General features: G+C 29.3%; 6 protein-coding genes across 7 annotated transcripts; 3 read left to right on the top strand and 3 right to left on the bottom strand.

The window, feature by feature from the left end:
* Positions 1–27325: 27325 nt before the first annotated feature.
* Positions 27326–60968, top strand: LOC142325763 (uncharacterized). The gene is made up of 8 exons (XM_075367795.1): positions 27326–27407; positions 37330–40672; positions 43459–43762; positions 48713–48783; positions 49866–50089; positions 55022–55152; positions 59436–59597; positions 60443–60968. The coding sequence occupies exons 1-8, from the start codon at positions 27326–27328 to the stop codon at positions 60605–60607; spliced, it is 4482 nt and encodes a 1493-aa protein (XP_075223910.1). The 3' UTR covers positions 60608–60968.
* A 12619-nt stretch (positions 60969–73587) lies between these two features.
* Positions 73588–78654, bottom strand: SerRS-m (Seryl-tRNA synthetase, mitochondrial). The gene is made up of 3 exons (XM_075367259.1): positions 77762–78654; positions 76375–76562; positions 73588–74125 (listed from the first exon to the last, which is right to left on the bottom strand). The coding sequence occupies exons 1-3, from the start codon at positions 78416–78418 to the stop codon at positions 73648–73650; spliced, it is 1323 nt and encodes a 440-aa protein (XP_075223374.1). The 5' UTR covers positions 78419–78654; the 3' UTR covers positions 73588–73647.
* A 339-nt stretch (positions 78655–78993) lies between these two features.
* Positions 78994–125078, top strand: Slu7 (Pre-mRNA-splicing factor Slu7). Its single transcript, XM_075367258.1, has 10 exons — positions 78994–79231; positions 84115–84263; positions 85336–85524; positions 85808–86113; positions 88908–89137; positions 94492–94798; positions 105177–105305; positions 114113–114322; positions 119645–119773; positions 124785–125078. Exons 2-10 carry the CDS (start codon positions 84138–84140, stop codon positions 124956–124958), a joined length of 1800 nt encoding a protein of 599 aa, XP_075223373.1. The 5' UTR covers positions 78994–79231; positions 84115–84137; the 3' UTR covers positions 124959–125078.
* Positions 125079–133940: 8862 nt separating this feature from the next.
* Positions 133941–146533, bottom strand: LOC142325762 (uncharacterized). Its single transcript, XM_075367793.1, has 5 exons — positions 146435–146533; positions 142367–142563; positions 141270–141399; positions 135757–135924; positions 133941–134230 (listed from the first exon to the last, which is right to left on the bottom strand). Exons 1-5 carry the CDS (start codon positions 146531–146533, stop codon positions 134012–134014), a joined length of 813 nt encoding a protein of 270 aa, XP_075223908.1. The 3' UTR covers positions 133941–134011.
* A 3509-nt stretch (positions 146534–150042) lies between these two features.
* LOC142325761 (uncharacterized) lies at positions 150043–154590 on the bottom strand. Its single transcript, XM_075367792.1, has 3 exons — positions 154441–154590; positions 152347–152538; positions 150043–150237 (listed from the first exon to the last, which is right to left on the bottom strand). The coding sequence occupies exons 1-3, from the start codon at positions 154588–154590 to the stop codon at positions 150043–150045; spliced, it is 537 nt and encodes a 178-aa protein (XP_075223907.1).
* Positions 154591–158683: 4093 nt separating this feature from the next.
* Nup154 (nuclear pore complex protein Nup154) lies at positions 158684–227317 on the top strand. Of its 2 annotated transcripts, none has more exons than XM_075367257.1 (27): positions 158684–158752; positions 161349–161510; positions 166373–166507; positions 167137–167233; positions 171546–171709; positions 173161–173315; positions 174296–174567; positions 177482–177723; positions 178735–178982; positions 180567–180740; positions 183487–183604; positions 186358–186539; positions 188250–188359; positions 188468–188660; positions 190958–191052; positions 198574–198670; positions 201080–201157; positions 203299–203495; positions 204052–204202; positions 204298–204557; positions 207895–208042; positions 208269–208361; positions 211283–211403; positions 213865–213975; positions 218913–219033; positions 222945–223067; positions 226989–227317. In XM_075367257.1, exons 2-27 carry the CDS (start codon positions 161354–161356, stop codon positions 227116–227118), a joined length of 3972 nt encoding a protein of 1323 aa, XP_075223372.1. In that variant the 5' UTR covers positions 158684–158752; positions 161349–161353; the 3' UTR covers positions 227119–227317. The 2 variants fall into 2 exon arrangements, with proteins under 2 accessions (XP_075223372.1, XP_075223371.1); XM_075367256.1 differs by having other exon boundaries at positions 158705–159334.
* Positions 227318–288358: the final 61041 nt, after the last annotated feature.

The raw sequence follows: 288358 nt of genomic DNA, 5'->3' as shown, positions 1-288358 counted from the left end.
ATTCAAAAGTCGTGTTGGGAAATACCTTCGTTACTGTCCCGATCTCGTATCATCAGATTTTTTGTTCTGCTTGGGCCTCTTAAAGAGTTATTTTTGCGTGGTTTCGAGTTTGGCAGCAATGAACAGATCAAGAATGGGGTTCAAGAATGCTTCGAATATAAAGGGGAACAATTGTTTACTACTGGAATAAAAATGCTCAAAAATGGCTAAATTTAGTCAGGGATTATGTTGAAAAGGACAATTAGTTTCATTATCAATGAATAAATAATTTTTCTACAGACATTCATGTGTTTAATTTATTTAACCCTCGTATGATGATACAAAAGGAACCGATTTATTTTCAAAGGTCTACATGTACTGTAACAACAGAATTGATAAATAATGAGTAAAGACGTAAATTTATAACTCTATATAGAATACGTTCACCCTGAGAAGTACTTATTATTTTTCAGCGTTATTAAAAAAATAATTTTATTTCTTTTTGCTCGAATAAGAAAATCGATTAAAAGGGTTTTCACCGATATAAATTCTGTTAAACGGTACTTTGTGTAGTAGAATTGTACGTCTTTTCACAAACGTATTATTTTTTCAAGTGATACTTTTGCCAAATAAAAAAAATAATCATTGAATTACAGAGAAAAAAAAGAATATTTTGTAGGTTTCCTTTCCTTTCTATCGTATATATTTTTCTCATTTTAGAACGATATTATATATGAATAAAATTCATTACCTCATTTAAAAACTTTTTTTCAATGTCAATTAAGAATTATTGAAAAAAATTCAAAGTTAATTAAAATATTGTCAAATTGAAAAACTTATCGTTACATTTTTCTTTTTAATATAAATATTTATTTCAAAAGGTTAATTGAAAAATGTAGAAGAAAGGTTTCATTTCTTTTCATCATAAAATGAAATATCTTCAAAGAAAGATAAGGTATTCTGGATATTTTTTTATCGTCGTTACAAATAACAAATGAAGTTATAAATCTGCTACGTAAAATAATTCCAATATTTTCTTGATTTTCTGATGTAAAGATTTCATTTTGACTTATTGCATGTCATTTTTGAATCAAAATTTATTTTACAATATCAGTCGTCTTAACCTGTTTATTTGGCTTTGTGTTAAGCTCTTCTTACCCTGATCAAGAATTGCAGATTTAGATTTTTGTTTCTACAAAATTATAGTTTTCCAGTTGATACTTTTCAGTATCAAGCTGACAGACAATTTTTTAGCTATTGCGGTTAATTTAATCCTAAATATACATCGATTTTGAACAAAATTACCCAATTTATGTTGGATTCAAGATTTCCGGACTTCGACAAAACATTTATTTAATTATTTAATTTGAATTTCTGTTTTAAAGAGAAATCATAATTATGGCTGATAACATTATTAAAAATACTTTTCTTTTGCAAACATTCGTTCATTAAATTACTAGTTTACTAGTTAACTAGTTTATAATTATTTTTATTATTATTTTGCCAATCAACTGTTTATTACAATAAAGTATCTTGGAACGTCCCAAAAATTGAATTAAAAATTATATCCATTCATCAGATACATTGATTAGTTTATGATATTACAGTAGTTCTGTGTAATTTAATGCTACTTTGTTAATTCTGCATCTCTAAGCAGCAATAACCCCTTTATTCGCGTGAATTGATTATGCCTGTAGTTTTGTAACGACCCTGGATTATCAGGCCGAATGTGTTGTTAATCAGAACCATACAACAGATAAGTGATCGGTAAGCATTGTAGATGAACCGTTATTGTTAAAATATATTACGACCGAGCCTCAAACCATCCGAATTAGTAAGCAAACGTTAACCACCTGCATACACTTTAACTTTAAAGTTAGTAAAGAAGGTAGAAATTGTGCACAAGATAAAAAAGTATTTTGCATCCCAAATTTTACAAAAATATGTTACCAGAATTTTAATTCCGATCTGTTCTGACAAAAATAAAATCACATTCTTTCCCCGCCCGATCGATTCCGTGAAACACTTCATATTAAAATACTTTGAAAAGTTAATAAAAAAAGGGGAAACAGAATTTTAGAGTATGTTTGTATAGAACTGGAATTTATATTATAAGTATAAAAATTAGTCTTTGTTATACGGTTATTTGCCACAAAGTAGATATTTAAACTTTCTCCATTTCCATTCTCTTCTATTTCTAGCTGAACGTTTTACTTCTCATTTCCTTATAGATGTACTATAATTATAATTTTTTTTGTTCTCTCTTCTTCGCCTCTTTTATTGTTCCTCCATCTTTTATTTTAATTAACCAATCTCCTACCATGATATTTCATAGCCATTTGGGCTTCCTTATTCCGGATTGTTCTGATTATTTGCATTTACTCAACCTGAACATTGAATTTTTTTTTTCAATCTTTTCCATATCTCCGTGACAACATTTCAAATTTCTAGCCGCTTTATTACCCCTCTTTTCTCAATTTCGGCACAGAGATATCCATATAGAAACACTAAAAAGGTATTTCTACATGTCTTAACTCAATCTTATTACAATATAATTTGCTTCTTACAATATAATATTACAATATTACAATTACAATATTTGCAATTACAATATAATTTTTTGCTTCTTTAGATATTGCTATTCTGTTTTTTTCCTTTTCATCTACCTTTTGTTAAATGCTGCCTTTACTCTTCCAATTTTTTTTTTTAAACTCGTTCATCGCCTTAATTTTTCCTATAAACATCGCTTTTGTTTTCTTAATATTAATATTTAATGTATTTACTTATACTCGTACGTGCATAAATAACGTAGATTATGATTTATAATTTTTTAATGGGCGCCAGTCTTGAATTCGATTTAAAATTTTTCAGTAGCAGTAAATAATATTACTATTGTTGAATAATCAGCTCCTTCATTACGGTTAGTTTACAACTTGCGTTTAGATCATCCCTTATCTATCATCGAATTTTAGAATAAGATCTCTTGAGAGAATGTTTATAATGTTGTAAAAATTATTTTATTAAAAAAAAATTATTTTCTTTTCATATCAATATTCTAGCTACAGTAGGCACACCCTCCGGGCTCGGAATGGGATTATTATTGAAAAATTGATTACCTATTGTGTAAAAATATTATTTTTGGAGTGATGGAAATTAACTCTACGAAAGTTAAATTAGAAATTTAACTCTAGAAATTGATACTAACGAATCGGGATTTTCCGCTAGTTATCGATTCATTGCGATGCCTACTTTTTGGTTGTAGTTCATTATTTTATGAAGAAAAACAATCACGTAAATAAAGATTTTGATGCGGATACTACATGACTTCTTTGTACACCTATTAAATTACAAATACTTGTTTTTTCTGCACTTCATTTAAACTTATTTAATTTGAAAGTGAGATACGATCCTCCAATTCTTTAATGAAGTGGACAGTAACACAATTACTAAAATATTAGTTTTTATTAACATCAAAATTTATAGAATTTTTAATTCAGCAATCCTACATGAAATATTAGGATAGAATAAAAGTTCCTTTATTATTCGTATCTTCGCGAGTTGCTGATTAACAAAGTTTTCAGACTTATGGTGTGTCGAATAAATAAATAAAAGCTAAAAATAATAATTAAACTATTACGTTTTGGGAATTCTTGTATACTGGTTACAAATGTTATTTCGACCTTACGGTGTAAAATATTCAGTTTTTATTATTGGATATTTGGTGAATAATCAAAAATAAGAAAGAAACAATCATACAGTAAAAAGAGAGATAACAAGAAGAAATATATCTGAAAAAAACGACAAGAAGAGGAGGAAGAAAATTTCAAGAACAAGGGAACAATAAAAAATTAAGAGAAGATGACAAATAAAGAGTATGATGATGATTAAACCAAAGAGAGACTAAAAAAGAATCAAAGAAAGAAGGAAAAAAGAATGTTAAAAAATAAAATGCAAACAAAAAAATTAATAAACAGGAAGAAAATGTTGCAAAGAAAGAATAAAAAAATTAAGAGAAGATGATAAATTTAAAGAGGAAGAAACATTAAGACCAAGGGAAGAATAAAAAGATTAAGAAAGATGATGAAAATAAAGAGAGAGAAAATTTAAAAACAAGAGAACGTATAAAAAATTTAGATCAGAATTATGATATTAAACCAGAGAACGATGATTAAATGATTGGTAACAAAGGACAAATAAACGAAATGATGATCAATTCTGTCTTGGGAGACAATATTAGAGGAGTAATAACTAAAAGATAAACATTTTTTCCAATTTATTAAAGATCGGGCATGTATGCCCGATCTTTAATAAAGATCTTGTGAGGGTCTATTTTTCAGTCAATCTGTAGTTAACTTTAATGTACGAGTAGATAAGATTCAGCAGAAATTCAAGAATAATTAAATAAAATTAAGCAGAAATTAAACTAGAGAGTCCAAAAATAATACGATTATAAATTATAATTTTCAATTAATATTAAATAATTAGATGTAATTATTTATTGTAAATAATTTTTTACAATCATGGATTAATAAATCAATATATTTCAATTTAAAAAAAAAAGTTAAAAAGAAAAAGGAGATAAAGTCTGATTCGAACCGACGTGCCTTCCCTTTTAAGATCCAAATATCTCATTAATCAAAATTTTACTTGGCTATAACGCTGGAACCAATGAAAATAAGTACCACGTATGACATATCGTTGAAATAAAGGGCTTATTTCTGCAGTTAAAAAAAAGTCCAAAATCCAAATATTTTGGGATTTTGGACTTTTTTAGACACTTTTGGTTCAGTCGATTGCAATCAAAAGGAGTAAAGGTGAAACACTAAATGTTACAACAGTCCTAAATCCAAAATTTCAACATCCTACGGCCAATTGTTTTTGAGTTATGCGAGATACGTTCATATGTATGTACGGTCGTCACGCCGAAACTAATCATAATGAATTCAGGGATGATCAAAATTCCGTTGAAATCTGAAAACCGAAATTTTTCGCGATTACAATACTTCCTTTACTTCGTACAAGGAAGTAAAAAATATATTATTATTATTAATATATATATATATATATATATATTATATATTATATATATATATATATATATATATATATATATATATATTATATATATATATATATATATATCGATGTATATGCGTTTTATCGATATATAATAATATAACAAGTTATACACCTGACAACCACGAGACATGTACTAATGAATCGGGATTTTCCGCTAGTGATCGATACATTTCGGTGCCAAGCCAAGGGGGACGGACACACACAGATACATACACATACAGACACACAGTAGGATAGGATATAAACTTTTTACAGTCTATAATATTATGATAATCATTTTTTAACTAAATTACCGCTATAATATAGCTTAAACCTTTGAAACTTTTCTTTATAAAACGTATTATTTTTCTCATTTTTATCACTTAATATGAAAGCTTCTTCATAAATCATTTTTTATACTTGATTATATTACTTGTGAATATATATATATATAATAAGTTATTTTGAAGCTCCATCATCCAGAATCTTTGAAGTGAACCGGAGAAAAAGGAAGAGAAAGAGAAATATAAGGACAGAGAAATAACTGTGTGACATAGTATTGATTATTCAAGAAAGCAGCAGTCCTGTTCTCTCAACAATCTACTTACCAAAGTTTTACTATTCAAACAGAAATATTCTTTAAATTCTATAACTTTTTCTTCTCATTTTGTTAATTTGTTGTGAAGTCCTAAGAAGACCCATTTTGAATGCATAATAAATATTCAATTTTTTCCCCGTTTGAGGTTTAGAAAATTCTATAGAGGTTTTTTTATGCCTAGCGAACTACATTATAATCGTAATTTATTTATCTCTTTCAAGTTTCTTAATATTTGTTTGTATTAAATGTATTATATTTTTTTCATACGATTTCCATGTTCTGAGTTATAAAATTGTTTTATACATTTAATAATTTATGTTTAAATTCGTTCAGTAACCTTACCGATAGCCGAGAAATTTTAATTTTCTAAAATTTTATCAGAAATTATTCTTTGACTGCCGACTAAAGAATCGTTTTTATTTTTGTTTGCTGGTTATTACAACCGTAATGATTGTAGATAAGCTAATATGAAAACCGTATATACGTTTCCAAAAATTTCAAGCATCAAATTCCAGGATTAATATGGAAAGAAGGAATATTCTAATTTCTTCTCGACTATGTTGAATAAACGACTGAATATCAGTTCGCCAATTCCACCGATACGCAAATAATATTCAGTTCTAAAACGGATATACCTTCATTATGTTTACCAAAGGGACAGTGAAACTTTTTAAAGAAAACAAATATGATTATTTTTTACTTCACTTTACGGAATAAAGGAAGTATGTGAACGAAAAAATTTCGATTTTCAGATTTCAACGGAAATATCCATTTTGATCATCCTTGAATCCATTTTGACTAGATTCGACATAACTTCCGTACGTGCATATATACTTATCTCGCATAACTCAAAAACGATTAGCCGTAGGATGTTGAAATTTTGGATTTAAGACTGTTGTAACATCTAGTTGTATACCTCCCCCCCCCCCTTTGATTGCAATCGACAACCAAAAGTGTTCAAAAAAGCCCAAAATATTTGAATTTTGAACTTTTTCTTGACTGCAAAAATAACCTCTCGATGGCTTTTCAACGATATATTATATGTGGTACTTATTTTCATTGGCTCCAGCGTTATAACCAAATAAAATTTTAATTAATGAAATATTTGGATCTTACAATGAAAGACACATCGGTTCGAATCAGACTTCATCTCCTATTTTTTAATTTAAATATATTGATTTATTAATAAATATTACCCGTTATTGTAAAAAAGTATTTACAATAAATAATTATTCAATAATAACAATAAAAAAAATGTATATATATATAAAGAGAAGTTATCAGTAAAATAAAGTTTTATGTAATTTTGAAAACATGTATGTGTAATTTAATAGGCATTATTACATATGTGTGCATGAAATAGATTTGGTGAAACGTCTGATTATTTAATATTAATTTAAAATTATAATTTAGAATCGTATTATTTTTTAATTTTCTAGTTTAATTTCTCCATAATTTTATTAATAAATTGCAAAAAAATGTTATCTTTTAGTTCATTACTCCTCTAATATTGTCGTACAATATTCTCCCTAAGTCGGTGTGGATCATCATTTCGTTTATTTGTTCTTTGTTGCCAATCATTTAATCATAGCTCTTTGGTTTAATATAATTCTTCTGATCTTAATTTGTTAATCCGTTCTCATGTTTTTAAATTTTCTCATCATTCAAATTTATATTCATCATCCTTTCTTAATCGTTTTATTCTTTCCTTGTTCTTAATGTTTCTTCCTCTTTAAATTTATCATCTTCTCTTAATCTTTTTATTCTTTCTTTGTTTGCAACATTTTCTTCCTCTTTAGTTATCATTTTCTCCTAATTTTTTTATTCTTCCCTTGTTTTTTTTTTTTTTTAGAAATATTTCTTTATGTTATCTCTCTTTTTCCTTTCAGATTGTTTATTTTTTATTTTTTATTATTCACCAAATATCCAATAATAAAAACTGAATATTTTACACCATTGTTATACAATGTTACAAATAACATTTGTAACCGGTATACAAAAATTCCCAAAACGTAATAGTTTAATTATTATTATTATTAGCTTTTATTTATTTATTCGACACGCCATAAGTCTGAAAACTTTGTTAATCAGCAACTCTCACGAAGATACGAATAATACTGATCTAGTAATACGAATAATAAAGGGACTTTTATTCTATCCTAATATTTCATGTAAGATTGTTGAATGAATAATTGTATAAATTTGATGTTAATAAAACCTAATATTTCAGTAAGTGTGTAACTGTCCACTTTATTAAAGACCTGGAGGATCGTATCTCACTTTCAAATGAAATAAGTTTAAATGAAGTGCAGCAAAAAATGTGTATATGTAATTTAGTAGGCGTACAAGGAAGTTATATGGTGTCCACATCAGATTTCTTCTTTTGTACTTTCATATTCATTAAGGTCACGATAAAAAAGTAGGATAGAGGATATATACATTTAAAGGAACAAATTAATGTACTCCTTTCTGTCATATTGTAACAGGATTATTCACACTTCTTGAATCAGTAGAAAAAAGACGAGAAAATTATTATATTAAGAAATGAAACTACTATAATCAAGAAAGATGTCTTCAAAGTTTTACTTGGTCTTGAATTAATTTTTTTTGTGAGAATTATTAAAGTAATAGTTTATAAGACTTTCTTTAACGTCATAATACATCTATGGTGTATTGAGTAACCGAGCAGCTAAGTAGCGCCTCTGTAGAATACAGTGAAAATAATCCATTTTATTATTTTTTATATAAATATAAATAAATAATAATTTATTTTATATATACATAATAATAATCGGCTTACTAAATATTCTCAGTTTTTATTAGAACATAAATATGTAATTATAAATTTTACTCTTTTACATCGATTTTAAGATATGGATTCGCAGGAGGAAAATCAATAATTTTAGCGGCTTTACTGATTATACTCCGTTGCTGAATCATCATTTTATTTCAACTGCAATGCGATAATCGCAGAACAAATGCCAGCTCTCTAAAAAAAAAGAAGTCGCTATCAAAACGAGGATACGAATTAACGAGGCAGAAAAAAGACTTTTTTTTTTTTTTTTAAATATAACCGCCAGTGATTTTCCTGCTTTTGTTTGTTACGAGCAGTTCTATTTAATTATTGTCGCTACATTTATTATTCAATAAATATATCCCGTCTTTTTTTTATTATTTATTTTAAATTTAAATTTATTTTTGATTGTTCTTTTTTATAGGATAACTTATCTGTTTTTATATACTGGATATATAAAAAATATTGTTTTTTTTCTGAAATATATCAAAATTTTTGTGTCTAAACTTTTAAATTAACCAAAATTCTATAACATTACATACGATATATCATTATTTTAATGTTAAAATAAACATAAAGCTAACTGTAATATTTTTAACAAATTGTAAAAAAATATTTTTATTTTGACCGGTTTGTAAATATATAATATATATATACGTATATATATATATATATATATATAAAATGTACAAAAAATATATGGAGTTTTAAAGCTATTTAATATCGCCTACCTTTAACACACAGTAATAAATCACAAATAAAATTAAAAAGTACCCTTGCGGTTTTCCCCCTACAAATTTTCAATGTGGCCACCTTACGTCACGCGGGACACATCCAACCAACAAGGAAATTCGCCTCTTACTTTCCCAAACAGAATTATCCCAGTAAGGAGACGCACCATCTTGTTTCTAAATAAAATCCTGTACTCCCCTTGTAGAGCCATTCACGCAGCATATCCAATAACCAACTCCTGTTACACCTGCTTCAGCGAAAAAGAACCGTCTGTATACTTATTTGTCTATTACTTATTACTTTGTCTGTCGAGATATCACAAAGACACCATTTCATTTTGGAGAACCCTTTCGCATCAAAGTTCATGGAGATTCTCTGATTTCCAAATACAGAAATTATGGATATTAACTTTTCCATTGAGGTGAAATGCGACTTGTCACTAAATACAATATGATCGATCGTGAGAGTTTTCATACCGCAAACTCTTCATCTTCATACTGCAACATTTCGATTGTGAAATTGGTACGCACAGCGTAGTCGTTCAACACTTTCAACACAACGCAGGCCTTTCAAAACGTTGTGTAGAATTATGCAGGAAAGACTCTTTTACACGTTCACCATTTTCTTCAGACACCGTCGGTCGTCCCGTATTCATTCTTTTTACTCAGACTTGTCGTTTCAAACCGATTATGTCATCGACGAATTTTACTGTCAATCGGAGGATCGTAATTAAACTTTTTAAGGATTGCGCAAAGAACTGTAACTGCAGATTCACATTTAACGAACTGCAAAACACAGTAGGCGGCTTTCTATTCAGGAGTTTCCATCTTTGCTAGTTGCGCCGTCAAGCGGAAAGATAGGGAATCAAACTACGGTAGTACCCGCAACTAAAGCTGTTCTTTTTTTTCTCTTTGATTCTAGCCTTAAATTAATACTGTACACCACGTTCAAAAAATATAAAAATAAATTTAAACCCCGGTATTCTTTTTTGTACACCATATATTTATATTAAATATGTATTTCAGGCTTACTCGCTACCAAAACCATCTATTTAGTTGATTTTTAATGGCTGAAATGTATTGAAACTACTAACAGTCTTTTAAAGTAATACAATATCTACTTTAAACAATTTAAAAGAATATAGCAATTCAAGGTTACCGGCAGGTTACCGGACTTATGGAATAAGTCTTAGATATGCAAGTGTTACTTTAATGCTAAAATTAGGTTTATTATTATTATATTTTATTTTTTATAATAAAAAGAAACATTGTTTCTCTATTGATGTATAATTAAATACTTTTTTTTATCTAATTACAATAAAATATATTTTTCAAAAAAATATGTATACATGATTTGGGAAATCCATTTTCATTAATCAAAATCTGATAAATTATGAATAATCTGAAAATCTGTACTTTTAAGTACTATATTTATTTTTTTCAGTTTAGTTCTGAATATAGTTATAAAAAACGTGTTTAACGTTTTCAGAGGTTAATACATTTTAATTTGTATTTCATTAAATTTCATTATCTCTGATGGGAGATGAGTTTAGTTCAAAAAAAGAAAACCAGTTTTTTTACCTTTTTAGTTTTTTATCAAAAACAAATCATCGTTATCTTGGCCAATGATACTGATAATAAGAAAAAATTGCTATTAAACTGAATTCTACAGAGTTAACCGATTAACCGAAATTTTTTGTTCTCGTACTCTTTAGGTTTTTTAGATGTAAAATTATACATTTTATAAAAAGAGAAGAATACATTAGATTCTTCTGCACCCGCGTTTGAAACCAACTAGATTATAAATAAATTTCATTAATCAGGAATTTATTTTTCATATTAAACGATAGAAAAGTGATGAAATGTTTTCGAGATCATGTTTTTTTTTTTTTTTTTTTTTTAATATATCTGAATATGCCATAAACAGTTTTTTTCAACGTAATATTATTTCATAAACCTCGTAATATACTTATTAATTTAAATTTTCTACCACACATATTAGTAAATGCATTTTACATTTTTTTTCGTGGGTGTAAATATTACTTCAGTTAGATCACCAACTAAACTGGATTCAAAATTAATTCTTTTTTGGTTATCTGTTTTATATAATAACATGTTCCGTAAATAATATGGCATCGTATATATTCTAAGGTCACCAACCTTTGTTTAGTTAAGTTTTTCCTTGTCCAGCCTTTATGAATCATTAACTTGTTAAAGCATATGGCCGATAAATTTGGTTTTCCATCTTAAAGATGGACATGTTATAATAATTGTATTACATTATTTAATTATTATTTTTTAAATAATATTTCACTTGAAAGTTTCTCTCTCTCTCTCTCTCTCTCTCTCTCTCTCTGTGTGTGTGTGTGTGTGTGTGTGTTTGCCCGCGCATGTGCGTATGCGTGTTTGAGTATTTTTAATAATAAAATATTTTAAATGACTTCCTAAAAATTAAAATTATAAAATTTTTAACTTTTTTTATATATATATATATTATATATATATAAATATGTATATATATATTATATATATATATACACATTTTTTGTAGTTACTTGTGCCATTGTAACATCGTAACACCTATTCATCAACATATATGATGAAGTACTGGCTAAAAAAATTGCCCCGATTAAAATACTTAATGTAAAATCAATAATACTAAGAACAGAACGATTAAAAAAGGTTTTATAAGTAAATTAAAAATTTCATAAGTTATTAAAATTTATGAGATTTCAGTGTTTATTGTTAAGTTTAGAAACTGACCATGAATTTTTTATTGTTATTTTATAAAAAAAGTTATTAAAATTTAAACTCATCGGTAAAGATATGACGTGCAAGTGACTGTTATACAGAAGAATTAATAAAAAACTGCTGCATTTGAACAATAAGAATTTACCCTGTTACATACTGTCCAACGTACAAAAGCTGGCGGCATATTAATAACAGTGGATTAATGAAACCAGAAATGTAGAAATTAGTATAAAAGGTAATTTTCTGTAATTTATAGTTTTCAAGTATTTTAATAATTTTTCTTTAAAAATGATAGATAATATTTTGTTTAACCTGTCACGTACTACGTGCTGTATCATATTATATACACATCGCAACAAAAAAAAGAATGTTATAAAGCAAAATAGTACTTATTTAATTGCCTTAGTAAGGAGTAATTACCTTACGCCTTTCCTAACAATAGAGCATGTGATTGACATAATTGATTATAAAACTACTATACAAAATACTAGAGATAATAAATTGTTTAAAAAAATTAATTAAAAAATATATATATTTTACTTTTTAAAAAAATAATGAATACTTTAAAAATTCATTTCATTTTATTTTAAAATTACAACTAGATAATTAAATTTATACAATTTTAATCAAATTTTTATTTTATGATATAAATTACATTATAAAACTTTTTTGTTGTTGAAAAATTAACGTAATTAATTCTTTTATTAAATTGGAACAATAAATAGCTATTAATACAATTATTACGAAATCATTTGATTAAATAATAAAGATGAATGTATATCAGATGCTAAACCATGAAAAAATAGTTTTGATTCTTGAAAGTATCATAACTGCCCTCAATATCAGCAGAGCAATTTTCCAAAGAAAAGAGAGGTTTGCAGTAGTCTCCCACCGTTTTCTATGCTCAGCTGAGTATACTGTTGCAAACCGACATGACAAGACCATTAGGTGATTGATATTCAATCCTACACGTTATTCCTTCATTATGTTTACTACAGGGACCGGCCGAGAAGCTGATATTGACGTTGTCATAGGAAGAAACTGTGATCGGTAGCTCTTACTCATCAGGTGTTTTACATACGAAAAGAAATACTGAAAAATGTAGAAAAATAAAAAATACACGCTACTGATTAAGGGGATTAATAAGATATTTATGAAAAATTATTTTGATAAAAACTTCGTAAATAAAAATTAAAAAAATCGGAAAAAGGCAAGTTTGTTCTAGATAGATTTTTATTTCGAATATGCCATAGGCATATTATGTTATATATAAACGTCTTAATTATGCAAAATTTAGAGTATATTGTGAAGAAAATCAAAAGGTTAAATAAAAAGTTCTGATGTGGACACCAAATAACTTTCTTGCCAATTAAAATACATATACACTGTTTTTTTTTAAATGAAAAGTACATAAAATTTTATTTCATTAATATCTTCTGATATTTTTTCTTTATTTTTTTATTGTTATTGAATTATTATTTATCGTATTTTTTTACAATCAGAGGTTAATAATTATTAATAAATCAATATATTTAAAATAAAAAAGGAGATGTGTCTGATTCGAACCGATGTGCCTTTCCCTATAAGATCCAAATATTTCATTAATTAAAATTTTATTTGGCTATAACTCAGGAACCAATGAAAATACTTATGATATATCGTTGAAAACCCCTCAATGAGGGCTTATTACTGAAGTTAAGAAAAAGTCTAAAATCCAAATGTTTTGAATTTTTGGCTTTTTTAAACACTTCTGGTTCAGTCGATTGCAATCAACAGGGGAAGTACACAACTAGATGTTTCAACAGTCCTAAATCTAAAATTTCAACACCGTACGGCTATTCGAGATACATAATGCGAGATACATAATTCGAGATTGAGTAATGCGAGATACATACGTATGTACAGACGTCACGCCGAAACTAGTCAAAATGGATTCAGGGGTGGTCGTAATGGATTTTACCGTTGAAATCTAAAAACCTATATTTTTCGCGATCATAGTACTTCCTTCACTTCGTACAAGACAGTAAAAATTGGGTCTGGTTTGACCCCCTTGATCAAATGACGTTTTTACCTTAAAAATTATGTAGTATTAAAAGTATAATTAAGAAAAAGGACCAATTACTTGTTAACGAAAAATCAAAATTTTTCGTTAACAAAATTTGGATGATATTTGACCCGTTGCTCGACAGCTGCCTAAAATAAGCTTAAACAGCTACAACTTGATAGCAAATAAAGTAACAGCTATATTAAAATAAATATTAAATTCATAAATCAGATCCCATGGGACTCTCTTTTTAAAAACGTTCCCGTATCGTCTACATTAATACTAATATAGTTAACAATTTTCAAGATTAAAATTTTAAGAAAATTGATATAAGTTTGGGTCCCATTAAGTCCCTTTTTCTCGGCCTAAAAATGTATTTATTGGAGTCGGCCGTATTTGGTGTCAAAAAGCTAAAAAAAATGATCGTTTACTAAAAATAAAAAATATGGGGATCTTAATGCTTCCCTTATCCAATAGAGTCGAAAATATTAAGCCAAATTTGGAATGTTTACAGCTAAATATTTGTGTCAAATTTCAACTTTTTTGGTCTTCAAGTTTTCAAAATGTGAAGAAAAAAACTGTTCAGAAATGATATTGGATACCTCCCTGTCCTTAAATTCGAACGAATTAGAATTTAATGCTATCTTCGTCCTTTATATAAATTTGTTTGAGTCATTTCTGAAGAATTTATATCGTCTTATATAAATCCAGAGATAGTATCTTATTCGACGTTTGCAAGATAATCCCGATATCCAAAACTTTAGCCAATCGCCAAACTTTCCCTTTATAGCTATGTTGCTATGGTAGAAATAGAACAATAATGCCAGGAAACTTAAAAATGTTAGATTAACCTAAATTATAAATTAACGATACAGATTATCAGGTGACATAATTTAATTTTCAGAGATCCACTTTTTTTGCATTATTTTAAAGAATTTATAAGCCTTACATTATATTTAATGAAAAATCGAAAATATGAAAGTTATGTATCAGATTTCAATCTAATGCGCGAATCTATTTAAAATTAGTTCGATTATAAAACAATATTTCTTTTTATTTCATGATGATCTTGCCACATAAACTTAAGGCTTGAGCGTGAAAGATGGAAATGGAATTTTTGTACAGTATGAAAAATCCTATCCCTAACCGGATTCGAATCCGGGACCTCCGTAGGAAAGGCCGAGTCACTACCACCCCGCTACGGAGATCGGCGGAAATTAATCGGAAAATTACGGGATGGTTTGGAGATTTTTCTCCTTTTACTTCTAGTTTATCTTACTAATTTAGAACAGAATTAATTAGGGAATAAACTGTATTAACAATCAATAACTCCTTAATTCATTATATAACCCTACAGAATTTGTATACAATTGTAATTGAAAAACTATTACACCCACACTGAAATATATTTAATTTATTTTCTACAATTGTCGTTGTATTTTTCCAACATAAATTATATTTGTGCGCTGAGCGCTGATAGGGTGTCTTTTAAATTCAATCCGTTTTAACAAGCCTCTGATTAAGTACATATTTAGTTATTACTGTAGGTGGTAATGTCTTTGTTCTCTAAATGAGAGAGAGAGGAAAATAGATGTGACAAATGCCGAATTGCGATGACGAGTTCATGTAATAAACCAATTAAATTTAAATTAATTTAGTTCAATCAATAAAGGATTTTTTTTTTAATTCAATTGCTAAGTAGAATTTTTTATTTAGTCAGTTTTATGTAAACGCGCGCGCGCGCGTGTGTGTGATTTTTTTCAAATATATTACCTCGTGTGTTTATAAATATCAATTAATTATATTTGATTACTTTGAAGGAAAAATGTGTATACAACGCATCACAAAGTAACAGAAATACTTCTTTCAAGATCGTGATCTGTTAATAAATAAAAGTTAAAATTTCTTTAATAGTTATGAAAACGTTTTGTTTTTGAATTATAATTATGAAAATATTAACTCCAAATTTTAGGGTAAAACCGCTACTAATATTCAAATTTTGCATAAATACGTTAATTTTATGTCAAAATTAATGAATGTAGTTAACAAATTCAGTGATAAACTCTGATAAGGTTACATAAAGCATAAAATATAATTAATTTCTCAATAAAATTAGAGGTTTATACTGTAATAGAACAATAAAAAAAGGCATTTATGGTTAAAAATTGACGTTGACTAACTATAAAATTTCCCTCAACATAAAATTACCTCTATTAAAATTAGTGATAGGAGTTTAATTTTTAACTAATTTGTATAAATATAATAAATTAAAAAAAACCTTAACTGCAAAAATTCAGTTTTATTTGAAATAAAGATTTAAAAATCCGAAGATCTAGGCTGTTAGTTGTGTTTAGTTCTGAACTAATTTTTTTTTTTTTTTTTTTTTTGTTACTGTCCGGAAGGACCAATTATTCATTTAAGTTTAGTTTAATCTTTACATGGAACTAGCAGTTAATGATATTAAAGAACAATTTAGATTCGGAGTAACAGTACAAGGTGAAAAGATAAAGATGCTACGATTTGCTGATGATATAGTAATTCTAGCCGAGAGTAAAAAGGATTTAGAAGAAACAATGAACGGCATAGATGAAGTCCTACGCAAGAACTATCGCATGAAAATAAACAAGAACAAAACAAAAGTAATGAAATGTAGTAGAAATAAAAAAGATGGACCAGTGAATGTGAAAATAGGAGGAGAAAAGATTATGGAGGTAGAAGAATTTTGTTATTTGGGAAGTAAAATTACTAAAGATGGACGAAGCAGGAGCGATATAAAATGCCGAATAGCACAAGCTAAACGAGCCTTCAGTAAGAAATATAATTTGTTTACGTCAAAAATGAATTTAAATGTCAGGAAAAGATTTTTGAAAGTGTATGTTTGGAGTGTTGCTTTATATGGAAGTGAAACTTGGACGATCGGAGTATATGAGAAGAAAAGATTAGAAGCTTTTGAAATGCGGTGCTATAGGAAAATGTTAAAAATCAGATGGGTGGATAAAGTGACAAATGAAGAGGTATTGCGGCAAATAGATGAAGAAAGAAGCATTTGGAAAAATATAGTTAAAAGAAGAGGCAGACTTATAGGCCACATACTACGGCATCCTGGAATAGTCGCTTTAATTTTGGAAGGACAGGTAGAAGGGAAAAATTGTGTAGGCAGGCCACGTTTGGAGTATGTAAAACAAATTGTTGGGGATGTAGGATGTAGAGGGTATACTGAAATGAAACGACTAGCACTAGATAGGGAATCTTGGAGAGCTGCATCAAACCAGTCAAATGACTGAAGACAAAAAAAAAAAAAAAAAAGTTTAGTTTTTCTTATCTTCCAATACTCTTTCATTTTCCTGGAAAAATCCCTTTTCCGTTCCTCTGTCCAAAACGAACAGAACTCATTTATTTATATAAATTGTGGGAATTAAAATTAATTTTAAAAATATGTTCTGCATTCTGTTAACTAGAAAAACTGTTAAATTTAAAAACCCCTGACGGCATAAATTTTAATATATATGAGTTTTTTACGCACATGCGCAAAATAATGATTGTTAGCGTCGATTAATGCCGGTGAACGGCTAGTCTCCATGTTTGTATGGAAGGACTTCTCATAAAAATTTAAAGATTTGAAAAGCTATTTAAAATACAGTTCAACCCACCGGGTTGATCTACTGGTGAAATTTTCATCGCAAATCAATTGATTTTGAAGTCGAAAGTTCTAAGGTTCAAATCCTAGTAAAGGCTAGTGAAGTTACTTTTATTCGGATTTGAATACTGACTGGGTCGTGGATGCCGGTTTTCTTTGGTGGTTGGTTTCAATTAACCACATATCTCAGGAACGGTCGACCTGAGACCGTAAAGACTACATTTAAATTCATACATATATCCTCATTCATCCTTTGAAGTCATTCAAAGGATGAATGAGGTTAAACATAAAAAGAGGTTAAACAGAAAGGAAAACATTAAAACATAGCTTACAATTTCAAATATTTAAATAGCTAAAAATGTTCTTTAGGGAGTAAAAATCATTTCGAGAAAATAATACTGAAATCGGTCATTTCGTTTAATAGTTACAGGGGAACATAATAAACGGTTTCTGATTGAAAAACAGACACCCGCTTCGGTAGATGATTGTCAAGGGTAAAAATATTTGTTTGGGTAAACGTGTAAGTTGGTTTCATATTCCACACAGCGATAAACAGCTGCTTTTATCTCTAGCTTTATTGGCAATCAAATATACCAATTTCCACGTGTTTTTTTTAATTCTTTAAAGAAAAATTTTCATTGTTTCATAGTATGTTTCTTCGATGCCTACATCGATTTAAGATACTTTAAGTTAAGATACTTTAACTTTTTTACTGTCATATTATTTGGTATTGAATTTTTATGGCATAATAATACATGACCTAAAATCATTGTGATATCCAAAGAATTATTACACGTGAAACTTCAGATAAATTGTTGAAAACCTTAAGATAAAAAAACATTATAGATTTTCATAATCCACCAACGCTCAGTATTACTGTAGTCTTTTTACTTCCTTGTACGAAGTAAAGGAAGTATTGTGATCGCGAAAAATTTAGGTTTTCAAATTTCAACGGAAATATCCATTTTGACCATCTGTGAAACCATTTTGACTAGTTTCGGCGTTACGTCTGTATGTACGTATATATGTATGTGTGCGTGCGTACATACGTACGTATGTATTTCGTATAACTCAAAAACGATTAGTCGTAGTATGTTGAAAATTTTTATTTAACATCTAGTTGTGCACCATCCCTTTGACTGCAATCGACTGGGCCAGAAGTGTCCAAAGAAGCCCAAAATTCAAATCAATTTGGATTTTGGACTCTTTTCTTAACTGTTTAACTGTAGTAATAAGCACTCATTGAGATGTTTTCAACAATATATCATAAATGGTACTTGTTTACATTGGTTCCAGGGTTACAGCCAAATAAAATTTTAATTAATGAAATATTTGGATCTTATAATGTGAAGGCACGTTGGTTCCAATCATACTTCATCTTCTTTTTTTTATTTTAAATATATTTATTTATTAATAATTATTAACCTCCGATTGTAAAACAATTTTTACGATAAATAATAATTCAATAATAACAATAAAAAATAAAAGAAATTGAAAAAATATCAGAAGTTATTAAAGAAATAAAATTTTATGTACCTTTCATTTTAAAAACATTGTGTTTATGTAATTTATAGGCGTACAAGTAAATCATGTGGTGTCTAGATCAGATTTTTTTTAATTTATCAAGACACGTGTTTTTCATCTTCTCCTTTATCTTATTTTCCTTTTTGTGTACGGAAAGATTTAATATAGTACCGTCTTATTACATAAAATAAAACATTTTTTAAAAAATAAACCGTTTTCAAAAAAGCAATAAAATAATACGAGTACTTCATTTCTCCTTCAAGAACATCTAAATGTTGAAATTTAAAAAAGTTTTACTTTATCAGTATTGTCTCAGTTTTTAATAATTCCATTCTGAAATTTTTCGATATGTGGTTTTGCCTTTTATACGTGCAAATGCTTTTGTGTTTATTTTAGGAAGATTGAAATTCCTTAAAATTCATTTTATGACATGTTGATAGGTGAAAGTATGCAATTTTTTATAATTAACTAAACTACCATTTTGTAGGTGGTTCATCGGATAAAAAAATAGAAATATCATTTACACTATAATAAAATTTTTTCATAGTATTCATTGTTTCTAGTTTTTTTTATATGAAATATTACAGGTTCATTTTTATATTATTAAATCTTGACGTTATTAAACATATTAAAAATAAAAGTAACAAAACTGATTAATAACCAATTTATATTCTTGTGTAACAGGACAACGCATTATCATTATTATTATAATTATTATTATAATCGTTTAGGTATAGTATTAAATTCAGACACTTCCTCCTTTCTTCGACTTATTTTTTCCATTATTTCCTTCAGTTTACGTTGAAGGTACTATATATTAAAAAATATATATTATTACACTTCTATTATAAAAATATTTTACATTCCATTCATTTTAAGTTGTATATTACTTCCTTCCTTGCACAAGGTACCGTTATATGAAACTCAATAAATTCCCGTTATCAGTTATAATATTAAATTTTTAATTTAGGTGTACAGAGTATTTAATAAAAGTATTAAAAAAATTTTAAGAAGGGAAATTTATATTTTACATCATGTTAGGTAGCAAAAAATTAATTCTTGGTAAAATAAGTAGATAATTTTGTATAGATTATTTTAAGTTACCACATATTCTGAAAGCTTGTGTATAAGAATACTATAGTATGAAATATTTGTATTTTTTAAATATGAAAAATTCTAAACCTGGCCGGGATTCGTATATAATTTCAAAAATCCGACTAAAAAATGATCTTAAAAAATTCTAAAATTGCAACCAAAAGTTTAAACTACAAAAATTTTTCAATTCTTCTTTCAAATTTTGACTTCATGAAATCGGCCCTAAATTAGAAATTAATATCGAGTTACTAATCCTTTATATTTTTCTGATTTAAAAAAGTTGAGATTAATGGAAGAAATGGAAAATTATTACTATTTACGTTTTAAAGTTATTGACATAACTTGTGTTGTTGTGTTGTGTGTTGTAGTTAATATGTTACTTTATTTTAAATTGTTCCGATTTATTTTTATTTATAATATGAATAGATTATATAAAACAATCTAATAATAAATTTGATTGGTTTTGATTTAGATTACATAAAACAATCTAATTATAAATTACAAACAATCTATTCGATGATTACTAAAGTCTGAGCGTAAACACATTTTTTTGAAAGTACATAGGAAACCTCCTTCTTTTTTGAAGTCGATTACAAACGAAAGGAATTTATATCAAACTTCGAACATTGGAACATCTGTGTTTTGTATAAATATATTTAATGGAGTATCTTTTCTGATGTTAATAAGTTCTAAGAAGAAAATGGAGACCATTAATTTTATAGTTTTGTTGTAAAACAGGACGACAGGGAAACGTAGCAAAAAATTACTACCCTGACTGTGCTGTATTTGGTTTTATTTTATGTATGAGTGAATATTTGGAAGGATACCTCCTAATAGCTACAAGCGTTGGGCTGACGAGACCTCTCTAAAATTGCCTCAGCTTTGTACAGAAGATCATGATAATAACAATATTGGGAAGCAGCGTAAACATATGACCCTATGGATGCATAGGTATAAAAATGCAACTAATAATATTTGGAATAATAATATATTATTACATTTTTAAAATTAAATAGAAAAGCTACTATTTTAGCGTTCAGCTTGTTAATATTGGCCACTAGGTGCTTGGAAGAGAAAAAGTATTGCTCAGCAGTCTTTTTAGATGTCCAACAGGCCTTTGAAAAAGTCCGGCTACTTGGTCTGCTCCATAAGCTGAAAGCGAGCTTGCCTCAACCGCCCTACTTAGTTCCGCGTAGCTACCTGTATGACGTTTTTCCCAGGTCAAGTATAATCAGGAGTTGTCAGGGTTTTTTAATACATTGTTTCTTAAGACTTAGGTTTGGAACCTGTTTTGTATTATGTCTTCACTGCGGACCTTCCAACTCCGTACTATGTCACTTTGCTTTATTTGCTGATGACATGACGATCCTGGCTGTAGATAATGACCCAAATCAATTTTCCGCTAAACTACAATCTGAATTGGATCAATCATCTCGTAGCTAGCTAAGTGGAAAATGAAAGTCAATCCATCGAAATCCAGTCACATGATGTTCACAGTAAGGAGAGGTGACACAGCTCATGGTTCCATCTTCTTTTTTTCTTTTTTCTATTTAGCCTCCGGAACCACCGTAAGTTATTACTTCAGAGGATGAATGAAGTTGAATGCGAATAAAGTGTATGTAGTCTTGTATATGGGTCCACCTGAACGGCGTTTACTTCTCACATGCTGATCGTGTAAGATACGTAGTCTGCATCTGGAACGTCGTGGAGGATTCATGTGAGGAGGAAAAAGAGAACAACTGAATATCAAGTTTAAAGAACTGTACTGATTTCTAGGCAGAAAGTCGCAGTTATCGTTATCTAACAAGCGACTGTTTTACACAGTGATTCTGAAGCCGATTTGGACCGATGGCATCTTACTTTAGGGTACAACTAGCAACAGCAACATTGAAATTATTCAGTGATTCCAGAGCAAAGTAGTGGGTAACATAATGGAGGCACGTGGTTCGCGAGGAACGGCGAGATCCATGATTATCTGGGGTTACCGTACATTTGCGAAGATATCAAAAGGTTCGGTTCGAAATACAAATTATGGCTAAACAACCATGTAAACTATCTGGCCTTCTCTTGTACCTTCTAAGCAATAGCGAGGATGTTAGGCGGTTAAAACGACTCCATAAATTGGACCTGAGAGATTCTGTGTGGTACTTGGGGTGAACCTTCATCCATTGAGTGTTATACATCATCTCAGTATTTTCTGGAGAGTTAGTTGATTATGCTGATTTTACTGTTCCTTTCATTTGTTTCTGTTTTCTTGTGTTATTTGTAGTACTGTTCTTTTTACTTAAGGTAAGTGATTTTCTTACATGTACGGTATACGACTTAGTATTTCCTGAGGGGCTTCAATGAAAATCTCTCTTCATGTGATTGTTGAAATCCAAGTTACTTATGGTTTCTGTACAAGTGAAAACTATTGATTGTAAATAGAATTTGAGGCAAAACAGAAATTTAATGGGGTTATGAAACAAATTTAAAAAAAGAAAGGATTTAAAAAAAGGATCTTACGCTGAAACAGAGAATTTAACTATTTATAAAATTTTATTAGTCGTATACAGCGTAAGTGAAGTAACAAATTCAAGTAAATAAGAAATAAATTGATTCGATATTAATTAAAATTACTAGAAAAAACAACTAATTTTAACAATGTATTGAAATGGTTGGATTTACAGTAATCTGTGGTCTCAGAACAAATCTAAGAGCAGATTAACTTAAAAATTGTTTGTATAACCTTTTTTTATATAAAAGTAGAAAAACTAATAAATCTTTATTAATAAAAATATAAAAAAATACTAAGGTACCCATAAATTTTTAATGGCAAATCATTGTAAAGTTTGTTGATATTATAGATTATTTTAAGTAAATGCGGAATTAAAAATAAGGACCGGTAATGTATAATTTTTTGTTAATTAGTTTGTTAATTTCTGCTTCGAACAATATTAAGCTGTTTTAAGTGCCGTTTTTAAGACTCTTACATTAAGGCTTTTACTTCCGTACGATCTTATTTAATGACCTATTCTGTTTACGACCTGCACGCTATGTCCTAGCGGAAATAAATATTATTTTAACACCATGATATGAAATTTTACATCATATTATATTTTAGTATCATTTATTCACAGATACGTTTATAGAAATTAAAAAAAAGGAATAAATTTCTTAATAAATTCAGTTTTATTATGCTTTAAAATTATATCGTTTTTTTATCTTTAAGTCTGAACCGATGATAATAATTTTATTTAATTTCAGTTATTATATTTTCTTTATTATTTAAAGAGTAAAAATAAATATAAATCGCAATGAACAAATACAGATATGATAAATAAAATAAATCTTGCATTTTCAGTAGGTTATAAATGGTACGTTCAAAATATATTAAATTAGACGATACGGGTTATTATAAATTTATTTTTTTACTTTTTTTTATTTTAGACGACACGGGTTAACCAAATTTTAATTTCAGTAAATCGTATATAACTTATTAAATTACTAACAAATTTTACAAATAATACGTGCGCAATGTCATTATTATCCCTTCTTTAATTATGAATTTTTTTTTTTTTTGTTATGAAAGAACGACTATGAACAACTACCATGGTCATTAGCCCAGTGGAAATTGGTAGCGTATGAAAAGATGCCGTTCCTGATCGGGATTCGAACCCGGGACCTCCGCACGAAATATTGAGATGACCTACTCAGCCACGAAGGTCTGCAGTTATGAACTTAATTCACAGAAATTTAATTATTTACACAGTAACAACAGGCTTATGTCCTCTTATAGTTATTAGATGATAAATGTATTTTGTAGCGTATGAAAAATGCCGTGCCTGACCGGGATTCGAATCCAGGGGATCTCCGAATAAAAAGAGAGATCCTGCCATTCCGCCACGGATATCGGCGAAGTATTATATGTATTATAAATATCTGTTTCTAATATGTAATAATTTTAGTTACCCTATAATTTAATAATAATTATAGCTAATAAACAATAACAGAAAACAATCTAAATCTAATCTCATTTGATAAATTAACTTAAAAGAACAGTTTTAATTTTCACTGAAGATCAATCATCTAGTGTGTATGCAGTGTATAATACAGTATGTAATTTCATCGGTGTAAGGAATTTAGTAAAAGATTCTATTTTTTAAATTACATTACGATCTCTTCTTAATTTTATAATATTTATTTATTACAGATTTTTATTTGTTAGGTAGATTTCATAAGAAAGCTACCGATTGTAATGGGTACCATGATTCGACTTCCGCAAAATTTCGACATATCGTCGCGTTTCACAACCCCGAGACCTCAAAAACACCGTCATTTCAAAAGTTTATATATACATTTATATATATTTCACTTTCTTGTGGACACGATAACTGCTGTAATTTTGCGCCAATCACTTTCAAATTGATACATAAAATATAACAACCCAAAATCTTGGTCGAGTTCGTTAATGGGTAAAATGGGACCATGGGTGGAAACGGCGGGAGGGGCTTTTTTAAAACAAAAATAACGCTATAACTTACTTGTTAAGTAAAACATCTAATTCGTTCAAAATTCCTACTATTCTTTGGATAAGGGCCTAAAACTTATCTAAGTAAGGTTTTTTGATATCACCAACCATTGGCCTATGGGATGGAAAAACGGGGTTTTGAAGACAAAAAAATCATACCTCCCTTAACAGGCACAGTATCGAATCGGTTTAAAGTGGTCGTTAGTCCTCTAACATTACCTAAAACTTTTATCTGAAACAATTTTGATATGACCAACCCTTACGGGAAGTGATTACCAAAATACTGCTGGAATTGTAAAAAGATGGGGCTTGTATGTAAAATATGTGAAACTTTTTTCACATGCAACCATTGTCGTATTGAGTAAATTTGAAGTTTTTCTTAACTTTAAGATAGAAATCTTTTCATCTCCTGCTAAGCACTGGTGAAATCTACCTCCGCTTTCCGGCGTACCGAAAGGGATTTTTTTTTTTTACGAGAATTATGATCTTTTCAAACGTAAGTGTATACAAGAATAAATAACTATCACTTTAAAATTAAAACCTTTCATACTATTAATCATCCTGACATGTAACAGTGTCAGAAAAGGCAACGAAAAATCTCTTCACTCCTCACTTTTACTTGTAAGCCTGGCATTGGAGCTGTTATTTTTGAGAATGGCAAAACTACATTCGGAAAAGATATGCGTCTATGGTTGTTAGCTATAACCGTTAAGTTACAGGATCTAATAAATGGGTAGTAAAGTAAGTTTATTTTACTACCCGTTTGTTGTACCCGGGAAAGATAATTGGAATAAAATTAAAACAAACTTAGAAAATCGCAAGGCTTTTAATAGGCAGCGGGTCCATCTCACAAAATGAATCGAGAAATCGGGACATTTTTACAAAAGTAAAAATGTTAGTAAATTCTTACTAACTTTTACTATAGGAATACTTCTACTCATTTCCTTATGCATGTATTCAACTTTATTTCACACCTCAAGACTCCACCGTGAGCGAATGAAAACTAAAACCTGCAAACCGCTTTTCTCACCTTACGTTTTACCTGTTTTTCTTCATTTTTTTTAGATTCCTAAGTTTACCAGATGAAAGACAGAGAGACAAAGAAGTCGACAGAATGATAAATAATGTTAATAGCGGAACAATTAATGAATTTTTTCGTTTATCATGAAAAATATTTAATTTTTATATAAAAAATTATCTTTTAAATCTCTCTTATCCATTTAATAATAACCTAAACGAATATGAGATTTTTCAAGAAAATTTAAATGCATCTATTGCTTGAATCCAACATCTTTATAAAACGTTTATTTTGACTATTTTCATGCGTATACGAACGCATTTTGCGCGATATAAATTCATTTGAAACACAAAGAATGTCTTGAGTTCCACTTTTTACATCGGCATGTATTCAACTTTCAGATCCCATGTCCACAATTTATTGTATTTCTAGAATTGCGGTGAGAACGTGCACGCTTGGACAGTACAATAGAATATATAGTACACAAACGCTTGGCTACCGTATCGGGTATAACATTAAAAATAGATAAAAACAACTTATACGTGTCACCTTACGTAAAAAATAATAAATAGATAAACAACATGAAGTTTTTTTTAGAATATATTGTATTCAAATGTTTTTTATTGTAAAATTTGTTCATTTGTATATTTGTTATATAAGTTAGTGCTTGATATTTATTTTTAATGCTCTTTTCTGATTGAAAATGTTTCTTTTTTTAATGATTTTTATTCAGGTCTATATTTAGAAAATTACCATTCTTTATTTGGGTAACAAAGCAAGATCTTTGTTACATTCTCCATGTCGTTATGTTACTTTTGCGAGTAACTTTTTTTCTTTTATAAACAGATTCAAAACAGAAGAAAGATTACATTCACCTCGTGAATATATATATATATATATATATATATATATATATATATGAGGCTGCAGAGCCTCGCGATGGAAGCATGGCAGCTGTAATGGGGCACCACGTCTAAGGGAAGATTCTTCTATAAGTTTATACAGGATTTGGAGGATGGTATGCCTCGAGCACATTTTTAAGGGCATCGGGTGCCCGGGTGTTCACCAACCATGTTAATTTAAACCAATATCTATTTCGGTTCCGCCTGGCAGCTGATGAGCTGTGCGTCTGCTGGGAGGTCCAATCAAAAGAACACCTGATGTTTGACTGCCCTGCTCTTGAGGGGGCCAGAGACCGGACCACCCTGGAACTTAGAGGTCAATTAGCTACTCACAAGCGGCGAGTTAATGTGGCGAGAGTCGCATTGTCGGACCGTGTGGGACCGTTCCTAGATACGTTTACTTTGTTCAACCGGTATCAGTAGTTTGCTTAAGGGAAAGACTCTTACTGCATTGCTGTGGGAAGCTAACCCTGAGTATGGCTGACCACCAACCAATTATTACGGTTCCAAGTGCTATAAAATGGTGGACTGGTACTTGCTGGCATTCACCGACCTAGGCGTGGCAACGAATTGCTGACTAGACGAAATAAATTTTATTATGGATGTCATATACATTTTTAGTAGTTGACGTGGTACGCCTACCTACTTTATCAAATATATGACATGTGAGCGACACGAAAGCCGATGGTGTATGGCATCACGCTGTTAGTAAGAAGTAGGAGCTATGTTAAGATACTGGTCGTTAAACCATCATCATCATCAACTGGTAACAGTCGGGGTGCATCTGTGGCGCTGTTTTGGGAGGTGCTCTTGTAATATCTTTGCTAACAATCGTCCAGTTTTCAAAGTTTAAACAGTGCATTTGTTAGTAGGTTGAAGGCTGACGTCTGCATGCATCAGATGTACTTTCGATCAAGCAGGTTACGGTTATTCGGAAATGTTGTTATATCTTCGCAACCAATCTTCCGGTTTTCGAAATTCAAACTATTTGATAGTATAATATAAAATCACGATGGAACCAAATCAGAACAAAAATTAACTGATATACTCAGAAATTGACCTTATTACACGACTGCCCAAAAAGGAGTGTAAATGAATTTAGGATGTATGTATGTTTGTTTCACCGTAGCATCTCAACAGTTGAACCGATTTAGATATATGATTCCGCGTTGTAATCCTTACGTTACCGGTAGTGTCATAGGCTATATATATATAATAAAATTAAAAATTTTGAAAACAGAATTGTACTATTTACAATTACTATATACAAAATTGTCCCCCGCACGCTCAATATTAATAATTATACTACATTAAAATGCTGTGTTTGTCAGGAATGGTTTTTTGCAGTAGTATTTTTTAATTTTTAATATTTATATTCAGCATTAATTTTTATAATATAATACGCATTTCTGAGAGCTTTAGCTCATGCTCAGCATGAAGAATTCTTTTCGTTGTTACTCTGCGCTCTTCTCTTTTTTTATGTTGACAGCTTTCTTGCCTTTTGTCTTTATTTATGTCTTTTGTCTTTATATTCAATTTTTTTACACGGGTAAAGTTTTCTGTTGGCAATTCATATTTTAAATTAGAATGAAAATAAAAATTGTAAAATAAAATTACCTTTAAAAAACAATTAAAAATTTCTCAAAAAAGTCATATTTTTCATTTCTTTCTGCACTTCAATTTTTTTCTTCTTCTTCTTAAAGTGGTTTTATTTTAAATCGGTTTTTTTTTGTGCTATAATAACCTTAAACTACTTTAACAAGATTTTTCAGGAATCACAGTTGAACCTAAAAGCCATAAAAGTATACTTACTACCAAGAAAATTGACTATTAGGTACTACATTAGAAAAGATAGCTCAATATCTTGATAATTTTTTTTTTCTCAAGAATATCTTCTTTCTCAACACGATGAACTGCTTAAGTTTCCAATAATACTTTTGAGAATCTTTTAAATTTATGATATATTTATAATATCTCATAAAGGTGTATCGATTTCCGGATAAATTTGCTACAAATTTTGTAAGTTATACAAGTTTTTGAATAATCAAAATTTGAATATTTAGGTAAAAAATAAAAACAAATTATTACTATATGTAATAATATGTAAATATGTAATATATGTAATAATTAGTACTAGTTGATAAACACACGTTTCACGACTTTTCTGGTTTTGTAGAAGACGGCAATATTCGCTTCAGTTTTGCTGAGAAAGGAGCGTTTCCTCAAATTTAACGATGTTTTCGTTCCTCCTCTTTGGTTACATTTTAAAAAGATTAATTTTTTTCTTAAATTTTATGAATATATTCTAATTGATTAAGTTCATATTTTTTTTTAATGTTTTTTTGGGATTAATTATTTGTGTTAGGTGAAAACTTTTTTTCAACAAACAAAAAATGTTTTTTAACCCACTGTGGTTGGTCTAGTGGTGAACTCGTCATCGCAAATCAACTGAATTCGAAGTCGAGAGTTCTAAGGTCCAAATCCTAATAAAAGCAACTATAAAATCCGAATAAAAGTAACTACTTTTATTCAGATTTGAATACTAGATCATGGATACCAGTGTTCTTTGATGGTTGGGTTTCAACTAACCACACATCTCAGAAACGGTTGACCTGAGACTGTACAAGACTAAACTTTATTAACATTTACACATATCATCCTCAATCATCCTCTGAAGTAATACCTTACACGGTGGTTCCGGAAGGTAAACAGAAAAAGAAAAATACAACTGACCGACGAGAACGATCGCCTATTGAATCTACGTGACGAACCCGTAAGCTTGCAACTGGATTGAGGAAAGTGCGATCGTGAATATCGTTTTGTTGTTTCTTTATTTTTCAAACATATAAAGTGTATAAGTTGTTGATATTCGATGTCCACAAGCTCACATGGAGACCGGAATCAAAAAGAAGACGTTGACTTTTAATGAAAGATAGAGTAGCCCCGTTACGGTCCAGGGATTATAAAATCAAATCGGTTGGTTATAAATAATTTAGAGCAATAATATATGTGACACCCATCCGGCAGCAAACTTTAAATAAATAACATTATGGACCGCTTTCGATTGAAAAATCACACCCGTGTGATGAGTCACTGGAGTACAAACAATATTACGTTCATAAACCGAACGGAACTGATATCGCCTACAAGAGTAGCGACTAGATGAGTTGAACGAGTACATTTTACTGTGCAAGAGTTTTCTTCACGTGAGGATCGTTATTGGATACGGCAGGCGTCGTAAAGGATAAAAAGGCTACAAAAGCGTGTTTAGTAAACAATGCGGTCGCGTTTATGTTTGACGAGATACGATACGAATTGAACGGAAAAGAGGTCACTCGGGTGACCAGTCTTGGGGTAACGAGCATTATAAATAATGTCTTCCGTTACGAGTTGGCGATAAGAACGGGGTAGGCAATGCAGGTTGGGCATTCGATAATGACACTATTCCGCTAGAAGAAAACGGATGCTTCTATATTTTATATATATATATTGATGTGCCCCTAGGAATGCTGTTGCCGTTTGCAGAAACTTTCAGGAGGGTGATTGGGCGCGTAAAACAAAAACTGATATTGAAAAAAGCGAGCGATAATAATAACGCTATAATGGCTAAAGAACCCAAAAACTGTCATAACTGACTACAAGACACATCACGTGGGACGTACGACATCTGCGCCCGGCGTTTAGAGAATCAATGGAATTGAACAGTATAATTAAATCGAATAAGAAGTTGCCTACAGGTTTCTACACTTGGAATTTGTTCATATGTCCTAACATGCCGCAGAATAAAAATACTATTTGGTCAATCTAAACAACATCAAAAGAGAAGAAGCCGCTGAATGATACTGGCGTTCCAAACGACAAGGGTTGATGACGCCACAAAAGATGTGACCAAATTTGATCATTGCAATTTGTGGAATATCAAAGCAGCTCTCAATTCGGAACGTTTTCAGAGGGAGGATTTTAAAGCTAAAGATGTACAAAGCTAGCAAGATGTACAAAGCGTTTAAAGATTTTTAAGAATATTATTACGGTAGGCTAAGTCCGCCGCCGGCCTATACTTTTTCGGAATTCTTAAAGGACGTTCCGATTTTCGTGATAGATTGCACTCATCAAAAAGAATCTTTAAAATCTGGAACGATAGACTTGAAAGTATGAATTCAAACTGACAGCAATATTCCTGAAAATACTAAGGCGTACTGCGTGGTGATAAACGGAACATAAAATACGAGCCACTCACTGGAAATATTAATACAGTGAATTGAAAAAAAAATATATGATGTACATTACGTACTTATTTTTTCGTGACCTTCTTCATTCGTTATGCGATAACCTAGCTATGATTATGATGATATTACTCGTATATAACTGCATAACTGTGTTTACGCATTATTTTTCACTAAATACGCGTAAAACATAGCGGCAACCTACTCCGTCGCAATTTAGTTACCTCCCACCGTAAAACGCTTCTTTTCGATCTTTTGCTTTTATCGCGGCGCATGGTGCAATACCGTGACAAACTGTTCCTCCAGTCCCCGCCGGTAAATATGTACGTGGTCGCATCGGCTGGAATTCCAGCTGATGAAAGATATCTTATATTCGTTGGCGGGTCGTTTCGATCCTTCGCTTTTGTTACAGTGCCAGTGACGTATTAGTGTAGTTTCGTAGCTGACGACATACAGGTGACGTCATGGGTTAGGCTAGGTTAGTTGTGACTTCACATGACCTTAGGTAAATGAAATCAACCCACCGGGTTGGTCTAGTGGTTAACGCGTCTTCCCAAATCAGCTGATTTGGAAGTCGAGAGTTGCAGCGTTCAAGTCCTAGTAAAGCCAGTTAATTTTACACGGATTTGAATACTAGATCGTGGATACCGGTGTTCTTTGGTGGTTGGGCTTCAATTAACCACACATCTCGGAATGGTCGAACTGAGAATGTACAAGACTACACTTCATTTACACTCATACATATCATCCTCATTCATCCTCTGAAGAATTATCTAAACGGTAGTTACCGGTGGCTAAACAGGAAAAAGAAAGAAAGGTAAATGAAACCGTGGTTATTAATTTTTGGCGGGGTCAAAGGTCAAGGTTGCTCCAAAAGGAATATATCATGCTATCTATTCCTCGTGGCTGGTTTCTGCTGCCCGAAACAAAATTAGAAGCTTTGAAAATACTAAATTATTTTGGTAGTTAGAAGTTAATTTTATTTAATCGGCTAATACCCGGTATCACTGATAGTAACTTGAACTCGACATCATATTAATGAAAATTAAAAACTGTTTTTTAATTTAATGTTAATAACCAAACTTTTGTTATTAGCCTAATTTATAATGTTTAATATTTTTCTTCTTTTTTTTATTACAAATTTTGAAGTTTTTCTTTAAAGAATCTGCAGCGATTCGATTTAAATTTATTTCATAAGACCCAATTATTCATATTTATTGACTTTTTTCAGATAAGTTCGAAACTTTTTTCGAACTTATTAATTACTTCACTTACTAATTATTTCTGTTAATATTTCATTAGTTTAAAATTAACTATATAATCTTTTGTTATAATTTATAATTATTTTTCTTGAATAACATGGTTTGAAACCGTACAATGTAAATATTATTTTTAAACCTCTTTTTATGACTTTTTTTTATTCCCACTCGATGCGTTTCAAATAATTTTGGTTGTTTATAGCTTTTAGGAATTACAGACTATTTTGTTTTTTTTTTCATATTGACATATATCCAATATCTTCACATAACTGAGATAAATCATAACTGTTCTGGAGATACAAGATTTCCAAACACACAGAAAAAAACAAACATGAAACCAAACACGTAATTTCAATAAACTCATGACAGTTTAAAATAAAAACTCCTTCCAGTGCATTCAAAAACATGTACATTCAAAAACTTCTTCCGTATTGAACTTTTCATAATATGTGAACCATGAAACCAAAAGCTTGCTTGAAGAATTATATCTTACAAAATACTTGATAGAAAAACTGAGTTTTTGTAAGATTATGTGAAGCGACTGTACTTATTACTTCCTTGTACGAAGTAAAGGAAGTATTTTGATCTCGAAACATTTCAGTTTTCATATTTCAAAGGAAATATTCATTTTGACCACCTTACAATCCATTTTGACTAATTTCGGCGTGACGTCTATACGTATATATGTATGTGCGTTTGTATCTCGCATAACTAAAAACAATTAGCCGTAGTATGTTGAAATTTTGGATTTAGCACTGTTGTAACATCTAGTTGTGCACCTCTCTTTTTTATTGCGATCGAAATTAAAATTAAAATTTTAATTATTGAAATATTTGTATCTTAAAGGGAAGCACATCGGTTCGAATCAGACTTTATCTCCTTTTGTTTTTTTTTTAACTTTTTTTATTTATTTCTTTAACCTTTCTTTTTTTAATTTAAATTTATTTATTAATTAATTATTAACCCATGATTGTAAAAAAAGTTTTACAATAAATAATAATTCAATGATAATAAAAAAAGTTAAAAAAATTATTAGTGAAATAAAATATTATGTACTTTTAAAAATGTGTAAATGTAATTTAATAGGCATTACATATGTGTGTATATAATAGATTTGGTGAAATATCTGATTATTTAATATTATTTTTAATTTATAATTTAGAATCGTATTATTTTTAGATTTTCTTAGCAAATTCTTATAAAAATTGTATATTTATTAAAAAAATAATAATTTTATTCAATTATTTGACAAAAAAATAAAATACATTTTTGAATTATATTCAATTTAAAGTGATAGTTGAAAAGTTTTTTTCACTTGTACAAGAGTAAAAGATTTCTGGTGTATCGTTTAAATAAAAGTTAATAATTAAACTATTCCGTTTAGTGAACTCCTGCATACAGGTTACAAATATTAATTTTGACCTTACGGGGTAGAATAGCCAGTTTTTATTATTGGATTATTTGGTAAACAATTTATTTAAAGAGTAATCAAGGAACTTTTACTCTAACCTAATATTTCAGGTAAGATTGTTGAATTAATAATTGTATAAATATTTGATGTTAATAAAAAACTAATATTTTAGCAATAATGTAACTGTCCATTTTTATTAAAGAACTGGAGGATCGTATCTCACTTTCAAATAAAATAAGTTTAAATGAAGTGCAGCAAAATTGTGTATATGTAAGTTAATAGAAGTAAACAAGGAAGTTGTGTGGTGTCCAAATCAGGTTTTTTTTCTAATAGACGGTCAAGATACTGAATAATTTTAACAGAATTTTTTTTATTTTCATTTATAACCGTTTTTTCCTTAACTGTTTATTAATTATGAAACTATGAACGTACAAGTCTTGATAAAACTCATACTTTGGTACCAAAAAATCTTTTCTTTATTGAGAGCCAAAATACCTGTAAAAAAAGACTACGATATTGAAACCGATTATCGGATTTTTTTCCAGATATTAAAAGGACAAAAAATTGTCATGATTTTAAAATCGTATTGTTCGCCAAATTTATTGTTTAACATGTTAAAATAATGTTAAAACTTTTGAGTACGTAGATAAATTTATATTTTATAACAAATCTTTCTTTATTTATGCCGTAAAAAAAATTAAGTACATTTATTCTGAAAATTTTCATTTCATTGAAGTTCATCGGTAGTACGACAATATTGTACTCGTATATTGATCGTGATTTTGTGGATGGTTATATTCATTACCATTCAGAAAACTTCATCTGGTTTTATTCCGCTATAAAAAAAAAAACCATGTTTTATAATTTCTAAGAGATATTGTGTATAACACTAGCTCTGTTAAACTGTTTAAAATTCTCCTGCTACAAATGACAGTATTATTTTATTTTTATTTATTTATTTATTTTTTTTAATTATTAAGTAGTATTTTTATTTTTTTGTGAAAAGTTAATAGAATAATTGAAACGAAAAATTAAATATTACGAACGAGTAACAGAGTAAATTTAAACATAAAACTAAGGAATTAATAAGTGCATAGTTAAGAATTAAATAAATTAACCTGGATTTGAGCAAGTTTTAGAATGTTTATTTTCTTTAATTAATATTAGTAGTCTTCAAATAATCGATAATTTATTATCTATAGTATTCATTTTAAGTAAACTAGTATTATTTTAACAAATAGAAATATTTCACTTTATGATTAAAGGTAACAGTCTCGGCCTTTTATCCGGAAGTCACGGGTTCGAATCCCGGTCAGGCATGGCATTTTTCATACGCTACAAAATTTCCGTTCGTATCCCCATGCACAAGCTTCGAAGCTTATGGTGAATTAATGAAAAAAAAATTAATTAAAACTTTCTTCCAGCTGTAAAATCCCTTTTATTTATTTTTTAATCAATTTATTAATTAGATCGACACCAGTTAAACTGTTAATAAGAATTTAAAGCTAGATATGCATTCTTCTTTTTCCCCTCTTCTTGAATGGGAAAAATTCTGTTTTGTTGTTAAGTTGACTGTGCTGAAATAATTAATGAAAATTCCGAGACACTGAATAAAAGAAAAAAAAGAGAAGGTAGGAACGCAGTAGTGTGAGAGAGAGTGTGATACAATTAACTGACATAGACTGGAAGAAGCCAGAAGCGCTGATGCTATTGAGAAATAATCAAGAGGCCCTAATACACGTGCGTTTACACGTGTATAAATCTTTTGAACGCGATTCAAACTTTGTTCATTTTTCTACGTTTAAAATCAATGAATCGCTACTTATTTCTAACTTTTATATTTAGATTAATAATATTAAAGAATAGTTTAGTCTTTATAAATGCATACGGTTTCAAAAACACTTTTTATCTAAATTAAATTACAGATGTTTTATGTTGAATAAAAATTCATTTAGAGATTTGTTTCTTTCTTTATTTATTTATTTATTCTTTTTTTTATTTTTTTTATATTATACATATTGCACTTCTTTTAGAAATAATTGCTTATTAAAAATTACAATTAAACTAAAGGTTACAGTAGTTGGTGCTGGATGAAAAGATACTGTAATCAACGAATTGCGCCCGATCACTTCACACATATGCAATTTACGTTACACATTATTTAAACATCAGCTTTGTTCTCGTAAAGAAAATACTCAATCAGTTGTTTTCCTGTAATTCTGTAAACCAACAAACATGGGAAGAGATAATAAAAAAGGAGTAGATTAAGAAACGGAAAGAGAAGAGATGAAATTGATTGGGAGGTGGGTAGAGATTTTAAATGTACAAATACTTATAGCTGTATTGAAAAATTGTTGCCAGTCTCTTTCTCTTTTATACACTAAAAACTCAATATTTTTTGTCGTAAAGGCAAATTATGGATAGAATAAGCAAAGTAGAAGAAAAATACGAAATGAGAATAAACACTGATAAATCCAAAGTAATGAGAATATCAAGGGAATATGATGCAACAAAAAAAAAAATTCAACGAGAAACAACTGGAAAAAGTTGGTAGTTTTAAATACTTTCAAGCACAATAAAGTTTGATGGAAGTTGGACTGAGGAAATTAGAAACAGAATTGCAAATGGTAAAATGGTAAAATGGCTTTCAGGGAGGGCAGAAATCTGCTTTCAACAAAAGTATTGATCTGAGAAAGAGATTTGCAAGGTGTTTTGTTTGGAGTGTGGTATTATATAATATAAAAACATGTGCAATAAAAAAAAGAGAAAATCGACATCTGAAAAGTTTTGAAATATGGCTATGGAGAAAAATGATAGGTACCAACTGGCGAGAGAGAGAGTAACTAATGATAAGGTCTTTACAGATATAAAAAGAGTAGGAATATGATTAAGAAAATAAAGAAGAAAATTTAATTGGATAGGCCACGTACTGAGCAACTGTATTCAAAAAGTAATTATTGAAGAAAGGATTGTGGTTACGAGGAGAAGAAGAAGAAGGGGTATAGGAATGTTGAATGATTTGAAAGGGAGACAAGGGTACTATAATTTAAAAGAAAAAGTTTGGGACAGACCATCATCATTGACCATGTTGTTTCTTGATACCTGTCAATAGACAGTTTCACTAAAGAAGAAGAAGAAGAAATACAAACATTTAATCTATCTGTTTCATAGAAGTTTTGATAACATTTTACATAAGATATCATATTTCACTTATTAAATTTACTTAAAATCATCAAATTGCCATGACAGTTAAGGTTTGTGAGTGAGTGAGTTAAATTATACAATTCATTGTTTACATTATTTTAGACAATATTAGAAAGGAAAACATTTGTTTGTTCCTTAACACTGTTCCAATTTCTGTATGGCTCTACTTCATTTAAAATGTTGCACTTGTCAGAATTGCTTTGTCTGTTAATAATGATGTTCATTATACAGTAAGTCTTTATGTGAGTTTCATGTATAGGACTAAATACTGCCAACATTTTGGTGGGCTTGGAATGCTGATTATGTAACTATATGCTTATAGTGAAGAAAACAGTAGGAAATCTTTTTATCCTCACTTTCCCTAGTAAACAGGCACAGGATGCTTGTCCTCTTGAAAATAGTTGTGTCATTTTTATAAAGTGCTGGTCTAAGCACTTGTTGAGCCGTCTAAGACTGTTATGGTTATGATATCGAACACACATGCATTTATGTTAAATTGTCCTAGTTGTGTAAATTTTTAGTCATTTTTTATTATCATAATAGCACTTAAAAATTTAAGTAATGCAGTAATAATTGTATTTAATTTTTCAGGTCAAGATTACTTCTTCACAAACACTGCTCAACCTCCACACTATTTAACATATCAGCAACAACCACAAAGAAGTCAGCAAGCACAATTTCCACAAAGTTTCTTCAATCCTGTTAGTAGCAGTATTTTTAATCCGTTCCGAAGTGGGTCAACTACTGGTCAGGGCAATCAACAGTTCCAGACATTACAGGAAAATTTTGGTGTCCAACCTCCTTCATACCAATTAACATCACAAGGAAGTAACAGTGCACAACAGTATGATTCCTTTAGAGAACCATCACCCACACAGTTTCGCACAAATCAACATTTACCACAACCGTTTCATCACTTTCAAGCACAGTCAGCTGGGGCACAGAGATTTCCATTTGATATTTCATCATCATTGACCTCTCAGCAACATAATTCCAGATTTCAAGATACTCCTTCTTTGCAAAAACCAGCCTTTCAAACTGAACAGAACTCTTTTATTGGTGTAAAAAATTCTGAAGATGAAAATGGAAGAACGACTCAAAGCTATGTCAATGTATATCATCCTCAAGGGATTTCAGCTCAGTCTCCTTCTCCACAACAAAAATGGAGACAGTCACAAGCAGATCTAAGACGGAAGAAACCAGTTTCTACTAATTTACAAAATGGTGATGATATTAATTCATATGTGGATCAACATCTTCAGTTAATAGAAAGCACCCCTCAAACACCGATTTCTTCAACTACTGAGTTTTCAAGCTTACGTACTTCTCCATATGATAAGAGGAGAAATGAAATACAAAATAATGGAAGAACAAAAGTTTCCTCAACAAATGGAAATATTACTTCCAGAGGGAAAATAAATTATAATGATATAAGAAGTAATCGGCCTACTGCTTCTGTTGACTACATTTCAGACATAAATGAAAATATTAGACCAACAACAATTCGATCATCTAACAGGTATAAAACAATACGACCTGATACAAGAGTCAAGCCAACCACATATTCACCTCCTAATATAAACTTTAATCCAACAATTACATCAGAAAATCAACAGAATTTATTTAGAAACCGCATTAATCCTTCAAGAGAAGTGAGACCACATAAAGTCCATTCATTAAATAATGTTGAAAACCTCAATTCAGCTTCTACTCTTTCTGATATTGACACTGAGCCTGTAAAGGAATATGGACATCCACCATTTAATAAGAAAAACCATAATAATGGAATATCTACCTTTGGTACATTACCAGATAATAACACACAATTAAATGCTCAAAACAACAGATTGACAAAACATTTCTCTAGTACACCATCAACACAACATGAAGATACTGATGGTGCAGATGAATCACTTGAAAATTCTACCGAAATTCTTCATTATGAAGAAATAGAAGAAGGAGAAGAAGACCATGAGGAACATGAAAAAAATGAACAACTAGAACCTTTACCATCAAAAGAAGTCTATCACTCTGAAGAATATAAAGAAATCAGGCCATCCAATCCTCCTAAAAATTTAAATCCACAAGTTATTAAGAAAGTAGGAAGTAATTCAAGTTTTGATGTATTAACAATGCATCAAGACCATGCGCTTGTAGCTGATGAAAATTTTAAAGGATTTGTTGACAGTGTATCTATTGACGGTACTGATTCACCTCCTAATCTTCCCGGTGAACCAGAAGATAAATCTGATGAACTGAGTGCCATAACAGTATCTGTTAGTTCAAGAGTAACAAAATCTCAACCACAGGTATCATCGACTCCAGTACCACCGATATCTAAAGATGATGATGTTAGTTATGTGGTAACAACTATGAGTGTTAAAAATACATCAGAAGTGATGACAGCTCCTCCTTCACCGATGACAAGTGATCAAGTCAGTGCACCACCAAGCACTAATTCAGATAATGATCCAGATGCACCACAACCAACAGAAAGTTGGGTTATTGTTGCTAGTGTTCATACAAGTCGAAGTGTATCAGGTGCTAGATTTCTTCCATCTGGATCAGTTAATCAAGAAGAACATCCAACAGCTTTGTCTCCAAAACATAATAATGAGAAAGTTGTTTTAGAAAAAGATAATAAGCAAGCAGAAAACAATCCGACCATGAAATCCGATAAGGAAAGCCAACTTAAGATAGAAGAAAGTGTAAAAAGTAATGTACAAGACTCTGGTTCTAAATCGGCAACTAATGAAAATGTTCCAGTCACAATTTCTCCGTCCATTAGTTCCTCTGATTCAGCTGCATCGTCCAAACCATTAGTATCAACAGAAAGTATTATTGATAAACTTGATAGAGTACAGTCTGAACTTTCAAGTGGAATATTGACAGGAGGATTTAGACCAAGTGGGAATAAACTTGAACTTTTACCTGAAATGGCCTCAGAAAATATAACTTCTACTACAACCTCAACAACTACTACTAGTACTACTACCACTACCACCACTGCAAGACCAACCGATGGTCCTCCACCTGTAGTCATCCGAAAATTTAGTCCATCTGCTCGTCGTACTACACCAAAACCTACCAAAAAACCCTCTTTAATTGAAAATATTCAGTTTGATGATTTAAGTGGCCTTCTGCCTTCAGGTTTTAAACCAAGAACTTCTAGTAGAAAATCAAGTACCACCAAAGCAGCATCAACAACAACAGATTCAGCTGAAAAAATGCAAGCAGATGAGGCTCCAAGCAATAAAAAGAACACCTCAAGAGAAGGAAGCGGCCGGTCAACTGGTCTTGGAGGATTCCAGAATAAGATAAAATTTGAAGATGCAAGCTCTCTACTTCCTCCAGGATTTAAACAGTCAAGCAGTACAACTGAAAAACCAAAGAGTCTTGAAAGTCTTATAAGTAAAATCAAGTTTGATGATGTAAGTTCTTTACTCCCACCAGGATTCAAACCGATGAAAGGAAGTGAAAATAAAGAGAAGAAAGAAGATGAAAAAAGTGGTAAAATACCTGAAATTAAGTTTGAAGTACCTGCCAATCTTTTACCACCTGGCTATAAGGCACCAAATAGTTCATCAGGTAGTAAATTTAAACCTGCTGCTAACATATCTTCTTTATTACCACCAGGATATAAAGAAAGAGCAGAAACAACTACCGAAAGCAAATCAGCTGTGCTTGATTCAATCCTTAGCAAAGTTAAGTTAAAAGATGTTGGATCTCTTTTACCCCCTGGTTATAATATAACTCAAAGTGATAATACAACTATTACAACAGATTCTCCTGAAACAACAACATCTGGATTAAAAGTTGTATTTCCAAGTCGACCTGGCTCTCCACGAAAAACACCAAATTCATCCTCAAGAACAAAATCAGCTGGTGGAATCGGACCTGTTCAACCAAAAATACAAAAAGGATGGCCTACTCGGTAAGTAAATGAATATTTTAATTATATATATATTTTTTTTAAGCAAGTTTATAAATGGTATCTTTATGATCAGCATATCTGATGTATTAAGGTAACATCTTAGGGTTTGATGTTTAAGTCTGGTACAGATACCTAAAGTTAATGTTCATTGAATTTTTATTGTAAGAGGTATATGTTTAACGGCCAAGTTCTATTAGTTTTCAAGCACACTAAGTAACAGTCTGATCAAAGTATCAGAAAAAAAGTTGATATACTCAAATATCACAGTCAGACAAAGTATCGTTTTTATCGTTTTAATTATTTGTTCCTCTTATTTAATGATATTATGAAGGAAGTGATTTATTTTGGTTACCAATAGTCACTATCTGAAACTATCTTTGAAACTATATTCAGATCAATCCTGATTATGATCTATTGATAACAAGAATAAAAAATTATTTTTTTATTTAATATTTTTAAAAACGAATACATTTAAAATATTATCCGTAAAACGTTATTTATCTTCAAATGTATTATATGTTTTTATTCTCATTACAGTTATTTACAGATTATATAAATATTAGTGTCATTTATTATACACAGTAGTGTGCAAATTAATCTGAACACAGATTTTACTTAATAAAAAGTAACTTTATTTAGAAAAAAATCATTCCATACAATTTGTGACTACATAGTAATTGATATGTTCTCCTTTATCCTTACTCACTCCACGTTCATTATTTAGCTTTCACTGAACGGGTGTACAAGTACTACACTTTCTTTTTGACTTCTTTATCATGAAGCCATATCAATATTATTGCTTTAATGAGGTAAATTTTTGTGATACTATTCATTTTTGAAAATTTTTTTTTGACTATTGCCCAAAGATTTCCAATTGAATTTAAGTCTAGGGAGTTGCCTAGTCACAGAAGCGGTTTAAAAAAAAATGTTTAATTTTTCCTGTATTTTGGCAGTATGGCTTGGCACCAAATCTTGTTAGAACACTGCATTGACTTGTGGGAATTTGTTTTAAAGTTGTGTCACAACCCTTTCCCTCAGAATCTTGATATAGCCATCACTTTTTAACATTCTATCAACTGGAAGTAATGAACTTCCTTCAAACGTGAAACAACCCCAAAACATGTTTCTCTGGGGATGTTTAACTGACTGTTGGATATGAGTTGGTGATCTATTTTCTTTTCTAATTGTTTTTCTAATGAATGACATTGTAACCCCTGGACATAAAAATGTGCCTCATCAGAAAACATAACATTTTTTCAGTCTTTGTTGGTCTACTTAGCGTTTTTTAGCACATTGTTGGTGTTAAAAGCTGCATTCTAGTTGGCTGATAAGCTTTCCATCCAGCTGCAAGAAATCAGTATCTAAAAGTTGTCACTTGTAAATCTGTTCCTTTGGCTCCTAATTCTCGATTTAAATCCACAACAGCTAATTTTAGATGAAGTTTACTCTTTCTCACCAATAACCGATTTTGTGCTAGAACAGATTTTCTTTTACAGCCATATTTGTCTTTCTTTCTTTTGAGGTGAAAAGAAACCAGCTTCTTTAAATTGTTTTAAAATATCATTCATTGCTACTTACTCTATACCACACTCAGAAGTTATTTGTCATTGTATCATACTGCTGTGCTCAGAAAGAGAAACAATTTTCAAATGCTTTCTTGGAATTATGTCTATTATTATATATATTTAAGACATACAGAACAAAAAATACAAAATAATAATTTTGTAACAAAAAATGATAAACTTTCACAAAATACTATTTATAACATGAAAACTACTAAGTAGCCCAAGAACAATAACCTCAAATTACACAGATAGCTTAAATAATGGGTGTGATTAATCAGTGTAGCCACTACATAGAAATTAACAAAAAAAAAATCCTTGTATTTGGATTAATTTGCACACTTCTGTATTAGAGAGAAAAAATTATCTAACCTATAGAAGAACCATGTTAAATTTATTCGAAAAAAAAATACTTGCATAAAAATAGTATATGAAAGTGTGCAGTACCCAAAATTATGGAGTTAAAAAAGATTTAATATGGTAAACCTCAAAATATTCATTTAAATTTTGAGAATGACAGGAACTAAGTTGTTAATAACATCTTACCAAGTAAGTGTTAAAATATTTAAAATGTTAAATTATTTTTCTGTAACTAATGCATTTAACTGCACACATGCATTTTCATCAAATTAACATTCTAAATCACACAACATGGAATCATATGAGTTTTATATTTAAGAAGTGTTCTCACACTAGAAAATATTTATTAAGAAATTTCAAATGTTTTGTCATTTATACATTCATAATAAGTCAAAAGTCAAAAATGAGTCATGGGCCATGTTTTTAAGATCTAACATTCAATTGTGATTTCTTAAAATGATACCTTTTTGGTTAATAGTTGTTTTTGTTGTTTTTATTTTTTTATTCTAAAAATGCTAATAAAAAATACCAATTTTGTAATGTTTTTTTTCTAATCTTTTATCCCTTTATTACTATTTTTTTATTTATTTATTATTTTATATAATTTACTTTAGTTATATACGTAATTATTTTCTAGATAATTATGATCATTTTTAAGCAATTGAAATGTTACATCTAGATTTTTATTGCTTTCTTGTTTTCCAATTTGTTGATTTTAACTTTTTTTTAGAAAAATCCCTGGTTTTAAATTATTTTTCATAGATTTGATTTATCTTTTATTTATGTCTACTACATTTTAAATATTATAATTGATTTTGCAGTAATTAATTGTGTTGTATTATTTCATTTTAATTTTTACTGTAGTGCTACAACAGAGTTTACTGGTTGGCCAACTCCATCTACAACTCCAATATCGATAGAGAAATTAATAGCACAGGCAAAGGCGGCTGCTGGAACAACTACAACAATAGAAAGTCCAACATCGACCACAACTACAACTACTACTACAACTACAACAACACCAAGATCAACAACACCTGGTATATGTTCTGAGGATTGTAACTTAGCCGCTACAATAAAGTTAGTCGGTGGTGCTAAATGGGTGCCTGAACTTTTAGACCACAATACCAAAGAATGGCAGGAACTAGCAAATGAAGTTGAACAACAGGTCTGTTGAGTTCTTTTATTGAATATTCTAATAGTTTTACTGAAATGATTATTTTTATAAATATTGATTTAAATTGACTGCAAAGTTTTAATTATTTAATTTTTATCGATAAACAAAAACCTTGTTTAATTTAAAATAAACTCATTTTCTTCTGAAATGAGCATTGATTAAAAACAAAATATATTTTACATTAAAAAAAAAAAGAAGCATTAACTATATGAAATAAAAATTTATAAAGAAATATTTCACATGCTACCTAAAGAAGTGATGGTTAATTAAAAATCAACCTCAAATAATCAACTAAATATATAATAATAATAATAATAATAATAATAACTAAAATAACTAAAATATATAATAATCAACTAAAAATCAACCTTTCTTCTTTCTTTCTTTATTTTTTATTTATTTATTTTTTTTATTATTATTATTATTAAATGACAAAATAATAAGATTGTTAATTATCACACAGCAATTATGAAGAAAAAGTATGAGTAATTTAAGATTGAGTCATTCTATATTTAATAATTTTTTTAGTGTCATCACAATTTCTTATCCTTATCAGTGAACAAAATAATACTCTAAAATTAGAAATTTTAAATAATTCCCTTTCAAAATAACTGGAAATGTTTTAAAAGTTGTTAATGATTAATAGATTCAAAGTTATTAATTAAGGCGTCATTAATGGTGTCCCTAACAGTGTCACTGCTAACCACACTTACAAATGAGTTACAGAAATAACTCTAAAAGGTCTTCTTAAAGAACAATTTTTAAGAAAAATAATAATAAAATATCCTTCATTTTATTACTCAATTCATCTTCTAACTACTTGCTTGTGAGTGATTGTGCATTATGTGTGAGCATACAGGGTTTTTGTTGAGTAAGGTACTTGCCCCAAATGAAGCAGAGCATCACTGCTGAAAAAACGCAGTAATAAACATAAGAAAATCAGTTTATTCAAAAAAGATTGTAAATTAATTTAAGAATTTTTTTCATAATCTAGATACAATCAGTATTTTAAAAGAAATGTAGGCTTAATTTGGATAAAAGCTTAACACATAAGTCAACAAAATTTTTAAGTCATTTACCTAAGTATGATATTAATTTAGTTATTTTATTATTAATTTTATTTTTTATTATTATTAATTTTAGCTATTTTAAAGTAATAATTCAGCTACTTATATAATAGTAATTTTATACATCTCTCTATTATATCTAGTTGACTGATGTTAATTTAACCTATTTGGTTAAAAAACATGGTGAAGATAATAATAATTATCTTGAGTACATTTTAACTAATGAAGTGAGAGCAACTAACTAATGAATAAACTAACAGCTTACAATGTAATGCTTCTGATGGAAAATGGAAATAATATTCTCCATTAACTCATGATCTAGTACATAATACATAAAGCTTATGCAGCAGTCGATGAACTGGAGGGATCAAACTGAACTTTAGGCTGATGACAACACATAAAATCTTATAGCTACATTTGGCAAATGATGTATCAATCATATTAATATTTTTTTTTTTTTTGTCTTCAATCATTTGACTGGTTTGATGCAGCTCTCCAAGATTCCCTATCTAGTGCTAGTCGTTTCATTTCAGTATACCCTCTACATCCTACATCCCCAACAATTTGTTTTACATACATCCAAATGTGGCCTGCCTACACAATTTTTTCCTTCTACCTGTCCTTCCAATATTAAAGTGACTATTCCAGGATGCCTTAGTATGTGGCCTATAAGTCTGTCTCTTCTTTTAACTATATTTTTCCAAATGCTTCTTTCTTCATCTATTTGCCGCAATACCTCTTCATTTGTCACTTTATCCACCCATCTGATTTTTAACATTCTCCTATAGCACCACATTTCAAAAGCTTCTAATCTTTTCTTCTCAGATACTCCGATTGTCCAAGTTTCACTTCCATATAAAGCGACACTCCAAACATACACTTTCAAAAATCTTTTCCTGACATTTAAATTAATTTTTGATGTAAACAAATTATATTTCTTACTGAAGGCTCGTTTAGCTTGTGCTATTCGGCATTTTATATCGCTCCTGCTTCGTCCATCTTTAGTAATTTTACTTCCCAAATAACAAAATTCTTCTACCTCCATAATCTTTTCTCCTCCTATTTTCACATTCAGCGGTCCATCTTTGTTATTTCTACTACATTTCATTACTTTTGTTTTGTTCTTGTTTATTTTCATGCGATAGTTCTTGCGTAGGACTTCATCTATGCCGTTCATTGTTTCTTCTAAATCCTTTTTACTCTCGGCTAGAATTACTATATCATCAGCAAATCGTAGCATCTTTATCTTTTCACCTTGTACTGTTACTCCGAATCTAAATTGTTCTTTAACATCATTAACTGCTAGTTCCATGTAAAGATTAAGAAGTAACGGAGATAGGGAACATCCTTGTCGGACTCCCTTTCTTATTAGGGCTTCTTTCTTATGTTCTTCAATTGTTATTGTTGCTGTTTGGTTCCTGTACATGTTAGCAATTGTTCTTCTATCTCTGTATTTGAACCCTAATTTTTTTTTTTAAAATACTGAACATTTTATTCCAGTCTACGTTATCAAAAGCCTTTTCTAGGTCTATAAACGCCGTTCAAGTCCTAGTAAAGCCAGTTATTTTTACACGGATTTGAATACTAGATCGTGGTTACCGGTGTTCTTTGGTGGTTGGGTTTCAATTAACCACACATCTCAGGAATGGTCGAACTGAGAATGTACAAGACTACACTTCATTTACACTCATACATATCATCCTCATTCATCCTCTGAAGAATTATCTAAACGGTAGTTACCGGAGGCTAAACAGGAAAAAAGAGAGAGGTCTATAAACGCCAAGTATGTTGGTTTGTTTTTCTTTAATCTTCCTTCTACTATTAATCTGAGGCCTAAAATTGCTTCCCTTGTCCCTATACTTTTCCTGAAACCAAATTGGTCTTCTCCTAACACTTCTTCCACTCTCCTCTCAATTCTTCTGTATAAAATTCTAGTTAAGATTTTTGATGCATGACTAATTAAACTAATTGTTCTGTATTCTTCACATTTATCTGCCCCTGCTTTCTTTGGTATCATAACTATAACACTTTTTTTGAAGTCTGATGGAAATTCCCCATTTTCATAAATATTACACACCAGTTTGTATAATCTATCAATCGCTTCCTCACCTGCACTGCGCAGTAATTCTACAGGTATTCCGTCTATTCCAGGAGCCTTTCTGCCATTTAAATCTTTTAATGCTCTCTTAAATTCAGATCTCAGTATTGCTTCTCCCATTTCATCCTCTTCAACTTCCTCTTCTTCCTCTATAACACCATTTTCTAATTCATTTCCTCCATATAACTCTTCAATATATTCCACCCATCTATCGACTTTACCTTTCGTATTATATATTGGTGTACCATCTTTGTTTAACACATTATTAGATTTTAATTTATGTACCCCAAAATTTTCCTTAACTTTCCTGTATGCTCCATCTATTTTACCAATGTTCATTTCTCTTTCCACTTCTGAACACTTTTCTTTAATCCACTCTTCTTTCACCAGTTTGCACTTCCTGTTTATAGCATTTCTTAATTTCCGATAGTTCCTTTTACTTTCTTCATCACTAGCATTCTTATATTTTCTACGTTCATCCATCAGCTGCAATATATCGTCTGAAACCCAAGGTTTTCTACCGGTTCTCTTTATTCCGCCTAAGTTTGCTTCTGCTGATTTAAGAATTTCCTTTTTAACATTTTCCCATTCTTCTTCTACATTTTCTACCTTATCTTTTTTACTCAGACCTCTTGCGATGTCCTCCTCAAAAATCTTCTTTACCTCCTCTTCCTCAAGCTTCTCTAAATTCCACCGATTCATCTGACACCTTTTCTTCAGGTTTTTAAACCCCAATCTACATTTCATTATCACCAAATTATGGTCGCTATCAATGTCTGCTCCAGGGTAAGTTTTGCAGTCAACGAGTTGATTTCTAAATCTTTGCTTAACCATGATATAATCTATCTGATACCTTCCAGTATCGCCTGGCTTTTTCCAAGTGTATATTCTTCTATTATGATTTTTAAATTGGGTGTTGGCAATTACTAAATTATACTTCATGCAAAATTCTATAAGTCGGTCCCCTCTTTCATTCCTTTTGCCCAGCCCGTATTCACCCACTATATTTCCTTCCTTGCCTTTTCCAATGCTTGCATTCCAATCTCCAACTATTATTAAATTTTCATCTCCTTTTACGTGTTTAATTGCTTCATCAATCTCTTCGTATACACACTCTACCTCATCATCATCATGGGTGCTTGTAGGCATATAGACGTTAACAATCGTTGTCGGTTTAGGTTTTGATTTTATCCTTATTACAATGATTCTATCGCTATGCGTTTTGAAATACTCCACTCTCCTCCCTATCTTCTTGTTCACCACGAAACCTACTCCTGCCTGCCCATTATTTGACGCTGAGTTAATTACTCTAAAATCACCTGACCAAAAGTCGCCTTCTTCTTCCCACCGAACCTCACTAATTCCTACTATATCCACATTTGTCCTACCCATTTCCCTTTTTAAATTTTCTAGTCTACCAACCTTTTTCAAGCTTCTAACATTCCACGCTCCGACTCGTAGAATGTTATTTTTTAATTTTCTGGTGACCCCTTCCTTAGTAGTCCCCACCCGGAGATCCGAACGGGGGACTATTTTACCTCCGGAATATTTTACCAAGGAAGGCGCCTCCATTATTGCTATGTGAAAATGCAGAGAGCCACATTTTCTTGGAAAAAAAGCAGCTGTAGTTTTCCATTGCTTTCAGCTATATTAATATTATTAACTAATTTTTGTATACAAACTTCATTACTGTTGGAGTTTTTAAAATGTTTGAAAATGAATTATACTTACTACCATAAAGTCAGATTTCTTAACGTTTTATTACACTTTTTTCAGCTTGAATATGTGTATGGCAACTCAGAATCACTAAGCAAATGGTACAAGAAAATAACTGTTGATGCCTTCAGGTAAGAAATTATTGATAATTTGTTATACAAATAAACCTTTTTTAAAGTTAGATGTTGTCTCAAGTTTATTTAACTTATTGTGATTTAATTTTTACGTAATGAAATAAATGTTAATTGTTTAAATTATTGTTAAAATTACTACAGAATGTTAATATTATTAGTATTAAAATTTAAATTACTAGATTATCACTTAATAAATGTTAAGTACTAATCTTATCTTAATCATGCCAAGAACATATTTAAAAACACCTTCCGATCAAACAGCCTATCTTCCTAATTACTATGTAATAATTAAATTGATGCTAACTCAAGATACTTTTCAAAGTTTTTTAAATCAAAGAAAAGAAAATAACTTTATTAAAACGTATAAAATTGAATTTACAAAAATTGAATAAGTATAGCAATTTTTGAAACACTAGTTTTAAAAGATGGGCTATCAAGTTCTTTATTGAGCTTATCTTATCTAACTGGTATGGTTTAGTTTGTAATGAATGATTTATTTATTTTAATTTCATTTCCAAACTGAATAACTATATATTTACGTATTAAGTAATACATTATGTATTAAATAACGTATAATTTAGGTTACAGTTTATTGCTTAGCACTATATTGACAATTATCAACAAAAAAAAATCATTCTTACCTGCAAATCTATAAATAATAATAGTATTGAAGTTATTATTATCAAGTGGAATATATTAATGCTTTAAACTGTTCAAGTACCTTAAGTTATTTTACTGTCTATGGAGCTAGAGTTACATTGAATGATTGAGGGTGGAGGAAAATTTAAAAAATTATTACTGTATATTTTAATCAATTACATTATTTGATAATTAATCGCATTATTATTAATTGTGGGCAACTAATTAGGAGGAATTTATACAATAAAAAAGAAAAAGCAAATAAGAGAGGACTAGACAAAGAAAATTGTAAAGGAAATCCCTTCTAAAACTATATTTACTTGGAAGGGTGGCCATCATTATAATAAATAAAAAAAATGGTAAAATGTAGTTTTTTAATAAACAGATTTTTATTATTATCTTCCTGTACTTATGTTTAATATGTATTTCTTTTTTTCTAGTGAAGGGAGTATCTTAGTTGATTATTTTGTGGAACTTAGTGAATTGGGACGTACCGTTAATACAGCTGACATGAAACGCATGTTTCATGACAGTTTGTATCGTTCAACAATAAGCAGTGAAGCTCTTATTGGAGAAGCATCAACTTCTGATTCTGCTGATCTTTCTAGTCAGCAATATAGACTAGGAAAGTTTGTTGTTGACCCAAAATACACAGACTTTGTGGGTCAGTATTCTGTCGCTTCTTTTAAAAATACTAATTTTATAAAGCAAAATATAAATTACGTATAAACGGATATTTTTTAATAACAAGTTTTATGAAACCAAAATTTTGAATAACCAACAATTGTGTCACTGAATAATTGCAATTAATCAATGATTGTTTGATCATCATGTTACATTAACCAGATACAAAAATAGTTTCCCTAATATGTATAGAATTGCTGGTTTAGTTTACTGCACAATAATAACTTTTTGTTATACCATTGTTAATTATAATAGTTGAACTGCACAATTAGAATAAAACATTGAAGAGTACATACACATAATAATTGAAAGTTGTAAGCCTAGAACTCATAACTTTGTTTCTTTGAATGTAGCTTATGTAGCAGTCATTTTATTTTATAATTTTATGAATTACAATTTTTTTTTGGAAAAAGATGTAAAAGATTATTTTAAATCATAAGAATATCATTTCTATAATGTAATGAAATATAATTTGTTTACATCAAAAATTAATTTAAATGTCAGGAAAAACTTTTTGAAAGTATATGTTTGGAGTGTCGCTTTATATGGAAGTGAAGCTTGGACAATCGGAGTATCTGAGAAGAAAAGATAGAAGCTTTTGAAATGTGGTGCTATAGGAGAATGTTAAAAATCAGGTGGTTGGATAAAGTGACAAATGAAGAGCTATTGCGGCAAATAGATGAAGAAAGAAGCATTTGGAAAAATATAGTTAAAAGAAGAGACAGACTTATAGGCCACATACTAATGCATCCTGGAATAGTCACTTTAATATTGGATGGACAGGTTGAAGGAAAAATTGTGTAGGCAGGCCACGTTTGGAATATGTAAAACAAATTGTTAGGGATGTAGGATGTAGGGGGTATACTGAAATGAAACGACTAGCACTAGATAGGGAATCTTGGAGAGCTGCATCAAACCAGTCAAATGACTGATGACAAAAAAAAAATAATGTAATGGGTGGAGATACGTTAAACATTATTTCCTATTTTTTTTACAAAAAGATACACATATTACATTTATGTGTATTATTATGCATTTACTATTATTATGCATACGTAAAGATTAGTATGATTATAGACAGATATTTTTTTTTTAGAAAGAGAAGTGGTTTTTTCCTGTGCAGAAAATATGTTGAATATATGAAAGCCAATCCATTTAAAAAGAAACAAGCATTTTTAATTTGTTTAAAAAGTATAAATAAGGAATATGATACTTAAAAATCTTAAATTGACATCCCTGTTATCAGTCAGCTGTCTAAATCAGCTGATCGACTAGAGTTCTAAAATAAATAATTATCATCAGTCAGTGTTAACAGTAAACAACTCTGTTGTATAACTCAGGAGATGACACATCACTAAATGTAGCAGCTGGCATTGTTTACTTTGAAATCAGTAATGAAATTGAACCATGTTATGTTAATAAACTACAATCACATTTATCACTACAAATTATCATCACAGGCATATTTATAGCCTAGGTACCAAACAAAAGGGAACAACATTTGTTATTTATTGAATCTAATTAATGAATTTCAATAATTTTGATCCATTGTTAAAAACATTTTAAGACATAATTAAAAATATTAATTATTGAAAATTTTACATTATAGTTTATTACAACAAGATTCAACCACAACAATGCACCACACTAACGATAATGAAATTTGACACTGGGGACCTTTTCATGAAAACACTAAGTTACTGCAGAAAATATAGCCACATAATTATATTATAAATTAGTACAGTACTCTGTTATTCACAAAGGTGAATTTTTAGTAAGAATAGATTTTTTATTGTGATGAGACCTGGGTCATCATCACCAGTGTGGTGATGATGAATTCAAGTTCCAAAGTATGGATTGGAAGATCTAACCACCTACTATCCACCATCCACCAATACCTTAGTAGCAAAGTCTTTGTCTTGAAGTCTGAGCCTTTTTTATAATTTTGCTTCTTTGTTGATGTAAAACTTCTAACCATCCACCAGTGTGTGGTGGGTAGTTAGAGCACAGAAAATCATAGAAAATTGGAAATTTTCTATGAAGATTTAATTTGATTTTTACTAGAAAAAAAAACTAAATCCTCCAATACTAAAAAAAGACTCAATTTACATAAAAAAAGAAAACTTTCTCGGTCCTCACATTAATGATCATTACACATTGTCCAATCAACATTTGAAACCACTGAAAAGTTAGACTGGAAGATTCTATTACATCAACCTTATAGTCAAGACCTCATTCTATGAGACTTCTCTTTATTTGAATCCCTGATGAAGTCAGTATATGGAATGAAGTTTTACAACAACAAAGAAACAAAAACAAAGCTATAAAACTGGCACAGACTTCATGAAGTCTGTGCCAGTAGCAAAGTCTTTGTCATGACAAAGACTTTGCTACTAACATAAAAAATAACAAATCGAGGAATGTGGGAAGTGTATAATTGTAGTTGGTGTGGTTGGGATATTATGGTTATTTTTACAGCTAACAACTAGAAAGATTATTATCATCCAGAAATCATCTGCAAAACGCTAGTGAACTAAAAAGAGAACAATTTATTTCAAATAATTTTGAAAAATAGGTAAATTAAATTTATTGAACAAGCTATAATAAACAAATTGTGCTTGTTGTTTTTATTTATTAATGGCTCTGGCAAATAAAAGTATCTAAGCAAATAAATCAGTGTCACAAAAAAATGTAATAATATATACTTATGCAAATATATATATTTTTTTTATATTAAGAATTACGTGATCTAACACACCATAATAAGTACGAAAAACAAAATATGAATAATGTGTTCCTTTTCATCATCGGATAAGCCTAAGTGAAAGATTATTTCTTTTTTTCTTGTTGTATAAAGAAGAAATGATAAAAAATAATTGCTGCAGAAAGAAAATATAATAATAAAATCACAAAGCATTGTAACATGAATATAAAAATAAATTAGTAAATTATAAAAACATATTTTACAACAAATATAAAATAAGTCATAATTAAGAAAATTACAAATATTATCAATTATGAATGCTTAGTCTAAGAGGAAAAATCTGCAGATATGTTTTTTTAGTTTCTTAATTTTCATTTTTGAAAAACAGCTATAAAAATGACCCACCTTCTAAATATATGAAAATTTACATTAATATTAGTAATAATAAATAAAAATATTTATTTTGACTTACCATAATAGAAAAATCTTACTCTAAAGATGTTGCTAAATCTTTGTCACCAAAATCAACTTTGCTTGTAGATGAATAATCATTTGTCTTCATCATCACTTTCTCCTAAATTGATAACAAATTTTTCTTCAGCATCATCAACTAAATGTTCTTTCTCTAAATATTCATCTTCTAGTTTTTTCATACTAGAAATCCTTTCTTCACATTGCAAAATCATGGCATTTAATTTGAACATGACTTTATTTAGGACATATATCCTTTATGCATTTACCTACATCATTTCAGTGAGGTTTAGATCCAGGTGATATGGTGGCAGGTAAATGGCTGTGTGATCATGAGCTTCCAGAAGGTGATCCAAAATACATGTCTTATGCCTTGGTTTATGCAACTTAACTAGTTTGTAAAATTCCAATCTAAGCATTTTAGGATGAAACTGTATTTGCTTCTCCTGTAACCAATATCTATTTCCGATTTCTTAGATTTTGTTGCCCTACCATATTGATTATTATGGTATGCAGCTTTATCCAGCACTGAACCGACTGCAGAAATAGATTTGGACAGAGTTTTTTCCACCCATTTCATGAGATTCCTGATTGATGTGTTACTTTTTAATATTAGCAGACTGTTGTTTATGAATCCCATCCCATGCCACCATGCATGATTTACTCTGTCTCCTTTTTATACAGGACAATATATGTCCTGATCAGAATTGTCCAACCACATTTTATTTGAGATATGAGAAGATAAAATGTACATTTCATCTGTATAAACAATAAGATAACATATTCTTTATGCTCATATTTCATCATTTTCAGTGAGAATATTTCTATTATTTTTCTCCATCAAAATCCTAATGATTTCAAAATTTTTCTGATGCTTCATACACCACCCTGAAAACTAATAGCCTCTTTCAGTTTATTACAATTATGTTTAGCTGTAGGAAGCACTTTTTTTTGCAAACAGAAATCATAAACAATTCACCTGACTAAACATTTAGCAAAACCGTCTAAATTAGTAAGTCTGTTTATGTTTTTTTTGGGGTTTGAAACAAGCATTCACCCTCCAACATCCCATTCTTTTCTTTTCTAATAGTTTTAACAGTCCTGGCCAAAATCCCACATGCAGCAGCAGCTCTCACTATACACTTTTTCACAGGAATAATATATAGCATGCATGAAACCGCCTGTTCTTTGAACTGTTTGCCCTCTCTTTCCATAAACTGATAAATGTTCCGTATAATTTTCTGAGCTTAACTATGGAGAATTTTCTTCTCTTAAGCTTTGATAACCCTCCATAATTGTTCAGAGAACACTAAAAATACGCAAGAAAACAAATATTCACTAATATTAAAATACAACTACAAAAATATTATACTTAGAATAATGCACTTGACATATGTAAAACCAAAATATAGATTAGTATAAACAAAATAACTTTAAGCAGCATGCACTTCTTTGTTATTAAATTGTAACAAGATTTTTAACGTGTTCCCAGTTTAAAAACAAATATGTCATGTTATTAGTAATTGGATGACGTCATCTGCCACAAACCTCACTTGCCTGTCCAACCTAATCCAGCCGACAGTTCAGTTGACAAAGACAGGAGCAATCTTTGAGCTTACTTAGTATATATATTTTTAAAATTATTTGCCAACTAGATAAGGTACACATGCTTATAAATTGTATATCACTCATTCTTTAATGACTTAATACTAACTTTAATATATTAATTTTTTTCAGTTCTACCCAAACAAATAGTTCCAACTGTTGGTCTGGCAGAAGAAGATGTATTATTACCTCAGTGGGCAATTGCTGTTATTGTTATTGGATTAGCTTCGCTGCTCTTTGTAATCATATTTGGAGTAACAGTAGTACGTTCTGATTACTTTCTCTTACATATAATAATTATTTAAGTGAACTATGCACTTATCATAACTTTTGTTTATTATTCTTTCTCATGTACAATAATTATTAGTTATAAAAATATATGCATACTGCTAGTTTTATCTAGCACATAGATTGTTTAAATAATTTTGAACAACTTTATTAACTTATAGTATTGTTATTCATTTATTTTTAATTTTACTTGTAGCTAATGAAATGTTAACTAATTCAATTAGATAATGCTAAAGCAGTATCTTTTTTTTACCAGTTTCAAAAAAGGAGCAGGTCAAACAATTCAAACTGTACAATTTTTTGTACAGTACAAAATGTACAAACTGTACATTTTTTTTATAATGTACATTCAAGCCTTACTCTTCACCAGGATGCAATGACTTTTTTCATGGTGAAAGTGTTTCTTGCGGTATCATTTTAGGGTTTTTCACATACCATAACAAAAAATGAGATGGTCTACTCGTACATAGAAGTTTTGATTATTTTTCTTTAAACAGTAAATGAGCAAAATTAGTCAGGAAACTTCAGATAAAAGAATAATATACATTCTCACATTCCAAAGAGCCTTAGTTCACACAAGGTGGCCAGTCTCAATTTCCTTTTCTTATTTTTATTGAGATACAGGTTTCTTTCTCCGTAACACTTCTTGTGAACAGTATGTTTTGATATATTGACCATCTTTTTGCATGGTCTGCTCTGCAGTTTAAAACTGTATTTTAAATAAAATCAGAAAAATCTAAAATAACATAAACTAAAAGAAAAAACTGACTGAAAAAAATTCTAAAAATTAAAAAATAATACTTTTTAAGCTGTTTATATTTAAACTTGAACTTGATACCAAATTAGGGGTCTATGAGTTGTTTTTAATGTAATTTTGATTCATTTAAATAAATTTAATTTGGATGCCGATTTCTTAAAGCCAAAATTTTAAAACCAGAAAACATTTTTTAAAGCAGTTCTTTGAAATCAGTATTACTTTTTTGGGTTTCTTATATTTTAACTGAATTTTAATTATCTTTTATAATGTCTTTACATTAATGTCCATTTTTATATTTTTGACAGCAATTTTTATAAACTGTATAAAATACAATTTTTCATGTAAGGTAAAAGAACCACATTTTACAAAAATTATTAAAGAGGGATCTAAGTATCTTGTTAATGAAATATTTGTTCCTGATGCCTTGTTCAAAACTTATGACTTCATCAGGTCGACTACATGGACCTGAATTAGTGAACTATATTGCAAGATGTTTACATGACAACTAATCGAGTGATGTTGTTTGTCTATACTCACTGAAATGGATGACAGAAGACAATCCTTAACAATAGAAATCTTATTAATATTTTAGTGAACAAATAATACTTTTGTATTAAATAGTAGTTGTAATAATTATATGAAAATTTATTACTAAATAAAATAATTAAAAGTATTAATAAGCAATTATATCATCAGCCTTACCAGCAAATAAGCGTTAAGTCTTCGAGATCTTTCAGTTTTTTCAAACCATCATCAGGAGTTAAAATATTATAATTAAGTCAAAAGTTGAAATATGTATACAGTCATGATTGTCTGCATGTTAACAGTACACTCATGTATACTGTTTCAGTATTTAGTATACTGTTAACATGCCGGCAGTCATGACTGTACATGTATTTTAACTTTTGATTTAATTATAACATTTTAACTCCTGATGATGGTTTGAAAAAACCGAAAGATCTCTAGCACTTCACACTTACTTGCTGGTAAGGTGGGTATATCACTTATTAATTGCTTTTAATTATTTTATTAAAATATATCAGTGGAACCATGCTCAAGAACCTTATTATTACTAAATATTACAATTTTTTCTCTTTACAATAAAATGGTAATTAATACATAATTAATAATTTTTAATTAATTAATCTAAAAGATGACATTTTAATAAATCCCTGATTTATATAAATATATACACAAACACACACACGCTAGTTCCCCTGTTGTGGCTCTACCCACAATATTTTTTTAATACCAAACTTAATTATTTAAAAATAAAAATTTTTTAAACATGAATATTGTTTTTAAATTTTCGATAAATCCTGATAAAATGGTAAATAAAAATTGCTATTAAAAATATAGTAGGAATATATGATAAACAACAAATTGTTGCCCAGCGCTTAAATATAGAAAAATAAAAAAGGAAGATAAAAAAAAATTACCCAATAAAGATAAAGAAAAAATGTATTACAGTCCCCAATCTAGCATCCCCATCAAGGCTTTGCCCACGCTATAAATATAATTAAAAATATTATTTTTTTTATATTGTATTAATAACATGAAAAACATTAAATTACAGTCAAGAAATAATTTCTGTTAAATAAGACAAACAAATTTTGATCAGTACAGGAACCAAAATTTTGAGTGATCTAAGAATGCGGGTTTTAGAACAGTCGGGTCTCCATCTTAAAAATATTAGTTATAACTAGTTACCCATATTTCATACGACTAAAAATTTATTTTGCCTGGTTCTTAGCATTACCCAACAAACACCATTAGGAGGTAACTATACTGTGTTTCTCTTTTTTTTTAATTTTTTAACTACTTTCATTTTATGTTTTTTAGTCAAGTAATCAGAGGCAGGTGTTGCCAGTTACATCGCACAGATAGTAGCAGTGGCAGTGGCTGTGTTGGTTGAGCCACTGTGTAGTACATCGTCGCACCCCTTAAAACATTGAAATTCAAAAAACCCAAAAAAGGTTTTTATATATCTGAAGAGTATTTCCAACCCCAAATCTAATGAATATCTTGTTATATATATATATATATATATTGGGTAATATTTTTTTATCTTCCTGTTTTGTTTTTCTTTATTTAAGCGTTAGGCAATAATTTATCATATAGTCCTACTATATTTTTAATAACAATTTTTATTTACCATTTTATCAGGATTTAATGAAAATTTAAAAACAACATATTAGTATAGTCAGAAATGGGGAAAATTTGCAATCACTATTCAAATTTTTTTTACCTTTCTTCACTCCTTTCAGGGTTGAATATTGAAAAATCTAGAAATTGGTATCAAGTTGATATCTTCACTTGTTAACCAAAAAATTATAAAATAGTAAATTTCATTATTACTCCACTTTAACCATTAAAACTGGGAATTTCAAAAAAATCTTTACTAATGTCCATTTATACTGTAAGAAGAACAAGTATTTAAATTTTCATCAATTTATCTTCAATAATTTTTGCTGGGCATTGATGAATCAGTCAGTCAGTTAGGATAAGTTGCTGTATAGGTTCAAATAAAATAATTTAAACTACTTCAAAATCATTTAAACTATAACTTTTTAAACAAATTTAATTTTATTAAGGTTTTAAATAGTGAATTTATTGTCACAATAGCAAGAGATGAAGGAGGTAATAAAAAAAAGGTAAATTGTAAATGTAATTTTAAAGGTTTTTTTTTTATTCAAAATTATTTTTATTAAAATTAATATTAAAAATTCTATTCCAGTTTGTTTTAAATTTTTTACTGAACTTTAAGTACATTCAAGTATTGTTGTGTGATGATGTTTTCTGAACCATCAAAGCCATTCTTGTAATGAGTCACACTTCTTATAAAAAAAAAAAAAAAAAATATTTTTTAAAATGCTTTTTATGTTCATTTTTTAATATTTAAGCCATTTAATTTTTTTTTAATATCATATTCTTATATTAATTTTTTTTCATTTTACAAGATATATGCTATTATATTTGTTACATATAATGAATTTTGACAGTTGATGAGGCCTAAATACACTAGTCAACATATATCAGTTTTTGTTTTTTTTTTGCTTAAGCATTTTTGCAAAAAGATTTGCATCTTTTTGCAAAATCTTTTAATTTTGTAAACAATTAAACCATGTTTAATTGGATCCTTGAATGTATCAAAGAGAAATCATCATATCAGTTAAGAATGCCTTTATTTATCCAAAAACACATATATTTTAAAAATTTAAACAAAACAAATATATTGATTAAATTGTCTCTTGTTTTATTTATAACAAGCATAATGATCCTACGATATCATGCTTTCATTATAGTAATTTTTTTTTCTGTACTTCATATTAAAATCTATTTCTTTATTATTTCACTAATTAATTATCATGTAATTGACATTAGTAATGACTGATTGCTAATTTGTCTTGGAATTGAATCTATAGCAAAATTTCAAATCGGTTGGAAGGATGAAAAATGAATTACACAAGTGATTTATGCAGTTTATCTTATTTTTCACAGCTGGTAAATCGACATAAAAGTGCCAAGAAAAAATCTCCTGTTGCTTTAACAGAAGACATGTTAAATGAATTAAATAAGAATCATATGGGTGGACTTGATAATTATGGAGCTGATGATTTGTATAATATGGAAGATGTTTGGAATGACAAACCACCAAAAAAGGTAAAATATAAATATTCTTAATGACATATTAAGTTAGCTAATTAATAATAAGTATCTCAGATTGTGCTATCTTTCAAGTTATATTGATCAATTATTAGTCGGTTCTGAAAGTATATTTTATAAATTAAATAGATTAATAATTTTCAAAATACCATTTTTATTGTATTATTATTTTTTAAATTTTGTTATTTTATAACATTTTTTTAACATTCTTATAACCTCACCATTTATTAAGAATTACACTTTATGTATCTAATCCACATTAAAAATCTAAAACCACAGTAGGCTAGAAAAAATGTATCAATTAAAATATTGTAACAAAAGAAATAAACCAGAGTTTACTATATTAAAAATCAGAATTAAAATTTGCAGAAAATCCTGTCTGAATCACATCTTAGAATTATAAATACACAATAAAAATTGAATGAAAGCAGAATTTACTTAGCGGTTAGTAATTTGTAATAATAGGTCCAGTACTTGAAATTCCAAAAGTAAGCTCATGATCAGGGTGACATGAAGAGTTAAATCGGTTTTAAAGTATCTGGTCAATCCAGAAGGAAAATACTTGTTTGAAGAATTATAGAATACTTATTCTAATAGTATTGTTTTAATTTTGTTTTAACTTATAAACTGGATAAGTTAAAACAAAAAATTTATGAATGTCAAAAATATCTACATAATACCCAGTATTCTGCAGTTTTTTACAATTAAACAATACTGAAGTTTGTGCCCGTATAAAAATTATTGGAGTTCTTTTACACATCTGATTTTTTACATTTTATTTATTCCATTTTATGTTAATCATAGTTTATATTAAAAATGATTTTTGTTTTTTTACTTTACAGAGATCATCAGGATCACTACATGACAATAGTATGGCTAATTTATATGACAGTTGGCGTTCAGAATGGAATGGTTATTATTACAATGCATATTATGGTAACGGGAATGGTGGTAGTAGTACCAGCGGATATACTAGACGTCGTTCTGACTATGACACTAATTTTTGAAAAACATCTTTAAAATAAATCATAAGTAATCAAATGTTTTATATGTTTCATGTATGATAACATGAAATTATTGACTGTCCATACATTAGACGTGATGTATGATGATTTACCACATTTTAAAACAGGTTGCCAACATCTGGTGTGTTATATAAACATTATGACGATAACATGTTAATTACTGTTCCAGAAAAAATTAATTTTTAACAAATTACTGCCTAAAATTGTTTGAAAGGAGACATGATTCGGTGTACTTGAATCAATAACTACATAATTTCTTATTGATAGTTTCTTGTAGTAGTTTTATTAGTCTTTGTTACTACTTTTTTAAATTCTGTTGAACCTGTTTATTGTGAGAGATAGAGAGAGAGAGTGAGATTGTGTAGCATTTCTTTATGAGATTCTGTACTAATTTTTCACAAAACAGTGAATTAAAAAAAAAAGTAGTATAATGAGATGTAAAGGTCAGATTTTACTAATTATTTGTTACAAGATTTAGTGAAATGTATCATTTTATTAATCTCATATGATCATAATTTTGCAGTGTTCAGTTAAATAAACATTTTACTCTTTTTTCTGTCGGAAGAGCTCTTGACAGCTTTATTCATTTCTTTCAACATGCTACTCCCACATACAGGTTCTAAAATTTTATGAACAAAAGGCAGAATCTTATAAAAAGTTTTATGACTTATCCATGTTCCCATGTTCATTTTAAAATTTGCAACAAAGATCACAAAACTCTCAAACTTGATTTTTTTTTTTTAATTTAAAGCTTTTATATTTTAAGAGTTTCTTAAACAGCCCTAGATTTCTTTAATTTATAAAAAAAAGTCTTAACTATGACATTAGTAGTTGTTCTCAAACATTAGTAGTTCATGAGTTTTCAGACAAAAGAAAACTTTTGAGCAACATTTTTCAAGTATAACTAGTAATTAATTAAGCTGTAAAAATGTTTTTTATCTAGTAAAATAATTTAATGAATTTTGCTTCCTTGTTTTTTTTTAAAATATTGAGAGAGAACAAAGATATTTTTTTTAATTCACTGATTTTGGGATTGATCAAATGTTAAAATTAATTCTTAATCTGTTTACAATATTTTAATATTGTTTATCTAGAGATATATATTTTTATACGAATTGGTACTCATTTTTACTTTCTCCTCAAAAATGCATTTCTTACAATAAATAGATATCTTTTTGGCAACCTGTTCACATTTTTTCTTTTTTAATCGATGTTCATTAAATATTATTATTACGAATTCAAAAAAAAAGATGTTTTTCTAAACATCATCAAGTATTTTTCTCTTTGTAAATGAATTCAGCACTCATGGAGGCGTAAAATATAAATACAATATTTTTAATGTAATAATGTATCATGTAAATGGATTTAAATTCATCTATAGAAAATTGTAAAATTTTGTTACTTTAATATTAAAACAATTTTTTTATCCTATTTAAAAAATGAAGATAATGTCATCTGTATACCTGTAAAGTTAGTTCTAATATTAATAATGTGTTTTAATAGGAATTGCACAAATTACATTCATACAATTTTACACATTAAGTGATTTTTTTTTTTTTTTAATCATCATAAATGTGAGATATATTGTCAATTTAACATTGTTTAAATAATCTATTGTAAGTGATTGAATGTGTTGCTTTTTTTCATGTTTTACTATCATAAACATATTTATATATTTATTGCTATTATATGTCAACTGAATAATTATGGAATATGAAATTTATGTAAACATCGTATGTTTTATTGTTACCAATTATGAAATTGTATTAAATATTCTCAAATCTTAACTAATATAAATAATCATACTCTATTTGAAAAATGATTTATTATTACATGTCATTTTAAAATTATTATATATATGAAAATTATATATAAATTTTTACATTAGGCCTATATGCAATAGTACTATGATAATACTAACAGTAATAATGTATTAGTATAATATAATAGGTGTAATAATAAAATTACTATACATCTTAAAATTAATTACTGTAACATTATAAGCTCAATATATACATTTTATTTCTTTTTTGTAATTATAATTTTTTTCTAGTATTTAAAGTTTATATTTTAGGATAAAGTTAATTATTAATTAATTAAATATGTACTACTACATGCAACATAATTAATTACTTCTTTAAAAAGTTCGCTCTAGTCAAATCGGCCAATGTATACATTTTCAATGCGAACTATTTTAACTAATTGTGATAGTTATGAAGGTTCATTTGAAAGAAATTTTTATTAATATATAGTATTGAGCACAAATGTTTTTTTATAAAATAATAAATACATAAAAAACTAAATTACAGGTAATGTCAAAAGAAGGAATCTATTTACAATTTCAGTACGGTAATGTCACAGAACTTAAAACTTGATCTTGATCTGTAAGTTTCTTTTAAATAACATTAAACCAGTGCAACTTAAGAATGTATTGAATTTAATTGGAAATAATTTTATCCTCATAATTTATTTACTTTTCCATTAGAACAAAATCTGCACTGATACACAGAACTTAGTGAAGTTTTAGAACAAACCTAACCAAATCTGGTAGTACTAAAAATATATATCTTAAAAAAGACCTTTAACAGAAAAATAATCCTTTAATTATTTGTATGATGTGAATAACAGCTTTTAGCAACTGATTTTGTAAAGGTCAGTTTAAATGGCTTGACCTCATGTTTCCACTAACATCTAGTATATTTTTTCTTCTGTAATTTCATTAACCTAACCTTCCTAAAATTTTATGCATAAGTAATAGCCAAAGCTCAAAATTAACTATTTACACACATATATATACATGTACAAAGTTTATATATATATATATATATATATTGTGTATTTTACTATTTGAAAACAACTGGAAAAATTCTGTGACATATATTAAATTTATTTCTTATAAGAGTGTTATAAGTGTTATTTCTTAATTAAAGATATTAGAAGCCTTTTTTTTTACCTTAAAAAGTTCAAATTTCAAGAAGGCCATATCCTTTTTAGATAATTAATTACTAATTTGTATTACCCATGTGTATATAAAAACAAAACAAAAAATTCTAACTATAAAAGAATATAAAAAAGAAGCATTAAATTAAATTAAACATAATTTAGCTATAGCAGAACTGATTACCATAAATTTCACACAGCCATTTCATATTGTTTTTTCTCAAATCTTCAGAACACAGACCATAATATTGTTGCCATTATTAGACCTGTTAGAAAATAATATTACAATTTATGTACTAAAGATACACAAAAACAACAGCACAAAACGGCTGCCTTCATTTCGTTAAATAATGAGTACTGCTGTAGACAAGAACTCATTAAAAAATTCTGTTAAATTTTAATCCATAAAATAAATTTCAGAAATTGGAGATATAACCTAAAAAAAAAATAGTGTAAGTCGATTTTATTAAATTTGAAGTAAAAGATTGGATGTCATAAACAAATGAGTTTAATAAACAAAAATTTTGGTGCATATATCAACACTGATCATATGTTGTTTTGTAATTTTGCTTTCATAATAATAACCAAAATTGGACACAAATAATTCTAATATGGTGGGTTATCTTCTATTTATCAAACTGAAATCTTTTCTTGCATTAAATTATTGCATCTGATTAGAATGTTAAGTTTAACTTAGAAGTAATCTTAAACCTACTGTCAAACTTTGGATGAATAACTATTTATTGCAGGAGCAAGATGGAATTCTTTGATGTAAAAACATTTTCAGAAAAACCTGTATAATACCTTATGGTGGTTCTGGAGGCTAAACAAAAAAAGAAAGTTTGCATTAACCTACAAAAAAAAGTCTTCCCTCATTTCTTATGTCATAATTATAAATATCTAAATTTGTTTTAAAATCTGTCTCCCTACAATTTATTATTATTCATAAATAAATAATGAAAATCCAAATCTAATTGTAGGTCTAGAAGTTTTTCAATCAGGTTTCATAGTTTACTTACATTGTATATCTATTGGATTTCTTCTGTAAGCCTAAAAACTATTTATACATTTTCTTTAGATAATGAATGCATTGAATACCTTATATGAGAACTTATTAATCTATGTAACTGCTCTCATAAATTTATCCAGATATTAATTGTAGAATAAAAATATTTGAGCCCCTTTCTTAATTTGTTTTTCTTTGTTAAATATAATCAACATGGTCATCTCAAGAGAAATTACAATCAACTCTCACACATAAGAACTTCATTAGAAATGACTTTCTATTAGACACTGCAAAATCATTTTGTTTCCAGCATTTACTTTTAAAACTTACAAAGATAAAAACCACTGTATTATATTTGTGAAATTCAATAATTTAAAAATATAAAATAAATTACTTCACTATTTTGAGTTATATTTCTTAAAATTTGTTTTAATACAATATTTATTTGCTTCAAATAGCTCTGATGGCAAGCACAAAATTAAAACAATCATAAATAATAAAAACAAATAATAGAGTACATAATTCTCTATCTTATCTTAAATAACATATAATGTGCTTTGTTTGTAAATTTATAAATATAAATTGTTGAATAATAATATAACTTTAACTACATCTCAACTTTTGTAGCAAGAAAAAAATTTTATGAAATAAAATAAACCAATTTTTTTACACTGTGTAAATTATTTCTCAACTTTATTATGAAAGATTATCAGAGTTATAGTACTAACTAAATATACTGTAAATTTATTTTCTGCCATTATAATTTATTATTACTATGTTATTAATATCTTAAATCTTTTCTAAGTGTAATAAGTTAGAATAAGTTTTATATATAGTTTATCATACATTTAGATTTATTAATAAGATTATTTAGAATGAGTTATTTATTTATGTACATTTTGTGCTATAGTAATAATGTACTGTACTTGCATAGATTTACATTACGCATTTTTCAATTTAATCCTTACTGAACTTCTCAGTTAAAAAAAATACGTGTAATTTAGTTAAATATGTCTATCATATTGTGTTATTATTTTTACTTTTTTTACATTTATTTATTATTGTTATTTTTGTATCATTATTTTATAACTAATGCTTTTAAATAGTTAATATAAATTTTAGATCTGAACATTTTTATTTATTTATAAACATGTATTTATTAATGTATTAATATTGTATTTAATGTACACCAAGTGTTTCTATTTTATATTATTTTACACTGTTGTACATTGTCTCAACATACATTAATTAAAATATTTATCTTATAATTACCCTATTTCATATACGTATTGTATATGATTTACTTTTAAATGAAATTTATCACACTTGACTTGTAATATTGAAAAAAAATAAGTTTATTTTTTATGTAATTCTCTATTCTTTATTGTATTTTTTCAAATATTATTAAGAGATGTTTTTAATGATATCTTACCTTTCAATACATTATATATTTTTCTTTTGAAATTTAAAAAGGGCAATTTAATTTCTCATGAACACTATTGAAAAATTATATCAATTTAAAATTAATGAAAAGGTCAAAATTATTTGAAAGTGGTCATCTGTACACTTTCACAATCTTCTCAGAACTCAGATTTTAACAAAATCATTTAATATAAAACTATCTTTTTTAAATGCTTAAAAAATAAAAACTGTCGTGGATATGTAATTATAGCTTCTAGCCATACATTTACTCTTATTCTGGCACAATTTTCCACTGGCAGTATCGAATATTTTACTTTTTTTTTATAATAGAAATTTTTGTTTAATAAATAATACTTTACTGTTTTATTTTCTATAAAAAATAGTAAATTAATCTTTCTAGAATCAAACAATTTCCGTTATTTTTTTAATTAATTCAGCTAGAATCATTAGAATTATATTGAAATATTATATTTGTTATATTTATTATTAAGAAGTGAGCTCTTTTTTTTTTAATAGCAAAATTTTTTCAAGAAAGAAGAATGATCCAATAAGATTTTGTTGGACTACAAAATATACTTACAACACTTTCTACATTAATTTTTTTGGAATAAGGTTTTTTTGAATTATGGAAATATTTGCTAATCCAATATCTGGTTAAGAAAGGTTTTACTGTATACAGATTGAATAAAATAATTATAAATTAGTTAGCTTTATTTTTAAAACTTTAACAATAGACAATTGCACTTATTTATTTTCTTATACACTACTTATCAATTAAACATTTTTTTTTTTTTTTTAACAAGAACCAATGTTAACTCTGATGATTTCTGAAAAGCTAGATTGATAATTTATCATATACAGTTGGAAAAATGCCATTATACCTGATTTTCATTGTTTTGCATTTATACTACAACTTTTGGGAAAACATCTCACTTCAGTAGCCAAGTTTATAGAATAACTTAATGTTATACAAGAGATCCCAAATTTAATTTCCAGTATAGAATGAGCAATTTTCATCAGTCATAATTTTATGTTATTGTTGAATAGTAAATCTATCTATAAACCTCACCTTTAAAAATATCACAAATCATCTACTTTTTTTTAATATTTTTTTTTAATTCGATACTTAAAATTGACATTTCAAATAATTGCTACATTTCTTTTTAAGTAGATCATAATTTTGAAATTTAGGTTTTGCATAACTTTCTCGTTATTTTAGTATAATAGATTTCAGTACAGGGTATGTCAGTTATTATCTTCACTCTCTAAGCTAGTGCCACTTAACATACAACTAAGACCACAAAATAATTAAAACATGCATCACAAGTTAAATCATGCAAACAAGTATGTCATTGCAAATAAAAATGCTGTATCTTCCAACTACTTTTCTTACGGTAACAAGATGTTTGACTCTGTTTCTTCAATTCTGCTTTACAAGTGTATTATAACAAGTTTATTATTTTACAAGTGTGTTATAACTCAGTAATGGGGCAACTCCCATGCATCAGTTAGTGATGGGTACAGAGACTGTGACAAATATGGGCTGCTCTTCAACACATTTTTTCAGAAATTCATTCCATTGAACTGCTTTCCTCTCTCTTGTTACTAACTGTTATTCAGTCCAGTAATTTTATTGATGTGGCAACCTTGCAAGTTAAATTCTTAAAAGATTTAAATTATTCCATTTTCTTGGTTTTTTTAATTATTCCAGAATTTTAGAATAAATGATTTCATTAATGCTGCCTACAAATTATCCAATAGATCCAATGTTGCAAAAAAATCTGTATCAGAAATATAAGAGCTTATATTAACAGCTCCTTCAGCTTTCCAAAATAATGTGATAAAAACCATTCTTTTTTTAATTAATACGGTTTTTGATAATAAAAAACCTACTACTGGACAGCAGAGCCATAGATATGTAGTCCTTATTTGCAAAAACTATATTAAAAGTTCTTAACACCATTGTTTGTGAATCGTTTAATCATATAATTTCAAAAGAAGAGAATATTGAAAAGAGGGAGCCATATTATTATCAAGTAACATTTTTTAGGTAGATTCATAAGAAAACTACCCATTGTAATGTAATTCGACTTCCAGCAAATTTATACATATCTTCGCGTTTCACATCCCCCAGACCCCAAAACCACCATCAGTTCAAAAGTTTATTTATATATTTCACTTTCTTGTGAACATGATAACTGCTGTAATTTTGTGCCAATCACTTTCAAATTGATACATAAAATTTAACAACTCAAAATCTTGTCATATTGAGTAGATTTGAAGTTTTTCTTAACTTTAAGGTGGAAATCTCTTTATCTCCTACTTAGCACTGGTGAAATCTACCTCCACCTTCTGGCGTGCCAAAAGGGATTTCTTTTTAATTTTTTTTCTTTTTTTTTTATAAATAAGGTACAGGTACATTTTTAAAATAATTAATATCTAGACAACTGTCAACTGCAAAAGTTATTATTTTTTACTGATTAATAAGTTTTTTTATTAAGATAAGTTTTAAAAGTATTGCCAATTCAGACATCACCTTTTTATCATTACTTTTTCCTTATTTTTTATTCCACCTTAATCTACTTTTTATTATTTTGTATCAAGAAATTAATCACAAATGATGCAAATCCACAATGAAAGTCAGGGAACTCTGTAATCTATAATAAAATATTACTTTATTCATATTACTTTTACGTAGGAGAAGAATTATAAATAATACTCTTCAGTTAAAACCATAAAGAGAGATATCTTCTTGCACTTTTTTTCAAAATTATATAAATTGGTGGGTAATTTAGAGAATAAATAATAAAGTAGTTATTTTGTATTATTTCTTCTTAAATCTTTTTTAAAATAATTAACATTAATGTAAAAATTTTACAATTATTAGTAAAATAGAGTATTTATTACTCTATAAAGTATTTTATAAAAAAAAATACTTTTAAACCAAAAGATTTAAAAAATGTTGAAATAGATGTGAATTGAAAATAGTACTTATTTAAAATTAATAAACAATAAAAGTTAAATGTATATACTATAAAACATACTTATCCGTAAAGAATTGTATCAGTTAGTAAATTAACTTAATGTTATGAGAACATATCACAAATTGCTTGGTCCAATATTTAACAAAAATAAATGCTTGACTTTGATTGTAGAATTAGTGTAATGCTAGATTAGACATCTTTGAGTAAAAGTACTTAGCTAATAAATATATACACAAACTGCACAAATTTAAAAAGCTATATTTAAATATATTTTGTTTAAATTATCAATCTATAAAAACACATACCAGCGAGAAATGAAATATATGATAAATGTATGGAGTTTTATATGTATGTAATCTTTTTTAATATACTTTTCTTTTAAGTTATTTTTATAAGTACTATAATTATTAATTGTTTTAAAGTTAATTTAATAACTTTTTTCACACTATACTTCTGGATAATATGTAATTGTTAATCAGTAGTACACATACTTTAGTAATTTTAATACATTTTTTATACAACTAATGCATTAATCTAGTAGTGTATACTTTGAAAGGGGTAAGGAACCTTAATTACATCATAATTTTTTGGCCTAGTATATCTTGTCAATGCTACCTAGTCTCTATATAAAAGTAGACAGCATTGACAATGTTCAAACCAGTCTTTAAGCTGATAATACATTAAATAATTACTTCATTCCTTTGAATAAAAAAAAAATCATGTTTTTTTATTTTTCTTGATATTAATGTATAGTTTTTAAAATGACCAAGAAGTCCTCTGATGTTATTTGTATTTAATAAGTACTAAACTACATTTTGAAATTAATTAAAGTCGGTTACATAATATATAATTGTACGTGTAATTTTATGATGTAATGTTTTTTAAGCATTGTACATTTTTTGTAAATAAATATATTTTAAGTAATCTGTGTTCATGGGTAAACCTAAAACAGCCATTTAATTTAAGCTTTTTTTTTATTCTCTAATGAAATAATTAAAAAACTTCTGACTTATGTTGGAGTTTGTCAGCATCTTCATCTATTACCCAGATGATTCTGGAATTAAATCTTGGTTAGGCTTGGCATTTTTTACAGGCAAAAAAATGTTCTAATTGTGTTCAGTGGAAAGGTTCATAGTTATTTCATAAATAATCATTTATTAAAATAAAAAATTATGAAGTTAATTTGTATTCTAATATAATAATATACAGTTAAAATTAGTCTTTTTTTATATATAAAAGGGGGAAAAATTAAATTAATTTAAAATTAACAGAATCTAAGTGTTAAATACTTTAGATAAGCAAAATTCACTGTTCAAGAGAAAAATGAATTCATATTCTTTTCCTTTAACGTGAATCTGTCTTAAGTTTTGACAAAATCTTTAAATTAACAATATTATCATGCTATTTTATTAAAGAGGAAATTAACATCTGTATTCCACAATAACATTCTTTCATAAAGGGCCATGACCTGGTTTCTGCTGCTTCATGAAAATTTTACAATTATTTCTGGTTAAAGAGCCACCGACATAGATACATAATATGTATTCTGTATAATGGTATATTATATACAAAACTGTCAAGCACATTACACATGCAATAAAAAAAGAAGTTAACCCACATTAATTTTTTTCTACTGATAAAACTGTTCTGAAAGCAAACAAATATCAAAATGCATATAGTACACATTACCTATAAATTTTCTGTAGATGTTAACTCTGTCAATAATTAACATTAGAAACTATATAAGAAACTTTTAAATTTTTTATTACAGTAAAATTCATTTAAAAATTACAGATTATGACATGAAATTACATTTCTTAATTACAAAACAAATTCCATGTAAAACAATAAAATTAATATCCAGTAGCAGAAATGTTGAGTAAAAGAATAAATTTACTTTATGGTATAACTAATTTTTTTGGTTTGTGACAATAGTATGATGTAAGTGAATTAAGTTGTCACCATGAATTATAGATTTAGACAACAATTTATAATAAACATCTGGAAAGAGAGATGCAAAAATTTCCCGCTTTAGAGCTAGCAGAACAAACAGAGGAAGATAAGTATTATAGAGAAAGAGTAAGTTAAGTAATCAAAGTGCCATCAATTCAAAAAATTGTAAATATTTGTGAAGTAATTAGGACTTTACTTATAGCTCAGAAAATTGCAAACTTTAGACGTTGTTATAAACTTGAGCAGTTAACTGATGAAAATGAACTGATTTATACAATTTTTGAACGATATTAAATATATAAATCCTTAAACTTAAATATATATGTGTATATATATATATATATATATATATATATATACACACATATAAATCTACATTAATAATTATACTAATATTAAATTCACAATTACTTCCACAGTACGATGCCAATGAGCATTTACACCTCAGTGACATGTAAACCTACTGTAGGGATGTTATGTTACTGGAATATTCTGCTTAAATGAATAGTTGTGACTGTAAAAGCTTTTCTACAAAGCGATTTTTACTATAATAGACTAATTACTTATAATTCTGGAAATATATATCCCGAGTACATAAACAGATGTGCTCTAACTCAAATATGAGAAAAGTCCAATTTAGTCGTAGTGCAAACAGTTCTTGAAACAATACTATGAATTGTACATCTGAAACTGATCAGTGTTTGGTAAAAACTGTAAATCACCAGAAAATAGACATTCTGAACTTTGAAATTGAATTAACTTCGTCTGGATCTCAATATGGATCTTAAATATGTGGATCACCACATAAAAAGAACAATGAAAACAGTGATGATTATAAATAATATAAAAGGTTTAATAAATATGGATGAAGCCGATAAATATTCGATAAAGGAAAAAATGTAAAATTATCTAACATTGACTTGAAAGTGATCAGAATTTGTACTTTTGTTGCTGATTTGACTATTTCAGATTTTACAATCCAAATTTTAAAAAGTTGAAAGTACTAAATTACACACACACACAAACACACACATATATATATATATATATATATATATATATATACACACATTCAAGCATGTGTTGTATATGTTACCAGATGAACTTGATTTTCCCTTTTTTAAAGAAAGCTCTTCTGGTAACTTTATTTTTACAGGTAACGTAAATGGAACATTTTTAAATAAAAAGTTCCATTGTCTATGGACTTGGTGACTGGATAATACTTTACTTTTCTTTCTGATCATTTTTGCTGGGAATTTATTGCATAATGAAGCTTAAGCTTGATGTCCCTTCAATAATCAAGTGTTATTAATTAAAAATCCCAGAAACCTATTCAAAAAACTTTCATTACAATACATATTTCTCCTCCAAAGAACCATAGGAATCGTTTTACATTGTTTTTCAGAATTCCTTTTCTTATTTTTATCAAGGTGTAGGTTTCTCATCTTTGATTATTTCAAATGGAGTAGCAATTTTGTAAGCCTACTCAGATTTTAAATAAAATTAAATTATGTAGCAAAAACATTAAAAAAAATTAAAGTGGAATTCAAAAGGAAACTGCACAAAAACTAAAAAATAAGTTTTAAAATTTTCTTTAAATTTTGATTTTATGAGTTAGTCCTAATTCACGATTAGCAAATTAAGTTGGCAGTTGATTTTATTTGGCACTTGCTACAACAATTTGAATTCAAAGATTTGAAAATAATTATATTTACTCTTAGTACAGTTTCTTTTTAAAGTCAGCTTTAACTTCTTTTTTTTTAAAGTCTCGTACTGAATATTAAGTAAAAAACACATAAGGATTCAATTTGAATACCTACAGCAAGATAAAATTATTCTCTCTAACAAATACAGATGCAGCTAAAAGCATTAAAGCAAAATATAACAATAACAGGAATCTGGGAAAAAAGTAACCACTTGAACATACAGACTTTATACTCATATCACATTTTGTAGTCAGTCATAAGGGAATTTCACTTCAAAGAATAAAACAAACATTATGTTTTTTAGGGTAAGAACAAAAAAAATCTGTATAAAAAGATTTTAAATTACTTTCATGGCATCATAACTAACGAGCTATGCTAAAAAGAAATCAGTCAAAATATGGGTAGGGTTTTTTTATCGTTTCTCAACATTTCATGACCCAGGAACTGCAAAAACAAATAAAAAGGGGGGTAATGTTTATACGTACATATGTCGTGTGCTGGCATGTTGCTTTATAACTTTTGACTGCATAAACTGATTTTGATGAAATTTGGTATAGAGACTCATATATATGGAGCAATTTGTAAGAAAAGATTTGGGGTCAATAGCTCTAGGGGGTGAGGTAGAGATAGTTTCTTTAGGGTCAATTTTCTCAAATATTTTGCAAACATAATCTCACTTTATATTAAGCTTAATTACCTGCATACAAGTTTATCTTACAATTTTTAAAAATACCCAGATTTTAGTTTACTAAAATTCTTAATAATATTACAAAAAAATTTCATCATATCTCGCCAGTGCCAGGAAAGCATAACTTTTTTTTTCAGATTTTTTAAAAATATAGACTAAAACCAACTTCAGCAATAACTATTGAAATATGTCTGGCAGAACGCTTGAAATACGCATTTTAAAGCAAGTCTTAGCATTTAAAGTGTAAATCATAATAAAAAATATCAGTTTTGTAAAAAAATCTTTATTATTAAATACAGTTTAGTTAATGATATTCCACTTGTTTATCGTTTATGTGCAGAATGAGTGTACAGTTTCATTTTAGGAACATTACTTAATGAAATTATTGTTTCTCCACCCATATGCTGTTGTAATACTTGAGGAATATTTATCGTAAGATTTTTATTTTGATGAGTTTCTAACAGTGCAATTAAGAGTCTTGGAACAGCACATGCAGTGCCATTTAACGTATGTACAAATATATTTCCTGATTTGATATTAAGTCTACGAGATTGATAATCAGTACAATTACTGCAACTAGAAATTTCTCCAAACATATTTCTGCCTGGCATCCAAGCTTCAACATCATATTTTCTACTAGCTTGATTCCCTAATTCACATGGTGGCATATCTAATGTTTGAAAATGTAAACCTAATGATTCAAACATAGATTCTTCTATATCTCTAAATTCTTCTAATAATTCTTCTGATTTTTCTGGTAATGATACACCAAACATCTCAACTTTAGTAAATTGATGAACTCTGAAATAAAATTGGAAAAATATAATTAATTAATATAAATTACTTTAATCAGTACATTTATAACTTAAAATTCTTCTAACAAGTTATACTATTATATCTACTATATTTTTTACAACAGAAAGGAATACAGAAATTCAGTGTTTTACAGTAACTATTTCAGTCTTTCTTATAGCTGCTATGGATGTAAAACATCTGAGTACAAGGGACACTGGTCAGAATTTTATTCAGTCAGTAATAATGTTTATTATCAGCTATTCGTCTATGATGATCAGAGTGAAGGCATCACTTATAAGGCTGAATATCACCAGTATTTTGATGATATATCAACTTGGCAAGCTGACGTGCAACAGCATGTACAACATGATAAATTACTTCACTCACTTTCCTTACTAAGCCTGGCTTGGGAAGCATATTATTTTTGGCTACATTTTTAACCATTTTGCTTTTGGGAGTGTCTTGTGATTAATGTTAGGTTGCCTAGAAACATTAGGTTTTGGCAGTTAACACAATTGTAAGAAGAGAGAAAAAACAATATTAGATCTATAACTTGATTTATTAAAAATAAAAATTTCAATTAACAAATAAAGAGAAATTTTAAACTGAAATCTTATTAAAATCCAAAAATATTGTATATATAAATCCAGTTTACTAATTTTGATGTAGCTCTTCATTAACAAATATAATTATCAGTGCACACAATAACTGCTTTAAGTATCTAAATAAAAAGCTGTACAAGATCTGTACTACCCTCAACCTCAATTAGTACTTATCATAGTAAATAGTCAAAAAAGTTCAGAAAAAAAATTGCTAAATTAAAAAAATATACTGAGGATAGATTAATAAAACTTTATTTTATATTACATTCATATATTACACTATTACCTAAGAATAGTGGAGAGAAAATTAATACGAAAACTTCTTTAAAAGAAAATTCACTTTAAATAAATCAAAATATCCTTCAATATGATAATTTTTACTTCATGTACAGTTCCTTATCACTCATTCATTATGCTGATGAATGAGTTATACTGAACGTTAAACCATTATTAAGATTTACCAAAATTAAGATTTACTCTACTGCTAGGGAAGCATTACTAGTCTGCTGATATGGTAGTTGTCCTGAACTATTGCAGAACCCTGTTATAGATTTTAATTATTACTTCAGTTGGTCTGTTTTTACCAGAGTAATTTAAATTGGTCATTGGGATTAAACAAACATGGCTTCATCTGCACAGTACCAACTACCTAACTGAAAGAACTTATTGAAATTGTTAAAAAAAGTCAACAAAGAATAGCTGTAAGCATTAACCATTATCACTCAACAGCACTTGTGACAACTAGCAATGGTGCTGCAAAATCAAGGTTCAAATCCACCTACAAGTATAATTTTTTATTCAAACCTGAATGTTATCAATGGTCTACTCTGTGGCCCATTAGCACTGTTGGAAGTGGTCAGCCAGCATCCACGTAAAATCTTTTACTAAACTGAGCAAATAGTATTTTTTATAATGGCAAAGACTCCCTATAATAGCAGCTAATAATACCAGTACCATACAGGAAAATTTATCCAATATTGTTAATTACTTAATCTAAATTGCCATTTTACGATATGGAAATAATAAATACTGTTCTCTCTCTAGATTCATTGATTTAAAGAAACTGAACAGGTTCATTGAACATTGCTGTGGCCAGTGACATATTATCCATAGTTAAGAACTTTCATTTTCCATGTTGCTACTTCCTGAAAAATCTCTGTAGTACAATAATAAAAAATTAAAAAATGTGTTTTAATCATACAAGAATTAAAATATCAAGAGTTTATCATTGATTAATATGATAAAGTAACTGATCTAAAAGATACGATTTAAAAAAGTACCAAAGAGGATATATAGGATAGAAAATACAATATAAGGACTAAACTATGATAAACATTTGGTAAAAGAATGTCAGTACAGTAAATTTACAATACAGATAGAAATAGAGGAAAAAAAATTAATTTATAATAAGTTCAGAATTTTAAACTAATTACAGAATACCCTTTAGATTGAAAGTTATGAAAATAATGCATTGCAGGTGTTCACATCAAACAAAAAATAAAAGATATCATGTAATATTAGAGTAATATGCTGTTCAGATTACTCTAGAATATAATGAATGGAGCAATTTCACTAAAATAGTGAATATATCTAAGAGTGTATATATCTCATATCTTGTTTTCAAAAGTAAAAGCCTTCTGAATTTATTATTACCGATAAATTCCTCTCTCTCCAGATGTTCTGGATGTTTCAGCTCTATAACAGCGGCTAGTAGCAGTTAAACGAAGTGGAAGTTCATCTGGAGAAAATGTTTTATTCATTAGAAAACCAGCAATCGCTATTTCTGAGGTACCAGACAAACACAAATTTTTACCATACAAATTCATGTCCAATTCATAAACCTGGAAAATAACAACAATAAAGAATTGCTTTTAGACATCTTAATAAGTCATCACTAACTTTAGTATTTCAAGAAACCAGTGAAGAGACAGACATAACTTAAGGGATAGTAAGAGAGAATCATTATATTTCTGGCAATTATAATTTCTTAACACACAGAATACAGGGAAGTTAAATTATCAATGATACAGTACAGTGATCAACAAAGTTACCATTACAATTCAAACAAGATATTAAATTGTAAATTCCATATGATTAATGACTGAAATTATGGATATATAATATAATTACAGTTTTTGTTGATCTGGTAAAGATATTTTAATACTATTACTGTCTTTTAAACTGTATAATGTTTGCATAATTTTTTTAAATTATAATTTTCAAGTTTCTCTGTCAAAGAGATGACAGTGTGTCTAATGCTCAAAACAAAACAGAAAGGGATATATTAATCTGCTGCTTTACACTGCTTTCCTAATCTTTCTTACAGTTGTGATGAACATATCATGTGACACTAGTAAAGTTGCTATCTCTGAAAGTAATGATGTTCACTCACACAAAATCCCTGTTCTTGGAGAACAGAGCGAAAGTGTCAAAGGGGTAAATACCATTTCAGTAAATACACCATTTCAGTAAGCTTAACAGGCAGATATGTAATGGTTTAATGAATTTAAAGAAGGCAACTTTATTTTTAGGAATGGCCATTACATTTGCAACTGGTGATTCATGTGAAGTTGCTGACAACTTTTACAGTTACATATATATGTATGGCATTATAAAGTACATAATGTAGGTAGCATAATTTTTAAATCCACAGTTGAGTTGATACATCAAAGCTGGCTAAATAGCATTAACAAAAAAAAAAAAAAAAAAATATATATATATAACATAAACAAAAAATGCTAATGTTAATAAACAGTTTTCATGGAATGATTTATAAAGAATAATTTTTTAACAGTCAAAGAATCATGATCGCAAAAAAACTTTTTCTATCCCATCCCTTTAAAGTACTCTAACTACAAATCAACTAATATAATTATTTTTTCTACATCTTTAGTACATCCTTTAGTGAGACTTAATGCAAGAGATAAAATATGATATGCGCTGTAAATAAGATAAAAATAATGAAGTCCATTGAGAATTACTAAAATAATTTCTATCATAACTAAAGAACAAAACAATTCTAAATCTTTCAAGTTATTACTTGTGTTCTATCTCCTTCAGTTTCCATCCCACAGCTCTCAATTAAATGTTTGTTCAGAATATCTGGAACAGAAATAAGTTGAAAATTTTTAGAAAGTAAATTTTTGAGAGAAAATTTAACTAATGCAGATTCCATCTCAGCAAGCTGATCCATGAAAAAATAACTCCGATGATCTGTAAAATTAGATAAATGATCACTTCGCACTATACGTAATTGTTTAGAAATGTCAGAAAACTCTTTTGGCTTAAAATTAAACTGTCTTTTTAAACCAGTATACCTAAGTATCTCTGGCTCATCAAGGTCTTTAATACAATGGTGTAACTTGTTTGGCAGTTTACTTATTTCTCTTATAAGATTTTCTTTTAAATGTTTGTAGCTTTCATGATCAACACTCAATTTATTTAACTGATCATTTATAGCTAAAACACGGTCTATATCTCCTCGGCACTTACGTTTTCTCACATTGTCTTGTATTTCTAGCCTATTAGCAGGATCACAAAAATAGTCTAAATCAAACACAGGTGAAGGAAGATGTATACTTTCCGCCAGTACAGTTTGAAATTCTGCAGCAGTTTTAACTGATGAAGCATGCCTGCAATGTTTTATTAAAAAGGCCGGTATTTTGAAACCAATTTTTGCTGCTTTAAAGGAATACATAATCGTTAGTAAAAAAAAAACTACGTTGTATGTAAGATATATTTTAATTGATTTCGTCACAAAGGGATACAATCATAATAAAACTAAGTATCATATCTTGTTAAAATTTTAATTTAATGTTTAAGTAAAAATAAGAAACATTAAAAAACACATGCACAATCTTCCGCATGACTTATAACACTGAATAGTAAATATAACCTAACACACACATCAAAACGTCCCCATTCACAATAACCTACAACAAATCATAATATAACACAAACTTCTTAACTGTGATATCAGCTGCGGTTCGGCAATATTAATGATAATTTTTCGTAAAAATATCACATAAAAATTTAATGAAATGACATGAATAGTCAGGTTGTTTGACACATTAGAAGAAATTTAGTAAAATTTAATTCAAATTGAGTATTATTACTGAAATTAATTTTTTTTAAATTTTTCTCAGCATTTGTAAATGACTTACAAAACATAAACAAAAGTTTCATTAGCCTATTAATTTATATCCTCTTTGTTTCAAATCTAAAGCATTTATTAAACTTAAATGTTGGACAAACTGCATTTAGTGTTGAACATTTTGACAAGTTGTTGCTTTTATGCAGTTAGGTTATTATGTGAGGTTAATAGAAATCTTTGTGTGTATTTGATTAAAATCTGGAATTTTTAGCATAAATATGTGATCGTACTGTTTTAAATTTCACATATTGCATTTTTGGAGATAATTATTTTGCTATTTACAAATTCAGTACCACAGTTACTGTTATTTAGCAGGGAACTTAACTGTTTTTCTCTAAAATATTTAGTTTTAATTTGGTAAGTTCATTAAAATCTGTGTTTTTAAATTTACTTAGAAAACAAATTTCTCTTATAAAAGATATGAAAGAATAAAAAGGTTAAATAAGGAATTAAATGATAAAATATTCTTTTATGTAAAAATATAGCTGTGTTCTATAATTATGTTTTATATAGTAACATTTATTTTTTAAAAATTCAGTAGACTTTACATTCAGTCAGATGAGTTATATCCCTAAACAATTTGTATAGGGTTTGCATTGTGATTACACAAGTAATTATTACACACAATATTTTATTTTACAGGTAATTATTTACAATTAGGAGGGACTCGCCTGTGATTTTTATGAAATTTGGAATATACTTTTATTAGCACCTAAGTTATTTGTTACAAGAGAATCTTTTCATCGGAAACTCCTTTCACCTGTTACATCCCTCTTAGTATACAACAGTACCCTCATTAAAAATTTTGTAATTAAGCACTATGCAAGAGTAAAGCACATTATTTTTGGACCAAATAACTTGGTTAAATTTGTTAATTAAGTTAAGAATGAGATTAAATTCATATAAGATTAAGTTAAGTTAGACTTATAAAACTTATTAAGTTAAGTTAAATGCAATATACATTATTTACAGAATTAATAACTTTTAAGTAAAATTTCATTAAGTTTAGTAAGGTCAGGGTTAAGAAACGCGCAGAGTTGTCTAGTGGTGAATGCGTCTTCCCAAATCAGCTGATTTGGAAGTCGAGAGTTCCAGCGTTCAAGTCCTAGTAAAGGCACTTACTTTTGTATGGATTTGAATACTAGATCGTGAATTCCAGTTTTCTTTGGTGGTTGGGTTTCAATCACACATCTCAGGAATGATTGAACTGAGACTGTACAAGACTACACTTCATTTACACTCATACATTTCATCCTCTGAAGTAATACCTGAAAGTTGAACAGGAAAAAGAAAATAGGGTTAAGGTTAGGTAACTAACGATTCCATGTACTGAACTTCGTGTATCAATTTAATTTCTCTTTTTCTGTTTAACTTCTGATACCACCATATGGTATTACTTCAGAGGATAAATGAGGAGGATATGTATGAATGCAAATGAAGTGTAAGTGTTGTACTGTCTCAGGTTCATTATTCCGGAGATGTGTGGTTAATTGAAACCCAACCACCAAAGAACACTAGTATCCACAATCTAGCATTCAAATTTGTATAAAAGTAAATCCCTTTACTAGGATTTGAACGTCCCTCGATGACGAGTTTACCACTAGATCAGCATAATAGGTTATGTCAGTTTATCTTCTCTTTTTCTGTTTAGCCTCCAGAAACACAGTAAGGTATTACTTAAGAGGATGATATGTATGAATGTAAACAAATTGCAGTCTTGTACATTCTCAGGTCGGCCATTCCTGAGATGTGTGGTTATATTAATTTAACCCAGTGTTCACTTCTTTCGCTGACCTCGTCAAATTAACCTTAAATATTGATTTGGCTAATTGTTAGGCTGAGTCCACACTTACATACAGTAGCTGTTATTTAGTCCAAAAATAATGTATATTACACTTGTACACTGCTGAATTATACAATTTTTGGTGATTGTATGACGGTACTGTATAGCAAGGGATTTCAGTTGTAACTAATAACTTAGTTCCTAAATAAGGTATATTCCAAATTTTATCAGGATTGAACATGAGCCCCCTAATAGTAAATAATTACCGTTTTACACCTATAGGTGATTTTTACATATCCTTTTATTAATATCTTAATGAAAAGGCATTATAACCGAATGATATTGAAACAAAATAAATATATTTTTACATTTTTTGTTTCCAAACTTTAAAAATAAAATATTTTTGATTGGCAAAATCATATCAAGCCTCTGTTGTAGTTCTTCAGTTTGAAGTAAAATTTCTTCTGAATTAAAGGGTTAGATATTCATGAGCAGTAGTTGACTGGGTATATCCAAAGTTGCTGTAGTGTGGGTAATATATCTTTAAACACTGTAATTTTGCTTTTTCTAGTTACGTGCTTTCCATACTTTTGTAGTGGATACAAATTTTAAAGTCTGCATTGCAACTTCAATCATCACATTGTAATATAATTTATCATACTAAGAAGTACTTTTTTAAGTAATACCTTATGGTGGTTCCAGAGGCTAAACAGAAAAAAAGAAGTACTTTTTTAATACTTCAATTTATTAACAATTCAGGCAATGTACAGTCAGTTTTATATGGAGTAGATATATAATTATACCTTTTTTATTTCACAACCCAAGAAGTTGTCATATAATGGCTTTAAAATATCTAAGTAAATGCACAACAATCTGTGCTTTCTAACCCTCAGAAAATATAACAGTTTTACATAATTTCAATATATCTTTAAGATAAATTATTGCCAAAATTAAAAAATTTCTTCATACATTACTCATTCAGCAAATGCATGAAAACATTTGTTACGTTAACAAATCTGCAAATGTATATAAAAGAAGAAATCCAAGAACCAAAGTCAATGATTATAATTAATAGTCATTGCTGTTAGTGAAACAGAAGTGCATTTTTTTGCGATTAAATCAGGCCAGAAAAAAGGAAATTTCTGTGATATCTTGTAAGTTATTAAAACTATTCTTTTAACCCAAAAAAACACCTTTGATTTTTATTGATCAATTTTTTATATTCTTACTGTAGCAAAAGATCGTGTAGAATCTTATATTCTCACAACATAAAGAAAGGTGTATTACTAAACTAGTGTAAAAGAGAAAACTATTATGTTCTATAACTGGTATTATGGCGAACTATGTAAACTGGTAAAATTATTTGTAAATAAGCAAATTTTTAAAGAATATATCTCAATAAAATAATGGAGTAATACTCTTTTAACAATTATCTTAACGACATCACTGAAAACATCACAAAATAGAACCGATTTGCGAAAGTAAGGACATGATGTAACAGGTTGTGCTATTACAAATCAGATATATGTAAATGTTTGAACAAAAATTTTCTCAATCAGCACTTGATTACTGGAAAGATATAACCATATTTTGAGAAAATGGCTTAATAGAAACAGGTTGAGTAATGTAGGTATATGCAAACAAACAGTATCATATAATATTTGGCAAATACACTGAAGAATCAGAATGTTAGATAGAACTTACTGATAATGTGGGTGGAGCTAAACTAACAAAATAGTATGGCTGGAGATAATTTATTTTAGTTTATAAAAATATAAGCACTATTAAATGTTACAAGTATTATTATTAAAATAAAAATGAAAATTATAAGTGTTGTTCCAAAACGACTTGCAATTGGTTGATAAAAAAGATTATTTGCATAATTCACATTCAGATATATATAATACTACAACCTTGCTTTTACTGACCCTCATCAATGAACTCCACAGGATAGCAAGCCAGACTTCTGTCATTGTAGTAATGAAGTTAGTGGATAATAGTTTAATAGAGGATGGTTAAAAAAGGTTTTTCACTTGCACTACACAAGAAAATAATAAATAATATATAAAATGAAAAGCTGAGAGTTTGTGAATTCTGTGGAAAGCGACTTTACTGTGCACTCACAGAACACTCTTCATGAGCATCTCACATAATATTTTTTTTTGGATTGATATATGAAGCTTCTTCACAACTGTCTTTTTATACTTTTTTTAACAATATTTTACATTTCTTTAAGATTATTTTAATTGATTTGAGTGTTATTTTCTGCCGTTGATGCATTTTGGAGTACCTCCATTCTGAAAACTACTTTTAGCACTAAAAGTAGCCTTTTTATGTTATTATATTAAAAAATATTTATTTTATATTATATTTTTAGATTTCGTAAATTCACTCAGAAAAATCAGTGATATAAACAATTACACATCACTTCAAATTGTTCTTTGTTTTTCATTCTATGTTCTAGCATGTAAGACCTCTCTCTTTTTCTTTTTAGCCTTCAGAACCACCATAAGGTTGTTACTTCAGAGGATAAGGTTTTGGTTACTTCAGAGGATGATATGTATGAATGTAGATGAAGTTTTAGTCTTGTATAGTCTCAGGTCGACCATTCCTAAGATGTTTGGTTAATTGAAACCCAATCACCAAAGAAACTGGTATCCACTATCCAGTATTGAAATCTGTATAAAAGTGATTGCCTTTACTAGGATTTGAACTCTACCTTAGAACTCTCGACTTTGAAATGAGCTGATTTACAATTTATGATCCCTATTGTGATCCATATTTCACCTTAGTCAAAGTCACAATTTGTTTATGATATTCATCACCCTTTTATTGCAGTGCTCAAATAATATCATTTTTTTTGGTGCACATCAGTCAGTTGTTTTAGTGAAATTTAGTCTCAGTTGTTTTAACGTGAAAATAAATTTTTGTAACTTAGCCTGTCTTAAAAATCCTTTAAAGAGTCATAATGTTACAGATGGTAACTATAAAAAAGTAAAACATTAATAAAATTGAGAATTAAGAAAATTTACTGTAATTTAATACATTAAAATTTAATATTATTTTTCTATTGGTGAATCCGAGAAAATGCATAGTATTTAGAGATTGAACATTTATTACTGACTGCGTGAATGGTAACTTTTACCCTGATAATGGTACCATTAATTTAGTGAATTGGCTGAAGGGAGCATGACATTCACTGCTGTAGAGGCGTCTAAGTTAATCTGCAAATTCTAAAGCCTTGAAGAATAATCAGATTGTGTTGCAATTTAAACAACATAAATCTTTATTAAGTTAATGAATATTTATAATTTATCTAATTAACAGTAAGAAACACATCTGACAAACCAGTTCCATCTCAGACATTTCTTTTTCTAAAACCTTTACCCAAAATAGGTTTTCCTTACATTTCAGTGACTTGAGATTTATCTGTATATTGTTTTTTTTATTTTTTCAGATAGTCTTGATATATTTATCAACATGACAACATCTACAAATAATCCAATATCAGATATAATAAAAAGTAAAAGTATATCAGAAGATGAACCAAAAAAAAAGTCAAGAGAAGATTGGCGAAAAGCAAAAGAATTAGAGGAAGCAAGAAAAGTAAGTTCCAGTTTGATTTCTTATGAACTATATTTTTATGAATCATATTTAAACAACATGAAACTATGTTTGATGCAGCTCTCCAAGATTCCCTATTTAGTGCTAGTCGTTTCATTTCGGTATACCCCCTACATCCTACATCCCTAACAATTTGTTTTACATATTCCAAACATTTTATATAACAGTTATTATGAAGCATATCAGTTATTTCTGCCATCTTTGTGTCCTAAGATTTTAATAGAAAATTAAAAGTATAATTGAAACGTATTCTTCAAATTTTGCATGTTAACTTTTGAAAAAAATTCTATTCTTTTTTGAGGACTCTCCTTCAAACTTAAATTACTATTTTATTTTTTCTATTCCATTTACTGCATATTGGATGTTTATTGAGCTCTTATATATTTTGTAAAATTTTAAGTGAGAATTTTTTATATAAGATTTTGAATCTAATAAAATTGACATATCCTTATATGTCAATTTTATTAGATTCAAAATCTTTATTGCTACATTTTTGTCTAAAATGCTATTAATCCTTTTCTTCTTTTATTTTTTTAATAATTTAATTGGCATTGATTGCCACAGCAATCAATGCCAATTCAATTATTAATACTCTTAAGCAATACTCAATTAAATTATTAATACTCTTAAGCAATACTCAATTAAATTATTAATACTCTTAAGCAATATTCAATACAATTTATACTTTAAGCGTATTGATGATAATAGTAATTGTTGTTAGAGTTACTTGGTATAATTTGTAGTTTTTCAGATTAACTCTCCATATTAAACATATAAGTTAATCAGAGAAAGTGTGTATGTCTATTTGTTAAATTTATTTAAAGAGTTTTGCTAATTTTAGTCATACAATTTTCTTCCAAAATTGTTTCCAGTATTTCTCTTAAAAAATTAAGATTGTGGTGGTAGTAGTAGGTTCAAATTGCAATTTAAAAACCACAAATTTAGGGTAAAATTTGTTGAATCTAAATGTATCTGTATACTTAGGGAAATTTTATTGATATAATTAATTAGTAAAATTGTTTGCTATTTTTTTATGTTTTTTTTTTTTTTTTAGGCTGGTACGGCTCCAGCAGCAGTTGATGAAGAAGGTAAAGACATCAATCCACATATACCACAGTATATTTCATCTGCCCCATGGTATTTTGGAGCTGCTGGACCTACATTAAAACATCAACGTATTCAACCTGATAAAGTTAAAAATCCAACTCGAATTGATCTTTATTTCAAACGTGGTGTTGATACAGTAAGTAATGCATTATTCTTTTATTTTTTATTACTACCAGAAAGAGGTTTAATGAATCCAGATATCCTATTTAATTCCAGGAATATTAGAAGAGCATATTTTTACTATGTTTACATGTATGTCCCCTGGATGTGTTATATATTTTTGTTTTAAAGTAGTGATGGTAACATGTTTACTGTTTCGTCTCCTTTAAACTAGTGCCCTTCTGGTGAATCTATTATTTATGTATTATTATTTTTTAATAATTTAAGAAAAATTTTGCAATAAAAATTTATTTTTGTAGGCGAAGGTTGCAACAAAATATCGTAAAGGAGCATGTGAGAACTGTGGTGCAATGACGCATAAGCGAAAAGACTGCATGGAAAGGCCTCGTAAAGTAGGAGCTAGATATACAGGTGCTCAGTTAGCACCTGATGAATTCATTCAAGAAGAGGTTGAAAGAGATTATGATGCTAAACGTGACAGATGGGTGGGCTATGATCCTGCACAACATCGTACAATTATAGAACAGTACCATAGAATAGAAGAAGCTAAACGACAACTTAGAGCTGATAAATTAAATGCTGAAAAAGGTGAAGGTGAAACAAAGGTAAAATTTATTTATTTTAAAATTATATGTAAATAATTGTTAAATTTAGTTATTGCAGTTTATTTCCTGTAGTATAGTTTAATGATCCTCTTTCGGTGCAAAATAAATTAATATTGTACGAGTTTTTTCTCTGAAGGATCAAGGTACCTGAACAATATTGAGAATCTTTGAAAACTTATTGTTCTGTTATAACTGGAGAATATTAGGCTATTGTTAAAATTATATAAAGTGACAATAAGTACATTTTTAAAAGCTATATTTTGTTAACCGATATTACTTTAAATGAAATAGGTATGAGTTTATAGCAAATTGTATGGCTTTTAGGCATTTATTCTTTTCACCATATATGTCTTTTTAAATAAAAAATTTACTATTGTATCATATATGTAATTAATCTATATTTTAGAGCCGCTTCTTGTTTGCATTTAAAAAAGAAACAGCTCTGAGTATAAGTCATGCTTAATCTAGTCAAATTCCAAATCAAAATTATTTGGGCTTTTCTGGAATAATCAGTGGGGAATGAAATAATCAGTAAAATTCTCTTATTATGTAAATAAACATCATGAACAAGTTTAATACAAAATTTCCATTTATTTTTTTCTGAAATGGCAGTGGAAGAAATTGAATAATGTATAATTCATTATCACTCTTCTGTTAAAATCTTTAATAATTTCCTAATTATTACAAACAATTAAAAGTAAATAATAATTAATTGAAGTAAATAATAATTTTTAATATTGAGGATATTATTTGTGAATCTCTGGAGGTGAAAAATCATGAATTTCAGCAGAAACTACTTTAGTTATTGTACATTCAGTGAGTGCTACATTAACTATTAAAAATATTATTCTAGCAGTATTATCAATTACACAATATTTTTTTGTTTTTCCATTTTTTTCATTTCTCACAATCTCTTTGTTATAGGTACATTTATTTATATATTTGTGTATATATATAAATGTGGGTGGCTGCAATGTAATGCTCAGTCACTCATAACTTGCAGATGAAAAGAGATAGTCAAATGAAACAAATATGGCATAAAAGTAGATTTTATTTCCTATAAATAGTTTTATCTATTTTTCTATATAGTCACCAAATACATTTCTTTAACAGTGAGTCAGTTTTCTCATTTCATCAATGAAGAATGCTGATATTGTTTCCTTGATCCACAATCTAACTGTGTCCTTCAGTCCATCATCATGGTGAAATGAATACCCATATATCTCTTTTTAACTGCAGAAAGAAGTAGAAATAGCAGGACACCTAATCTAAAGGAGAATGTGGAATAGGTTAAAAGTTCAACTTCACAAAAGCCTTGTCAGTTGCACTCAATGTATGTAGCTAAGCATTATCATGTTGCAGAATTATCATTATCATTATTTGCAGTTTCATTATTTTAGTGTTTTTATTTTTATATTTTATTATACAATAACAGAATTATTTCAATCATGACAGAATTTGGGATCCCATGAAAGTTCTTTCATGAGAAATTAAGGTAATATATCTCAATATTCTGTACTATATGATTTGATACAATTTAAATATATATATATATACCCAAACACACTGTTTTCTAAATATTCAGGTAAAAATTTTAATAGCCAGATAATAATTTACTCATGTTAAAAACATACTATACCATCATGAAAGGTCCTTGTCTTTTAATTTTCAATAAACCAATTACACATTTCTCTAAAGTAATTAAGAAAATAAAATAAATGTGTTATTTGACTGTTTTTTCTATATATAGTACTGAAACATCTTTGGGATTTTTTAAATGATTTTGTGAAAATTAAGTCACATATTTGTTTATTTTCTTTTATTGTGATGGACTTCCATCAAGTAATAGCTTCATCCATAGATTATTTCAAGTAATTGCTCCAGTTTGCTGTTATTTAAAATAAGTGATGGTGGTAAAAGAAAGGTCTGATGTTTGAAACCAATTATTCACAATCATGTTCTACACTCTACTCTAAATGACCTTTTATTCAGTCACAAAAATAGCAATATCATGTTTTGTCCAATCTTGTAGATCACCCTATTGTTTAACAGACTTTACTGCATTAAAAATATGACAGCTTTCTTACTATTTGGAAAGTCTCAGATATTATGTGTGCAATCTATAATCAGCAAAGGATCCTATGATATGATTTATCTTTGAAAATATAATAATAATTTACAACAGTTTTATTATAAATTTAAATCACTTAGTTTCACCAAACATTATTAAAGTGAATATCAGTAGACATTGTGTAGTGCGGTTCTGTTAATGGAAGCGCATCCATTTTGTTCTAGTAACATTTCAGCATTTATGAAACTAATAGTATATTTTCTCATACATATCTTGTCAAGAATATCCACACCCAAAAATGTCAGTATGTTTTCGTTGTGTAATGAATTGAAATTATTCCTTATTAACTTGCAAACATTGATATTAGTACCTAATTGTATTGATATGAGCAGTGAAATAAAGCTGAAAGTAGTGAGATAAAGCCAAATTGAAAGCTGCTAAATGAACATACTGTGTGTGAGACTACCAGCAATAATAACAACGTGATATTTGGAAACTCTTCATTCTTCAAAATTCCTCAATTCAAAATTGTTAATATAAAAATTTAAAGTGATAATTAGAACATATTCTATTATTTTTTATACATTTGGGGATGAGATTTTTTAATGAAATTGACTCCTTCATATTTAATGTAAAAATAAGCAACAAATTATTGATTCTTCTTTTAGCTTTAATCGTTAGTAAATTTTGGGAAAATAGTAATTAATTTTAATTTTATTTTAGGATGAAGATCTGGATGAGGTAGAAGATGAAGACAAATATGTAGATGAAGTTGATATGCCAGGTACTAAAGTTGACAGTAAACAACGTATTACTGTAAGAAATCTTCGTATTAGAGAAGATACAGCAAAATATTTACGAAATCTAGATCCAAACTCTGCGTATTATGATCCAAAGACTCGTTCAATGCGAGATAATCCTCATGAAGGAACTGTTAAAGAGGCTGATGCTGAGTAAGTTAATTGTTTTAAGTTTCTCATTGTAATTTCTCTATAAAAAGTAAGTAATATAATTTGAAATTGATTATTCTCTGTAATTATGCAATCATTAAATAAATTTGCATGTTATGTTGAGTTGTACTTCAGATATATTTGTTATGAATTACTAAATCTAACCTTGACATGTAACAGTTCATGAAATAGCAGAAGAGACTCTGATTTCAGTGGATTCATCATAAAATCCTGATTGAAAAATTAGGAAATGCATCATACAGTGATCCGTCAGAAATGTTTTAATCATGCAAGGGATGACCTTGCAGGACCTTCTCCTTTACGATAATAACTTTCTGTGAATCATGAATGTGTGGGCATGATATGAAAACAGTCTCTTAACATCACAGTGGGTTAGAAAATTATCATCAAGATGATAAAAGACATGCAAAAGTCATTCAAACACACAGGTGATGTTGACAGTATTTATTTTGCATCAGAGATGTTGTTCACTAGGAATTTCTACCTGCAGAGCAGAGAGAAAGTCAGCTGCCTCTATTACCTAGAAGTCATCAAATGTATCTGTAAAAATGTGAAAAGAAGAGACTTGATCTTTTAACGTGACAAAGCACCAATCTATGAATCATACTTTAATAATGAAGAATTTAATGATATTTTATTTTTCTTAGGAAAGGATACTAATGTGAAGTTAATTAATCTTGGCTTCCAGTATGTAGTTGAAAATACAAATAATTCTTTGATAAGAGAGGACCCTAATTGGTCTCACATTAGGATATAATTTTTGTGTTAGGTTAGTTGACTTAAAGAGCTAAGTAACAATTTAGATACAGTTAATAACTAGATGCTCTCATATGTGAAGATTATAAATGAACTTATAAGTGTATATGCCAGGATGGATCAAGTTAAAAGCTGGATTTCTGAGGATAATATGTTGATGTAATTAAAATAAGTGATAATAAAATTAACAATACATTGTTGATTTTATAATGTCTTATGTCTTTGTAAGAGACAGTACTTGACCAATTTCTAAATCGTTAAAAGTCAGTCTTTATTAGACACTGATCATGTGATTGTGCAGGGATATACAAGCAGTATTTGATAAGTCTATGAAAAAATAGAGAGCACAGTTGTAATGTATTTTAGGGTATATGTATGTTTGTTCCACCGTAGTAGCTGAACTGATCTAGATGTATGATCCCGCGTTTGAATCCTTACGTTATCGGAAGTGCCATAGGCTGTATATATATATTTAAATAAATTAAAAAAATTATATTATATAGAAACTTATCACCCGCACATCATTACACAACAGTGTGAGGATTATTCTGAGGAAAAAGAACCTTCTTTTTCATCAAATCTAGTAGTTTTTTTCTTTATTTAGACAATCTAGCAGATATCCATAATATTACCCAGTTATAATTTTACCCGTCTCAAGAAAGCCCTTGAAGATTAAGCATTTTAAAAAGTCCCAATCACCTTGTCTGCTGGTGGTATGTTTTTCAACTTCTTTGACTGCAGACACCCCCCTCTCCCACAACTGCAAACCTTAACTTTTTTATTTATTTATTTATTACATGCCAAAAAATTTTTAATAAAAATACAGAGTACAAACAATAACATATGAAAATACAATAATAATAATAATGCAAAGGAAATATACTAATACATAAATATTTAAACATATACTAAACAAATTACAAATAACATAATTATATTGATAATTTGAATCGACTGGCAGAAGGAAAAAACAACTCTTAATCGCAGGTGGAAGTAATCAGTTAGTATATTTTTTGCTAATACTATAACTATTTACTATAAAGCAATAGAAATAATAAAAAAACAGTTTGAAAGAAATACCAGAATATACAAATCATTGATCATTAGAACAAATGTTACAAACAAAAGGTTTACCTATCTCTGCAATTATGTCAGATTTTAATACAACATTTTAAAAATATTATAATTCATGAGATATTGAATACACACCAAGTGATATTATGGATAACATTTTTAGAAGATATACTAGTATATAATCCAGTTATAAATAATAAATATTTAATCAAGGTTTTGAATAAACTCAAGAATTGTAATGATAATTTAAAATTTACATATGAAATGGAAGAGAACCGAAAAATACATTTTTTAGAAATTGAAATTGAACTAAAACAATGTTATAAAAAACTGTTTATAGAAAACCTACAATGAACAGCACCATAATACATGTAAATTCTAATCATCCATGGTCACAAAAATTGAAAAAGCTGATTTTTAGAGCTCTACAATATACAAAAAAGCAGTGAAAACAAACTTAAGAAGAACATAGATGCAATAAAAGTAATAAAACAAATATGGCATGTTCGTAAAAGATTGTACCCTTTTCTTTGTTTATTTTCTTGGTGCCCAGTGTGTAGAGAGAAGTGTGTTACATTGATTGCTATTAGGTACTCCAAGTTCTGATTGAAATACCCGCCGTTCCCTTGAGCACAAATTTTTCCACATGGCACCCACCAAACAGCAGAAGGGATTTTGTGCTGTGGAATATGCAAATACATTTGTTATCACAGTTCAGTATAACTTTTGGCGACGGTTTGGGGTCAGTCCACCTGATAAGAACTCCATTAAGCATTGGAATGTACAATTCATGGAGACAGGCAGCCTATGCAAAGGCAAAAGCATTGGCCGTCGTTCGCATTCAGAGGAGATAGTGGATAGAGTTCAGCAATCCTTCCAACGCAGCCCCTTGAAGTCAGTTCAGAAAACGAGCTGTGAGTTAGCATTGGTCCAGTCAACAGCCTGGGATGTTCTTCAAAAGCATTTGAAATTCAAGGCTTACTAGCTGAAACATTTGCAGGCATAAAGATGACAAACAACTTTGCACTTTCTTTGGTGTAGAGTGTCAGAGATTCTCCAAAGTTTAACTTGTCTTTGCTGCCATATGCAGAAGGAAACGTTATGGGCCATTTTTCTTTGTAGAAAGAACTGTAAAGGGAAACTCGTATCTTGACATCCTCCAGATTTGTTGATGCCACAACCTGAAGAGAACTCCCAAGATTTAATTTTCCAACAGGATGGAGCTCAACTCCACTTCCCTACTGACATGAGAGGGTATCTGAATGAACATATCCCACAGCATTGGATAGGTCACACTGGTCCTGATGATGAAGCATTGTTGAGATTGCCCCAGAGGTCTCCAAAGATGTCACCATGCGACTTCTTTTTGTGGGGTTTTGTCGAAGATAGTGTCTCTGTCCTACCATCACCTCAAGATCTGATGGAGCTTCAAGAGCACATCACAGAAGCCTTTGCTGCCATTACAGGAGACATGTTGATTCGAGTAAGGATGGAAATGGACTATCGACTATTAGATATGTTGTGTCACGAAGGATGCCCATATTGAATCTTTGTAAGGTAGGAAATAAACTTTTTAGTATATAAAGGATTCTAATATCACATTAGGGGACCAAGATTTTTTTTGGAAAATAGTAGATTCTTTTTTGGACACCTCTGTATTTAATGGTTTTGATGTTGGAATTATAGAAAATATGTACAAAAAAATAAATAACATAATAATTTTACAAAATTATTACAAGAAAATTACTAAGAGCTTATTAACATTTTTTTCTTACAATACAAATATACAAATAAAATAATAGAAAAAATTATTGATGTTTGTTAAAAAAATAAATATAAAAAAGCTATTGTAAAATCTTTAAGAAATAATAATAATAAAAATGATAGAGACATTTTAAGTAGAATATACAAAGTTAAGTATAATGAATGTAATAAAATCTATATTGGTAAAACTAATAGATCCTTTAAAAAAAGGTTCATGGAACATTATGCCAACAAAAACAACAAACATGGTGTATCTAACATGGCTGACCTGCTATAATATAAACATAATATCACTGTTTATAAAAATAATTAAGAAATTTGTAACAATAAAAAAAATGAATATACTGGAAAAATATTAAAATTATAAATTTAAAGAAAAACATAAAATGATTAATCTAGTGATAGTTTTTGAAAAAATGAAACTTTAATTAAAGACACAGCGAGTTGTAGTAGCTGGTAACAATATTTACAAACATAGTTACACAACATTTCAAATTTACATAATTATTTCAGTTGATAGTGATATTATGTTATTCTAATTTTATGATTGCTAGATTTTACATCTTCATTTAAGTTTTTATTTTTCATATAATTGTAGCATTTGATGTGGTATTCCATGAAAGTTAACTATTGGTAGTTTATTAGATGTTTTTTCTATTACTGTGTATGGTGTTTGTTTTTACAATTATTATTTTGAGATACTATACACTGTATACTATAACTATAGACCATTAAGGAGAATTAATAGTAGCAATCTAGGTTAATAATATTAAAGTTATGAAGTAAGTTAATTTAATGATAATCAGTAATTAGGATAATTAGACAGTAGTATATTAAATAGAGAGTTTTAAGCTCTAAGTTAATTTAAAAAAAAAATTGATCCATTTTCTTTGATCGTTTCTTTTTATCATGTTGGTAGTAACACATTCAAGTATTCATTAAATGTTCTGAAACTGCACAAATATTCCTCTGTTACATTTTAACAGCACAAAACCATTCTTAGAAATGTTTACATGTTTGTGCTTTTGTGTGTTTTATGATCATTTGTAAGAAAACATAGCACCCACCTTTGTGGACAAATTTTGCATTTGTAAAATACTTGTGTAAAGTTTGATGCACAAATTCATTTGAGATCCTATGTCTTAGCAATCTCACGTAGTCATTCTTCTATCTTATATCACCATGAGTTGGTCTTTTCCTTTGCAGTTGTAATCTGAACAAGCCATCTGGAATATTAAGTTTTGTTTATGTGCACATTATTACTCAAAAAATAAGCAAACGACTTGTAAACTGTTATTATCGATGGAGCTGTCTCAGTAATATTTTTATATCTTGGCTTTAATTTCAAACAACAGCTAACAACAGAATTATAAATATATCTGACTGAAACTAGTTGTTTGCTCCTATTAGAGATGTGAAGAACTAATAATCACCTCAACACTGTACTACAGGTGCCACTCTTGACTTAACTGAGATTTACCAAATATTCCAGGTCAGTACATACAGTTCAAGCTAATTACACAGAACAGGCATTGGCTAACTGCATTCAATGTACATGCGTCTCATGGTTTAACTTTATTGACCGATTATGTTTTACTGAAATTCAGGTAATTATAACAATTAAAATTATTTTAAGCAAGGTTGACTTTGAGCTATTATTGGAACAAAATACTTTAATCTCAATCAAATACAATAGCATGGTAAAGACAATTATTTGTACATATTTTTTCTCTGTGTTACAGTGTAGATTATGCTGGAGAGAATTTTGTCCGTTTTACTGGTGATACTCGGAAACATGCCAAAGCACAGTTATTTGCTTGGGAAGCATATGAGAAAGGAGTGGATGTACATTTATTGGCTGAGCCAACTAAATTAGAAATGTTACAACATGATTATGAAGGGAAAAAGGAACAGTTCAAAAGACAAGTACAAGAAACTATTCTTGAAACATATGGGGGCGAAGAACATCTGGATGCTCCTCCTAAACAGCTGCTACTAGCGCAAACTGAAGATTATGTAGAATACAGTAGATACGGTAAAGTTATAAAGGTAAGCATTCTACATTTATGGTTGTTTATGTAAACATTATTTATATTAGATAAAATTGAAGTTTTACCTACTGACCAGAATTTAGTTTTTTCATTTTATCTATGTTTCATAACAGAACTAAAGAAAGTCTCCCCCCCCTTATAACAGTGTGTGTTGTGTTTCTAATCAGTTTAAATAATTTTTAACAAAATGTATAGGTGAAATTTCAAACCTGATTAAAACTATAAAATTTTACAGATTTCTATGTTCGTTTTGCCTAGTTTTTTTTATAAGTTAATTTTCAAATTCAGTAGATAACCTCTAGTATTGAAAGTGGTTCAGTTACTACAAACCAGCCAATTTTATCGATGCAGAATCTCTCCAAACTGGTTATTACAAATTTGTGACACTCCATATTATTCAATTTCTAGTAACAAAGTGTTACCTCTGTATTTTCTGATACACCACTGTATATTACACCAAGGATAAACTGTATGTATATATGTGTACTTTAATTCACGAGTTCATTTTTTATGAAAAATAATGTGTGATTAAGGCAATTTAAAATTATTCATTATTTATTATATTAAACAGTTATGTTATTAGTAAAATTAGTGAAATACTCGATTAATTGTACATTAGGAATTTGAATTTCAAGATCGGCTTAAACAACCATTTTTTCATTCAAGTGTAGTCATGAAAGGTGGCTTAGATAAAGGTTGTGTTATTATTTTTCATGTGTAGCATATTTTATGTGCTATTTATGCTAACTATTGTTATTATAAAATCGACTTGTAATTAAATAGTACCTCAGAATTATAAAAAAATATATATGACACAAACATTCATGGATATGAATGTGTTGGTTGATAATATCTTACATACATTTTAGTGACTTCCAGGAATGTTTTCTATTGTATTTCATTGACTCATGTAACTGTATAAATTTTTGATTTCATTTGGAAAATAACAATTTTAATGACACAGTTTATTTATCTTTTATTTTACATAATTTTAATGTGTTAGATTATTGCTGTTGTTAATAATTTTAATCATTGTTAAATATCGTTTTGCTTAATCAAGTTTTATATTATTTTTACAAATTAGAAAAAAGAAGTCATTAACATGAGAATGACTAAGAAACTTAAATATTTTCAAGAAGGCTTGCTTACTAAATGAATTCTATTTATATGATTACTTATTACAATTGGATTATATTGTAATTAATTCTTTTTTTTATACTGGAATATTATTGTGGCCTTTTTTCTACAAAAAACTAGAAATGCAAGTTTTAATTATTTAATGATAAGTATGATGATGTTCATAAATCAGAAAAGGCCAGTGCCAATGATAAGAATTATTGTAGTTTATTTTTCTAAGTTAATGACATTCGTTCATTGCTAATTTTTATTATTACAGAATATGTCAGTAATGCAACAGTTTTCCAGTTACACTATGTTTATTGATGTTATGTTTATAAGTATATGATTGCAAAATAAGGTGCTTTAAGTTCTTTTGTTTTCAGGCTTTGTTAAATTGTAGATTTTCAAAATAATTATTTGAAAAATGTATATTTATTTATTTGTCATTTAATATTATAATTGATATGTTGATTCAGCTGATATTCCTTGCATAAATACTGTATAGTATTAAGTTAAGTTTATTTTGTAATTTCATTTAATTTTTTTTAAGTTTATGATTTAAAAGAAAAGGTTTAGTAGTTTTTTTTCTAATTAAAGTCCAATTTTTTTGGCAAAAATGAGCTGTGTCATTTTATTTTGTAATTTTACCCGACAAGGGTAAAGATTAAATCAAATAGATTTTAAAACACTTGACAGCTCCTCCTTCCAGGTATTAAATAAAATTACCAAGGTAATTTAAATAGTAAATTAGTAGTATTTTAGTATTAACTCATCTGTAATTATATGCTAATTTCAACTATCATTATAACTTTTAAGTTTTATTATAAATAATCCTTTATTTACATCGGCTATCAGAGTCATTCTGACCTCTTATCTCTTTAATGTTCGCCAATTCTCTTTCTTCTTCCCCTCTTTGCAAAAGTTGTCCATGTTTCAGTAACCTTTTACATATTTTCTTTATTATTTTTATAAATGCTCGTATATATTTTATATTGTATTCTCAGAATGAGATTTATCTTCCCTTTGCATCATAATATAGTTTATAAATAGTGTCATCGTTTTCTTCCAGTATATTGTTGCACATATTGTGCACAATTACTTTATGAACAATCTAATTTTAGAGAAAACCTGATCATTTTTTACTTAAGAAAACCCACAAAATTAGATTATTATTTTTTTGATTAAGATATTATGTTTTAATCTCTTCTTTCTTAATTCACATATAATTTGTAACTTATTTGGTTTTTTCTTACCTTAATTTTATCAGTCTTATCTCAATATTCTGTATTGGTGGTTCATGTTAGTTGAATTTATATATGTGTATATATATATATATATATTTTTTTTTTTTCAAATATTATATTTACCACTGTCAAATAGAATAATTTAAATACTTATAATATTATAACCACCAAATACAGTCAGAATAAAAAGGTAAGAACACTTAGTTACCTAATTGTAACACTTTTGGAGGTAAGATAATAAAAGGTATTTTACATTAAATTATGTACTTATTAAATCATGTTTACCAATTTAAACATTGTAATGTCATATTCAGTTTGCTTATTTATAAGTTTATATACATTTTTATATTTACTGTGAGGGTGGTAAAATTCTCGGCCTGATCGTGAAATTGAGGATTTGTGTTTTCAAAATATTTTTATTTTTCAACATAATCTCCTTCCATACATTCATCCAGTAGTGTTCCAGCACCATTACCGTCTCTATAGTGTTCCTTCAGAAGTGCTACAAAGTACTCGTCTACATCCCAACCCTGTAAAGGAAGACCACTGCACTGCCTTGTGTCGCTTCCAGTCGCTACACCCCCCCCCCCCACCATTTCTAACCCTGATGGCCTTTAATGGGAGTTGTCTTTCGCCCTCTAACTTTTTACATTTCACAGTAATAAGCCAGGCCTCGTTGGGATGCCACCGATGTAAATGCCTCGGTAAACACTTACATTGGTGATTTTAAAACTCAGTCTTTGCCTTTGCTGTATGCCTTGTCCAGACATCTTGAATGTTCTTCATCGTTTCCTTCTGAACTAGCTAACCGAGTTCACAGAAGCACGAACCCCGTGCCTAGTTCTACTTCTATTGAGCCAATTTCTAGTAAATGTCTCTAGATTCGAGGCAAATTTAACAACATACCACCAAAAAATGTTTTTCGCAACAACAAAATTTAGTCCTAATTCCCTTAATGAACTCAACTTTAGTTCCTACCCCAGTCTTAGGTTAATTTACGTACTCCAGTCTACAAGGGGGAGTTGGACAGACCTCCTACTCGCTCTCAGCTCTGTCGCAGAGTCCTGCGTGACATTTACTTGCTTTCAACCATCGTCGAGATGCTGCTACACCTCATGGCTGCATGGGATCCATGCCCTCGGCAGTGCAGTCACCATCCCGTCGATAGTGTCATGTGCTCATTCAAAACTGCCCTCGTCAAAACACCCCGCTATACCACACAGCTGCATGGTAACCCATGCCCTCGGTAGTGCAGTCGCCATTCCACCGACAGCTAAACAATAAAAAATAATCACCACTAATACTATCTAACCATGGCTTGATGCCATTGTGCCTACCTCTGGCCAATCAAACTGTCCAGGCAGTCCCTAGCCACCCGGGGTGCTACTCTACTATACCCCTTCAGTCGCTCTGCTCAGAGCGAGGAAACAGAGGAAGCCAGCCACAATACTCCAGTCTCTATGAGTCTTCCAATTAACTCGCAGATCAAAGAATGAATCCACTTGCTCAAGTTCCCTAACAACTCTGATACGCTCAGCCTTGTACCAGAGACAGAGATAAAGGACATGGTGTCATTGACTCTACAGTCTGGGCACAAGCCCAAATCAACCAAACCAAACCTAGCCAAATTACCCCTAAAGGCACCATGTCCTGAAAAATTGAAAAATTGAGCTGTATACCGTTTGAGGAAAACCCAACTAATTGCTCACAGCTTCCTAACATTTGGAAAGATACCATGCGTGTATTGACCTGTAGAAGAATCGTCCCACCTAGCTTGCCAAGTGTCAAAACCTTGGTCTTCAATTTCTTGCACCCTGAAGTAAGAAGGCCTTCCTTCTTGGAGATGTACCGCTTGCTACATTCTGTACCCATCTACAGCTGCAATCTCTCCTTGATTGGATGAAAAACTTTGATGAGTGAGGAAACTTTTTCCCTCACTCAAAGACTTTTCCCATCGCAAAGACTTTTTTGTGGGCAGATGCCCTGCTGGAAAAATTCCTCATTTTTCTTCCCGAATTATTTTTTTAGAATTTCTCTCAAACCACCATAAATTTTTTATTTTTTCTGTTTTAGGAAATTAATTGATTTTAGATGTCGTCTAAAAAGACTCTGTTTAAATGACCATTAGATATTAACTTACACCCAGAATTCACTTGGTTGAGAAGAAGTAGAGATATGTATCATGCTTTTTTTTGATGTGTGTAAAAAACATTTTAGAGTGGACAGTATGTGCTGAAAGGCAGTGAGTGACTTTGCACAGTAAAGGAAAGCAGCGTAATGAAATAATTAAGATTTGTTTTTTCTGACTAAAAACATTTTTATCTCTCAGTGGTACTTCAGCTCAGCAGACTAAAACTTTGATCAACAGTTATGTGAATGGTGGTTGTGATACATCTGTTCTTTGCCTGTATCTTCTGGTCAGGGTAATAGCATTTCAGCAGCAAATGATGAATTAGAATCCTCGACTTCATTTTGTTATAAAGATGATGTTTCTAAGGCGGAGATTATGTGGGTTCTCAATTTTGTACAGAATAAGTTATCCATAAGTTCAAGTGAAAATATTGGTGTAAGTTTTCAAAAATTATGTTTCTGATAGTTACATAGCATCAAAATTCCAGCTTGGAACTAGTAAATGCTCTTATGTCATCAGTCATGACCTTGCACATTGTTTTGATGGCATTCTGCAAAATCAGTTGCATTCTTGTGTTAATTATGTAATATGCTTTGATGAAGCGTTAAATAGAATTGTACAGAGGGGTTAAATGGACTTATTTGTGAGATTTTTTGATACAGAAACAAATAAAGTACGAACTAGGCATTATAACAGTATATTTTTGGAAAAGTCCACTACTCAACATCTTCTCAATGGTTTCATTGAAGATATAGATATATCTCCCCTCTAGATAAAAGCAAAATATTACAAATATCTATGGATGGTTCAGATATGAATGTAAGCTTTTTAAAAATGTTTAGTGATCAGCTGATATAGGAATATTAGTATTTGCGGTTTACATGTTGTAAATGGAGCTATGAAAACAGGGATTGAATCTACTGAACGGAATATTCATAACTTTTTAAGAGGTCTTTACTTCTTGTTTAATGAGCCCAGCGCAGCATGCTGAATTTACCTCAATCACAGGAAGCAATAAATATATAAATTGCCTTTGAAATACTGCACAACTAGATAATGTGAAATGCTTAGAATGAGCCTTTTGCTAATTTTGGATGATAAAGAAATTTATTGACAAATCAAAGAAACTTCAATCTAAGCCATACACCATTGTTGAGCATTGTAAAGACAAATTCCTAAAATTTTGATTTGCATTTTACAAATTGATTTTGTCTCACTGTGAACCCTTTTGAAGGCAGTTTCAAAACTTAGAGCCTCTTGCTCCTTATTTGTTTTCACATCTTAATGATCTACTAAAAACGCTTCTTAGTAGTATAATTAAATCAAGTAGTATAGCTGCTGCAAACACTTCAATTGATATTACTAAAAAATTTACATGAATTAAAGAAAATTGACCTTTGTTTTGTAACAACTAATTTTCTAAAAGAAATAAAAACATCAGAAGCTGATGAATTGAGGTTTCGTTAAGTGCACCAAACTTTATTAGTTAAACTCATCTCAAAGCTTGTTAAACAAAGTCCTTTAAAATATAAAGTTATGATGGGTTTATCATCATTAGATCCAGCTATTTTACTTCATGAGCCTGAACTTGGTATATGAAGCTAATAGATTTACTGAAAATATAGCTGTAAAAGCTAAGAAACAATATTCTTTACTATGAATGACTGCTAAAGAAGCTCTGAGTAGCAAGTTCAAAATATTTTGAACTGAAAACAATGAGATAAAAGTTAAGAGGAATTTGGATTGATTTTTTTCATCTATTTTACTGGAAAAACCAAAATATGTGGATATTTGGGAAATAATAAAACTATGCCTAATTTTTTCACATGGAAATGCAACAGTCGAACGTGGCTTCTCCATTAATAATCTCTTCTTCTTGAGAGTTTGCACGAAGAGGTAATAATTTAAAACCTTTTTGATGCAATTGTAGATGCTTGGAGCAAGTAGAATATTGTTATTATCAAAAAATTGTTCACTGCAGTAAGAAACTTTAGAAGATAATATGAAGATTGTCTTGTAGTAAAAAGAAAAAACTTCTCTAAAGAACAGAATAGAGTCCTGAAAAGGAAAATGCAACCAAAAATTAAAATCTTGAAGAAAGGAAAAAGTTGAGTTACAACCTTTGCAGACAAACAGATAGCTGCCAAAATTAAACTTTTAGAAAAGAGCAAACCATTAGAAACCTAATAAACTATATAAACCTATATAAACTTTATATAAACCTAATAAATTGGAGAAACATTACCTTGAATTTTTATAATACTGTGTACGTAATAATTAGAAACCAGTGTTAAGTTGTAGAGTGAGTATGGACTGTATTTTGGTGGTTGAGATGATGAAATAAGCTAAAACATATTCTTCTTGAATAATTAAATTTAATCTCTCACATTAGACATTTTTTGAATATCGAGAAATACAAGTCGTATTAGACTGATAAATAAATGACACATTAGTCAGAATAATACCATTGAACATTATCAATAAAAACTATAAGCCACATTAAACTTTAAAGTACTAAATAAAACTAGTCACATTAGAGTACGAATGAAATATTACATTAAACAAATCATGACCGCACTGAGCAGGATTCGGCACTCGAATGTTCGTACGAGACTAACTCGCCGGCCAGCATAAGTAGATGCTAGGAGTGCAGCACCAACTGGCTCAACATGGAACAGAATACACCTCCCACCAATTATAATTTCATTAAATTATAATTTTAAGATACATTATCATGAGATACAATAATAAAAAGTAATACATATAAAAATAGTTATATAAACCTTAAAAGAACGTAAAAAATTGAAGTTACCTTTATACAATGTTGCCAAAGGCAAAAAAAAGAAAAAAGACGACAACAAAGCAAATAACTTAAAATTAAACAAATACATGAAAATGACGTTAAAGAAATTTTGTTAATTACATTCAGCATCACTGAGGTCATCACAACATCTGAATTTGGAAGAAGAATTAATTTATTAATAGTTCTTTTTACTATTGTATTATTAGTTTTTACATCAACTAATCTAATTAATCCATCATTACCTTGATACACTTCAATAGTTATTCCCAATTTCCACATCAGTGAAGGGAGATTACTTTCTTTGATTATAACTGCATTGCTAACACAAATGTTATAATTTGAAATTTTACACTTATTCCTCTGCTGCAAGGAATGTAAATAGTCATTTGACAAAATTTTCCAAAAGTCTTTCAATAATTTTTATATAAGCTGCCTCCTAGTAAGCCTGTATATTAATTAATGCCTGAGAAATCAGGATCAGGTAAAGAAGTTAACGGAGCAAAGGTTAATAAATGTCCAGGAGTAAGTGGAGCTGTATCAGATGATGGTCTGGAATTTAAGCATGCTTCTATCTGAATTAATAAAGTAATTACAATAGAATTTCCCATGACTCTTCGTAGGTGAAATTTCATGCCCTTCACAGAAGCTTCCCACAAACCACCCCAATTAGGAGAGTACGGAGGAATGAAAGACCACTCTATGTTGTTTGAGGTACAGAAAGATTTAATTTTGGAACTAGCATCATTGGTTTCAAGAAAGTCATACATTTCTTGAAGATAACAATTTGCACTGCAGAAGTTTTTTCCATTATTGGAAAAAATGTGAGAAGGCAATCCTTGATGTCCTACAAATCTTCATAGGGCAGCTATGAAACTTTCTGTAGATAAATCAGTTACAAGTTCAAGGTGTACTGCCTTGGTGCTGAGACATACAAACAATGCAATGTAAGCCTTGATAGTCGAAGGATTAGTAGATTGAGTCTGCCGATCACCATGACGGATAAGTATTGGACCCACATAGTCAACACCAGTTGACTGTAATGTCTGGAAATTGTGACTCTTTCTTTTGGCAGTTGCCCAAGTAACTGACTCTAAGAGGCTGAGCTCTAAAACGAAAGCAAGTTAAACATTTATAAATGATGGAATAAATTATGATTTTAGAATTGACAATCCATTATTTCTGTCTGAGTGATGAATGAATTAATTGTAATCCTCCATGCGACAATCTTAGATGTTCATGGAAAATAATCAATCGAGTAAGATGACTATGAGGACTTAAAATTACATGATGTTTAACATTTAAAGACAAGTTTGAAAAATTTAAACGACCTCCAACGCAAATAATACCATTTTGATCTAAAAATGGGTTGAGAGAAACTAATTTGCTTTTCTTCAATATAGTCATATTTTTCTTTAAATTGCTTAATTCCTTAGCAAAATGCAGTTCTTGAGTTTGACGAATAAGAATTTCCAACATGGAATTGATTTCTTCCAGTGAAAGTTCTGACGATATACGATTATTTTTATTTTTTAAATTATAAATGAAATGACGGCAATATGAAAATATGTTCATAAAAACGAAGAAAGTTATAAAGTTTCTGTTGTTTGAAGAGCAGCTGAAAACACATTAGTTTTGCTAGGCTTCTTCTCTTCCTTGAGCGAATCTGGCGGAATCATAGAAACTATAGGCTGATTCGATGGCCAGGCATTCTCGTCTTGTTCCAGAAACAACAGACCAGTGCACCAAAGTCATAACGAGGTTAATACATCTGGTATACAACCACGTGACAAGACATAGCAGGGTTATCCTTCGAAGGAACATGCTTTCATAAGCATTCGGCAGTTAACTCTGTTTGCGACAAATATCTTCCATCTATTGCGAAGACAACCAGTAAAGTACTACTTCAGAATCCGACCAAAAATGGATTGAACCAAAACTTATACCTAAAATACACTTAACCTTATTAAATTTACAAGATAACAGAAGAGCAGCATTTTTCTGGAATCTGTGTTGCAACAAATTAAAATGATGCCTTGCATTCTCATATGAATTTGCTAAAGTACAGTTTTCCTTACGATACAACAAATCTGCCTTGGTCATCACAAAAGGTATTTTCAACGAAATGTTTTTTGCAGAAGGATTCCTCCTCAGTTGAAAAACAATCTTCCATCTCTTCAGATCTCCAGAACGACTCTATTTGAGAGGAAAGCTATTCATTACTAACAAAAAGTGCTATTGAATCTGAATTATTTGTCTGTTTAATAGGTTTAGTGGGGATTTGACCAGAGACTATGAAACCAAGACTAGTTTCTTTTATATTTCAAGAAACTCTATTTTTAGCTGGACAGGTTTAAGCAAAGAAAGATAATATTGAGCTCCTAAAAGAATATCGACTTGCCAAGGGACATTAAAATTAGGATCAGCAAGAAAAAGGTGACAAGGAATTTCCCAGTCGGTTACATCTATAAAATCATTCGGTAACAAACCGAATAATAATAGATGGCAGTACATGACATTTCAAATTAAAATTAAAATTTTCATACCTAGAATTAATATTTAAATTAACACTTAACGTAGATTGAGTAACAACATTCCTAATATCTGAGATCAGCATTAAAACAGGTTCGGTTAATTCAAAAACTTTTCAGGCCTCCCTCGTTATAATATTTTTCCAGTACCTCAATTTCTTTATTATTAATTATTTCTAATATTTATAAATTATTGTAATTATTAGTAAACTTATGTTTGTTCTTTAAAAAATAATCAATAACATTTGAAAATTTAATATTTACCTTTTTATAATTGTAAGAGTGCTCTGAAAACCTTTTTATAAACGATCTTGTGGATTTACCTATGTATTATTTCAATTGTTACATTTGATTTTAGTTCCACAAAGTTTAAATTTGTTAATAATTTAATTGTTAAAAAACATAAAAAATTATAAAGTTGTAAGACTGATCTAAAATTAAGATAATTATACATTTTTTGAATTGATTTTTATTTCAGTATGTATATTTTTCTAAAAAAAAAAACAAAAAAAACTGTTTAGTACTTGTTTGTTTTATGTTTTAAAATGTAGGGCCAAGAAAGATCAGTAGCTCGATCAAAGTACGAAGAAGATGTTTATCCTAATAATCATTCAAGTGTTTGGGGTTCATATTGGAGTAATGGTAATTGGGGTTACAGATGTTGCCATTCATTTATAAAGGTATATGTTTTATTAATTTTTTACTATAAAATTAGTTTATAGATAATTGTAGTAATAATATACTCGTCTGATAAGTTCTGCAAGATTTAGTGAAGTGAATAAACTATACTTTTTACTTTAAAGTAAATACTGGTCAAGTAAAGTAAACCCTTGAGACTAAGAGAATAACCTTTTACTAATTCTTATAAGTAAACACTTGTAACATTTGTAGTTGTCCAAGTATTTGCGAGTAGTTTTCCCATTTTGCTTTTACTTATCCAGTATTCTCTTTACTTATCAAGTAAACACTTATATGATTCATATCCTGTACATCATCATGTTCAGACACGATTGTCAATACATCAAGCGTTTCTTTTGTTTTAATCAATCCAGCACCGTTTGCATGTCAGTCTTTTAGCAAACATCATCATGTCTAGTGAAGAGACTAATTTTGAAGTACAAGAACCAGTAGAACCATCTGCGTCAGAAAGTAGCAGAATGTATTTGGTAAATATTCTTAAAGACAACACCGGTGTTTTAGACCGGTTTATGAGTTCTAAAAGAATTGCCGCCAAAGAAAAAGCATGGAACACTATTCAGAAGGAATATCAGAAAAGTGCGGGGAAGTCAATTACAGTAGAAAAACTAAAAAAAAATTAAATAACATGAAAACAGACCTTAAAAAGAAAACTGACAAAAATAAAAGTGGGAATAGAGCAGTGAGATTACTAAAATGGGAATCAAACCTCCTTGAGTTACTTGAAATTCATGAAAATCCTGTACTGCATCAGATACCGGGAGCAACCAGTGTAGGAATTGAAAATAGGATTCAAGAAGATACCCCAATACAGCCTATAACGAAATCGCTAACAAGTCATCAGATGAAAATCATTTAAAATCAGGACAGCCTGAATAGTGTAAAAAAATAGACAACATTGGGACACTGATGACACAGCCTATCTATCAACCACTGATCTTCAACGACTCGTTCTCAATAAGCAGCTGAAACTTGCAAGAATGCAGATGAAGAGAGAGGAAATAAAAATTAAAACAGAGGAGACAAAACTGGAACAAGAGAAAATTAAATTACGTCAGCTGCAATCATCTTCAACAGAATGGTGCGAAGTTAATGAAGAGAACAGATTTTGATCTCAGCCAATACATATTGTTGAAGTAATCCTTATTTTGTATTACTGTAAAAAAAATGTGTGTATTTAATTTTTTATTTGTAAGCCTTAATAAAATAAAATAAAAACGTATCACTTCCAAAAAAAAAATTAAAAATTCATTTATACTTGCGGGGGCCGCGTGCGTATGTGTGCTAACCCATGCTCATTCATTCGCGTGCACACACACATACACACACCAGTATAAAATAGAAATATCCAGTATAAATGATTAATTTTGTTTTTTCTCTTATACTGATTTTTCTCTTTATTTATTTTTCTCCTATTATTTATACTTATTACATTTTTTTTTATCTACAAAGTGAGGTAAGGAAAAGGGTAACAAATTTATAATAATAATAAATTTTATTAAAGTTTAATAATAAATGATAAATATAAAAAAATGGTAAAATGATAAGGAGTTTATTCCAAATCAATTTTCCAACAACAAAGCCATGATTTCATTTCTTCTTGCTTGCCCTCTGAGACGAATTCCATCCTCTTCAAGTGCTTCTGGTTCTTCATTTTCATCCTCTTCTCTTTCATAATTGATATTTTCTTCTAACCCACAATATTCGTCATTTAAATGTTTCGTAACATTGTGTAAAACAGAACAAGCCACAAATACTTTCGGAATTTTTCCCAATTTTACACGGACAAGATTCGCCAATATCGGGAACCGTTTCTTAAGTTGACCAAAAAAATGAGTTCAATAACAACTCTTTCTTTAGATTGTTGTTTATTGAACACTTCTTCCTGCCTGTTTCCTGCTGGTTTAAAAGGTGTTATTAACCACGGGGCAATTCCGTACTCACTGTCTCCCAAAAGGCATACCGTACCATTAAATTTAGCCATGGTTTGGCAAACACTGTTCTGTTTCCAAATGCGACTGTCATGGGTGCTACCCGGCCAAGAAGCATCAACGCTAGTGATTTTTTCAGTGGAATCACATGTTACCTGAACGTTGATGCTGGGAGACTTCTTACGGTTTATGTAACAGTCTCCGTAGCGTGCTGGTTTATTTATTTCTAAGTGTGTGAAATCCACAGCACCTATTACGCTCAGCATTTTAAAGCAAGAACTCCATTTTCTCTTGGGTTCATTTAACTCATGAGCATTCTGTGGAAAGTGAATCCACTCAGATGCCTTTTCATTTATTTTATTCAGAACGCAATCGAAAGTTTTGCATACTGTAGAACAGTGAATCCTGAAATCTTCACTGACACCGTTTTGAAATCCAGGGTCTGATAAGTACCGCAAAAATACTTCCATCTTCTGTTGCGATGACAGAGCACCTCCTCGCTTTTCATTACTTTCTTCCAAAAAAGCGTTCGTCAAAAATTCAACTGAATCTTTTGTAAAACGAATTAGTTCTTCATATCTTCTTGGACTCAATGCTCGCCTTTCTTTGTAAGTTTTTGGTTGATGAATGTTGACAAAGGCAGCCATACCAAGTATAAAAAATTAAATGAAAGTTTGATAAGGTTACTAGATAGCTACCTTGAAATTCTACCAGTATATACTTGAATACTCTTCCGAACTCAGGATTTTATTCACTTGTTTTAAGTAAAGTCTGACCGGAATCAGTAATTGCGTGTAGTTACAAGTAAACGCTTGATAAGTAAAGGTTATTCACTTGCCTGTTTTACAAGTAAAGAGAATACTTGTCAAGTATTTGGTTTACCGTAGTTTATTCACAGAACTGCAAGTAAACACTTGTATAATTGCAAGTAAAAGTAAACACTGGTTTTTATTCACTTCACTAATTAAATAATTTTTAAACTTAAGGGTTAAAAACAATACTTTTAACTTTAAGGATGAACTAATTCCTCAGCCCTACATTGTTTTTTGGAGGAGCAACTCAAAAACTTTTAATTTAATATTTTTACTGCACAAAGCCATTTACGGCAATCCCAAAGCGCATGTGTCAAACACAAACATTGCCTACTAGGCCTCTCCTATCCACGACCTCCACCATTTTTCCATTTGTGCCTGGGACACTCCCTCTTCCTTCGTCTAGCTGGAATTCATGACCTGACTTTCCAAGGTATTCTGCTTCCCTTCATTTGTTTCACATAACCATACCAGGCAATTTGTCGTTCTTTAATTTTGTCAACTAACAAAACTGTCCTGTCCATCCTCCTTAGATAGCATCATTTCAAAATTAATCCTCAATGGTCAATCAACAACTCCTCCAAAAACTCATCTCCATTGCTGTCACTCTACTTTTCAGTCTAGACTGAAGAGTCCACAATTCTGATTCTTTAGTGTGTACTTTCAATAAAGGAATTGAATATTTTCTTCTTGGTGTTTTTTGATAATCAATCATGCCACAAAACTGGGTGCCAAATTTTAGAAATCAATCTACCAACTTTTTTGAAGATATCATTATCTGGTCTTCCACTTGCACTAATTTCTCCATAAATGCTCTTTGACCAGATCTGCGACATCATTTGACACACAAAACTATCGCAATACTAAATTCTTTTATGCTACTTCTGAAGAGATCAGACATACATTGATTATCAGATTTCATTCCTTTATACGACTTTAATTTCTTATATATGGCCACTGACATAAGTGCTTTTGCTCTTTGGGATTTATGAACAACATTATAGAAATTTAAAAAGTCCTCAATTATTTCACTACCAACACCCATTTTTTCTGTTACTGACAACATAATTACATTCATTTTCAGTTCCTTTAACTCTCTGAAAATCTCAGCATATTTAGTATTAAGGCCCTGAACATTCCAGCATCCAAAACTCAAATTTTTCTTTATAAGTTTCCAGATAGTATTTCCGTTTGCCTAATCCACATTCTGAGACAGATTTTTTTGCAATTTTGAGTTTTTCAGATGATGGGAAGCAACCTCATCATTCTAACTCCCAACCTGAAGGCCCAAGTAATTTTTTTAGGGCTTTCTTCACTTAGTCTTTGAAGAAACCAACTACTGACTGCAAAGCACCAGGTACTAGTTTTATCCACTCTGGGTATTTTATTTCCCCAGTACCCTCCAATCTCCAGGAGCAGCAGATATAGCAACATCCAAGGGCAGTTTAATTTAAAATTAAATTTTTTTATATTAAAAATGTTAAATGTAATTTTAAATTTAAAATCTATAAATTTATAAGTGCATTTATAATTTATTTTTAAGGTAAAATTTAGTGAAGTAAATGAAAACATTATCGGCGGTTTTCTTACTCTTGTAAACATGGTAATCAGTCAAATATTCAACAAGTTGATTGTAGTCTATTTAAATCTTTTTTTCTTAGAGTTCTGGCTCTTTCTAAATTGTTTCTTCCTCCCTCTGCTCACTTATTATTTTCTGAAACATTCTTACAATATGAAACCTTATATGTTCATTGTTCACATCGTTAGTTTAACTATTTGAAAATTTCCCATCTACGAGGTTTGTAAATAAAGTAATGAGACTGGTTCACAAAAACTTTTTATTTGCAGTTCAATTACATATGGACTCGTATCACCTTCAAAATTGTTCGCTTGGGAAGCCACACAACGTTTCAAGTGGTTTTCCCACTCCTCATAGCAGTGTTGGAACTCAGAAACCGGAATATCCTTCAGATAGTTGGTTAAATTTTTTTAATGTTTTCAACTACTAATGGTGTCCTTTGAGGTGTGTTTTTTTTAAAGTCAGGAACAGAAAAAAATTGCAGGGACTCAAGTCAGGCAAATAAGGTGGTTGAGGAACTACAGGAATATTTTTCTTTGCCAAAAACTCATTAATTGAGAGTTTAGTGTGACAAGGTGCATTGTCATGATGCAGCATCTAGTTGCCTTTGATGATTGGTCTCACGTGGGCAACTCTTTTCCGCAGTGTTTCAAGACTTTCTCGGTAAACATATTGATTTACAGTTTATCCTGTAGGCAAAAACTCCTTATGGACAATGCTATTACTGTTGAAGAAATAAATTAGCATGGTTTTGATTTTTTATTTTTGATTTGCTCTTATTTTGCTTTTTTAGGACGTGGTGAGATTCAAGTGTGCCACTCGTTTCTCTGGTGTTTTATTTCTGGATTGTACTCAGATATCCAAGATTCATCACTAGTAATAACATTCAAGATAAGTTTCAATTTGCCCTAGAAGATTGCAGCACCACTTCCATCCTGTTGTTTTTCTGTTCAATAGTGAGGTTTTTTGGGATCGATTTTGCACAAACTTTTTTCATGTCCAATTTGTAAAAATTTGATGAACTATGGTATGGTTCAAATTCAGTTGTTCTGCAGTCATTCTGACGATTAATTGCTGTTTGTACCGTATCAAGTCTCTGATTCGCTCAACATGGTAGTCACTTTTTGACATTAATGGTCTTCCCAGAGCGTGGATTTTCCGCAACTGATTCCTGGCCATCTGAAAGTGCTTTAAAACACCTAAAACCTTGGGCTTGTGACAGAGTGTCATCTCCATACACCCTTTTCAATTTTGAAAAAGTTTCAGTAGCATTCTCAATGAGTTTAACACAAAACTTGATTGCACAACTTTGCTTGTAATTATTATCACTCATTTTTGAAATGCACAACAAAAACTCGTTTCACAAAAGCTTGTTTACATCTCACATGGCAACAATAGACTGAAAATATTAATACCTAATGTAAATCAACTGTTCATATAACCATATATTTACTAGTAACTTTACTGTGTTCCCACTTTGGCTGCTAAAAAAAAAACTAGTCTCATTGCTTTATTTACAGACCTCGTACATCAAAATCTAGTTTCAATAATAGTTAAGAAATTCTGATGAAACAAACAGTTAAGAATAGCCCTTATATAAGCTTAGTGACAAATTCATCAAGGTTATCTAAGCATCTGTTGTGGATGCACATACTTCTACAAGAAATGCTATTCAGTACTTGATTTATAGTCATATAAAGTCTTGATACACAATATCCTTAAAAAAAAAAAAAAAACAAGAAAAAAACAATATATCATAAGTAATTAATTATAAAATTTAATTTTTTATTTTTATTGATTTAAAAACTTTTTAACTATTCTGCGACTTTTCAGATACAGAATGTAGCTTAATATTAATATTGAGCTGTCAAATGGAGTAATTAATAAAACTCAAAGTTGGGTTTCTTTCATTCAATCTTTAGATTGTATCCAGCCTTTATTTTTATAATTAATGTAAATTATTAATGTACTTTTAATATTATTTAACACTTATATGTATATTTTATATTGGATTGGTATCTGTTGTAGTGTTGAAATGTTCAGTGCTGATCAGTTTTATTGACATCAAAATTCTATTACAATATTGCATGTGGAAAATAAATTTATTTATTCTTTTAGAGGTTATGCAGATTTTTTAATTCTACCAACAGTAGAATATATCTACTCATCCTTAAGGATAATCTCTATTACTTCATACCAATCTTTCTTTTAACACCGGTAAAGCTCTACCATTTCATTTCCAGGAAAGTTGCCCAATGTATATGCTATGGAACTTCTCCCTTTTTTTTCTGTGGAACCATTAAAATAGACAGTTCTGTGTATTAAGTATAAAAAGCTTTCATAGTTTGATAGTTAGGTTATTTCTCAGATTGAGAAATAATCCTGTACTGTCAGAGTAGTAAAACTGGTATGTAAAAACAAACATGTGTGTCAAACTATACCATAAATGTTAAAGTATTTAAATATTTTTCAGGTGTTTGTTTAGTTATAAAATAAAAAAACAACTTCAAATGATTTTTGGTTAACTATCTTGGATTAGACCAAGTTTAAATGTACGAAGTTGTGTACAGCTGCATATAATTCCTTTTAGTTAATTTCTATAAATCTAACTAGAACATAGCTGTTCACTTTTCTTACAAATTTTATGTAATGTGTAACTTAATATGCAACCGTACATTTCACATGTTTTGCACCTCTTCTTCCCCATATATTATTGATGATGTATAATGCATTATTTTATTAAATATTTTTAATAATATTGCCTTACTTTTTAAAATGGGTTAAGTCCTCCAAAAGTAAGATAAAAGTTGATTCTTACGTTCTCTTTATTTATTTATATTTTAGAAATCAGATTTTTGAATTTTAGTATTTAATTTATACATTGTTCTTTAGCCATTATTAATTTTTTTCCATTTCTTATTACAGATTAAAAAAAGTACATACTATTAAAGTAAATACTTTTAATATCTACAGATTGCGTAATAATAATTGAGAGGAATAATTATCCAAGGAGAAAGAATAAAGATGTTAAAGTGATATGCTGATGACAGTTCTTTTGACAAAAAATATGGTAAACAAATATAAGGGTAAATCAGATATAAACAGGATTTTTGTTCCTGAGCGTCTATGGTTGGTAGGACTGGGGTCGCGCTTCTAGTATGCTTGGGTGGGGTCATTAGGAGTACAGAGAGCTGGCCGTTCCACACGCCCAACCAATTCATCAGTAACGCTCATGATGTCATAATAAACAGCATGGTAAGAGGTGTAATTGGAAAGTTTTAAGGCAGTTTCCATCACTGCCCAATAGGAAGGACAAGGTTTGCCTCTGGGTGTGGAAGGGAAAGCTTGTTTTGTCCTTGAAATGCCCTGAAAAGATCATTGTGATAGCTTTGTTGAGTAAGACATCCTGGTGAGTGAAGACATGTTTTTGGTTCTGGGTTCTGGGTTTGCTTCCACAACCCCCCTTTTCCCTTGATTTAGCCCCTGTCAACTTCTATCTTTTATCTTAATTGAAGTTTTCACTGAAAGGGAACCGATTTGACTTATTGAAGACACCCAGGCAAATACGGAGAGTATTAACCATTAAAAAAGAAAATTTTCACGAATTCTTCCAGAAGTGGACACACTGCTGGAATCAGTGTATTCAGAAGGAACTACTTTAAAGGAGATCCATCACAATAGCTTGTAAGTACTGTCATTTTGAAATTATAATCCAGTCTTAAAACTTTCCAATCACACCTCGTATTATTGATAGGACTGTTGAACCCCCAAAAATAAATAATATTTTACGTTTTTATAAAAGAAATGAAGAAAAAAAATTAGATGATACACTTTTTGTTATAAAATATAAAAGATTATTCTTTTACATTTTGTCATATTTATTTTCTGAACATTTTGTCATATTTGTTATTAAAAGTAAAAAAAGGTTCTGCAGGCAATAGCCTATAATTAGGATAATTATTCACAGACTTGAAATCATTATTTTTAGTCTTTAAATGAATAGTCCCTTCAAATCATGGATGATGAGAAAGGTAGACGAGTTGAGACTTCCAAGATGTGGGTGTGATGCAGAATGATATACGTCAGATGGCAAGACCATATAACAAATGAACAAAGTATTAAGGAGAATCTGAGAGAACAGGAAAATGCTAAATGTGATTGAATACAGGAAAAGGAAGGAATTGGCTAGGAATTTGCATAAGAAGGTGTTTATTAGTAGAATCAATCTTCCTTAAGATGAAGGAAGAGACTTCAAATAATTGATGGGATTATGGAAAAGAGAAAATATTCGGAAAAAAGAGGTTAGCAAACGATAGAACTAGGTGGAGAGCAGCAGCTGTGATAGGACCTGCCCTAATGGCAGAACACTATGAATAAATGAGAATTAATTGGGTCATTTACTTCTAAATATTAATCCATGTGTGTTGTATTAATAGCATGATATATATTGATGTGTTTTGTATTTGTAGGAATCATATTGTACTGGAGAAACTGGTAAAGCAGCTGCTGCAGCTGAAAAGAATGATATCCAACCATCTATATCGGTTGTTCAAAAAAGTTTACCTGGAATAACTTATTCCTCATCATCTTCTTCTTCTTCTCCTTCATCATCATCTTCTTCATCATCATCAGCATCGTCATCCTCTTCATCTTCATCATCATCTGATAAATCTTCAGAAGTAAGTTTTTTGTTACGTAAAATCTGAATTAGATTGAGCAGTTTATAAGCATTGACTTTGACTTGTCTGTTGATCCAGTGAAGAAATTAGTATTAATGTTGTAGGCAATCTACCACTGTAGTAAGTTGGTTAGTTCTTAGATGGTGCCACTGGAACATTATATTGTAATAAATAAATCTGGCTCACTAGTTAAGGTTAGCAAGCGAAGTGAACATAGGTTAAGTTTGGTTAGAATATAATTTAATTTTATTTATTTATTTTCTTATTTCAATAGCGGCATTTCAGTGGGGCCATCTAAGAACTAATTAATTAACTACAGTGGTAGATCACATACTACACTAATACCAAGAAATTATTATTTGTACTTTTATATTCAATCTGTTATATCAAAGATCTGATATTCACATTACACATTTACCTACTCTTTCAGAACTTATAATGAAATTTAGCTTATTAAAGAAAACATGGTTATAACATTTTTCACGGGTATACTGAAACAGTATGTTCTAATAAAAAAAACTTCTTAATCTTGTATTCAATAAAATTAATCATATAACTATTTTAAAATAAATAAAATCTAATCATATAATTATTTTAATGAATGACCTCTAAACAAGGATCAGCAGAAATAAGTATCTAAGAATTATATTATTGAAATTTTAGAGTTAATTAAGTTACTTATAATTATTGATTATTTATATACATATTTGTAGAGGCTTACAGAAAGTTCCAAAACAGCCACATTTACAAAACAACTTGGTTAAAATTATTAAAAGAACTATGAAATAAAAGAAAAAAAAATAGTCTGCATGGTCCTACCCACTGAGTTGGTCTAGTGGTAAAACTCATCATTGTAAATCAGCTGATTTCAAAGTCGAGAGTTCTGAGGTTCAAATCCTAGTAAAGGCAGTTATTTTTATATGGATTTCAATACTAGATCATGGATGTCGGTGTTCTTTGGTGGTTGGGTTTCAATTAATCACACATCTCAGAAATGATCGACCTGAGTCTGTACAAGACTAAACTTCATTTACATTCATACACATCATCCTCATTCATCATCTAAAGTAATACTTTACAGTCATTCCAAAGGCTAAACAGAAAAAGAAAGAAAAGTAGTATGCATGATTCTACACTTGGCTTGTGAGCACATTATAACAATCATTTATAAATTTTGAGTAACTATTTACAGATGGGTCTAAGTTCTATTTATTTGATTATATATGGACAACATACACATAAAAAAATTATTATTAACTACACTTCTTGATCTGGAAACATAAAAAAACAAATTAGTACCAAACTTGCCATAAGAATTTTAAATTTTATTAGATTAATTATGGCAAGAATATTGATCGAGTTATTAAAAATTTTATAAATTATCATCAAACAGAAAACCTTCCACCTAATCAGCAATGAATAGATAGAAAATATATTTTCAAGTATTCCTTGAATAACCCACTGGGTTGGTCTAGTAGTGAACATGTCTTTGTAAATCAGCTTCAAAGTTTAGAATTACAACGTTCAAGTTCTAGTAGAGGCAGTTACTTGTATATGGATTTGAATACTAGGTCATCGATACCAGTGTTCTTTGGTGGTTGAGTTTCAATTAACCACAATGTCAGAAATGATCGACCTGAGACTGTATAAGACTACACTTCACTTACACTCATACATATCATTCTCATTCATCCTCTGAAGTAATACCTGACGGTGATTCCCAGATGCTAAACAGGAAGAAAAAAGTATTCCTTGAATAGCGGAAAGGACTAAGTGCACTAAATGTGGTATAATACAGATAGCTTACAAACTTGTTTTGAATTATTTCAATTTCATGAATACATTTCTATTGATAAGGCCTATATATGACTGCCTTGTACTCTAGTGTATTCCTGACTAGCATATAATTTAATTTTATTTTAATACCATTTGGTGAGAACATTTTTATATTCTTCATCACAAAACCAAATTTTTTTTCAACCTTAGCTACTACTTGATACATATGTTTCTTATAAGTTAGACAGGGATCAAGAACTATTCCAAGGTCTTTTATCTGAGAGACTATTTCAGGCTGTTTAATTTTTTTTTATGCATGTATTTATTTTATTATGGATTATGAGTTAAAACTAATACTTTACATTTACTTGTATTTAATTTTAACTGATCTATTAAACTTCATGCAGTTGCACTATTAATATCAATTCGACATGGCTTGTAATCCTCTTAACAATTGACCAGTCTTTAAATTAACTTCATCGGCAAACAGTAAATATTTACATTTATTAACACATGAAGGTTAATATTAATAAATATTTGAAAAAGTAGATAGTCCAAGTTTCTTCCCTGTGGCACTCCTGAGTTGCTAAGTAGTCTAGATTCTTCACGTTTTAAGGAGACGTACAAGGTATGTGTCGTCAAATAGATTTTTACCTGAAAAAAACTATTCTCAGGACCTGATATCCTAGGAAGGATATGGATAAAAAATTTATTAATTTCTTGTAAATTATCTTTTCCTAAATAATAATCTACAATTTTTTTCATTAAGTATTTTATTACGCCATGTTAGAGTATGATCTTTGTCATAATATTTGCAAAAAATAAATATTATATTCTAAGAGTTTGTATTAATAATATAAATTGTATACTTCCATAACTCAGACATTTTCGCTCGGGCTCACCATTGTTCTACTATCTCCACTCATGGGTATTTCTTACCCCAATTTGTCAAAATTCATAAATAAGTTTCTAATCTTTTTGACTATACTTTCCTTTTGTTGTTCTTGACCTGTATTAATAAACTATATTCTTTTAATAAAGTAGGCAAAATTTGAAGACAGAAAGACAGTTTAATCTGAATCTCAGAAATTTAGGTATTATAATGAAATGTGCTACCAGTAAAGATTGCCCAAATTGGACTGAGATCTTTGATCCAATACATTATTAGTGTGAAATTTAGTATTGCAATATTCACTAGACATAATTATTACTAATAAAACTTTATTATTAACTTAAGTATGCTACTTTTAGCTTTTGTATTCAAAACAAAGTTGTTATAATAGATTTCCATATAGCTTACCCCCTTCTAGTAGTTCAGAGACCACACATATAGCTGACTCCCTATGTGATAACAAAACTAGCCAGACACGTCATCTGAAATAAACTTGCAATTCTCTGACCATTACAGTTGCCTACCATCTTCAATTGTTATGTCATAATTTGTTCATCTTACTGTAGCAAAGGAAAAAATTCCATGTTAAATTATTTAAAAATTCTGGTCTGAAATCTTTTTTCTGAAGTATAAAGAATTTATTTTTGTAGAAAGTGATGATTCTGTGATCTAGCCTTCTGTAAACTTTATGTTAACTGGGAGGTAATAGGACTAAAAATTTGGTTTTAGCAAAAATTAAAAAATATACTAGTTTCGTTGATAAACTCAAGAGATTTTCTTAAGTTTGTGTAAAATTATATTTAATATGATTTTTTCTTATTAACTCTATACAATAAAAACTCACAAGATAAATGAGTTTTTTAATCTTTGTAAAAGAAAGCCTTTTTGCCTTTGTGGCATTCTCCAACATTTTCTTGGTTCGATTCTCTTAAAAAGCTTGTTACTTCATATATAAAATAGAAAAGATATTCAGTTTCCTATAAATAACTTTTTTCCTCTAAGTCTAAAATTGATAGAGTTGTGGTCAAAATCCCCAAAAAAAGTTCCAACATTTAAAAATTAATTTTACTCATTGACTTATATTTAAAAATAAAACTATATGACCTTTAATTGTAGATTTTTGGTAGCAAATAAAATAGAATGTATATATCTTAAGCATAGATTATTTTAAACCTTAAAACAAATTTTTCAATGAACCATTTTGTTGAATTTGTTCAATTAAGTCTGCAAGATATATTTTTAATTATTGTGTATACATTTTGAAGGTATTTAAATTTCCTATAAAATGATAAGTGTTGGATTCGTTTATCATTATTAAAACATGTGTTATAGCTATTTTAGACACAAAGTATATATGTGAATATATTTTTTAATAATTGTAAAAATTAACATTAAAAAAAATTTAATTAACTATACCACTTTCAGGTATAAATAATATTTTAGCTAAATGAGCTTTATCAATAAGGAGTACGTATTTTAATTATGTTAAAATGAATTTTAACACTTTTTCATTTACTTTCTAAGCACATTTTTAAGTAATTAACAAATTTTTTTTTATAACATTTTGAGACTATTGCAGACTGAGGCAACAAATCAGGATTGCAGTGTTTCAGTATGATGTAATACCCATTTGTTAGCCATTCAGAGATCAACTATGTGATTTGTGATCTATTTGCTATTGATACTAAAATATTCCCACCAAATGTGAGATTCATTCTTTCTGTTTTTTGCGGGCAAAACAACAGTGCTGCTGAAATTCATAGGCAATTTTGTGAGTTTTATTTGTTCACGCAAATGTTTGTGTGATGATAAAATTAGGTAATTTAATTTGTTTAACCCACTGGAGTGGTCTAGTTATGAACGTGAATTCCCAAATCAGCTGATTTGGAAGTCGAGAGTTCCAGCATTCAAGTCCTAGTAAAGACAGTTACTTTTATACGGATTTGAATACTGGATCGTGAATACCAATGTTCTTTGGTGGTTGGGTTTCAATTAACCACACATCTCAGGAATGGTCGAACTGAGACTATACAAGACTACACTTCATTTACACTCATACATATCATCCTCATTCATCCTCTGAAATAATACCTGAACGGTAATTACCATGACAATTTTCAGATTACCAGAAATTTAAGTTTATTGAAGGTAACAGTTTTAAATTAAAAAAAGTGATTTTGTGTAATTCAAAAGCCTCTTTGGGAACATTAATGAGAATAACTACTAGTATGTAGATCCTTTATGTTATATGGCAGTTATTTTAAATGAATTTTGGTAATTTTATTATTAATAACACAGATTGTAATCTCTTAATGGATGTATATACAAAAATTTCATAAAAAAATTGCCATTGGGTCAGTGGATGAAATTGTATGATGCACTTTAGTAACTATTTTTTTCCTCAGTAATTTCATGAAACTTTATTACAAATGTTTTCAAGTATTAGTCTATTCAACACAGTGAACATATTTTTTAATATCGGGTTTTAAAGAAATAATTATTTTAAAATTTTTCTAAAGGCTTTCCATAATTACTAAAAAAAAAATGTTCAAACGCATTTATTTTTTGTGTAATTGTAAATTTATTAAAATTGTATCGTCCAGTTTTTCAGAAATTAATTCAGTTGATTTTTTTATTATCTACATTTTTTTCAGAGTGAAGAGGAAAGTAAATCCACATCACAAGAAACCAAAAAGAAAAAGAAGATTAAGAAGAAACAAAATAAAAATAAAGAGAAAAAAGGCAAATCAGATAAAACGATAGCTGAAGATAAACTAAAAGAAGTATGTATTATATGTATTACTGTTTACCAGCAATTTTTGATTTTCTGGCCTTTAGCCAATTTTTTTCTCAAGTATGGCAGTAGAATGATTCTTTTGAATCATCTCAACAGGATTTGCCGTAACTTAAACATTATTGATTACTGGGATTATGATTAAAAATGTGGTTATTTTTAAAATGTGAAGACCAGAGATCTTTAAAGAAAGTTAAACCTAATTTATTTATTACTGTTATTTTTTTTTCACTTTATTTTCATTGTTATTTTTGTTTGTAACTTTAAAGAAAGATAGGAGATTCTCTACTTCACAAGATTTTATAAAATAATTATAAATATATAATATTTTATGTAAAGATATATTATTTTAAAGATTTAACCTAAGTTTATAACAAATCAGGTTTTAAAACTTTTAATTAACTTTCATCGTGCTATACAATTATAGAACATATTTATTAGAAACTGTTACTATATAAAAATGAGTGTGTGTGTGTGTGTGTGTGTGTGTGTGTGTGTGTGTGTGTGTGTGTGTGTGTGTGTGTGTGTGTGTGTGTGTGTGTGTGTGTGTGTGTGCGTGCGTGCGTGTGTGTGTGTGACTTGTGTATTATAATTGCTATGATGATTATGGATTTATTTATTATTTACAAAAATAGCTTATCTTAGTAGCAACATATCAATGTGTTGAAACACATAATAAATTATGATATACGGTACACACAAAAAAAGAAGGAATTTGTGGTCATAAATACGTCACTTTTACTTGAGGTCTATAAATATCTTTTCTGACAAATGATATCAGTAAACATGTAACACATATCGATTCATAATGAATAACAGTATACAGTAAAAATGGTTTTTTGTCAATCTGATTTGAGTGGTGGGGATTTTTATAAAACATAGTTTTCTGAATCTACTTTCACTTATACTAACATATGTTACTAATCTGTGATTTATGTTACAGGTTTTTCATCATATTTTATCCAATTTTCAACCAATTTGCTTGAAAGTATTATTTTTAAAATCAGCAAACTGTGTTTCATAAACACAAAGCCAAAAAAAAGTTTTGCTAATAAAAAACATGGTAGAAAACCGTAAAAAAAAATTCTGCAATTAAATTATCATAATTTTTGTACTGTTTCAATTTTTTTTGTTACAGGCATAAAAAATATCCAATCGTAACGGGTTTTTTTAAATCTCTTTAATATACTATAATCTTTTGAAATTTTTTTCACAAGAGGATAGCATAAGAATATGAAGGGAGGCAATCAGATACCAACATATTTTCGCGGAGCGCTAATCAAGCGCGGATCATTGTGATGGGAGATGGTTAAATAATATTAGTCATTAGTCAGGGACAGTAAATAATAATAAATAAGATGCACTCATACGCAACACAGATGACGCCAGCCTTATTCATCATTGTGCAGTTAGTTACAAATAAACTATTCCCTCTCATTATTAATATTCTATCATAGTTTCTTTTTATTCACATAAATTAAAAATTGCGTTTTCTTATTTAGTGCAGTATATCTTATACTGTATGGTGTCTGTAATTATAATTTCTACTATTTATCTTGACTGGGTAGTAATAATCTTTTGTAATTATTTAAAAAACTGAACCCATTCTTATTTTATTATTTTATAGTTATCTTTCAATGTAGTTTATTAGGTGCGGTATATCAGTAAAATAGTTTTTTTTTCATAATTGTAAGTCAGTTGGTCTGCCCTGTTATAGTTGTTTACAAGTTCCTGTCTGTCCCATTACACTTTTCTTTTCTTTTTTTTTTTAAATGAATAAACAATCCAATATTTGGAATTTGTTGAGAACAGTTCTCTAACAACTGCAGTATGTAAAATATGTAGAAAAGAACTCAAAAGATCCAATAACGCTTCAAATTTAAGAAAACACTTAAAACTAAATTGCATTCAAGTTCACAAAGCTGGTATTGTACCACTACATACCCAAGCTGATTTAAAAATCAGTGAGTATTCCAATGCCACAGGAGAACTGAGCTCTTCTGGTATCTATATCATCTTCCACTGGTATCTGTATCATCTTCCACATCTTCAAAATATTTAATCCAGTTGTTTCTGCACTACAAATCTAAAGATTTGTCAGTAAAGAAAGTTAATAAAATTGTTAATTTAGTAGCAGAAATGATTTTCAAAGATTTACAGCCCCTGTCTGTTGTAGAAGATGAAGGGTTTAAAAGATTTATACAAGAACTCAAGCCACACTACACCTTACTGAGCAGGAAAAAATTAATGAACAAAAATTTATAAAAATGTAAAATCAATGGTTCAAAAAACATATGAGACAAAGTTTCTTATTTCTCTATAATAATGGATGTTTGGACATCAAGAAATATGGTTCCTTTTCTGACCATAACTTGTCATTTTTTTGAACTAGAATAGGGGTGAGTTAATGTTCTTTGTTTTATGTTCAAAACAATTGCATGAAAATCATACAGGCCAGTATTGGCAAAAAAATTAAAAGAAGTTTTCAACGAATGGAATATTAGTAATAAAATTGAGACATTGATTTCAGACAAGGTTGCCAATATGAAATGCGTTATAAAAACTAGGTCTCCTTAACATTCTATGTGTAGATCATAGCTTAATCTAGTACTAAGCAATGCAATTTCACAATGTGATGGGCTACCAGATTTAATTTAAAAATATAAAAATATTGTATTGCATTTCAAGCGTAGTTAGTTGCAGCTGATAAATTAATGTAAAATTAAAAGCTGACATTGTTACAAGTGGAATTCCGTGCTTGTGATGTTCACAAGGTAAACCATTCAAGCTTATGACAATAGAGATATTTGTTGAAAGTTATGTACCTTATCAAAAATTATTCCCTTTGTTAGATGAGTTGTGCATACAGTTAATCAGTAAACTATTACTTCTTCCGAAGGCGAAAAATAAGAAAAGGTTTAGTTTCTGGGATTAGCAACTACTTGGGAAACGTGGAAAAAATTAAATTATTGCATCTACAACTATTGTAGATCCGCAGTTCAAAAAAGTTGCTTTTAGGAGTGACTGCAACTTAAAATATGCAGTAGTAGATTCATTGACAAATGAATTGTCTTTGTTATTAAAACCAGACGAAGAACAACAGCTGAAGAACTGGATGGAAAAAAGCCCAATAAACAGCAAATTTGTAGAATATAACGGTGGATTTATGGAATATTTTAGACAATAAAGATCAAGAAGTTTCAAAAAGTGTGAAATTTCTTATAGCAACTCTAATTACACTGAAGCAATATTTTGAGCAACCGTATGAGGACAGGCACACGAGTTGTATAACATTTTGGATGAAACATAAAGCAACCTTCCTGCAGTTGCTACAAAATATTTACACATTCCTAGGACCTCTGTACCATTGGAAAAAGTTTTCTCCAAAGCATGCTAAATTTTCTGGAGGGAAGAACGAGGCTGAAACAAAAAAATGCTGACATGCTAATCTTTTTGAATAAAAATGTTTAGAAATAGTCAAGTACACCTGTTTTCATGGTAATTTATCTAACAGCAAAATTTTTTATGTTACTTCTTATATTTTTAATGTTATTGCTTGTAATTTTTTTATTATTATAATATGCGTACTATTGTTTCATACTATTTTTCGTGTGCTTTAAGTACAACGCTGTACCTTTTGCTTACTTTTTAATTTAGTAGTGCTTCATTAACAGACTATTATTTATTATTAAAAGTTGTATTTAATAGAAGTATGTATTACGGTCATTAATGGAAAAATGTCAAGAAGGCTTGTAATTAGCAGTTGAATAACAAATATATATTAATTTAACTGTAAATAAAATATATAATATTTACAGTTACTTAATATTATTAACGTACTGTAAAAGTTAAGTACCGGTACAGATGTAATACATACTATGAAATTAGGTATAATGATATGATCTTTTGATACCATAGTATGTTGAAAGGCACTTTTTTAATAAGCGTACTTGCTTATACAGTATTGTTCGTAGCTGATATATTAAAGTTAAACAGGTTGAGGTGACAGTGAGTGGTGGAGGGATGGGGTGACAGATAGACAGATAGATACATTTGGTGTGGAATAAAACTGAAAAAATGTTTCTACTTCCTATTGCAGTTAATGTTTTCAACTATCGACCAATTTATAATTCAATGCAAAAGCAGTTTATTTGATTGAGTTTTTTATTTTATTGTCACTAATACTGTCAAAGCGTATTAGTGATAGTCAACAACTAATTTTCAAAATCAGTTGACTTATTTGTGTTTTGTTAAATTAGTCAACTAATTTTAATAATGGACTAATCCAAATAATTTTAGTCAAACTACTCCCATGACTAGTGTGTGTATGTGTGTTTTATGCATGAAGACTAATGTAAAAATTAAACATTTTATAATGTTATTGTATAATATTTGCTACTGAAAGATTTAATATAAATGTAAACTTTATTAAAAGAAAGAAAAATTTTTTCTTACTTTTTAACTTAACCTTTTTTCTTATTTTTAAAATTGCACCCACCACAATTAATTATGTTCATTGTATCACATACGACTTATTGTACATAGTTGAATTCTAATTAAGATATGTCAAATAAGTGTTCTCAATATCTCAAGAATTATTGATAAAGTTTAAATATGATTTGGAATAAAAACATTGAAGTATTAAATTTTATATTTGAATAAGAATTTAAATACAAAATTACTTTATTATATATTTATGATGCTATTTATGAAAGATTAATATTCTAATTTTTTATTTGTAAAATAGTTATTTACAGATGAAAATATATTGGTTAAATCTAAATTTTGATAGATGTTAGATAAGATTTTCTAATACAGATTTGTTCCTTGGATGTATTGCTTTAACGATAAATTCATAATTTAAACGTTTGTTATTGGTAACTTTATTGTTTGCCATATCAATTATTTTTTTAATTATATAATAATTAGAATAATTTCTTTACCAAACATTCCTTATTTGTAATTTATATTGTTTGTAATTTTTTTCTTTTTGTTTTTAGGCACTAAGGAAAGAAGAGGAGAGACAACGTGAGGCAGATCGTTTATTAAGCATGGACGAGCGTAAGCGACCTTACAATAGTATGGTACAAGTTATGCAGCCTACAGATGAAGAAATGGAAGCATATTATATGAAAAAGAAACGTGCTGATGATCCAATGGCAGATTTTACATAATTTGTAATCTAGCTTTTATCTTTTGTACATACTACTGTTATATATAAATAATTTATTTTAGCTATTAATTTTAATTAGTACTTAATGTATACAGATTGAGAATAAACATATAAAATGACAGTCTCTTTAGATTTTTGAACATGGCACCGTTAGTAAAATAACTGTTTTACATAATTTTAAGAACAGCTTACCGAAATTCCATTTGACTTCCTCAAGCGCTTTTGGCTATTCTGCTATCTTCAGGAGGAATTTATAATTAAAATGTATAAAAAATGTAAAATGTACATAATAAAATTAAATACATAATAATTTAACATCATTTTGTAGTATTAAAGTAACTACTACTTATCTCTGAGGTAACAATTGTGATACTCTTATAAAACGGATGTAGTTACTTTAATTTATGATTTACATAGCAAAATATTTAATTGAATAAAATAAACTGTTTTCTAAGTCACAATCTATATAAATAAACATGTAAATTTTCATTTGTTTAAAATCTTAAATCTCTGAAAGTTCTTCACCAATTGCTTTGAAATTTTGACACAACATTACATTCGAATACGCACATGTTTTTATAAACCTACTATTTATATATCTAAGATGTTACATCTGTGACAGGTAAAAATATGCTTTTTTTTAAAAATAGTGCTATCTGTTGGACATAAAAGCAACACACGCTGTACTAAATATTTTACGATTCCGTTTCAATGTTTCCGACATGTGTTTCCGCTATAGATTTAAAAACTACTGGACCGATTTATGCACGGGGAAAAATTAGAAAAGGGAAATAGGAAAAAATTGAAAAAGGTAAAAGGGAAGAAGGGGAAATGAAACAGGAAGAGGAAATGAAAAAGAGAAGGAAACATGAAAAGGGGAGAAAGATGAAGGGGGAAATGGAAATAAGGGAAATATAAATGGAGGAAGAAAGGGGGAAATCAGGGAAAGGGAATGTGGTAAACGTGAAAATGGGGAAAAGGGAAAGGTTAAATTTTGTGAAGTTCCGTAATGTTCATTTTGTTAATGTTTTATCAAACTTTCAATTGTATTCATTTAATATATATATATGTATATTCAGATCTAGCAATAGCGAAGCATTACCGGGTCTGCTAGTTTCAAATAAAGAGAAAGAAAACAGCACACACTTTATTTATTAAAATGTTACATGTATATCAGTCAGAACATTGCACATATTTACCTTTATTACCTCAAATCAAAATCTTCAATGCTACTTGAACAAAAACCTGTGTTCAAAAAGTTCTTAAATATTAAATATGTGTGATTGCTGTTTGAACTTTTGGCATTGGTGTGCTGGGATTTTTCCCCACTCCTTAGCGTATATAAAAATGGACGATTGGAAAGATTGTTGGTGCAGCGAGAGAAAACTCAGCCAAAAACGTGAGCCGAAGTGGTCTTAAATAAACTTGTTAACCATCATTGCCTTTTTTGTAAATGGACTTTTTATTTTTACGTTTATCTTAAAATGTTGTTTTATATATTATTTGTATTACAAATGTAATTTAGTCTTTTAAATATAACAGTTAAACATAATTTTTAATTGTTTTATTCCTTGTGATTTTTGATATTCATTCAGTTCGTACTTTAAAAAACATTAATCATATTATTATTCTTTTGCTAGAAACCAAAGATAAGTTAAAAGAAATGATGAATCAATGGATTTTTTCTCTAGGAGAGAAGTTTAATCTGAAAATAAAGAGTTTAAATAAAAATAAAGATAATGAAATCTATCAGAAAGAAAGATAAGATTTAATTAAAGATTAAATTAGAGGAACAAAATCCCAAAACTGGAGGAATTTTGTTACTAAGAGATTGAAATTACTAAGTAATGTAGAGAGTAATTTCAGTCAAACGCATAGTATTCAAACAAGGAAAACTTTTACAAAAAAGAAGTCTGCTAATATGAAATATAGATTCTAAGAACTAGAAATTCTTTACGCTATTTATGTTGAGTCTGTAGTGATTTATGGGAGTGAAACATTAGTACGAATAACAGAAAGGAAAAGATTAGAAACCTTTGATACTCAAAGTTTCTGGAGGATGTTGCAAATCAGGTAAGTATGAAATGAAGAGATCTTAAAGAGAAATGGGTTAGATAATACTTGTTGCAAAAGCTTGCAGAGATAAACTAGTTGGTAGGCCATATTTTAAATATATTTATTATTATCATCATACACTATTTATTTACAAAGAATTATCATACTCATATCAAGCATGAAACATAAACGCTTTTTGTATCTTTTGAGTCATTAGTCAGTTTGTTAGTTTGATGCTATTCTCCCTCCATTCCTGGCATACCTACATAGATGTGGTGTACAAAAATTTGTAAAAAATATTACTCCTCACTTATTTGTCTTAATAAACCTTCATTTCATACTTTATCAGCCTACATATAATCTTCACCATCCAGCAATGTGAATTCCATTTAAAAAGTAGTTCTGTTTTCAGTCGTTTGGAGATTTTCATCTGATGCTTTTCTAACATATGAAACCCTTTGCCCCTGAACAAAAAATTGTAACTTCAGAAAACATAACATTTGTCCAGTCTTCTGTTAAATGCTTCCTTTTAGCTGGTTGATGAGCTTTTTATCCAGCTGCAACAAGTTGGGACATGTAAATCTGTTCCACTGGCTGCCAGTTCTTGATTTAAGACCACAGCAGTTAATTTTGGATAAAATTTAAGTTTTTTCACTAATAACCGATCCTGTGTTGTAGTGGAGTAGTATTTTCTTTTAAAACCGGATTTCATTTTCCTTTGAGATGAAAAGGAACCAGTTTCTTTAAATTGTTTTAAAATTATTCACTGTCCCTAGTCCAATACTACACTCTGGAACTATTTGTCATTGTTTCATACTATTATATCCAGAAAGGGAAATAATTTGTGCTTTATTAACGTTATGTCTATTATTATATACTTAAGACACACAGAACAAAAAATATGAAATTATTTTGCGATAAAAAATGATAAACTTTCACAAAACACTACGTATAACATCTATAGACTATTTATAACATGAAAATTGCTAAATAACCAAAGAAGAATAACCTCATATTACACGGACAACTTAAATAATGAGTTTGGTTAAGCAATGCAGCCACAGCATAGAAATAAACAAAAAAAATTCTGTGTGTTCGGATTAATTTTCATGTTACTATTTATCTACATATATTTTACTCAAATTAATTTTTTTAAGATATTTATTATTCCTCTGTACTTTAAATTACAAATTAAACATGTTGTAATGTATAGTTTATTTTATTATTTTTAATATGTAATTTTAATTAAATAATTTAATCATGAGTGAGAATGGAGAATCCCATGAAAGTACTTTCATGATAAAATTACTTTCATGATTAAAGTACTTTTTAATGATATGTCTTATTTCAATATTCTGTATTAGGTGGTTTATATTGAAGAATTTAAAATACAGTATAACTGTACAGAGGAATAATATGAATGATTAATTTCAGTAAAATAATATATTATATATATATATATATATATAATAAATTATGTTATATATTTTAAATTCTATTAATATAAAGCTTAATTTTAAAATGAAAGTACTTTTGTGGGGGTACCACATCCTCAATCATATGATTGAAATAATTTAGTTCAACTGAATAATAAAAATTAAAAATTCTAAAATAATGAAAATTGTGTATTAATTATCTGTTGCAGTTTTGTTAGAAGAATGTCATCCTCAAACACTGATGGTTTATCAAATTTAAATTTTGTTATTTTTAATGTTAAAAAATTAATTTCTAGAAGTTAATATCAGAAGTAGAATGTTTATTGTTTATTAGATAATCTGCCATATTAGATAAATTTAATTTATTATTTTTGTAATTTCAATAATGTTCAAGAAATCTAATTTTAAAGCAACTATTTTTCCCCTATATAAATACCATCACAATCATTACATTTAATTTTATAAATTACACACAGGTTGTTTATTTTATAATTAGTTTTTGTTTTTTTAATATTTTAATATGTATTAGTTTGTATGCTGGTTTAAATATTTTAGCAGTACTGAGTAATAATATGAATCTTAAAAAGATTAATTTCAGTAAAATATATAATATATATACTCTTAAGTAATGATCTACTAAAAACTGTATGTCCCTTTTAAAATTTCTTTTCCAGTAAATAGAATACACTGTTAATGTGTTCTTTACCTGATGTGTTATCACCATAAATCAGAAATGTAACAATATTCTCTGATTCCACAGGAATGTATTGTCAAGAATAATTTCACATCACTAAATATATCCAAGGAATAATTAATTAATTTCCAGATTAGTAGAGATCTTTCATCCTATGAATTAAAACGGTCTACAGTAAAACAATTTTTTCACAATCTGTATTATTCTCAGTATTTTCAAAATGCAATATTGTGCAAAATTCAACCAAAAGCAATTGTTGAAATATGTAACTTCATTAATACAATGCAAAATGAAGGCTAAAGAATGTTTATTTATTCATTCATTATTTCTCCTCTCCTCTTTTTACATAATTTCATACCTACATTACATTCTCATACAAAAAAATTCTTATATCAAGTTAATTGTACTTAAAAAGCAGTAAAATTATCAAAGTTTCTAATATATCTAGTTCTGACACAATTTATTACAGTTTCTTTTAAAGGTGAATTGAAATTAGGTACTCCCAAGAAAAAACCTGTATGGAATTTACTATCACATTATTTTAATTGCATCAAATGAATAAAAAAAAAATTGTTAAATATAACATAAAGGCAGTGTGCTGCCTATGACAAAAGTAATTAACATCCACCCTATGCCAATAAACCTTAATACCATCAAATTGCATAACAGTAGAAGAAGTTTCAAGTATTTTAACACTCCAGAATACCAACATAAATTTCATTTATTTTATTTCTTCAAATGTTTGTAAATATAAAAGAATACACGTCTGTATAGGAAAGACTCATCATGTCAGCTTAAAGAAATAACCATTTGACATTATCTTTTCCTAAAAGCCATAGTTTAATACTAAATTTAAATTATATTGGGTATAGTGTTGTAAAGGTGAGGAGTTACATAAAGGTAAAAACCTAAAAAATATCTTTATCTGGTCTGAAGTTCCCAAGTGATTGTAGGTTGTGTACTTGTCAACAGTAATTCTGTTGTTTATGTCCACAAAAAATGTTATTTGTCATAAAAAAATATTTTTTTGATAAAAAATATTTTTTAAATCTTTAAAGATAGAGATATATCTTAAGGGTAGTAAGTGAAAAATCTGTAATGAATACACAAGACGAGGTTTCTTAGAGATTTTCCTGATTATACACTTTTGTCCCATGATCAAGGGATGCATCAAACTGTAGTAAGCACCACCCTACATCATTATGCCATATTGAAATCTGCTTTCGATTAAAGCATAGTACAGAGATTTCATTACAAAATCAGGGCAACTATTGGAGAGGAAAAATGTGTTCAACGTGCATATACAAGTTCTTTATTTAATGTTTGTTATAAGCTGCCCATGTAAGTCCAGGATCTATGGTTATTCCCAAATAATTAATGTGGTCAGTGTCATTGATCCAATTACTATTGCAACCACAGGCTTTACAACTATTTATAGGGTCAATGGTTTCTCTAAAATTTACCTCAATTTAAAATCACTTAACTTTGTCTTTTCTGTATTCAGCTACAAAGAGTTGTACTCAAACCATACACTAATCTCCAGATATAATCACAAATCATTTTACACAGCTCATTCTATCATTTGCCCTAAACTTAAAGCTGTGTTATCTGCAAATGCTGTAGTAGCATCGTTAAGAGGTTAAGAGAACACCTCCATGTAGATTGTTAATGTATACTAAGTGCAGAGCCCTGAGGGACACCACAGATAATGCAAGATTTGTTACTCAAAGAATTTCCAACTCGTACTTGCTGGGTCCTACCTGATAGAAAGCTAGCAAACCCTCCACAGATTCCTCCGACACCAGCATTTTTTAGGAGTCTGTGATTGACAGAATCAAAAGCTTTTCTTATATCTGGAAATAATGCAGCAACCTTGCAATCGCATTTTATGCTGTTATAAATACCATCGAAAAGATTTAGCATTGCATTTTCAGTATCATGACCTTTCCTAAAACCAAATTGATGAGGAAATGTCTTCACTTATAATGATAAATGCATTTGTGATCATTATCCTTGCCTTTGATTTTAAGTCTGGCTAAGATAAAAAATAAAATTTTTGAATTTGCAATATCAAGAAAAGATAGTCTATTATTACATAGTTTAAAAAAACATGCGTCAGGTTTTTTTGGTGCAGGTGTAAAATACTTATTTAAACATTTATACTAATTACAAGCATTAATATTACACTGTCTAAATAATACTCCTTTTTTTGGTTAGGGTAATTATTGAAAAAGTCATGATGAATTCAGGGCTATTTTTAACCTCCCTGGTGCCCTAGGCACTTCAAATTTTTATGCCCTCCCACTATTTACAGAACATCCCCCTCCTTCAGTTCTTACCTTGCCAGTTTTGGTTCAGGAGGGATTTTCCCTTAACTCTCTTTTCCCTTTCTTTGTTTTTGCTCTTTGGAGAATCTTTCCATTATCCACCACCTATGGACCCGTCATGTCACAGACTGGCAACCGACAGCCATCACTGTCATTGTACTTGTACAACAAAGGTTTTCTTCAAGCTTTGATCATTACAAAATCATTAATGACATCATTGTAATCAATTTCCATTGTAATATCATTTTGAGTGCATAGCAACATGAAACTGTTAAGCTTTTCATTTTCCATAGTAGATCTCATTTCAGTCTTTACTCTTTTAAGGGCAGATAAGCTTCTCTGTGCTGTACAGTTTGTCACAGAAAGAGTCAAGTAAATTCTCATTGCGACTTCTAAATTTGGGAAGGTACTTCCCAACTTGTTTTTCATGATGTAGGAAGAGATTCCTCTTGTTATTTTTTCCACCTTCATATACATTTTGAAATGTTGAGACTCTTGCACAAACTGTGTGAGCTCGGCTCAGGCATGTTTGCTAGTTGCAATGCTCTTGCCTTGTAAAAATCAACATCTATAACTCCTTAGTAGAGCCAAGGAGATCGATCAAGCTCTTCCTTCTATAGTATCTCACTGGTTTTGTCCACCCTTTGTAAGATTTCATCCCAAATCACCGTTAACAAAGTAGTCTCAAAACTTTCTAGTGTTTTGCAGAATCCTGCAGCTGTGACTTGCATGTCAGGTCTCTGAGTATTGTCTTCAATTAAATCTTCAAGTGCGTTCTTGATTTCATTACAACTTGTAACTTGAGCTCTGAGAACATCTGCCCTTGCAGACCATCAGTTTCACTCAACGATTTCAACATAAGATATCTATGTTCAGTTTTCAGCTTTTGTTCATTGCTTATTTGTACATGATCTCTTAATTCATTCCATCTATGAGTAGAGGACAAAAAAAAATGTAAAGTCCTTGTACAAAAGAAAAGAATACAGTAGCTTCACTGCAGGCTTTTTCTGCAGCAAAACAACCAGCTTGGTTTAAGGAATGGGCTGCACATGGTAAAAACTAAGCAAGGACATTTTTTCTCATGTTCTTAACTGAAGACCTGAGTACACTCCCAACATGTTTGAAGCATTGTCGTAACTTTGGCCCTAACAGTTTTTTAAATGAACAATTATTAATCAAAAAATAAAGCTTAAATCATTCATTAGTTAATTTTGTTATTTTAACAATAATAGTCCAAGTATCAATTTTTAAATCATTTGTTCAAAATGATTCTCATTTTCCTGTAACGATATTAAAATTTGTGTTTAAATTCACATCTTACTTTTATTATGTGAAAATTGGCAATAATTTTGACACTTTTAAGTTAACACAATGCACAAAACTTCACAATATTTATTAATACACTTTTTACATTTACAATGAAAAAAAATTTACATTTGCACAATGATACATTTATCTCATCACTTTTTCCACTTTGCATGATGAATAATACTTCACCAAAATTTTTCACCTTAGGGATATTACATAGTTGTATTGTCAAGATTGCAACATCAGTATGAAAGATCTAGCAGGGTCAGACCTATACCCACTGAACAAATAAGGAAAATGATAAGAATGGTGGTGAGAAAGTTCCATTGTTGACTTTTTCCACTAAGATTTCATTAAATAAAAAATGATATTGCTTATTTAAACAATTTAAAAGTATTTTTCATATATCAATTGTCATTATTGCTTAATAATTGATTCTTATAACATGATACATATTGTGATTTTCAATATTCAAATTATATTTTACATAAAAAAAGATTAATAAAAGCTACACTCTAAAGACCCATTCCTTTCACTCAGTAGCTGTCTACATTTTTATGTACATTCCTTTTCTTATTTTACTAAGATTAGGTTTTTACCATTCCATTTCATCAAAATAATTTTAAACATTTTTTTTTTATTTATCTATATTTAAATAAATATATAAAGTTTTTTTAATAAAAAAAATTATATTAAAAGATAAAAATTTTTTCTTATGTTTTTTCTTGAAATTTAATATCGCTAAGTTGATGCCAAACTAGAATTAGTAAGTTGTTGGTAGTTATTTTTTGAGTAATTGTAATGCTTTTATTATTTTTTTATTTTTGATTCAGTTTTTCAAAGTCAGTTTTACTTTTAACTTAGTTTTCACAAAATAATTGTTCTTAATTTATTGAGTAAGTAACACTGAATATTTTCAATATTCAGTGTTTTTGAAGGTGCAGTTAAATTTTGTTAAGTATATTAATGTAACTTTGAGGAAAACGCATAAAGTACTTGCAAATTGTTTATTAAACAAAAAAAAACAAGATATAACACATACTAAATTGAAACAATGATGGTGAATTATCTTCCACTAAGAACACGATAAGTTACCACAAACAAATTAAATACATAACAATAATTTTGACAGTTTTTTTAAGTTATCGACACATTGCACAAAACTTCACAATAATTAATAACACAATTTTTACATTTACAATGAAAAAAAATCTACATTTGCACAATGACACATTTATCTCATCATATTTTTTCCACTTTGCATATATAGAGATTGTATGACCATTTGCTTTTTTCTAGCATCTCTACGCAAAAGACATAATTCAGTAGTAAGCTTGTCTACATGACTTTGCATTTTCTCGATCTCATGCATATGGAACATGGCACGATCATGGATTTCTTTGTGGAGTTCAACTTTCTTTGCATCTAAAGCTTGTCCATTTTCATACTGGGTCTGTAAATAAGAGTAAGAATATATTAGTGAATAAATACTTTTGGTTTTATTTCTTTGTAATAATATTATTAAGTGTACAACAGGCTCTCTGAATATTATTTTCTGGAAAATGTGCAAAAGAAACTACTGCAGGCAATAAAATATAAAAAATTGAAAACATTTTCTTGCCTTAAATATATTTTGTCTGCAGCTTCAAACAGACTGTATCAAAAATATGAACCAGTCTTTTATGATTGGATCACTAATTTCAGTTTAAAAGAGAAAAATTTCAGTATTAATCATACTAGTAAGAGTTTTTAAAATATGTTCCATTTGGGAAGGTTAACTATAAAATTAATGGGTAGTCCACAAGTAATGGAGTTTTATAAAGATCTTAAACAATAAAGTTAAACAAATTGTTAGGGATGTAGAATGTAGGGGGTATACCGAAATGAAATGACTGGCACTAGATAAACTAGTCATATGACTGAAGACAAAAAAAACAAAATCAGAGTAATATTAATTACCACCTGCTTGGGAATGCAAGGCATGAACATTGATATCTGCACAAAAAAACAGATTGCAGGCCATATAATATACTTTCTAACAATGATTACTGTCCATATGAGAAGAGATGAAAGGAAAATTAAGAATTACCTAAAGGGCTCATTGTATAAAAATTAAATACTAAAGTAGAATATTTTTATCAAAACCATTAATTAAATTAGATACAACAGATGTTTCTTGGATATCACAGATTTTTTTCCTATTCCGATTACTACCCAAGAGGTAGGAGACATCACCCAAGATGTAGGATAATGAAACAGGACATACAAGAAGAGATATAACTATGAACATATTTCAAAATTATTTTATTATCTTATTTCAAAATTCTCATATATTATTTTCATCATGTAAAGAATTGTTTTAATTAAACTTTGTAGAGTTATTGCTATTTCCAAGTATTTATTTTTCCAAATATTTCCATTTTGCTATTCTCTTTGTTTACATTTTGCAATATTAGGCCAATTTTTTTTATAATTACTATAATTGTACTTTTTATACAATAATTATATTTTCATGTATAGTATCTATATATTTTACTATTATGAATCATTTAAATCACTTGTGCTAATGCAGTTTTTAATGATTCTTTCATCAGTAATATTCTAAAAATCATGAAATTTACCTTGTCTATTTATAAAAATGAGTATTTTTAAAATGTTAATATTTCCTTTATGATTAATTTTATCTCATTATAAGATATATATATATATATATGCTACTCCAAATTGTAGTGCCATTTAGCATAGAAAAATAGATATTTGTTGTAATAGGTTATCAATATTGGTTAAAACCATTATTATATCACAAAATAATTTCCATCCTTAAATATTTGACCAAAGATCAATTAATACTGCTTACTGCAATAATACATCATTTTATGGCTATAAAATAATTGTTATGATAAAATATATAAATAAATTAAGGCTATGAAAAAGTTTATTAATTTTTGTTTCTTAGTATTAAAAAGAAAAAGAAATTACCTTCTGTCTCTTTTTGGCATCATTCAGAGAGCTAACAAGAACTCCAGTTGGACGATTACCAGCGTCAAAAGACACATTCGTGTCTGCATCTTTAGCTTCTCTTTGTGATAAAGTTTCTTTGAGCTCAGCAACAACTTGATAAACAGTAGCCCATTCCAATCTTGCCTCCTGCAATATAAATAGTGTTTATTGTTAATAAGAAAGGATTAAATATGTAAACAAATTAAAAATCAGTTCTTAAATCTAATGATGGCTTATTTCAAATGACAAAATGAATTTTTAAATAAATATAAATAAACAGACACAATGATATAGTAAATGAACAGACCCAATTCAGATCATTACGTTTTGGTTGCCTTCTTAATATATGGCTGAAACTAAAAAAATCACCAGTTGAAAACAGTATCACAGTCACTATGGACTTTACAAAGACAATGAAGGTTAGATTAAAGTAAGAAGAAAATGAGTTATTCTACGTCTAATTTTTGTTACCTTTTTTTTTTTTTTTGTCTTCAGTCATTTGACTGGTTTGATGCAGCTCTCCAAGATTCCCTATCTAGTGCTAGTCGTTTCATTTCAGTATACCCTCTACATCCTACATCCCTAACAATTTGTTTTACATATTCCAAACGTGGCCTGCCTACACAATTTTTCCCTTCTACCTGTCCTTCCAAAATTAAAGCGACTATTCCAGGATGCCTTAGTATGTGGCCTATAAGTCTGTCTCTTCTTTTAACTATATTTTTCCAAATGCTTCTTTCTTCATCTATTTGCCGCAATACCTCCTCATTTGTCACTTTATCCACCCATCTGATTTTTAACATTCTCCTATAGCACCACATTTCAAAAGCTTCTAACCTTTTCTTCTCAGATACTCCGATTGTCCAAGTTTCACTTCCATATAAAGCGACACTCCAAACATACACTTTCAAAAATCTTTTCCTGACATTTAAATTAATTTTTGATGTAAACAACTTATATTTCTTACTGAAGGCTCGTTTAGCTTGTGCTATTCGGCATTTTATATCGCTCCTGCTTCGTCCATCTTTAGTAATTCTACTTCCCAAATAACAAAATTCTTCTACCTCCATAATCTTTTCTCCTCCTATTTTCACATTCAGCGGTCCATCTTTGTTATTTCTACTACATTTCATTACTTTTGTTTTGTTCTTGTTTATTTTCATGCGATAGTTCTTGCGTAGGACTTCATCTATGCCTTTCATTGTTTCTTCTAAATCCTTTTTATTCTCGGCTAGAATTACTATATCATCAGCAAATCGTAGCATCTTTATCTTTTCACCTTGTACTGTTACTCCGAATCTAAATTGTTCTTTAACATCATTAACTGCTAGTTCCATGTAAAGATTAAAAAGTAACGGAGATAGAGAACATCCTTGTCGGACTCCCTTTCTTATTATGGCTTCTTTCTTATGTTCTTCAATTGCTACTGTTGCTGTTTGGTTCCTGTACATGTTAGCAATTGTTCTTCTATCTCTGTATTTGAACCCTAATTTTTTTAAAATGCTGAACATTTTATTCCAGTCTACGTTATCGAATGCCTTTTCTAGGTCTATAAACGCCAAGTATGTTGGTTTGTTTTTCTTTAATCTTCCTTCTACTATTAATCTGAGGCCTAAAATTGCTTCCCTTGTCCCTATACTTTTCCTGAAACCAAATTGGTCTTCTCCTAACACTTCCTCCACTCTCCTCTCAATTCTTCTGTATAGAATTCTAGTTAAGATTTTTGATGCATGACTAGTTAAACTAATTGTTCTGTATTCTTCACATTTATCTGCCCCTGATTTCTTTGGTATCATTACTATAACACTTTTTTTGAAGTCTGACGGAAATTCCCCTTTTTCATAAATATTACACACCAGTTTGTATAATCTATCAATCGCCTCCTCCCCTGCACTGCGCAGTAATTCTACAGGTATTCCGTCTATTCCAGGAGCCTTTCTGCCATTTAAATCTTTTAATGCTCTCTTAAATTCAGATCTCAGTATTGTTTCTCCCATTTCATCCTCCTCAACTTCCTCTTCTTCCTCTACAAAACCATTTTCTAATTCATTTCCTCCATATAACTCTTCAATATATTCCACCCATCTATCGACTTTACCTTTCGTATTATATATAGGTGTACCATCTTTGTTTAACACATTATTAGATTTTAATTTATGTACCCCAAAATTTTCCTTAACTTTCCTGTATGCTCCGTCTATTTTACCAATATTCATTTCTCTTTCCACTTCTGAACACTTTTCTTTAATCCACTCTTCTTTCGCCAGTTTGCACTTCCTGTTTATAGCATTTCTTAATTGCCGATAGTTCCTTTTACTTTCTTCATCATTAGCATTCTTATATTTTCTACGTTCATCCATCAGCTGCAATATATCGTCTGAAACCCAAGGTTTTCTACCAGTTCTCTTTATTCCGCCTAAGCTTGCTTCTGCTGATTTAAGAATTTCCTTTTTAATATTCTCCCATTCTTCTTCTACATTTTCTATCTTATCTTTTTTACTCAGACCTCTTGTGATGTCCTCCTCAAAAATCTTCTTTACCTCCTCTTCCTCAAGCTTCTCTAAATTCCACCGATTCATCTGACACCTTTTCTTCAGGTTTTTAAACCCCAATCTACATTTCATTATCACCAAATTATGGTCGCTATCAATGTCTGCTCCAGGGTAAGTTTTGCAGTCCACGAGTTGATTTCTAAATCTTTGCTTGACCATGATATAATCTATCTGATACCTTGCAGTATCGCCTGGCTTTTTCCAAGTGTATATTCTTCTATTATGATTTTTAAATTGGGTGTTAGCAATTACTAAATTATACTTCGTGCAAAACTCTGTAAGTCGGTCCCCTCTTTCATTCCTTTTACCCAGCCCGTATTCACCCACTATATTTCCTTCCTTGCCTTTTCCAATGCTTGCATTCCAATCTCCAACTATTATTACATTTTCATCTCCTTTTACGTGTTTAATTGCTTCATCAATCTCTTCGTATACATATTCTACCTCATCATCATCATGGGCGCTTGTAGGCATATAGACGTTAACAATCGTTGTCGGTTTAGGTTTTGAATTTATCCTTATTACAATGACTCTATCGCTATGCGTCTTGAAATACTCCACTCTCCTCCCTATTTTCTTGTTCATCACGAAACCTACTCCTGCCTGCCCATTATTTGACGCTGAGTTAATTACTCTAAAGTCACCCGACCAAAAGTCGCCTTCCTCTTCCCACCGAACCTCACTAATTCCTACTATATCCACGTTTACCCTATCCATTTCCCTTTTTAAATTCTCTAGCCTACCAACCTTTTTTAAGCTTCTAACATTCCACGCTCCGACTCGTAGAATGTTATTTTTTACTTTTCTGGTGACCCCTTCCTTAGTAGTCCCCACCCGGAGATCCGAACGGGGGACTATTTTACCTCCGGAATATTTTACCAAGGAAGGCGCCTCCATTATTGCTTTTGAAAATGCAGAGCCACATTTTCTTGGAAAAAAAACAGCTGTAGTTTTCCATTGCTTTCAGCTGCGCAGTACTCGGAGGACTGAGTGATGCTGATATGGCCGTTTAAGTCATTGTGACTTACGCCCCTAACAACTACTGAAAGAGCTGCTGCCCTCTTTCAGGAATCATTCCTTAGTCTGGCTCTCAACAGATACCTCTCCGATATGGTTGCACCTTCGGTCCAGCTACTCTGTATCCCTGAGCACTCAAGCCCCCTCACCAACGGCAAGGTCTCATGATTCATAGAGGAGGCCTTCAATATTTTTTTGATACCTTCAATTTTATTTATACCTTCAACCTTTATTTATACCTTCAATATTTTTTTGCAGAGTAAAGTAAATACAAAACAATGTATAATCGCAGCAAAAATATTCTAATCATATAGAAATGGTTTACCGTTAGGCAGGTTTTCCTGCTTGATCTGTTCAAACAATTTTCCTACTCCAGATAGGTATTTTTTTCTCCATTATCAAAATCTGAAACACTGATTATTACATTTGGGACAAATGTGATTGGAATCCCTTACCTGCATATTTTTAAATATTTTCTGGTGTTTTTTTTTTTCACTTATTGTACACAAACTACTTAAGTTTTTCACAAGAAAGTTCCACCTAGATGTCAAAGCAATGTGGCTGTTATTTTGCCTTGCAATTTTTTGTTATAGTCAAACAAATTAAAAAAATGGGTCAATCATTATTTTTTGGATCAACAAAAAATGCTACATTCGTTTGTAAAAATGCCAAAAAAAAAGTTTATAATTTTTGCAACATGCAGTGGGAGAAAGTAATGCTGGGGTTATAATGGCACTCTGCCAACTGATAAAAAGATAAAGAAAATTATTTAAAGTCACAAGATGAAAATAAATAATTTTTTTAAATTAGGAACATATTTAAACCAACTCAAGTGGATGTGTACAAGGTAGTCACCTAAATTTTAAAAAAAATACTGCAAAACTCTTTGAAAGTTCACTAACAACAGGTTTAAATAATAAAATGAAAATACCGCTTTTTCGGTACACACTGCTTCATCAGACATAAAAATTAAAATAAATTTAAAGAGAAGAATTTGTCTCTTTTTGGTTAGGCTGTAAACTGGTAATGAAGGGAAATTTTTATTGATATAATATTATAAATGAACAATTAAAATTTGAATATGATGAATGCATTCAGCAAATAGTAAAGGATTCATATAATTTAAAATTCATCCAGTAGATTGTATGTATTATCTAAAAATTTCCCTCCATTATCAGTTTACAACATAAACAAGAAGAGACAACATTATTCTTTTTAAATCTTCTAATTTAAAGTGAATATTTTCATTTTATTATTGATAGTTATTATATACTACTAAGAAGCTTATTCACAAATTCATTAACGTTGAGGTTTAAATCTGTCTTCATTATGGCCACATCATCATGATTTCACTAATTCTCTGTACTTATTTGAATTTATGGACCAATGAGATATAAAAAAAATTGAAATGTGATTGTTCATTAAAAAGAGAAGATCTTAACAGTGTTATTACATACTGACAGTTCCTAGAAACATCTTTATTAAATCATCAGTTTTTGTTATTATAAATAACTATTATTGCTACCATGTTGCCTTCAATTGATGCTTCACAAGGCTTTTATAACAGGAATTGATTACATACATCAAGAAATTCAACTGTTGAAGCTTTTCAAAGCAGCTTCTTTTGGGGTCATACTTTCATTCTTGAAATTCTGAAATAGCTAGAAACCAAACAGAATCTGATGTAGCTAATGATTTGGGAGAAGAAGAAATTCTGAAATAGCTAGAAACCAAACAGAATCTGATGTAGCTAATGATTTGGGAGAAGAAAACAGTCATGTTTGTCTAATATCATTAAATGGATGTTAAACAAATATAATTTATTTAGTTTCTTGTACAAGAGAAAATTAGTCTTAAAAGTTGTTTGTTTAATTTTATTTTTGATTGATTTCCAAGAAAAAACAAATTAAACGTTTGCATTACCTTATACTCGCGTAGTCCACGTTCAATTTCGGCGCTGTATTCTGCATAAAATCCTTTAATAATTTTTTCATGACGTGTACGCAAACGTTTCTCTATCTCTTTTTTACTTACAACAAGAAACTCTTGAAGACTGAAATAAAAATTTAAATATTTTTTATGAGTTTCTGTTTCATTTTTAAACAAATATTTCAAATTATACCAAGTTACATATCCTAACATGTTTTGGAATTTTGCAGAGTCCGTAGTAGATAAAATTGTAAAACCAGTACAATAGAAGATGCTCCCAGAGAACAGCTGTATGTATTGAAAACAGTTGATTTGTCTAATGGTTCTGGGAAATTCCATAACAGAGGAAGATTTTCCAAACTATCCCAAATCAATTAATTTATTATTTTTTTTTACTTATTTATGTATATTTTTTTTGTTTGATTATTTAGAAATTTTGTAGGATAGGAAAAATGTCATGACTGACGGATTCTAAGCTGGGACCTACAGATGAAGGCTGAGATTCTACCACTGTCACAGAGATCGGCAAATATCTTTTTTAAAAACCAACTTTATCTCTTAAAACATGAAAATACTAACAGACAAAATTTCCATAGCTATTATATGCAGCTCCAACAGCAGACTACTGTATTTTTTAAAAATTAAAATAATTTAAATGAAAAGAAAAGAAATTTTTATCTTCCTGTATTCAGAACTTTATTTTTCTCGTTTACCAGGCTTATTATATTGGTATAATTAAATCACTCTGTATTAATTTACCTAAATATGTTTTTGGGAATCCATACAAGAAACATTTTGTACCAATTAGTACCTTCTTTTTTAATTTTTCTTAGAGGCAAGTATTTCTATGAATGTAACAAAACTAATAACCTTTTTATATTTTTTTATAGGAATGATTATTCAATGAACATCATTACCCATAGAGATTAGATTTGATTAGTGCCAACTGTACCTCAGCCACAAGAAAGACTGGAGCAGTCTGTTAATAATGTCCCCCTTTTGGTAGGAAACAATTTCATTACACACATCTCTCCACTCAGTAGTGGCCCAAAAATATAATTGTATTCAAGTATTTTCCATGAAATACTTACAGATCTATAAGTTCTGCTGGATACACTTCCAATAACAGTTCGGAGTTTTCATTTGAAAATCTGTAACTTCCTATTTCAAGGAGATTTGAATCTGATGTTGAGAGCGGTAAATCAGTTAAAAATTTAAATGCATCATCTCCTAACTCAGTTTCAAACTGATCCAATCCTTTTCTGAGTATTTCCTTATGCTCTTCCACCTGACAAAAAAGTACATTAATTAGACAAATAGTTAAATAGATTTCATATAAAATATTCATTAAAATAAACATTATAACTCTCAAACATAAAACTCTTCTGAGGAAAGATTTTAAAAACAATTTATTTATCTTTTATGTTTTTTTTTATACCTCCTGAGACTTCTAGTATTTCCAAGGATTCTACAAACAAAAACCCATTTTTTGATTGAAAGTAATTACTGTTTAGAGGAAAATAAATTTCTTCTGTACTTTTAGGAAACTCATGGAAAAAGGATTCAGTGAAGTGTCAATATGCTCAGGTCACTTTGTACTTAACACTTTCACTTAAAGTTTGATACAGTTGGTGGCAATAGCTTTTTTTAAGTTAGGAAGTCTAGATAGTTTGCCCAATAAACATTTTAGCACTCCCAAGTTGGGCCTTTTGTTCCAGATGGTTTGTCAAACTCACCAAATCGCACATTTATTTAAATATTTTTTTCTTTTTAATTTTACTCTTTTGTTTGTTAATCAATAATATTGTGCATTCTTTAAGTTAAGAATGCAAGTTTTTTTTGGGAATACTTCTGTGACTTCAGTTAATCATAAATACAAAGGGTCTAGTGACTAAATCTTTTTGTCCTTACCATGAACCACTAACATCTAACCAAAATCATGGTGCACAACCAGAAGATTCACTAGTGGAAGAAACCAGACAAACATACCCTATTGAGTAGTTAAATATTTCTTATAAAGATGAAATCAGTACATTTCTTCTGTTGGGCAGCATAAATTTTAGCTTCAACAAATTTCTCTTTCTCCAGTTAGTAAAGAATCATTCAAGAGCAGACTCAGATTTCCCTAACATAAACAGCTGCCCATTCCCATTATTTGTATGTTGGGAAAAACCTATAAGAAAAACCATATTCATCCCAGAACTGTTGAAGTTGAATAATGTTTAACTGAACCAAATCATGGTAGAAAAAGATTGTTGTCTTTTATACTTTGCATCTGCAATATCTTAAATTAAAATAATCTCTCTGTACTTTAAACATTCACATAGAAACAATAATTATTTTATTAAGCTATTTACAACAAGAATAAAATCCCATTCTGACACCATTTCATTCTAAAAACTGCCAAGTAATTTTATAAACTTCATTTATAAAACATTACTTTTTAAATGAACTCGTAGAAATTTTGTAGGCTGTTCTTTTTTATAGTGTAAGTTTAGTTTATGTAGAGTATCAATACATTATCTTGTAATAATTTCCTTTGTGGGAAATTTTCTGCTTAACAATATTGATCATTAAAGGTTTTAACAACACTTAAAACTGTCATTAAAACACTCCATATCTTTATGGAAAAATATTGTAATTTTTCCTTACATGTTACTTTCATGTTTTCCTTCATTATAAAGTATTTTCAGTTACTGAAATATTTACAATGAGACTTTTTAGATTAGATATTCCTGCCAGCAAAACTCTTTACATCGTTCAATTTAAATGAGTATTATAAAAATTCATCCTGACCCCTGTAGGGGAAGACACCCTCTGCCACCCACACTGTTCCTAGCCCTTATGGACTTTACTGAAGGTCATCTTTGAAACCCAGCTTTTGACATATTCCATTATGGTAAGTAGGTACTGAACTACCTACCCATAGGAGGTTAAAGTGAGTTCAATGCACAACATGACACATAAAAAATATTACATATAAGTTCATCCATCACTATTCTATATATCAATGTGAAAGATTACACTTTCTTTAGCATATACATTGAACCAGATCAATTATAAATTTAATCAACATTTTAAATTTGTATAATTTATTATTACTGAATAATCTGTTCATCAGAAAGCTTCTGAGTTTAATTCCCATTAAAGTTTGGCATTTTTCTCGTACTGTAGATTTAATTCTCATTGTAAAAATGAGGAAGGCAGCTTAGCTGTGACTGGACATAAGCTAGTAGCTGACTAATGAATTTGTATTTCAATAATACATTTAATAAATATGTTGCAAGTAAAATTTCCTAATCAGTTTAGTATATGTGTGTACCTTTTTTATTGCCGTTTAGCATTTGTTTTATTCCTAGTCATTGTTATAAAATTACCATTTAAATATATGACAAATATACCGCTAGAAGAAAATTTTATTTAATTAGGTCAAGTAATTGTGAAAACTGCTGATAGTTTGTGCACCATGCTCAAAAAGTTTTACACTGTTCAAAAAAAAAATTGTTGAAATGAAGTAATTTTTCATACAATTTATTTGTTTCTTTTCTTATCAGTCACTTGATCAGTTTAATTAATTAGTTTATTCATTCTATCCTGCAATAGCGTTTTAATTTCAACATTATTTGTTGCATCCTACATTTTCAGTTTTTTTGTTTTCCGTATTCATATTTTTTGCCTTCTCTGCATCTTACCTTATTCTTCCTTACCTTCTTGGTTCTGTAGCCCATTTAGGTTTCTAGCCTACAATACAGAGTCCTATATTTCATTCCTTTTCATAAACCTCCTTTCTCCAAGCTCTGACATTCATCACTTTGATGTTACTCTCCTCCTTTCTTTAGAAAGGGGACTTTAATTTCTAACCTCCTCACCCTAATTTCGCTGTTACCTTATTATCCTCTTTATCTTAACTTCTATTACTATTTCAAGAAGCTCTTGCAAATCAACATGAAACATTCTCTTTTCTTCACCTCTGTGTGTTAGACTGTATATTTTCAATAGGAGTTTCCTTTCCCAAACATTCAAAATCAAACTTTTTCATCAGAAACCAGGTTTTTATCCCACCAAGTCCAGTGGCCTCATGACAGGGTCATATGTTACCACTTTATCGTACTCGCAGAAGGTTAGTGAAGAAACCTGCCCAAAACAATTATAATCTCCTGCTGTAATCTTTGACTATTTTACCTTCTGCACTTCTCTTATTAAATAAACTGTGGTGTCCTTAATGTATTATTACTTTACTTCTTTTAGTAAGAATTAAGCACAGAGTAAATAATCATCTCTTAAATTCATCCTAAAATCTCTTCACTTGAAACTTCAGCAACCACCTAATATTATCACATTTCAAAATATATATTATCACATTTAAAAATCGTATATTTAAAAGAAGTAATTTACTTTGTAATTTTTAAAGCCATCAAAGTCTTTTACAATTTTTTTCTTATCTACAACTTGTTGGTCTGCTTACTTCTCTACCATTTACAAATCTGTATTAATCTTTTAAATTCAAAATAATTTTTTTTCGTATTATACCTCCAATTATTTAGTTTAAATATTCTAATCTTTACACCCCATATATTTTTATCTTTCGTGATTCTTTCCCATTAAATTACATAATCATGGTCGTAATAATCTGTGACATGCAAATCTGGTTCTTCTTTAACTTACTTGCCTTCTTTTATCTCCAACTCGTTAATTTGTTTTAAAACCTCCTCATTTCAAACTATCAATCAATTTTATTTTCAACATTCTTCCATATCACTACATTTTATAAGTCTTTATTTTTAACATTTCTGGTTTACATATTGTTTGTTTATGTCAAACTGCTATACTCTTTATTTTAGTTTTTAAATTCCAATTTGAAATTCATAAATTTCTTTTTCTTATGAAGCCTCTGTCTTAACTCGTGCTAACCTGCTTTTAATGGCTTCTTTAAATCATCATCTAATTTAACCATCTCATAAATTTCTGGTACCAGAAATTTATCTCCCTTTTTTGCTTTAATTATGCTTTTAAAACACTGGTAAAAACTTTAACTATTAGACTTTTAAATACTATTTTATCAATTTTCCCCATACAAGACTTGAAATTTTTTTTTTAAATTTATAAATATTTCTAATGTTTTATTTATTTAAATTAGCATCATTTTGTCCTTGACTTACCATTTCAATTTGTTTTTTTAGTGGAGTCTTAGGAGTTATCACTTGCAGACGTTCTTCTTCATCTCTCTGTCTCCTACGGCATGTACAAGTTTTTTTCATTATTTTTTATTTATTTATTAATTTATGTGTAGTTATAATTTTACAAATAATAATGGATTATTTATAAAAGTTTATAACACATTCCTAGTAAAGTTAACATCACTTTTTCTAGTAATTAATAATTGTCTGGGTTTTTTTGCAGTAATTTAGAATTAAAAATGAGGTTATGTTTTGATGCTATATATAAGATTTTGTGTTTATTTTGAATTTGAAAATTCTTTGATGTATATAATTTTTCAAGACTTTTTTATATTTAATTTCTATATATATTTATTATTTAATAGATAAAAAAGATACTTCATTAGTGAAATAAATTTTTGTGAACTCGTATTTATTTATTCATTAACATCTGATATCTTTTTTGAATAAGTAAAAAGTAATACACTTTATAAACTTAAATTTAAAACCTTCATATATTTTAATTAAGAAGGCATCATATTGTGCTTCATTATCAGCTTCAAACAAACGAAAATAATCATAGGAAACTATGATATCATATTAAACATCACGATGAAATATTAAAAATAAAAAAATATGGAAAATCTGCAGATATAGTAAAACAAAAATTAATAGCCATAATAATATTGAATGTTGTGTCTATTATTGAATTGCACTAATTCACTATCAGCTCTCCCAAAGGCAGTGACTGCAGTCTGTATAATCAATCCCCTGTAAAGTATAATATGTTTTACAGCTGCTTCAAAAAGTCAGAACAAATTTTCAAGACACACATTGTCATAATTATTTGGCACCCATGTTATGAATTGTGTTGGCTAAGATTTAGAAAATTGAAATTTTTAATTGTTTTTATTTTTATAAATGTGCAACCGTTGCTTAATGCTTAAAAATGTCACCTATTCTTAAAAAATAACATTCACCTCTATCAAACCAGACAACAGAATTATATTCGTGTAATTTAAATCAATACATTTGCTTATGAGAAAGTATCTTACTATGCTTCTGAAATGACCAAATCATTTAAAAGACCTCCCCAATTGTGATTTATTTTGTTGTTTATTTTATATTTAATATCTTTATGTACTTTTGTTATTATTTTATATTCTAAATAATTAATTTAATCAAAGATATTTTTAGTCTATAATTAACTGAATTTTGTGATGCTATTCTAATCATGATTTTATTACTTTTTCTCTTAATCCATCCAGATAATTAGAGAGCAGTTCCTTTTTTTTAACCATAAAATAGCATTTCTACTCATTCCTGATATGATCTGTATAATGTATTTATTATGTACCAATGAGAATAAAAAATTTACTTTTTTATTTTGTTTTGCCTCCCAAATGTAGACAAATATATCAAAAATAGAAGTATTTTGACAACTGAAAATTATGAACTCGAACAAGAAAATCCTCTTGCTTGTCTTTTATATTGGATTAGCTGTACACCTGGCTTCATTCAGATCTCCAAAATATATTATCTTGATAAATTTTTCTGATAAAACTGATTAAAAATTGAATATGACCTTATTAAACTATTTCAACATGATTTGTAAAAATCATACCAATCTTCTGTAAAATTTGAGTAAGGGATGTAAGTCATGTGCATTGACATATATTTCTTTCTTTTTCTGTTTAGCCTCCAGGAATTACCGTTTAGATATTACTTCAGAGGATGAATGAGGATGTTATGAACGAGTGTAAATGAAGTGTAGTCTTGTACAGTGTCAGTTTGACCTTTCCTGAAATGTGTGGTTAATTGAAACCCAACCACCAAAGAACACTGGTATCCAAAATAAAAATTCACATCCGTATAAAAATAACTGTCTTTATTAGGACTTGAATGCTGAAACTCTTGACTTCCAAATCAGCTGATTTGGGAAGGCGCATTCACTACTAGACCAACCTGGTGGGTTATTACCTGATATATTAACATTATTCATTCTTGTAGGAAACCTGCAGACATTCAATAGGACCAGCTTTCCTTAACCATATCTGATTACTAAAGATGAATGTATTTGACAATTTAGTTTGCATGAAGGATTTGTTTTCATCGCCCTTTTACCTTATTCAATTGTTACTGGATTACCTGCAGCTAATGTTTTCTTTGGGTCATTTCTCCTCAAAAACATTTTCCTCCTCTCTTCTGTTTTTCAACTTTCCCTTTACACAATTTAACCATATTTGTTTTACCTGTCTCTAAGTCTTCTTCCTACCATATCTGCTTAAAAATTACTTTTGCCACCTTCCATTTAATATTCTCCATTAAAAGCTTTTGTTTTTTGGTTTCTTCTTTACCATTTATAACAATAATAAAACAGAATGTAATTCCTAGTTTTAGCCCAGTTTCTACTACAAACATTCTTGTGGAAGTTTCTTATGTAGCACTGTAGCTCCTAAATGTCTGCCTAAATTTTTTTTATGAAATTTGTAAAGCAGTTGAAAACTTTCATTTAAGAGAGTTGAAAAAAGTAAAATGTCAATGGTCATTTACAATAATAGCCACAAAACTAAGATTAACTGAAGAATTAATTAGTTTGATTTGGTGTACTAAATTTTGTGTATAGCTTACTACTAATGATAAGAATAAGGTGATTCAGTTAATGAAATTGTAAATTGTAAAAAAGATGTGCCAAGATTTTAAGAATCAAATTATTAACAATATTTTACAGTTTTGACAAGCATATGCAGATACGGACCTGTATAAAAAGATGAAATTTTATAAAATCTTACTTTAGAACAGTTTGAATTATGGTGATGCACCATATTTGTTAATGTAGATGAAGTTTACACCAACTACAGTGCAGTTCTTAAAGTAAATATTTTTTAACTGAACTGAGCTAGCTTTCAACCTAAAAGAAGTTTCTTCACAGATTGCTATTGAAGACCACAACTTTATCTTCCATTATTGTCATATGGGGCCAATGTTTGGATTAGGTTTTAAAGGATTTTTCTTGTTCATGATTTATTCAAAAAGTAATGTGATTTAAATTGTATTTATTTTTTTATAAATATGTATCCTCATCTTTTTCAATCATTTTTGGATAGTTTTTTCTGTATGGTTTTTTATTGTAAGGGAGTATTTTGAATTTGTTTATTTTAGTCTATTCCAAAATTTATATAGGAGTTTATTTATTTGTACAGTTGGCTTGGCTTCAGTTAAATAATATTTTATTGTATATAGCTCACTCAACTAAGTAGACTCTTTATGGAAGTTTGTTATAAGAAATGAGTTATTATTGAATGAAGATGGTTGATTTTTACAACTTTTACCTTAAAGTTTACTGTAATAAATTAAAAAACTGCCTAGTTATGAGTGAGTCTGCAGGTAGACATCTTCATTCTTGATCTTAACCTACCAATCCCCCCTTTACTAATATGACTTTAAAATTAAAATCTTTTTCTGGTACAATTTAGACCAGAAGAATTAATACAAAAGGTAATCAGCAATTTACTACTGTAAAATTTATCACAATATAAAGATTCAATTAAATCAATCCCAGAGACATATTATCTGAATAAATACAAAAAATATACGATTTAAATCATTACTTACACTTGCATTCCTTGTTTATTAATCCAAAAGCCTTCTCCACCACCAAATGATAGCCCTACAAAAGCCAATACACCTCCATTATTTGGTAATGCACATGTTGCAAGATAAGTTCTACCATCTTCTGATTTATACTGATACTCTGACATGTTTAGCTCTCTATCAGTCTCATCGAACATCATGGACCCTTGATCCTGTAAATAAACAGAATTTGTTTATTATTAAAATAGTTGGTACATATTAATTAAACAATATAGGTATTATTAATGTTGTTACATTACTCACTTCACCAAATAAGGTATAAAAACTTTCATCTCATACAGTGCAGAAAGAGACATAATAATGAATAAAACTCTTTTAAGATATCTTTGACTGCAGGGTGTCAGCACATTATTCTATGTCTATTTCTTAAACTGGATATGAGTTATTCAATGTCTATTTTAAATTATGTGTGAATTCTTTTTATTTTATGTTTTAGACCAGGCAACACTGTATACAAAATAGATGTACATACAGCAATTTCAATAAATTCTGCTATTACTTAATAAAAAGATACTAAGTATTAGTAATATACAATGACAGTAAAAACCCCCTATTACGTTGCCTATGAATCAATTTTTTTCTAACAGAAACCATCTTCAGACATTTTGTAATTTTATTTAAATATGTATACTTTCTTGGTACTGAAAAACAATACCAGCAGTCTAGTAGTATAAAACTACATTGGTGCAAAAATTAAACGTTTTTGAATATTGGATTATATTGCTGCCTAAGTTTATTCTAGAAAGAAAAATACTTGCCATTCATCTGATCAGTTATCTCACTAGTTTTGGCCAGAGCCATCTATCATCTTATTTCAAAGGCATTTCTTAGAGAATAAAATTAAGAAATGAAAAGTACAATATAACCAATTAAATTTATTTAATACTGAATATGAAATGTTATGTTGACTGAATGGTAGTGCTATTCCTGTGCATTCAAAGAAATATTATAAGAAATACTTCTTGCAACAGAAAATGAACACATCCTTTTGGACTTGTCTTACTGATTATGTAATCAGTATTATGCAAAATATTTAACAAATATATTATAGATATTTATAATATATTAAATTGAAGAAGCAGTTATCACTGTTTCTTTTTAGTCCTTTTTTACATTTATTGCTGCTAAAAAAAAAAATATGTATATATATATATTTATTATTATGTTCCATGTATATTAAAATAGAAATAATTAATTTGAATAGCAACTTATCCGTAATGGGGATGGTCTGAACATTTTTTATGTGATAATTTTACTAACATTAACTGCTATTGTTAACAACCACCTCCAGCTGGAAGTAGATGACTGATTAGTACTTCAGTTGGATACTTCTACATACTATAATTCTGGAGATGGGCAAGGTTGTCCTTTAGAATCTTGTATCTGTTTTAGGATGGTTCCTTAATTTTTGGAAAAAAAGCAATTTTTGCAGCATAGTTATGATCCACTCAAAATTGCTGTTCAGTAATATGGTGCTCCTGTCCGGTTAACATACCTTAGTTTTGCCATGCAATTGCAGATCATAAGGGAAGCTCTACTCCTGTCCTTTTGGATGGGAATGTTTATCTCACGCTAGGCTCCTCCATTTGTAAATTCTCTTTCTCACCATTCACCTTCTTCCCTAATTCTTCATCCCTTTCATTTTGTGGATGTTGGTTGGATCCTGCTAATTCTGAACCAACAATGCAGGGACTTTTACATCTGGAGCATTCTTTATTTAATTGCTAAGAGGATGTTATAAAAAGTATCAAAGGGTGTGATAAAAAAGTAAGTAAAAGATGTTATGAGGGGATATAAAAAGTATCATAAAAATGCATAGCAGTAAATTTTTATGATACTTTTTATAAAAAAAAATTTAGGGTAACCAGTGGATTTTTAAAATTTAGTTCAATCAAATTTTCCTCATTTCTCATTTCTGTTTTTCAAAAAATTAATATCTTTAAGCTGAAAACAATCCTGCTATTAGGACAGGTGGTGAATTACATCTTATCACCTGATGGTTCCTCTGCTCTTGCTATGATTAAGGTTGAATATCCTGAAATATAGATTGATTTGTAATAAAATAAAAATCAGAGACACCACATTTGACACATATTATTAATCTTAAAACAACGCTAGGCACTATTCCCTTTTGGAAGAGAATTTCTTTTTTGCAAGTAATAGTGTTTAAGTCGAGTAATAGTGATATGTTGCTCTTTTTTTTTATGAAAAATAAATAAATGAGGATAATATTTAGCTTTATTAATAATATATACACTTACATCATCTTCAGGACTTGTCAGTCCAAATGCAACTGCTGCATTAGCTAACGGTCCAGGTGGAGGAAATGAAGCAAATGGACCTTTAACTTTATTATCCTGCATCGCACAGAGCAACATAGCCAAGTACATGTTGCGATTTCGTTTTGCTTCGACCCCATACATGGGTTCTCCAGCAAGTCTTTCCAGCCATCTCTGTAAATAATAAATATTAAGTATTAGATAATATTTTATGCAAAAGAATTTTGTCTAAATATCTTAAAAACTTGAAGTTTTTAATCAATGTGTACTGTTGAAATGATGATGTTGAAGTGATGAGAATTTATGGCTATTGTTAGAATTGGCCAATCTTTCGATTTAAATGAGGTATAACTGACTAAAAACAGGTTAAATTTTTAAGCCCATTGTAGTCAGTTTAGAATGTGATCTAAAAGCAAATTCATGTAATGTGTTTTTTTACACTTTTACTCTGTTTGTAAATGTCTTATTATTTGAACTCTACAAGAGTTTATGTGTTTTTGTTATACGTGTAAAACTTACATGTCAGATAATGTATGTGAAGCTTGTAAATGAAATTTAATAATTTATTTCCATTTATTGTCAATTTAAATTATTAGAACAGTCAGAATAAGACATGCTAATTTTACATTAATATTACATATACTTTAATTATGTTTCATACAATAATTTTGAATTATGTTTGGATATGTTCTTTTCTAATCTTAATTAAATGAACATTCAATCTGCCAAATATAATATTTGTTGCAGTCAGTTTTGTTTGATTTGTGTACATTAAGTGACTGGTCTTGTTAATATGTAGTGTGTAATATTGTGTGTTTTGTTTACAGTTTTAAAAGCAACCTTCTATGTTATATTTATTTTTTTATGCATGGTCTTGTTAATATGTAGTGTGTAATATTGTGTGTTTTGTTTACAGTTTTAAAAGCAACCTTCTATGTTATATTTATTTTTTTATGCATATTATATATTACTCATGATTTTTTTTATTCTTATTTATTCTACTATATCATTTTATAGACCTACATGAATTTTAGTTAATTGTTGCCAGATGAAGAAGAAGTTTTTTACAAGGGTAATTTAGAGACTGTTCAGATTATGATACACATTTGAACCAGAAGGGGTTCTAATAATCACAAATCTAAATTTATGTTAAAATAACAATGTAAAAAAACTGAAATTTTTCAGAAAAAAGTAAAAGATTACAGAGGCTGATCAAGGCGGCAGACTATTAGAATCCCTGTCAAGATTGGCATTCATATCTTGATCAGGCATGGTATTTTCTCATACGCTACAAAATGTCATCCATTATTAAGTGACTAGTCTGGGGTCAACCTATTATTACAGGTAGAAACAAACTACGAAAGACATCTGTATATAAAGATATTTATACTTTATATCAGATACTTTATATCATTAAAATACCATAATGAGATTGTGAAATGTTACATATAGTGGGAAAGAGATGAAATAAATTACAGGAGAGAGAGTTGTTAAAGATTCAATAAGGTAAAGAATTTTTACATTCATAGAAATGTTCTACTTGACTGACATGAAATGAGCCAGTATAAATCATAGCAATGTATTAGAATTGTGGACAAAAGACATATGATATGACATGATTAGAATGAGTGTTGGTTGTAAAAGATTTATATTTTTGCTATTTTTAAAATCTATCTACAAATACTAAATAGGTGTAAAACTAAGAATATAAAAGCTGTTTATAGCAATTATGTTTATAGCAAGAATGTTTATAGCAATTTTATGAAAATTTAAAGATAGAAAGATTTTAAAAACTATAAAGGTATTTTACAAGGTTTTTACAATAGTACACTTTCTATTTTGAAAAATACTCTGATAAAAGTTAATATAAAAAATAACCTTACAAGATGATATTAATGTGAAATTAGAAAAAAATAATATATCAGAATTTAGGACATATGAATATGGAGTACACAAATCCCAACAAAATGTTCAAAGACAAAAAAATCAGAAATAATTTTTATTAATTTGAATCTGCATTCTAAAAAGACTGTGATTATGTTATAAAAACTATAAATAAGTTAATGAAATATTTACTGTGCAGTGATCAAAATCCCTTGGCCTTGTGACGTTACTTATAAAGTTATTAGTAAACTGCAAATAGAACAAATGATCTTCATCTAATTTTGATTCTTCTGAGAATTCATATTTTGCTTCCTGCTTTTCATCATCATCATCGTCATCCATTTTTGTTTAATTATATAAATTTTGCAAAATACAAGAAACAGCTACCAGAAATTTTTATTTTGTAAAAATTGGTTTTGAGCAAATGATAAATTGTTACTTAGCAACTATTTTTTCAATAATTTTATTTAATATAATTTGTTCCTCTGTTGTGTAATTTTAAAAATGCTTGGTTTTAAAAGGAAAGGGTTTTAACCCTCTTAACACTCTTTTCTTATTCAAAACCCGTTCATATTACTTAGCAATACTAATTTACTCAGAAAACTGTAAATGATAATTAATAGTGAATTAACTAAAAGCTATTAATTAATTTTATTCAAGCTAATAAACCAGTTTTACTTTGCTAATAAATGTAGACATCCAGTAGAATCAATCTTTTACAGTTACAGTTAATAATTATATGATCTATATTAGTTGAATATTATTAATTTATTTCAAGTGCTGGAAATAAATGGCAGGTCGTAAATCCCCATCAGCTACTTTAATGTAAATGTATTTAATTGCTGCTGTAGCGAGATGTAGCTACAACATAGCTTCCAAAATTCTAGTAACCTCACCAGTGTTATAAAGATTCCTCATTTATACAAAATTAAATTTATTTAATGGTATGAATTTTACTATTAGTATTAGGTTACAAAAACTTTAGTCATTTTCAAAAAAGAATACAAAGAAGTAATATTTAAATATCTTTTGTCTCAGTTGTTGTTGTTATTATATAATATGAAGTAGTTGACTCATTCTTTTTTTTTATTTTGTCTAGCAGTAGTTATTATGAGAAGACTAGTGCAGCGTACCAGTTAACATTTACAAGAAAATAGGTAAGGAAAGGTGATAGTAAAGTGTAAGGTTATTAGCAAATGCCAACAATTAATGAAAAATAATAATAAACACAATATTAGCAGGTGACTATAAAATATGGCAACATCTGGTTAAAAATTGTAAAAATTAATTGAAGCATTTAATACTTAAAAAAAAAAACAAGTTCAGCTATAGATGATTAAAAGATGTTACAGTAATTTATACAAAATAAGACTAGTTTACCAAGATACAGGATTATATAAGAGATACTAAGCAATTGTCTTCACAATAAACCTCTCCATCTGCATTCTGGATCACAGGAACAATAAGCTCTAGGAAAAGGAGCATTCAATACATTGGACTAACGAATAGACCCTATATACAAGCATGAAGTCAACTCGCTCAGTGCTACATAACCGCATATGGAAAACACACCACTACACAGTCAACATAAACTCAAATTGAGGTTATGTTGTCTGTTGTGACCTTAAATTGAGCACAACTAAAGAACGATTCAATCAATCTTCATCAAATTTTCACATACATTACGTCAGATACACTACCACAGCACATCTAAATTTCAGTTAAACTGATCTAGTAGTTTTGGAGATTTTCAAGTCACAGAATTTTATTAATGGATTTTATTTTTGTAATCCTCATACCTCAAAACATAAAGAAAATTCATTCCCAATCCCACCATGTCACTGAAAGTAATATCATACTTCAAGAAGTTAGTAAAAATGGTGTGATTTGACTGTATGGTACATGTTGCAAGTTGTGCCTTGTTGTTTGCCCTAACATGGCATTCAATATATCTCTGTTAGAAGAATGAATTATGAAACTTTAAAACATGGCAAACATTGAGGAGGGGGGGAAGTATTTTATACTAATGAGCCTCGTCAAATCTAAGAAATAACATTGCATGTGGCAATGGATCAAATTTACATAAAAATTACAGAAGTCAGTTTATAACAATTAACATTGATGCTAATTGATGGTATTAATTGACAATGTACATCAGTTGCCACTGAAGCAGTTATGATTACTATATACTATATGCAGTGTATAAGAAGTTTGTACCATATTTTTCAGTATCACTTCTTTATTATGTAATTTACAATAATGTTATTCCACATCTTTCTTATGGTCTAGAATTAATCTTTTTTGTGGTTATAGGTTATTTTAGGTGATAATCACTGAAATATAGAAATACTGGAATGGGCACTAGCGTTAGAAATCCGTGCCAACAAAGATAGCCGATTTAGAGGTATACCTCTCTTTGTCTACAGTTCGTTCAAAAATTTTGTGACGATCTCTCTCATCACAAATCACAAGTTATCTTTCATAATTCATGTTATTGTAGAAAGTTTTTATAAAAAAATTTATATGATACAATGATTAATTCAACATTTATTTAATATTCATAAGCATTGAAATTTTTTTAATTAAATAGAATTATGAGATTTTATCACTTAATATTAACTAAGTTTATGGATTCACTTTCTGAAGGGACAGTACGTTAGGTACAATGGCATGCGCTGCACTGTGGTACAATGAAAACCATACCTCTAAATCTATCTGTCTCACGTTCGTTTTCCGCTCACATTGGACATAGGCCGTGCCCATTCCAGTATTTCTATATTTCAGTGGTGATAATGCAAATAATAGCTCAAATGGTGAACATTGTTCAGTTTTTTTTTATCTGTTAGACAATTCTTAAGTATATAGGATCATTTATTCTATTTTGTGAAAACATTTATTTTTACTGATGTAATTTGTAATATAAATAATAAAATAAGTAATACTTTTTTGAGATTGTTATTAAGATAATAATAATTATTATTATATTTTCTGCTAAGAACACTATGATTTCTATGTTGTGTACTGTTTACCTTTCTTAGCTTCTTTCTTTTATTATATGTTGACACGTTTCAGAATAACTCCTTAGTCAAAAGTTATTGTACTCTTGACTGAAAATGCATTGTTTATTAAACCATATGTTTGGTATTGTCTTATGTAACTTCTTTAATGTATAGAGTATGTAGAGTACAATTGGTTTTTTTACAATGGAGTAGTTATCCTGAAACACATCAACATATAATAAAGCCGGCCTCCATGGTGTGAGAGGTAGCGTCTTGGCCTTTCATCTGAAGGTCCCAGGTTCAAATCTGATCAGGCATGGCATTTTCACATGCTACAAAAATTATCATTCATCTCATCCTCTGAAGTAATACCTAACAGTGGTGCCGAAGGAAAAAAAAGATAATTAAAGAAAGAAGCTTAGAAAGGTAAATGTAAACAGTATTAAAGATAGAAATACTTTTTTGGTGTGTTATTTTTATTACTGTTAAATTATTAATGATCTACTTATTTAAATAAAATTTTTTTTAATAAGATTGGGAAATGCAGTTCTGGGTTATAACTGCGAGAGTTATAATGTCAGGCATGGCATTTTCACATGCTGCAAATCATTCATGTCATCCTCTGAAGCAGTACCTAAAACAGTGGTCCTGGAGGTTAAAAAAAAGTGTCAGTTACTTCAGTAAGAATAATTTTCAGATAATAGTTATCAAGATTTCAGTTTCTTTTAGTCTCATTTTTTATTTTTAATCAAAAATATTTTGGATTTACCTTTATTTTCCTATATAATTTATCTTTTATTCTATATGTATTAATCTATTCATGCGGGTGTGTTATAAAAACGGTGGTATGATAAATTATATTAATGTTACTGAAAATTTTTAGTTTTGTGAGAAAATTTAACAGAAAAAGACAAAAATAACTTTTTTTAATTTATATATTTTTATAAAACTATACCTAATTTTGCATTCTGTCAATTTTTAATTTAACAGCTTATAATACTTGAAAAATATTTTAGTATCGTAAGTTAAATAATGCTGTTATATCCAAGATATTGCACGATGTAGGGTTAAATCATGTGTTAGTTGGTCGTCATATGATATTTAAAATAAATATTTTTTTAGTCATTGTACTGCTATAAATAAATGTTTATTTCAAACTATAAATGAGAAACAAGCATGCAGTTTATACATTCAAAAAACTAAAGATCTGCATTTGAAGTTAGAACCGTTATATAGCGGCAATTAATTCAAGTGTGAAATTTTATTAAACTGATTAAAACTAGAGTACATTTAAAGACATTTATTGATAAAATCATAATTCATTTTTTGAGAGGGCAATTCGGTGTTTTTTTTTTGCTTTCTTTTTATGGAACCAGCAATAGTATTATTTTTTAACTGTTGATTGAATAATAAAGAAGTGCCTTAATCTCTTTGGATTGTAAGCTAACCGAGTGTGACACAACTGGAATGCCGCTTTGCTCTGAGCCGTTAACTGTAGCTTGATGGTTAGTTTCTGCTTTAAGCATTACTATTTTCATTTTTCGTGATAACTACAACCGAAACTTTTGACATTATTTGTTTGTTAACGTGAATTGTTTGATAATGCTTAAATTGGTGACCCTATTTTGGTTTTGTACGTCGTAATTTTGTGTTGAAAGTCATAATTTTCATTTAAAAGTTAACAAGTGGAGGGGATTTTATCCCTCATGTCTTTTGACTGTTTTCATTGATCTGAGTATTATTTTTTGAATATTCTAAAGCGTGAAAGTACTTTATGTATTTATTTTTATTCAAGAAAGTTCTGTCTCTACTGTTAATAATCAGACGTAGCAAAAGTTTAAATCTTTAAATTAATTAGATGGCATTTCCATGTTGCTGGAATAAGTTAAGAAATTATACATGATTTTGGGTTGTTTGCTTGCAATACTTGTACTATAAATAATCAGAACACTTACTTGGGGGCTAAGAGCATATCTTATGTTGTAGCAGTTTGGTTGTTGGTAGTTTATTAAATCTTATTTGTGTAACCTAGTTGTAGGATTGCACCAGTTGTCACTTCAATTTTAATTTGTTATAAATGCAATTCTGTAAGTATTATTGACTTGTTTAAAGCATTACTTTTTAGCATTAGACCAATTTTAAGCTGTTCTAATAAATTTCACTATAAATATGTAACCCAAATAATGTAATATTATATTTTTTACTTAAATGTCAGTGGAAATAAAGACTACACAGCTATGTTCGTATATTCAATGATGTTAGTAACATTGTTAACAGAAAAAATTGTGATTCTAATCAATTTTAGTTCATACTGGTATGTTATCTGCCAATCTTGAAGTCTCAAAACCTGGTTCAGTATGTGCGATATTTCATAAAAATGCATAGGAATTACCTTATGATTATTATATTATTGATATTGTGTTATTTAATTTTAAATTTAAATAATTTTATCTTTGTAATTGTAGTGATATAATTATATTTTTTGAATCGCTAATTTGCATTATTGAGGTCTGTGGTCAGCACATTAAATTACTTGGAAGTGGTGTTATGTAATTAAAAGTTCTATAATTTTTTCATGCAAAAAGTGTTATTAAAATCTGTTCTACTCTTGTATTAGGAATAAAAAAATTAACACAAATGAACATTTTTGTCATAAATGAAACTTTAAGTAGAATATGCTGACAGTGTGTAATTTAAAGAGTATGTAAGTATTTAATAAAAAATTATTTTTTGGTATTTCAATTTGTTTTGCTGGTTGTAGTCATGAGAGCCATCAGACTTCATTATTGCCTGATAATTATTTTGATATTGCAGTATTTCAATTTTAATCAATTTAAAGCTGGCTAGAGGTCTTCGGTGACAAAATGACCTCCCATCTCTCAAACAACATTGTTTTTGCTTGGCCTTAAAAATGAGATGATACCAAATCTGTGCAGTGGATCATTGGTTATTATTAGAATTTTCCCATAAACATCTTCCTAACCAACCAGTTTTTCACTGATTTTTGTAAGATGAATGTTACACGATAATGCCCTGCTGGGGTATTGTGTAGTGAGGAGCTAGAACCACTCTTCAACTTAAATAACTTTCTTAATCTTATCAGGTGGTGTTATAAATAAATTTTTAGAAAATAACCAGACTTGATTTTCTGTAGTTATAACCCTTGAATGGCTTATTAACCAAACATTCAAGGGGTTGAAGCTGTTGTCATTTCACCTTAAATCATTACCAAATCATTGTAAATGGTTTTTTATCCATGAGAATGCACTGGTTTTTGAAGGAATCTGTAACTAGCATGCTTTTTTAAAGAGTTCCTGGACCCATTCATGAATTTTTTCTTGTTCATTGAAAATTACATTTTTCAGGAACTTTTCATGTTCTGGTAGCGTTTTGCTATTGATTTAGTATGACTCCAGATTCTGGCTGTTTATTGTTAAACATAACATAATGTGTTTATCTAGACTGTAATTTTTATCAAAATTTTATAATTGCATATCAGTTAATTACTTGGTGTATTAATATACTTGGTCATATTAAACTTTGAATATGTGTGTGTGCATGCGCGTGCGTGTACACTGGTATATATTTTATAATATAGGTGATTCTGTCTCTATAAGATATCCCATCTTATGTTGATACAAGATTAAATAAAATGGAACATCTTATATTGATAATATGTTTAATTTTAGTCAGCCATTTTATGCATGTAGAAAATATTTTAACAAGAATGTTTTGCATTTGTATATTAAAATTAATGTTGAATATTTTTAAGTAGCTATATAACAATGCTCATTGCAGTTTCTTTTTCAACTTTTATATCATATGTAGTATATGAGTGTATGCTTATTACATAATTTAATATTGTAGCATTGGAAGTGCACTAGCATGTTATAATTTTTGCATATTTTGGTTTTTAACTAATACTAATAACATATTCTTACATCTTAGTACATATATTCTGTAAATTTAAATATTTAACTTTTTGTATAGTCTAATCAGGAATGAGTGAATCAGATTTTTTTATAAAGTTTAATTGAGGATGAATACTTTTTTTGGTATTGCTGTTGGTAAGTATTTTGTAATTCACTTATTTTGTTTCAGCAACAATGTTAAATAGTTCAGTTGGTGAAAGGGTCCCTCCTGTGGACCCATTTCGGGTTCAAATGGAAGCTCTGGAGTTAGCTGGAAAAACAGTTGAAAAACATATTACTCAAGACAATAGTTTTCCTTTGCTTATAGATAGGATGAGAATCACTGCCCAAAGTGAGTATAACTTAAATCAAATATATTTTATAGTCTTTTATTATTATTTTTTCTGTATTTTATTCAGTTCAGCATTTTCACTTATTTATGCTAACTTTTTAAAATTGCTGTATAAACTAAAAATGGGTTTGTAAATTTTATTAAAAGTAAGTTAAAATTTTTTGACTAGTTTTATAAATATGAATACAGGCAGTTTCACACATGCTACAAATCATTCATCTCATCCTCTGAAGCAATACCTAACAGTGGACCCCTCTGGGTCCATTGCTAGGTATTTTTTTTATGTTTAACCTCTGTTAAACATAAAAAAAAATAAAATAAAGTAATACATGGTATTCTAACGTGAGTTGACGTTGATAATAGGCCTACTAAGTATTCTGTGTGAACAGTTAACTAATTATATCTTATTTAGTTAGCTTAAGAGTTCAAGTAAACAGACTGCCATATGAGTGTTCAGGTGGCCGATTCATAATCTTCTCCTGTAAATCCTGAAGCATATAAAAGAAACTACACAACATTAATGTTCAGTAACCATGCATTATTATATTTTAAATTTAAATAAATTAAAACATTTTATTTGAGTTTTTTAAAAGTTACGAAATTGTCAATTGTTCACAAGCAGTGAAATTTCACTAATATGTTAGATTAAATTTCTATGATAATAAACAGATAATAAATTCAATTCAGTTTTTATCATCTGATTGCGAGAAATCCGTAATGTTGTCAGTATTAAGAGATACAACGGGAGGCTCAATTTTGTTTTCTATTATATTATCCAATTTCTAATAATTTGGTTCAACAGTATGTGTTTCATGTTTTATACAGTTTTTCCATTCCTGCTGGCCTATTTTATGGATGGCTTTTAAGCGTGAATTTTTAACATTGGATTTTTGAAAGTAGTATTTTCTGACGATACGTAACTTTTGATTTGAACCCAAATTAACTCAATTGGGTACACAACAATAGGAAGGTAACTGAAGATGTTTTTGCCACTGGATCTTGTTAACTCATTAGTTTTATACACATTAAAATTACTTTTAATATGCGAAATCCTTTGCAATTATCTGACCTTAAGATCATCCTCTTCATAAATCACTCCTTTTGAACCAAGCCACATTTTACATCATTTTTTTCCAAGACACTGCTGGAATTCTTTCCTATTTACATGAGTTATCTTTTAGAGGAGATAACACTTCATTAAACCATTTCTCAATAAATAAAATTCATGTGCTTTTTTATGAACTGCATTTTTATTGAAATTGTCAAGTTTTTCTTCAACTGATTTGTGGGGTTTTGGTTTTTTAGAAAACTGTAATTCATTAGTAGATTCATATTCATGAATCACATTATATACTGGAGCAGCACAATTTCCATTTATGTTAGCAGTTTATTAATGACATCTGAAATCAATGCCATTTATTACTCTGTAATTTGTTTTTGTAAGCATTTAAAATGATGTTTGTTTTCGGCACAACTTGGGGATTTTTCACAGCTTTTTTTTGGAGGGGATATCAGTAATCATGCACTATTATCAGTTAAATCAGTGCCAGATATGGTGTCAAAGTAATGGTATAAATCAACTTGTACAGACAGATCGAGGAATACATTACGTTCACATTCCAGTAATGTAATGTAATGCATTACATTAACTTTAAGTAACATTAGATTAAATAAATAACAGAAACACGAAAACAAAAGTGGGATTGTATGAAAAGGTCAAGGGTTTTAATAGAACTGAGAAGACCCAACATAAAAACTTTTTTTTACATTGACTACTATATGATAAATTAATTATATGGTGACTATATATGAGTAATGATTATGGTATTATATATAGAGCTTATATATTATATTATATAGGCTGTTTTGTGAATTGACTCTTATGTGCAAGGGAGGACGTGACTGAGCAGAATCATGATGAATTTACTCATACAAAGGCAACATTTGTTTTTTCTTCACTTCATAAGCTAACTGAATACAGTATAGTTATGTCTAATAGCTTTCAAATGTTAGGAGTAATTGTATAAATGTATATGATATTTTTACTGTGATGTCCCATATTGTAGTTGAGTGGTTATAAAGACCAAAAATATTGCTATTGAATAAGTTAAATGAACAAAATTGCAAGTTTTAATCTGATTATTGATAAACAAATATTTATAATACATCAACTTACTTCCAGTATGTTTATGGTAAAATAAAATGAAATAGATGTGTCTATTAAATTGTAAATAGTAGAATATTACTTAAGTGTGTTTTTGGTGGATCTATCATCACTTGTGGTGTAATGTTAAAAATATAAAATAGAGTATTTTTCTTAACTTTAATTTTGAATGCCTGTCTTTAAAATTACCTCGAATAAAGGTGCACACATAAAAAAAAAGCTTAAGATAACATACTGCTTCTTGCAACTTAATAAAGATATATTTTAAAATTTCATTTGATTGTGTAATTTTGTTTAGTTTTTGTTAATATATTTTTTCTTTTTAGGATTAAATTTCATTAATATAATCACTTCTGTTAATTATTTCTAGTTTCAGTGCAAATTTCAGGAAAAGCCAATTAAATTGACATAACTTTGTTTTGTTTTATAATTAGGTATTTAACGATTAAATAAAAGATGTCACTTAAAATAAATTTGCCCCAAATAAATTTTGTAGTAACTTTTCACTACAAATAGCCATGTGGATCCTATGACTTTTCCATCATAGTAACCACTAATGATAAAATGTTGAAGTATCTTCTTTGAATAGCAATTTTAATATGATGCTCTCTCTTCTGTTTACTAATGAAAATATCAAATTTCTTTGTTACATAAACTGACTGCTGAACTACATAATCTAAATCACCAGATCGGGTTCTTTAGTTTAAAATGAGAATTTAAAGATGTAGAGTTTGCTGAACATTATAGACTTTTTTTTGTAGTCTTTAACTATTTTTTTTTAACTCAAAAATCAATAGCAGTATTCTTTATTGATTTATCTTTATTAAATCTTTCTACTCTATCCAAGTTTTTTCTAATGAAGTCACAACACATTATTCTTTATTACAATGCATAATTTATTCATAACTATGATTAAAAAAAAAGTTAATCATATATGTTGTAGTATTAGTTATTCATATGTAATTATTATAGTTATTCATATAAGATACGGGATGGGCAGGAAATCTCTCCACACTGTAATAAATCCAGCTTAATTGGGTTCTACTGCTGCCAATTCACACTGGCGATATCGTTCACTTCTGCTAGAAAAGCTTGGGGAGGTTAAGCTGGTGGGGATCATTTGATGTGTTCATTTGTGGTGGGATGACTTTGGTTGTAGTCGAATGTGCAATGGTGGTGGATACAAGTGCGTTCACTGTTGAAGAGCATTAGTTAGCTCGTGTGTGGGACAACGAATGTTCACACTCTAGTAAAGCATTGGAGAACATTATGAATGACTTCTTTGTGCATTTTGGGAAATCGTTACCATCATTGCAAACTTTACTGACAAGGGAGAAGAAGGTTTTTGCAACAGGAAGTGGTTCTTCATGAGCTATGCAGCAGGAGACCGAGCACGTGAGCTGAGAACTGTGCTACTGTGGTGGCATCGATTCAACAATCACCGACTACATCAACACGCAAACATTCTGCAGAGTTAGGCATTTCAAGATCGTCAATACGAGACCATATGTGGCTTGAAAGTTAAATGTTTTCGTCCAGCCATAGTTAATGAGTTGAGTGATAGTGACCTTGATTGATGTGTTTAAGCGTATCACCTATTGCTTGAACGCTTTCTGAGAGCAAATGATAAAAAGACATCATGTGTTTAGACGAGTTTGCAATTTATCAGAACTGTTGTACCTGAAATTTTTTTCTTGGCAAAAGGCAATCCGTACATTTTTGAGGAAATCGAATGCTTCATGTTATGATTTGGACTGGGATGACAACTAAAATCTCCATGGTCCTTATTTTTTTGATGGTGCAGTTAACACAATTATCTGAGAATGATTGATAAGTGGTTGCTTACAAAATTAATGGTAAAAGTATCGTTGACATCATTACATTTCAGCAAAATGGTGTTCCAGCACATTTTGATATGAATGTCTGCAGACGCCTCGATGAAATTTTCCTGAATCGCTGGATCACACGTGTCATAAAAGTTACTGGCTCCATTGTCTTGGTCAGCAACAGAGCCCTGACTTCACCACATCTAACAATGCACTTTGAGGTTTTGAAAAAAGAGATCTGAGGCAGATATGTCAACAACAAGCAGCTCCCAGATGCTGTTTAGTCAGCATTTGAAATGATCACCCCTGATATGCCATTGTGGATGAACGACCAGACATGTAGGCGCGTACAGCTGTGCTTTGAACATGGTGGAACAAACGCAGACCATTTTATATCATAGAAGGTAAGCTGCACCTCTTAGTTTCGTAATTAACATAAAGGACTTCCCACCCATTCTGTAGATACTCAGTGAATGTATATTCTATTGATGACAGTAAAAATATTTCTGTATTTAACAGAGTGATGATGTAACTGTGAGCAAATTAAGTAGAGTTGTTAAAATATATTCAGAAAATTATGTAATTGTTGATTATAATTTGCTGGGAGATGGTGAAGATCTCCCTTGGCATTATATAAAGTTATTCTGTTTATATACTACCAGGATTAGTTAGTCTTTGAAAACATAAATTACAAAAAATATATTTATTTATGAAGTGAATAGTATGTGCAGTTTTAAACTTTTTAATAAGGTATGCAAATAAAGTATGTGAAATAATCAGTTTAACAATAAATTATTTTTGTGTTGTGTTCTCTACTTTTGTATTTGTAATACTTATTTATGTATATATATATATATTTTTTTTTTTTATAGGTGGACCAACATTTAGTGGCCTTTCAGAAGTCGATTATCCTAGTTCTACAGGTGTTGTAGGCCTGAACAACATAAATAACCTTTGTACTATAAATAAAGTTCCTCTACCTCCAGAAATTATGGAGCACTTTAGTCGTATCCTTAACTTATATGTCATGTAGAAGAGGTTAATATTTATATGTCAATGTGTTTCATTTGGCTTGTTAAAATAAGTCTTTTTATTGAAGAAGGGTTTACAACTGGAAGGCATCTGTTCTGCTATTGAATTATTTTAATCAGTGCAACCATGGACATTTAAGAGATGGCTAGATGCCAAAAAAGTAGTACAGTTGTACTGGTTTTGTACTTTGCTGATTTACCATCATAGTAGACAGATGGAAAGTCCGACTAGCGTTGACATAACTTGCTGGAAAAACTTTTGGTGTAATTCTTAGTTTTGTAATGAGATTGATTTGCAAGTGATTTGTCCTTATACCAGGCTACAGCCTTTATTGCAGTAAAATATTATGTTTTTGTATTTTATTTTTTAATATAAGACAGTTTGTTGCATTCAGTAAATAAACATAAAATTGTCAGTTTTTAATATTACTTGTTTTTAAAATTGTATTATTTTGTCTTAAAATATTTAATACAGAAGACCCTGTGTGTGTAGGATTAATTTAATTTATACATATGAAATTGTTTTAATATAACAGCCTGACTTGTTTTTAACAGTTATTTAATATTTGTAATTTATGTATATTTTCTTTAACACTTCATTTAAGATATGCAGTGCCATTGTATGATGGGTTTGTTTTCTGAAATCAGTCGTGCGTGGCTAACAATTGATAGTGACATATACATATGGGACTTTGAACATGGGTAAGAAATTTGGTTTAGAATTCTTTATTAGTTTACTATAAGTATTTGTTAAAAAATATATATATATATATAAATTGCTTTTTAAATTAATGGAAAAATAGGAGAAAAGCTGCAGTTGATTTTTTCTTTAATTCATTTTTTCTGAAAACTATTTTAAAGTTTTTTAAAGCAATTTTCTGTGTTTGTAGATGCATATATGTATGAGTAAGAGCTGCTAATTTTTTTATTTCCTCAAACATATCTATAATTTTATTATAGATTAGTTCAGGGCTCTCACCCATTCTCCAATTATCTTGCTTGAAACATTTGTTTTTATAGTACTTATGTATTCCCATACCTTGTTTTTTCTGCCATTTCATTTCATCTCAACCAATATATATAATTTAGTTATATTGGTATATTACCATTATAACTAAATTATAATTTTCTTTTTTAAAAATTTCTTTTAATAATTCCATAGAATAAATTGTTTCCTCAATAACTACATTGGGCTTCGTCATTGAAATTTATGAATTGATTTAAGGTGCAGTTGTGGGGGTGATCAGAAAGGTAAATTCTGGCTAGAGAATGTAAAGATTAATAGAGTTGATTACAGAAACATTAAAATAGTTAACAAATTTTTTGTCTTCAGTCATTTGACTGGTTTGATGCTGCAGCCCTCCAAAATTTCCTATCTAGTGCCAGTCGTTTCATTTCGGTATACCTACATTCCTAACAGTTTGTTTTAGGTATTCTAAATGTTGCCTGCCTGGACAATTTTTCCCATCTACCTGTCCCTCCAATATCAAAGAGACTATTCCAGGATGCTTAAGATGTGGGCCTATAAGTCTGTCTCTTCTTTTAGCTGTATTTTTCCAATTGCTTCTTTCTTCATGAATTTGCCCTGACATCTTGTCAATTGTCACTTTAAACATCCATTTTATTTTTAACATTCTACAGCACCACATTTCAAAAGCTTCATTTAATCTTTTCTTCTCAGGTACTCTGATTGTTCAAGTTTCGTTTCCATATAAAGCTATGCTCCAAATACACACTTCCAAAAATGCTTTCCTGTTGTTTAAATTAATTTTTGATGTAAGCAAATTATATTTCTGACAAAGCTTGTTTCGCCTGTGCTATTAGGGTCATACCACTCCTGCTTTGTCCATGTTTAGTAATTCTACCAAAATAACAAAATTCTTCTACCTCCATAGTCTTTTCTCATCTTATTTTTATATTCAGTGGTCCATTTACTTTATTTCTACTACATTTCATTACTTTCATTTTGTTCTTGTTTATTTTCATGTGGTAGTTCTTGCGTAGGACTTCATCCATGCCATTCATTGTTTCTTCTAAATCTTTTTTTACTCTTAGCTAGAATTACTATATCAGCAAATTGTAGCATTTTTATCTTTTCACCTTGCACTGTTACTCCAGATCTAAACTGTTCTTTAACATCATTAACTGGTAGTTCTATGTAAAGATTAAGTAACAGGGATAGGAAACATTCTTGTCCAACTCCCTTTTTTTTATTACTGCTTTTTTCTTAGCTCTTCAGTTATTGTTGGAGTTTGATTCCTGTAAATGTTGACAATTGTTCTTCTATCTCTATCCTTGAACACTAGGTATTTTAAAATTCTGAACATTTTATCCCAATCTAAGTCTACAAATATTTGAGAGTTATAATTTTGAATCTAAAATATATTATTTCTTATAAATAATCAGAAAGTTTACAGAATACAGAAATGGGTTATCAGATCTTCGTTAGTGCCAATAGATATGAATTATGTTGGCTGATATTTAGTAAATTAAAAATTCTAACCTTTATCCATGTATTAATCTTTGCTTAAAAAACTATCTTGCTCTACCAAACCAGACCACAAACTATCTTCATATTATTACACTGCTTCACTATTTTCACAATACATGCAAGAAAGGCTCTTAATTCGTTATCTTTACTTGTTGTCATTTTTAATAAAAGATGCTTTTAGATTTCATTTAAAATATTTTTTCAATAATTTAAACAAATAATATAAAAGTTTTCTTTTACAAAATCAATATTATTTTGTTCGTGATAATTTAAATAACTAATTAAAAAGATAAATCATAATTTTCTGCATCCATGTTAACATGGCTAATTAATTTCCATTAATTTCACATGTATATTTAATTATTCTTGTATGGTAAAAATAATGCAGGTTATTTTCCATATATAATAATATATATTTTATTTTTAAATTTGTTCCTACATATGTATTAATGTGGATTTAATTACTTAATTTTTTTTTTATTATGTTGACCTGATCAATGTTTTACCATGGTTTTTTTTTATCCATTTGTGCAAATGCTGGAACAGTTTGTTTTTTTATTTGTGGGATAGTATACTTACCAGTTCATAAAGTGATGTATGTAATGCATAATTATTTACTGATCTGGATAAAATATTTATTTACCATTATTTGGAAATGTCTAAATTATCCATAATAGTTTTCATACAATTGCATAAATGTATGCCATGACAAATCATAATTGCTACAAATGTAAGCTGATTACAAAGCTATAAAGTAACATGTTTAAGAAACTACTTCCTCAAAATTGATGCTTGGTGATCACATCTTGAGAATGATGTAATGTTGCTCACTGTAGGGTACGGGAACTAAAACATCATTGTTGATAAGGATATTTTTAAAATTTCCATTAGTACTGCATGCATTCTACCACAACATATGGATAAAAACTCTCAAAATTCTGCGTAATAATCTGAGGCTTTATATAAGTTTAATTATTGCAATCAATCAATTCAATCAGATAATATACTAGAATAAAGAAATTTTCTGTTAACATTCTGTAAAAGAATTGATGGAGATTATCTCTTCCTCAATCATGTTTGCTTTATTGATGAGGGAAAATTTTCTTTGCATGTGGACAGCTTGACAAATATTGTGAAAGAATTTGGGGATCTAGAAACCCTCACATCACTTGGGAAATTGAATTTGATAGCCCAAACATCAACGTGTAGTATCACTTGTGTAATAAACTTATTTGTCCATTTCTCTTTTCAAAATTGGCAGCTACCTATGTAGAGCTTCTCACAGAAAATGTCACAACTTTATTAACTTTAATCATTTGTCCATTTTAGCAAGATGGAGCCACCACCTCATTGACGTTAAATGTATGTGAATTTTTAATGTAAAATTTCCTTATCATAGCATGTCATGGTTTCCTGATGAGGAAACCATGACATGCTTTATTGGTCATCTTGTTCCTCCAGATATAATGCCATAACTTCTTTTTGCGTTGTATGAAAAATATTGTATACAGACTAAAATCAGGGAAATGAATGACTTCAACCAAAAATAGCTGCTGCTGATGAGGCCATTCATGAACCTATGTTAAGAAGAAGATGAACAGAAATTGAATGTAATGTAGATGCCCTCCATACAGAGAATGAGATCTACATACAAATTAATGAGCAATTTGAAAAAACTTAATTACTTGATATTATATAAAAATCTCAAAAGTATGTAACTAAGGTGGTAATTTCAATAAATATTTAAAATTGTCTAAAGCCTTCGAGGACACCTGGCAATTTCCTTTTTCATATTTGTTTGGTTATCAGAGACCTAGATGATGAAGTACTACTACCTCCATTTAAAATTTTAACTTTGTAAGAAACTGGATGTTTATTATAGACATGTTTTTACTGAAACAGTGAATTAACTGCAGATTTTTGTATGCTTTTGGCATTACACATTCCGTGTTTTATGTAAAGAACCATTTAGTGTAACATTTTACTCCCCAATACTGTTTGCTATAAGTAATACATTGCAGTTAATTTTATTATTTAATCTGAAACATATCTTCTATTAATGGTTTCCTTTCTTCTAAATTCAGGATCATAAGGATGTCTTTGGACCATTAAGAATGTGATTGATAGAGCCTTTAAGTAACATTTTTTTTTGTTATGTTTACAGTGAACTTTAACAAAAGTTATTAAATTTCCAGAATAGAATAACAGCATGGAACACATATATGTCAGAATTGAAAGATTTAAAAATATATCTTAATTTTGAAACATGCGCTGCTGATTTGTACTCATAGGTATTTGTAGTTTTAAGTTAAACAGTCAAGTTCCTTGTCATTCTATTTATTGTTGGTCTTAATTCTTAAGTTTCTTAAGATAGTGCCAATTTCAGAAAATTGGTGCCAGTATATGAATAATTATTATGATTATACTAATTAAAAAAAAGAAGTTTTTCCTTTCTTATCATTTCATTAAATATGTTTTTATTTGCACTAAGATGTTCATAATTTTTTTATATTTATTTTTCAGCTCTGATTTAGCATATTATGATGGGTTATCAGAAACAATAATCTCTGTCGGTCTTGTTAAACCAAAACCAGGGGTATTTCTTAGTTATATTAGACATTTATTGGTTATAACTACAACTGTGGATATTGTTGTCCTTGGTGTTACTTTCAAAAAGACCTCAGATCGTAAGTATAATAATGATTTGTTCTCATGCATGTTCATTATTTGATCAATTTATGCTGAATATTAGTTAAGTGATGCTTAACTTATTTGAAAACTTAAAAGTCAAAAGAATGATTTGGCAAAACTTAGATTATGTAATTTTCTTTTTGTATCTAGTATGAAGATTTTTTATTTTAAAGACAGGTATCATAGAGTCTTTCCATTGAATTGAATGTTTAAATATAGTAATTAAAATATTTAGTAAAAACTTTTTACATTCTTTACAAAACGTAGACTAGATTATTGTATGTATCATTTATACAATATTATTTATTATTGTCCTATATATTATTATTATTATTATTATATAATTGGTATTATTAACTGTTGTTAAGAGGGCATCTAACTATTAATTATTATAATCTCCAATGGGGGTAGCACCAAGCAAGATGATTCTACTTAACCATTTTTTTATTTTTCAAAATTTTTAATACATTTCTTTATCTGTGTTTGTGGTATTATTCAGAATATACTGTCCATCATGCAGTTATAAAATAAATTCAGATTTATTTTAAAATAAGATTAGAAATGTTGATGAATAAAGGATATTTTTTTCAAACCTAAACATAAGTAATACAAATACTTCAATGAAAATGGTTTTTTTCGTTGCCAGCCAGCTTTGCTGTGGACCACTAAAAAAACTATTTCTTTTTGTTCTCTTTAATTTTTTTCTAGTGTTTTTTTCATATGTTTGGAGAATACCATTTTCCTTTCTTCTGACTATTTATTTGTTTTTGTCAAATGTTAAGTTTTGTTGAATTCCTATTTCCTCTGAAATTTTTTATTTTAACTTCCCCAATTTTTATATCTTGCTCAGTTTTCTTATTTTCAAAAAAAAATATGTAATTTTTTTTTTTAGTTAATCCTTTGAAAGTAGCCATGAAAAGTAACTCTTCTTTTCCTAATTTTACCTGTTATTTTTGGATAAAAGTTATACAGTTCAGAGTTTGATCTTATCCTTTAATTCCCATCTTTTTTAATGATTGGATTGGGAAGTGAGTTAGTTGAAGTTTGTTTAATGAAAAAAAGTTTAAAGATTTTAAAAATGTTTTCTTTCATCACTGCTTAGTGTTGAATAGTTATAAGTAGTAATATATGTATTCAAAATATTTTTGCATGAAGATTCAAGAAAGCTAGAAGAATTGCTTATTATTTTATTTTTCTTCCATTGTTAAGAACCTATGTTATTTTTATTATGTTCATATTGTTATTTTTGTGTAATCTTTTTTTATCAAGATGCAGGTCATCTTACTTTTACATTTCTTGCAAACTCCTTTTTTTTTCATTTAGACAGCTCTTTTGTGGGTGTTTGTTAGCTGATTTTTCTAATTGTGGTGTTATTTGTCTATTTATAAATAGACAATTGTTATCATATGGTACTCTTATTAACTTTTTTAATTGCTTTATTTTTAAGGTTTTTATGGTCATACAGATGAACTTCACCTTACACCAGATGTTATTTATAGCTTATCAACAGATTGTATTAGTATTACTACAATAGCTGGAACTGATAATGGAAGAATATTTCTTGGTGGGAAAGACGGAAGTCTTTTTGAAATAATGTATCAGGTAATATAAAATTTATTTTAATATTTTATGTAATTTTTTTTTTTAAGTCGTTTGAATTTGTTTTTTTTTCTATTATACGTATTCTTTTACATTAATTTAATTGTTTTTAAGAATATCCCTACATAATAAATCCTATTTAATTCTAATTAGTAAACTGCTAATTGTTTAATATATTTCATACACTGAAGTAAAATAATATTACCAGTAGGAAAATGTTATGTGCGAATAAATAGTAGGTGTTCATCAGTTTTATTAACAAGAGAATCATATTGTTTTCCTAACTTTCTAGATGATAGGCCAAGCAAATAATAAATTGGTCTGTTTCATAAAAAAAGTAGTTGCCAAAAGGATTGATTTTTTATTATATTGATTTGATATAATTACAATGAGGTTTAACAATACAGTAAGTACATTTGCAATATTGTTAACATTGTTCAAAGAATAGTAGACTGAGTCAAAGAAATGCAGTAACATTGGATCTCAACCCCCTGTAAAACATCATTAGTTATTCCATATGCTTTATATACTGAACCTAAATATGATTTTTTCCTCTCCACTTAACCCTTTTTAACCTAAAATACAACTGTTGCTTCATAGATTGCTAAACCAATAAAACTACATGTTATTCTGAATCATGCTCTCCCTATTTCTTAAAATTCAGGATAACTATTCTTATTGGCCATTGATACGCCTCATTGAGGGAAAAGATAATGAATGATCAATTCATCAAGGCCACCATAACACATTTTTTTCATTTTCAAGGATATGATGTAATACACTGACCTCTTTGTAATATTATAACATGTTCAGTATTTTCAACCTGTAGTTCTGTTTTTTTATCAGGTCATTCTTGTGTTATTGGTTATTGATCGCTGCAGATTTCCTTCTATGTTAAAATAATAATTACTGTATCTAATTACTATAATAATAGTACTGTTTCACATTATGTGTATATATATTTATTAACTTTTTTTTAACAGAAGGAACTTGGTTGGTGGGGTAAACGATGCAAAAAAGTAAATCATTCAACTGGTGCGTTGTCATTTCTTGTGCCTTCTTTCATTAATGCTGCATTTACAGAGGAAGATGCAATTGCACAAATCTCTGTTGATAATAGTCGACATATTCTATATACTCTTTCTGAAAAAGGAATGATTGAGTTGTTTGATTTAGGTGAATCAGGACAATCAACTGCACGAATTGCTTGCCTTTCTCAGGCAGGAATTGTCCAATCAGCTGTTCAGATTGTTAGGTAAATGAAATTTTCTCATGTGTTGTTAAAATATTTTTTTATTAGTTTAATCTATATATATATATATATCTTTTTTTATATTTCATATATTTTTTAAGTAGATATTACATTCAAAAAGAAATGTAACATTCTTTAAATCTTGTAAAGGTTTACAGAACATTACACAGCTTACAAAAACAAAAAAAAAGAAGTATTCTAATGTAGCTGTTCATTTATTAGAATGCAAACATAGTATTACTGATTGCAAAAATAATTTAGAGATTTTGGAAGTTTGTAATAATGATAAAAAATAATTTACTCAAGAAATATTTATAAGTATAAACAGAAATATGGAATGATGAACTGCCAAATCACTTTCAAAGATGATGATTTAATTAAAAGATGATAAAAATACAATCTTAATGGTTGGCAATAATGATAGTAAAACAAAGGTAAATAGATGTTTTAATTATTACATCATTCCTGTACTGAACAGCAGAATCTGCTTATTCATTTATAATAAATTTCAAAATTTTAGAAATGAAAATAATTTCAACAAATTTGACACATAAAATAAATATATTTTAATGTAATGGTAGAATTAAATAACAACTGAAGTTATGGGATCCTGTGAAAATCAGTTCTTGGAATTAATATGGTAAGTTATCTATTTACTCTGTTTTGGTGGTTTATATTTCATTTGAATTTTCAAAAAAAAAAATTATATATATATATATATATAGGTAGTGTATATGTGTATTTGAGCCCTTACGCAAAAGAATGATTATCATTGTTTGCAGAGAGTTCTGTGCTGTCCTTTCTGCATGTCATGAAAACCTGAATAAATTTAAATTCTACTTTTAGAAAATATTCTATATAAAAATTTTTGTTGTTTTAAATTAGTACTAGACATTAGACATTATGTACTCACTCTCTCTTTCCTCTACTTTTAAGTTAAGAGTATTTGGTTTAATATCATTTTTGTGTAGTAAGTTGTTTATACTAGTTTCGGATTTATAAATATTCAACTACTGTCCGATCAGGTTCATTGAATATTACAACATATGGAGAGAGAGAAAAGTAGAGAATTATAAAGAAGGTTATTATATATCTGTATAAGAGATACAGAAGGCTTTAAAGAAGACACAAACAGAAAATCATCCTCTTTGAAGATGAAGATCAGCAGAGATTATAAAAAGCACTTGTGGTATACAATGGCACTCCTTAATATTTTAAAAGGGATGAGATCTCAATTCATAAACATGAAAAACTGTGGCAATTAAGAATTCCTGTAACATCATACCCAGCGAAGATCTTTGAGAGGTTACTGGAGGGGAGAATATTTAAGATAGTAGGGAGAGCTTTGATTGGAAGAGGAGCAGTTTGACTTTCAATAAGGAAAATCAGCAACTGATACATATTTTCATTAAGACATGAGTGAAAAGAAGTTGGATTATCAGATGGATCTAATCATGTGGTATTTCTGGACAGAAAACATAAGAAATGTGTACGAAGAAGTTTTTCGTCTATAGCATATTTGGGTACATATTAATAAGGATATGGGGTTATTTGCTCTGAAATCTCCAACAGTTTTCAGCAAAAAGTGAGATGCAATATTCATAGAGACTAGTTCTAAGATACTTAAAAGAAAATATTTTTACTTTTCTATCAGATATTTTATATTACTTTTAAGAGTTAAAAAATAAATGTTCTGTTTTTATCATCAAAGAATCTAATAAATGAACCAGCCATCCACTGTAAGTAGATAATAGAATGCAACAATTTAAAAGTGATGTGATATTCATCAGTCTTGATTTTCTTTTTTATTTTATATATATATATATAAAATGATTTTTCTAAAATCAATTCTTTTAAGAATCATATTCTTCTGAGCTAGTATATAAATTTAAAGAACTTGATCAACCTAATTACAGAACAATAAATAAAGTAGGGTGTGATGACACATATCTTATTTCATAATATACAGAAATGTTTTTGTGAATTTCTCAAATCTTCAGTTGTAATCCATTTTTTTTCTTTTTTAAATTGTTCATGTCAAATTAAATATTGCACATAAACATTATCAAGAATAATAGATTTTTCTCCCTTATAAAATACAATAAAAACTTTGGTAAAATCTTTTTTAAATATAAATTATAAAAAATCAATAATTTAAATTTAAAAATTGAAATTTAAATTAAATATTTTTTAAATTTAAAACAAAAATTAAAAATTACATATTTAGAAATATGACATCAATTGATAAAAAGTATTAAAATTAAAAATTAATTAAATAATAAATAAATAGATTAAAATAGAATAAATAGACGTATGGTCTGGCTAGTGAATGTTGCATTACTGTTTGTTCTGTACTAGGTCGATCAGGTTCTTTAAATTTATATATTACTGTATACAGTTTATATGTATATTAGAAATATAATAATATTTAAAAATAATAGCTACACTTAATGTACATTCTAATCCTTAAACTAAACATTTTCTGTTTTATTTGTGATTAGATTAGAAAACCTTTTTAATAAAAACATTACTGCGTTGATGATAAAGATTAAGAGCATCTGATAATAATTAAAAGGTGGTTTATGTATTGAAATGTGCCTTTGAATGGATAGGTTTTGTTCAATTACTATATCAATATTTGGTGGTCCATTTATTATCATTGCTTTTGACAACCAGTAAAATAAAGTGATTACTATGTTTAAATTATTAAGTAAGCGGTTAAATTATAATTTTTGTCAGTAGTTCTGCCAAAGTTAGTAATTTTGAACCTTACACTTTTAACTTCTCAATAAAAACGGAATATAGAAAATAAAAAACTGGAATTGTAGCCCATTAGAAAGATAAAAATTATATTTTGAGTTGTAATTCTTATACTGGTGTATACTGTATGATTTCTGTATTGATTTTTCCTCCTTAGGACCTTTGACAGTGCAGATTTTCGTCCCATTGTAAGTATAAGTGCTATTGAGTTGCGTGAATCACCGCATTTGGGTTTAGTGGCTGTAACAGAGACTGGTGCTCGTTTATATTTTACAACTGGACAACCAGGTTATAGACCATCAACTTTGCAATTGATACATGTTCGTTTACCACCAGGATTTATTGCTAATGCTCCAGCTACTCGTCCAAATAAAGTTCATAAAGCAATTTATTCAGCAGGTATAGTAATTTAAAAAATTCTTTAAACCACAATATAATTTATGTTATGAATATAATATTGCATTGTTTTGCCTTGCCTGAATTATCTGATCAAAATTTTTTCTCATGGATTTGATGCAGATGAAATTTTTTGTAAAGATTTTATTAAATTTTCTTGTTTAAAATGGATTATTATTTGAAAAAATATTTGTATTACAAGTAGCACCTTTTACATAGAGACTACCTTAAATAACCCTTCTAAAAGTTTAATGTACTGTCATTGTAAACCAGATATATATAAATGTGAAATATATATATAATGTGAATATTATTTCTGTTTCTTTTGCAGTTGTTAAAAATAAAAAAAGTTTATCTACCACCCTATCTGATAGTGGAGTGATGCAAGTAGTTTAATTTTAATTTGTAAAGTCAGAAAACAGTTCTATTGTGTGTTTGAATTCCAGTTAGGTTGTATATTTTTTTATATATTATAAAATTCATCTTTCATAATTCACCATAATTGGGTGGTTGCTGCAAAAAGAAGTAAATATTAAAAGCAAATAACAGTTTAGGTCTCGGTAAACTTGAATAGTTTTTGTTTGTTTGGTGTTATAACTCTTTAGAGCTTCTTGCAAAAAATGAAAAATAGAAGTTGCTTTACTTGATATCAGTAAAATTTGATCAGTAAAAGTCAGGCTAACATCTATGAGAATACCTTGACATTTTTGATTGAATTTATACATTGTAAAACTACATTGTTCATTTAATTTGCAAAAATTTTTAAATGTTTATTTTTAAGAGTAACACAACTTCTGATTTTGTAACATTTGATAATAATAATAATTATTATTATGGTCACAATTTAATATTATTATTGTATTCTTAAGGTAATTCCTGCTCTTCAAGGTAATTCCTGATGTGTTTTTAAATAATTTGTGCATTGAGATTGCAGAGATAAGTAAATATTATTTTCTTTGTCAGTTATTAGGATTTACTTGTTGTTTATACTATAGTATATTATTTTTTTTTTAGGTAACCTGTTATTGGTTACATCACCAGGAGCAAATCAAGATAAAGTATGGTGCCTTTCAGGAGATGCATTTCCTCTACAACCAATGTTAAGTGAGGCTCAGACTGTTATAAGCCTTGATGGTATTGTTTGGGCAGTCGGTGAAATAAAAATGGGTGATCCTCCACCTACATCAAATGCTCCTCAACCACCACTTATAGTCAGACAAATTTATGAGCCGGCTAAAAAATTTGTTCTTTTAACTCCTCACGTAAGAAAAATCTTTAATTTAGAATATGATATAAAGCAATCATCAATTTATTTTGTCAATGTATTTGTTCCATATATTGACTTTGATTGAATCATTGGGAGAGTGTTCAAATCAGTTTTAGATTTTGTAGGTAATTATCTGGAATTCTCTTGTTCTGTTCATTTATTTATCAGTTAGGATATCTTCTAAGATATTCATAGAAAAAACATGAATTTCATAACTCTTGTGTTTTTCTTCAAGCTCTTCTGCCAAGAAGATTGAAAAACCCTGAAAGAGTTCATCCTTATATTTATTTAACTATTAATAACAAAGTAAATAACATTGAAACTTATTAAAACCTTTAAAAATTAAATTGAAAAAAGTAATTAAAAAAATTTTTAATTAAGATTAAATTAGTTTTTAATGTTAGGTTTTGTTGATATAAGTTGGTTTAAATATTTTAATGTAGTCATTAAATATAAATAGTCCCTGAATATTTAAATGCTATGTGATAGTACTTAAAGTAGTTCATGTTTATTGCCGTAAATTTTTTTCTTGTTACATTTATCATGCTATTTTTCTTTATTCTGCTTTTTAAAAAACTTTTATAAGTCTTAATAATGAAATATAAAATATTGTATTAAATGGAACTAATATTTATGTAAAAATATACTGTAAAAAGAGAGTACTCAAAACCCATTAAAATAAAAATGACCAAAACAAACGGAAATCTTAAAGTAGACATTGATTTCTATAAGTCATTTTCATAAAAGACAATTAGTAAACGTTAAATAAAAAAGTAACTAAAAGAAATAAAAAAATCAGTATTTTTACTATAAGAGAACATTTGTATCTATATAAAATAAAAACTTCTTACTGAAAAATTATATAATTTTGCTTAGACTACCTAAGTCAAAAGTTGGAAAATAGTTTTAGTCCAAACCATTTAAACTTTCCCTGTGAACTGATCTCACTTCCATATGGGTTAGAATAAAATGAAAGTTAATAAAAATAAATAGTATAAACTTTTCATCTATCTTAGAATTATCAGTTTTTTGAACAAGCAGTATAGTAAGTACGGATGAAATTAAAATTTCAGTATTTTCCATTGTTAATATTAGTGGTATTTACACATTAATGGGGAACAACTTGGTCTTGTTAAAAACCTATAGTCTTGTTTTTCATTTCTTGCATTTTCTGTTTATAAGTAGGGAATTGGTTTAAGAATTTATGTATTCCATTTCTAAAGATAGGTAGCACTTATGGCTGGTGTGATTGAGAGCAGAAGATAATTGCACAGATTGTTGTCAACAGATGCAACTACACAAGATATATATATATATTATGCACATACCATTATTGTTCCAACAGCTTACTAAAAGATTTGTATAGATTCATTATTTAAAGAATTTCATTTTAGAATTTTTATTTATTTTCAATAATATAAATTTGTTTCTTAATTTGAACAGTTAATGCAACTGTACAAAGTAAATTTTTTCTTTGTTAAGGTTTATCTCTTAAGATTTAAGAAAATAAACGTGATACATGTTGTATATGAGATAATTTAAACATTATTTTTTATCTACAGTTTTGTTTTCTTTTTAGGGAGCTGAAATAATGAAGAAGCTTCGTCCTGTAGATATGCTTGTGGAAATATTGGTTGAAGCCAATGGACCTGATAGTGAAGCAGTTAAATCTTATTTTTGTACACAGACCGAGCAGCAAGCTGCTGCAACTTGTCTCATTATTGCTTGTAATCAATCATCTCAGAATACTCAGGTAAACTCTTGGCTTGTGAATTATCAATCAGGTTCAAAAAATTATAAATGCAGTTCATTTAAAAAGTTAGTGTTGCAGTTCATTGTGATTTATACTACTTTTTTGTTCTGTATCACATGAATGTTTTCATTATTTTTAAAAATGCTGAGATGTTTCTTTTAATGATTAAATTTTAGTTATTTTAGTAAACTTTAGTTATGGAATAAATACCATAACAAAGTTAAAAAGCTCTGTTGCGATACTCAACTTATAATAAGTATAAATTACATTTCTTCATACTTATTACAGTGTGTTATAGGGTTTGATATAAGGTTTTAAAATTTGATTTGGTACAAGTGAAAATTAGATACTTTAAAATGAGATCCCATAACAAGCCTATACTGCCTACATTTATTTTGAAAAGTAGGGTCATCTTTTTCTACCACATTATCTCTTATTTTATTAGGGTTAGTGAGTTTTTCAATAGAAATGTTACCGATTTGTACGTTGAGAAAATTTGTTTTTGCATTTTATTATGATATTATTGAGTATTACAACCAATATATATAATTTAGTTATATTGGTATATTACCATTATAACTAAATTATAATTTTCTTTTTTAAAAATTTCTTTTAATAATTCCATAGAATAAATTGTTTCCTCAATAACTACATTGGGCTTCGTCATTGAAATTTATGAATTGATTTAAGGTGCAGTTGTGGGGGTGATCAGAAAGGTAAATTCTGGCTAGAGAATGTAAAGATTAATAGAGTTGATTACAGAAACATTAAAATAGTTAACAAATTTTTTGTCTTCAGTCATTTGACTGGTTTGATGCTGCAGCCCTCCAAAATTTCCTATCTAGTGCCAGTCGTTTCATTTCGGTATACCTACATTCCTAACAGTTTGTTTTAGGTATTCTAAATGTTGCCTGCCTGGACAATTTTTCCCATCTACCTGTCCCTCCAATATCAAAGAGACTATTCCAGGATGCTTAAGATGTGGGCCTATAAGTCTGTCTCTTCTTTTAGCTGTATTTTTCCAATTGCTTCTTTCTTCATGAATTTGCCCTGACATCTTGTCAATTGTCACTTTAAACATCCATTTTATTTTTAACATTCTACAGCACCACATTTCAAAAGCTTCATTTAATCTTTTCTTCTCAGGTACTCTGATTGTTCAAGTTTCGTTTCCATATAAAGCTATGCTCCAAATACACACTTCCAAAAATGCTTTCCTGTTGTTTAAATTAATTTTTGATGTAAGCAAATTATATTTCTGACAAAGCTTGTTTCGCCTGTGCTATTAGGGTCATACCACTCCTGCTTTGTCCATGTTTAGTAATTCTACCAAAATAACAAAATTCTTCTACCTCCATAGTCTTTTCTCATCTTATTTTTATATTCAGTGGTCCATTTACTTTATTTCTACTACACTACTTCTCTATACTACTTTTTTGTTCTGTATCACATGAATGTTTTCATTATTTTTAAAAATGCTGAGATGTTTCTTTTAATGATTAAATTTTAGTTATTTTAGTAAACTTTAGTTATGGAATAAATACCATAACAAAGTTAAAAAGCTCTGTTGCGATACTCAACTTATAATAAGTATAAATTACATTTCTTCATACTTATTACAGTGTGTTATAGGGTTTGATATAAGGTTTTAAAATTTGATTTGGTACAAGTGAAAATTAGATACTTTAAAATGAGATCCCATAACAAGCCTATACTGCCTACATTTATTTTGAAAAGTAGGGTCATCTTTTTCTACCACATTATCTCTTATTTTATTAGGGTTAGTGAGTTTTTCAATAGAAATGTTACCGATTTGTACGTTGAGAAAATTTGTTTTTGCATTTTATTATGATATTATTGAGTATTTTCAGCACCTACTTATTGTTGGTGGGCTAAGTTAGTGTACAGTGTCTCTTTATTTTACAAGTGTGTATTTTTTGTTTTTCTCACATCTCAAAGACTTTACTTAAGCAAGAGTTTAGTCAAAAGTGTGAAACCATGACTGAGCATGTCTCATCTGCTGTTTTAGATCTCACCTTTCTACTGCTCTTTGCAAAAAAATAAAAAAAAAAACAGATAACAGGCCATATTTCACATAACCCACTAACTAGTGGGTTAGATTGTTTTAAATATTTAATTAAAAATGTTACAAAACAGACTGTAAAGAAATACTTCATCTTTTGCAATCACATCTGTATCAACGGATGTATGAAGGAACTAAACATAGTGATGACCAAAGAGCTTTAGTAGCCATATTTCAAAATAGTATTTATTTCCTAAAAATATCTTATAATTTGTCAATAAAATTTTATAATCTGTATAGTTTTTAATCTTTGTTGCGTGAGTTAATACAAAGTGAAACTATCTTCAATCACTCAAAAAGATTTTATTTTAGATAACTAAACTGTTTTTTAGATTAATATAAAATACATTTATTTAACTAGTAAGTAGCAGTTCATCTGACTAATGAAATACTATTATTTTAAATGCATTTAATTTTTACAATTCTGAATAGAAAAAATATTTAAATAAATTAGCCCCAAAAAAAAATCAGAAGAGTTTAAGAGAATAGATAGCATTAAAAATTGCCTTCTTAGTGGTGGTTCACAGGGTGTGTTGCTGTACACAGATCTGTCTCTTTAGAAAAATACTTAAATTTGTAAATAATATAAATCTAGACTTTTTCTGTGACAGAGATAATATTTTTTTTCATTTTTGTAATTTTTAATTTATGATTTGTTTGTAGCTATCAGAATGGGCAACTCGAGCATTCTTCTTGTATGGCGGAGAACCTAAAGTGGGAACAGTGCAATCACACCACTCTTCTCCTTGTGTATTCATTCCTTATTCATCTCTTCCTGCAGGTATATATATATATATTTATTTTTTTTTTCTAAAATCGATCCTTTCGGGAATCATATTCCTCTGCACTATACAAATTATATTAATCTGATCAACCCAAGTACAGAATTAATAAAATAGAATGACACCTACATTATTCCATAATCCAAGCAAGAGTGCTTTCGCGAGTTCCTTGCATCATCATAATTTTGACTTATAATTTAATTTTGTTAATGACAATATTTTCATATATATGCAATTTTTAATTTTAATTTACAGTTTAAAATTTTTGAATTTAAAAAAATTTTAGTTTTAATTTCAGTTTTGATTTTAATTTGATAAAAGATCTTTTGACCATATTAAATTCTTATGTATTTTGTTGAATTTTTAATTTCAATTTTAATGTGTACTTTAGTAAGAATGATTTGAAAAATTATATAGAGCAACTGATAATGCGAAAAACTCGCAAAAGCGCTCATGCTTGGATTATGAAATAAGGTAGGTGTCATTTTATTAATTCTGTACGTGAGTTGATCAGATAAATATAATATATTACGCACGCATGCACGCACACTGTTTTTTTTTCTTTTTTTCACCTTTCAAATTTCAAGTGATGAGATAGTATTGCTGTTATTGTTTTTATCAGTTAAATAAAATATATTATAAATCCTGGACAACATAATAATTTTAATGAAGGATTATGATTTGTGCTCTTTATGTAGCATCTTTGTGCACCAGTGACGAGAAGTCATCTTTTTACTGATTGCCAGAAATCAGTTTTTTTTGTATACACAATCCCTTATATTGATTTTTTATACAGAGATATTTCAAAAAGTGAAATTGACATTACAGCAATGAATAGGAACTAACAAACAATTTTTTACTACTCACAAGTATCTTTGACAAATATTTTTTGTGTAGCATTCATTTGAAGCAGGTGTTTGGTACCTTAGGTGGTTATTGTGGTGACTTATTATAAACAAATAATAGTTACAGTGAAATTTTGTGTTAAGCTTTTCAAAAGGTTTACCAAAACACACAAAATGATTAAGAGAATGGTAGAAGGATTCTCAGCCATACAGAATGCTACAATGACTCAATATGTTAGTTGTCACATCTCAAATTGTTCAAGTGAATGATTTGGTGAGTCATATCTTGATTTTTAACAATTTGCAAGATAGTATAAGTTGCTGAGATTTCGATGGGTTCTTGACATGAAAAATTAGGAATTCAATGAGTCATTACCGAGTCCATTCCAAAGCATTTGATACAAGCGCAAAAAGACAATCGTCTAGCAATCTGTTGGAAACTTTTGAATCATGCAAATGATAATGAAATCTTCGTCAGCAGTAATAACTGGCGATGAAACATAGGCATCACCCATACTCATTCAGGTATGATGTGAAAACAAAATCTGTCCTTGCAGGGGATGGGAAAATTATCACTAGACTTAAAAGGCGCACAATAGTCATTCAAAGAAAGATAATGACAGATGGTCAACTGCCATTACTAGTTTTTTCTACTCCTCTGGGCTGGCTGAACAATTAAGTATTAATTAGCCCAGGGGAGTGTCCTTGTGACTCTAATAAGCTTCCCCACCTACCGACAGTATAGCCGTTGTGACAGGTCAGCTTACCGGTTCTGGATCTTTTTCTTATTTTCATCCTGCTTCTGCCTCTAACCGCTAAGGCCAGGGACATTAGGCCTGGCTATGCCGTTCCTGGGTCCTGTCCCAGCAGCTGTGCCATTATTAACTAGAAGTCGATGGATGTCTGAAAAAGTATGAAGAAGAAAAGTCCTGAACTTTCGTGCGACTTCCTTCATGATAATGCATCAGTCACTACACTAATTCACGAGTTTGTCCAAAAGAACTTTGCCAAAGAAAAAGTGTGAACTACCAACTGTACTCGCTCCATGCCTGACTGGGATTCGATCCTGGGACCTCCAGATGAAAGGCCGAAATGCTACCACTCATCTCGGCCTTTCATCTGAAGAAGTACTCAGTTGAAAAATATAAATTTCACTAAAATTGAAGAAAAATTGACAAAACAAAAACTACATGACAAAACTATTTGACAAAACAAACAAGCTGCACTTTAGTAAAAATTTGATTTTTCTGAATGCTGTATCTTTAATTATAAAAGCATTGATATCTTGCCCTGCTTCAACTCTCTCCATTCAAAGGAACCAGAAACCATAGTCAGATTAACACTGAAAAGTTAAAAAAACGTAGACCACTTAATATTTCTTTCACAGTATGAATTATATTTTTCTTAAATATATTATAATTTTGTGTTGGGTTACTGAGAGTGTGTTTTAATTGATGATCTGTTTATAAAATTGAAATAAATTATTTAGATTCAGATATTGATAGCTATAAATTGTAATTTGAACTGTTATATTAAAAGGTAAGTTGAATTTATTTTTACTTTCTTAATATACAAAGAATGGGACAGTATAACACCTACGAGATACAGTAAAACTGTAAAAATATTGTTGAAATTATTACCATTTATCATTTAGAACAGTTGTACATTTTCCTAATTTAGATAAGTTCAGTTTTAGCATTAATTCAGTGGTTTAATATTAATTAATTATAATTTTTGTGTAGAACTATTTTCTTAGAATGTTAAGCAGCAGTTTGTAACTGTACATGAATGTTTGTAACTGTTTTTTTTTATTAAAAATTGTTGACCTCTTGATCTTTTTTCAGTTTTTGCTTTTATGATTCCATCCATGTAACAGTTATTTAATTATTAATTTTTTTTTGTTTAAGGTTTTAATCCTGGAACTGTTTCCACACCAATAGGCAAGTCAACATTCTCTTCTACAGAAACAAATACTGTTTATTTCTCTGCCAAGCACAACGGATTGTATTTATATCTGAGTCGTATTTTACGTCCTTTATGGGATACTCGCATTGTTCAGAGAGTGACCATGAATGATAATAAACAATATGTAGGTTCCGTTCTAATGTATATTTTTCATGTTTGTTGTATTTTTAGATTTGTAAAGGTTAAGTTCTATTTTTTATTAATTGTTATATTAATCTAGACCTGCAGACAGTTATTGTATTTCTTCTTTTTTTTTTTTTATAGATACTTTCCCTCATGATATTTTAATAATTTTTGTATCTTTTTCCACTTTCAACTCATATTGGTTCTGAATGGCGTTATAATTCTCATGGTTGCCTTTTAGAACACTTTCACTAGTTTGTCTTCCTGCTATTTACTGGCATTAATTCTACATGTGTGTTAAGTTTTATTTTTTCTTTTGAAATGACATTTACATGATAAACTTACGATAAATTAACACATTTTAAATATTTTCATATGCATGGAAAAAAAATGTTCCTTCTTGGAGTTAATTCCTTTTAAAATTTTCAGTTTATGTTGTAGATGAGATGTTAAACTACATCCCCTTACAATGTAGTGTTATGCTACACCTAGACTGTCACATGAAATTTAATTTTCATCCTAGAAATTAAAGGGATAGTAAGTATAATCGTTAACAGCAGAATGAATTTTTATAAGCCACTCCCACAGAAGGCAACAAAAAAAAGACTCAGCACAATTCCTCTACGTAGTTGATATTTGTTAATTGCGTTTGACTAAAAAAACACAGTTAGAATAATTTCTTCTAAGGTTATCTTCTGATTGTCTTTAGAACAAAAAGTTAATTCAGAGCACATTGGAAATAATGCCTTAAGTATTTCAAAATCAGTAGGTTTACTTTTATTATGAATAATTTTAAATTTAGAAATCATTACACTAACTTAATCTTATTATTCTGTGGAATTTCATTTTTTTAAATTTGTAGGATATAGAGATTTAACTTATTGTAAAATTTGATTTTTAAGGGGAGCCTGTACCGTGTATCTCTGTAATGTTAAAATTAACATATTTCATGACCGATTTTTTCAACTTCTGTTACACTTACAGCTTTGAATTTTGTATACTTCTATTTTAGAGTATTTTGTACACACTGACATTTTTTCAAGTTATTGGTACAGAGTATTTTTTTCCTTTTTCAAACACTAAAGTTTTTTGGCAGATGGTTTACTGGCAACTGAAGTTTCGGAACTTTATTTCTGCCTGGACTCCCTTTTCCTCTTTTTAAACAACCTTTTTGGTTTGGTCATATTTAAAATAAAAATTGTAAACAATTACAATTGTACAAAATGTACAATTCACTTTTTTGCCAAAATAAACATCAAACTATTTTCTAACTTCACTTTCTACTACACAATAATTAAAAATAAAACGTAGGTCATATGTTTAGTTGCTAAACATAATGCAAACAATTTGGTAACACAAAAATTACCTTTTAAAGTAATGTAGAAAGTGAAAAAAGAATATCTTAAGAAATAACAGCTAAAGATGTACCAGTTCTTGTACAAGTTGAGAAATGCAAATTAATGACGATTCACTAAAAATATAATATCTTGATTGAAACTCATTTCTCAAAGATAAGCAATGGCTAGAGAGAGGTTAAAATTATTAAAAAAATACAACACCAAAATTTTACATTTACCCAAAATTGTGGTACAGTCTCCCGTTAAACTCTTCTTCAAAGGTTCAATTGAGTGTGTTTTCAAAAGATAGTTAATTATAGGGTTTAATTTAAATTAACAATGGAAAAACAAGTTAACCTTGAAATTTTTTTCAGCTTGTTTCAAGTGTAATGGGTGAAGAAGTTGCTATTGTTGCGGGACATCTCCTTGCTGTCAAATCATTTCTTGAAAAAAATACTCAGTTTTCCTCTGCATCAGCATCATTGTAAGTAAATATTGTATATATCCTGTAAAATTTACTACGTTTACTTTTGCATTTAAAAAAAGGAATTATTGTAACATTTCATATATTATATAAAATTTTGCACTTTAGGTCTGCATCTTCTTCTGGAGTGGACAGTTTGGTTGGAGCTGGTCAACGAAGTCGTTTACAAGAAGCTCAGTTAGCTGAAAAACAAAGTTTAGATGCCTTAAGAACATTAGTCGACCATGCAGCACAAGTTCTTGGATTATGGAGGGTCGTTTGTAATCATCAGTTTCATTGTATAGCTGATGCACTTTCACAGGTTTAAAATATGTTTACTCATTTATTTTCACGTTTTATAATAATAGCTATTTTGTTGTAAATGCTTTAATATTTTGAGCTTTTATGATGCTTCACATTTTTTTTTGTTATGGATTTTTTTACAGTAAAATGTCAGAGGATTTAAAAAATGTTTATCTTTTGATCCAAGATATTTATGTTTTAAAGCATTCCAAATTAACCTACCTCATAAAATTTTATTCATATGCACTTATTTGGAATTTTATTTGATATGTAAAGTAATATTTATTTTCAATAAAAATCTGTGAAATTCTGTCTTATAATTGAGTGGTTTAACAGATTTAATGGGGCAATTAAAGAAAAAAGACCAAAAAATAAATTTTTATTAATCTGTAGTTGCTCTCTATGGAAATGAATCATGGACATCAAGATCTGCTCACAGCCAAAGACTAGAAACTACCAATGAGATTTTTAAGATTTTTTTTTGAGTGGCACACTTCAAACTCACTACATCCCAAAAATAGCAAATCAAAAATCAAAACCATGCTAATCTGTTTCTTTGATAGTAATGACATTGTCCATAAGGAGTTTTTTCTTACAGGATAGACTGTAAATCAATATGTTTACTGAGAAATTCTTGAAAGACTGTGGAAAAGAGTTGCCTGCATAAGGCCAGCCATCAAAGACAACTCTGGATGCTTCATCATGACAATGCACTTTGTCACACTGCACTCTCAATTGATGAGTTTTTGTCAAAGAAAAACACTCCTGTAGTTCCTCAACCACTTTATTCACCTGACTTGAGTCCTTGTGACTTTTTCCTGTTCCTGACTTTAAAAAAACACCTCAAAGGACATCATTTTGGAATAGTAGAAAACATTTTAAAAAATGTAACTGACCATCTAAAGGCTATTCCGGTTTCTGAATTACAACACTGCTTTGAAGAGTGGGAAAACCGTTTGAAGCGTTGTGTGGTTTCCCAAGGGAACTATTTCGAAGGTGGTAGAGTCCACGTATAATTTTATTGTAAATAAAATGTTTTTCTGAACCAGTCTCATTACTTTATTTACAGATCTGTATCATTGTCATATTACAGTGTATTTTTTCTACATTGGCCTTTACTAGTTAACGCTTTTGTTATTATACGGAGAATAGAATTTATCAAAACTTCAATTCAGAAATAATTATTGAATTCATCTAGTTTTGTGTATGTGTTTGTGTATCAGCTATAATAGTCTACCTTTTGTTATCTACTGCTGGTAACCATAGAGCTTAATGGCATAGCAATAAATGCTATATTGTAAATAGTACATTTCCTGTTAACTAAATATTACAAGTTAATATGTTAATGTTGATATAACATATCAAAATATTGTACACTTTTATGTATGCAACATTTCTTTATACACATTCATTAATTATTGTTAATTTAGTTAAATTCACATAAATTACATACTTGTTACATTGCTTTTATTAATAATAATAGTAATGTGAATTTATTAAAAAGAATACTATAAATATTAAAGAGGATTGATCATTAACAAAAAAGATTAAAATAATCAGTTTTGTATAAATTTATGTCAGCCAGAACTGCAGTTCATCAGCCAAGTGGCAGGCTTTCTTAGCCCAAAACAAAAATATAATACAAAATAAATGATTATATAAATAAATAAAAGTTTATGACTGATAAATAAAAAGAAAAAAAGATCAAAAGATAAAGATGATTTATTATTGTGTTTGTTCGTGAAACATATATTAATGTTTATTTTTAACATAATGATTAATGCTAATTGATGTTAAAATGGTATTGATGGTTATATTTTGACTTAAAACAGTCAATTTTTTAACTTTAATTGAATTGAAATTAGTAAGTAATGTTGTGTGGTGTGGTGTTTGTTGTTTAGTCCCTATATTTTTCTGAACTATACCAGATCTTTCAAATCTGCATTTACTTTGCTTTGTGCCATAATGATGTTTTTTTTGTCCAAAATATTCAAACTTTATTAAATTTCTCATTTAATTATAATTACAGTTATATTAACATTACTGTGAATAGAAGTAAACAACAGAGTTTATCAGTATAAAATATAGATATTTTTCGACTTTCCTAGGGTTTAATCTAAAAAAGATATGTCCCAAAAATCTTATTTTTTGTATATATATGAATGCAAACAAATATATTTGCATTTCATGGCTAGCTACATTTTTACGTTCACTATATTCTTATTTAAAGTTTTTGTTTAGTGAAAATTGTTTATTTTTAATGTCTTTTATATTTACTGAAGATATTAATATCATCCTTTTTGTTCTTATGCATAGGATCAACAAAATCAAATGGTTGTTGCTACATTTAGAGATCTTATTCTGGTTGGACAGGACCTCTGTGCTAGCTTGATTAATAAATTAATTAATACGTAAGTACATTTCATCTGATCTTTCATTACTAAACAGAATTTTTACCCTTATAATTGTATACAATGTAAGTACTGATTGCTTTCATGATTACTAGATTTGTTTAATTTTAGAACATTATTTTTTTGTTACACTGGTTGTTTTTCTTATGTTACACTGGTAATTTCTTTCTTATTCACTACATAAACAAGACATTTTTGATAAACTTTTGTTTGTTTAAAAAAAACAATAAAATGTTGTTTTACATTTAATATTATACCACTCTAAGAATAACCTTTAATTTTAAAGCAGTAATTTTATTTTCAAAACTTGTACTAGTACGTCATTCAATTGTAAACTGGAGTTTTGTTTTTGGTATTTATTAGTACAGAATAAAATACAAAGATACTTAATGTTTTTCTGTGTAGTTTTCCTGAAGCTGAATACATTTTTCCCATTTCGGGAGCTTGTGGATCCCTTCAAAACGTTTGAGGTTGTATCATGAGCCAATTGCACACAGACTTCTCTACTTCATTGTTGCTCTGGGAATCAGTATCCTCTCAGTGTCTCCTTCAATGAGCCAAACAAAAAGAAATTGCAAGGAGATAAATCTGGACTGTACAGATATGTTCTAAAGTTTCTAAGTAAATTTCGTTCAATTTATCCCAATTACTAACAAGTATGTGAGGCCTGATGTTATCATGAAGGAAAATCACATCTCTGATTGGCTGATGCCACCTTTTGTTCCTGTACGCTGTTTTCCCTTTGTCCAAGAGCTGGAAGTAAAACACAGTATGAACAGTATACTTTTCCAGATCCTAAAGATGTGTTGTGAGGATTTTTCCAGCTGACAGACACGTTTTCATCTATACTGACAAGGCTTTCCATTCATATTCTATTTTGTATTTGTTGTTTTCGATTCAAGAGTGTCGTGATGGAAATGATGTACCCATGTCATATCACATGTGACTATTCAAAACAAAAAAATATTTTATTATTAAAATGTAAATATATGTTTTTTCTAAGATTTTCATAATTTTTGTATTGAGTACAATTATATATCTTTCTTAGCTTCATCATAATTAAATCACATGTTGATGTGTTTTGCATGTATTCCATTTTCAAAATTACAGGAATTCAGGGAGTTTTGAAAGTGGAATATGTCCAAAACATGTCAGCATGTCATTTAATTATGAGCAGGTAAGAAATGTATTCAATAAAAATAATTATTTTCCTTACAGAAAATGATTCATGAGTTGGGAAAATTTTCTGTTGGGTCTGTTTATAACTTAGGAACAAAAGTCTTGGAATCCACCTTGTACAGACTTTGTGGAACCCAAGTTGCTTTGTGATATTGGGGTGGGCACTTGTATGACTGATACCCACTTCTGAAGCAATTTTATCACTGTAAGGTGCCAGTCACCTTGAGATCAGTCCATGAGGTCATGGATCAATCAAGTATTGTCATCAGTCACTCTTGTCCTTAAATGCGTATTTTAGTCATTTGTACAGCTTCATGCCCTTTAAATTTGCTGGTCCATTTGTAAATTTTGGTATGTGGCATCTTATTCCCAAGCTGTGCATGCATTCTAGTAAAAATTTCGTAGTTTTATCATTCATTAAAAACTTCATGATAGTACATGGTACAATCAACAATGTGACCTCTTGCTCTGACGTGATGCTACCAACCAGAGATTTATAAAATATATTTATTATATATAGTCACACATTGGGAAAAGTGTATCAGTTTAAACAGGGATTATATTGAAGAATAAATACTGCATTTTGTAGCTAAAGTATAGTACTTTTATTCATTTTTTATTTCATTCCCATGCTACACATATATATGTAAAATTTATCAGCCAAGCCTGGTAGTTACATGAAAAAGAAATATTTTTGTAAAAGATGGACTCGCTAGGTGGCGCTGGGGGTCATGATATTTCAAAAAGTTGTATTTCTAGTCTGATTTTGCTCGTATTCAGAATATACGTGGAAAGAAATATCTCTGCAAAAAATGGACCTGCTAGATGGTGCTGGGGGTTGAGATATTTAGAAAAATTGTATTAAAGCTAATTTTATTTAATATACACATATATATACTCTTGCCATGTGACCTGGCAAAGAAGTGTCTTTCAACCTTGCACCAAAGTCATTCTTATATGTTAAATTCACAAAAGTTTTGTGATTTTTATATTGTGCTGCTGAGCCATCTTAGAATTAAATTAGTTTATTCACAATATTATAATTTTCTTTTAAAAATTGAATTAGTTTTTTCTGAAAAAGGTGAACTGATATTGTCATGCTTAAGGCAGTCTGACATAGCAACTAAATTTTCATTTAAAGTGTCTGTAGATACTTGACTTTTAAAATAAATAGCGAAAGGATGAATTGTAGCCTGTTGATTTTTCCAGTGAAACTCTGGAACAATCAACAATAAGATGAAGCACCTTCATCTTATAGCACACAAATGAATAATTTTTCAGCAAAGTTGTATAATATGTTATAGATTACGGGTTCAATTACAGTTTTTAAGAAGTTTAACTGCTGAGAAGCAACGAATGAATGGCGAACAAGAATTGATAATTTTTCAACAATGTCTAAATAAAATCTTGTGTTCTTCTCTACTGTCTCTAAACTTGAATGATTAGATGATATCCATTATTAAAAGTTATTTTGTCCACAGAATTTTCAACAAATATTGAATCTAAAGTGTTTTTTTAATAATTTGTGCCACACAGTGTGTGTAAGAAGTAAAATGATTGCTGCACTCTTTTGTTAATTTAATTTACATCCTTCAAACATTAATTTCATGTTCTGATGGACAACACACACACATACATTTCCACTGCCACTTGCTAAAACACAATTTTTAGGACATAAAGCAGCAAAGGTAGAAAATGCAATTTTAATACCTGTATGATTTTCTTCAAACTGTTGATGTATCTGTTTCAGATTAGCGTCAGTACTAGTCTTTTTTGAACTTGATTGTTTCCACTAGGTGATTTGATGGACAGTCTTTTTTGCCTGGCATTACATGACTTACATCATCTCATTTATAAAATGCCTGAATACATCCATCTATTTTTTTTTTGACCCAGACACTTCCAGTTTTAGGGTTCAGTGATGACAGAATTCCTTGTTCTTTAACTAGTTAAAGAACAAGGCTTCTTATTCTTCTATTTTAAGACTTCTTATCTATTATGCAATTAAATTTTTCTTTCAACTGTATCAAGATTTCACTATCAGGTTCAACTTGAGGTGAATTCTCGGTGTTTTTGCTAGCTACTTTGAATATTTTTCCCCTCATTAATGACTCATTTTTTGCAATCTTTATGGCTCAATATGTTTTCTTTTGCAATATTTTAAATTTTACAGGTGATTCCCTAATACTCATGACTAATTGAGCCTCTCTAATGCATAGTTTATTACATCATAAAGGGCTTCTTCACCATCATCTACTACTTCTTCTTCTGAAGCTTTATCACTGTAAGGTGCCAGTCACCTTGAGATCAGTCCATGAGGTCATGGATCAATCAAGTATTGTCATCAGTCACTCTTGTCCTTAGATGCGTATTTTAGTCATTTTGTACAGCTTCATGCCCTTTAAATTTCCTGTCCATTTGTAAATTTTGGTATGTGGCATCTTATTCCCAAGCTGTGCATGCATTCTAGTAAAAATTTCGTAGTTTTATCATTCATTAAAAACTTCATGATAGTACATGGTACATGTACTATTTTTTTTTTTTTTTTTTGAGGAATGTAATTGAGGCAAGTTTTTTTCTACACTTACCACAAATCTTCCAATCACTTTCTAAAGTTGGATTTTTCTGTCATCCATGCTTACACTTTTCTAAATTCTTAGTAACAATAGTATAATCTACCTCTTGAAATGGATCACAACATTTATTATTATAAAAAGTTGCCCTACTTCAAAAGATACCTAACTAAAAAAAAAAAACTGTTACTACACCAACACTTAGCATCAATAAACAAACACTGAATATCTTTACTTCAGGGTAGGCATATTTATACAGTACTCATGCTTTCTTACATAATGCTATTCACAAATAAATTATTTAAATAGATCAAATATTTTAGGTCATATTTAATATTGTTTATACTAAAACAATGGACAAACTATGAGTAAACTGAGATATAGTAAGCTTCAATACATTTTGAATTTCAATTTGTAATAGTCAGCACATTACATCATCATTGGTTGTTTGATTGAGTTGAGATATACTATTTCTTATTACTAGACAAAACAAATGAGCGACATATTACCTCATCACTTTTAGTTACTTTTTGCAACACATTTTATTTGATTTTGTAAGTTCAGCCAACAAAAATTTAAGTGTTTACCTGCTCAAAACCCCACAAAAAAGGTTTTTTTTTTTGTTAAAACATTGATATACATTTAATATTTTTTTTCTTGATCCCAACGCAGTTTCAGTTTCAAATTTGTACAGCTGTTTTATAATATGCTGATGAATGAAATTTTTTTTTTTCATAAAAAATTGAAGATTCTGTTTTTCCTGAAATTCAAGGTTAAAAGTCAAAGACCTTGAAATCAAAAATTTATGTAAACAGGTTTGTGTATCATATGAAAGAGCATCAAATAAGCTTTAAAATAAGTCCAAGTTTATCACTCTCTCTTAATAACAAAGTTGTACCGACCTAACATTATTGCCGCAAGTCAAAATTTGCTATTTTCCAGAAAATTTGAAGGGCTCTAAAAACAAAACAGTTAATGGTAGAGATCTGAAATTCAGTATTTTCCCACAACTCTATCAATAGTTAATTCAATCCAAATTTCTTGAAAATCCCAGTCAGTTGGGTTGTGAATGGCTATTTTGTTAATTTGACACAGAAGGACCCAATTAAATTAATTTATAATAATTACTTTTTTTATAATTACTACTATAAATTACTAAATTTGGTTATAAATTATTAAACTTATCTAATCCTTATTTAATTAGTCATGTTTATCACTGTAAATTAAAAATTATAGTGATATTTATTCTATTTACTGATTATAATAACGTTTTGTAATTGTTTTTGCAAGCAACAGCTCATTAAAACTTCAGACCAAGTACTAACAAATGGACATAAGGAATGTATTTTTCTGCATAATAATTTTTCTGTGAGCAAAAGATAAATTTGATGACCTAATCATATTATTTTAATCGCAATTTTTTTTTTGGGATTAAAAAGATTATAAAACAAATATTTAATGCAAACTTCAAAAAGTCAGAGTTTAAAGTACTGAAATATTGTAGTATTTTTCAGTGTGTTTATTGAACCTGGTTTTATTACTTTTTCAAAAACATGTTAACCATTTATTTTTATCACATTTTTATGAATTGGTATCCAGCAAAAAAATATTTTCTAAGTTATTAGGCTATTTGCAAGCAAATTGCTTAATAAATGTAAGGAATACAGAGAAATGTTATGCAGTTATTATCAAGAATGAGCCAAGGCCATTTGAAATGTGGAATTTTGTATCATTTTATAACAAATTCAATTAAAGGGAGAGCTTTTCAATTTGAACAATCTGTAATTTTTTTCTTAGCATAAATTGAAGTCTTAGTAGTCATTATATGGATCAGTTTTTATAATTCTTTATAAAAAGATCTTGATCAATTCTTGATCCTGAACAATTGATTGAATTTTTTTATTTTGTTCATTAGGTAGTGTTATTGTAATTTTTTCCAAATAACTACACTGAAAGATTTTGTTAATAAAAAATTAATTTTGTACATAGATGAATCTGTGGTACTGGATTGTTGTAGTGTAATTGTATTAGTAATGTTGACATTCCTGCCATGTTATTCTGATATGAGAACAATTTCATATCTCGTGCAGAAATTTAAGAAAAATTGTAGGAAACTTAGGTTAACAGGTTAATTATTAATTAAAAAAATTATACATATTTCTGTATTCCAGAAAGCTTTAACTAATTCTTAATATTTATAAATGATTTCATCATTTTTGTATATTTTTTTATTTTTACCAAGATACAGGTTCTTACCTTACTGTTTGTTATGAACAACTTTTTTTAAATACAGGTTACATTTTTTAAAGGTCTATTTCATATTTTATGTAAACATGTAAAAAAAAGATACAAAATCAACTGCTCAAAGTAAAAAATATAAAATGTTTTGATTTTTCTGTAAATTTTGATTTTAAAGTCGTATCAAATTTAAAGTTAACTATCAATAACTTGCTAACCTTTAAGTTTGCTCAAACTTTAAAAATTCTAAATTTAAAGAGTTGAAACAGTATTATCTATTTGTTTTACTTTTGAGGATGGCTTTATAATTTTTTTAAAGTTGTTTTACATACCTCAAACTTTCCAATGTTTCCTGTAAGAATACTTTTTTTTGCATCAGAATGACTATCGTTACTTCATAACAAGTATCATTGGGCTATAATAATCAAATACTCTTTAATCCCTTGGTGATTTTTGATGAGATAATCTGTGGTTACACTGATAAAAATTGCTTTTGACAAAGTATCTCGTCATCCACCTATTTTGTTGAAAAGTACCCTTGCTGAAATAATTCGTTCTCGCATAATGTCCAGTTTTATTCTGTTTTTTGATGAGTATTTCAGTATGCATAGGCACGCTTAGTTTCCTAGTTTGTTGTGGTTGCATAGAGAGGCGTTAGTATATGTATTTTGTTTTGAATCATTTCTCTCGGCTGTTTCCAGCCTTTGTGTGGCAGCTACCATACTTGTTTATGTTGAATGAGAGTTTGGTTATTGATGTGCACATCCGTTTTATTGTTTTAGTTGAGCATGGCTTTATTACTTATTTAAGTGTTTTTTTTTTTTTATTAGTGTTGGAACGACTATTTAATATATTTTTATTTCTTTTTGGTGTTTGGATTTGTGGAGTGATATATTTTAGTAGTAGATATTATTTTAAATTTACATTGTAAGATAATAAAAGTTTGTAAATAAGGTCTTAAAATGAGTCAGTTCCTTCTAATTAAACAAAAAATTTTGCATTTTGATTATATGGCTTAAATATAAATAAAAAACAGAGTTGAAAACAAAAGTAGTGTTATTAATTGGACATTTAATTTTATTTAGATAGATAATTTTTTTTTTTTTTTGAAGTAGAACAATTTATTTTTATTACAAATGTATTTGTTTGTAATTATATAATTACTTCCTCACTTTAGTTTTAGAAATTAAATAATAGTATACTGAAAAATTTTTTTTTATTATTGAATTTTTTTTGTAAAATACAGTCATTATTTTATACAATTCATTAATTTTGTATTTTTTTACTGAAAGATTTTTGGACTTTTTGTTAAATAATTTGTTTTATGTCTTTTTATATAGTGTTCTTTCAAGCTAATGCTAATTTGTTTAATTTCAATGATACATCAGATTGATCTGATAATTTATTTTTTAGAATAATTAACTAAGTAAAAGAATTGATACTCTAGAGAATCATTTTTTTAAAGTGGTTTTAGGTTTATTACAGAAAGAATTTTATTTGTATAATCTGATATTTTTTTTTCTTTATTCAGGTATCTAAGTGATAACACATCAGTAGATTCTATAAGTCTCAAGCTAAGAGAAATCTGCCCTAAGTTATACAAAAATGAAGATGCTGCCTGTACTAAGGTTAATTTTTTTTTTATTATATGAGGAATAAGAGGGGGATGAGAAGCAATGCCTGTACTTTAAAAATGAACAGCAATTAAATAAACATGAATGATTCGATGAAACAGAAAAAAGCTGGCCAGCTGTTTTCCATAACTTTCTCATCAAAACTGAGAAAGTTATATACTGAACTTTTCGATTTGCTGATAAAATTGTATAAGTGTCCTAAGAGATATTGAATTTAAAGAAAGTTATCCTACACTGAGTAAAGTTCAGAGATATAGGTCTGTGATTGGTAACTGGGATTCATATTCGTATGGAGATATGAGAACCTTATTTAGAGATCTTTCATTTTACAATATTTCATAAAAATCAGTTAATCCAGTCTGAAGATGTCAAGCAAAATGTTGATTGATAAAAAAGAAAACAAAAAAATTAAGCTTATCTCCCACCCCTGAATGAAATCGTTAAAATAAATAACCAAAGTGATATTGCATCATTTAATAAATATGAGAATGTAACTTTGAGTCCAAGAATGATCAAAAAGAAAAAAAGTGATGTTTGCCATGTAATACCTCCGTTTCCCCTGCCCCTTCTTACCAATTGTGACAGCAAAATTAAACTGCATCTGTGTCACATATACCCAAAGCATCATGCCACATTTCATCTAAATTGATGTATTGATTCCAGAGATATAAAGAAAAAAACAAACAGAAATCCTTTTTTCAATGTTAAAATTATGTTTAACATCAATGTCTGACCCGGTTAGCCTATTTTCCTTTATACAGTAGATAGCTGGGGAAGTGAAAAAATTACACCTTTATCTTTATTTTCAAAGGAGAATTATTTTACTATATAATTTCTGCTCACTTCATTAGACTTCCATTAACACTGTTTAATTTTGAAAAAAATAATTTTTTTTTTTGACACTGCAGACTTCACTCATTACAGATTACGTAATGGCCTTTTTTTCAGAAATTTCTTCTTTAGTTTTGGGAATTGACAAAAGTCACTAGGAATGCCAAGTTTGGACTGCACAGGAGTACAGTAATGTAAAAAATCCACGTAAATTATTATTTGGAACTTTTGTTGCTGCAGTGGTGTGAGGCCTTGGTATTGTTATCTAAAAAGAAGTGCTTTTTTTCTTTCAATCCATTTGTTTCTTTTTAATATTGTAAGTGTTTTAATGCAACTTGCACAATTTACTTTAATCCTGTTTTCAAGAAAATCTGCAAAACATCACTTTTAGAAATCCAAAATGGAGTCAACATGACCTTTCTAGTTGAAACTTGAGATTTTAATTGTTTTAATCAAGGCAGTTCCTTTTGTAGATATTAAATGTTAATCTTCTTTGTTCTTAAGCTCATAACTGTTGATAATAATTTAATCACCTATAATGATTTTAAAAACATTGCAGGAATTCCCAAGAAATAGAAAACTCTCAAGCTTCACTTCATCAAACAGTGTGTGAAGTACACATCTAGCACAAACTTTGTGGAATTCAATGATATTCTCCCTCTGTTTAGAAATTTCTAGTTTAATTTTGATTTTTTAATGTTTTTGTGATAACTTCATCCATCTAATCTCTATGAAACCAGTCTGTTGCAGCTATAGGGCTTTCATTGTGTTTTTGTCGCCCAAACCTTTGTACCTCCCCTGTTTCTTCACTTTTGAATGTATCTGATGCCCTTCTTTTCTTTTTCCTGTTTAGCCTCTGGGAATTACCGTTCAGATATTACTTCAGAGGATGATATGTATGAGTGTAGTCTTGTGCAGTCTCAGTTCAACCATTCCTGAGATGTGTGGTTAATTGTAACCCAACCACCAATGAACACTGGTATCCGCGATCTAGTATTCAAATCCATATAAAAGTAACTGCCTTTACTAGGACTTCAATGCTGGAACTCTGAACTTCCAAATCAGCTGATATGGGAAGATGTGTTCACCACTAGACCAACCCAGTGGGTTATCTGGGGTCCTATTGTAGTCACATTACCTCACTGATCACTGTAAACAATTTGTAATTGTCTGAATTGCAATTTACTCTGGAAATCTAATCCCTCAACACACTTCCATTCCATTATACTCTCTTGGGCTGAATTGTTTGTTAGCTATATATATGTTCATAGTCTAGTATGATAAATGGGAAACTGCCGGAAACCATTTCATCAGATCTGTCTTTTATAAATTAGATTATTTATATGAAAACAGATGCTTTAAGACTTACTTCCTTGGCATGTTATAAAGTAGGAATTTTCTTATTTAAAGAATAACTGAAATGACTCTTAAAAGTTAATAAGTTTCTTTTAAGACATTTATTTAAATAATTTTTTACTGATTATTAGAAATTAAACAAATTATTTTTATTTTAATATAGAAAATAAATGTTCTACCTTTAATAATTACAATATTTTTTTCATGTATTTTTAGGCTAATGAGATGCTTTTGACTGCAAAAACCAGAAAGAATAAAGAAGAGAGACAGAATCTTCTATGGTCTGCTTTAAAGGTAATATTTTAAAGAAAACATTATTATTTTAGTTTTCTTAATTATTTGACATTTTGGTATATTACATTTTAGAGGCCAACAGTTTCCAAAGTGTCCTGTAGATTTACACCCAAAATACAAAATTACTGTACTTATATTAACTTCTATCAGCAGCCAGTATCGGTGGCTTACTAAACAGTATCTTTACGGAAGCATATTTATTACAAGACATCTTTTGTTTGTATTTGTTTTATTTGAAGATTCCAGAAATTAAACTACGTATAACAAACCCTAATATGTGGTTATGAACTTTTTTTTTGAGATAGATTGCTGTTCAGTTGTTATTTTATGCCTAGGCCTAAGTTGCTGTTCAGTTGTTATTTTATGCCTAGGCCTAAGTAAACTGAAAGAAAGCATACCCATATTTTTTTAACCTAAATGTTTATTACATGATATACTTTTAAATCTCTGATTGGAATAGAAATTCTATTTTATTCTGAGATAGCTTGTATATAGATGTTAAGTTTATCATTTTGTGGCTATAAAATTAATGAAATTTCATTTATAAAAGTTTATATAACCTCAGAAATTTTAATCAGCTAATCAAAACAATAATTAAAAAGTAATTCTAAAACTTTTGTGGTACAATAATAGATTCAAAACTTCATGTGACTTTCTGTTTTATAATTTTGTAATTAATTATGCGGTATATAACAAATATAAATTTTTTTTTGTCTTGATCAATGATAAAATCATGTTTAGAAAGATGTCGAATTTTTGTCATTCAACTTGAAATATAGAGATTTGAAAGTAGAAATTCTTATCAATTTGTTAGGTGTATATTTTCTGTCTTACCTAATGGATTAAATCCAGTTAAGGAAGCGTGTAGTGCAGTTAAGTAGTGTAGTGTATGATTTGGAATTATGATTTTTCAGCATACATTGAAGATTTTGTGGATTCAATGAATAAGACCAGCACTGGATGAATGCACAGAAATTGTGCTCAATTGATCTTCGCAATAAAGAGATGGAAAATTAATCCTTTTTTTGGCTTACATGATAAAAGTACTATTTCCAAAAGTGGCTGGTGCTGAGCCCCATATATTAGCTACCTACAGATACTAGTAAACAGTTTTTATTTTGTTCAACGGCTTACAATCAGTGAAATGTGATCTGTTATCCATTTTTAAATACAGAAGTGTTCTGGCAAGATTCATTATCTAATAGTGAAATCTATTCTTAAAATGGAATGGTTGGTTTATGAGAAAATGGATAAGGTGGTCTAATAGCTGTTAATGGATGAATGATGAGATGAATGGAATGGGCAACTATGTGATTAATGATAATTTGGTGCAGCCTTCAAGAAAAAATCTGAATCAGCTACATAGATGGTTTATAATTTTGTCCTTTCTTGTGGCTTTCATAAGTTTCAGAAATTGTGACAGATTGTTAAAATGTTGGAAGATATAGTCCAGGTACTAAAAATGTTCTAGGAGCACAGAAAAAAGCAACTTTGTAGCTTTTCTTACCAAGAATGTGTCTTTCTTGCAAGAATATATGCTGTATTCTAATGGGAGACCTGAAATTACTTGATATAATCGAAACACAAAAAGTGAAGTGGACTTGGTTGTAGAATTTACTGTTTAATGATAGAGTTCATTTACATTCTGCTACTTGAATCCCAGAAGTCATTACATTTGACCAATAGATCATTCCCCTATAGTCTAGACTTAGTGTTAGGTGACTTTCACTCTTTCCTGCAATTGAAGTAGTTCCTTGGTAATCATTGCTATAATAACAATGATAGTATCAAAATATCCCCGCTACATTGTAAGTGCTATCATTTTATAAAGAACTTATTCAGGAATTGATTCCGTAGTATGACAGATGTAACATTGATGGAAAATATATTGAACAGTTGTTTACTATATGACCTTATTTTTAATAAAGTTGTTTAAAAAGAAATTGTTAGCTATTTTTTTAGTCAAACTGTAATTATTAAAACTATTTGCCTCAAGGTAGCTGTGATAAATAATTTGTTAACTATTTAATGATCTTGTTTATTTAATCTATCTAAATTAAAAATATGGGCTATACATGAATCATATTTACAATAAAAAATAACTGAATTATGAATAATTATTATTTAATTTTTTTTTACAGTTATGCAAAGAAGTATCTCCAAATATTAATTTATCTGCAGTGTGTCGTCAATTTGCAGCTTGCCAATTTTATGAAGGCGTTCTTGAGCTGAGTCTGGAATGTGCAAACAAATCAGATCCTAAAAATGTTGCATTCCATTTTTATCAAAATAATCAACCGCCTGATGATACAATTGGATATCAAGCTTATGCTCAAAGGTAAATTTTATACTATAATTGATTTAGATTATTTATTAATCAGTAATTATATATCAGTATAATTATAATTAACTTTAAATAAAAATTTTTATGTTCATAGTAGTTATTCGTCAAATAAAATAATTTATACATCAATAACAATGTAATATCATGTCCCTAAGATGTTTATGACTATTATATGGACATGACGTTACATTCTTTTTGACATATAAAGTATTTTATTATTTGACAATCGACTATTATGAACATAACAAATTAATTTAAAGTTAATTATAATTATACATAGGACATTTATACACATAATATTAAATTAAGAAATTCAATAAAATCCCTGGTGATTGAGAAGTGCTCCAAAAGTACTAGGACACATATATTGAAAGTTGTTGTTAATTGGAAACATTAATTTATACAAATTGTATTAATACCAACGGTGCCAAAATGCTTCGAAAATTACATTTATTTCTAATAAATATAGATCTGTATATAAGGGAGGATTGTACAAAATTTTACTTTTGATCATTGCATTAATTAAATATTTTATTAATTTCTTTTTTAGGATGGATTGTTATAAAGAAATTACCTTAGTGTTAGATCAGCTACATCATCAAAGTCAAGTTAATCCACAGTCGCCCAGTATTCCAGTTTCACCTGGTGCACCTCAGCCTCCTGATCTATCAACACCTACTAGTTGTGATGCGCTTCATCATGTAAGTTGCCAATCAAGAAAGTAAATTAATATTAAATATGTAACATAATTAATGTATACTATATTTATTATATTTAACTATTTGATTTATTTTAGGCAAAACGGTTAAAAGACATGGCACTTGCAACTAATGATGAATTATTGCATGTTGCTGTTTATGATTGGATGGTTAGCCAGCGATTGTTTGGTGATCTAATTGCTGCTGGAAGGCCATCTTTAGAAGTTTATTTAAATAAAGCAGCAACAGCTCATCCTGAATCTACCCAACTATCTGATTTATTATGGAAGTACCATGAAATTAATGGGAATCATGCAGCGGCAGCACAGATACTGTACAATTTAGCTAAGCAGCCTGGGTAATTTTTTTTTGTTTGCTTAAAAAGATATAATTATAATGTAGCAATAATAAGGTGCTTCAGTGTTAAATTTAAAAAGTTATTGATATTGATCGTTCCATTAACTGTATAAATTATCTTCTGAAAGTATATATCAGATAAATTCAGCAGATTAAATTTTTAATTCTTTCATTCATTAATAATAAATTAATATGTTGCAAAATCCATTTGATTGCATTATTTACTAGTGAATTTATTTTTTAAAGATCACGTTTTAAAACATCATCAAAGGATTATTGACTGGTAGTATATGACCCCCCACTCAAGTAACACTCACGGTTCTCCACACACAAAAAACCCATTATTTTTCTTTTAAAACCCAATATTACCAGCCAGTCTAACTGGTCAATTGCCAGTAATGGCAGTTTTATTATACAAAGATTTTTAAAAATTTATAAATTACTTAGACGTATGCCCAAATTTAAAAATAAGTTGTAGCAGACAGTAAAACATGTTCTATAGACATGGATAATGACTCATGTATGCAGAAAATGAATGTGAATTTTTTAAGAATAAAAAAAAATTTACAGAAATCTTTGTCATTGGTGACAAATTATTTTGTAACTAATGATACCTGTGATTTCACTAATTCTTGTGTTCTAGTATCATTAAGATTTTTTGGGACAGAAGTCCTGGTTAGTTTATTCACACATCTTATATTATAGGAGTCTTTTATAATATTACATTCTTCTAATCTGGCCTGTACAATTTCAAACTTAGGAATGGTGTCTTGCAAGACCTTATGTCCAACATGACTTGTGACTTTTTATAGAAATATAATACCATTCTGAAAGCGCTAGTATTGCCAATTTAGCTTGAAAAAATAATTCTTGTAACATTTGTAAGCTGCAGTTTGAAAAAAATTATAACAATATTGGAATAACCTTTAAATATTAATTTACACCTTCAGTTATTACAAATTGAGATTTTTTTGCCTAAGGTAATCTATTTAGTGCATTCTGAAAGTCTGCTTTGATTGGATCTTGTTTTAAAAATAAAATTTTATAATGTTTGTTATGATTAAGCTTTATTAAATTATCTACAGGCAGAATTGAATTGAATTGGTCTTAATAACAGTCACTCGCAACCACAAATATGTATTTCGTATACATTTTTAAAACTAAGTATAATTGCGAGATTAAATACTAAAATGGTATTTGTTTCATAAAATAATTTTAGTTTAATCTTAATTTTTTTGTAAAATTTTGAAAGAGCTTTATAATGAAAGCTCCATTTTTGTTTTGTATCTTACAAAAAATGTGTCGGTACTTGCAATATGTAAAGGTGTTCTGCTACTGCATTTAATTGACTGAATATTATGTCACTATGATCATTTACTTCCCTTACCAGGAATTTTTAATTCACATATTTTGGTTTCTTTTATGTTATTAAACATTGTTGTACAAGGTTTGATAAAAAAATATGTGGAATAAACACACACACACACACACACACACACACACACACACACACACACACACACACACACACACACACAGAGAGAGAGAGAGAGAGAGAGAGAGAGAGAGAGAGATACTTTATATATGTAGATACAGTTATACGAGTTCACATGTATTCATAAACGCTCTGAAACTGTCGAGAGTGTAAAAATTTACAAGCTCTGAAAATTTCATCGAAATAATGTGGTTGATTTTTCAACGATAATTTCTTTATTTTCCATTACTCAAAAAACCATTTTGCAGGGAATTTCAAGGGCTACAAGGCATGTGAAGTTCAGATTTCTTGAGCCCTTCGATTTTAAGATTTTTGAGTTTTAAGGGCTTGGGAAAGGTGGTCCTTGTATTCAAATGTAAACTTCTAACTGTGATATTTCAGTCAATTTCTAATCTTCAGAAGAAAAAAAATTTCAGTAAAAAACTAATTTACTTTTTACTTATTTTCTTTAGTTTTTGAATTATTATGAAGAAAAGAAAAAAATTTAAGAAATTTAAAAAAAAATTTTCAAATTTTAATCAACCTTTATTTCAAATCTAGGCATTCCAAACCAGTCAAACTTCTAGAACATATTGTTAGTATTTAAATAAAGTAAATTGTAAAAGGATTACATTCAATTCCAATTCTTGAGGAAAAGTTATTTGTTTCATTGCTGATTTTTTCTCCAAAAAAGCGAGACAACCATTCATAACTCTATTAGTTTTTATGCTAATGACTTTTACCAAAGCCAGTTTTAAAAGTCTTTTCAAGTACTTTGAAAAATATCCTATAAGTGTTTCTTGAAAAATTTTCCGTTATTTAATGTTGGAAGGTTTGACTTAAGTTTTCGGTGAACAAAAAGTTACCTTCAACAAGGCATAACTTGGTTGGTATTACATCTACAGAAATAAAAAAAAAAAACTTCATTATTTTATAAGCTTCATTTTTGCTAATGATAATTTTTTTGATAAATCAAGGTTTTTGAGTTATTCATGAAAAATCAACATAAATAGTATTGACTCGACAAAAATTTTTTATAGAACATTTTTTGCTTAGTATTTCTTCCTTCATCGATTTCTGTGGTTATTTTGAATGAAATAATTTCACCTCCGAGAAAGGGTGGCATCCACTCCCAGGGTAAAAGCACACTTTAGCACTATATAACTTTTGTTCCTTGAGCTATTCCCTAATTACTATACAAATTTCATTTCAATTGGTTTTGTACGAAAGAATTCACAGCAAAAAACTATCAAACACTGATCTATAAAATTTGCCGACCATATCAAAATACATATAACCTTTTCAACAGGCAACAACACTAAGCATCCATTATGGCTACCAATGTGAACATCCATTAGGATCAAGTATACCAACACTACAAAAAAAAAAAAGATTATGACAATTGGACTTACACAGCCAGGGAAATAAAAAAATTCTGTGTATTATTTTATCAAATCTTGTAGTTTAATTTTGTATAGGATAAACTGAAGTAGCCTATCTTATCTCATGCATTATCTGAATTTGATATATCTGTTGTAGGCTCCTGTCAGTATTTTCATTAGCATAAGTTCCTGACTTGAAGAATTATGGTCAAAATCATTTCCATATCATTGCTAGCTCTCCTTCCCTGTAAGATAAGTAGTGAAACGTTATTTAATGAATTGACATAATATGGTTTTTTTGTTACTACAAACTTTATACTTTTGTTTTTTTGGAGTAAGGTTCAGAATGCTCTATATTTAACTTTCTGTGAACCGTTATTAAAGTGTTTGTATTTATCATGGTACATTATTTTGTAGTATATACATTACAAGTATTATTATTATTTATTTATACAAAATAATATTGAATTTCTTTCCTTTAGAGAGACATTGACACTTAGTGAGAGAATAACATATCTTGCCAAAGCAGTCATTTGCATGCGAAGTGATGAAGTAGGCTGTGCACCTCATCTTGGAGTTTTCCTCCATGAATTGGAAGATTTAGTGCAAGTGGCAAGAGTTCAGAAACAGGTGGAGATTTGAATATTTTTTTATTAATTATATTTTGTAAATAAGTTTTCAAAAATTATTTTTTTTTAATGGTAAATTTATTTCTTAAACTTGTACTATTTTAATTAGAAAACTATAATGTTTCAGATCTTTTCTTAGCAATCTAACACAATTTCTTTATATATTTTGATTTTACAGAATGGCATTAAAATAATTAATCAGTTTAATGGTGTTAATTTTGTTTTAGGTTTTAGATGCTGTAACAAATTTAGTCGGTCGTCACCATAAAGCTTCAGAGGCTGTAACTCGTCTTAATTCTTGTTTGCTTACAATTACAGAGGTATTTTTTTATGTTTATTTTAATAGATATGTTATGATTATATCTAATCATTTTTTCAATTACTTTAGAAAGTATAAGTTAAGAAATTAATTTTGTTATATCTTTAAATTTGCAGTAATATTAATTTATGATAATTTGACAACTCCTTACTTAAAATAAGGGTTTTAGCTTCAGGAAGTTTCATCTCAATGTAGTTGTCTTATTTGGTACTCCTAATTGGAACAAAATTTCTCTTGTGCTATGTGGCATATTCATGAAGTAAGGGCCGTCGGCTTATATTTAAATATTAGCAGGTCTGAACACAGGTTTTATGCATGCAGGGCCATCTGTTGGCCATTATGAAGCCGCTGCAGTTGATTTGATTCAGCAGTCGTTTGCCTGCTGGTGAATGCAGATCATAATGTCCGCGACAATCGTTTCTCCTGCCAGTTGTGAAGTCCATGCTGCGATTCGATTTTTGTGTGCAAAGGATCTTCAGCTGCTGAAATTCATCCGGAGTTTTGTCTAGTGTATGGACCTACAGTAATAAGTGATGGAAAGGTTAGACAATGGTGTTGAGACTTTAAAAATTGCTGCACAAATGTGCACGACAAAGTGGCAGGCCGAGCATTCATGCCAATGAAATTATTGAATAAGTGAACCAAAAACTGCGATGTGATCAGCGATCGAACATTAGTGCTCTGGCTGATGAATTTGGCATGTTGAACACACCTCTATCTACATGATAGTCACATAAAAGCTCGGATATCACAAATTGTGTGCAAGGTTGGTACTGAAAATGCTCACCGACCAACCCAAAGAGCAAAGAATGTGAAGTGGACGAGCGTTTTTGGGCTGCTATTGACAAGATGGAGATGATTTGTTTTCCCACATTGTTACCAGACGACGAGATGTGGATATCCTACACCAATGCAGAATCTAAAGAACAGTCAATAGTGTTAAATAGTGCCATTCAAGTTCTCCAAAATCAAAAAAGTTTAAGCAATTTCCGTACTCTAGTAAAAAAATGTTGGCTACCATTTTTTGAGATGAAAAGGGCGTCATTTTGGTTGATTTCGTGGAACGTGGATGAACAGTTACAGTTGGTTGATGTGTTCTGCCTAACGCTCACCAAACTGAGACGTGTGATCTAAAATTGACAACGCAGGAAACTGTCATCCAGCGTAATTCTCTTTCACAACGACGTGCATCCTCACACCGCTACTTAACCAAGAAGAAGATTAAAGATTTCATTGGGAACGTTTTGACCATCCTCCTTGCATCTAGCGACTACTTCCTCTTCTTGCATATGAAAAAATGGCTTGGTGGACAACAGTTTGAAGATGACGAGGAACTCAAGACTCCATTGTCAACTGGTTCAATTTCCGGGCGACGAACTTCTATACAGAGTGGTTAAAGAAACTGGTGCAGCATTACGAAAAGTGCTTAGAACTGAATGACGATTATGTGGAAAAGTGATGTAGATATGTGTAGTAAACTAAAACTGTAAGTAAAAACCTTTTCTCTCTAGTTACCACCCTTTATGAATATGCCTCGTATTTTACCGGTTTGATGCTCTTCTCATTTCTTTGATTTTTGTGTTGATCTCTTAATTTCTATATATGTGTGAATATCTGTTAATTTCTGTGTTACTGTTAAATTCTATATCCTGAATTATATATTTTAATTTTTTTCTTCCCTTTACTGTTTTTACATGTTATACTTCTTTCTGCAATTAATTTCTCTAACCCTGGCCTTAATGTGTGGCCCATCAGACTTTTTCTACTTTTTAAAATGCCCTCTCTCAAACTATACTACTCTCAAATCTGTCCTAAAATTTTACTATTTCACACTCTTATCAATATCATTTTTAATATTTTCCAGTTGAACACATTTCAGAAGTTTCATTTTTTTTCTGACATCCGTGACTACCATTCGTTGATGTTTCACTCTTGTAAAGCACTTAATCTCCAAATCTGTCTTTGATACCTGCAGATTTCCTTTTTCCATTAAAACTCTTCTGGTTTGTATAACATTTTTTATCTTTTTTGCTTTGTTCATCCTTCATGATTTTACAATCCCACCTGCCTGCCACATCCAGTAACTGAAGTTATAATTGCCCCAGGAATTGGTGGGGAGTTAAGATATATTCGTGGGTGGTTTTGAATCTTTTCAAAGTTAATATAACAACATAACTTTTGACACTAGTGATTTAACTTCAAAAATTAAACTATAGCTCGTTCATTTAAATTTTTTAAATTGGATTTATATAATAAAATAAATTTTCCCGATGTTAATTTTGATCATTAAACAATTTGTACAACTCATACTAGCCAGTTCTTATGTATAATTGCTTTCACCATAATTGCCTGTGCACCTGGCTTCATACGCATTTATATATCGGTTTTTACGATTTCAGAGTGGCGGAGAATACATATTGTATTATTTCAGCTCTGTTATTATAAATTTTGGTAGTTTTTTTTTAATTTTCTAAGCGGTTAATGTCATTGTAAAGTAAAAGCTCAGTTTCAAAAACAGATAAATTTTGGATAAAAACTGATTTTTGTTTGGCCACTCTTTAAAGACAAAGTAATTATTGTTTCTATTTTGATCACATCAATATTACCTTAATTGCAGTCAGTTCATAGGCATCTTTTCTTTTCTCTTTGTTAATAATCACAGTGCTTTGTTTTCACAGATCTGTTTCTCTCTTTCTTTGAGGCATGCTCTTTTGGATATCAACATGTGTAAAAATGATTGTCTCATGTTAAGTTTTAGGTTAGATCTTTTGAGATTTTTTTTTCATTCAAAACAAAGTTATTTAAATAATTTTTATTAATTCTCTACGTGAGGTGCTTACTGCTTATTAACTATAATAGAAAGATGGAATTTAATGTTTGAGTAACAGTTGTTTTTCATTTTGTATTTTTTTGTAAATTTAGCTCTATGAAGAGTTTGCTGAACCATTTGACTTATGGGACTGCAAATTGGCAATAGTTGAGTGTTCTGGCCATGACGATCCTGATCTTATTAACAACATATGGGAAAATATCATTCAAACAGGTATCATACATCACATCTTTTTCACCACATTAAACACTGTTCATATTATATATATATATATATATATATATATTGTGTACATACACAAGAAACTCGTACATATGTTACACAAGAAACGAGTTGCGTAGAGAAAAATTATCTTGATTAAAATTTGAATTCTTTAGACAGAGGTGAAAACTTTGTACCACTTCATCATGGTACAGTGGTAACAGCTTCGCAGAATACTGATGAATTGTGTTAAGTTCTTTTAAAGTGATGTTTTTCTGTTCTTTATAACTCTTTCATGAAATTAAAAAGGAACTGTTCAGTACAGAATACTTGCATCAGACTGATTGATCTTAAGAAGTAAGTGAGTAAGGGACAGTATTTGTCAGACTGAAATCTACACTCCGAAAGTATAAATATAGAAATTACAGTATTTATCATTATTTATTTGCAGTTAGTTGCACTTACAGTCAACTCCTTATCGTCTGCGATTGTTAAACCACAATGCTTCTCTGAAAAAATAAAGTTAAGAACTTATAAAAATGCTAAAACTTTTTAAGTTTTTTTATTGTTCTGTGATAGGGTTTACTCCTTCATTCATTGGCTACTTGAATGTGTGCTTGTTTTGTAATATAATAATAATGTACTGTAGTTTACTGTGGATATGATTGGACGATAGTCCATTGTGCAATATTATACTACACAAACTATGAGGTTCAATTAATGAAAGTGTTTTCAATCGCTAAAACAATAATCAGTTGCGTCTTATAAAATAATAAATAAAATATTTTTAAGAGTAAAATGCACAATTTATTATTTTTTTTTAATGTCTATATATTCTTTTTTCTCATTGCAGTTTTAATAAGTTTCTTTTGCTATTACAGTTTTAATAACTTTTTATTAATGCATTATGTAGTACATACACTACTGTATGTACAGTCTGTTTACTTACAGTATTAGTGAGAGAAGATTTGTTATATGTTAATAGATATTTTGAATAAACTTCTGGTATTACTTTTACTAGGTATGTAATACTATAGTATATTCTATTTTATTATTTACCATTAAACCTTAATATAATAGTCCATGTAAATACTGAACTGTAGTACAGTATTAGGTCATTTTAACACATATTATTTCATTAAATATTATATTTGGATCAACCATGATTTTGCTGTGATTTTGGATTATGTGTGATCCCCATCCCGTTTATTATTACAGATAATAAACGAGTTGACTCTTGTCTATATTTAACAGTTAAAGTGTCATCCACACAATTATTATGTAACACTGTTGTTTCAATGAGATTTTGTTTTATATTTTATAGGATTGAGGTTCTTATAAAAAAATTAGAATGTTAAGGATACTTTTTAATCGGTAAAATGCATCAGTGTAATAAATTAGTATTTTATAGACAATAAAATTTTCAGTAATCATTTCCGTCATTAATCATTTTAATAATCAAAGACAAACAGACTCTCTCCAGAAAATTGAAAGAAGAATTGTTAGAATCTGCATCAATTAAAAGTATCAGAAAGACGGGCAGTGATGGATTGTGCCCAACAAAGAGTTAAAACCCATCATTGATATACCACGCGTAACAAGAGACTAGGATTCTTTGGACATATGAGGATGCAAGATTCAAGACTTCTGAAACAGCTACTACAGTATAATCTCAGCTAGAAGAACACCAAGACAGGATCCAGATGGATCAAAGAAATAAAAGAAGATCTGAAGGAAATTGCCCTTACACCGGAAGACATCACAGATAAGATAAAATTAAACAAGAAAATCAAGAACAAAAACTCTCACTTAACACTTACAAAAAAAAAACAAATGAATATTTTCAACACTAGAAAGGGCACAAAGATCAGAACATATGAAAAAGTACTGGGGAGGACTTGCATAATAGTACTGGAGGACCATCGAAGAGACTTGGATAATGGACTGACTATGTGATCCTATGTGGTCATAAAAGATAATAATAATAAAATACTATTTGAACTAACAAAATCACATTTGGTTCTAACCTAATTTAATGTTATATTCCAAACCAACATGTCTAATTTTACAATATATAGTTCCTCTAATTATACAGTGTATATAATATATATATATAATATAAAACAGTTCTCGTTTTCAGTTGTTATTGAATGTAAAATTTACCTTTGATAAAGTTAACCAGTTATTTTCTTATATTGAAGATAAATTTTTAAGTCCATTAAAAGTAAATCTTCCGAGTTGCTTTTGTAGAACACAACATTCAGTTTAAATCTGATGTTGCTCAAGTTACATATTTTTTTTTTTTTTTTTTATGATTTAAGAGACATTCTATTTTACATTAGAATTTTTGAGGGAACAAATTACTCTAAATTACACAATCATATACAAATTAACAGAACTTTTTTATTTCACTCTTTATTCATTAGTGGAAAATTAACTTGCTTTACATCTAAAAAAATTAATTATGTTACAGAACTTGCTAAATGTGACAACACAAGTGGCGATAATAAAATATCAGTTGTGATGAGTAAAGTGAAAATGTTAGGCCAGCAGTATAGTTTATCATCTCGTGTTTTTCCTTTATGTAAGTAAACGTCATTCAAATTTCATTATTACTATATTGTTAAGGTTGGTTAAAAACTAATTTTCTTCAACAACATAAAAAAATAATTGTTAGTTTATTATTATATTCTCATAATGTTCTCTCCTTATTTCGCTCTCTTTTTTTTTTTAGAAAGCCATAAAATTCTAACTTAGAGACTAATTCAGTTACATTTAAATTTTACTGAAAACTTAAATTAATAAGGTAAGAAAGATTGTAATTTCTTCATTATCATGTACTTGTCTTCATCGTATATACAGATGATGATCTAGGAGGAAAGGGAAATAATTTGGGAAATGATTCTAGAGAGCTTCTAGTAAGAAAAAAGTCATACAAACATATTTTGCAAAAACACTTCATTATTGTATAATGGCTAGCGAAAAATTAAAATATTTTTAAAAAAGTACTCGCTGTGGTTCATACTGTATTAATTTACAATACATAATTGAAAATTCCACCATTGAGATCAATGCACTTTTCGGCATGTTTCCTTAAATTTTCTGTCACAACCTAATATATTCACATTTCTTGTTGAGAGCAGCAACATTGAGAATGGAAGCGATCAGTTCATCACTTGTTTCTATTTTTTGCTTGTCTATCTCACATTTCATCCATCTCCATAAATAGTGATCTAAGGGAGTAATAACTGATAATGTAGGTGGGCAATTTACCAGCCCTCTACATTCAATCCATTTACTAGTAAATCTTTCATCTAAGAATTATCTTACTTCATTTGTGAATTGTGTTGGTGATCCATCAAGTTAATAGTATATTTTATTAGTTTTTCAATGAGAAACTTTTAAATACTGTATGAAATTCATTGTTTAAAAATTATAGATAGTTTCTCCCTGTGACAAGTTTCGATTATGAAAGGTCCTGTTAGTTGTTTTCATCATGCCACACCAAACATTCACTGAAAATTGTTGTTAAAAATTTGATTCAACTACATACAGCATGCGAATTTTCTTCAAACCACCAATGTAAATTTTCTGTGTTGTTTATGGCATTACGGGTAAAATTAGCTTTGCCCAAAATAATATGAACAGAATCAAGTGTTAATTATTGTTACCCATTGCCAAAATTGCAGTCGTCTCACATGGTCTGAGCTGGAGGTGTTGAGCTATCTGAACATTAAGAATATATCCGTGAGCATGTAATGTCCTCCATACTGTACTTTGTAAAATGTTGAGTTGTGTAGAAATTTTTCGCAAGCTCATAGAAGACTGTACCACCTGAAGAATATTTTTGCTTTTATCTCCATGTACCGATTGACATTCAGATAAAACATGAGTGCTGGGAAGTGTACCATTCTCACAAAGATTATTAAAAATTCTACAAAATACTTTATGGTTTGGAATTAATTGTTCACGATACTTATTTCTGTATATTTTAATTTCACATTTTTAAATTCAGATTCAATTGGAAAAATGTAAGTATAGTTTAGAGTACAACAAACGCAAAAACACTACATAACTTGATTATCAGAAATAATTAAACACTATCAAAATTATGTTAAAAACAACTAAATCGCATAACATTTATTACTAACATGTAACCACAATTTTAAGACAACAATGAGCAGTATTCAAATTTACAAATTCATAACATTTTTCTGTTGATTTTTGTTTTTAAAAACAAAAGTTTTATTACATCAATTTTATCATAATTAAATTCTGTATAAGTTTTGATAATAAGATTACGCAAGCTTTAGAATCTGTTCCCAAATTATTTCCTTTTTCTCCTGACTCACTCTGTATATACATTTTTTCTTCATCCCATTTTTTCGTATCCCTTTTATTATGGACTGTGTAAAAGAAAGTGCCACTCAGGATATTTTCTATTGAGAAATAGATATTTTCTCAATAGAAAATATCCTGAGTGGCACTTTTAAATTCATTTAACTGCTATTGAGCAGTTAAATGAATTTAGAAAAAAAATGGGAAAAAAGGCACTTTTATAGTTTTCATATTTATAATTTTGTAGAGGTATTTTTTTTAATGGTCAAAATATGTTAATCTAGTAAAAGATTTGTATAGATATTACATAATTGTCATACTCACAATCTTTTTTTTATGAATTATTTAAAAAAATTTTGCATATTAGTATAAAAAGAACATTTCAGTGAATCATTTGATTTATTGAAATCAAATTTTTATGCATATTAGCCAAAATAAAAAACTGGAATTTATGTAAATTATATGATAGAGTTTTTGTTTCTCATTTATGTAGTTTTTAGAAAAAATTAAGAAGATATGTACATTATAAATTATTTGATAAAAAATAAAAATTCTTCAATATAAAGGCAGATTTTGTTTTTACAAATGAAAATAAAATGCCGGACACTCATTATTATTTTTTTAACATTAATTTATAAAAATCCGGTGCTTAAAATGAGCCCATTATTGCTAAGTATATATATACTTGTGAGATGAAAAAACATCTTATTATGTGCCCTGAAGAAAAATATACATATAATTAATACAAAGCTCATTTGTGAAAAAGGAGCCCGTTAATGTGTTATCTTGTTATGAGTATAAAAATTTGGACAGAAGCTGATATAAATGTGTGCCAGCTGGTTAGAAGTTTTTAGTGACTGTTACTTATACTATGTTATAAATGTTTCTTTTTCCCATTATCAAGTATTCTGACTTCCACCTTGTTCTCTCCTGCTGCTATTCCTCTGTAACCATTTCTTCCACAACACCATTACTCAAAAATATATTTTCTTTTATCTCTTCCCATTTATCTTAGTTCAACATTTTCAATATTGTCCTTTCTTTCCTCATTCTAATAATCTGTCCAAACCATCCAAGTCTTGCTCTTCCTACTCTGTCCAAACATATTTCCTATGTTCTAGAGAATCTTTATTTTCTTCTTACAATCTCTCTTTACCTTGTGTGTGTGGTTCTAAGAAATTGCATCACCATAGTTTCCTTCTGCCTTTATATTTAACCTAAATCTCTGTACAATAAGTAAGAATTGGTGTGAAATACATCTTGTGTACCACTTTAGCCTTATGCCATGCTAATCCTCTTCCTGTACTGAAAATAACTTGCATTCTGTAGTCTTCTTATCTCCATTAGATTTTTCATCCTGTAGAAGTTTATTAGTCAAATATTAACCTTTTGATTTAGCTTTCCTTTTTGTTCTCTTTCTTTTCTGGTTATCACTGATTTCATGTTTTTTTTCTTAATTACTTTATATTCCATACTACAATCACTCAGCCCTAACATCAAGTATTCTCTACTGTTTCAGTTTCACTTTCACTCCATATGACATGGTCATCAGCAAATGGTTGTGCTTTCCTTCTGCCATTCCTCCATTTCTCTCTAAATTTCACTCATCATTATTTTAAACAAATGTGGTAACAGTTCATACCCATGCATCAAGACGAATTATAACTTCAAGTACTGAAAAACCCAGTTTTGTTTTGAACATCTGTTATAATATCACTATTCTTATCTCCTATCCCACACATATTTTTTTAAGTGCTTCACGCTAATTTTGTTTGCATGCTGTCATGTGCTTTCTATAGTCCAGAAATACCATATCAAATCCTTATTAAATTATCATCTGTTTTCAATCAGTAGCACTCTTACTGCAAAAATCGAATCAGTTGGGGAGCTATCTTATGGAAACCAGGAAACCATAATGTCTTCTGTCACTTTTTTGATTTTTCCTTCTAAAACTCTCTCTTCAACATGTTTTCTGCTTGTGAGAAAAAGTACAAAACCTTTGTAATCTCCACAATTTTCCCTAACACTTTAAAAAAAAAATTGGTACTACCCTTTCTTCCATTCATTTGGCACAACTTTTTGCTCTCCGTTCAGCGGAGAGAAGTTCAGTACAGTATTTTAGCTTAACAGTGTACCTGTCTGGCAGCTTTGATATTTCTACTCAGATCTCATCATAATCAGCTACTTTTCCAAACTTCATATTTCAGGTTATTTTTATTCTACTTTCTCGCTATACCTCAATCACATTTGTAAACTTTTCAAAATATTATTTTAATTATCAAAATATTTACCTGTCTGATCTTTTCAACCTACAAGTAAACTTTTCATCTTTTATAAAAATTCAGTCTTTCAGGTTTCTTCTCTTACCTCTCACAATAATGTATAGTGGTTTTTTATTAATAGTTTTTTCTTTTGTTTCTCATCCATCCATCCATCTCCTTAACACATAAATCTCTCCTATAATACTTTTTTTTTCATTTAATGACCAGTGGTTAGATATAAACTTACATCCAGAATTCATTTGGTTGAGAAGAGGTAGAGATGTGTATCATGCTTTTTGTGATGTGTGTAAAACACATTTTGGCCTGGGCAATATGAGCTGAAAGGCAGTGACTTCGCACAGTAAAGGAAAGCAGCATAATTAAGATTAGGAATTCTCAGCCTTCATTGAAAACGTTTTTATCTCCCAACGGTACTTAATTCAGCAGACTATTCAAGGATGTCTCTAACTGTGTAAATGTTTTCATCTGTAATGCTGGTCCGAAGATGGCGATTTTATTTCTGATTTTCTATTTGTTCTTGTTCTTCCTTGAACTCTATGCCAGGCAAACACACGGAGTCCTTGACAATGTTTGGTCCCTAAACTGTGCAGTCAATCTCTGTCACTTGAACTCCTTCACGAGCAAGAAATTTTATAATTATGCATTGTGCAGTGGAGGGGTGTACCTGTTGCTCCAACATTGTGAGCGTTACTAACAAATTGGTTGGGAGTGTAGAATGGCAGGTCTCCCCACTCCTAATAACCCCACCCAAGCATGGGCCCAGTCCTACCAACCGTAGACGCTCAAGAACAGAAAATTCCATTTATATTTGATTTACTTTTGTAGAAAGTGATTACATAGATATTATTTTACCTGTAATAAATGTACACATAATTTATTTTTTATTTTTTTTTTATTTTAGGGTTTCTTGTTTGGCAGCTAGAGTTAGCATGTTGCCAATTGGGGGCATTAAGATCTCATGTTCACTCAACTCTAATTAGTATGGGTGTTCCATTGATAATGTTGTTGGATGTATATGAAAAGTAAGTATCATTAGTCATATATCTCCTTACCCCCATTAAAGTCACAAGAATATCTTGTTCATTTTCAGAATACATCAAAACTGTTCTGATACATCATCCTTTGCTATTTGCCCCTGGGACATACTAGGCCATAAGATTCCTCAGTGTTATGGTGCTCCAGCATGCCCCAGTTGAGTTCATGTATTGATTCTTTTTTTTTTATTTTATAAAATAAGGAATATTATAAAAATTTAAGCTAGCATGCAGAATTGACAGTGTTATAGGTGTATTTAAAATAAAAATGTTTTAAATCTGTTACAATAACTTCTGAATTTACAACATTAATGATCTACTCTGTTCAAAAGCAATCCTTCTGATAGTTTATAATCTCTTTTCCGGTATCCTTTATGTCTTCCTTCTCTGATAAGTAACATTAGAATTGTGTTAACTGCTATCCATTAGAATTAGATGCTATCGTAGCATCTTTTTTTGTTCTTTATTGAGGTTCAGTGGAGTGGTAGATCTGCCAGTAGGACTGGCAAGAAATCTGATAATAATCTATAATTTGGAAAAAAGCTAAACTGGTCTCTGAAGTGCATATAAGGTTAAGCAGGGTATTTTATAGCCATTAAATATAAATGTCTAAACGCTTAATGATTTTTATGAAAATATTTTACTTCATTTTAGGTCAGAGCCAGTTAAATTCTAGCCTAGATCACTTTTAATCTGTAAAACACTGAAACAATATGATTTAAACAAAACACATTGAATGTGGCAAAAAGCATTACCATTTTAACAAAACAAAAATCTTTGTAATGCTAAAATAAATAGTTGAAAATTAAAAAAGAAAAAAAATTGTAAGATGAAGTCAAATTTCTTAAATTGTAATGTTTTCTCTTGACCCAATTTACAGTATTTTTTTTCATATGTACAGGATTTACATATTTGTTTATCGGTAATTAAATTAAATTGATAATAACTGTCTGTTGGCAAATTACCCAATAAAATTTAAATTAATTTTTTTTTTAAGTTTACTGATGTTAATTTACAGCAGACTTAAAAAAGAATTCTTTTACTTCAAGTTTTTTGGGCTTTGTAACACAGTTTTCTTGGAAATTACTGGTCATACAGTTTTGGAATTTTTTTATTTCACTTCACTGGTCAAAAACATTTAAAATCACCATAATTGTCTCTTAATTTTGATGGCAAAACTTTCAGTTTACCTTTGAGGAGTAATCTGGACAAAATATTTCATCAGCTATAACTCGAAAACGAAGCATTTATGTATATATATTAAAAGATCATTGAGAAGGCCAAGAAAACACAGAATAGATAGGGAGACATTAGGATGTAATTAAGATACGTATTTTGAATGACCGAACAAACAATATTGGATTGAAAATAAAGAAACCTTACCGTGACAACAAAAGGAATAAGTGAGACTAAAATGATAACCAAGACACAGATGGTAAAACAGAGAAATGTGACAAGGCGCTGGAGAAAAGAGTAGAAGCAGGAAACTGGCACTCCAGCAAGTTAAATTCCTCTGAGAAATATTGGAACTGTTTGAAATAAAAACAGGAGTGAAACAAGGCTTCGGCTATCACCCATTCTATTCAGCCTAATTCTGGAAAAAATAATAAGAATGTGGAAACAAGAACTGGAAAAAGAAGACATTGAAGGGATTCACTTAGCAAAAGGGAAAAACAATCTGATAATAGAGTGGTTAGCAGTTGCAGATGATATTACCTTACTAGCGCAAATAATGGTTGAAATGTAAGAAGTAATGCAAAATATCACTAGAAAAACTGGCCTACAATTTTTTTAATGAAAAAACAAATACATGGAAACTAAACACCAAAACAAAAAATACATGATGAAATATGGCAACATCAAAAGAGCAGACGACTAACTTTAAGTACTTAGGACAATGGATGCAACCCAACGAACTCATAGAACATGATGAAAAATTGGAATGAACGTATGGAACTACTCAAAACAGATACAACAAATGCAGCACAACCAGGCACATCAGAATACACATCAGATACACATCAGAATGCCTAACTATCCACAAGAAAGAATTACAGGAAATTGAGAAAAGATAAAGGCAAATACTCAGGAAAATATTCGGACTAAGGAAAACAGAAGATGGCACCTGAAGAATATGGATGAATGGACCCTCTGCAAACACACAGACACCATGCAGAAGAGATGCACAAAATCCTGGACATATAACACATATACCATGCAGAAGAGACGCAAAATTATATGGACATCTCAAAAGAATGGACGACAATGAAAGACTAACCAAAAGTATCTTTAACCACCTTACACAGATGAAAGTAATGACCAACTGGGTTAAAGAAACACAAGGGACCTGGAAGAAATGAAGATTACAGAGGACATCATACAAGATAGAGATGAATTCAGGAAAATAGTCGACAGATTTAAAAATTTCAAAGAAAAAAATCTTAAACCAAGGACAACCAAAAAGTGAACTGATAAACAAAAAAAGAATCATAGTGAAAGGATGAGAAAGGTCTGGGAAGCAAAGAAGAACAAGCCATACATGAAGAAACAAGTTCCCTGCAGTCCAAAGCAAATATGAATGAATTTTTTTTACATTAATGTTCTAAATTATGTGCTATTTTTATTTGTCGGGTCTATATTAGACCTTTAATCTAATATTATTGCATATTTATTTTAAATATGTTTTTGTTTCAAATTGTATATTTGTCTTATCCCATTTTTTATTCTTGAATTTTTTCCTTTATCTGTTCATTTTTATTTCAAAATTAAATCAATGTTTCTTTATGCTTTTGTATTGTGCCCCAAAGAAAGAAGTTCTTCACATGCTCTTCTCTACTGGTGCCTCAAGTTAAGAGACTATACAGATATCTGATTTGTAATATACGAGGACTATACAGAAAGTAACTTCCAATTTGTTATTTAAAAAAATACCAATTGATAAAAAAACAATTTATTATATACTTCTTTTAGCTATTTTTCTGCATAATTGCCGTCCAAATAAGGCCCTTGTCCTATCTATAAAGAAGTTTTTGAATACCCTCATTATAAAACTCTCACCTGTGAATTTTTAAGCCAGGTAGTAACACTTGTTTTTATTTTATTGTAACTTGTCAATTATGATTTCATGTAGCACTGTTGGCAGTATTTGAGGAAAAAATTTGGATAATTCTGTTAATGTGAATTTGTGATTTTCTCGAATATTTACATCAATACTTATAAGTTCATCTATGACAATTGAGGGTTGATTCTTTCATTGTTGTGAATGTTTGTTCAACCTTCCATACATAGCACCATTGTCTTTTTGCACTGTCACTCATGACATTCCCTCCATATATTGCACAAAATTCACAATGAATTTCAATAGTTGACAGATTTTTTTTTTTAAGAAAACTGTTGATTGCAAGCATTTCATAATAGCAAGATTTTCACTGACACTACTAGGATCGCACTGTTGGGGCTATTTAGCTGTGCAGCGATAGAATTGCTACTCCCACTTCTTGCAATATACTAAAGACTGAATTGTCTTAATTTCCGAATAGCCCTTGTATTTGGGTAACAACAATAATTAATTAAAAAACAAAGTTGACATACAGAAGAGATTATAAAAAACGATTTTATCTTAGAAAACTTTTATATTTATACCCTCAAAACCTTTCCAGAAAGGTCAGTGAAAGACAGCAGGTGTGATATCATTGCCAGAGAAAGTTAAAAACCAACTTTTCAAAGTTGGTTTTAGTGCATGTTTTTAGTCCATTTTTTTAAGCTATAGTATGGTTTATTAGCTTTAGTTACATTTCTTCATTTTAAAAGGCTCTAATTTTTATTTTTCTTACTAATACTATTTGTTATATTTGTCAAAAATTGTTATTGTCTTTAATTAAGTATTAAATTTATTTCAGACTGTTTGCATTAAATGATCGTTGTTGGATTAATGAAGGTTGTGAACTGTACTTAGTAGAGGTAATTGCAAGTCTTGCTGAATCTTTTACATTAAATCCAAAGATGGTTCATACGGGAGAAAGGTAAATAAATAGCTAACTGATTAAAATATCTAATTTCCCTTTTTATTTTCTACATTATTTTTGTGTATGTATCTGAAGTATATATATACACAATATTTATTATTATTACTATTATTATTATACACAGAATGATTCAGAAGAGAAATAATTTGGAACTGATTCTGGAGCTTGAAATAAGGAAAATATTCATACAAACATAAGTCTGGAAACGATTTTTTTATTGAGTTACAGCTAGCAAAAAATTTCACCTGTATTTCAGTTCCCCTGGTGAAATGAGGTCATACTGAAATTGTCAAGGAGTTATATCAGAGGTAAATTTGATGGTTTATGTTTATTGACCTGAAAACTGTATCTCCCATAGTTTTCATCATATTCAACATATTTGATAGGTTTGAAGTACAATAACTTTGTAAAATGGCTAATAAATGCATAAATTCTATTATCAGAGTCTTCATACATTTACATCAATTTTCTCAGAATTAGATTTTCTACAAGTTTTGATAATAACATTTATATATTTATTATTCATTTAAGAAAGTTATTGTACTCAAACCTGTAAAAACATGCTTTTCATCACCAAATTTTTCTGTTTGATGTTGGATATCATGAAAAGTGCAGGAGATACAGTTCTGGGACCTGTTTTATTTGATTTGTCAGATCAAAGAACGTAGCCCTTATATAATACCTTGAAAATTTCAGTATGACCTATTTCACCAGGGGAACTAAAATCCAGGTGAAATTTTTGGCTAGCTATTGTATGATACCTAAGCATTTTCAGACATGATTGTAGAATTTTTTCCTTGTTTCAAGTTCTAGAATCAGATCCTAAATCATTTCTTTTTCCTCTTGAATCAACCCATATAATAATAAATTGCATTTATATGTATGACTATAATACAATAAATATAATTTAATTCTTATATGCAATAATATATACAAAAAAATTACCTAAACAAAAGTTACTCAGATTGGAGGGGAGCCACGTCATGGTGACCTTGAACGTGATCTTATTTCAAAGTCACATGATTTTTTCAAATAGAGAAAATTTTATGTTGAAATATGTGGCCATACATATGACCTTTGGACAATTTTTTAGGGAGTTTCATTTTAATCCTTCCAGGTGATTTTATCGTAAACTACGCACAATACAAAAAAATTACGTAAACTAAAGTTACTCAAATTTGAGAGGGACATTTCATGGTGACCTTGGATTTGAACTTGATCATATTTCAAGGTTTTTTCGAATGGAATGATATTTTTGACCCCACCAATGAAAAGAGCAGAAAATGTTTTTTGAAGGTCATACAGCTACCATCAGAGATAGTGTTATATGGGTGCTGGATTCTTTTCATAGATATCCCTATTGTCGCTGGTTTCTAAGTTATGAGTAGAGGATTGCTATCTGGTACTGTTTTGAATCAAGAAAATTGTGTTAATTGGATATTGTATGTGATGTAACTCCTAAACCATGAACTTCAAGAAGCTGGAAAAAATTAAAAATGATGTCATGAAATTTTTTGCTCTTTCCATTGGTGCTATTGAAAAAGGTAATTCCATTTGAAAAAACTCAATGACCATGATACAACCTCCAAAGGGATCTCAAGGTCACCAACAGATATCCTCCTCCTAACCACGTAGCTTCTGTAAAGTCATTTTTGTGCTCTTTCACATAGTTTGCAAGATAAATGGCCTGGAATATAAAATTACCTTCAAAAACATGTAACTCATACCCCTATTTCTATATAACACAATCACCCACATGTCCCTTTGATTGTTCAAAAAAGGTCCAAGGTCATATGTGTGAACACATATTCCAATGTAAAATTTTCTGTTCTTTTCATGGTAGTTCAAAAATATGTAGTAAGGTCAATTTCAAGGTCATCATGAGGTGTCCTCCAATCTAAGTAACTTTTGTTTATGTCAATTTTTTAAACTGCGCTATTTTACGAGAAAATTGCCTGGGCGATTAAAATAAAACTATATATTTATTATTATTCATATAAATTATAAATATAATTATTAATAATGAAAGTAATATTTTTTGGTGTTTTTTCTGCAGATTAAAAATTAGTTAAAATTTGCTAGAAATGACTTACAAAATAAGTATATGTAAATTTGTTTTCAATTAAGTGCTGATCAGTGTTCAGAGGAATGACTCCTATGCTTGGAGAGGAATGTCCTCATTGTACAACAATATGTAGGTGATATTGAGAGTTTGAAAGTGGGAATTTTGGCCTTGAGGATGCTCTAAAGGTGGACTGTCTTCATCTGTGACAGTGGGAAACAGTACTGCAGTATAAAAATGCTTGAGACAGATGGGCTTGTAATATACAAGATGTTGGGCATTAATGCATCACCAGTTCGTGTTATTCTGCAAGATCACCATTAGAAAGCTGTGTATCCTTTGGATGCAGCAAAACTTGACTGATGATCAGATGGCAGGCATATTGTTGCACGGTACTGTGAAATACTGAAAAAGTTTTAAAATCGGAAATCTTCCTATGTGAACATTGTTGTGAAGTGATAAAACTTGGTTGTACTATTATGGCATCCCAACCAAGGCTCAGAAAAAAGCGTGAGTGTTTTAAGATGAGGAGCCCCCTGACTGTTAGAAAATCCAGGTCAGTGAAGAGGAGAATAGTGGCCATAGTTTTTAGTGCAAGAGGAGTTTTAGAGTGAATTTGTCAAAAGACAGTTATAAGGAAATGGTATACTGAAGAATTTCCTGCTAATGTTGTTGAAGCTCTCAAGAAGCTGCACCCAAACCCAAGGATGGACAAATGGTTTCTTTACCATGATAACACACCAAAGTTTGGTTCAGAGTGTTTGGCCATTACTGAAATAAAAATGTTAGACTACCCTCCCTATTTTCCCTGACCGTGCTCCATGTAGGGTGGAAATTATTTTGAGAACTTATAAAAAATAAAGTCATTACAAAACTTTCTGAATATCCTTTGTAGTATTAATTTTTTGATCTATGTTGTGATTATTCATTCAATATATATATTTAATTTTTTTAATTTTAAAGAGTCAAAAATTTCATATCAATAACATACTTGATACAGCTATAACTTTGTTATAGCTGTATGTTAAATTTAAGTTTTACATGTATTTTATCTTTTTGTAGCTAAATTTGAATGAGGTGATTTGCAAACATTGCTCAAATTGTATTTAGACACTATACTAATGACTTTCAAATCACATGCAAAAGATCTTTTTAGGTTTATTAATGCTGTCTGCATTAACAAAAACCCACTTGTATGTTGTTAATATCTGTTTACGTATGTTCTGTCTCATCACATATTGTGATTTAGAAAGATCATATTTGTGATGACATCACACTGTACAAATAACAATGTAAAAATAACACACGGCAATAATAATCATTCATTTACCATTCAAAACTACTAGATTTTCAGAAAAAAAAAGGTTTTACTCTGTAATTTTCAAACTAAAATCAAAATACATACAACCTGTACATGACAGAATAATAACACACTGGCAAACAAAGGAACCCTCTATTGAACACATTAAACTGTAGTAAATCAGATTGATACATATTCACCATTTACATATACAAATAATACCTTTCTTATCAAAATATGTGATGAAACAGAATACACTTAAACAGATATTAATAACATACAAGATGGGTTTTTCAAATGCATTAATGCAGTCAGCATTCAACCAGCCAAGATCTTTTGCAAACTACCTCGTTCTTGACTACAAAAAAGAAAAAGTACATAAAAAATTTAGTTTAACATGCAGCTATTTAAGATTAAGAATATGAATCGGTATTAAATTTGTAATCTGCAGAAAAGCTCCATAAAATAATATCAGTATAAATTAATTAAATATAATTATTATATAATAAATTTTACATTATTTTATATTTAATAATAAATAATTTTTTTTTTCCAGGAAAAAAGTTGCAATTAGGATGCAAGATTTATTAACAAATTGCCTAAGCACGTTATATAGCAAACCAGATACAAATGATTTAATAAACAAATTAAAAACAGTTAAAACCAATTTAAATAGGATACATTAATTATAATTTGATATATTAATTATGTGAATCAAAGTGTACATGTGCGATGCTGAATGAAATGAAGTGTATAAGTTCTGTAAGACAATTACTAATTGACGTTTTTACTTATTGTTTTAAAATGCCTTTTTTAGTGTTTATGAGTAGGATAATCTTTAAAAGTGTATTTATTATAGTGTCATTAAAAATCAAATAAAATAGATATCACTAGTTATTTTCCTACCATTACATTAGCTAAATTTAGGCAAGTTTAAAAATTTTGTATTGATCATGTTAAACTTACCTTTGGTTATTGTATATCTATCTCTCTTAACTTTTTCTATAAGCTTACTGAAGCAGTTACGGTTCTCTTGACATGAGCTCAATGTATGGCATTTCCTAATATTGTCATAAATCTATAAATTTAAAACATTACAACACTATTGTAAAAATGCTACTATTATTTTCTTAGATTTTAAAAGAACGAATATTTTATCAAATCTTTAAAATTAACAAAATTATTATCACTGGTGGTAATGTTCTGGGGAAGAAGTTGAACATGTTTATACTCTAATATAAAACTGCAAATAAACAAATCAGACTGTACTAGGGACATTTGTTAAGTCAGCGCAACATCAATATTGAGTTCATTTTTTGTATTACGCATCACTAGAAAAATACACAAAGTGTCAGTCAGATATGTTCTTAACAATGTTGTTGGCAGTCATTTAAGTCAATCAGGTATTGTCATTTGTGAAAAATGCATGAGAAAGAATTTTCATAGTTATTAAACATTAATTTTTGAATGGCAAAACTGCATTGGAAATAAATAAAAACAAAGGTGAAATTATATGGTGACACCCTTCCATAGAGTAAAATAGTTTAAAAGTTTTTACAAGGTTATTTTCAGAGTCTCCATACAAGGGGTACCCTAAAAAAACTAGAATGATTTATTGAAATATTTTTAAGATAATTTATTAAAATTTTTCTATTTAAGATTATATCTTGAAAATATCAGTCCCCTTCAAAATACTGTCCATTTAATTGACACTTGTCCCAATGGCTTTTCCACTGTTCAAAACATTTTTATATTTTTCTGAACTAATGCTGCTAATTGCTTCCATCAATTTTCTTAACCACTTCTACATCCTGAAACGCTTTCCCTTAAGTTTTTCTTCATTCTTGCGAATAAGAAATCGCAGAGTACTAGGTAGGCAAGTAAGGGAATGAGAAACTATTTATCATGCTGTTTTTCATAAAAAACTGGTTGATTTTCAACACTGTGTGGGCAGGCACTTGTCATGATGAAGCAACCAGTGCCTTGTTTGCCACAATTCGGTTTGTTTTTTTCTCACTGCCTCTTACAACTGCTTCAGCACTTGTAGATGGTAATGTTGGTTTACTATGGTGCCCTAAGGAACAAATTCATTGTGAATGATTACAGTGATGTCAAAAAAATAAATCATCATGGACTTCACATTTGATTTCACTTGCCAGGCTTCTTTTTCTCCGATTGATAAACTGTCTTCTACCAGCTGGACTACATTTTGTTTCAGGATCATAGCTAACACCAAGATTCATCCCTTTTATGACTTGTGACAAACATTCGGTTCAGTTTGTGGTTGTTCTTTCAGTTCCTGGCACACTCAGATGATTCTCCCTCTGCTCATTGAAAAGCAGTCATGATACAAACTTTGCTGCAAAATTTCTCATGTTCAAATCTTCTTTGGCATGATCTCCAGTTTGTTGATTGTTCTATGATGATCAAACTTGATGGCATCACACATGTTTTGAACATTTTCGCTGTTCTGGACATTGAGGGGCAACCTGAAGGGGTTCATCTTCAAGCAACATTTGGCCACTTCTGAATTGGACAAACCACTCGTAAATTCTTGCCTGGCTTAGAGCTGTTTTCTTTAACAGGAAGCAGAATGTAATGATGGTGTATTGCTCCTTAAAGTTTGCATCGCAAAATTGCCAAGAGCGTTGGGAGGGGCGTAAGAAAACAATCACTCTGGTTACTGTGATGGTTTCTCATGAACATTACCTGGCCAGTTGAGCAGGGAGAGTGTCTAGTAAACGTAACTAGTGGGAGAGGGCAGCACTGCCTTTTTGCTACAGAAAATAATTTGTTTTTTTTTTTGGGTACCCCTACATGATCAAAAATGATGCTGAAAGTTTTGGATGGCCTGTTGAGGCAACTACAGAAAATATTGAATTCAAAATATCCAAATTTAATGATATTGAAGGATACAGTGATGAAGAGTAGAAGACTGAAAGTGGATGAGATTTAGCAATCTCATTAATTTGAGAAGAACTCAAATTAATGAAGAACCACCCGACCCTAGGGCATCGGAGTTCTTTAAAATAAAAAATACAAAAAAAGAAAAACCGAATCACGTACAACTAATTTTTATATAATTTCCGAAATTTATTTTTTTATTTATTTTTTACACTTATGAACATTATTCAGTGGAATGTTAGGGGTATTCGGTCCCGCATTGAAGATATTAGAGTACTAGCGCACACACATGATCCACTAATCATGTGTTTCCAAGAAACTCACCTTCTACAACATGACCGAATTACACTTAGAGGATACTTCTGCGAGAGATACGACTGCCTAGTAGACAGTAGGGAGAGTGGTGGAGTAGCGATTTTCATGAAGAATGGGGTGTCAGCTACAAGAATTCAACTAACCACTGTCATCCCTGCTATTGCAGTAAAGGTCTCTATTCCCTTCAAATTGCATATCTGCAATCTGTATCTCTCACCGAACACTGAGTTCAGTGCTTTAGATGTCTCAAATCTCCTCACACAAATACCATCTCCATCGTTAATAGTAGGAGACTTCAATGCCCATCATATTTCCTGGGGCTCAACCTTCTGCTCCACTCGAGGAAATATGATAAACAGATTGAGACAAGATTTTGACCTTTGCCTACTGAATAATGGATCACACACATTCATGTCCTTATCAACTGGTACTGCATCTAACCTTGATCTTTCCATATGCTCACCGAATGTGCTCCCTCATTTTAATTGGTCGGTTTGTGATGACTTTCACGGCAGTGATCATAGACCAATTATTATTAGTTTCGGTGTAGACTGCGAGATTAAAAGAAGGCCACAGAGATGGATTGTTGAAAAGGCAGATTGGAACGGATACCATAAAGCATTCCAATCTCAGTATGACGATGGAGCGAACATCCTCGACCAGTATTCTTCTTTTACGTCCATGATACTTGAGAATGCCAACAGATATATCCCACAAACATCGGGTAATCCTAGACGTCCTTTCGTTCCATGGTGGAACGATGATTGCAAAAATGCTATTAGGAATCGACGGCAGGCACTACGTAAATTTAATCGTAGGCCTACAACAGAACATCTAAATGTATACCGCAGGGCTAGAGCGGTGTGCCGTCGAGTATTCTTGGACGCTAAGAGGAATTCATGGACGAAATACGTGAGCACTATCTCACGCACTACTTCCACGTCTACTGTATGGAAGAAAATTTGTGCAATCTTCGGATCACCAAAACAATCTATTCTTGGTCTTATTGATGAAGGAGAACTCCTTTCATCATCCTCGGAAGTGGCAAATAGTCTAGCAAAATCTTTCCGCTCGGTGTCTCTCACCTCATCATATAATAACGATTTTCAACGGTACAAGATACAAATAGAAGTATTATCGTTAAACATTGGTGATTCGGTTGGTGAATTAAACACTCCATTCGTATTTAAAGAATTGTTACATGCACAAAAATTCACGGGACACTTCCCCTGGACCGGACAACATTCGCCTTTCTATGCTTTCACATCTTCCTAATTCGGCACTACAACAACTTTTGAATATTTTCAAAGGTTTATTCTCCGAACAAGTCTTCCCACCCGGCTGGTCAGAAGCATTTATTATACCAGTACTAAAACCTGCTAAAGACCAGACGAACCCCTCAAGCTATCGCCCTATTTCATTAACAAGCGTTTTGTGTAAAATAATGGAGAGAATGGTAAACCGCAGACTTACATGGTACTTCGAGAAACATGGCTTTCTATCTCCAGAACAGTGTGGTTTTCGACAAGGACGATCTTCTATTGACCATTTAGTGTCACTGGAAACAGCCATACAAAACGCTTTCCTAAATCGGCAGCACCTCGTTGCTATCTTCTTCGATGTAAAAAAGGCGTATGACACAGCCTGGCGACGTGGTATTCTTAACACTCATAAAATGGGGAATCAAGGGCAATATGCTTGCTTTTATCCGGGGATTCTTAAATCACCGAACGGCTCGTGTTCGTGTGGATGATTCGCTCTCAGATAGTGTCATCTTGGAGAATGGAGTGCCCCAAGGTAGTGTATTAAGTGCCACCTTATTTTCTGTAGCCATAAACGATATTACCAAATGTGTTCAGGCTCCTGTCTCATGCTCTCTATTTGCTGACGACTTTGCTATCTACATTGCAAGCCGTTCGGCACCTACAGCAGAGAGACTACTGCAGAACACTATATCTCACCTTGAAGCTTGGTCCAGGATTACTGGTTTCACATTTTCATCCGAAAAAACAAAATGTGTAGTTTTTTCTCGGCTACGAAACCCTTCTATTCCGCAAATTTTTCTGAACGGTGAGACTATTACTATCTCTACTTACGTCAAGTTTTTAGGTTTATTTTTTGATAGCCGTCTTACTTGGGTCAAACATTTAAAAGAATTGAAAACAAAATGTTCCAAAATTCTAGATATGATGCGAGTCCTTACTAACACCAACTGGGGAGCCGATAGATCATGTATGATACGTTTTTACTACTCCTTTGTTCACTCCCGTTTAGATTATGGTTGTGTGGCCTACTCTTCAGCTCGTCAAACCGTGCTTAAAATGCTGGATAGTGTACATCATGCTTTCCTTCGGCTTGCCACAGGAGCGTTTAGATCAAGTCCTATTTTGCTCGTCTCAGAGGACAGCCAAATCACCTGGTTCTTGAGTCAGTCTTTAGAAATCCTAATCTAGGAAAGTATGAGGATCATCCACGTCATACTGCACCTGTAGGTGTCCGTACCTGGCGTCTGCTGCAGCATATAAATGTTGACACACCGTCATTCTTTCCTATGTACCCTTGCTCATATCCTCCATGGAGAATAAACCTCATAAATTTTAATTTTGACCTGACTACATACAATAAACAATCAACACCATCTATTGTCTTTCAGCAGATGTTTCAGTGTGTTCTCTCCAAGATGAAACCAGACGCGGTTGTATACACTGATGGATCTAAACAAAACGATACAGTTGGGTGTGCTTTTGTTGTCAATGAGAGAACTTATATGTTTGGTCTCCCCGGTATTACGAGTGTGTTTACCGCTGAACTATACGCTATAAATAAGGCTCTAAACATCATTAACCCTAAATATAGAAAAATTCTTATTTGCAGTGACTCGTGTAGTGCTCTCCATGCCTTAAAAAATTTTTATTCTAAACATCCTATCGTCATTGAAATTTATAACGCAATCGCTGAGTTGAATAATCGCAACACAGAATTAAGTTTTTGCTGGGTCCCTAGCCACGTAGGGATTCCAGGTAATGAACATGCAGATTCTGCTGCCAAAGAAGCATGTAATCAGCCTCCTTTCACCAACCGAATTGCTACCTCTGATTTTATTAATTGTGTAAAACAATCACTGAGAGCATGGTGGCAAGGTGACTGGACGGCTACTGTTGATAATAAACTCCGACAGATTAAAGATTCTGTGTTACCATGGGACACCTCATACAGAAAAACTCGGCGTGAGGAAGTAGTCCTTTGTCGATTGCGGATAGGACACACGATTACCTGATGATAAGAGGACAAGCACCCCTATGCGCACGATGCAACTGCCCCATGACTGTGCACCATATACTCGTGGATTGCATATGTTATGCGGCGTTGCGTCGTAAATTTAATCTACCCAGAAACATCTGTGGTGTCTTGTGCAATGATAATAAAATTTTAACACGGTTGTTTTTATTTCTTCGAAGTGCTGGGTTAATGCAAAAAATTTAATATCGTTGCGTATATTTTTTAATGCTGGAAGAGTTTTTAATAAGTTTCTTTTTTTCTGAGTTTTTGATTTTTTTTTTTTTTTTTATCCGATTAGGAGCCTTTTACACTCCTTATCGGAATTTGTTAAATTTTATATAGTTATTTTTTATTTTTAATATTTTAAAGACTGTCTGTGATATTAGTTGTAAGATTTTAGTAATGTTAGTTTTATGTTTTATTTCAACTTTTTAATTTTTATTTTTAACCTAGTTTTAATTATATAATTTGTGTTAGTTCTAAGTTTTATTTCATTTTGTTATTTTAGTTTTAAGTTTTATATTAGATGTTTTATGGTTTTTAGTTTTTTTTTTAGTCTTTTGTTATCCAAGAATGGGCCCTTTACACCCATCTTGGACTTTGTAAAATTCTATTTACTTTGATCTTATATTAGTTTTTACCTTTGATATTAGTTGTAAGTTTTATTCATCTTTTAGAATAGTTTTAAAACATTTAATTTTCTATATAAAAAAAGGATCCGGGCGATATGATAACGCACAAGCGTTTTTCGCCCTCAAAAAAAAAAAAAAAAAAAAAAAAAAATCTCAAATTAATGGAAGCATCAGGTTTTACATGTATGCAAAAACTGTCTTCATAAATGTACCAATGTCATGCAAGATGAATGTCCCATTTGCTCAAAACTGATCAATAGTGTGATAGCAAAAACTTCTACGTACTGTTTAATGTTTAAATGTAATGAAGAGGATTTTTTTTGTGCAGTTTAGTAGCAATTGATGAAACCAATATATTCTACCAATCTGAAACTAAGGAAGAATTAAAATAGAGGTGTAGTCAGAGAACTTATTCCAAAGAAGGTGAAAACTGTTCCATCATTAGTAAAACTAAAGTGCTGTCCTTTGGGATGCTTGTAGAATAATTTTCATTGACTTTCTGGAGAAGAATAAAATGATAATTGACAGTATTTTTATATATATATATATATATATATATATATATGGTGAATCAGCTAAATGATGAGATAAAGAAAAAATCATTACATTGGATGAAAAAAAATTTTTACACCATGACAACTAATTTTGTGATTGTTTGAATTATGCTACAGAATTCTTTTGCACCATTCCTACTCATCACATTTCCTTTTCCTTTCTTTTTCCTGTTTAGCCTCCAGTAACTACCGTTTAGATAATTCTTCAGAGGATGATATGTAATGAGTGTAAATGAATTGTAGTCTTGTACATTCTCAGTTCAACCATTCCTGAGATGTGTGGTTAATTGAAACCCAACCACCAAAGAACACCGGTATCCACGATCTATTATTCAAATCCGTGTAAAAATAACTGGCTTTACTAGGACTTGAACGCTGGAACTCTCGGCTTCCAAATCAGTTGATTTGGGAAGAGCCGTTCACCACTAGACCAACCCGGTGGGTTACTCATCACATTTAGCAGCTTCAAACTATTATCTGTTTACAAATATAGTGAAATGGCTTGCTAGAAAGAGACTTATGTAAACCGAAGTTATTGCTAAAACATCTTATTTGAGGACTTGAGCATCACATCATTGGGCAAGACTTGAAATTATAAATAACAAAAAGAATTTTCAGAAAAACTTTACCTTATTTATTTTTTCACAGGTATATCAAACACTCCTGCTCATAATGTTTAAATGAAAGGGATAGTTATCTAATAATAAATATTTATTACAAACTGTCCCATGATTTATTTATTCATGGTTTCTCTAGCCAATTTTAGGATGCAGGATTAACTTTGGGTTGTTAATTTTTCAAACAATAGTAAATTTTTTTTTGACAACAAAGTGTTTTGTTATTGTAATTTATATTGTATTTTTAATAAAATATTTACTATTTACTGAGAATCATCATTTCTCATAGAAATTATCTTTTTTTTTTGCTTCCTTCCCCTAAAATATAATTTAGGTATCATACTATATTTATGTACTGGGTGATTCAAAAAGGACTTCGCAACTTTAAAAGCATATAATGTATATAAGCTTATATGCAGTTTGTTTAAGATTATTTTATTGGAAATGTATGATTGTTGATGTATATATGCTTTACACCTCAACACATCAAAAGCGTTGTTTATATACAAAAAATTCGCGAACTAAACCACTTAAAAAACAGGATTAATGAAGCAATGACAATCATTAACGAAGAAATGTTAACCAATGTTTGGAGAGAAGTTAAGTATCGTTTGGACATTTGTCGAGCGACTAAGAGCGCACATATTGAAATTTATTAATTTAGTAAAAAAATGTTTGAGACGACAAATTTGAAAAATAAAAAACATAAACTGTAAGTAATTCTGTTTTAATTTAAACCATGTTCAAAACCGCACCATTCTTTTACGATAACTCTGTATTATGTTTTAATTAGTCGCATTTTATATATTTTTGTTAATAGTAATAATTAAGCAATATTTAATTGTGTGTGTAACATTTTTAAAAATAGATTAAAAATTGTTTTTTCTATTTTCGCATTAGTAGAACTGATGTGTAACACATTAATAAAACTGCATGCTAATATGTTTCCTATTTGTAATATAAATCATTTTTATATGTTATAATCAAATAAACAAAAAAATTAAAAATATATATTTATTTTTTAAAAAATATTGAAAAAATTATTTTTTAATTTTACAGAAAAAATATTATTAATTTTAAATTAAACTTAAAAATAGTTTTTTATATTTTTCGCATTAATAGAACTGATGTTTAATTTCCATTTATCACATTTAATAATTGCTTATTAATGCATATTAATGTTTCCTATTTGTAATATAAATCATTTTATATATGTTATAATCATATACTTTTATTAAAGGTCTATAGTATAAAATAAAAAAACAAAAAAAATTTTAAAAAATATAAATTTATTTTAAAAAATATTTATAATGAAAAATTATTTATTAATTTTATAGAAAAAAATACTACTAATTTTAAATTATAAAACTTATAATCTACTAATACTGATGGTGAAAAGTCTACAGAAAAAAAATACTGCTAACTAAAAACTTATAATCTACTAATACTAAAGGAAAAAAAAATGAAAAAACACCTCTACTTCATCAGGGAGTACGGTTCGTCACCACATATGGCAGCCGCTCATGTCAGCCGAATATGGTGGTGAACCTTCTTGCATGACGGAATCAAAATTAATTTCCGACAGCGCTGACTCACCTATAGGCTCTTAAAGTCTGAGCGATGCTGTTTCCAGCATCGAACTGGCGGACTGCTCCTCCTGCGAGATGGGGTCGAAGCTCCCTCCCATCTGCAAAGCCGCTCTTGAAGGAGGCTCAGAAAGCCTGGAAGCTTCTATTTGCGGCGACTCTACCATTAAATTAGGCATTGACCGCCCTTCAGTCGCCGGTTGTGGGCTGAGCTCACCTGACCTTTGAGTCGTGGAAGGCGGTTCTACTAGAGGAGTAAATTCTCTATAAATTTTTTAATACTTTTTTGTGCTCGTTACGAATCTTGACTACATATTTAGCCAAGTTCGTAACGGTCAGTTTAACTTTTTTTCAAATTTGCACCATCTTTTTGCTCGTCGGATTTCGAGCTTTTTTTCACCTGATGTCGAAGAGGTGTTTGAGATGATGTCGATGGTGATAGAAAGATGGGATTAAGTCGATTGCTGGGGGCGTAATGATGGTAGAACAGTATCATTTAGACAAAGATATGTATAAAAAATGTATTTCAATTCAGTACTGTGACCACCACAAAGCAGAAACCAATAATGTCTAATTCTTTGAATATTAGATGACACATAAGCAAGTGTCCTATCAATCTAAAAAAAATTTCTTAAAGCACTTCAAATAATTTACTAGTCTTTTATTAATTACAGTACAACAGATACTATAAGGAGAAACCTGATTCAAATTCTGTCTATAACTTCATTTTGAAGATGAGTTTCATAATTTATGAAATTTTTAAAGAAACACACTCAATATCATTAAAAAACTGATAATCAATTTATGTTATTGATATTTTAATTTCATTTTTCTTACGTTTCATTTATCGTCATTACTATGATTCTATTTTATTTATCCTTGGGTTTTAAGATCTAATATTACATAAAAAAAGAAGTTTATTAATGGACTTATTAAAGGCAAATGGGATAAATGCCAAATAAATTAATTAAAAAAAAAAACTATAAAAACAAACAAATTAAATTTCTCATAAATAAAAATGTGAATGAATGAAATCAAATATTATACTTTTTTTAACATAAATTTTAAGTAAATCTGAACTCTGGCTTTCTCCTCTTTTTTGATTCATTATTACTGTAAAAAATATGAACCATGTTTTTCTAAAGAATAGATCAAGACATTATTAATTAGCAGTTGAAAGTCTAGTAGTGAGCAGTGAACAAGTTTTCCAATCTATTTTCATTTTATTTTATTTACTGTCCAAGAAATGATATTTACATAACAATTAACATACTTAAAATAACTTATCTCAGCTTCTATTGGAAAGGTAATTTGAAGATTTTAATGGTTAATTTGTTCAAAAACATGTCACAATATCACAAACACAATTAAACATGATTCATAAAGATAGTTATGGAATTTGTTTTGGTTAATTCAATTTCAACACAGTATAATAATATTCTCAATAAAAAAAAATAAAATAATAGTACATGACATATTGTTTAAGATTATTATTTCAATTCTTAAATTTCCACAACTGAAGAAAATTAAAATTCTCCATTTTGATTCTTTTAATCAATAACAGTAAAGATACAAATAGTAAATTTTAATGTTTTAACTGAAAAAATGACTTCTATAATTTTTATTGGTATGTGGTTTTGTTTTTCATTTTGATAAACATCTCTAGTAGTTAATCAAAATTAGCTGCATCAATTAAACAACATCACCAACAAAAAAAATCATAAATTTATTGTTTATGCATGCTAACTCATTTTTATGAATGTCTTTAACAAGATTACCACGAAACTAATAATAATGAACTCATGAGGGAGAGTAACTGGATGGCAATGGGCTATGACATATATGGAGTGTGTTGACATTTATCAACAGTCCATTCACTTTTTAGTGGTCTACAGCTAACATCTTTATATTTATATTTCACTGTAATGAAAGAATAAATATATAAAGGATAAATTGGAATTAAAAGATCTGCAAATGTTAAATCTCATAGTGAAACATCTGTTCAAGATGTGTTAAATTACATACAGTTCTTTATTTCTATATAACACTACAGCTGCCCTTTTCCCTCAAACAATTAAGTTATAGCTGTAATATAATGCTTTAGGGTTTATGATTTTATACACCACAGAGGGTTTTATGAATATATTATCTGTAGGTATGTACGGACTCATTATTATAATGAAACGTAAGGGGAATTTATTTAAGAGAAAAACATAAATAATAATAATATAATTATGACAAAACTAAAGTCAAGCATAAAGAAGATCCATATGCATTTTTTTAATGTCATGTAATTATGTATTTTGTTTGTAACATTTGAAAACTCTGAATAAAAAATAAATATGTAAAATAGTTAAAAATATGTCAAACAAAAAGGCAATTGGCTTTTACTATATAACAATGTACCTCATAATAAAACAAAAATTAGCTGAAGATTTAGAGAAAAAACATTTTTTTGAATAACCCAATACTTTTAAAATTCAAACTAACATTTCACTTACATTTTTTAATATTTATTAAAATTCAAATAAAATGAAACTGAATCAAGATGTAGTAGGCAATAAAACATATAAGTACTGATTATGTTTAAAAAAAGTAGAACTGATTCCATACTGCATACACACATACTCCATACAGACTACATATTCCATACTTTTAATAGTAAGCAAGATATTCAAAAATAATTAATAAATTAAACTGGAAAGGAAATTAAACTGCACTATTAATATACAGATCAGTTTTTAAAGTGCAGATAATATCTATATTATACATAAATACTAGTTAGTAGTTCATTTTAATAACATTACAAATATTTAGTGTTAATACTAATATAAATTATTATACTGATTAATTAAAACTATTATTTATATACACAATACATAAATCTGTTTAACAGATTGATTTCTCTAAATTAGATACAAATTAACTAACACAAATAAGATCCGTACATTAATACATAAGAAATTTTCGTAAAAATGAATAAAAAAACAAAAACTTATAACCAATTATAACACTACAAGTCCACTTTCTTCAGTTTTATAAAAATAATAAAAGAGATCTATTGATACATATATATATAAAATACAGAACAATTTTGGTAAAGTAGTCCATGTAGCAAGTAGTAAACAATCACAAATAAACTATACAACCCAGAAGATAATTACTTCATTAAAGTCAACTAAATTAACAATAAGCTCCTGAATGTCAAAAGAGATTTAATGATGATAATGCTTAAGGCTGAATTATGTTATAAAATTAATACAGAAAATTAATTTCTGATCAGGTTGCTGAATAATTAAAAAAATATCTCATCTCAAGATTTACATATCTTCAAAATATAAGGGTAAACTTAATAAAACAATTTCTTGAAAAATCTGAATTATGTAAAATTTTAATTATTAATTCGTTTAATTATATTAAGCTAAATATTTACATTCCACAAACTGACATCATTGTGATTGAGTATATACTAGATACCAGGAGTGCTTGTAAATTTTCCAGTACTGGAACATTTCATTTTGTATTATAGCAGTTTGCAAGATATGGTCCACAGCCACAGGCGACTTGACTACATGACGATGTTATGAAAAATGTACATTCTTTTTTCATAAATTAGATTTTAGTGACTTATTTTGTTGTCATTTACCTATGGATATTTAAAGGCAAAGACCATTTTCGTGTGGTCTGATTTTTGTAACTTAAGATATAATTTTTATCGGATTTAAGTTAAAACAAATTTTATGTGTAAGAACAATTTTTTATTTCTCCCAAAAAACAGTACCAGAATGGCATTTCGACACCAGTGCACCCCTGGTATAATCATACACTATAGAACCGATATCATTCTGTAAAAAAATGTTGATATTAATAATAATTTTGTCACAGTAAAAATTATACAATATTTGAAAAAAAGCTGATACATAAATTCTGCTTTATATAAATGTCTAATAATAATTTTTTTTATTAAAATTAGAAATATAAAACAAAGTATTAAATTTGCAAAAAACTTAATACAAGTCCTATCTTGAAAGTAACAACAGGTTTGTACTCGATCGGGCAGATTGGTACATTTTTAACACTCAAGGTCAGTTGGTCGGTTAGCATTGTTTGTTATCATCTATCAAATGCTTTGTAAACCAAACGTTTTTGGCTTCATTCATTTCTGAATGAAAGAAATGTATAAAAATTGTGTCAAATATTTAGGATTGGAGGAATGAATAAATATGACAATGTATTCTGGGCAACCCTTGATCCTCACTAAAAACGTTAAGAAGAGTATTAGTGAAAATAAAAAAAAGACTGTCAAGTCCACTACCTCAGTTTCAAAAGTAATTTTTCTGGATATTTATAGAGCAGTTCTAGGAAAAGCCATCTCTGAATATTTGTGCACGTTCGATATGTGTAAAAGAACACCACAAACAAATACAAACAGTTCCATGTTAGAAATTTTTACAGGTTGTATAGGTGATGAATTTTGCAAAACTATTATTGGCAATGACATGTGAGTCATAGAGAAATCAGAAATATAATACTGTTCAGTTGAATAGCATCATTTAGTCACAAAAAAAGAAGCATGTAGAATCTATTTGTATGCAACTTGATGGCACAATCTTTCAGAATCAGTTTAGCACCCTATACATTAACTCCATGTCATAAGGAACAAGTTTCTAAGTAATCCAGATAGAAAAGTGCACCAGAAATGTGCCAAGCTATCCAAAATGTGCAAAAGAGGATGGATGACAAAGACCATTGTGTTTTGCAATATATTTTTCACTCAAATTTAAAAGAAACTGAAGCAATTTCAGTGGGTTTTCAGTCGGCAGTTAGAAGCTAATGCATCTGCTTCATTATTTGTGGCAGTCAAGAGATACACTAAAATACATAATAGTAAAACATGTTTAATATATATAATTACTTATTAAAAATGTTTACAATCAAAAAAAGTCTTTACTTCCAAGATAACATCTGCATTAAAACAAAAACTTACAGATTTAATTTGGGTTTATTGTCATTACAACTTTCATATCAATAATAAAAATTTAGTTTATACAATTTTTTTTTTTTACAAAAAAAAGAGATAATTCATCTTAATTTCTAAATAAATATATTTATGTAATTAGATCAGCAAATAATTTGACAAAAAACTATCAAACAAAATTAACATTGTAAAAAATTAACAAATAAAATAAAATAAAATATTTTGTTATAAAATCAAAAGCATAAAAATATAATAAAATTAACAAGAAAAATTTTAAATAAAATATTTTATAAAAATAACACATTTAGTTATACTAAAGACAAAGACGATAATAGCAATGTAAACAAAGTTATTTGCACAATTGTACCAGAAATATATTATTATTAAGATTAAATAAAATGTAATGGATATGGCAATAATATACATGTAACCATACTTAAAACTGTTAATTTTTTTTTTAATAGAATTATAACAAAAGAGATATTCATGAACATAAATATATATATATGTACAAACACACACACGCATAGAACAAATATGTAACATAATTATTAAGAATTAAGAAATAACTAAACAAATAAAACTCCAATTACAATAAAAAGAAAACAGACAAATAAAAACATCTAAACACACAGTGGATCACCTTACAAACTCCTTCTTCTATGAGTATTTGGCAAAATTTTAACTGCTGAAGATGTATTAGATAAACATGTTTTCGGTATTTAACATTTCATTTTAAAACACTTCACATATTAACATACCTACATTTAGTTAACAAACCTAAAGGCAGTTAAGATGTATTCAGATCTATACAAAAATTATGTTTAATTAAATGTTTTACACATACTGAGTTACACTTAAAACATTTCACTGACTACTTTATTATATTGACTTTAAAAAAATCTTTAAAATGATTCACGGTTATTTTTAAACAATTTATATAAAACAATACAGTGTAAACTTTCAAAAAATGGATTAAGTTATTTTTTAGAGAATAAATGAGTGGATAAATAGTCATAACACTTGCTGATGGTACACAACAAAAAACTGACTATTCTTATAATGGGGGGTAACATCCATTAAAATTTTCATTGTGAATACGTCATGAATGTAATTAATTTTGTTGTGAAATTAATTTGCTGTTTTACTAATAGTACAGAGTTTTTGCATTAAGTTGGATTATATTAATGTCAGATATTTTTACATGGATTTGAATACTAGATCGTGGATACCGGTGTTCTTTGGTGGATGGGTTTTAATTAACCACACACCTCAGGAATGGTCTAACTGAGACTGTATAAGACTGCACTTCATTTACACATATACATATCATCCTCTGAAGTATTATCTGAAAGGTAATTACCGGAAGCTAAATAGGAAAAAGAAAGAAAGTATTATATTACTGGTGGATTATTTATTTCCTTATAACTGCAATGTATTTGATTTTTGGTATGTAATATTCAGTTAATGTGTTACATTATAAATTGAATAATAATTTCAATTATTAAATATAATCAGAAAACAAAATCTGAAAAAGTGTGAAGTGTGGAGAAGTACAATTACAATACAGAATAAAGTAGATGAAATTATGTATGTAGATGAAGGAGAAAATGTTGATAAAATATCACGAGCTTATGAAATATGTTATTCTATGTAGCTACAGTTGTAAAAGATCAGATTCCACATCAGAGTATATTAAGATTAAGAACTGCTCTCCAATGTTGTCAATGATTACCTCAAAAAAAGGATTCCATTATGAAGAATACAGAAATGTGTTGCAATGTAATGAAAGATCAACTCAGCCATGAATCCATTTCAGCATTAATCTATAAAGAAAGACTATAAGCTTGTATGAGGACTTAACTAAGAACAGGTGAAAATTTTAAATATGAATTTATTATTTACACTAGCCATATGTGATCCAGAGATTTAAGTATTAATATTACCATAACATCAAATTAACTGATGAAGTGCTAGTGCTAATTTCATTATCACTGCCAAATTCCCCAAGATTCTTAAAAAAATATAACTATGAGGAGGAAACTGTTAAAAACTATTTTTAGTTTACTGTAATGAAAATACACTTTTCAGAGGCTCTAAAAAGACTTCACAAGAATTTATTGCATCTTATTTTAAAATGTAATTCTATAGAATGAATTACTGTTTTTTAAGCAATGGTTACACTATAATTTCATTTGTAAGGTGAAAAAATACCATAAAGGATTGAAATTTCTTTAAGATATTGCTGATAACTCATAATGCTCAAGGCTAAACACAACAGTTAAATGATTTACACTCTGATGTCAAAGTTGTTTACTTGTCTTCTAACACAACATCCTTATTGCTGCTTATGAACCGATGTGTGACTGGGTCAATAGTAAAGTATTATTTGCATCACCTATTCAAGCAAGTAATAAAAATAAAAACTGATAAAAATCGCTCAAGTATTATATTATTTTGGAACATTTATGGTGATATAAAAAGCACATGGATTAAATTAGAAATCAAATATGAACAACAAGTGGAAGAAACTACACCCAAATTTTTTAAAAAGTTAAATATTCATCATACTGCTGCTGAGGAAGATGATAAGAAGTAATAAAAGAGAAGAAGTAGATCGAGTAACCAAATAAAGTTGTAGTTTGAAACTTATATTATATACTGGATATATATTAGTCAATTTTAAAATATTTATTATAAAACAAGTTCAAGAAAGTTTCAGTTTGATGGTAAAGTTTCTGTATTGTTTCCATATACAAGATTTAAGCAATAATAAATGTGAAAGTTGCAATAGCAAATTTTGTATGCCCTTAATTTTCCAAAGTGGTACTGGACAAAAAAAGTGCTGAGTACAAACTTTTATAAAGAAGTTTTTCTAAGAACATTTATGAAGAAAGCTACGGCCAATAATATTCAAGAAATGTGCTTAGTAATTACAGAATTCTAACCAACAGTAGCAATAAATATGGCAATTTAATAAATCACATGTATTTAAGCCACTGTTTGTAGATTTATTAATCTTCTTTGCAAACTTTAGAATATTTTTTCTTCTAGTTATCCACATTGTATTTGAAATTTATTTTTCATAAAAATCAATATTTGTCTATCGATTTTTTGATTAATGAACTTTTTAAAATACAAATGAATTTGTTATGAAGTTTGTTTATACATATGAAATATGAACAGAGTTGAACATTTACAACCTTAATGTAGCTACACATTATTACTTTTTAATGCTGGAAAAAATAAAAAATAAACAGCAGTTAAATTGAATAATAAAATATGGTGAGAATGACAATAAATATAACTGATAATTCTTTAATACATTATTAATTGTGAAAACCCATGAATAACTCTTCTGTTACTTCAATAACAATATTCTAAATTAATATTAGTTTATGTTTTTGTTTCTATGAAAAATAATACGTATTTTACATTGCTATTATTTTCTAACAATAGGTACTATTGACTTTTAAAAATAGATATCTTTAATACGTTTTTCAAGTCTTAAAATAAATTAAAACCTATAATATATACATATTTATAAAACAATTTGATAAAATCCATATTTGTAAATATTATATATACGTTTTTCTGAATCAACCTGTCAATACTATTAATTTTTTTTTTCTCAAATTAGGTGATATATTCTATTATTTTCAGTAAAAAATTTAAAAAAATGAATATCTGACTAATTAAATTATTTACTTACTATATTTATTAATTGGGAACAAAATGAAACAAGAAAATAATTTATCAGATAGATTAATCTATATATAAATTTAATAAAAAATTAAAAATAAGCATGGTTAAAAAAAAATTAATTTAACTATTAATAGCAAGAAAAACATAGTAAAACAATGAAAAATTTTTTTTTTTTTCAATAAATTATAACTTTTACAAGAAAGCCAACTAAATTTTCAGTAAAATGATTTAAGAAAAAAATGTATTTTTTTTAATCTGAAGACTCTTACAAAGAAAGAGAGGTGCTCAGTGGTTACTGAAATAGAATAGAATAAAAGTTAATGAAGTAGAAAAAAACTTTTCACAAAATAAAATAAAAAAAATAGATAAATAATTACTTGTTAAATATTAAATAAACTTCATCAGCATGTAGCATGTATGGAGGAACTGGCAAAAATAAAAATAAACACAAAGAAATAAATAAATATAAAAAATATGTATGATGTAATAATAGACAAGTTATCACTGAAAAGTCTATAAGACTTTCCCAAACAAACATCCTTGTTATTACTGTTTAATTATACTTCCTAACTGATTAGATATTTGAACCATACTTTTGCTGTAATTAATAATTTTCAGTACTTTATAAGGTAATTATTGCATGTTAAGGTAATATAAATCTTCAAGGGATTAATTTTATGTTTTAAAGTTTCCTTGATAATGTGACCATTATTTGGTGGCTGAGCAAATCGGTACTCACATATTATGTTAAATCATAATTTATATTCTTGTAAAACATTTGTTCCTTGTTACAACTAAAAAGTTACAGATATTTATAATTTTTAATTTTAAACGTTTTTAAAAAAAGGTGGTGCAAATGAGTTTGTTATGGTTCTAATAGACCTCTATTGGGGTCCTACATAAACTAAGTTAACATAACTTATTTAGCTCGTATTTTGGCGGTTTTATGGCACATTTTCTTTTCATTAAAAAGTTACTTTTTCCAACATTTTGGGGTCTTACACTTAATTTACAAAACTGATATTTATATATTTTATGCATCTTAGTAAACCTTACATTAGTGTAATTGAATCAACTAGATAGAATCAACTAGATGTTATTGTGTAATGATTATAAAAATTTTTATTTTGGCGGCCATTTTGAGGTGGACCTGATGGCTGATTGTGGCCATTCTTGTATTTTTATAATCTTCTAACAATGCTTAATTCGAACCATAGATAGAATTTAAAATCCAAGACAAAAATATTTCATACATATGCATATTAAATCCAATAACCAACTGTTCATTCGTTTAAAATAATAAATAAAACAAAGGCCCAATAGTACAAAAAAGTACTAAAGGAATATATTGTTATATAAAAAATAATTTTTATTATTATTTACTGTAGGAGTTAAAATGTAAAAGACAATATTTTTACGAAATTATTATAAAGTATACAATCAGGTCGAAGATACAATTTTGTATGTAATTTGATAAGACACAAATGAAATTATACAATATAGTTAAAACAAAGTCATATTCTGCTTATACAATAATATAATGTCAAGATCTTTGCATTAACCTACGGCTATTTATCACTATTTTTCACAAGTAACAAGCTATTGCCAAATTACAGTTACCATGAGATGTAAAATTTGTAATAAATTAAAAATGTTAAGCCTGACTGAGATTCTATTTTATAATAATCATGAACAAATAGAAACAGCTGTTGAATTAAAAATCACGTAATACTGCTTTAAGCAATGGAAGTTATGTAAAAAGTTGGTTAAATTATATACTATTCTAAACTTTCCATGATCTGGTAACCAACATCCCCTTTCATGGCTTTTTATAAAGGATAGTATAAGATAAAATTTTATCTCAAGATAGATAAATATTTTATGGAAAAGAATTAACTTGTATGTTAAACAAAAGCAACATTTAAAATGTTACATTGGAAGATTTTACTAATAATTTCTAAGATGTATTAGATGTTGGTCCCTATCATTACTCAACAATGAATTTTCTTGAAAATATTAATGACAGATAGAAATACTCTTTTTGTAACATTTTGTAAGCAGCTTTTATTTTTTTAATGTTAAGATTTCTTACAGAATGTTTATTTTTTAAGTTCTGTTTTTTTGTTTTTAATATTTACTTTTGCTAATTTTCTCACATACACTATTTTAAAAATGGCATTATTTATTTAACAGTGAAAATATGTACCTAGTTTTAAACCTTTATTTTTTTATAAATAGTTTTTTAGTGTTTTCTACTTACAATTATCTATTTACGTAAATAATTTAATTTTTTTTTTTAAATCATAAGAGAAAGACATAAATAATAAGAAAAACCAAATACAAAACATAGTATTACATTTGAACCAATATCAATCAACTGGCAGTTGCATCAGGCTGAGAAATCTAAGTTCCTAATAATATAAAGGGGTTAACAGAAGATACATCTTCCTCCCTTCACAGCATGTAATCTATCTAAGAAATTTTCAATAAAATAATTTATTATAATATACAACATTCAAATACAGTAAAATTTCAATAACTGGAACATCAGTTATAATCAGAATCTGTTTATCTAACTTCATACTTCCATGTCAACACAATGTTTATTTTCTCAAATCTATCCAATAAGAAAATTTTATTACAGAAACTGCAGTAAATTTAATTATAAAAAAATTGTTCATTTCTTATGACTACAAACTGCTTTTAAAATTATGAATTATAAATAACTGATTTTCAAATAACATAGTAACTGTTCTTCCAAAGGGCCGTTTGCAGAGCTAATACAGCAACTTTTTTTTAGTGGAGTTATCAGTAGCACGCTAGTTAATGACACCACCAATCTTAAAAAGGCTAGGGAAATCTCTTTATTATTTAATTGAATAATATAGTCAGCTTATGTTGTATCTGTTCATCCAATATGTTGTTTTAGTGAAATTTAAAGTTTATAAATTTATTTTTGTTCAAGTATGTTGAATCCATGATTTTAATGTTGAAAATCATATGATACGAATAATATCTTTGCATATGTCTTGTTTCTTTTATTTGATTTGAAAAAGTTCATTCTGTTATGTGCAATGCATACAAGTTTCTAGTATCTGAACATGAATTCATGCGTCCAGTATGTCCAGTGTAATTGGACAATGCAATCAATGAAGTTTAATAACTAACCATTACATAAATTTATATATTCCTATGCAGCTGAATTTGTCAACGTGTCTTTTCTTTAAAACAGTACAGTAACCCTTCTTTGGTGAATAGTATTCTAATTTTTTTTTAAGCACCAGTATTACATAAATCCACTGAAGAGTTACAACCCCCCCCCACACACATACATACAATTAAACAACTTAAGTGTTATAAAAAGAAAAATTTTTTGAAACTTTCTGTAAAAATTTACCTAGTTATATAATAGCTTTTCACTCTTAGCTATCACCACTTCTGTAAAAAATGAGAAGCACCTTATAAATGAAAAGAGATCTAGTGGGAAACATAGACATTTTCTGAAAAATTTAATTTAAAACAAAATGGCAGAATTACTTTAAGGTCTGATCAACTTTATATTAAGTAAATCATTAGCACTTAAGAAGTTTTAGAAACAATAAATAAAGCCTACAGGGTTCTAGGTAGCAACTGACAAACTGTTAGCTGTTTAGTACACTTAACTTACTTTATTTAACTCTGAGAATATTAGAACAATCATATGACAAACATATCACTAGAAAATTTAAGTCTAGTATTCCATCGCCTCTAAATATCTTATTTACAGGAACACCATGGATTTGTTATATTACACGTAATGTGTAGTTATTATGATGAAATTATAGCTAGTAACAACCTATTAATAATCAATTCAAATTAATGAAAGAATAAATTGTCATTATAAATAAATTTTACATGAATTATTATAATAAGTTGGTGGGACAGTGCATAATAAAGTTAAGATGTAATCTAAAGAAGCAAAACAAATTTACCACTCTATAACACCCTCTCTCTCTCTCTCTCTCTTTCTCTAGAATAATGTAAATAAAAATAGAGCTACTGACAGAGTAAATAGTATGCATTATTACACAATACTACAACATTATACTCATTAAATTTTTTAAAAAAGTAACGGTCCCAAATGAGAACAGCAAAAATTTGTTCAAAAGTTCCAAATGTTAGAAGAATATGTCTGAAAGTCGGTAACTAAAACATGGGATTTGGTCATTTTAGGCTGGCTGCTGCATAGCCCTAACAAACATAAAATTTCACAAAATGTGTCAATTCAGACAGGTAAGGTCTGATTATATAATTAATTTGCTCAAGTTCATTTATTTATTAGTAGCTACATTGCTGTGCTGTTACAGTTACCCTATTCCTTTTTTTATGATAAGGTACAAATTTTATTAAAATAATGAATGTTAGGTCAGACCAGGATCAAATAAAGAACTCTTCGAATGAAAGGCATAAATACAACCCACTCCACGAAGGAGATTTTACCTAATAATTAGACATAAGTACAGTATTGGCACTATATAGTTGTGTTACAAATAAAATAATTCACTATATGTAATAGTTCATTACATATTTCAGAAATAAATGAAATAGAATACTACAAATGCAAACTTTTCATTATTAAAACATTTTGTACCATCAGTAAGAAACACGATATCATCTAATTGGTGTAGTAAAAATTTTAATTTACGTTTAGCATAAAATATGTAGCGATATCCAGAAATAAAAATCAATTTTTTGTTTTTTATTATTAACATACCAAGTCAACTAACCGCAGTTGGGAGTGTTTAGAATCATGACCAATCAACTGAACAAGTGTTTAGATGCATCAGGACTCTAATAAAATACAGTTACATAAATATTTGAATTTTTATTACAATTTGAATGCATATGTTATGAGTATATGTAAATTATGATCATTAGGGATCACATAATGTAAATTTATGGAATGGTCAGACAGGAAAACTGGTGAAATTTAATTGGCTTGAGTCTATTGTAAGGGTGAATAATAATAAAATGATAAATATTGTAAAAAGAAATAAAATATACCCCAACTAGAGGTAATGAATGATTAGACCCAGACTCACTCTTCAGCAATCTGCTAAATAAACCATTATAGATGTTTGTTCCAAAAATATCTAACCTTAAGGGATTAAAAAAAATATATCTTCCAAGATGTGACTTCAATTTAAGAAGTATTCTTGTTACTCAACATATTTGGTCGAATGTTTTTACCACTGTAAAAATATTCCACAGGTTTTGTTTCAGAATAGCATCAACTGTGCTGTCATGTTGTTAATTATGAAAAATTTCTTTAACAGAGTATTTTTGTTTCAGCTTGGTTAACAAGGTAATAATTTTATTAACTAAAATTATCAATTTGATAATTTTGAAACATGGAGTAGTTTTCGTCAAAATTTTATGCAGAATAAAAATGTATAACAAACTCTTATAACATAGATAATGGCAATACAAAGAAAGTATTTAATATAATTAAATAGAAAGACTGACTTCACCAAGAAGACTAGAAAAAAGCAATCTTGTGAACCAGATTTAATTAAAATACTATGTGTGCTAACATTGCCTGCCCTTGACTCAGGATTTTTCTGAAGAAAAGAAAAATCATCATCTGAGTTATTGGTAATATTAGTCTTTAATTAAAGTATATGAACAACATGGTATGTAAAATAAAAAAAAATAATTAATTACAATTAAATCTGGAACCTGCAACATCACTGCAGTTTCGTTGGACAGTTTATAAGACCATCAACAATCCACCACCCTAAATTCTCCGAGTTGGTCTAGTGGTGAACTTGTCATCACAAATTAGATGATTTCAAAGTCGATAGTTCTAAAGTTCAAATCCTAGTAAAGGCTACTTTTGTATAGTTTTGAATACTAGATCGTGGATACTGGTGTTTTTTGGTGGTTGAATTTTAATTAGTCATACACCTCAGGAACGGTCAACCTGAGATTGTACAAGACCTACACTTCATTTACACTCATACATATTATCCTATGAAATAATACTTGAATGGTAATTCCTAGAAGCTAAACAGAAAAAGAAAGAAGAATAACCCACTACCCAACCGTGATGGATGATATTAATACATTTGAGGATAAATTCACTAAACTACAGTTCCCAGTATGAAATAAATACAATAATGCTGGAAAAACTTACTTTCAATATCAGCGGACAGAAAAAAACAGACGAAAAATGAGAAAAGTAAAAAAAAAAATTACTCTTACTTTTAGGGAATACAAATTATAAAAATAAGTATTAAAAAAATATATATTGTAATAATTATGTAAAAAATATAAATAAAAACAAGAATTTTTTTAGAACAATTAATTTTATAAAATCTTTAGTAAGAAATTGTAGTAAGCTTTTGATGCAGTACTACCTTGGTAATTAAGTTTACCTTATTAAGATGTAAAAACATTGAAACAATTCAATAAGTTGGAGAAATATTAAAATCACCCTAAGTTCCAATTATTGATGTTTTACTGCAATGTATCCGATGCAAGATTTCATTATTATCAATCACAAATTTTATTTGGATTAAATAAATATTTTAAATTCTATTGTTAAATATAAATTAACAAGTATTTTTTACATACAAAATAAAAATGTTCAATAAAAAAAAAAAACATAAGTAAATTTCTCAATTTTTCTGTCGATAGTATAGAAACATTTTAACAGAATACAGACTATTATAATGAAATAATGAATGAATTACTTATTAATACAGAAGAATTTTTTTTTAACATTCAGAACAAAAAAACATTTATAAAATTGTTTGATGACAAGGTAAATTTTTCTATTCTTTAATATTAATAGAAAAACCTAAAAATGATGCTGAACGTAAAACTGAAAAATAAATTTTAAATATATATTCTCAATACCTCTAACATAATTAATATCACTGAATGGATTTTAAAACTTTATTACAAATTGTTAACATAATTGACTAGTAATAAAATGTAACTAATTCTTAAATTTGATCAGTTTTGAATAGTAAAAATAAAATTCACACATGTTAATATAAACTAGTACATAAAATATAACTTACTTTTGTAACAAAATAATAACACAAGTAGTGTCATTATTTTGACGTTTGTGATATATATTTTGTCAGTAATGATATATGAATATAATTTAATCATAATATTAATAATAACTGAAGAAAAAATAGAACAATTTTCCTGAAGGTCTACTAACTTCAAATGTAAGCTCCTCTTCTCTTTTTCAAGTCGGTTAAAATTTAAAAATTACAGAAATACTGAAATCAAATCTAGTTAAACATATGTTTTTTTTTTTTTATTATTAAATCTGACTGCATGCATTAACAATGCTATTTCATAGTCACTGATGCTTGATTAACAGCAACATCTCAGGACTGGTAAGCCAAAATTTGACTATGCAGTAGTCTAACATTGAAGAGTACATTACACGAATTGATATATATCATATGACAAACTTATTTGAAACAATCCTGTGCGAGACTAATTCTTATAGTATTTATAATAAATGAGAATAAATTTAATAAAATGAGTGGCCCAGGGAAAAAGAAATAAAGACTTTTACTATTTAAATTAAAATAATTTAGATACCAAACATTCCATATTGATAACGATGAAAGACTAAACTGGGAAACAGCCCATCAAGTTAATAATTGATTATAAACTGTTAAAATGAACACATAATTATATTTGGAATAAAATAAGCACAAATTCTTTTGTTCTATTAGTGTATGCTTGATGATTAAAAATTAACAAGGGCAGCACATGGATTTATAAACTTCCATGTTCAGTATTTAACAATGTTTTAAGAATCATCATCCAAATAAAATTCAGGAAAATTTTTAGGCTAATAAAAATATTAGTTTTATAAAAAACAAAAAAAGAAATATTAAACCTAGAAAAAAATACAATTTTTTAAAGACCTAAAATTATGATTGTTTCTTCATTATTTATTTTTAAAATAATTCATTGTAAGCAGATAGATTTTATATGAAATTTAAATTCTTATATCTGTAAGTAAAAAAACACAACAAATAGTAAATAGAACATTATTTAAATTTAAGCCTTAGGGCCTTTATGGAGAAATTACATTTATCACAGTACCTGTCATAATATAAAAATTTATATAAAAAAGTTAAAGCAGGCTTTAATAAAAATCTTTTACTACACTGAAGAATTTTTTCTCTCCCATGTAATAAGAAAATTAGGTTTATTATTACATTTAAATTAAATTTCTGATTCGTCATATACTCAAGATTTCATTAAAAAATTATATATAAATATAAAACAATGCAGGACTGAAAACCTGGGAAAAAAGGCTCAAATAGCAGAAAGTTGAGGTTCAGGAGAAGATGTAGGACATGAAGGAGGATAACAACCATACAAGAAAATGATGGAAATTGAGACTTGAGGGCAGCAAGAGTTAGACCAAGGAAGAAGTGGGAGGATAATACATGAAAGAGAAGGTGGTAAACTGCAAGAAATGGGTGATAAAGTATTGCAATTTCAAATTAACCTGCAAAAAGCTACAGAAATAAGAACTATGTTTATTAAGGAAATCTGAGATCCAGATATCTATGACGTATACTAAAAAAAAAAGTAAAAAAAATTATAAATGAAATAAAAAAATTGATAGTAATTGCATGGGAAGCACCTAATAAAAATGGTAACAAGATAGAGAAGTGGAATTAAGTCATATGAAATGAATACAGAGCTTGAAAAAGTATATGAGCAAAGACGGAAAGGTTTGAGGAATGTGAAATAGTGAAGTAAAAAATTTATAATTTGAAAGCTTTAGTAAAAATTAAATATTTTTGGAAAGACAAGGTTAACTCATACTTTAGCATTGTCACAAGTTACATTGCCTTTGGCAAGATAATAAACTGTATCCCTTGTTTTACAATAGTTCCATATCCTCTGGACTATTGGAAAAAGGTTTGTGAAGTACAGATAAAATATAAATAACAGAGGCATATTCAACAAGCTTGTTTTCTCTAATCACTGATTAAACCAAACTATCCACAGTTTACTGTATTTGCTTATTTTCAAACATTGGCAGTGCAAAACAACAAAGGATGACTGATTGAAGAAGAGGTTGATTGATCAGAAGAAAATAATTACCAGAAAGGTAGCTTATAGAAAATAAAAGAAAATATTGGAAAAATGAGGTCAAAATTTATTACATTTATATGACATATGGCTGGAAAAAACGTAATTTGAAAGAGAAAAAAGTACTAGTATGTGGAAAAAATATATAAAGCATCTGTACCAAGAGAAAAATATTTGATTAGGTTTTGGAAGAAAATGAAATGGATGTTAATGTCAGATAGATTCTATTTCAAGGTCAGAGATCCAAAAAATGGAAACAAAAATAAAGTTAGTGTGTAATCTTTTCTATGGATGTTAAAAGATTACCACAAATCAGAAAAGAATGGAGACAGCAACAAGTCAAATGACAGATGATCAAAATTACATTACATGACAGTGATAATAAACTGATCTGTGTTGAATTTAAATTGAGGAGGATCAGTACTGAATAATAAAAAAGATAAATCAACAGATTATAAAATTTGATAATAGACTGAAGCCAAAGTAGTTTGATATCTTATCTAGTCCCAAGTAAACCAGTTTTAAGATAATGCAGTAAACTGTACCCCAATGATCAAAGTAAAATGGGGATTCAAGCAATAAAAACTAACCATATCTTGAATTACATTCTGAAATATCACACAACTTCAGACTGATAGTGATGTTTACCACTTATTTTACCAATGTGCAAGGCAAAAAAAAAGATCCTCAAATCTTCAAACACTGAGGAAATGAAGAGAATGAAAGTATCACTAATTTGAGCTGTTGAGTGAAAAATATCTATCTCATAATGATAGCTCTAAGGAACTATCATTATTACCTTTTACTTGAATTATAAAATCAAAACCTAAACCGACAACGATTGTTAACGTCTATAAGCCTACAAGCGCCCATGATGATGATGATGAGGTAGAGTGTGTATACGAAGAGATTGATGAAGCAATTAAACACGTAAAAGGAGATGAAAATTTAATAATAGTTGGAGATTGGAATGCAAGCATTGGAAAAGGCAAGGAAGGAAATATAGTGGGTGAATACGGGCTGGGCAAAAGGAATGAAAGAGGGGACCGACTTATAGAGTTTTGCACGAAGTATAATTTAGTAATTGCCAACACCCAATTTAAAAATCATAATAGAAGAATATACACTTGGAAAAAGCCAGGCGATACTGCAAGGTATCAGATAGATTATATCATGGGTTAAGCAAAGACTTAGAAATCAACTCGTTGACTGCAAAACTTACCCTGGAGCAGACATTGATAGTGATAGGAATGGGAGAATGTTAAAAAGGAAATTCTTAAATCAGCAGAAGCAAACTTAGGCGGAATAAAGAGAACCGGTAGAAAACCTTGGGTTTCAGACGATATATTGCAGCTGATGGATGAACGTAGAAAATATAAGAATGCTAGTGATGAAGAAAGTAAAAGGAACTATCGGAAATTAAGAAATGCTATAAACAGGAAGTGCAAATTGGTGAAAGAAGAGTGGATTAAAGAAAAGTGTTCAGAAGTGGAAAGAGAAATGAACATTGGTAAAATAGACGGAGCATACAGGAAAGTTAAGGAAAATTTTGGGGTACATAAATTAAAATCAAATAATGTGTTAAACAAATATGGTACACCAATATATAATACGAAAGGTAAAGTCGATAGATGGGTGGAACATATTGAAGAGTTATACGGAGGAAATGAATTAAAAAATGATGTTATAGAGGAAGAAGAGGAAGTTGAGGAGGATGAAATGGGAGAAACAATACTGAGATCTGAATTTAAGAGAGTATTAAAAGATTTAAATGGCAGAAAGGCTCCTGGAATAGACGGAATACCTGTAGAATTACTGCGCAGTGCAGGTGAGGAAGCGATTGATAGATTATACAAACTGGTGTGTAATATTTATGAAAATGGGGAATTTCCATCAGACTTCAAAAAAAGTGTTATAGTTATGATACCAAAGAAAGCAGGGGCAGATAAATGTGAAGAATACAGAACAATTAGTTTAACTAGTCATGCATCAAAAACCTTAACTAGAATTTTATACAGAAGAATTGAGAGGAGAGTGGAAGAAGTGTTAGGAGAAGACCAATTTGGTTTCAGGAAAAGTATAGGGACAAGGGAAGCAATTTTAGGCCTCAGATTAATAGTAGAAGGAAGATTAAAGAAAAACAAACCAACATACTTGGCGTTTATAGACCTAGAAAAGGCTTTCGATAACGTAGACTGAAATAAAATGTTCAGCATTTTAAAAAAATTAGGGTTCAAATACAGAGATAGAAGAACAATTGCTAACATGTACAGGAACCAAACAGCAACAATAACAATTGAAGAACATAAGAAAGAAGCCCTAATAAGAAAGGGAGTCCGACAAGGATGTTCCCTATCTCCGTTACTTTTTAATCTTTACATGGAACTAGCAGTTAATGATGTTAAAGAACAATTTAGATTCGGAGTAACAGTACAAGGTGAAAAGATAAAGATGCTACGATTTGCTGATGATATAGTAATTCTAGCCGAGAGTAAAAAGGATTTAGAAGAAACAATGAACGGCATAGATGAAGTCCTACGCAAGAACTATCGCATAAAAATAAACAAGAACAAAACAAAAGTAATGAAATGTAGTAGAAATAACAAAGATGGACCGCTGAATGTGAAAATAGGAGGAGAAAAGATTATGGAGGTAGAAGAATTTTGTTATTTGGGAAGTAAAATTACTAAAGATGGACGAAGCAGGAGCGATATAAAATGCCGAATAGCACAAGCTAAACGAGCCTTCAGTAAGAAATATAATTTGTTTACGTCAAAAATTAATTTAAATGTCAGGAAAAGATTTTTGAAAGTGTATGTTTGGAGTGTCGCTTTATATGGAAGTGAAACTTGGACAATCGGAGTATCTGAGAAGAAAAGATTAGAAGCTTTTGAAATGTGGTACTATAGGAGAATGTTAAAAATCAGATGGGTGGATAAAGTGACAAATGAAGAGGTATTGCGGCAAATAGATGAAGAAAGAAGCATTTGGAAAAATATAGTTAAAAGAAGAGACAGACTTATAGGCCACATACTAAGGCATCCTGGAATAGTCGCTTTAATATTGGAAGGACAGGTAGAAGGGAAAAATTGTGTAGGCAGGCCACGTTTGGAGTATGTAAAACAAATTGTTGGGGATGTAGGATGTAGAGGGTATACTGAAATGAAACGACTAGCACTAGATAGGGAATCTTGGAGAGCTGCATCAAACCAGTCAAATGACTGAAGACAAAAAAAAAATAATATACCTTTAAATGCTAAAAAATATTTATATAAATATTGAATTAAATTGAAAATAAGTCTTAATTTAAAAAAAAAACTATTTCTTTTATACATATGAAATTGTAAAAACTAGCAAAATTCCCTCCTAATGTCACATATAATAATAACTGTCTATTTTTATAACTACAAATACATAATAAATTTTAGACGAGGCACAACACGTCTAAAAAGAGCTATATCATTTCTACATGTACAAAAAAACCTTATTATGATAAAACTATTTACAAAATTGAGAAAATTGTATTTTTTTTTTTTTTTAATATATTATGTAAATACAAGATATAAGTATCCACGATATATTTTTTTTTTTTTAAATAGAGATCTAGCTAAGTTGATAAAATTTTTTTAATAATATTTTTATTATATAACTTCTTAAAAAAAATTTTTTTTAGAAAAATATGTAAAAGTGATTGCCTATAAAATAGTATATATAAAATAATGAAGGCATCTGAACTGCAGGTACAACTAATTCTTATCTAAAATAATATAAAATGCTCTACATATTTCATTAACTGATTTGTGTGGTCTAGATTAACTTAAAAAAAAAAAAAATTATTTATATATATATATATATATACACACATACATTTCTGTATATCTACTTTTCGTAGTAATTCTTCTGACTTAATGGACGTGTAGAAAATGTATAGAATGTGTGTTTTATGTCAGCTTAGTCAAGGGCAATTTTACTACTGATAATTTTGAAGAAGAATTATTTTTAATTAAAAATGCATATTTCTTTCATTCACTGCTCTAAGTTTATTAAAACTGACATGTCTAGAATAAAACTTCCTTTTCATGTGACGTATGAACTATGTGATATGTATCTTTTTTTATTGAATGTTTAACCCTGCTAAGCATTGCAATCGCGATGCGTTGCAAGCATTTCAACTGCTAGTCGTGATCGCAACGCATTCTGTCAGTGGGTACCAATTTTCTTACAGCATCTTTAATTTTGAGATAATTCCGACGTTCTATATACCACTTTAAAGAGGGAAATGTGTTCTATAAATATTTTGTGTAATTTAAAAATGTTAGTGAATTATGTATAACTGGCAGACCTGCAAAACAGGGAAATGTTTTGTTACAGTAAGCTGTTGTTTGTTGTTGTAACCTAAATTGACACTTTTCATTTGCAATTTGGTCATCAAATATGAATGAATTATCAAGAAGTAGTGAGATTTATGATTATTTACATGAATTAGGTGGTGTAGAAGAAGTGATGTGGTTATAGATAATTTGGTGACCTTATCTTAATTGGCTGCCATGCCTAGGGCAAAATTATTCAGAACTGGCAAACAAAATTATAAACTAGTTGTCATCATTCATAAATATAATTTGAGTATGAGCGGGGTGGATAACATGAATAAGTCAGTGAACCATCTAACGTGACTGAGCAACAAGAAGATATTGGTAGAAAATTTTCTACAACTTATTGGATATGACTTTGTTCAGTGCTTATATCTTATATAATTTGAATACGGACAAATCTCTTGGTCAAGGGCAATTTTTAGTTAGCAATGTTGAGAACCTAGTTGATGAAGAAACTCTTGGTGATATTCAAAATGAATCTTGACCATCACAAGATATAGGACATCAACTGGTATGCCTGCCAGGAATCAAATTGTATTCTGCCTGGTCTGTTCCCCCCCGCAGAAAAAAACCCTGTAGTCATTTCTGGTAACCAGTTTGTAACTGTGGTGTTCATCAACAGTGCTTCCATAAGTTGGAACACTTCTGGAGACCCGATAAGGCAGACAGAAAAAGAAAAATGCTTAGTGGCTGAAGGTAATATAGTCAGTGGTTTTGGGGGTTAAAACGGGTTCTTTTTTGGATTAAAAAAATTAATCAAGAAAAAGGTCACAAATTAGAAAAAAAACTGCTCAGCACTTTTCGTATTAATTTTTGAAAAGTTATTCTTACAGGCAAATGATTAATGTAATTTTGTAACAACATGGATATACATTATACAATAAAAAAATATATATATATTTTTTCAGTTTATGCAGGAATTAAAAAATAAAAAACAACAAATAAAATAAAACAAATATTATTTTCAGATAAGTATCCAGCCTTAATATATAATCAGATCCTATTAATTTAACAATATTGATTAATCATATTTTCTTACTCCCCTTCTCTTTATAAATGCAACTTAAATATTTTGGGAACTGTAACTTAATGTTTAATACTATCCAATTTTATCAATGACATGCTAAAATACTGATTAAATGGGAAGAAATATATTTCATAATTCTGAAATATAGTAATAAGATTCTCTGCCCACTTTCCTTGTACATTATGGAGACCAGACCACTCCTTTGACTGTTTTAGTTTTGATTCCATTCCCTGCCCTATTAAGTTAATAGTAATATATATATTACTAAAATTTATCTTTTCAGGATTCATATTATTCCGCTGTACTGTTAAATTATATTAAATAAATCGCCTTAGTTAAATTAAATTCTTCCTCCAATGCGGTTGATCTAATTTGTTTTTCTTCACATTCTTTGATATCTATTAAGGTATATTACAAAACTTTTAATGCAACCAGTTAAAATAACAGAAAGTGTGTAGTAGTCGGTTACTTCACTAATCTGACCAAAAATCACAAAAACCAAAATGTATGGGGCGTATCAACTGAGGGTTGTGATGTACATTAGCACCCTTAAAAAAGATAAATTGTAAGCCTACACAAATTTTTATCACAGGCCTCACCGTCCAAACTGTTTTTCCTAATACTGTAAAATTTTGTCTCCTTAACGACACAAATATAAATCAACATAATATAATACAATGAATTTATATGGTTCAGCACTTCAAGAATTAAAATGTTATGTTTGTGATTCGAAAAACATATATAAGTGTTATTTGAAATTTATCTAATCATTACAATGTTTTGAAAATAAATAATTTTATTTATTTATTTTAAATAAATGAATGTCTAGCTGGCTCAGAAAAATATTAAAAAGGTTGTACAATACAATAGTCACTCAGAATAAATGTTTATAAAAATGTGTATTTATAACTAGCTACCAAGATATAGTAACGAAATGTATCAGAACACTAGTTAGTTCATAGAAGTTATATACGTCTTAATTTAATTAAATATAATTTACATTTAAATTGAAAAAAACAAAAAACTGTAAACTAAGTCAAATTTATTAATAACCTCCTTCCTTAAATGTAAAGAGTGAATCTATATAAATTATCTTATTTAAACATTGAACAGATTCATTTATTTCATAATTGATAAACAACATTTAGCTGTTACAACAAATACATTTAAACTGTTGCAATTAGTTATAATAATTAATAAAAACAACATAAGGAAAGATGTTATTAACAGAATTTGTGAAGACAGCTTTAATTGATTTAAATGTAACTTAAGTTAATTAAATTCATAGAAAACAATGAGGTGCTGTGAAATTACTATTAACTTAAATGTGCTTAAAACTTTTACTAATTTCATCTCGAAAGCAATACATTATATAGTAAACTATAAGAGCTAGTTAAATATTACTGTAAATCAAATAGCATTTTCTTAAGAGTTTAAAAAGTCTCTGGTTTCAATTATTATCCTGATGTATTGGTTATGAAACGGTTAATTCCATCTTTTGTAGATTAAATTGATATAAATCACAAAAACCTTTTATTTCATTTTAATTACAAAATTATTTATTTAATTGCTGTAAGAAGATGCCAATCTTTTACTTTTATAAACTAAATAGTCAAAATTATATGAAAAAACAGAACCTAACAAAGAATAAAATAAAGGGCAATTGAAAAGAAATCAATTTTTCAATTTTAGAATGCCAAACAGTTAATCAGTTTTACAATTATTATTATTTTATCTTAAAATTATTCCTTTATATTACATATATTTTCTAACATTTAAACTCACAATTGTAGATGACTTCAATAAAATAGCATGGTTTTAAAACTGTAATAAATTTTCACTTACAATATATAGAAATCTCAGCAGTGTACAACGTAACACTATTTTATTGTTTACTGACCACTGAGATGCTGGTAAAGGTAACAATGTAACCTACAACTCGCTGACTTAGTTATAGCTTTTTTTACATTATATCATTCAGTCAGTTGAGGTGCTGATAACATAAAAGATGACACATTAAATGAGTCGATTACAGTAAGATGGGTTTGTAATAAGAATTGTGAGTACAAATCAGCAACTGGAGCATTTTTTGGCCCGATGATTCTTTCTGATTATTATCCGTATTTTAAATAACAACTATGTATATATATATATATATTTATCTTTTTTTATGACATGATTAATCAGATGTGAAAACAATTATTATGACTGGGATCTGTATTTAGGGGAAATATTCTTTAAAGAAACTGCTTCATTAATAATGTTTTTATTTTATTTTATTACTATACACAGCTGACTTCCATGGTAGAATGGTGGTGCTTACCTTTAATTTGGAAGGTCCTGAATTTGAATCCCAGTCAGGCTTTACTTAATTCATCATCTCATTCATCTGCCCTTTAATTCATCATACAGCTTCAACTGTGCAATTAGTGAGTGTTGTTTAAAAAAGGAAATACATTTTCTTACTAACCTTACAGAGGTAAACATAATGTTTAAAACCATCTTGAAATAATTATTATTACACAAAAAAAGATAAATAACTAGAAAACTATTGGACAGAAACAATGAGTAAATCGTACAGTTGATGTATGACATTTGGAGAATTTTTGTTTTGTTTAACTTGTTGACGCCGACCACAGTATTTTGTATGGACTCAACTTTCATCTTATGCAGCCGACCTCTGTAAGAAATATGGACTAGTGCGTGATGTACTTCACACTGCCCACGTGTGCTGAAGGTTGATGTTAGAGAGAATCTCACTACGTTGCATTACAGCTGATTTAATGAACTTTGGTTTCATAAGTCGGTGAATCCATTAACATCATCTTTATTTATAAAGTATTACATCATTATTGTTAGCATAATCTAAGACGTAAAATCCCAGATACCATTTATACATTATTCTACCCTTGATAGTCTATTGGTTTCAAAAAATTGTAGAAAATTTATGATCAACAAACATAGCAGCATATTTATAAATTACACGGTACTTTATGGGGCACATAGATATTCTTTTCTGCTGTAGTCATATAGAACTTGCTCTGAATCTGGATTAGGCCTATACATTTAGTCTTCTGATCGACATAACTTCCTCATGTAAATTTTTCACTTAACCTGATCTTGAGGTGATTTTAAATGATTCCGATGAAAGTTTATTTTCTGATAATGACGCTGATAGTGAAATTAGTGAAAATTGTGAAGATGACATTGCAGTTGTTGATGAGGAAGATAGTGATGGAGAAATGAGTGAACAGGACGATTTATTTATCATCAATTTATTTAGGAGGACATGGGAAATTATCGGGGATAATGGAAATTAATTGTTGGTAATTCTGGACCACAAAATGCTTCCATAAATATAAATTCAGTTGTCTGTATTCCTTTTGTTTTTTATGGAAGAATTAGTAAATACCATTGTTGTAGAAACAAACAAATACGTCAAACAATTTATGAATGCAAAAGGCAGACTTTTTACAGGATACATATACTTTCTTGTAAAATTTGCATGACACTAACAAAGCTTGCCTGAAATAAATTCATTTGAAGGTTTAGATCTTCAATTAGATATTTACAACATAATGAAAAGCACAAGGCTGCAATAATTTTTTCGTATTGTAGAATTGTATGGAAAAATAATAGATTGTGTGTAGAATTGTTCTTGCGTTATGTAAATAGTAGGAGTAAAATTAATCATTTATATGGTGATTTCAAATAGTCTTCATAGAATTGCAAAAAACAAATAATACGAACAGAATAGTTATTTAATGATGATATTAACAATCTATGTATTTTTCTGTGAAAAATGGTGAAAATTTTGTAAAAATCACACTTTTTTTTGGCTATATTATAGAAGTTTTAACAAAGATACGCATTTTGTACTGAAATTATTTAAATCTCCTCCATCCAACTGTGGTTAGGGGATTTAAATCTTTCGGCACCAAAGGGTTAACACTGGCATAGTCGAACATGTTAAGGTAGTCAAAGAGAATATTATTGTTTAGTTTTACTGAGTTTTTATTTTAGAAAAGAAATTTCTAATAATGAAATGAAATTGCTTATCTTATAAAAAAAAGAGTTATAACCCTACTTATGATGGTAGTAGCATGCAAACTGCTATCCATATTTTGTTTTAATAAACAATATTGCAATTATAACAATAATAAAGAAAATAAATAAATAAATTCATTTGTGTGTAAACAAAATTATTCCTTAAAGAACTAATCTGGTGCTGCAGTGTGGACGCACACCCAAAAATTAGAAGTTAACTAAAATAAATGTATTATGTTAAAATGAAACAAAAGGTTGTATGATTAAAAAAATATTACGAAAAATGAAATCTACCAGTTCAAAAAAAAAATCCATTTTTTATTTGCTAAAGAAACATTTGGTAAAATGTAACAGCATTTAGAATCTGCTCCCAGTCAATAGAGGTGTATAAATTGTTAATCTTTCTCTGAGAAAAAGGTTGATTGTTCAATGCTCAACAAAGCCATTGCCATTCACGTGTAAAAACAAGAAAGTTTTTTTTTTAATTTTTTTGTACTCAAATATTACTCCTCGTCGCAACGTTTTATGTCTCTATTTAATTAAAGACACGCGTATTCAAATTATAGAAAAATATTTATTAATTAAAACATAAGTAACAAAGACAAAAGTGAAAATTGAATAGAATACTGAAAACAGATTTTATTGACTGGCTCCAAAAGTTACATCGATAATCTACGTACATCGATAAATCGAATGATGGGATACAACAAATACTAAAAATAATGTAGTAATTATAATAACCTTTGAATATATTAGAAAAACAGAAGGTAAGAAAAGTTTAGTTATGCTTTGTGAAATATTGGGTCCGAGTGATAACCGAACTGTAGGAAAATAGGAAATTAGTCATGACAAACAACAGACATATTCAGAATGATATTGAAGGCGAGAGGAACTCATTGGTTCCTCACACATTTGTTCAGTAGAAGCTTAGAGAATCCATGGTGGTTACTAACTCGGCAACTTATTTCATTATTTTTACATATATTGTGGATTGTAGTGTATGATTACAAACAGCACAGTAGTATAACTTATATGCATTCCTACCATGTGCTGTCACTGTTGACACCCTCGGTTATATATATATATATGAAATTATTCTGTGATCTGTGTGGTGTTTGGTAGTCATTAAAATTATTTTTACAGAGTGAAAGATGTATGTATTATTTACGTGTAGTAAGTATATTAATATAACTAAATATAATATAGTAAACTGTATAATAACAGATTTAATAATTAATCATATTTGCATAGCCAGAAGGTAAGAAATCGTTATGTTACTTTTTGTGAAATTACGGAAGCTCACCCGGGACGGAGTCAGACGCCTATTAGCAAACAGGAAATTAGTCGTTAACACCAAGAGACAGATATTCAGTATTATTCTGGAGGCGAAATACTTTGAAGTATTCTGAAACAAGGTTAATAAACACATATTCTTGGAAATAGGCAGATTTTGATGTGCTTCTGCTTTTTCAATTAAAATCAGATCCTACCTATAAATTATATCTTTGATTAAATTTGATATACTGGTCGTGATTGTTCAGTCCTCTGAAAGATAGTTCTAGAAGGTTCTCGTAAACTTTCTATAAGAAAAGATAATCTGATATTTTTCTGTTAAATTTTTAACTTTTCCACAATTGCTTCAGTATACCGCAGAAAGTTAATGTAGTCAGGCATTACCAGAAACAGTATAATAAATTTAGATGTTTAGTTAATGGTATGCTTCTCTTGAAATTTTCATCCAAAAAATCAGTAATGTGTTTATTAATGGTGCATAATGGCTTATGAGAGGCTGCAGTTTTACAAGTTTTCATGTCCAGTGTTACTATGTCAGTTAATTAAAAGGGAAATACGCTTGTCAATTAGAGTAGCTGAATAGTATGCTAGTGTTAAAAACATAGTATAACATTGATATGTTATTAATGGAGAATAAGGGCTTATGAGAGATGGCAGTTTTACAAGTTTTCGTGTCAAATGTTACTATGTCAGTTAATTAAAAGGGAAAGACGTTTATTAATTAAAATAGCCGAGTAGTATGCTTGTGTTTAAAACACAGTATAAATTGAAATGTCATATTATGCTAATCGCTAAGTATCAATTCTGGCATTTTTCAGTCCAAGATGGTTGAGTGTTGGAGATATAACTATGGTCAGGTTAGGACACTCCCTTTTGACGCGAGTTCTTCTAATAGATCATGGAAGACAGGAAGTATTCTCAAACAAGTATAATTAAAACATTAAACATATTTATGGAAATAGGCAGATTTCGATGTGCTTGTGTTTTTTCAGTTGAAATCATATCCTACATATAAATTATATTTTTGATTAAATTTTATGTACTGGTTGTGATTGTTCAATTCTGTAAAAGGTAGTTGTAGAAGGTTCTCATAAACTTTCTATAAGAAGAGATAATATCATATTTTTATGTTAAATTTTTAACTTTTCCACAATGGCTTCTTTGTACCACAGAAAATTAATTCTGTCTGGCTTTACCAGAAACACTGTAATAAATTTAGATGTTTAGTTAATCGAATGCTGCTCCTAAACATTTCATGCAGAAAATCTGTAATGTGTTTATTAATGGTTTGTTTGGTTGATAATGGCATATGAGAGTCTGTAGTTTTACAAGTTTTCATGTCAAATGTTACTATGTCAGATTAATTAAAAGAGAAAGAAGCCAAGGCGAATAGTATGCTTGTGTTAAAAACACAGTTTAACATTGAGATGTCATGTCATATTATGCTAATCAATAAGCATGAACTCTGGCGTTTGTCAGCCCAAGATGCTTGTATGACTAAGTTATAACTAGGGTCAGGTTAGGACACTCACTTTTGACTCGCGTTCTTCTAATAGCTCATGTAATATATCCTTATTTTATGTTACTGCTTCTTAACTCATTAATTATGTTTTTTCTTCTGAAAATTTTTTGATTCTGTAAAAATTAAATTCTCTTTAATACAACTGAATTGACTTCCACTAGTACTTTAAAAACATGCAATAATCCTTGTTTAATTTAGCATCATAGTCTGTATACTCTGTGAAAACCTTTCTTTTGTAAAAAATTGTATCATTTTAAGTAATAAAAAACTATGACCTCTACTGTTATTGCCTACTCATGTATATTTTTTGGAGATTTAGAAATTCAGTTATACCATAAAACTCTGGTTTTCATGTGGTGTTAGTTATAAATATAGATTATTTTTATAGCAAATCATTTCCGTACATAACCGATGAATTTTAGTGCTTTAAAACCCACTTTTATACATAACATATCTTAAATTATCTTTAACAATATAGTTAGATTCAGGGTCTTGACTTCATCAGATGTTACGTTTCGGTAATATTTCATTTAACATGCTTATTTTAAGTCACACTTTTGTAGTAGAATATTAAAATTACTTTATATTTTTTTTGCAGAATATGGATGCACAAACTAGTGATTTAGTTTTGGAAGAAAATCCATTATCCTTCCCCATTAAAAAAGAAAACATGCATGAAACAGGGCAACAAGAATATTTGTTTGTACATCTTGCTAAGACTGATGATGAACTGACAATATTTAAACAAGTAAGCTATTTTCTTCTTTATCTTGGTTAAAGTTAAAAACATAAAATCTAGTTATTGTAAGAATTCTTAATTAGTCTATCCACGATGATATTTTTATTTACTGTTTATTGCCCACATAACAATTTGCATTTATGTGTGGCTTGAGATATTATGATTTATAGTGCAAAAAAAAGTTATTAACGAAGTATAGTGAGTTAAATAGCTTTGATGAACAGATTGCATATAAAACTTTATGGTAGATAAACATTTTGTTCAACAATACACAACAAAGAAAATACAACAGTCTGGCTTTACTAGAAACACTGTAATAAATTTATTTGTTTAGTTAATCGTATGCTTCTCCTGAAATTTTCATGCAAAAAATCTGTTGTGTGTATTAATGGTTGGTTGATTATGGCATATGAGACGCTGTAGTTTTACAAGTTTTCATTCAAATGTTACTATGTCAGATTAATTAATAGGGAAAGAAGCTTGTCAATTACTGTAGCCAAACCGAATAGTATGCTTATGTTAAAAACACAGTGTAACATTGAAATGTCATGTCATATTATGCTAATCAATAAGTATCGATTCTGGCATTTGTCAGTAGGATGCTTGTGTGAGAGAATTATAACTAGGGTCAGGTTAGGACTCTCCTTTTTGACTCGCGTTCTTCTAATAGTTCATGGAAGACAGCATTTTTTATGTTACTGGCATCTTAACTCTTTAATTATCTTTTTACATCTGAAAATTTTTTGATTCTGTAAAAAATAAATTTTCTTCTTTTATACAACTGAATTGGCTTCCATTAATACTTAAAAAAACATGCAATAATCCTTGTTTAATTTACAATCAAAGTCTATATACCCAGTGAAAAATTTTCTTTTGCAAAAAATTTTTCATTTTAGGTAATAAAAAATGATGTCCTCTATTGTTATTACCAACTCATGTATATTTTTTGGAGATTTACAAAATACAGTTATAGCATCAGCTCTGGTTGTCATGTAGTGTTAGTTATAAATATAGATTATGTGTGTAACAAATCATTTCCATATATAACCAACACAGTTTAAAACGCGCTTTTATACAAACTTGTCTTAAATTATCTTTAACAATATATGTAGTTCCAAGCTCTTGACTTCATCAGAAGTTACGTTTCAGTAATATTTCATTTAACATGCTTATTTTAAGTCACACTTTTGTAGTAGAATATTAATATTACTTTATATTTTTTTGCAGAATATGGATGCACAAACTAACGATTCAGTTTCGGAAGAAAATCCATTATCCTCGCCCATTAAAAAAGTAGACATGCATGAAACAGGGCAACAAGAATATTTGTTTGTACATCTTGCTAAGACTGATGATGAACTGATAATATTTAAACAAGTAAGCTATTTTCTTCTTTATTTTGGTTTAAGTTTAAAATCATAAAAGCTAGTTATTTTATAAATTTTCAGTTTTTCTGTTCGTGAAGATATTTTTATTTACTGTTTATAACCCATATATCATTGAGCATTCATGTCTGACATAAGATATTTTGATTTATAGTGTAAAAAACATTTATTAGTGGAGAATAGGGGGGTTAATACGAGGGTTATTTATTTTTCAAGGTCCGAGTCATGAAATTAAAACCATAGTGAAAAAAAAAATTTTTTTATTTGTAACGTACTTACATAGTTACGCTATTTCTCTGCATAATCGCCACTCGGATTTAGACATTTGTCGTACTGTGGTACAAACTTTCCAATACCATTATCATAGAATGGAGCCGCCTCTGTTTTCAGCCATGTTTCTATGCTGGTCTGCAGTTAGGTATCTGTACCAAAATGTTGTCCACCTAGCCAGAGTTTCATGTGAGCAAAGAGATGAAAACCGGATGGAGCCAAGTCCGGGCTGTATGGTGGGTGATCAAACACTTTCCAATGAAAACGCTGCAGGAGCTTCTTTGTTATAGCTGCAATGTGCGGCCGAGCATTGTCATGGAGAAAGACAATGCCTGATGACAACATTCCTCTCTGCTTATTCTGTATTGCCCTTCATAGACGTTGAAGAGTCACGCAGTATGAGGCTGCAGTGATAGTCGTGCCAAGTACCATGAATTCCACCAAGAGAACTCCATTCCGGTCCCAGAACACCGTAGCCATATTCTTTGTGTTGGAAAAGGTTCGCTTGAACTTCTTTGGTTTACTGGGAGAATGAGAATGCATGCACTGTTTGGATTGTTCTTTTGTTTCAGTTTCAAAGTCTTGTCACCTGACGATTTTGTTCAAAAAATCTCCTTCATTGCGGTAGCGCTTAAGAAACGTTAGGGAGGCGTCCATTCTCATTGTTTTGTGATGCTCGGACAGCATCTTGGGAACCCATCTCGCACACAGTTTGTGGTACTGAAGTTTCACACTCACAATGGTGTAGAGAGCTGACCTTAAAATTTCAGGAAAGGAATTGCTCAATACAGAAATTGTGAACCGACAATTTTCTCGAATATCCTCATCCACTCGCTCAACGAGTTCATCGGTTGACACTCGCCTCCTTCCCTGACCGCCTTTCTTTCTTTTTCCTGTTTAGCCTCTAGTAACTACCGTTTAGATAATTCTTCAGAGGATGAATGAGGATGATATGTATGAGTGTAAATAAAGTGTAGTCTTGTACATTCTCAGTTCGACCATTCCTGAGATGTGTGGTTAATTGAAACCCAACCACCAAAGAACACCGGTATCCACGATCTAGTATTCAAATCCGTATAAAAATAACTGGCTTTACTAGTCCCTGACCGCCTGCATCATGAACATCTATCTGCACGTCCTGCTTTAAAGTTCCTGCACCACTGTTGCACTTTGCTGTCACTCATTGAAGTTTCACCATACACATTACTTATGCGTCGATAAATTTCAGCTGCATTACACCCGTCAACCTGCAGAAATCGAATTACCACTTGCACTTCTCACTTGGCGGGAGATGCTATTGTTGTAGACATGTTTATGTGCTAGCTGCGTTTTCAGAACTAAACGAAGTGACGCGGCGTGATTGAAGGCCATACTAGAGATGCCGCAACACATATGCGTAAAGGTTTATCTGATTTTTGTGCGGGTTTTTATTTTGCGACTGATCGGACCTTGAAAAAAATAACCCTCGTAGTTTTGTATAACAGCTTGCATCTAACATTTTATGATAGATAAAAATATTGTACAACAATACGTAACAAATAAAATACGGTTAGCAGATGCCTCATGCCTTAAACAAAGGTGACTAACATATTCATTTTATGCCCACATTTAACATTGTTTATATAAATGTTTTAAAAGAGTACAAAGCTATCCTTGCTTTTATGAAGCATGTTCAGTTACAAGAAACTTTGTTATAGGTTTCAATAATCTTAATTCTACGTCACTGCAATTTTGTTTCCAAACAAGGTTGATGTGTTTCTTTATATTTGTACCAGCAACCTGTTTCTTTTACCAAACAATTTAGATTGTGCAAACATTTTTTCTATTGATCTATTAATTTACTGGCAGTGCCTCTAATATTTCTCAGAGATGTACTCACACGGATGATTTATTTCTATGAAAATCAATTTATTTTATCATTGTAAGAAAAATAGATATATTTTTAATAGAAGTTAATTATATGAAGATAATAAATTATTATTATTACTATATGTTTTGCTGCAGAGTATGGATGCACAAACTGATAGTTCATTTTTTGATGAAGATCCATTATCTTCCAATATTAAACAAGAAATCAAGCATGAAACAGAGCGAACAGAACATTTGATTGCTCCTGTTGCTATGACAGATGATAAACCGACAACATCTAGACAAGTAAGATATTTTCATTTACTTTTTGATGGTTTACCTAATATTTAGCATTCTTGTTTAACACTAGATATTTTGATTAAAAGCTTAAAAAAGTGATACCAAACTGTATGTGAAATGATAAAACAGTATGTGTAGGATTGTTCAATTGACAAGTCACACGTCACTCCTGAAAACTCATGGCTTTTCATAAAGAATAAACATTCCGTGCGAGGTTTTATATAAGGTTTCTTGTTTCTTTCTTTGTAGTGCCAAAATATACTGTTCCTCATTACACAACAAACCTACTGAAATGCAACTGATATTTTCTTGCAAGTAAATTTATAATCTATTCACAGAAACCAGTTTTATAAAGAACATTGTAGTCCTCAGAGAAAATACTTGATTGTGTCTCTTATGGTGCTGTAAATGTGGCACAGCCATAACAAATTCTGTAACATAACAAACTGCTTGCCTCCCAACAGACAGCATGTTGTATTATTGCTGTTAAAACATCCAAAAACATAGAAATGAATAAACATAAGAAATATTGTACTTCTTAATATCATTCTTATTAGTCTTTGATAACAGCCATGAGGCTACTCTTCCAGGATCTGTACAGCAGGTATAGTTTTTAGTGTGGTATTTATGAGTTTTCTGAGGGTTCCTTGGGATTTTTAATGTGGTTTTATGGCATTTCTCAGGGGTTTTTCAGTACTGATTGATTAGAATCTTTTTTTCATGTGTTTTAAATTATAATCGGTAATTATAATAAAATGATTATACAATAGTAATAATAGTATTACATGATATAAATCTGAAAATTAGTAGAATATATTGAAGTGCCACTATCTTTTAGCCAAAAAATTGCCTTTTTGAAGCCATGGAGGGCATCAGCTTTCTCAAAACAATTTCTTAGAGTTTCTTTGCACAGATAATTTTAGAAAACTTCTGTTTTAAGTACATGAACCAGGAGTAAGGTCCATGTCCTTGACAAAATTTTTCATTAATCCTAGTTTGATATGTAACAAAGGTAGATACACATTTTTAGGCCATGAGTTTAGGCTGTTCTTTTCTAATAAAATATTTTTTTCTGTCCCTACTATCCCATTCACACAATAAACATCAGTAGTTTGTGTAACCAAGCTGCAGACAAAGAATAAATGCAATCGCTTTCAAATCACCACAAATACTCCATTTAGATACTGCATATTGAAGCTTTTCCAATATAGATTTAAAGTTTTCATAAGTTTCTTTCATAGTAGCTGAGTGGGCCACAGATAATGATGGGAATTTATTGCCATTATGCAGAAGCACAGCTTTTAAACTAACATTAGAGGAATCTATGAACAAGCGCCATTCTGTTGGGTTATGTTCATTACAAAGTGTTTGCATAAGAGAAGAAATGTCATTACAAAACATTAAGGCATTTTCTTCAGAAAATTAGACTTTAAATTAAGAATGATGATTACGATAAATGCTACATATCTTTGTATTCTTTTGAAGAAGATTCCATCCTTTTAGCCGGGAAGCAAGCATTCCAGACTGTTTTTTGGATACTTTAAATCTTTTATGAGTTCGTTAAAATTTTCTTGAGTCAGTAAATGAGGCTCAGATGAAATGCTTGTTCATAAGTTGTATCACCCGAATCTGTTTATTTTTCTTTCTTACTTCCACCAGACTCTGAGCTCCCTTCATCTAATGTCACATGTTCTGGAGGCTTTAGTATGGTCAGTTCTTCGCAGTGTGTATCTGGTCTCATTGTGGATTGTGAGTTAGATTACACCACTGTATGTTTTGATTTTGATGTAATCCCTTTATTGTTTGTTAAGCAGAAATAACAGTCAAAAGAATGATTTTTGGGTTCCCTTCAAATCATAGGGATAGCAATGGTATGTGGCATTTTTCCACACAGTGAGAAGCCTAGAACATGACAAACAACAGATATATGGGACCCAGGCCTGTTTGGTCCTGACTTTACACCAAAAATAAAGTTCATTATACTATCATGTATAGTTTTTAGTGTGGTATTTATGAGTTTTCTGAGGGTTCCTTGGGATTTTTAATGTGGTTTTATACCATTTCTCTGGGGTTTTTCAGTACTCATTGATAAGTATCTTTTTTTCATGTGTTTTAAATTATAATCGGTAATTATAATAAAATGAATATACAATAGTAATAATAGTACTGCATGATATAAATCTATCTCTTTTTCCTGTTTAGCCTCCGGTAACTACCGTTTTAGATAATTTTTCAGAGGATGAATGAGGATGATATATATGAGGTTAAATGAAGTGTAGTCTTGTACATTCTCAGTTCGACCATTCCTGAGATGTGTGGTTAATTGAAACCCAACCACCAAAGAACACCGGTATCCACGATCTAGTATTCAAATCCATGTAAAAATATCTGGCTTTACTAGGACTTGAACGCTGTAACTCTCGACTTTCAAATCAGCTGATTTGGGAAGACGCGTTAACCACTAGACCAAACCCGGTGGGTTATGATATAAATCTGAAAATTAGTAGAATATATTGAAATGCCACTATTTTTTAACCAAAAACAATTGCTTTTTTGAAGCCATGGATGGCATCAGCTTTCTCTAAACAATTTCTTTGTTTTTTTCACAGATAATTTTAGAAAACTTCTGTTTTAAGTATATGAACCAGGAGTATTGTCCATGTCCTTGACGAAATTTTTCATTAATCCTAGTTTGATATGTAACAAAGGTAGATACACATTTTTAGGCCATGGGTTTAGGCTGTTCATTTCTAATAAAATGTTTTTTTTCTGTCTGTTTCTTTTTCTGTCTGTTCAGTTTCTTTTTCTGTCTGTGGACTCACAGGTGAGTCCACAGTGGTTGAAATTCGCCAACTTCTTTCAGTATTTTTACATATATTGTGGACTGTGATGTGTGATTATGAACACCCCAAGTCAGGCATTACCAGAAAAAGTGTAATAAATTTAGATGTTTAGTTAATTGTATGCTTCTCATGAAATTTTAATCCAAAAAATCAGTAATGTGTTAATTAATGGTGCATAAGGGCTTATGAGAGGCTGCAGTTTTACAAGGTTTCATATCATGTGTTAGTATGTCGGATTAATTAAAAGGGAAAGAAGCTTGTCAATTAAAGTAGCCAAGACAAATAGTATGCTTGTATTAAAAACACAGTATAAAATTGAAATGCCATGTCATATTATGCTAATCGATATGTTTCAACTCTGACATTTGTCGGTCAAGATACTTGTGTGACAGAGTTATAACTAGGGTCAGGTTAGTACACTCACTTTTGACTCGCGTTCTTCTAATAGCTCATGCAATATATCCTTATTTTATATTACTGGCATCTTAACTCTTTTTTTATCTTTTTACATCTGAAAATTTTTTGATTCTGTAAAAATTAAATTTTTGCCTCATTCCTTAAACAAAGGTGACTAACATTCATTTTACGCTCACTTTAACATTGATTATATAAATGTTTTAAGAGTACAAAGCTATCCTTGCCTTTATGAACCATGTTCAGTTACGAGAAACTTTGTTATAGGTTTTGATAATCCTTATTCTTTATCACTGCTTTTTTTTTTCCGAACAAAGTTGATGTGTTTCTTTATATTTACACCAGCAACGTGTTTCTTTTACCAAACCATTTAGATTGTGGTTAAGCGCAAACATTTTTCTATTGATCTATTAATTTACTGCCAATGCTTACAATATATCCCTTTTCTGGCACTATCATGTGTGATTATATATTGAAAGGTTCCAGCTGAATATTATTATAGAAGTACTCACGCGGATAAGTTATTTCTATGAAAATCAATTTGTTTTATCATTGTAAGAAAAATAGATATATTTTTAATATATGTTAATTATATAAAGATAATAAATTATTATTATTATTATTATTACTTTGTTTTGCTGCAGAGTATGGATGCACAAACTGATAGTTCATTTTTGATGAAGATCCATCATCTTTGAGTATTAAAAAAGAAATCAAGTATGAAACAGAGCGAACAGAACATTTGATTGCTCCTGTTGCTATGACAGATGATAAACTTTCAACATCTAGCCAAGTAAGATATTTTCATTTCCTTTTTATGGTTTACCTAATATTTAGCATTCTTGTTTAACACTAGATATTTTGATTAAAAGCTTAAAAAAGTGATACCAAACTGTATGTGAAATGATAAAAAAGTACGTGTAGGATTGACAAGTCACAAGTCACTCCTGAAAACTCGTGGATTTTGATAAAGAATAAACATTCCGAGCGAGGTTTTATATAATGTTTCTTGTTTCTTTCTTTATAGTGGCAAAATATACTGTTCCTCTTCACCCAACAAACCTACTGAAATGCAGCTGATATATTCTTGAAAGTAAATTTATAATCTATTCACAGAAACCAGTATTATAAAAGAATATTGTTGTCCTCGGAGAAAACTACTTCATTGTGTCTCTTATGGTACTGTAAATGTGGCACAGCCATAACAAATTCTGTAACATAACGAATTGTTTACCTCTCAACAGATAGCATGTTGCATTATTGCTGTTAAAACATCCAAAAACATAGAAATGAATAAACATAAGAAATATTGTACTTCTTAATACCATTCTTATTGGTCTTTGTTAACAGCCATGAGGCTACTCTTCCGTACATCATGAGGCTACTCTTCTTCTGTACATCATGTATAGGTTTTAGTGTGGTATTTATGAGTTTTCTGAGGGTTCCTTGGGATTTTTAATGTGGTTTTATGCCATTTCTCTGGGGTTTTTCAGTACTCATTGATAAGAATCTTTTTTTCATGTGTATTAAATTGTAATCTGTAATTATTATAAAATGATTATTCAATGTAATATGACTATTGCATGATATAAATCTGAAAATTAGTAGAATATATTGATATGTCACTATTTTTTAGCAAAAAAACTTGCCTTTTTGAAGCCACGGATGTCATCGGCTTTCTCAAAACAAGGTTAATTTCTTAGAGTTTCTTTTCACAGAGAATTTAATTCATATTTAAACGGTAGTATAAATTACATTTGTGCTTAAATAGTTGGCAGCTCACAAACATCGTCTAGAAACTGTTGAAACCATTCCCAGTATTGAATTCTCTTTGCACAGTCTCTGGCCAATTACTTTTGAATCGCTTTATATGGGACAAGACTGAGCGTATTACAAATTGCCTTGTTGCAGTTGTTTTTCTGTTAAACTAACTTTTGTATGGATTTGTTAAGACTACATCACATAGTAGTCGATACGTCTTCATAAGTACTGATGGTCTACCACTTCACTCATATGTCTTTACTGATCCAATCTTATTTTTCATTTCATTCAATTCTTCCATAGGATGAAAATCTAATAAAAATTATAAACCGATCTTATTACTCTTTTCTGTGTTTGATTTTTTAAGAACAAATGTAATGACCAATATCTTAATCTGGGGATGAGTTTGGAAAATATCAACACTTATTGCCAGGTTTCTATTTTCAGTTAATATTAACAGAACTATACTACAGTAATTTTTTTTTAAAAGTGTTTTTTTTTTATTTGGCATTATGAAATTGCCTGTTGACTGATCAGTTTTAGTTTCTGTGCTATGTAGCGTATAGTTTGATTGTGTTATATTTTGTCTTCTGTATTTTAACTGCTTATACTAAAAAAATGTATTTTTGCTACTTTGAAACAAACATATTGTGCTTGCTTAAATATGAACATAAGATATTTAATATTAGAGTATATGTTGTCAATTTGTAGTTGAACTTATTAAAAATAACAAAGTTTTCCGATAGATTTTTAACTTAACAGTTAAGTTTTTTTTTTAGGATCTTGTTGAAGAAGTTATCGATGATGTAGAGGAAAGAATTACTGAAAGTAGTTTACAGACATCAAAATGTGTGGTTTGCAATAAATTAAAATATAAGTGCATTTGTGATTATGTCATCGATGAAGAATATGATGATTTCAACACTTTTTCTTTTAAAGAAAAGTGCTTGCAAATTACAGAAAAACCAGTTAAAGAAAGGAATGTCATATCTTCTCATCTTCCTATTCACACACGTGTTTCTTGTCAGGAGTCTTTCACTCAGAGATCTAATTTAGAGTCACACTTATCTATTCATGTTGTCAAAAAAAAACCTAACCTGTAATTTTTCTAAAAAAACATTTATTCGACGCAGTAATTTAAAAACACATATCTCTACTAATACAAATGAGAAAAAATTTACTTGTAATTTTTGTAAAAAAAACTTTTAATCAAAGCAGTAGTTTAAAAACACATCTTTCTATTCATACTGGTGAGAAGAAATTCACTTGTAATTTTTGTAAGAAATCATTTAGTCCAAAGCATCATTTAAAAAGACATCTCTCTATTCATACTGGTGAGAAGAAATTCACTTGTTATTTTTGTAAAAAAAACTTTTAATCGTAGCAGTCATTTAAAAGATCATCTCTGTATTCATACTGGTGAGAAGAAATCCACTTGTAATTTTTGTAGAAAACTTTTAATCATAGCGGTAATTTAAAAGCACATTTCTCTATTCATATGGGTGAGAAGAAATTCACTTGCAATTTTTGTAAGAAATCATTTAGTCTAAAGAATAATTTAAAAACTCACCTCACTATTCACACTAGTGAAAGAAAATTCACTTGTAATTTTTGTTAAAAATCTTTTAATCAAAACTGTAGTTTAAAAACACATCTATCTATTCATACTTGTGAGAAGAAATTCATTTGTAATTTTTGTAAGAAATCATTTAGTCAAAAGGGTAATTTAAAAACTCATCTCTTTATTCATACTGGTGAAAAGAAATTCACCTGTAATTTTTGTAATTAAATATGTATTCAACGCATTAGTTTAAAAAACATCTCTCTGTTCATATTGGTGAGAAAAATTTCGTTTGTATATTTTTGTAAAAAAATGTCTAATCAAAGCTGTAATTTAAATACACATCTCTCTGTTCATAATGGTGAGAAGAAATTCACTTGTAACTTTTGTGAGAAAACATTTTGTCACAGGGATAATTTAAAAAGACATCTGTCTATTCGTACAGGTTAGAAAATTTCGTTCTGTGGCCTATATTTCGTAATATGTGGCCTATAAGTCTGTCTTTTCTTTTAACTATATTTTTCCAAATGCTTCTTTCTTCATCGATTTGCCACAACACCTCTTTATTTGTCATTTTATTCACCCGTCTGATTTTTAACAATGTCCTATAGCACTGCATTTCAAAAGGTTCTAATCTTTTATTCTCAGGTACTCCAATCGCCCAAGTTTTGCTTTCATATAAAGCTATGCTCCAAAAATATACTTTCAAAAACTTTTTGCTGACGTTTAAATTAATTTTTGAGGTAAGCAAATTATATTTCTGATTGAAAGCTCGTATCGTTTGTGGTATTCGGCATTTTATATCGCTCTTGCTTTGTCCATCTTTAGTAATTCTACTTCCCAAAAAACAAAATTCTTCTACCTCCATAATCTTTTCTTTTCCTATTTTTGTACTCGGTTGTTCATCAACGGGTAATGTACGGGTAGTTCTACTACATTTCATTACTTTCGTTTTGTTCCTGTTTATTTTCATGCGATAGTTCTTGCGTAGGACTTAATCCATGCCGTTCATTGTTTCCTCTAAATCTTTTTTACTGTCAGTTAGAATTACTGTATCATCAGCAAATCATAGCATCTTTATCTTTTCACTTTGCACTGTTACTCCGCATCTAAACTGTTCTCTTAACATCATTAGCTGATAGTTCTACGTAAAGATTGAAAAATAACGGGGGTAGGGAACATCCTTGTCGAACTCTCTTTTTTATTACCGCTTCTTTCTTATGCTCTTCATTTATTACTGTTGCAGTTTGGCATATACTGTAAATGTTAGCTATCTCTATAATTGAACCCTAAATTTTTTAAAACGCCGAACATTTATTCCGGTCAAAGTTATCAAATGCCTTTTCTAAGACTATAAATTCTATGTATCTTGGTTTGTTTTTCTTTAATCTTCTTTCTATTTTTAATCTTACTAAAATCGCTTCCCATTTTTCCTATACTCTTCCTAAAGCCAAATTTGTCTTCAGGAAAAGACCGATTTGGTTTCCTGATGACCAAATGCGTCTTGGTTTTCAAAACCAATTTAGTTTTGTAATATTGATATTGTGGATATTCAAGACTGAAGAATGAATCTCTTAAGCGGGTGTTACGCGCAGCGAAGATTTCTGTTTAAGTACAGAATTGTGATTATTATTTTTAACAAAGATTGTTCAGTCATCACTGTAAATGTACCGGTAAGATATTTTCTTTTTTATTTTCCAAATATTGATCGCAAAGATGACCGTGTAGTAATTTCTTTTGGCAGACTGTTTTTACGGGCAATATTTTATTACCACTGGCATACGTACAACGTAATTTAATTTTATTCATATCCTTAAGAGGTCCTACATGTTCATGTAAATGCATTCTGTATGTACTATCGGATCAAGGTATTTGATCTCAGTACAATCTGTTTCCTAAAGCTATGTCATCTCTAAATCGGCGCTGTCTTTATTTTTATTGTAATTTCTGTGCTTGTTTTTATATAAATTAGAGTAAGATTACTCTAATGCTGTCGTTTCATTTTGACTAATAACGATACAATATTAAATAATCGGATCAAATTGATAAATTGATCTTTTTAAATCCTATAAAATATCCTGATAATCTATCTTTATGTAAGAATTTTCATTTCTTATTAATAAATATTTCTTCTAAACTGTTTTTTGCAATTCATGTTTATATGGTTTTTTTATCAATACAAGAGCTCTAAAAGTGTAAAGTGTAATTCACCGATAGAGAAACAAAGAAAAAAGTAGCTACATAATTGTAAGATAGCTTACAAATCTTTCTAATCAATAATGTATGTTTCTCATTATCATATTTTTTTAAAATCTACTTTACGTTTTATTACCGGTTGTATTTTATAATGGTAATACCATTTACCTGCCAACATCAAAAGTTTTCAAAATTCCGATAATTTCCGTTCGGTAAATCGAGACTGATTTACTTTGATATCGAATTTTACGTACCGTAATATCAAAAGACCGGTCTATGTTTCCCGTTTCCTTTTTATGCTCCACACTTGTTTCTTGTTTCCTTTCATCGGAAAATTTTCTTTACCTAACTTTCTCTTTTACTTTTACGTGTACTAAAATAATCTTCGATAAAAATTCTTCGCTGTTTTAGAACTGCCGTAAAAATATTTCTTTTACTTTTTGGAACTTTTATGCGAGTTTATTTTCGCGTATATGTGAATATAAATAAATATACGCTTCAGGTTTTACATTCATCGCATCTTTAATCTGTTGTATTTTTTAATTGAAATAGACAAAAAAAAGTCGAAATGAGATCAAAGATTATTTATAAAAAATCTGATACGGATACCACATGCCTTCCCTAGACGCCTATTAAATTACGTATACGCATTTTATGCCGCACTTCATTTACACTTTTTCATTTGAAAATAAGATACGATTTTCGAATTCTATAATAAAGTTGACGGTTACATAATTGCATCGGGGTAGACACCACATCGCATCAGATTATTTCCGTATTTTCACATTATTTGTCCGTAACAGCATTTTTATATTAGTTCATATATTAATTTTGTTTTACGACGCTCAAGTAGGTGTGTGGTGAGTACATAAAATTAAAAAAGTACATAAACCCGTAATTAAGTAAAAGTACATAAAATTTTATTTCACTAATAACTTCTGATTTTTTTCATATTTTTTGTTTTTGTTTTATTCTTATTATCGGATTATTAATTATTGTAAAAGTTGTTTTTTTACAATCGGAGGTTTAATAATTGTTAATAAATCGATATATTTAAATTTAAAAAAAAGTTAATAATAAAAAGCATATGAAGTCGTAATTTAATCGATGTGCCATCCTCTTGTAAGATCTAAATATTTCATTAATTAAAATTTTATTTCGCTATAACTCTGAAACCGATGAAAATAAGTACCGCGTATGATATATCGTTGAAAAGCTCCCGATGAGGGCTTATTACTGCAGTTAGAAAAAGTCCAAAATACAATTTTATGGAATTTTGGGCTTTTTTGACATTTTTGGTCCGGTCGATTATAATCAAAAGGGGAGGTGCACAACTAGATAGTACAACACTCTTAAATCCAAAATTTCAACATCCTACGGCTAATCGTTTTTGAGTTATGCGAGACACAGACGTCACGCCGAAACTAGTCAAAATGGATCAGGGATGGTAAATAATGATTCCTTTACTTCGTACAAGGAAGTAAAAATGAAATTGTGATTATCCTTTTTAGATAATCGAAATTAAAATTAATTAGTTTAAAAATAATGGAAGTTACAATGTTACTTTTCATTAGGACTGACATTCAAGCGCTTTTTCATTCCGTTACTCTTTTGGAAAAAAATTGCTTTGATATTACAAAGGCTGAATTTATTGTCACTAATTTGAAAGAACAACTTACTATCGACAGTTATTATTGCAAAATGTTGATTTCCTTCTGTTATAAGGAAAGGAATCGTTCCTGTTCTTTCACAAAAAACGTAATTCATCTGTACGATAAAGTCCTTAATAGTTCTCAAAGACGTGGGACGTCATTCAGAAATCGATTCAGAAGTTTTTGACACATTAACCTTACAGTACTGATCTCGCACCATTAGGTTTTTTTTTTGTTCGGTTCTCTCGAAAAGTTTTTACATAGCACCAAATTCGGCAATAACCATCGAGTCAAAAATTGCGGTATAAGAACGGGTTAGATACCGAGTTGAATAATCCTTAGTTCACGGAAAGATGGCTACATTTAGCGGGGTTTATGTCGGTAAATAGTTTTAATTTCATTATTGAATAAATAATAATTTTTCTACTGTCGTATATCTCTTTAATTTCTGATCGATCTTCGATTATAACCCGAATAGAAAATGTAATTAACTTTTTTAATCGAATATTATATAAAATTTATTCTCTCTTCCTCTCCTCTCTCGCATAGTCCTAACCCAAAATTTTGCTGACAAAATTTATTATTATAATTAATTTTCTCTTGTTCTAAGACTTTTTTTTTGGACGTGTTGGTTTCAAGTACATTTTTACGATAGTTTTTATCTCTGTTATTTTATGAGCGGAGGGGTTTATGTTACGTTTTATCTATATAATATTTATTTTTTAAAATACTGCAGATGTTCAACATTTTTAGTAGATTATATCTGGAATAATTTTTTAAGATAAAATATTTTCAAAAAGACGTATGTATGATTATAGACGGTCGATTTTATAACCCTATAAAATAGAATATCCGTCTGTTTGCATATTTGTAAAAATCTTATTCGTATATCAGAAACTCCTGATCCGATCTCGATAATTATTTTATTTATATATTTTAATTAAATATATTTAAAATTTTTACGTATAAAATGTAATGAAGATAAATTATAATTTAGGAATACAGGAATTTCCATTTAGGAGCATAGATTTTATAAATGTACACGTATCGTGTACATTTATAAACGTCAAATAACTGGAGTTCACTAGAAATCCATTCGAATCAAATTACACTTTTTTTTTTTAATTTTTTGTTTCAAAGCAAGTTATTTTTATTTACAATCTGAACCGCAAATAAATTTGATTATAATAAACAAAAGCCGTACAAAGAGAGGTCTCCATCGAATCCTTTTAAGAATTGTAAATACAATACAATACAATACAATTCAATTGTAAAAAATACACGTACGCTTATGTATACATATCTTTTATAGTTCATTAAAGTATATAATAAAGATAAATAGTTAAATACACCGATTAGTCCGAGAAATTGATTAAGTCCGTAACGTAAAAAGGAAAAAAAGAAATACCAAGAAGTATACCCCAGTTACACAAGGAATCACAAAAAAAACAAACGAACAAAGAAATATCAGAAAAAAGAGAAAAAAATTTGACGTGGACCCTCTCATGACTTCCTTGTACACCTATTAAATTTACATATACGCATTTAAAAAAAAAATGAAAAGTACATAAAATGTTATTTCATTAATAAATTCTGATATTTGTTTTTATTGTTATTATTGAATAATTATTTACCGTAAAAGTTTTTTTTACAATCAGAAGTTAATAATTATTAATAAATCGATATATTTACATTAAAAGAAAGAAAAACAAATTAAAAAAAGGAGATGAAGTCTGATTCGAACCGATGTGCCTTCCTCTTGTAACATCCCAATAATTCATCGATGAACATTTTGTTTGGCTATAACTCTGGAACCGGTGAAAATAAGTACCGCTTATGATATATCGCCGAAAAGGTTTCACTGAGACCTGCAGTTTTGGGGATTTTGTGCTTTTTTGGACGTTTTTGATTCAGTCGATCGCAATCAAAAGGGACGTTGCACAACTAGATGTTACAACAATCCTAAATTAAAAATTTCAACATCCTATAGCTAGCCTTTTGAGATATGCGAGGTACATACGTAAGCAGTCCCAGGAAGGGGGAAGCCAGGGATGGAGGTTTAGTCGGTACTGCGCAGGTATACATACGCCCTTTGTTATAACTGGCGGAACCTGTTAGCGAGCCCGACATTGCTTAGGCGCCCGTAAACGGGGTCCTCCACCTCTTTAAAAAAAAAAAAGGTACATACGTTTGCACAGACGTCACGCCGAAACTAGTCAAAATGGATTCGCGGATGGTCAAAATGCATATTTCTATTGAGATCTGAAAACCAAACATTTTTCGCGATCCTTTACTTCGTACAAGGAAATAAAAAAAAAAAAAATTAATGATGAAAACAAAATGAAACGGCGAAACAAAACGAGATATTTTGACAAAGTATAATGACCTAGTGTAGTAGATTAATCCAAATTTCGAAGAACCTTACGACTCCAATAAATGCAGTCTTTTTAAATGTCGAATTTTGTCGCTATTACTCGAACTGCGAATTAGCTCGTATGATGTTCAGTCTCATTTTGTGCTTATTAATGAATCGTTTTATTTCCTCTCGAACGCTCCGAACTCTCAGATAACCGTGTATCTTAGAGTTTCTTGTAAACCACGGAGCCTATGTTATAATTCTCAGTAACTTATTCCGATATCGCTGAACGATGTCAACGTTACTCTCACTTGTAGTACTTCACAGCAGGATTTTACAATTCCAAATTGGATTTAGGATTGTTGTACACAACTGTTTGTTCGATAATGATAATTGCGACCCCCTGCCTAGCAATCGGTACATTTCCCTGAACTAATCCAGTAATACAAACCGGAATAGTGCTTACATACGCTAAATACGATATTCTGACATGCACACACACACACACACACACACACACACACACACACATATATATATATATATATATATATATATATATATATATATATATATATATATATATATATAAATTCCTAGCGATTTAGTTGTTTTTGACAAAAATTTGATTACGTTAAATTATTTTTGAAAATCATATTATGTAGTATTTTTGTTTATTGTACTCTAAACTGTACCTACATTTTTCCAATTGATATTGAATTTAAACAAGTGAAATTCTGTTTGGAATTTTTTGTTTTGAAAAAATACGGCGTCTCTTCAGTCACGTAGAATATGCCGATATGATTTTTGTGTACGGCTTTTTGCGATAGAAATGGTCCGGCTTCGGCGGAAGAATACCGACGTAGGTATCCTGGACGGTTAGTAAAGTATTTTAGAGGAATTTTTAATAATCTTCGTGAAAATAACTCTTCCCAGAGCACATGTTTCATCTGAAAGTCAACCGATAAACAGCGATGCAACAAAAAACATTCATCAGGTGCTACAACCGGCTAACAGCTTAAAGAATTTCTACACGACGTAATATTCCTCAAAATCGTGTATGGAAGTCATTACGGCATTATGACTCCTTATGTACAAAAAGTTCAACCCTTCCGGCTCGGTGACAATACCAGACGACTGCAATTTTATCAACGGGTTAACAATTATTACCGCTTAATTCCATTTATTCTATTTTCGGACGAAGCTGCTTTTCCTCTTAATGGCGTAAACAACATACCGAATACTTATCGGTGTTCTGAAGAAAACCCGCATGCTGTAGTCGAATTAAATTTCCAGCGACCGCATTCGGACAACGTTTGGTGCGGCACAATCGACAACCGGTTAATAGGCCCTTTCATATTAAAACAAAAAGGAGAAATTATCCGGAATTTTTAAACAAGTTTTAAACATAAAGCCCTTGAAAATTTCTAATCGATAAAACGAACTGAAATCTATCGACTTGACGGAACAACAACATATTCACGGCTACGTTCAATCCGTTTACCGGTAAATATTTCATCTATGAATCGTCTTAATTCATTCGTGATGCACCAAGACGATGCTTAGATAAAAAAATTACCGGTAAATGGACGCTACCTAGATCACCGGACCGTACTTTTTTACATTGTTTCTGGGGATGGATTAAATGCGAGGTATGCAAGCAAAAGGTGGAAACACGTAATTAACCGATCGCTTTTTAAATAGATATAAATGAACTGTTTTGTGCTAATGTAAGTGGCACAAAGGACACCACTGGTGGTTTCCTGTAGAAGTTATTTTTAAAAGAACTTCTCTTAAAAGTAATTTTCGATTAGATTTTCATCCCAAGACGAAAATAACACGATTTTCCCTGTTTTCCCCACGTTTTAGTATATCTGCTTTTATTTTAAACCTGTAGACGGAATAGACGGAATACCTGTAGAATTACTGCGCAGTGCAGGTGAGGAAGCGATTGATAGATTATACAAACTGGTGTGTAATATTTATGAAAATGGGGAATTTCCATCAGACTTCAAAAAAAGTGTTATAGTTATGATACCAAAGAAAGCAGGGGCAGATAAATGTGAAGAATACAGAACAATTAGTTTAACTAGTCGTGCATCAAAAATCTTAACTAGAATTTTATACAGAAGAATTGAGAGGACAGTGGAAGAAGTGTTAGGAGAAGACCGATTTGGTTTCAGGAAAAGTATAGGGACAAGGGAAGCAATTTTAGGCCTCAGATTAATAGTAGAAGGAAGATTAAAGAAAAACAAACCGACATACTTGGCGTTTATAGACCTAGAAAAGGCTTTCGATAACGTAGACTGGAATAAAAAGTTCAGCATTTTAAAAAAATTAGGGTTCAAATACAGAGATAGAAGAACGATTGCTAACATGTACAGGAACCAAACAGCAACAATAACAATTGAAGACAATAAGAAAGAAGCCCTAATAAGAAAGGGAGTCCGACAAGGATGTTCCCTATCTCCGTTACTTTTTAATCTTTACATGGAACTAGCAGTTAATGATGTTAAAGAACAATTTAGATTCGGAGTAACAGTACAAGGTGAAAAGATAAAGATGCTACGATTTGCTGATGATATAGTAATTCTAGCCGAGAGTAAAAAGGATTTAGAAGAAACAATGAACGGCATAGATGAAGTCCTACGCAAGAACTATCGCATGAAAATAAACAAGAACAAAACAAAAGTAATGAAATGTAGTAGAAATAACAAAGATGGACCAATGAATGTGAAAATAGGAGGAGAAAAGATTATGGAGGTAGAAGAATTTTGTTATTTGGGAAGTAGAATTACTAAAGATGGACGAAGCAGGAGCGATATAAAATGCCGAATAGTACAAGCTAAACGAGCCTTCAGTAAGAAATATAATTTGTTTACGTCAAAAATGAATTTAAATGTCAGGAAAAGATTTTTGAAAGTGTATGTTTGGAGTGTCGCTTTATATGGAAGTGAAACTTGGACAATCAGAGTATCTGAGAAGAAAAGATTAGAAGCTTTTGAAATGCGGTGCTATAGGAGAATGTTAAAAATCAGACGGGTGGATAAAGTGACAAATGAAGAGGTATTGCGGCAAATAGATGAAGAAAGAAGCATTTGGAAAAATATAGTTAAAAGAAGAGACAGACTTATAGGCCACATATTAAGGCATCCTGGAATAGTCGCTTTAATATTGGAAGGACAGGTAGAAGGGAAAAATTGTGTAGGCAGGCCACGTTTGGAGTATGTAAAACAAATTGTTGGGGATGTAGGATGTAGAGGGTATACTGAAATGAAACGACTAGCACTAGATAGGGAATCTTGGAGAGCTGCATCAAACCAGTCAAATGACTGAAGACAAAAAAAAAAATTTTTAACTTAAAATTAAAGTCTGGTTCTTTCTCATAAAGGAATTGGAAACGTATTCTACGGCCCCTTTCTCTTCTAAAGTAAAGGCATAACGTGTTTTTTCTCTAAAATCTGTTGTCATAGAATTAATAGTATAAACGCCCTCTTCTAAATCCTCTATTTTTTACATTTAGATACAGTAAAATTAGCGCTTAAGTAAAATGTCTGCACAGCATTTTTTCTACTATTTCTTTAGATATTTTTACTTTCTCTTCTTTTTTCTGTATATTTTCTTTTTCCTCGATCGTTAAGCTTTCGAAGGGACTAGTAACAGAAATATCCACGCACTTAAAAACCTTTGTGGTATACATGTTCTTTAGATTGTATTTTGAAAAATGGTGTTTCTTTAAGCCAGTAGTGGAAATAATTGTTTTTATAAGACATCTGTATAAATCCCTCTTGTTTTGCGATTTTATTAAATTCTACAGCCACCACAAAAACAAATGGTTTCTTCACTGCGGCCACGCGGTCCCCCCAACCCCTTCTCAGACACACGTGTGTCTGAAGGTTAATGATTACGTGGAGTGAATAATTACTGTTTACTTCTTTCCAGAAAATCGCCGCCCCAAAACCGCGATCGCGAATAGGTATCACCATTTGTAAGTTCCCTATTATCTTCCTTTCCTTTCAAGAAAGAAGAAAGAGGGAACGAGCCCAGCAGCCATCAGCCCAGCAGACACCTGCCCAGCAGCCACTGACAGCACAGAAGAACGAAGAAACCTGCACTTTCCCCCGTTCAGCCCTTCGGGGCCTCGGGAATTTCAAGGTTAATGGTATGTAACTTCGGTTACTACCAATTCTTGGAAAGTGCAGGCCAAAGAAGAACGAAGAGGTCTTCGGAAGAAGAAGAGGGAGAAGAAGAAGGAAGACCAGCCACTCGTCTCAACATCACGGACTGGAGTCCGGAACAGAGCCCAGCAGAGATGCGTCCTGAAGGGCAGCCATACCAGAAGCGGATGAAGAGCTTCTACACAACCTCTCCTATTTCAAAACTTACAGTAAGATAAAATAACCCAGCAATTGCGACTCCTCCGGAAAAGGGGACGCATTGCTCCCTCCTTACAGGTAGTGCCCCGTTGTGGCGTATTCCTGCTAGCCTATTAAGAGTTAGCACCGAAAGGACTTCAGTGGACGGTCTGAAGGGGAATTACGTCGGGAGGACAGGCTTTATAAGCCTTCCGCGGTCGGCCCATGAAATGGGTTCGATAACGCTGGTTTAACAACGGATTGGAATGCAATTAAATCCGTCTTAAA

This window comes from Lycorma delicatula, chromosome 5, assembly GCF_047948215.1.
Source record: "Lycorma delicatula isolate Av1 chromosome 5, ASM4794821v1, whole genome shotgun sequence".
NCBI classification, from domain to species: domain Eukaryota; kingdom Metazoa; phylum Arthropoda; class Insecta; order Hemiptera; family Fulgoridae; genus Lycorma; species Lycorma delicatula.
This window is presented reverse-complemented; position numbering and strand designations above follow the sequence as displayed.

Bases quoted from the DNA above. Each gene is read 5' to 3' on its own strand.
- Nup154 (XM_075367256.1), top strand. The intron at 173,316-174,295 runs GTAATATAAAAT...TTTTTTTAACAG, and splicing joins TTTTTGAAATAATGTATCAG to AAGGAACTTGGTTGGTGGGG. The intron at 188,661-190,957 runs GTTTAAAATATG...TCTTATGCATAG, and splicing joins TAGCTGATGCACTTTCACAG to GATCAACAAAATCAAATGGT.
- LOC142325763 (XM_075367795.1), top strand. From the start codon at position 27,326: ATGGTGTATGGCATCACGCTGTTAGTAAGAAGTAGGAGCTATGTTAAG. The intron at 43,763-48,712 runs GTCTGTTGAGTT...CACTTTTTTCAG, and splicing joins CAAATGAAGTTGAACAACAG to CTTGAATATGTGTATGGCAA. The intron at 59,598-60,442 runs GTAAAATATAAA...TTTACTTTACAG, and splicing joins ATGACAAACCACCAAAAAAG to AGATCATCAGGATCACTACA.
- LOC142325762 (XM_075367793.1), bottom strand. From the start codon at position 146,533: ATGAAAAAAACTTGTACATGCCGTAGGAGACAGAGAGATGAAGAAGAA. The intron at 142,564-146,434 runs GTAAGTCAAGGA...CTTTTTTGTCAG, and splicing joins TAAAAAAACAAATTGAAATG to GTGGAAGAGCATAAGGAAAT. The intron at 135,925-141,269 runs GTAATGCAAACG...TTTATATTGCAG, and splicing joins GTGGACTACGCGAGTATAAG to GAGGCAAGATTGGAATGGGC.
- LOC142325761 (XM_075367792.1), bottom strand. From the start codon at position 154,590: ATGGATGACGATGATGATGATGAAAAGCAGGAAGCAAAATATGAATTC. The intron at 152,539-154,440 runs GTAAATATTTCA...TATTATTTACAG, and splicing joins GGGATTTTGATCACTGCACA to AGATGGCTGGAAAGACTTGC. The intron at 150,238-152,346 runs GTAAGTGTATAT...GTTTATTTACAG, and splicing joins TGACAAGTCCTGAAGATGAT to GATCAAGGGTCCATGATGTT.
- SerRS-m (XM_075367259.1), bottom strand. From the start codon at position 78,418: ATGTATTCCTTTAAAGCAGCAAAAATTGGTTTCAAAATACCGGCCTTT. The intron at 76,563-77,761 runs GTAATAACTTGA...GTTATTTTCCAG, and splicing joins CTGAAGGAGATAGAACACAA to GTTTATGAATTGGACATGAA. The intron at 74,126-76,374 runs GTAATAATAAAT...ATTTTATTTCAG, and splicing joins GGAGAGAGAGGAATTTATCG to AGTTCATCAATTTACTAAAG.
- Slu7 (XM_075367258.1), top strand. From the start codon at position 84,138: ATGACAACATCTACAAATAATCCAATATCAGATATAATAAAAAGTAAA. The intron at 85,525-85,807 runs GTAAGTAATGCA...TTATTTTTGTAG, and splicing joins TCAAACGTGGTGTTGATACA to GCGAAGGTTGCAACAAAATA. The intron at 105,306-114,112 runs GTATATGTTTTA...TTGTATTTGTAG, and splicing joins GTTGCCATTCATTTATAAAG to GAATCATATTGTACTGGAGA.